General features: G+C 45.1%; 1 protein-coding gene across 1 annotated transcript; it reads left to right on the top strand.

The window, feature by feature from the left end:
• Window positions 1–100,176: 100,176 nt before the first annotated feature.
• On the top strand, window positions 100,177–250,357 carry PCYT1B (phosphate cytidylyltransferase 1B, choline). Its single transcript, XM_040421823.1, has 8 exons — window positions 100,177–100,303; window positions 184,270–184,369; window positions 209,141–209,257; window positions 211,020–211,171; window positions 224,474–224,552; window positions 227,731–227,873; window positions 233,763–233,951; window positions 250,142–250,357. The coding sequence occupies exons 1-8, from the start codon at window positions 100,187–100,189 to the stop codon at window positions 250,355–250,357; spliced, it is 1,113 nt and encodes a 370-aa protein (XP_040277757.1). The 5' UTR covers window positions 100,177–100,186.
• Window positions 250,358–288,358: the final 38,001 nt, after the last annotated feature.

The following is a 288,358-nucleotide window of genomic DNA, read 5'->3' as shown; positions in this document are numbered from 1 at the left end:
GTCAGAGGGGGAAGTATTATTTAAAACATCTTTCTGATTAAGGTCATTGAAAAGCGCTGTAAGTTTGTGGGTACGTTCTTTCTTTAGTCTATCTCCATGAGATATGAAGATACCACGTAGCACGCACTTGAGGGCCTCCCATTGTATGGGTATATCAACAAACTCGGAGATAGCGGATTGAATCGCAGAAGCACACTCCTGGTCTTTTAAGTGTTAGAAAGTGAAAGCTATAATCCTTGACACCTGGGTGCAGAACCCGCTAAAAATCAACTAACCTAAGTGAGGAGAGGGCGGATTTAAACAGTCGCAATGCTGATGGAGAGACTGAGGACTTACCCACCGATGAGTCAAAAGCATGATCCATTACCAGATTAAAATCCCTCCCATAATGATTGTTGAGCCTTCTGCAAATCTGGAGAGGCGTCTCAGGAGTTTGGCACCGAAGGAAGTCTGGCCATGGTTGGGAAAATAAACGTTAGCTATCGTATAAATGGATTGATCAACAGACAGCCTAAGAAAAACAAATCTGCCTTTGGGATCTATGTTTGCAGACAGAACTTGAGGGCGGAAAGATTTATGAAAAGCTATAGAAACCCCTCCAGCTTCTTGGAGGGATGTGGGCTTTGAAACCATGTATTATAGTACCTACTTTCAAATTTGGGTATGGCTGAAGACTTAAAATGTGTTTCCTGAAACATAACAAGCATTACCCTTTTCTTGTGGAAGCGGTACAGAATCTGGCTATGCTTCTCGGGTTTGTTAAGCCCTCTGGCATTAAAAGTACAGAATGTAAATGGCTCTGACATCCTGCTAATGGGTGAGGCTAAACAGGCTGGTGTAGGGGTTTATAGGAGAGGGAATAACACCAGGGGCAGGGTGAAGACGAAACAAAAGAGAACAAAAGGAAAAAAATAAAAGGGGGGGGGGAGAGAGGAAAACGCAACTAAGGAAGTTGAAAAGGAAGAAAAAGCAAGAGAGAAGCAAAAAGAAAGCCGAGAGCGGCTTAGTTGCTAACTTTTAGGTGACTTCAGTTACACACAGTACTAAGTACTGTAATCCCTAATTGGGGGGGAGGAGAAACAGTGGTTGAGTGGCTCCCCAACTATCTCCAAATCAGAAAAGATGAAAACAGTATAAAGTGCAAGAAACGTATAACTGAGAACAGGACAGAGACCGTAGGTATAATGTGTCAAATACAGTATTCCTATGCTAAAGAGCCTCTGAAGCGAGGAGGGAGACAAATGTTAAACATATTAACTGTGATACATATGGGAATATCAGTCCTTGACAGGACGTGGTCTCCTGGGTGATCTACGGTTCTTGGGTGCTTGTTCTAGCCATCCCTCACGACATGGTAAAGGGCGAAGTGTAAATGGTTGTGGCCAATCTGGTAGGGCCACTGATGGGAGGCCAAAGGTGTTGAAGAGGCTCGACAGGTCAGCCAGCGTTTTGAACGTAGCGGATTTCCCATTTTTCCTGGCAAACATATGGAAGGGGTATCCCCATCTGTAGATTATATCATTGTCCCTCAGTAGAGTGAGAAGGGGTTTTAACGCTTTCCGCAACAGTAAGGTCCGTCTTGCAAAATCTGGTAGTATCTGGACATCAGGGACATCAGATGTGTAAGAGTCCATATTTCTCGCTGCTTTGAGAATAGCTTCTTTCTCTTTGTAGAAATGGATCCTACAGATAACATCTCGTGAATGTGAAGAATTACTCGGCTTGGGCCCAAGCGCACAATGAATTCTATCAATTTCAATCAGCGGAGCTGGACCTCTGTTTAGTAGTTTACTGAAGAAATCTTGTGCCCATTGGTCTAGGTCTTGTGGGGGGATAGATTCGGAAAGCCCTCTAATGCGCAGGTTGTTCCGACGATTTCTATTTTCGATATCATCGAGGTGATTCATGATGTCTTGAATATGGTCGGAGTGCGCTTGTATGATCTGGCGATGAGCTTCCAGAGCTAAAACAACTTGCTCTTGGGATTCTTATATTTCCACCACTCTATGGCCTACATGTTTGAGATCTTGTTGGAGAGCTGCTATATCTTGTTTGTGAAAGGTCTCCATTCTGGTGAAAAGCGCATCTACCTCCACTTTCGTTGGTAGTGCTTTTAAGTGGGTTTTCCAGTCCCAATCATGATCACTGTGTCTAGAAGATATCCCCATGGATGGACTTGGGTCGGCGCCCGCTGGTCTCCGTGGTTGGGGGAAGAGCCAGGTGACTTAGAAGCATATCTAGATAAATCAGGCGACGAATTGGCCTCTGACAAAGGGCTGGCCGCCGCTTACGCATAAGAGCTTGGAGGGGTCGCATTACCCTGAACTTTTGGTTGGTTACCAGCAAGCTGTAGATGTGTCGGACTATGCGCCATGGCAGTCTCTTTTGATTTCACATAGTCGGTATTATCTGTAGCAGCGTCCACTTGTTTGTTAGCAGGAGCAAAGAATCAGGAGAAGGATCCCGTGCCCCGTTCCAGAGGAGCTGGTGTAGATGAGGTTCTCCCTTTTCTGACCATCATGAGACCCGTATCTGGAGCGTCTCTTGCAAGAGAATAAAGATGAGGAGACAGTGGGGAGCCTTGCAGCAGGTATTTCACTCAGCCATAAATGTGCTCCACTACCTCAGGAGCAGCTGAATATCACAATGTTAAGCTGCTGCGTCTCTCTAACCAGGATTAGCTCCCACCACCGACAGATGACGCCAACATAAAAAATTAGGCCAATGACCTCAAAGTGTAAGGCAGGGTATGAGGATGAGGTCAGGCTGGGACCCGGTCACAAACCTCCAACCAAGAGGTGAGGAAGTACCCAAGATCTTCAAGGGCACACTGGAGGGAACATCTCAGTTACCCACTGTGGCCAGGTCTGTGCAACCGCCAATAAAGGGTTGCATGCGGCCAGGAGAAAGGCCATGCGTGGTACCGCTTAAGAAGGTAAGATGGCGCCTCCTCACGTAATGCGGATTTTGGTGGTGCAATCGGCGGGCTAAACTGGGTTTGCCTCACAAGAGAAAGCGACAGCGCATCCACGCCGGCCAATGCAGTCTCTTCAGATGGCGATCCCGCTGCACAGAGCGGCTCTGTAAGCTGCAGCTGCGCTTCCAGGCAAAAACGAGGCCTCGGTTCGCCTGCTAGGCCTCAGAACCAGAACCCAGTCAGATGGTAGTTGACGGGTCCGGGGTGTATCCCAGGTGCAGCTGGGGATTCCGAAGGGTCAATGTGGACCGGGTTCAGCAGAATTTAGGCTGGAGCACAGGAGCGAAGGAGAAAGACGTCAGCACTGCTCTGCTGCTGGCCACGCCCCTAATAAAGCAAATTTAGAGCGGGGCATGACTGGAGACGCATAGAAGCACACGTGTGCTTTACGTGCTCTTTGTCATATTCCGATTAAAATAATGTTTTTTGCCATGGGGAGAGACAGGAAAAACCTAAAGCTAACACTATAGTGAAACTGTTAACAGCTGCTCGTAACATGGATGTATTTATTGACAGGTACTGAAGAAAGACAGATGACTGATTTTTCTGGATCCTGCCAGGAGGCACAGTCATACTGCTCTCTCTGAGTTGTCTGGCAGCTCTATACCACCTCCATGGAGTGATCTGGCTCAAGGTTCTTTGATGACTTGATGTCCTGGAGAAAAGTCAAGCACTCTACTTGGTGGTGGACTGACATCAGATGTTAGGTAAGCCGTAATAGCCCTAAAACTATAGTTAAGTGCCTGTACCACAGTGCCTTGTACTCTCTGTCCCACTGGGCCTAAGTATGGGACAGAGAGGGTTGTCCTTTTTTAAGTGATGGCTTATCCTCAGGATAGGTCATCACTAGCTAATCTGCAGGGGTCTGACACACCTACTATAGGTCAGGACCCCCGCCGATCAGGCTTACCAAACACAGCGCCATTCATTGTATATCGGCTGTGCTTGATATCCTGTGAGCACTGCAGCCTCCTCTAACAGCTAATAGATGGGAGTCCCGGGTATTGGATCTCCACCGATCAGATACTGATGGCCTATGATTATAAAACTATAAAAATCACCAGTTCCACAATTTTAAATGTAAAAATAAACAAGAACATATAAACATAATTGATTTCACTGTGTCTGAAAATGTCTGAACTATTAAAATATAAAAGTATTTGTCCTGTGCAGTGAACACCATAATGGAAAAAAATCAAAATGACTGAATCACAGTTTTTTTTGTCACTTCACCTCTAATAAAAATGGAATAAAAAGTGATCAGAAAGTCGTAAGAAGGATTGGCCATCCAGATCTAAGATCTGCACCCGCAGCCTGGGAATTGCAGAAAGAGTTAATGAGAATGGAATTGCACGCCAGTGGTTATTTGGGAAGATTGCAAAGTGAACTTAGAGTGAAACTCACAGAGGATTATTACCATCATTACTGCTGTGTATACACAGCTATTGGGAAAAGCCTTCTCTGTAATATACCTTGAAACTGTGCCTATTGCTGCTATATGTACTACAACTCCCATCATCTATTCAGTAAAGAAAGACTTCATTTATTGCAACCAAACAGGCCTGGTCATTGACTCCAACATTATCTGCCCTACCTAACTCTGCCCTCCTGCCTTGCACCCATGTATCTAACATTAAAGTGGTTGGCCACTTTCTGGCTACTGTTGACCAATGTATTTGTGAGATGATTATGTGGCACTTACTAATATAGTCTTTATTGAAATTCTGCACAATTTTCTATATTTTATAAGCTATGCCCGCTTGGTCACAAAATCTTTTGTGCGGTCCACACAGAGGTCCTGTCTAGTGTTGATCGAGCACCAAAGTGCTCGGGTGTTTGGGTGCTCGGGTCGAACACCTTGGGATGCTCGGGTGCTCTACCAAGCACCCGAGCACAATGGAAGTCAATGGGGGAACCCGAGCATTAAACCAGGCACCCCCTGCTCTGAAGAGGTGTGTCTGGTTCATAAGAAAAGTTCAGAAAGTGATGGAAACACCACTGAAATGGTTCGGGAACAGCATGGGGAAGATGTCTGGATGCATCTTGGACTCCCAAGTCGCTACTGGGAACGATGTTGTCCGAGTAGTACCCCACTTTTACAGACTGAAAATAATACGCACCAAACGAAGATAAAATCGATTTTAGAGGGAAAATTAATAGGAAACATTCTTTCCTATTTAAATAAAGTGCAAGTGCTGCCAAAAATTACACAAAAGAGGCACTCCGATACAACCTGTATATCACATAATGGAGGGCCTCATTCACATTGTGGTACAATTGTTCTGGTACTGGGACTTCTACACTCATAAAGCCTATGCACTAAGTGAAAGGGCTTTCAATAATTACAAGGAACCGGCACTCCAATACACCCTTTATTACACATAAAGGAGGGCATCATACACCCTTGAAAAATTATGATTGATGGCCTGCTGGTGACCCTCAAAAACATTAGGAGCAAGGGCCTGCTGGTGACCCTCTAAAACATTACGGGCGAGGGCCTGCTGCTGAGCGGACCATCTAAAACATTAGGGGTGAGGTTCTGCTGCAGAGCTGACTCTCTAAAACATTAAGGGCGAGTGCCTGCTGCTGAGCCGACCATTGAAAGAATTATGGGCGAGTGCCTGCTGCTTAGCTAACCATTGAAAAAATTATGGACGAGGGCCTGCTGGGGAAATGACCCTGTAAAACCTTTAGGGGCGAGGGCCTGCTGGTGAGCTGACCCTCAAAAACATTACATGCGAGGGCCTGCAGGTGAGCTGACCCTCTAAAAGATTGTAGGTGAGGGCCTGCTGGTGAGCTGACCCTCTAAAAAATTATATGTCAGGGTCTGCTGGTGAGCTGACCCTCTAAAAGATTGTAGGTGAGGGCCTGCTGGTGAGATGACCCTCTAAAACATTATATTCGAGGGTCTGCAGGTGAGCTGACCCTTTAAAAAATTGTAGGTGAGGGCCTGCTGGCGAGCTGACCCTGTTAAACATTATGGTTGAGGGCCTGCTGGTGAGCTGACCCTCTAAAACATTACATGCAACAGCCTGCAGGTGAGCTGGCTCTCTAAAAGATTGTAAGGGAGGGCCTGCTGGTGGGCTGACCCACTAAAACATTATATGCGAGGGACTGCAGGTGAGCTGACCCTCTAAAAGATTGAAGGTGAGGGCCTGCTGGTGAGCTGACCCTGTAAAACATTATGGTTGAGGGCCTGCTGGTGAGCTGACCCTCTAAAACATTACATGCGAGGGCCTGCAGGTGAGCTGACCCTCTAAAAGATTGTAGGTGAAGGCCTGCTGGTGAGCTGACCCTCTAAAACATTATATGTGAGGGCCTGCAGGTGAGCTGGCCCTCTAAAAGATTGTAGATGAGGGCGTGCTTGTGAGCTGACCCTCTAGAACATTATATGCGAGGGCCTGCAGGTGAGCTGACCCTCTAAAACAGGGGTGTCAAACTCAAATTCATCGGGGGCCGCATCAGCAGTTTGGTCACCCTCAAAGGGCCGGAAAACTTACATTTACTTGGCTTGGCCCTTGGGGATCTCGGACGCCACTTCCACACTTTGGCCGGGGGCTCGTGGAGCTGATGAGGTGTTTTATCCTAATGAGAAAGATTTCATAATAAGTATTTGGAGTTAATAGCAGCCCCCAGTAATAACAGCCCCCAGTAATAACAGCCCCCTGTAATAACAGCCCCTCTGTGCCAGTAATAACAGCCCCCGCCAGTAATAACAGCCCCCTTTGCCAGTAATAACAGCCCCCCCTTTGCCAGTAATAACAGCCCCCCCTTTGCCAGTAATAGCAGCCCCCCCTTTGCCAGTAATAGCAGCCCCCAGTAATAACAGCCCCCAGTAATAAGAGCCCCTCTGTGCCAGTAATAACAGCCCCCAGTAATAAGAGCTCCTCTGTGCCAGTAATAACAGCCCCCAGTAATAAGAGCCCCTCTGTGTCAGTAATAACAGCCCCCGCCAGTAATAACAGCCCCCTTTGCCAGTAATAACAGCCCCCCTTTGCCAGAGCCCCTCTGTGTCAGTAATAACAGCCCCCGCCAGTAATAACAGCCCCCTTTGCCAGTAATAACAGCCCCCCTTTGCCAGTAATAACAAACAGCCCCCCCTTTGCCAGTAATAACAGCCCCCAGTAATAACAGCCCCCGCCAGTAATAACAGCCCCCTTTGCTAGTAATAACAGCCCCCCCTTTGCCAGTAATAACAGCCCCCTTTGCCAGTAATAACAGCCCCCCCTTTGCCAGTAATAACAGCCCCCGCTTTGCCAGTAATAACAGCCCCCGCCAGTAATAACAGCCCCCGCCAGTAATAACAGCCCCCGCCAGTAATAACAGCCCCCGCTTTGCCAGTAATAACAGCCCCCCCTTTGCCAGTAATAACAGCCCCCCCTTTGCCAGTAATAACAGCCCCCGCCAGACACTAGGCCGGCAGCCTATCAGAGGAAGGGAAAGGGACACGCCTCTCCCTCCCCTACCGCAGCACAGGCAGGCATCTGTATCGCTGTCCTGAGGACGGCGATACAGATGACTGGAGATGAGCGCTTCCACAATGGAAGCGCTCATCTCCCTGTGCCCAGCAGCCGCCGCCAGCTCGCTCGCCTGCCGCATATCGGCGGCGGCTGCACGGGCCACATGACAAGGTCTGGCGGGCCGAATTCGGCCCGCGGGCCTTGTGTTTGACACCCGTGCTCTAAAACATTATATGCGAGGGCTTGCAGGTGACCTGGCCCTATAAAAGATTGTAGGTGAGGGCCTGCTGGTGAGCTGACAATCTAAAACATTATATGCGAGGGCCTGCAGGATAGCTGACCCTCTACAACATTAGGAGCGATGGCAGACTAATAAGCATGTTGATATGATGGAAGAGGAGGAGGACGAGAAAAGGAATATTGAACCATATACCCTTTTTTGTGGTGGAAGGGGTGCATGGGAATACAGTGTATTCCGAACATTATAAAAAAACACATTTAAAGTTCCTTTATGCTCAGCCGCTTTCCTCTGGTGGAGTAAAGAAGTCAGGGGCAAACCTGTCAGTATTTTCAGTTGACAGGCGGATGCGCTTATCAGTTATTATTCCCCCAGCAGCACTATATACCCGCTCTGACAAAAAGCTGGCAGCAGGGCAGCGCCTACAAGGCATAGAGCGCCAGTTCGTGCCACGTGTCCAGCTTGGACACCCAGTAGTTGTAAGGCACAGAGGGATCATTGAGGACGCTGACACGGTCTGCTATGTACTCCTTCACCATCTTCCAAAATTTTTCCCTCCTTGTGACACTAGGCCGCTGTCACGGGGTTCCGAAGGTGCACTCGGTCCCCCCATTGCCCGCAGAACTGTTGCTTAGCTTTTGGAATGAGGTTCTGTGTTTGACCTCATTCCCAGGGCGGCTTTACTAGCTGGGTGGCTCCCTGCTCCTAGTCTGCCTTGAGCGCCGAGCTGATCACTCGGTGCTCGACTGGTTGGTCTGTTGGTCATGTGACGCTGGCCACGTCACATGACCCTCACTCCCCACTATAAATACAGGCAGCCTGCTGGCTACAGGTTGCCTGTTAATTTCTAGGTTCCTGGCTATTTGTTGGACTACTGAATATTTACCTGATCCTGTTCCCTGACGATCCTCTGCCTGCTCCTCCTGTACTGCGCATACATCCTGGTATTGTGACCTCGGCTCCCACCTGACTACTCTCTTTGGACTCCTCTTGTACTTCGATACTCTCCTGGTATTTGACCCTGGCTTCTCCTGACCATTCTTTGCTTAATCCGTTGTACTGCGTAGCTCTCTTGGTTCTGACCCGGTCCGTTCATGTTCCGTATTTTGTCTTGTCTGTCTTCCCTGCTCATATCCTAAGTTAGGGACTGCCGTCCAGTTGTCCCCTGTCATCAGGACTCGTGAGGCAAGTAGGCAGGGCCAGGGGTGAGGATGGAGCGCAGTGGTCACTACCCTTCCCCCTGTGTGTGTGTGGACGTGACCGTTACAGCCGCGCATCAGAGCGAGGGTGCTGGAGGCGTGTCATGAAACTGTCCCAGGCTTTGGAGAGTGTTGCCCTGCCTCTGTTGGAACTGCTGTGTGTTGCCCTCGTCTCCCCTCCTCGTTGCCTAAGGAACTACGTACTCTGCCGCCAGCATTGTCAGCTGGAAATTTTTGGAGCAATTGTTCCACAAGGACCTTCTGGTATTGCACCATTTTGCTCGTCCTCTACACCACAGGAATGAGAGATGAGAAGTTCTCTTTGTAGCGGGGCTCGAGAAGGGTGAACAACCGGTAATCGGTGTTGTCCAAAATGCGTAAAACGCGTGGGTCACGGGAAAAGCAGCCTAACATAAAGTCAGCCATGTGTGCCAGAGTCCCAACAGGCAAGACTTTTATGTCGTCATCAGGAGAATGACTCTCAATCTCTTCATCCTCTTCTTCCTCTTCTTCCCATCCACGCTTAACAGATGGAATTAAACTTCCATGGGTACTACCCTCTGTAGCGGAGGCAACCGTCTCCTGCTCCTCCTCATCATCATCATCATCCAATTTGCGCTGAGAAGATGAACTGAGGGTGGTCTGGCTATCACCCTGTGTAATGTCTTCCCCCATTTCCACCTCTTTCACATGCAAAGCGTTTGAGTAGATACAGAAGTGGGATGGTGACGCTGATAATAGCATTATTGCCGCTCACCATATGTGTTGATTTCTCAAAGTTTCTTATAACCTCACAGAGGTCAGACATCCATACCCACTCCTGGCTTGTAAAGAGCGGAAGCTGACAGGAAAGGCGACGACCATGTTGCAGCTGGTATTCCACTACTGCCCTTTGCTGCTCACAAAGCCTGGCCATCATGTGGAATGTGGAGTTCCAGCGCGTGCTCACGTCGCACAACAGTCGGTGAGCTGGCAATAGTAAGCGCTGCTGCAGCATTGACAGACCGGCGGAAGCTGTCGATGATTAGCGGAAATGGGCACACACGCGGCGCACCTTTACCAGTAACTCAGGCAAATTGGGGTAGGTTTTGAGAAACCGCTGAACCACTAAGTTGAAGACGTGGGCTAAGCATGGGATGTGTGTGAGCTTGCCGAGCTCCAATGCCGCCACCAAGTTTTGGCCATTATCAGACACAACCATGCCTGGTTGTAGGTTGAGTGGCGAGAGCCACAGCTCAGTCTGGTCTCTCATCCCCTGCCACAACTCTGCAGCGGTGTGCTGTTTGTCACCTAAGCAGATCAGCTTAAGCGCGGCCTGTTGCTGCTTCCCCACTGCAGTGCTACACTGCTTCCTGCTACCGACTGATGGCTGACTGGTGCTGCAAGAGGATAATTCTGAGGTGGAAGTGGAGGCGGAGGAGGAGAAGTGGGGGTTGGAGCCACTTATGTAGGTGGTGGCGGAAACCCTGATGGAAGTAGGGCCCGCAATCCTTAGCGTGGGTAGCACCTGTGCCAACCCAGGGTACGATTCGCTCCCGGCCTCCACAACGTTCACCCAGTGTGCCGTCAGGGAAATGTAGCGTCCCTGGCCTGAAAGCACTTGTCCATGTGTCAGTGGTTAAGTGGACCTTCCCAGTAACTGCATTGGTCAGGGTACGGATGATGTTAGGGGACACATGCTGGTGTAAGGCGGGCACGGCACACCATGAAAAATAGTGGTGGCTGGGGACTGCGTAACGAGGGACGGCCGCCGACATCAGGCTGTGGAAGGCCTCAGTGTCCACAAGCCTAAATGGCAACATTTCCAGGGCCACTAATTTGGAAAGTTGCGCATTTAATGCTATTGCCTGTGGGTGCGTGTCTGGGTATTTGCTCTTGCGTTCAAATGCTTGGGGTAAGGACATTTGAATGCTGTGCTGGTACCCGGAAGTGGTGTGGTCGCTGATGGTGCTCACAAAGGTCCAGGTGCAGGGCGTGAGGCATCCGGGCCTGCGCCTTCGACAGGGGATTGGCCAGTACGTAACACAGGGGAAGAGGAGGCAGTGGTGTGACCCGCAGACACAGATTGTGGACTCAGGCATTCGGCCCACCTATTATGGTGCTTTGATGCTATGTGGCGGATCATCCTGGTGGTGGTGAGGTTGCTAGTGTTCATGCCCCTGCTCATTTTTGTATGGCACAGGTTGCAAATTACAATTCTTTTGTTGTCTGCACTTTCTTCAAAAAAGTGCCAGACTGCAGAACACCTACCCTTTGGCAAGGGAGATTTCTGCAAGGGTATGCTTCGGGGAACAGTTGCGAGCCTGTTTGGTGTGGCCCGCCTTCTCCCTTTTGCCACCCCACTGCCTCTTCCAGCCTGTTGCGGTGCTGCGGATCCCTCTCCCTCTGTACTGCTGTCCTCGCTCGGCTTGCCACCTTCCCAGGTTTGGTCAGTGACTTCATCGTCCACCACCTCCTCTTCCACTTCCTCGCTCTGCTCATCCTTCTGACTTGTTGACCTAACAACAACCTTAGTTATTGACAACTTTGTCTCATCCTCATCATCAACCTCTTGAGACACTAATTGCCATTGAATTATTGGCAACTGTGTCTCATCATCATCATCATCCACCTCGTGAAACACTAATTGCCGTTCCCCACCGTCATCTTCTTGTGACTGTGGATGCTCAAGAATTTGGGAATCAGGGCACAAGATCTCATGTCCCTCATCAAGCGGGCCTGTCGAGAGGCCCAAATGAAGGAATGGCGCTGAAAATAGATCCTCGGAATATCCGAGTGGGGGATCACTTGTTTGGCAAGACTCTCCATGGAGGGAGGAAGGAGGATCAGGGTGAGGATTGTGTTGACCAGACTCGTGCTTAACCGACTGGAAGCATTATCTGCTGCAATCCAACCGACCACCTGGTTGCACTGGTCTGACTTCGAGAGCGTTGTCCTGCGCCGCCCTGCAAACTAGTACATGAAACTAGGTATCATGGATGATTGTTTTTCTTGTGCTCTGGCAGCAAGCACAGTTTCAACACGCCCAGAGCCACTGTTTCTGCGTGCACCATCAGCATCACGGCCACTTCCCTGTCCCTTACTGCTCGCCTTCTTCATATTAAATGTCATATATGCTTGAAAGTATGTCACATGTACAGTAGCGTAGTATTTGTAAGTGTATATGCAAAAAAAAAAAAGGATTTGGGATGTGGAAACGTTACACAGAAGATATACCGCAGATAATGTCGCTGATGTCAGCAGCGGCTAATCTAAAATTACAGGGAATGTCACAGGTATTTTGTATGTCGAAACGTTACACAGGAGATGTACCCCAGGTAATGTCACTTTCCGCAGTGGACACAATCTACGAAAAAAGTACACTGGATGTCACTGATATTTTTTGGATGTGCACACGTTACACAGGAGATGTAGTGCAGCTAATGTCACTGTCCGCAGCAGACACTGTCTACGGAAAAAGTGCACTGGATATCACTGATATTTTTTGGATGTGCACACGTTACACGAGAGATGTAGCGCAGATAATGTCTAACTATTGTCTAATGCCTAACTATTGCAAGCTATTTATGGCAGGATGCGCTAAAAATGAATACTTTTGGGTCTTTGACAAGTTTTTCTAATGAAAAAAAGAAAATTTCACTCCCTACACTATCTTTCCCTTCTTCAGCACAGCTCTCCTTGACTAACACTGAGCCGAACACGTGTCATCGGGTGCTATATAACACCCGATGACGTGTTCCGGCCAGCCAATTACTGTAATGCCGGTAACCAACATGGCTACGGCATTACAGTGAAGGGCAGTACTTACCTGCACGTTTATTGCCTGCGTAGTGTGTGTTCGGCCGAGCATGCTCGATCAACTCTAGTCCTGTCCATAAAATGGCCGCTGATGGTGGGTCATGTGACCAGACACATCACCTCCATGTGATGTTTCCGCTATTCAAATTCACTGCTCCTGCCATCTGAAGTTCTGCACTTGTACTGTTGGGAGTGTAGAGCAGGTGCAGTGTGTTTGAATAGAGGAGTCATCACATGGAGGTGATTTGCCCGGTCACATAACCCTCCACCAGCAGCCATTTTATGGACAGGATCTCTGTGTGGAACGCACAAAAGACTTTGTAAACAAGGGGGCATACCTTATGAAATATAGAAAATGGTACAGAATTTCAACAAAGACTATATTAGTAAGTGCTGTATAATCATCTTATATATATACATTGGTCAACAATAACCAGAAAGTGGCCAATCCCTTTAAGGGCACCCCAGCCACCAACTGACAGGGGCCCCAGAAAGTCCAGGGTGTGCCCCAAGGGATGAAAGGGTGCATCATGAATTCACTGCACAGCCCCACGGAGCGTTGGAATTCGGACAAACACCACCACCTCCCTCATCAGTGCAACGACTACAACTCCCCTTCACCAGGCTCTCCCCCGATGGTGTATGCACATGTGCTCAGTTCTATCCTTCAAGTATCCTCAGGCAGTTGCATCTTGGCTTATGGTGATGCACAAGAATCGTACTGCCCATTGAGTGGGAGTATCTGTGGGAAGTACTAGAGAGGTTTGGGTTGGGGGATAGTTTCATAGCTTGGGTGCAGCTGTTATATGGTAGGCCTACAGCAAGGGTACGGGTGAACGGATGTCTATCAGAGGGATTCCGGCTATACAGGGGAACTAGGCAAGGTTGCCCTTTATCTCTGTTACTGTTTGCCCTGGTCATCGAGCCATTGGCGGCCATTATTAGGAGTCATGACGGGATTACAGGGTTTAGCTGAGGCGGGTCACAGGAGAAAATTGCATTGTATCGGTGCTTTTGGGCGCTACTCCGACTTGGAGCAAATCGTCCCTCCTCCCTAAGGATAATGTGGATGATTCTGTGACTTGCTCCAAAAGGCTCAAACCAGCCTGCTAATGGCTCGACAGTGGTACAGAAGTGGTACAGAAGAAACTTGATCTCTACAGCGAAGCACTGGAACGGCTGTCTGACACAGATTAGCTCCGCAACTATACGCATTCGCCCAACACTCTTCTGGTGGGAACTGACATTTTTAATGGGGTCAATAACTCCTCTTTCTAAAGGCTGTGATGCATGTACAGTGCCACCTACGTGCTGCGTCATGATGACTATGCATTAACGCTTCCATGGCACCCAGGGTGACTTCTCCCAGACACTATGTTGCATGAATAATGGATGCCAACATCTGCTGTTTTCCCTATTGCTGTTAACCTTCTTACATTAGGTCCAGTAGCAGTTACTAAACAGTTATTTACATGGGAAGTGAAATAAATTAGTCATGAGGTCTTCATATAACATATATACAGTTCTGCATCACCACTGGATATTCCAGCAGTGCCAAGAAGAGCAGTGACGGTAAGGACGTTGTTTTAGACTCTATATAACAGGCATTGCAAGAATGTATTGAGGCCCAGTCATAGGCCAAAAAGTTCTCCGGTGGCCCTCTGTGGCAGCCCTTTAACATAGTAAATATGCAACATTTAAAGAAACAGTGTCTACATATATGTATGTATGTATGGGTAGGCCTTAGCATACCTCATACTGAGCTCATTTTACAGTTAAAGGGGAGGAGGAGGACTGTGACCATGCCTTATTGTCAATGGTTGATACTGTGTCATCTAACTCAAGTCCGCAGCGCAGCTCCAGGCCTGAACTCCCAGCGCTGCCGAGGGTCACATAGCATTATATTGATTTATGATGCTATGTAACCCTTACAGTTCTGGAATGTATTGGATAACACTGGCATAATGCTGTCAGTGTTATCCAATACATTCCAGAACTCTAAGGCCCCTTTCACACGAGTGAGTTTTCCACGCGGGTGCAATGCGTGACGTGAATGCATAGCACCCGCACTGAATCCTGACCCATTCATTTCAATGGGGCTGTGTACACGAGCGTTTCTTTTTCACGCATCACTTCTGTGTTGCGTGAAAAATGCAGCATGTTCTATATTCAGCGTTTTTCACTCAGCCCTGGGCCCATAGAAGTGAATGGGTCTTCAGTGAAAAACGCACTGGTTGCTGAGAGATGTTGTTAGTAAACCTTCTGTTTTTTATCACGCACGTAAAAAAACTCATCAAAACACATTGCACCCGCGCGGAAAAAACTTAACCTCTGAACGCAATCGCAGACAAAACTGACTGAACTTGCTTGGAAAATGGTGCGAGTTTCACTGAATGCATCTGGACCTAATCCGTCACGCTCATGTGAAAGAGGGCTAAGGGCTACATAGCATCATAAATCAATATGATGCTATGTGACCCCCGGCAGCGCTAGGAGTTCAGGCTGGGAGCTGCGATGCGGACTCACAGCTTACCAACGCTTGTCTGCAAGTGCCCTAATACACACAATGCTATCAATCATTGATCACCCCTCCCTCCTGTACTGATTGGTATTCACAGGGCTGCAGATAAATGAATAAATTGCAACTTTTGCTGAATTTTTTCCTACAAAACTTTATATCAATCTGCTCTGCTTCTCCAGAAAGGCCGGATGCTGGAGGTAGGCCTACATGAGGGGTTTTGGGCGCCAGGGCCGGGCAAGGAGGGGTTAAGAGGTTTAAGGTGGGCGGGAGTTGGAGTGGGGAGGGTGTAGGTTATAAAAGGGGGCAGGCGCGTGCGGACCGGCGCCATTTTAGGAGAACGGCAGGAGAAAGGACATCTTCTCCTGTGAAGTGACTCACCATGTCCGGTGTTGAAGAGGTCCTGGCGAGGCTGCGGGCAGCGGCGGAGGCTCGTGGTCCAGGCTGGCTGGAAGAGCAGGTAGCCGGCTTGCTGCAGGGGGAGGCGGCGGGTGCAGTTTGCCTGCCGCCATGCGAAAAACGGCCGCGGCGGGCCAGGCCGCCAGCATGCCTTATAGCAGAGGACACCCCCAGGGTCCAGTGCCGAGTAAGGAGCCCCTCTAGGGACACTCCGGGCCGTGGGGGACACTCTCATCCCCATCCTAAGTCCTCTCGGGAGGAATCCAATTGGAAGGCGGGACTCAGTGAAGGGAGGGGGGCAGCCCCCTCCACCACGTGCGGCTGCAGACGGCAGGAATGTGGGACCAGGTACTGCGGGCTCCTCTCCTCAACCGGTGGGGAGGCCCGCTCGGCGTGGGAGAGCAAGCGGCGCAAGGACTGGCGGGGCTGTGCATCGGGAGGCGGAGCAGGTGCACAGGCCCCTTCCAGATGTCGGACAGCTGCTGGCTGGTCCTGGGGATGGTTTCGGTGTGCTGATTTCCAGGTTGGAGCAAGACGCGTCCAGCCCTGAGGATGCTGGGACGTCGGGCTGCAGTGTCGGTTTGCCGGAGGGAGAATCCAGGATGATGCGATCGGAGGTGGATCGGCGGGAATCCGGATCTACGGCTGCGGGGTTCACAGCGCCCGGGCAGCCAGGTGAGGCAACACTGGGGACACTGTGTTCATTAATTCAAGGTGTAGGGGTGGGGGTTAGTGGAGGTGGTCAGTCTGAGTTAATTGGTGGTTTGGGGCGGTTGCTGTGCGGGTTGGCTGGTATGGGGCACGGTGGAGCAGGGCCTTTACAAGCGTGGGGGGTGGGGAGAGGGAGTGAGGGCGAGGCGGCAGGTGGATCAGGGCAGGCGTTGGGTGGGGTGGTCCCTGGGGGGGGCGACGAGTGGGGCGGGTGTGGGGGGGGTTTCAGTGCAAACTCAGGCGGGTGGCGAAGAGGATAGGCCGAGGGTGGACGATGTGGCGAGGGGCGAGGTGTATGTTTGCTTTGAAGACAGGGTCAGCCTTTTCGTGCGGAGCAGGGAGGGGGGGAGGGGCGGGGCAGTCAGGTTTTGCGGCGGCCTCAGCAAAAGGATTGTGCTTTTTATTCAATGAGGGGAGTTGTAAGTTCGGTCAAAAATGTAAGTTTAAGCATGAATGCTCGGGGTGTGGGGGGAGTCACAGGGCCAGTCGTTGCTTCCGGGGGCCAAGGTCGAGGGGTGGAGAGGCGGTTGGAAAAGGGGCGGACGCCGGTACGAGTGGGCGCGATGGGTCGGTATTTAAGTAGGTACCCGGATAGGGATGGGGCGGAGTTTTTGCGGAAGGGATTTGAGGAGGGGTTTGTGATCCCGTCTTGTCCGGCGGGAGCGGGAGGTGGGAAGTGTAAGAATTTGAGGTCGGCTTTGCTGCACCTGGAGGTGGTGACTCAGAAGCTGGCAAAAGAGGTGGATTTGGGGAGGATGTACGGGCCTTTTGAGGAGTTACCTTTGGGGGACTTGGTGGTCTCTCCGCTGGGGGTGGTTCCGAAGAAGGAGCCGAATGCTTTCCGCTTGATTCATCACTTGTCATTCCCAAAGGGGGCGTCGGTGAATGATGGGATTGATCCGGATTTATGTTCGGTTGTTTATACATCCTTTGACACGGCGGTTGGTTGGGTTAGGAAGTTGGGGCCGGGTATGCTGTTGGCGAACATTGAGGCGGCCTTCCGGCTGTTGCCGGTTCATCCGGATAGTTTACGTTTGTTGGGTTGTTTTTGGGACGGGGGTTATTTTGTTGACAGAGGGGTGTTCCGTGTCTTGCGCGTATTTTGAGAGGTTTAGCTCCTTTTTGGAATGGGTGGTGAAGGATGTGGCGGGGTGTCAGTCGCTCATTCATTACTTGGACGACTTCCTGTGTTTGGGTCCGGCGGATTCCAGGGTGTGTGGGTTATTGTTGGCGTTGTTGCAGTCGGTGTTCGCATCGTTTGGAGTACCATTGTCAGTAGAGAAGACGGTCGGTCCTACTACAGAGTTATGTTTTTTAGGTATTGTGCTGGACACGGTGCGGATGGAGTGTAGGTTGCCTGAAGACAAACTGGTTGATCTAAGGGCTGCAGTGAGGTTGGCAAGGTGTGGGCCGAAGATTCATTTAAAGGAGTTGCAATCCTTGTTGGGGAAGTTAAATTTTGCTTGTAGGATCATTCCGATGGGTCGGATATTTTGTAGGAGGTTGGCGGCGGCGACTTCAGGTGTGGTGTCGGGTCACCATTTTATTCAGCTGGGTAGGGAGTTGAGGAGAGATTTGGAGGTTTGGGATGGGTTTTTGGGGCAGTTTAACGGTAGGGCGTTGGTCATGGGGGAGGTGGTTGAGAATTGTGAGTTGTTCTCGGACGCAGCTGGGGGGGTTTTGGTGTGTATTGTGAGGGACAGTGGTGCGCGGGTGAGTGGCCTGAAGGGTGGTTTGCGAGGGGTTGGGTGAAGAACGTGGCGTTACTGGAGTTGTTTCCTATAGTGCTGGCGGTGGTGCTGTGGGGTGACAGGTTCAGGGACAGGAAGGTGAGGTGGCATTGCGATAACTTGGGTGTTGTGCAGGCGGTTAATAGTCTGACGGCATCTTCACCTCCTGTGGTTAGGCTGTTGCAACACTTGGTGCTGATGTGTTTGCCTCTGAACACGTGGGTTGTGGCGGTGCATGTGCCGGGTGTTTCTAACGGAGTGGCTGATTCTCTCTCTCGTTTGCAGTTGGAGCGTTTTCGGCAGCTGGCACCGGAGGCAGAGAAGGAGGGGTTGGAGTGCCCGGTTTGGCTCTGGGATCTCTTGGAGGTACTATAACGGGTTTGTTTAGGAGGTCGTTGAGTGAGGGTACATGGTTGGACTATGGTAAGGCGTGTCGTTCTTCGGAACAGTGGTGTGCGGATTTAGGGGTTGGGGTTGATGGCGGGGAGGCCCCGTTGGTATTGTTTTTGGGGCACATCGTGGAGGAGGGTTGGTCGGTGGCAAGGGTTAACCGTTGTTTGGCAGGATTGGCTTTTGGTTTCAGATTAAGGGGCCTTCCTGATGTTACAAAATCATTTTTGGTGAAGCAGGTGCTGAAGGGTTTTCGACGAGGGGGCCGGTTGGCTGACGGTAGGAGACCGGTTTCTTTTGATTTGCTGATGAGAGTGGGGGTTTGTGTAGAGTCAGTTTGTAGATCAGCTAGTGAGGTTCGCTTGTTTAGACTGGCTTTTTCGTAGGCCTTTTTTGGGGCTTTTCGGTTGGGGGAGTTGGTGAGTAAGAGTATAGTTAGTGCGGGGGGTTTGGGGAAAGAGGATGTGGAGTTGTATGAGGATAGGTTAGTTGTGCGAATTAGGGTATCTAAGACGGATAGGGAGGGAAGAGGTTGTAGGGTGTCTTTGTATGCGGTTGCGGGGTGTTTAGTTTGTCCGGTCAATTGTTTGAGGGAGTATAGGGCGGGGGTTTGCTGGGAGGGTGAGGGTCCTTTGTTGAGACATGAAGATGGTTCGTTTCTGTCTATATTCCAGTTTGTGTTCAAAAAATGTATGGCAGCGTTGGGAATGGACTCTAGAGGTTTCACGGGTCATTCCTTTTGTAGTGGGGCGGCGACAGAGGCTGCAAGGCTGGGACTGGGGGATGAAGTGATCAAGAAGATTGGGCGGTGGGAGTCGGTGCGTTTCAAGTCATACGTGCGTTTGGGGGGTTTGTGATTTTGTGTTGTGGGGGCCGATTTTGCCTGTGTTCTATTTGTCGTCTTTTCTTGTTGCAGGTGGTGAGGCGGCGTTAGTCTGGATCCTGGGACATTCGTTTGTGTTTTGGGGGGCTTTGCGTGCTGATGTGCGGCCCAACGGACGGCAGTTGGGGATAAGCAGGGAGGAGGCAGTGGTGAGATGGATTGGGCGTAGAGGCATGTTGTTGGAGAGTGTGATGGGGGAGGTTCATCGGCATGTGAGGCTAGATAGGTCCCCGGATATTCTGGTGCTGCATGTGGAGGGCAATGACTTGGGAGTGAGGTCTTGTCGGGAGTTGATCAAAGATATCAAATTCGACTTGTTGCGGACATGGTGTATAGGCAGTCGTGGCGGGAGGCCAGGTCATTTGAGAGGGTGAATAAAGCACGGGCAGTGAGTAAGTTTGTGGCCAGGAATGGGGCGGTGGCGGTTAGGCATGTGGAGTTGGAGGCGGGTACCGGAGGATTTTGGAGGACTGATGGGGTTCATTTGAACGCGGTGGGGATTGATTTCTGGTCCCTGGGCCTGCAGGGTGGCATTGAGAGGGCGCTAGGTATGTGGAGGAACGCGCGGGCTTGAGGGAGGAGTCAAGCCGCGCGTCGTTGGCGGGGGAAGGTCATAGAAGCTGGTGGTCTTGGATGGTCTGGAAAATGGGAGGGCCCCCAGGAGGGGGGCTGGACTCCTCATAGTTGGGGCATTTTGGTTCGTTCAGAGAGGCGTCCATCAGTTGGTGTCTCCGAGCTGGAGTTTTGCGGCTGGAGGCAAGATGGAAGTGCCGAGTTGGCGTGTTTTTATATATGTTGGAAATTTGGGGCTTCTATGACCTCCCTCGTCAGGGGGATATGGCAATGTTATTGTTATATTTATATATTTATATTTATATATATATATATATATATATATATATGTTATGTATTTATTTATTTATTTTCATTAATAAACGGCTGCTGTGGCCGATTTAATCCAACCCAGTCTGTGAGTATTCATTTAAGGTAAGAGGTGGTTGGGGGGTAAGGGATTTTATTAGGGTGGTGTCAGCAGGCCCTGGCTAGTAACCAATAACCCAGTCATGCTATGTAACATGGTGCTGTCGGATTGTATTGCATTTTTTTGGTGACAGGTCCTCTTTAAGAGCATTATGTTATATGTAAACAGAACAGCTTTTAACAATATCCTTTGCATACTGATCACCCCATTGTTCTGATCTGCTTTTTAAAGGTTAATATTACTTTAACTCCTGCTATATAATTACTTGTTTCACAGACCTACTATATTTGGGTTGGTATTCGTGCAGCTTTGTATCACTTCTTCAGCTGGTACTAATGAATCATCCAGGGTTTTAACAGATGGTTGTAATATGTTCTCAACCAAAGTTAGATACTTTTCCCTTATTTATTATGGAACTTACACAAGCTAGGCCTTCGTATTGCAGCTGCAATGTGTACCTAGGTGTCACGGATGGTGTACAGGAAACAAGACAATACCATATAAACAATGTCTCTCTGGATCCACAGAGAGAACAAAGGGAGACCCCTGCAATAGAGCTGCCGCTCTCCCTCACTGCTCAGCCTATGCGAACACCCCAAAGGTGGATGGCCGCATATCCACGTTCCTCGGCTATCTATTACCTGTAGACCCTACAATAGTGAAGGGACACGACCACCGGCTCCCTACACTGACACGGAGGGAGTCAGGGTCACCTGGATCCAGAAAAGACAAAAACATAAATACATAAACAGCACTTATCTGCAGACGACTGACGACTGAGGACTGAGGACTGGGAACTGGGAACTGGGAACAGCATGCACACACACTCCAGGAAGTTGTATCAGCCGCACACTACTGCATTATGGGGAGAAACTTAAAGGGTAGCGATCAGTCTGACTGCATGACAGCTGAGATAGACTAACGAGATGAGAAACCAAACCAAAACAAAGAAATTCAAGGAGGAGGATCTGAGAAGCTCCTGTGAGCGCTTCTCAGCTGTCTGGCTGTGACAGTACCCCTCCCTCTAGGAGTGGACTCCGGACACTCAGGGCCCACCTTCTCAGGATGGGACCTATGGAAAGCCCTGATGAGACGAGAGGCCTTAATGTCCGTCACTGGGACCCACATCCTCTCCTCAGGACCATAACCCTCCCAATGAACGAGGTACTGGAGGGAACCGCGGACAAGACGAGAATCCACAATCCTAGAGACCTGAAATTCAAGATTTCCATCAACCATAATCGGAGGAGGAGGCAAAGGCGAGGGTACAATAGGTTGAACATAAGGTTTCAATAAGGACTTATGAAAAACATTATGGATCTTCCAAGTCTGAGGAAGATCAAGACGGTAGGCAACAGGATTGATGACAGACAGGATCTTGTAAGGCCCAATAAACCTAGGACCCAACTTCCAGGAGGGAACCTTCAATTTGATATTCTTGGTAGACAACCACACCAGATCAACAACATTCAGGTCCGGACCAGGCACACGTCTCTTATCCGCCACACGCTTATATCTCTCACTCATGCTCTTTAGATTATCCTGAATCTTTTGCCAAATAGATGACAAAGACGAGGAGAATCTGTCCTCATCAGGCAAACCAGAAGAGCCCTCTCCCGAGAAAGTCCCAAACTGCGGATGGAACCCATATGCACCAAAAAATGGTGACTTATCAGAGGACTCCTGACGACGGTTATTTAAAGCAAACTCAGCAAGGGACAAAAAAGAACACCAATCCTCCTGATTCTCCGCCACAAAACAGCGCAGATATGTCTCCAGATTCTGATTGACGCGCTCTGTCTGGCCATTCGACTGCGGATGGAAAGCAGAAGAGAATGACAACCGAACCCCCAAGCGAGAACAGAAAGCCTTCCAGAATCTGGAAACAAACTGCGTGCCCCTATCAGAGACTATGTCTGAAGGAATCCCATGCAATTTGACAATGTTGTCAATAAATGCCTGCGCCAGCGTCTTAGCATTGGGCAAACCAGGGAAAGGGATAAAATGCACCATTTTGCTAAAACGGTCCACCACCACCAGAATCACAGACTTCCCCGAGGAACGAGGCAAGTCCGTTATGAAGTCCATGGACAGATGTGTCCAAGGACGGGAAGGAATGGGCAAAGGAAGGAGAGGACCTGATGGCCGTGAATGAGGGACCTTGGCACGAGCGCAAGTCTCGCAAGCTGCCACAAAACCCTCAACCGACTTACGAAGCGCAGGCCACCAGAATCTCCAAGCGATGAGATCCAGTGTGGCTCTTGCCCCCGGGTGCCCAGCAAGAACCGTGTCGTGGTGTTCTTTAAAAATCTTGTGTCTCAAAGCGAGAGGCACAAACAACCTCCCAGGAGGACAAAGATCAGGAGCTTCTGACTGGGCTGCCTGCACCTCTGCCTCCAATTCAGGAAAAAGAGCAGAGACCATCACACCTTCAGCCAAAATGGGACCCGGGTCTTCAAAATTCCCACCTCCTGGAAAACAACGTGACAAGGCATCTGCCTTCACATTCTTAACCCCAGGGCGGAACGTAACAACAAAATTAAACCTTGAAAAGAACAAAGACCATCTGGCCTGTCTCGGGTTCAGACGCTTGGCTGACTCCAAATAGGCCAGATTTTTATGGTCAGTAAACACGGTAATAGGGTGTCTGGCTCCCTCTAGCCAATGGCGCCATTCCTCAAAAGCCAACTTGATGGCCAACAATTCCCTATCTCCCACATCATAATTTCTCTCTGCGGAGGAGAGTTTCTTTGAGAAAAAGGCACACGGTTGCCATTTGGCAGGAGAGGAACCCTGAGACAAGACCGCACCCACCCCTACCTCAGAAGCATCAACCTCAACTATGAAGGGTAACGAAATATCAGGTTGTACTAGGATGGGAGCGGAAGCAAAACTCTCCTTGATATTAGAAAAGGCCTTACGCGCCTCTACCGACCAGGAAGAAAAATCTACCCCCTTTCTGGTCATATCAGTGAGTGGTTTAACAACAGAGGAATAATTCAAAATAAATTTCCTGTAATAATTGGCAAAGCCCAAAAAACGCATCAGCGCCTTCTGGTTCTCAGGAAGCTCCCACTCAAGCACAGCGCGGACCTTCTCGGGGTCCACGGGAAAACCAGAAGCGGAGACAAGAAACCCCAGAAATTGGATTTCTGGAACCGCAAACACACATTTTTCCAGTTTCGCATATAATTTATTCTCCCGCAGAATGAGCAAGACCTGACGTAAGTGTTCCTTATGAGTCTTGAAATCAGGAGAAAAAATCAAAATGTCATCCAAATACACTAATACAAATTCCCATTAAATGATAAAAAATGCTGTTGACGAAATGCTGAAAAACGGCTGGGGCATTCATCAAACCAAAAGGCATAACCAAATTCTCAAAATGGCCCTCAGGGGTATTGAAAGCCGTCTTCCATTTGTCTCCTTCTCTGACCCTAACCAGGTTGTATGCCCCTCTTAGGTCTAATTTGGAAAAGACTTTAGCCCCAACAACCTGGTTAAACAGGTCCGGGATCAGAGGAAGCGGATAAGGATCACGAATAGTGATACTGTTCAGCTCCCTGAAATCCAGACAAGGTCTTAAAGAACCATCTTTTTTCTTAACAAAGAAAAAACCAGCGGCAACAGGTGACTTCGAGGGTCGTATGTGTCCTTTTCTCAAACTCTCAGAGATATAAGCCCGCATAGCGACCCTCTCAGGTTGGGAGAGATTGTATAAACGAGATTTAGGCAGCTTGGCGCCTGGGATGAGATTAATAGGGCAATCATACTCCCTGTGCGGAGGCAAACCCTGAACTCCACTCTCAGAGAAGACATCCAAAAATTCAGAGAGGAAAGGTGGTACAGTCTTAGTAGAAACCTCAGAAACAGATGTTATGAGGCAATTCTCTCTGCAAAAGTTACTCCAACCATTTATTTGCCTCGCTTGCCAATCAATGGTGGGGTTATGTTTAGTGAGCCAGGGTAGCCCCAACACTAGAGGAGTAGGCAAACCGCTAAGGACGAAACATGACACATCCTCAACATGAGCATCACTCACAATTAAACGAATATTGTGAACTATGCCCTTTAATGATTTCTGAGAAAGTGGAGCTGAATCAATAGCAAAAACAGGAATATCCCTTCCCAAAGTGCATACCTGGAAACCATGAGTTATTGCAAATTGATTATCAATGAGGTTGACAGCTGCTCCACTATCCACAAAAATCTCACAAAAAATGCTCTTGCTCTCTAGCGCCACCCTAGCAGGCAGGACAAAACGGGAACTACAAGCAAACGGAAAACCTTCAATTTCCGCCTCAACCCTGCCAATAGTAACAGACGGAACATTTTTAAAAGATTTTTTCCTTTTTGTCTCTTTATTACTCCCAGAAAACTGCCTGAATCTCCTTGAGGGACAAACATTTGCCAAATGATTTATACCTCCACAACAAAAACAAACCCTCCCATGCGGGCTGAATGTTCTATTGTCAGAGGCAATCAACCCCAGCTGCATGGGCTCCTGCTCAGAAGGGGCTGACAGCGACTGAGACTCCTGCGCACAGAATGAGACCGCTGCACTGTTCCGAGACTGAGTAGGACAGGAAGGAGAGATCTCTCGTCTCTCTCTAAGACGCCTGTCAATACGAACGGCCTGAGACATAGCAGAGTCCAAGGAGATAGGCCTCTCATGAAAGGAAAATGCATCTTTCAATCCCTCTGAAAGACCATGGCAAAATTGACTTCGGAGTGCAGCATCATTCCAACTAGTATCAGCTGCCCATCTCCGAAATTCGGAGCAGTATATCTCTGCGGATTGTTTACCCTGGCATAACAGACGTAGTCTAGACTCAGCCAGAGCAATACGATCCGGATCATCATATATCTGACACAGGGCTAAAAAGAATTCATCCACTGAGCGGAGGGGCCGTGCCCCCTCCGGTAGCGAAAAGGCCCAAGACTGAGCGTTACCCCTGAGCAGCGATACAATGATCCCCACCCTCCGTTCTTCATCACCAGAAGAATGGAGAAGAAGGCGAAAATGGAGTTTGCAAGCCTCTTTAAAACATGTATGTAACATGGTGCTGTCGGATTGTATTGCATTTTTTTGGTGACAGGTCCTCTTTAAGAGCATTATGTTATATGTAAACAGAACAGCTTTTAGCAATATCCTTTGCATACTGATCACCCCATTGTTCTGATCTGCTTTTTAAAGGTTAATATTACTTTAACTCCTGCTATATAATTACTTGTTTCACAGACCTACTATATTTGGGTTGGTATTCGTGCAGCTTTGTATCACTTCTTCAGCTGGTACTAATGAATCATCCAGGGTTTTAACAGATGGTTGTAATATGTTCTCAACCAAAGTTAGATACTTTTCCCTTATTTATTATGGAACTTACACAAGCTAGTTCTTCGTATTGCAGCTGCAATGTGTACCTAGGTGTCACGGATGGTGTACAGGAAACAAGACAATACCATATAAACAATGTCTCTCTGGATCCACAACTAAGGAACAAAGGGAGACCCCTGCAATAGAGCTGCCGCTCTCCCTCACTGCTCAGCCTATGCGAACACCCCAAAGGTGGATGGCCGCATATCCACGTTCCTCTGCTATCTATTACCTGTAGACCCTACAATAGTGAAGGGACACGACCACCGGCTCCCTACACTGACACGGAGGGAGTCAGGGTCACCTGGATCCAGAAAAGACAAAAACATAAATACATAAACAGCACTTATCTGCAGACGACTGACGACTGGGAACTGGGAACTGGGAACTGGGAACAGCATGCACACACACTCCAGGAGGTTGTATCAGCCGCACACTACTGCATTATGGGGAGAAACTTAAAGGGTAGCGATCAGTCTGACTGCATGACAGCTGAGATAGACTAACGAGATGAGAAACTAAACGAAAACAAAGAAATTCAAGGAGGAGGATCTGAGAAGCTCCTGTGAGCGCTTCTCAGCTGTCTGGCTGTGACAGTACCCCTCCCTCTAGGAGTGGACTCCGGACACTCAGGGCCCACCTTCTCAGGATGGGACCTATGGAAAGCCCTGATGAGACGAGAGGCCTTAATGTCCGTCACTGGGACCCACATCCTCTCCCACATCCAGCTTCTCAGCTGTCTGGCTGTGACACTAGGCTTAGAAAGGCCTCTTTTAGGCCCCCTTCACACGGGCGTCACAGGTGAGGGCCGGATGCGTTCAGGGTGCATTGCGGGAAACCCGTGCGAGTAGGCACACAATTGCAGTCAGTTTTGAATGCGATTGCGTTCCGTTGTTCAGTTTTTTCCACGCGAGTGCAATGCGTTTTGCACGTGCGTGAGAAAAAACTGAATGTGGTACCCAGACCCAAACCCGGACTTCTTCACTGAAGTTCGGGTTTGGGTTTGGTGTTCTGTAGACTTTATTATTTTCCATTATAACATGGTTATAATGGAAAATAATTGCATTCTTTAATACAGAATGATAAGTATATATGTCAATTGAGGGTTCAACAATAATAAAAACATTACTCACCTCATCCACTTGATCGCGCAGCCGGCATAATCTTCTTTCTTCTTCTTTCAGGACCTGCAAAAGGACCTTTGATGACATAATGGCGCTCACAACCTGGTGAGCGTGGTGACGTCAGCGCAGGTCCTGCTGAATGAAGATAGGATCTTCTATCTTCATTCAGAAGAACCTGCAATGACATCACCGCACTCACCACGTGGTGAGCACGATGACGTCAGCGAAGGTGATTTTGCAGGTCCTTCAAGAAGAACAAAGAAGAAGATCCCGGCTGCGCAATCAAGTGGATGAGGTGAGTAATGTTTTTATTATTTTTTAACCCCTCAAGGCACATTTTAGTAAGCATTCTGTATAAAGAATGCTATTATTTTCCCTTATAACCATGTTATAAGGGAAAATAATACAGTGAATTTACTTTAATGGGGTCCGGGGTTGCTCATCCCTATCATCTCCTAGTAACCATGCGCGAAAATCGCACCACATCCGCACTTGCTTGCCGATGCTTGCGATTTTCACGCAGCCCCATTCATTTTTATGGGGCCTGCGTTGCGTGAAAAACGCAGAATATAGAACATGCTGCGATTTTCACGCAACGCACAAGTAATGCGTGAAAATCACCGCTCATCTGCACAGCCCCATTGAAGTGAATGCGTTCACCTCACGCATTGCACCCGCGTGGAATTCTCGCACGTGTGAAAGGGGCCTTAGGCTACTTTCACATCTGCGTTTTTGTTGGATCCATCATGGATCAGAAAAACGATTCCATCATGATAATACAACCGTCTGCATCTGTTATGAACGAATCCGGTTGTATCATCTCTAAAATAGCCATGACGAATCCGGCACTAAAACACTTTTCTCTTGTGTCCAAAAAAACGGATCCGGCACTATTGAGTTACATTGTATTTCATGCCGGATCAATCATGCTCCACAACCCATGTAATTCTAGTGCATTTCGTTCAGTTCAGTTTTGTCCCTATTGACAATGGATGGGGACAAAACGGAAGCGTTTTCCTCCATTTTGAGATCCTATGATGGATCTCAATAGCAGAAAAGAAAACTCTGATGTGAAAGTAGCCCGAGTTTTACTTCATGTTGTACAGGTGTATTCCCGCATGTCCTTGATCATACTAGGCAAAAGGGGTCAAAGAGAGGTAAAAAATCCATATTCACAAGCTCCTAAAGAGGATCTGTCAGCTCCTGACTTGTCTGTTTAAGTAAATAAATGCATCTCCCGTGAGAAAACAACTCTGGAGCATCCTTTCTTTGAAGTCTGTGCTGTGTTGTTACTTTGTTATTCCTCCTAGAAGGTTATGAATAAATTTACTGGGTGTTACCAGTTGGGGCTGGCACTGTCCAATCAGTACTGACAGTGCCAGACCGTGTAGAGACATGCCCCTTTGACAACACCGAGTACACCGTGCTCCAGAATTGTTATTTCATGAGCATTACAATTATTTGCTAAAAAAGACACTTCAGCAGTGGTGACTAGAGTTGAGCGGACACCTGGATGTTCGGGTTCGATGGGTTCGGGACCCGAACTTGATCCGAACTTGACCCCGAACCCGAACTCGATTGAAGTCAAAGGGGACCCGAACTTTGGAGCACTAAAATGGCTCTAAAAAAGTCATGGAAAGGGCTAGAGGGCTGCAAATGGCATCAGTGGTTAAGAGCATGACAAGTGCTCTGCAAAGAAATGTGGATAGGGATATGACTTAAAATAACATAAAATACGCAAAAATTAAAAATAATAATCTTGATCTTGGAGGACGAGGTCCATATGGAGTAGGAGGTTTAGGAGGCGGTGGATGTGGCGGTGTAGGTGGAAGCGACAGTTGAGAGGAGGAGGAGGTAGCCAACACTGGTTTTTGGTTTTAATTTTTTTTTTGGTTTAAATTAGGGTACACCCCAAAACATTCCAAAACATTGGGAAATATTACCTGTGATAACCCCCTCCAGCAGTGCTAAACAAACGTTCAGACAATACACTGGCTGCAGGGCAGGCCAGCACCTCCAAGGCATAAAGGGCAAGCTCAGGCCATATGCCCAATTTGGAGAACCAGAAGTTGAAGGGGGCAGACCTGTCATTCAGTACGTGTAGGCGTGTGCACACATACTGCTCTACCATGTTGCACGTCCCCGTGATGTCCACGATCCAATTGGATATCTGCTCTATCAACTTCCGATGTTCTTTTCTGCGCCTACCATGTTGATCACGGTTAGCAGCAAATCAGGGTTCCACGCCGGAGAGGGAGCATGAGAAAGAGAGACCACATCCAAGGGAGGTCAATGTATGAAATTAAATGTGATTGAGCGGAAATGTGGGACAAATTATTGAAGTCGAAGCTTCCAAGTAAAGGAGGGGGCGCGCGGCAATTACCCACTCCCGACTCGAGTAGGTATTGACGATAAATAACAATACAGGACTCTTAAGATGCCCTGTTATTGGAATGATTAATAAAAAATTATAGGGAATGTCACTGGGGAATTTTGGATTTGGAAACATTAGACAGGAGAAGCCCTGCTGCCGCTTTGTTGACTCTAGATAACTTCTGCCTGATCGCACGTCCCCGTGACGTCCAACATCCATTTGGATATCTTCTCTATCAACTTTCGATGTTCTTTTCTGCGCCTACCATGTTGAGCACGGTTAACGTCGAATCAGGGTTCCACGCCGGAGAGGGAGCGTGAGAAAGAGATACCACATCCAAGGTAGGTCAATGGCTCCAATGTGATCGAGCGGAAGTGTGGGACAAGTTGTTAAAGTTGAAGCATCGAATAAAAGGAGGGGGCGCGCGTCAATTAAAGATGAATTTTTGAAATTTTATTCCCTGTCACCTATGCAGAGCAGTGGTTTTTCATCGCCAAAAATGGGTTAATGTCACCCACCAATGGAACAGACGATTTTTAAAAATTTCGGTCCCTGTCACTTATGCAGAGCAGGGGTTTATTCACGGCAAAAATGGTAAAATGTCACCTAAGAATGTAACAGACGAATTAGTGAAATGTATTTCCTTGTCCACTAGGTAGAGCAGGGGTATATCACAGCCAAAAATTGGTGAATTTCACCCAACAATGTAACAGAAAAATTTGTGAAATTTATTAACCTGTCCACTAGGTAGAGCAGGGGTATATCACAGCCAAAAATTGGTAAATGTCATCCAACTATGTAACAGAAACATTTGTGAAATTTATTAACCTGTCCACTAGGTAGAGCAGGGGTATATCACAGCCAAAAATTGGTGAATTTCACCCGAAAATGTAACAGACAAATTAGTGAAATTTGTTTACCTGTCTACTAGGTAGAGCAGGGGTTATATCACAGCCAAAAATTTGTGAATTTCACCCGAAAATGTAACAGACAAATTATTGAAATTACATAAAATAAAATATGTACAAATTAAGAAAAATAATCTTGATGTATGAGGTGGAGATCCATATGAAGTAGGAGGTTGAGGAGGCAGTGGACGTAGCGGTGTAGGTGGAAGCGGCGGTGGAGGAGGACGAGGTAGCCAACACTGGTTTTTGATTTTAATTATTTTTTTGTAAATTAGGGTACGCCCCAAAAGAGTGTGAAATATCAAAAATAGAACAATTGTGCTGTAGTATAACAATGGCTGGGTAAGGCCGGTATACATGTCTATTCTGCACAAGGTACGGACAAGTCCTGTGGGATCCATGACTGGTTCATTTTAATGAACGTGAGCTTGTCCACATTGGCTGTGGATAGGTGGCTGCGCTTGTCTGTGATAACGCCCCAAGGCGTAAAGGGCAAGCTCAGGCCATGTGCCCAATTTGGAGATCCAGAAGTTGAAGGGGGCAGACCCGTCATTCAGTACGTGTAGGCGTGTGCACACATACTGCTCCACCATGTTGCTGAAATGCTGCCTCCTGCTAAGACGTTCCATATCAGCTGGTGGTGCTGGTTGTTGTGGCGTGCTGACAAAGCTTTTCCACATTTTGGCCATGCTAACCCTCCCTTCTGAGGTGCTGGTGGTACCCCAGCTGCGCTGGTGACCTCTTCTTCCTTCTCTGCCTTCGCCGTGTGCTTCCACTGTGCCCCCGCTGTCAGGTGGGAATGCCAACAGCAGCGTGTCTACCAGCGTGCGCTTGTACTCGCGCATCCAGTGACGGAATTAAGGACAGTATTTTTTCCTTGTAACAGGGATCCAGCAGTGTGGCCACCCAGTGATCAGCACAAGTTAGAATGTGGGCAACTCGGTGGTCGTTGTGGAGACACTGCAGCATGTAATCGCTCATGTGTGCCAGGCTGCCCAGAGGCAACGACAAGCTGTCCTCTGTGGGAGGTGTATCGTCTGTGTCCTCTGCATCCCCGCACCAGTGAGCCACGCACCAGTGATGGTCATGAGCTGGTTTGGGTGCCACCCTGCTGTGAAGACAGTTCCTTCTCCTCCATCTCCTCCTCCTCATCCTCCACCTCCTCATCCTCCAGAACTGTGCCCTGGCTGGACAATTGTGTATCTGGCGTTTGTGGGTGCAGGAACCCACCCTCGGAGCCACTTGTGAATGACTGGCCGGAAACCCTATGAAATGATCCCTCTTCCTCCTCCTCCTGTGTCACATCCTCTTCCATCATCGCCAGAAGCGTTTTTTCAAGGAGGCATAGAAGTGGGATAGTAACGCTGAGAACGGCTTTATCGGCACTGGCCATGTTGGTGAAGTACTCGAAACATCGCAACAAGGCACACAGGTCTCGCATGGAGGCCCAGTCATTGGAGGTGAAGTGGTGCTGTTCCGCAGAGCGACTCACCCGTGTATGCTGCAGCTGAAACTCCACTATTGCCTGCTGCTGCTCGCACAGTATGACCAGCATGTGCAAGGTGGAGTTCCACCTTGTGGGCATGTCGCATATGAGGCGGTGAGCGAGAAGGCCGAAGTTACGCTGCAGCGCTGACAGGCGAGCAGCAGCAGGGTGAGAATGCCGAAAGTGCGCACAGACGGCCCGCACTTTCTGCAGCAGCTCTGACATATCGGGGTAATTTTTAAACAACCTCTGCACCACCAAATTCAGCACATGCGCCAGGCAAGGGATGTGCGTCAAACCGGCTAGTCCCAGAGCTGCTACGACATTTCGCCCATTATCGCACACCACCAGGTCGGGCTTGAGGCTGACTGGCACCAACCACTCATCGGTCTGTTGTTCCATGCCCGTCCATAGCTCCTGCGCCATGTGGGGTTTGTCCCCCAAACAGATAAGTTTTAAAACTGCCTGCTGTCGTTTACCCCTGGCTGTGCTGAAGTTGGTGGTAAAGGTGTTACGCTGACCGGATGAGGAGGCGGTAGAGGATGAGAAAGCGGAGTAGGAGGAGGAAGCAACAGGAGGCAGGCTGAAGTGCCCTGCAATCTTCAGTGGAGCTAAGAACATGCGCCAAACTGCTATCCGTCTCAGGCCCAGCCACCACTGCATTTACCCAGTGTGCTGTTATGGAGATATAACGTCCCTGACCGTGCTTACTGGTCCACGTATCCGTAGTTAGGTGGACCTTGCCACAGATGGCTTTGCACAGTGCACACCTGATTTTGTCCCCCACTTGGTTGTGCAGGGAAGGGATGGCTCGCCTGGAAAAGTAGTGGCGGCTGGACATGACGTACTGTGGGACAGCCACCGCCACAAGGCTTTTAAAACTCTCCGTCTCCACCAGACGGAATGACAGCATTTCAAAGGCCAGTAATTTTGAAATGCTGGCATTTAGGGCCAGGGATCGCAGGTGGGTAGGGGGGTACTTCCTCTTCCGCTCCAGTGTTTGGGAGATGGAGAGCTGAATGCTTCCGTGGGACATTGTGGAGATGCTTGGTGACCCAGGTAGTGGTGTTGCTGGCAGATCCTCTGATTGCGGGGTGGCAGGTGCCACTGTCACTCCAGAGGTGGATAGAGAGGCCAAGACTGCAGCAGAAGAGGAAGCAGGAGGAGCCAGGAGCCTTTCTTGGTTTTTGAGGTGTCTAATCCACTTCAGCTCGTTCTTTGCACTTAGATCCCTGGTCATGCAGGTTGTGCTCAGGTTCAGAACGTTTATGCCTCGCTTCAGGCTCTGATTGCACAGCGGGCAAACCACTCATGTCTTGTCATCAGCACATTGCCTGAAGAACTGCCACGTCAGGGAACTCCTTGGAGCTGGGTTTGGTGTGCTTGGTCCCTTGCTGCGATGGGCAGTAGCAGGCGTACTGTCTAGGGGACGGCCGCGCCGCTTTTGCACCCTGCTCCCTCTTCTGCTGTGCTGGTGGCTCTGTGCGACCACCGCCTCTTCCTCCGAACTAGACAGGTCACTCGCATGACTTTGATTCCATGTAGGGTCGAGGACATCGTCCTCCACATCATCTTCCACCCAGTCTTCGCCCCTGCCCTCTTTGTCGGTCTGCACACTGCAGAAAGCCACAGCAGTTGGCACCTGTGTTTCGTCATCATCCGAGACGTGCTGCGTGCTGTACTCATCTTAAAACATAAGTGGTTTGGCATCAGTGCACTAAATCTCTTCCACTTCTGGGGCAGGGCTATGTGGATATCCCTGGGAAACCCTGCTAGCAGAGTCATCACAAAGTAGAAGAGACTGCTGCATGATTTGGGGCTCAGACTGCTTGGCTGATTTGCAATGGGGTGAGGTGAAAGACTGATGGACATCGGCTGCAGGTGCAAACTCTGATCTTTCAGCAGGAGACTAGGTGGGAGACAATGTGAAGGAACTGGAGGCACTGTCAGCAACCCAATCTACTATCGCCTGAACTTGTTCTAGCCTCACCATTCGTAGAGCCGCATTAGGCCCGAACAAATAACGCTGAAGGTTCTGTCGCCTACTTGGACCTGAGGAAGGTGTTTCACTTGTGCGTGTAGCTGGCACAGATCGACCACGTCCTCTCCCTGCAACAGGACCTCCACCTGCAGCACTACGACCGGGGCCACGTCAATTATTTGACGCTCTCCTCATTCTCCGCAAATTTAGTATTTTGCCCAAAATGGGTGTTTTTTAATAACAGAATATAACAGCTGTATCTAACGCTTGTATTTCACACTGACAGATGCAGCAAAGGCTGCAAATTTATTTTGCCCAAAATGGGTGTTTGTTTAATAACAGAATATAACAGCAGTATCTAACGCTTGTATTTCACACTGACAGATGCAGCAAAGGCTGCAAATTTAGTATTTTGCCCAAAATCGGTGTTTTTTTAAACCCAGCTTATTATTGCAGTATTTCAAGCTTGTATTTCACACTAACAAATGCAGTATAGGCCCCAGATGTAAGGCATTGCCAAAAATGGGTGTTTTTTTAAATAACAGAATATAACAGCAGTATCTAACGCTTGTATTTCACACTGACAGATGCAGCAAAGGTTTTTTTAAACCGAGAAAATTATTGCAGTATTTCAAGCTTGTATTTTCCACTGACAGATGCAGCAAACGCCGCAAATTTTGTATTTTGCCCAAAATGTGTGTTTTTTTTAATAACAGAATATTATTGCAGTATTTCAAGCTTGTATTTCACACTGACAAATGCTGAAAAGGCCCCTGATGTAGGGTATTGCCAAAAATTGGTGTTTTTTTAAACCCAGAATATTATTGCAGTATTTCAAGCTTGTATTTCACACTGACAAATGCTGAAAAGGCCCCTGATGTAGGGTATTGCCAAAAATGGGTGCTTTTTTAAACCCAGAATATTATTGCAGTATTTCAAGCTTGTATTTCACACTGACAGATGCAGCAAAGACCACAAATTTTGTATTTTGCCCAAAATGGGTGTTTTTTAATAACAGAATATAACAGCAGTATCTAACGCTTGTATTTCACACTGACAGATGCAGCAAAGGCTGCAAATTTAGTATTTTGCTAAAAATGGGTGTTTGTTTAATAACAGAATATAACAGCAGTATCTAACGCTTGTATTTCACACTGACAGATGCAGCAAAGGCTGCAAATTTAGTATTTTGCCAAAAATGGGTGTTTTTTTTTAACCCCGAAAATTATTGCAGTATTTCAAGCTTGTATTTTCCACTGAGAGATGCAGCAAACGCCGCAAATTTAGTATTTTGCCCAAAATGGGTGTTTTTTTAATAACAGAATATAACAGCATTATCTAACGCGTGTATTTTGTTTTTTTAAACCAAGAATATTATTGCAGTATTTCAAGCTTGTATTTCACACTAACAAATGATGCAAAGGCCCCAGATGTAGGGTATTGCCAAAAATGGGTGTTTTTTTAAACCAAGAATATTATTGCAGTATTTCAAGGTTGTATTTCACACTAACAAATGCAGCATAGGCCCCAGATGTAGGGCATTGCCAAAAATGGGTGTTTTTTTAATAACAGAATATAACAGCACTATCTAACGCTTGTATTTCACACTGACAGATGTAGCAAAGGCTGAAAATTTATTATTTTGCCAAAAATGGGTGGTTTTTTTTAACCCAGAAAATTATTGCAGTATTTCCAGCTTGTATTTACCACTGACAGATGCAGCAAACGCCGCAAATTTCGTATTTTGCCCAAAATGGGTGTTTTTTTAATAAAAGAATATAACAGCATTATCTAACACGTGTATTTCACACTGACAGATTGTCACAGCCTATGGTGTGCGCTGTGACACTGTTGCTACACTTGCTGTTGCCCATGGCAACGTGTTGCTGTGTGTGCATGCGGTGGCAGTGTCTCGGCCTTCTGGGTGATTGCTGTGACATGGTTGCCATGCATGTTGTTGCCTGCGGCAACGTGTAGCTTTCTTATGTTTGTGTGTGCACTTCCCCTTTAAGTGGCTTCCTCCCCTTGTCTGGTGTTGGAAGGGTTAACTCCCTTCCTAGTGTGTTAACACTGCGTTTATGTGTGTGTAGTGTGGCTGCTTGGGCTATTTAGCCTCTGCTGGATGCCTGAAGCTGAGGGGTACTCCAGCTATGGTGTATGCTGGAGTTATCCTCCTGGTCTTCATATGCCATCTGCCCAGTGAGGGCCACCCTTGTGGTCATAGAAGATGTTAACCGCTTCCGGACCGCCTAACGCAGGATCGCGTTCCGGAGGTGGCTCACCCAGGCAGAGTCACGCATCTATGCGTGACTCAGGCGCGCGCGTTCACAGGAACTGCAGGTAAGCGAGTGGATCTCCAGCCTGCCAGCGGCGATCGTTCGCTGGCAGGCTGTAGATGCAATTTTTTTTAACCCCTAACAGGTATATTAGACACTGTTTTGATAACAGCGTCTAATATACCTGCTACCTGGTCCTCTGGTGGTCCCTTTTGCTTGGATCGACCACCAGAGGACACAGGCAGCTCTGTAATAATTAGCACCAAGCACCACACTACACTACACCCCCCCTGTCACTTATTAACCCCTAATTAACCCCTGATCACCCCATATAGACTCCCTGATCATCCCCCTGTCATTTATCACCCCCCTGTCATTGATCACCCCCCTGTAAAACACATACGGACGTCTGAATGGAGCCTTACAGGGGGGTGATCAATGACAGGGGGGTGATCACCCACATAGACTCCCTGATCACCCCCCTGTCATTGATCACCCCCCTGTAAGGCTCCATTCAGACATCCGTATGTGTTTTGCGGATCCACGGATCCATGGATCGGATCCGCAAAACACATACAGACATCTGAATGGAGCCTTACAGGGGGGGGTGATCACCCCATATAGACTCCCTGATCACCCCCGTGTGATTTATCACCCCCCTGTAAGGCTCCATTCAGACGTCCGTATGTGTTTTGCGGATCCGATCCATGGATCCGCGGATCCGCAAAATACATTCGGACGTCTGAATGGAGCCTTACAGGAGGGTGATCAATGACATATAGGCCATATAGACTCCTGATCACCCCCCTGTCATTGATCACCCCCCTGTAAGGCAGGCTCCATTCAGAGGTCCGTATGTGTTTTGCGGATCCATGGATCGGATCCGCAAAACACATACGGACCTCTGAATGGAGCCTTACAGGGGTATGATAACCACATATAGACTCCCTGATCACCCCCTGTCATTAATCACCCCATTGTAAGGCTGGCTCCATTCAGAGGTCCGTATGTGTTTTGCGGATCCGATCCATGGATCCGTAAAACACATACGGACATCTGAATGGAGCCTTACAGGGGGGTGATCAATGACAGGGGGTGATCACCCCATATAGACTCCCTGATCACCCCCCTGTCATTGATCACCCCCCTGTAAGGCTCCATTCAGACGTCCATTCAGATGTCCGTATGTGTCCGTATGGATCGGATCCGCAAAACACATACGGACGTCTGAATGGAGCCTTACAGGGGGGTGATCAATGACGGGGGGGTGATCACCCCATATAGACTCCCTGATCACCCCCTTGTCATTGATCACCCCCCTGTAAGGCTCCATTCAGACATCCATATGTGTTTTGCGGATCCGCGGATACGTGGATCCGCAAAACACGGACACCGCGGATCCGCAAAACACATACGGACCTCTGAATGGAGCCTTACAGGGGGGTGATCAATCACAGGGGGGTGATCACCCCATATAGACTCCCTGATCACCCCCTGTCATTGATCACCCCTTTGTCATTGATCACCCCCCTGTAAGGCTCCATTCAGACGTCCGTATGTGTTTTATGGATCCACGGATCCATGGATCGGATCCGCAAAACACATACGGACGTCTGAATGGAGCCTTACAGGGGTGTGATCAATGACGAGGGGGTGATCACCCCATATAGACTCCCTGATCACCCCCCTGTCATTGATCACCCCCCCGTCATTGATCACCCCCCTGTAAGGCTCCATTCAGACGTCCATATGTGTTTTGCGGATCCGCGGATACGTGGATCCGCAAAACACGGACACCGCGGATCCGCAAAACACATACGGACGTCTGAATGGAGCCTTACAGGGGGGTGATCAATGACGAGGGGGGGGTCACCCCATATAGACTCCCTGATCACCCCCCTGTCATTGATCACCCCCTGTCATTGATCACCCCCCTGTAAGGCTCCATTCAGACGTCCGTATGTGTTTTACGGATCCACGGATCCATTGTTCGCATCCGCAAAACACATACGGACGTCTGAATGGAGCCTTACAGGAGGGTGATCAATGACGAGGGGGTGATCACCCCATATAGACTCCCTGATCACCCCCCTGTCATTGATCACCCCCCCGTCATTGATCACCCCCCTGTAAGGCTCCATTCAGACGTCCATATGTGTTTTGCGGATCCGTGGATACGTGGATCCGCAAAACACGGACACCGCGGATCCGCAAAACACATACGGACGTCTGAATGGAGCCTTACAGGGGGGTGATCAATGACGAGGGGGTGATCACCCCATATAGACTCCCTGATCACCCCCCTGTCATTGATCACCCCCCTGTAAGGCTCCATTCAGACGTCCGTATGTGTTTTACGGATCCACGGATCCATGGATCGGATCCGCAAAACACATACAAACGTCTGAATGGAGCCTTACAGGGGGGTGATCAATGACGAGGGGGGGGTCACCCCATATAGACTCCCTGATCACCCCCCTGTCATTGATCACCCCCCTGTCATTGATCACCCCCCTGTAAGGCTCCATTCAGACGTCCGTATGTGTTTTACGGATCCACGGATCCATGGATCGGATCCGCAAAACACATACGGACGTCTGAATGGAGCCTTACAGGGGGGTGATCAATGACGAGGGGGTGATCACCCCATATAGACTCCCTGATCACCCCCCTGTCATTGATCACCCCCCCGTCATTGATCACCCCCCTGTAAGGCTCCATTCAGACATCCGTATGTGTTTTATGGATCCACGGATCCATGGATCGGATCCGCAAAGCACATACGGACGTCTGAATGGAGCCTTACAGGGGTGTGATCAATGACGAGGGGGTGATCACCCCATATAGACTCCCTGATCACCCCCCTGTCATTGATCACCCCCCCGTCATTGATCACCCCCCTGTAAGGCTCCATTCAGACGTCCATATGTGTTTTGCGGATCCGCGGATACGTGGATCCGCAAAACACGGACACCGCGGATCCGCAAAACACATACGGACGTCTGAATGGAGCCTTACAGGGGGGTGATCAATGATGAGGGGGGTCACCCCATATAGACTCCCTGATCACCCCCCTGTCATTGATCACCCCCCCGTCATTGATCACCCCCCTGTAAGGCTCCATTCAGACGTCCGTATGTGTTTTATGGATCCACGGATCCATGGATCGGATCCGCAAAACACATACGGACGTCTGAATGGAGCCTTACAGGGGTGTGATCAATGACGAGGGGGTGATCACCCCATATAGACTCCCTGATCACACCCCTGTCATTGATCACCCCTCCGTCATTGATCACCCCCCTGTAAGGCTCCATTCAGACGTCCATATGTGTTTTGTGGATCCGCGGATACGTGGATCCGCAAAACACGGACACCGCGGATCCACAAAACACATACGGACGTCTGAATGGATCCTTACAGGGGGGTGATCAATGACGAGGGGGTGATCACCCCATATAGACTCCCTGATCACCCCCCTGTCATTGATCACTCCCCTGTAAGGCTCCATTCAGACGTCCGTATGTGTTTTACGGATCCACGAATCCATGGATCGGATCCGCAAAACACATACGGACGTCTGAATGGAGCCTTACAGGGGGGTGATCAATGACGAGGGGGGGGTCACCACCCCATATAGACTCCCTGATCACCCCCCTGTCATTGATCACCCCCCTGTCATTGATCATCCCCCCTGTAAGGCTCCATTCAGACGTCCGTATGTGTTTTACGGATCCACGGATCCATGGATCGGATCCGCAAAACACATACGGACGTCTGAATGGAGCCTTACAAGGGGGTGATCAATGACGAGGGGGTGATCACCCCATATAGACTCCCTGATCACCCCCCTGTCATTGATCACCCCCCCGTCATTGATCACCCCCCTGTAAGGCTCCATTCAGACGTCCATATGTGTTTTGCGGATCCGCGGATACGTGGATCCGCAAAACACGGACACCGCGGATCCGCAAAACACATACGGACGTCTGAATGGAGCCTTACAGGGGGGTGATCAATGACGAGGGGGTGATCACCCCATATAGACTCCCTGATTACCCCCCTGTCATTGATCACCCCCCTGTAAGGCTCCATTCAGACGTCCGTATGTGTTTTACGGATCCACGGATCCATGGATCGGATCCGCAAAACACATACGGACGTCTGAATGGAGCCTTACAGGGGGGTGATCAATGACGAGGGGGTGATCACCCCATATAGACTCCCTGATCACCCCCCTGTCATTGATCACCCCCCCGTCATTGATCACCCCTTGTAAGGCTCCATTCAGACGTCTGTATGAGTTTTGCGGATCCGCGGATCCGTGGATCCCCAAAACACGGACACCGCGGATCCGCAAAACACATACGGACGGCTGAATGGAGCCTTACAGGGGGGTGATCAATGACAGGGTGGTGATCACCCCATATTGACTCCCTGATCACCCCCCTGTCATTGATCACCCCCCTGTAAGGCTCCATTCAGATTGATTTTTATTGATTTTTCTTACAAAGTCTCATATTCCACTAACTTGTGACAAAAAAAAAAATCTCACATGAACTCATACCCCTCACGGAATCCAAATGCGTAAAAATTTTTTGACATTTATATTCCAGACTTCTTCTCACGCTTTAGGGCCCCTAAAATGCCAAGGCAGTATAAATACCCCACATGTGACCCCATTTCGGAAAGAAGACACCCCAAGATATTCGCTGAGGGGAATATTGAGTCCATGAAAGATTGAACTTTTTGTCCCAAGTTAGCGGAAAGGGAGACTTTGTGAGAAAAAAAATAAAAAATAAATTTCCGCTAACTTGTGTAAAAAAAGAAAATCTTTTATGAACTCGCCATGCCCCTCATTGAATACCTTGGGGTGTCTTCTTTCCACAATGGGGTCACATGTGGGGTATTTATACTGCCCTGGCATTTTAGGGGCCCTAAAGCGTGAGAAGAAGTCTGGGATCCAAATGTCTAAAAATGCCCTCCTAAAAGGAATTTGGGCCCCTTTGCGCATCTAGGCTGCAAAAAAGTGTCACAGATCTGGTATCGCCGTACTCAGGAGAAGTTGGGCAATGTGTTTTGGGGTGTCATTTTACATATACCCATGCTGGGTGAGAGAAATATCTCGGTCAAATGCCAACTTTGTATAAAAAAAATGGGAAAAGTTGTCTTTTAGAGAGATATTTCTCTCACCCAGCATGGGTATATTTAAAATGACACCCCAAAACACATTGCCCAACTTCTCCTGACTACGGCGACTACACATTTTGATTTCAAACTACTTCCCACACATTAGGGCCCCTAAGATGCCAGGGCAGTATAACTACCCCACAAGTGACCCCATTTTGGAAGAAGAAACCCCAAGGTATTTCATGATGGGCATAGTGAGTTCATGGAAGTTTTTATTTTTTGTAACAAGTTAGTGGAATATGAGACTTTGTAAGGAAAAATAAATAAATAAAAAAATCATTTTCCGCTAACTTGTGACAAAAATTAAAAAGTTCTATGAACTCACTATGCCCATCAGCGAATACCTTAGGGTGTCTACTTTCCGAAATGGGGTCATTTGTGGGGTTCTTCTACTGTCTGGGCATTGTAGAACCTCAGGAAACATGACAGGTGCTCAGAAAGTCAGAGCTGCTTCAAAAAGCGGAAATTCACATTTTTGTACCATAGTTTGTAAACGCTATAACTTTTACCCAAACCTTTTTATTTTTTTTACCCAAACATTTTTTTTTTATCAAAGGCATGTAGAACAATAAATTTAGAGAAAAATTTATATATAGATGTCGTTTTTTTAAAAAAAAATTGCAACTGAAAGTGAAAAATTTAATTTTTTTGCAAAAATTTCGTTAAATTTCGATTAATAACAGAAAAAGTAAAAATGTCATCAGCAATGAATTACCACCAAATGAAAGCTCTATTAGTGAGAAGAAAAGGAGGTAAAATTCATTTGGGTGGTAAGTTGCATGACCGAGCAATAAACGGTGAAAGTAGTGTAGTGCAGAAGTGTAAAAAGTGGTCTGGTCATTAAGGGTGTTTAAGCTAGGGGGGCTGAGGTGGTTAAGATGATGTTCTTATGGTGTCACGTTTTTTGCAGCTATGGGTGTCCTGGGTTCCTGTGTGGTTTGTGGTGTGTGCTGTGTCCTTTTAATGTTGGTGTGGACACCAGCACTTGTGCACGGGTTCCAGTCAGTGTGTTTGTGGCAGGTAAGTGTGTTACTGGTTTCACTTACCTGCCATCTCCTTATATGCTGTATGTGTTCCCCTCTCCTTGCAGCCTGGCCTCAGATAGAGACTCCTGTTCCTCCATGACTAGGATGAACAGGTCGTCTCTTCCCTGCTCCTAAGTGAGGGATTACCAGGGCGACTTAGGGTTTCTAGGAATCCTGAGTATGAGTCGTCCTACCATCGGGGTCCACTCATACAGTGAGGAGTCAGGGAGAGGATTAGGGACGCAGTAGGAGGTGACTGCTCCCTTATTACTCCTTTTGGCCAGGCTGATCCCCTTTTTCCCTTTGACACCGCATGGTGGGGGGGTTTCCCCACTCCCCGCCGTGACAGTATGACCACAAAGGCTCCTTGCTTGGCGCCTTCGGAAGAGCGCCCAGCATGTGTCGCCTGCCGTTTTCTGGCGCACATGCTTATCCTCCGGAGGGAGGGTCAAAGGGGAACCCTGTTAACAGTGCGGTTCTCTGTAACTATCGTCCATGTCTCAGTGGTTCTGTCGCTTGTGTTGTGGTGGCTGGCTGCATTCCTTGTTGAACTAGCTTTGGTGTATGCTGGTGGGGGATGCATGCTGGCAGCAATTTGGTGCGAACCGTGTCTGAGTGTGGACACAGTGATCAGTGCGGTCTCTCCTGGCTGTTTGGTGGCTGGTGCCCTGGTTCCTGTGTGTGGCTCCAGGGGCTGGCAGCAGTTCTGCGGAGACTCGCTTGCGCTGACACTGATTCTCTTACTTTCCCCTACACCCCCTGTCCTGTTGTTTTTTTTTTTGGGTGTTCTGTTTAGTTCCCCTTTTTTTTTGGTGGGGGGGCTTTGAGGGGTGGGAGTGTCACGGCCTATGGTGTGCGCTGTGACACTGTTGCCCGCGGCAACGTGTTGCTGTGTGTGCATGCGGTGGCAGTGTCTCGGCCTTCTGGGTGATTGCTGTGACATGGCTGCCATGCATGTTGTTGCCTGCGGCAACGTGTAGCTTTCTTATGTTTCTGTGTGCACTTCCCCTTTAAGTGGCTTCCTCCCCTGTTCTGGTGTTGAAAGGGTTAACTCCCTTCCTAGTGTGTTAACACTGGGTTTATGTGTGTGTGGGTGTGGCTGCTTGGGCTATTTAGCCTTTGCTGGATGCCTGAAGCTGAGGGGTACTCCAGCTATGGTGTATGTTGGAGCTATCCTCCTGGTCTTCATATGCCATCTGCCCAGTAAGAGCCACCCTTGTGGTCATAGATGATGTTAAGATGATGTTCTTATGGTGTTACTTTTTTTGCAGCTATGGGTGTCCTGGGTCCCTGTGTGGTTTGTGGTGAGTGCTGTGTCCTTTTAATGTTGGTGTGGACACCAGCACTTGTGCACGGGTTCCAGTCAGTGTGTCTGTGGCAGGTAAGTGTGTTACTGGTTTCACTTACCTGCCATCTCCTTGCAGCCTGGCCTCAGATAGAGACTCCTGTTCCTCCATGACTGGGATGAACAGGTCGTCTCTTCCCTGCTCCTTGGTGAGGGATTACCAGGCCGACTTAGGTTTTCTAGGAATCCTGAGTATGAGTCGGGGTCCACTCATACAGTGAGGAGTCAGGGAGAGGATTAGGGACGCAGTAGCAGGTGACCTGCTCCCTTATTATTCCTTTTGGCCAGGCTAATCCCCTTTTTCCCTTTGACACCGCACGGTGGGGGGTTTTCCCCACTCCCCGCCGTGACACAGATGCAGCAAAGGCAGCAAATTTAGTGTTTTTTTAATAACAGAATATTATGGCAGTATTTCAAGCTTGTATTTCACACTGACAAATGCTGAAAAGGCCCCAGATGTAGGTATTGCCAAAAATGGGTGTTTTTTTAAACCCAGAATATAATTGCAGTATTTCAAGCTTGTATTTGACTGTCACAAATGCACATATGCTGTGCTGGTGCCCTGAACTTGCATAAAATGTCCACCTAACTAACAGATGGATAAAAGTTATTTTTCTGTGTCACTGGGCTCAGGGCAGGATAAACAGATTGTGCACTGCACCTACAAAACAAAATCAATGTAGATCGCTGAGTTAACAAGCACTTCTGATTAACGATTCTTTCCTATTCCCTCCCTCACAGCAGCAGCATCCTCTCCCTACACTAATCAGAGCAGAGTGACGTGCAGCGCTACGTGACTCCAGCTTATATAAAGGCTGGGTCACATGCTGCATTGGCCAATCACAGCCATGCCATTAGTAGGCATGGCTGTGATGGCTTCTAAGGGCACAGGAGTTAAACGCTTGTTGATTGGCTGCTCTGCAGCCTTTCAAAAAGCGACATTAACACGTTGAACACCGAACGCGAACTTTTACTTTACAGTTCAGGTTCGCTCAACTCTAGTGGTGACTGGTCCTTCCTGAGAAAACTTGTCATGAAATCCTCTTATGAGAATAAGCCCCTAATTGCCAATTGATGCCCCTGGTGATCAGCTGTCTCTGGGGAAGATACTGGGGTGGCTGATACTCAATGGCTCTTCTGTCTGGTTCATAAAACGTCTTGAGCAGTGGACCTCTTTCTTTTACATCAATATGTCTTAATTCAGTATTGGCGAACCTATGGCATGCATGCTAAAGGGGGCAGTCAGAGCCCTCTCTGTTTGCAAATGGCTCTGTGTGGGCTGTGCCTAGGGTTGCCACCTGTGCATGATTACTAGTGAGCACATCCATTGTGGAGTGCTCATTAGTACAGCCTTTGCCTCCCTCTTCTGCTTGTATTAAAAAAAAAAAATACATAAAACTCACCTCATCCATTTGATCGCACCGCGGGGAACACTTGCTGCTCACTGGATGCGCAAGACAAGACCTGTACCCCAGCCTAATGACATTTCGCAGCATTGTCAGGAAGCAGCAGGACCTGTGAAATGTCATCATGGTGGAGCGCAGGTCTTGTCCTGTGCATCCAGTGTGCAGCGAGTGTTCACATGGATGAGGTGAGTTCTATTTATTTTTTTCACAAGAAGAGTGGAGAAGGGGGCATTAATAATACTGTGGCCCAAGGGCTAACTAGGAACTTAAAGTGGCCCTTGAGAAAATACTAAAAGTGGCCCCGTTTTGTAGGTCCAAATCAATGGAAAGCGGGTCCAACACAAGTAGGCGGGGCCAGCAATACCATATTATACCACCCCAACAGAGCCAAATACCACAGTCCATCACAAAATACTGCGCCCATCAGCACAAAATACATCCCCAAAAACTTTCGCTGGCTGTGAGGAGGGCTCAGGCGGCCCCTTGGGTATACTGGTACCAACTAAAGGAGTAAAAATAATACTAGGGGGGCACTATTGGGGGCATTATTAATAATGGGGGCAACTAACGGGGGCCATATTGATACTGGGGGCCATTAATGGGGCATTATTCATACTGCGGGCGACTAATGGGGGCCTTATTAACCACCTCCGGACCGCTGTACGCACAGACGCGTCCTGGAGGTGGTTGATTCATTCCTCCTGGACGCATATACGCGTCCTCTCGCGAGACGCGAGATTTCCTGTGAACGCGCGCACACAGGCGCGCGCGCTCACAGGAACGGAAGGTAAGAGAGTTGATCTCCAGCCTGCCAGCGGCGATCGTTCGCTGGCAGGCTGGAGATGTGTTTTTTTTAACCCCTAACAGGTATATTAGACGCTGTTTTGATAACAGCGTCTAATATACCTGCTACCTGGTCCTCTGGTGGTCCCATTTGTTTGGATCGACCACCAGAGGACACAGGTAGCTCAGTAAAGTCCCACCAAGCACCACTACACTACACTACACCCCCCCCCCGTCACTTATTAACCCCTTATTAGCCCCTGATCACCCCTGATCACCCCATATAGACTCCCTGATCACCCCCCTGTCATTGATTACCCCCCTGTCATTGATCAACCCCCTGTAAAGCTCCATTCAGATGTCCGCATGATTTTTACGGATCCACTGATAGATGGATCGGATCCGCAAAACGCATCCGGACGTCTGAATGAAGCCTTACAGGGGCGTGATCAATGACTGTGGTTATCACCCCATATAGACTCCCTGATCACCCCCCTGTCATTGATCACCCCCCTGTCATTGATTACCCCCCTGTAAAGCTCCATTCAGACGTCCGCATGATTTTTACGGATCCACTGATAGATGGATCGGATCCGCAAAACGCATCCGGACGTCTGAATGAAGCCTTACAGGGGCATGATCAATGACTGTGGTGATCACCCCATATAGACTCCCTGATCACCCCCCTGTAAAGCTCCATTCAGATGTCCGCATGATTTTTACGGATCCACTGATAGATGGATCGGATCCGCAAAACGCATCCGGACGTCTGAATGAAGCCTTACAGGGGCATGATCAATGACTGTGGTTATCACCCCATATAGACTCCCTGATCACCCCCCTGTCATTGATCACCCCCCTGTCATTGATTACCCCCCTGTAAAGCTCCATTCAGACGTCCGCATGATTTTTACGGATCCACTGATAGATGGATCGGATCCGCAAAACGCATCCGGACGTCTGAATGAAGCCTTACAGGGGCATGATCAATGACTGTGGTGATCACCCCATATAGACTCCCTGATCACCCCCCTGTCATTGATTACCCCCCTGTCATTGATCACCCCCCTGTAAAGCTCCATTCAGATGTCCGCATGATTTTTACGGATCCACTGATAGATGGATCGGATCCGCAAAACGCATCCGGACGTCTGAATGAAGCCTTACAGGGGCATGATCAATGACTGTGGTGATCACCCCATATAGACTCCCTGATCACCCCCCTGTCATTGATTACCCCCCTGTCATTGATCACCCCCCTGTAAAGCTCCATTCAGACGTCCGCATGATTTTTACGGATCCACTGATAGATGGATCGGATCCGCAAAACGCATCCGGACGTCTGAATGAAGCCTTACAGGGGCATGATCAATGACTGTGGTGATCACCCCATATAGACTCCCTGATCACCCCCCTGTCATTGATTACCCCCCTGTCATTGATCACCCCCCTGTAAAGCTCCATTCAGATGTCCGCATGATTTTTACGGATCCACTGATAGATGGATCGGATCCGCAAAACGCATCCGGACGTCTGAATGAAGCCTTACAGGGGCATGATCAATGACTGTGGTGATCACCCCATATAGACTCCCTGATCACCCCCCTGTCATTGATTACCCCCCTGTCATTGATCACCCCCCTGTAAAGCTCCATTCAGACGTCCGCATGATTTTTACGGATCCACTGATAGATGGATCGGATCCGCAAAACGCATCCGGACGTCTGAATGAAGCCTTACACGGGCGTGATCAATGACTGTGGTTATCACCCCATATAGACTCCCTGATCACCCCCCTGTCATTGATCACCACCCCTGTCATTGATCACCCCCCCTGTCATTGATCACCCCCCCTGTCATTGATCACCCCCCCTGTCATTGATCACCCCCCCTGTCATTGATCACCCCCCTGTCATTGATCACCCCCCTGTAAGGCTCCATTCAGACATTTTTTTGGCCCAAGTTAGCGGAATTATTATTTTTTTTTCTTACAAAGTCTCATATTCCACTAACTTGTGACAAAAAATAAAATTTGACATGAACTCACCATACCCCTCACGGAATCCAAATGCGTAAAATTTTTTAGACATTTATATTCCAGACTTCTTCTCACGCTTTAGGGCCCCTAGAATGCCAGGGCAGTATAAATACCCCACATGTGACCCCATTTCGGAAAGAAGACACCCCCAGGTATTCAGTGAGGGGCATATTGAGTCCATGAAAGATTGAAATTTTTGTCCCAAGTTAGCGGAACGGGAGACTTTGTGAGAAAAAAATAAAAAATATCAATTTCCGCTAACTTGTGCCAAAAAAAAAAAATTTCTATGAACTCGCCATGCCCCTCATTGAATACCTTGGGGTGTCTTCTTTCCAAAATGGGGTCACATGTGGGGTATTTATACTGCCCTGGCATTCTAGGGGCCCCAAAGCGTGAGAAGAAGTCTGGTATCCAAATGTCTAAAAATGCCCTCCTAAAAGGAATTTGGGCCCCTTTGCGCATCTAGGCTGCAAAAAAGTGTCACACATCTGGTATCGCCGTACTCAGGAGAAGTTGGGGAATGTGTTTTGGGGTGTCATTTTACATATACCCATGCTGGGTGAGATAAATATCTTGGTCAAATGCCAACTTTGTATAAAAAAATGGGAAAAGTTGTCTTTTGCCAAGATATTTCTCTCACCCAGCATGGGTATATGTAAAAAGACACCCCAAAACACATTCCCCAACTTCTCCCGAGTACGGAGATACCAGATGTGTGACACTTTTTTGCAGCCTAGGTGGGCAAAGGGGCCCATATTCCAAAGAGCACCTTTCTGATTTCACTGGTCATTTACCTACTTACCACACATTAGGGCCCCTGGAAAATGCCAGGGCAGTATAACTACCCCACAAGTGACCCCATTTTGGAAAGAAGACACCCCAAGGTATTCCGTGAGGGGCATGGCGAGTTCCTAGAATTTTTTATTTTTTGTCACAAGTTAGTGGAAAATGATGATTTTTTTTTTTTTTTTTTTTTCATACAAAGTCTCATATTCCACTAACTTGTGACAAAAAATAAAAACTTCCATGAACTCACTATGCCCATCAGCGAATACCTTGGGGTCTATTCTTTCCAAAATGGGGTCACTTGTGGGGTAGGTATAATGCCCTGGTATTTTAGGGGCCCAAATGTGTGGTAAGGAGTTTGAAATCAAATTCTGTAAAAAATGACGAGTGAAATCCGAAAGGTGCTCTTTGGAATATGGGCCCCTTTGCCCACCTAGGCTGCAAAAAAGTGTCACACATCTGGTATCTCCGTACTCAGGAGAAGGTGGGGAATGTGTTTTGGGGTGTCATTTTACATATACCCATGCTGGGTGAGAGAAATATCTTGGTCAAATGCCAACTTTGTATAAAAAAATGGGAAAAGTTGTCTTTTGCCAAGATATTTCTCTCACCCAGCATGGGTATATGTAAAAAGACACCCCAAAACACATTCCCCAACTTCTCCCGAGTACGGAGATACCAGATGTGTGACACTTTTTTGCAGCCTAGGTGGGCAAAGGGGCCCATATTCCAAAGAGCACCTTTCGGATTTCACTGGTCATTTACCTACTTACCACACATTAGGGCCCCTGGAAAATGCCAGGGCAGTATAACTACCCCACAAGTGACCCCATTTTGGAAAGAAGACACCCCAAGGTATTCCGTGAGGGGCATGGCGAGTTCCTAGAATTTTTTATTTTTTGTCACAAGTTAGTGGAAAATGATGATTTTTTTTTTTTTTTTTTTTTTCATACAAAGTCTCATATTCCACTAACTTGTGACAAAAAATAAAAACTTCCATGAACTCACTATGCCCATCAGCGAATACCTTGGGGTCTCTTCTTTCCAAAATGGGGTCACTTGTGGGGTAGTTATACTGCCCTGGCATTCTAGGGGCCCAAATGTGTGGTAAGGAGTTTGAAATCAAATTCTGTAAAAAATGACGAGTGAAATCCGAAAGGTGCTCTTTGGAATATGGGCCCCTTTGCCCACCTAGGCTGCAAAAAAGTGTCACACATCTGGTATCTCCGTATTCAGGAGAAGTTGGGGAATGTGTTTTGGGGTGTCATTTTACATATACCCATGCTGGGTGAGAGAAATATCTTGGCAAAAGACAACTTTTCCCATTTTTTTATACAAAGTTGGCATTTGACCAAGATATTTATCTCACCCAGCATGGGTATATGTAAAATGACACCCCAAAACACATTCCCCAACTTCTACTGAATACGGAGATACCAGATGTGTGACACTTTTTTGCAGCCTAGGTGGGCAAAGGGGCCCACATTCCAAAGAGCACCTTTCGGATTTCACTGGTCAGTTTTTACAGAATTTGATTTCAAACTCCTTACCACACATTTGGGCCCCTAGAATGCCAGGGCAGTATAACTACCCCACAAGTGACCCCATTTTGGAAAGAAGAGACCCCAAGGTATTTCGTGATGGGCATAGTGAGTTCATGGAAGTTTTTATTTTTTGTCACAAGTTAGTGGAATATGAGACTTTGTAAGAAAAAAAAAATAAAAATAAAAAATCATCATTTTCCGCTAACTTGTGACAAAAAATAAAAAGTTCTATGAACTCACTATGCCCATCAGCGAATACCTTAGGGTGTGTACTTTCCGAAATGGGGTCATTTGTGGGGTGTTTGTACTGTCTGGGCATTGTAGAACCTCAGGAAACATGACAGGTGCTCAGAAAGTCAGAGCTGCTTCAAAAAGCGGAAATTCACATTTTTGTACCATAGTTTGTAAACGCTATAACTTTTACCCAAACCATTTTTTTTTTACCCAAACATTTTTTTTTTATCAAAGACATGTAGAACAATAAATTTAGAGCAAAATTTATATATGGATGTCATTTTTTTTGCAAAATTTTACAACTGAAAGTGAAAAATGTCATTTTTTTGCAAAAAAATCGTTAAATTTCGATTAATAACAAAAAAAGTAAAAATGTCAGCAGCAATGAAATACCACCAAATGAAAGCTCTATTAGTGAGAAGAAAAGGAGGTAAAATTCATTTGGGTGGTAAGTTGCATGACCGAGCAATAAATGGTGAAAGTAGTGTAGGTCAGAAGTGTAAAAAGTGGCCTGGTCTTTCAGGGTGTTTAAGCACTGGGGGCTGAGGTGGTTAATATTGGGGGCCACTACTGGGGTATTATTAATAATGGAGGCCACTAATGGGACATTTTTAATACTAGTGGGCACCAACTGGGGCATTCATGCGACGTCGCTACAGCTTAACTTGGCCGGTATTTTTCAGTACTCAAGTTAAATTGCCATGTTGGCACTTTGCGATAACTAAGTGGGTTTTAGGTTGCAGTTTAGGCACTCAGTCTCTAAAAGGTTCGCAATCACAGCCTTAATTCATCTTTTCATAAATTTTTTAGCCAAAACAAGCAGTTGATACAAAAAAGAAGTCTTTTCTTTATGTTTCCTCCGTCCAGGAGACTTAAGAATGCACAAAAAGCTGCACTAAACTTCCCCGTGTGAACTAAAATGGACGATGCTTGGAAAGTTAAAGGGGTTGTTTGCTTTTTACTTTCGATGACCTATCCTAAGGTTAGGTTATCAATATCAATCAGCTCATATGTGCGCTGCCTTCTCTGCTATGTTTACCTGCTCACCGTAGCAATTGCAGTGGTGAGCAGGTGTAATTACAAGTATGGCGTCCCCATTCACATCAATGGGATAGCTCTGTAGTATTCACTTAGACAGAGACGTCCAATAGAAGTGAACAGAGATGCCATATGGTACGACTGAAGTTAGGGACAGACAAAGACAATGAGCCTTAAAGCTAGATTCCAACCTGCTTTTACCTACTTGTGGTATAAGCCCTAGATAGCTTGACCGCAAATGGTCGACGGTCCGTATGCTAATTAAGTTTAGAGATGGAAAAAACACAAAAGACAAACATAATACCATAGTTGTACATAAATGGTTTAGAACTAGACAAGCTGTGCAGTACCAAACGAGGACAGAGAGTGAGTCAAAAAACAAGCTGGGGTCAGTGGAACGAGCAATCCAATAAGCACTGGAGCGCTGAATCACTGGATTAGAATCTGATAGGTCCATGACTCAGAAAAACTAGCACATAGGAATAGTGCAGCTAAACAATCAACCCACTGCTACTCTTCCCCCGGACACGCCCACTGCAGAGAGAAACGGAGCATTGCATCTTGTTGCTGAGGATGCTGTCATGTCACCAGGGGGTGTGGCTCTGCAGCGCATCTCTCCCGGCCATACTTGTAATTACACCTGCTCACTAGAGATGTCCCGAACTATTAACCGGCGAACATTGCTTGTTCGCGTTCGCCGCAGCGGGCGAACATATGCGATGTTCGGTACGCCCCCTATACGTCATCATTGAGCAAACTTTGACCCTGTACCTCACAGTCAGCAGACACATTCCAGCCAATCAGCATACCCTCCCTTCCAGACCCTCCCACCTCCTATCAAAAAGCAAGGACAGCATCCATCTTAGATTCATTCTGAAGATGCAGTGTTAGTGAGAGCAGGGACAGTGCTGCTGATTTAATAGGGAAATCATTAGCTAGGCCAGTGTTCTGTGTCCACTCCAGTCCTCAAAGACTCATCTGATCTGCTGTAAGGACAGCGTCTTGACAGCACCCCAAAAAGCCCTTTTTAGGGCTAGTACATCAGTGTGTTTTTTGTTTTCTTCTTCTCTGTAATATAATTGCAGTTGCCTGCCAGTGTGTGTCAGGCCCACAGAGTGTACAGTGCCCACTGCCATTGCCCACCACTCATATCTGGTGGCACAGTAGCTTGCAGTTAAAACAGTAAAAAAAAAATTCTCTGTAATATAATTGCAGTTGCCTGCCAGTGTGTGTCAGGCCCACAGAGTGTACTGTGCCCACTGCCAGTGCCCACCACTCATATCTGGTGGCACAGTAGCTTGCATTTAAAACAGTAAAACAATTTTTTCTCTGTAATATAATTGCAGTTGCCTGCCAGCGTGTGTCAGGCCCACAGAGTGTACTGTGCCCACTGCCAGTGCCCACCACTCATATCTGGTAGCACGGTAGCTTGCATTTAAAACAGTAAATCATTTTTTTTCTCTGTAATATAATTGCAGTTGCCTGCCAGCATGTGTGTCAGGCCCACAGAGTGTACTGTGCCCACTGCCCACCACTCATATCTGGTGGCACAGTACCTTGCACGCATAGTACCACTAATCTAAAAAAAAAATAACAGGCAGAGGCAGGCCACCCCGCAGGGGCCGTCGTGGTCATGGTGCTGTGATTTCCTTTGGCCCTAGAATAATGCCGTGTTCAGAGGCCATGTACCCTGAACTCGAAAAGTTCTGAGGACATAGTTGACTGGCTAACACAGGACACCCAATCTTCTACAGCTTCCGCTCGGAACCTTGACGCACCATCCTCCTCCAGCTCAGCTTTGGGCACCTCTCAAGTTACCACTCGCCCGCCTGCCGCAACCACGAACACTAGCACCACAGCCGCTTCACTTGATCTGTCAGAGGAGTTATTTACACATCAGTTGGAAGAAATGAGTGATGCGCAACCATTATTGCCAGAGGATGTAGATAACAGGGATATGTCTCAGTCAGGCAGCATTACACACATGGACGTATGGTGTGATGATGATGATGTTGTACCTGCTGCTGCTTCCTTTGCTGAGTTGTCAGATACAAGTTAAGCGGTTGATGATGACGATGTGTCCGTGGATGTCATGTGGCTGCCCGCTCGAAGAGAAGAAGAAGAGGGGGAAAGTTCAGATGGGGAAAGAGAGAGGAGGAGGAGACGAGTTGAAAGCAGGGGGAGGTCGTCGCAAGGAGCTAGTGGCACAGTCAGACAGCATATATCGGCACCCGGGGTCAGCCAGACAGCACGCCAATCAACGCATGCTGTTGCCACCACCAGAATGCCTTCATTGCAAAGCTCAGCAGTGTGGCATTTTTTTTTGTGTGTCTGCTTCTGATAACAGCGATGCCATTTGCAACCTGTGCCAAAAGAAACTGAGTCGTGGGAAGTCCAACACCCACCTCGGTACAACTGCTTTGCGAAGGCACATGATCTCACATCACAAATGCCTATGGGATCAACACATGATGAGTACAAGCAGCACACAAACTCAAAGCCACCATCCTCCTCCTGGTCCAGCATCTTCAGCCACGTCAACCACTGCTGTCCTCCTTGCCCCCTCTCAACCACCCGCCACTCCGCCTCTCACCTTCAGCAGTTCCTGCTCATCTGCCCACAGTCAGGTGTCTGTCAAGGAAATGTTTGAGCGTAAGAAACCAATGTCACAGAGTCACCCCCCTGCCCGGCGTCTGATAGCTGGCTTGTCAGAACTCTTAGCCCGCCAGCTTTTACCATACAAGCTGGTGGAGTCTGAGGCCTTCAAAAAATTTGTCGCTATTGGGACACCACAATGGAAGGTACCCGGACGAAATTTGTTTTCAAAAAAGGCAATCCCAAATCTCTACTCTGAAATTGAAAAGGAAGTCATGGCATCTCTGGCATACAGTGTTGGGGCAAGGGTCCATCTGACCACTGATACCTGGTCTGCAAAGCACAGTCAGGGCAGGCATATCACATACACTGCGCATTGGGTCAACCTGCTGACGGCTGCCAAGCATGGAATGCGTGGCTCTTCAGAAGAGTTGGTGACACCGCCACGACTTGCAGGCAGGCCTACTGCCACCTCCTCTACTCCTCCTACTCCATCATCTTCCCTAACCTTCTCGGCTGAGTCCTCTTCTGCTGCTGCGTCTTGCTCCACATCAACTGCACCCCCCAGCTCCTCAGGGGCTATTCCACATCCCGTATACGACAGTGTCACGCCATCTTGGGGTGGACTTGCCTGAAAGCAGAGAGTCACACCGGACCAGCACTCCTGTCCGCCCTGAACGCACAGGTGGATCAGTGGCTGACCCCGCACCAACTGGAGATCGGCAAAGTGGTGTGTGACAACGGAAGCAATTTGTTGGCGGCATTGAATTTGGGCAAGTTGACACATGTGCCGTGCATGGCACATGTGTTGAATCTGATCGTACAACGCTTTGTGCATAAGTACCCAGGCTTACAGGACGTCCTCAAGCAGGCCAGGAAGGTGTGTGGCCATTTCAGGCGTTCCTACACGGCCATGGCGCACTTTTCCGATATTCAGCAGCGAAACAACATGCCAGTGAGGCGCTTGATTTGCAACAGCCCGACACGTTGGAATTCAACACTCCTAATGTTCGACCGCCTGCTCCAACAAGAAAAAGCCGTCAACGAGTATTTGTATGTCCAGGGTGCTAGGACAGCCTCTGCGGAGCTGGGTATTTTTTTGCCATGTTACTGGACGCTCATGCGCAATGCCTGTAGGCTCATGCGTCCTTTTGAGGAGGTGACAAACCTAGTCAGTCGCACCGAAGGCACCATCAGCGACATCATGCCATTTGTTTTCTTCCTGGAGCGTGCCCTGCGAAGAGTGCTGGATCAGGCCGTAGAGGAGCGTGAAGAGGAAGAGTTGTGGTCACCATCACCACCAGAAACAGCCTTATCAGCATCGCTTGCTGGACCTGCGGCAACGCTGGAAGAGGAGTCTGAGGAAGAGGAGTCAGAGGAGGAATGTGGCTTTGAGGAGGAGGAAGACCAACCACAGCAGGCATCCCAGGGTGCTCGTTGTCACCTATCTGGTACCCGTTGTGTTGTACGTGGCTGGGGGGAAGAACAAACCTTCAATGAGATCAGTGAGGACGAGGAACGGGACATGACGAGTAGCTTGGCATCCAACCTTGTGCAAATGGGGTCTTTCATGCTGTCATGCCTGTTGAGGGACCCTCGTATAAAAAGGCTGAAGGAGAACGACCTTATACGCTACTAGACCCCCGGTATAAGCAGAAAGTGGCTGAAATGTTACCGAATTACCAGAAGTCAAAAAGGATGCAGCAGTTCCAAAACAAGTTAAAAAGTATGCTTTACACAGCGTATAAGGGTGATGTCACAGCACAACAGGAATCTAACAGGGGAAAAGGTGAAAGTAATCCTCCTCCTACCACGACCACGCCGGCAAGGACAGGACGCTTTACAGACGTGTTGTTGATGGAGGACATGCAGAGCTTTTTAAGTCCTACGCATCGCCACAGGCCTTCGGGGTTCACCCTCAGAGAACGACTCGACCGAAAGTTAGCAGACTACCTCACCTTAACTGCAGATATCGACACTCTGAGGAGCGATGAACCCCTTGACTACTGGGTGTGCAGGCTTGACCTGTGGCCTGAGCTATCCCAATTTGCGATCCCTGTTACGTCCCATATCAGGGATTGCATTTTGTGAAAAAAAATATAGGCCGGGTACCTTCGACTACATTCACAGTGACAGACCAAACTCTGATACACCAAACTGAATTGATTTTAGGAACCGGGAGATGGAAAAAGCAGCTTGGTCGGTCCTCTTACTCCCAAGTAGGGGCACTGCGCGTGCCCAGTGCAATGTGCTGTGACACCCTATATGAGTGGTGTCTTAACTAGTACTATTCCTATCAGTTTAATCCCTGTTACGTCCCCCATCCGGGGATGTGTGTCGAATTGGTTAACCATTGTCGAATTAACGAATCATTACGACATCCTGAAACATTCTGAGCTCTGTACTTGCTTTGTATTGGAATTGATGGGGGTTTTTTAAATTGTCTGCATTATTTCTAATAAACTATTAAGAGACTTTATTATGTTTTTTTTATTTTATGTATTAAAAACCCATACAACTTTTAAAAAAAAATGAAAAAAAAAGAAAATTTTATGTTTTTTCTATGAAAAATTATCCAGCCGATCGCTTTTGGTCTGATCATAATGAAGCACCGGCCTTATCATCTGGGGTGTGGCAACATTGCCAACACACTCATAGAGGTGATGATCGCTTCATTTTGATACGCAAGCCCCTTCACCACGACAAGGTAACGATCACGAAGGGGAATTGACACATGTACTGTATGTGCCTTTTTTTTGTTTTGTTTTTGCAGCCACAGTGCAGCACCAGAAAAATTGATGTTTTCCAGGCAGAAAGGTGACTAAAACATTGCGGCTTGAACCCTAGTTGGTGGCGGAGAATTCACGAAAGTCATCCGGTATGCAGACATTAAACACAGCAGCGTGGGAACCATTTTGAGGCCAAGGCATGTCATCAGGCCTTTTGTTAGTCAAACGTATCCCCCACTGTCAGTCCCTTCGGGATCCATGCCTCATTCATCTTAATGAAGGTGAGGTAATCAAATCTTTTTTGACCGAGGTGACTTCTCTTGTCAGTGACAATGCCTCCTGCTGCACTGAAGGTCCTTTCTGACAGTCAACTTGAAGCGGGGCAGGCCAGAAGATCTATCGCAAACTGGGATAGCTCAGGCCACAGGTCAAGCCTGCACACCCTGGTCAAGCCTGGTTGTCAGAGTGTCGATATCTGCAGTTAAGGCGAGGTAGTCTGCTACCTGTCGGTCGAGTAGTTCTCTAAGGCTGGATCCCAAAGGGCTGTGGCGATATGTAGGACTGAAAAAGCTCTGCATGTCCTCCATCAACAACTCGTCTGTAAAGCGTCCTGTCCTTGCCAGGTGGTCGTGGGAGGAGGAGGATTACTTTCACCTCTTCCCCTGTTAGATTCCCGTTGTGCTGTGACATCCCCCTTATAAGATGTGTAAAGCATATTTTTAGTTTGGTTTTGAACTGCTGCATCCTTTACGACTTTCGGTAATGTGGTAACATTTCAGCCACTTTCTGCTTATACCGGGGGTCTAGTAGCGTGGCCACCCAGTACAGGTCGTTCTCCTTCATCCTTTTTATATGAGGGTCCCTCAACAGACATGACAGCATGAAAGACCCCATTTGCACAAGGTTGGATGCCGAGCTACTCATTTCCCGTTCCTCGTCCTCACTGATGTCATTGACGGTCTGTTCTTCCCCCCAGCCACGTACAACACCACGGGTCCCAGATAGGTGACAACAACGAGCACCCTGGGATTCCTGCTGTGGTTGGTCTTCCTCCTCCTCAAAGCCACATGACTCCTCTTCCTCATACTCCTCTTCCAGCATTGCCGCAGGTCCGGCAAGCGATGATGACAAGGCTGTTTCTGTTGGTGATGGTGACCACAACTCTTCCTCTTCCTCTTCACGCTCATCTACAGCCTGATCCAGCACTCTTCGCAGGGCATGCTCCAGGAAGAAAACAAATGGGATGAGGTCGCTGATGGTGCCTTCGGTGCGACTGACTAGGTTTGTCACCTCCTCAAAAGGACGCATGAGCGTCCAGTAACGTGGCAAAAAAAATTCACAGCTACGCAGAGGCTGTCCTAGCACCCCGGTCATACAAATACTCGTTGACGGCTCTTTCTTGTTGGAGCAGGCGGTCGAACATTAGGAGTGTTGAATTCCAACGTGTCGGGCTGTCGCAAATCAAGCGCCTCACTGGCATGTTGTTTCGCCGCTGGATATCTGAAAAGTGCGCCATGGCCACACACCTTCCTGGCCTGCTTGAGGACGTCTTGTAAGCCTGGGTACTTAGACACAAAGCGTTGTACGATGAGATTCAACACATGTGCCATGAACGGCACATGTGACAACTTGCCCAAATTCAATGCCGCCAACAAATTGCTTTCATTGTCACACACCACTTTGCCGATCTCCAGTTGGTGCGGAGTCAGCCACTGATCCACCTGTGCATTCAGGGTGGACAGGAGTGCTGGTCCGGTGTGGCTCTCTGCTTTCAGGCAAGTCAACCCCAAGACAGCGTGACACTGTCGTATCCGGGATGTGGAATAGCCCCTGTGGAGCTGGGGGGATTCAGTTGATGTGCAGCCAGACGCCGCAGCAGAAGAGGACTCAGCCGAGGAGGTTATCAAAGAGGATGGAGTAGGAGGAGTAGAGGAGGTGGCAGTAGGCCTGCCTGCAAGTCGTGGCGGTGTCACCAACTACGCTGCAGAGCCACGCATTCCATGCTTGTCAGCCGTCAGCAGGTTGACCCAATGCGCAGTGTAGGTGATATACCTGCCCTGACCGTGCTTTGCAGACCAGGTATCAGTGGTCAGATGGACCCTTGCCCCAACACTGTATGCCAGAGATGCCATGACTTCCTTTTCAATTTCATAGTAGAGGTTTGGGATTGCCTTTTTTGAAAACAAATTTCGTCCGGGTACCTTCCATTGTGGTGTCCCAATAGCGACAATTTTTTGGAAGGCCTCAGACTCCACCAGCTTGTATGGTAAAAGCTGGCGGGCTAAGAGTTCCGTCAAGCCAGCTGTCAGATGCCGGGCAAGGGGGTGACTTTGTGACATTGGCTTCTTACGCTCAAACATGTCCTTGACAGACACCTGACTGTGGGCAGATGAGCAGGAACTGCTCAAGGCGAGAGACGGAGTTGCGCATGGTTGAGAAGGGGCAAGGAGGACAGCAGTGGTTGACGTGGCTGAAGATGCTGGACCAGGAGGAGGATGGTGGCTTTGAGTTTGTGTGCTGCTTGTACTCATGTGTTGATCCCATAGGCGTTTGTGATGTGAGATCATGTGCCTTCGCAAAGCAGTTGTACCGAGGTGGGTGTTGGACTTCCCACGACTCAGTTTCTTTTGGCACAGGTTGCAAATGGCATTGCTGTTATCAGAGGCAGACACACAAAAAAAATGCCACACTGCTGAGCTTTGCAATGAAGGCATTCTGGTGGTGGCAACAGCATGCGTTGATTGGCGTGCTGTCTGCCTGACCCCGGGTGCCGATACATGCTGTCTGACTGTGCCACTAGCTCCTTGCGACGACCTCCCCCTGCTTCCAACTCGTCTCCTCCTTCTCTCTGTCTCCCCTTATGAACTTTCCCCCTCTTCTTCTTCTCTTCGAGCAGGCACCCACGTGGCATCCACGGACACATCGTCATCATCAACCACTTCACTTGTATCTGACACCTCAGCAAAGGAAGCAGCAGCGGGTACAACATCATCATCATCATCATCATCATCATCATCATCACACTGTACGTCCATGTGTGTAATCCTGCCTGACTGAGACATATCCCTGTTATCTACATCCTCTGGCAATAATGGTTGCGCATCACTAATTTCATCCAACTGATGTGTAAATAACTCCTCTGACGGATTAAGTGAAGCAGCTGTGGTGGTAGTGGTGGTGGTGGCGGAGGGCGGGAGAGTGGTAACTTGAGAGCAGGTGACAGAATTTGAGCTGGAGGAGGATGGTGCGTCAAAGTTCTTAGCGGAAGCTGTTGAAGATTGGGTGTCCTGTGTAAGCCAGTCAACTATTTTCTCCGAATTTTTCGGGTTCAGGGTACGTGGCCTCTGAACACTGGGCATTATTCCAGGGCCAGTGGAAATCACAGCACCACGACGGCCCCTGCGGGGTGGCCTGCCTCTGCCTGTCATTTTTTTTTAGATAAGTGGTACTATGCGTGCAAGGTACTGTGCCACCCTATATAAGTGGTGGGCAGTGGACACAGTACAGTCTGTGAGCCTGCAGCCTCTCGCTGTCTGGCAACTGCGATTATATCACAGAGAACAAATAAATTGCCTTTTTTTTTATCTGCCAGGTATTGTGAGTGTGACACCCTGTAACGGTATGAGTGGTGGCCTGGCCAGTGGACATAGTACAGTCTGTGAGCCTGCAGCCTCTCGCTGTCTGGAAACTGCGATTATATCACAGAGAACAAATAAATTGGCTTTTTTTTATCTGCCAGGTATTGTGAGTGTGACACCCTGTAACGGTATGAGTGGTGGCCTGGCCAGTGGACACAGTACAGTCTGTGAGCCTGCAGCCTCTCACTGTCTGGCAACTGTGATTATATAAAATAAATAAATAATAAATTGCCTTTTTTTTATCTGCAAGGTACTGTCTGTGACACCCTGTATGAATGGTGTGCACACAGTACAGTCTGGAGAGCACCCGACAGGGTATGGAGGGTGATGAGGGACTGTTGGTCCCCCCTCTCCCCTCCCTTAGTTTCCCTGGGTAGGGGTGATAGAATAGGCCCCGGGTTATAGTAGTGAAAGGAAGGTAGGGGGTTAAAAGAATGTAGGTGGGGAGGGTATGGAGGAGGAGACGATGGTAGGAGGAGTAAGGAAAGATTATATAGAGGAGGACAGTGGTTCCCACTTCCTCTTGTCAGGGTGAGCCGAGTTGGTAAGTCTTACCTCCGGTTTGACCCTTCAGGATGTCCGCGGGTGATGAGGCGCTGCGCGCTTCTCTCTTGGCGCGTTTTCAGGCGGAGGGGGAAGGATGGCTGCGCTCCTTTCTGAGCAGCTTTGATCCTTCCTCTGCCTCCGCTCCTCCTGCCTCTGCTCCATTGGTTCCTCCGGAGACGCCGCTGGGTGAGTGTCACTCTGGGAGGGAACGGGGGCTCCGGCGCTCGGCACGGAGTCGCCGCCCCCCTGCTAAATTGCGGCAAGCGTTTTCTGGCCGTTCCGAAGCGGCCTCTTCACGTGGGGGCCGTAGTCTAGGCCGGGGATCTGAGCCGGAAGTGGGCCGCAATCTGGCTCCTCCCCTTCCGCCTCCGTCATCGCTGGGTATAGGATTAACGGCGTGGCAGGCGAGCAATTTGGCGGTCATGGGGTCTAATTATTCTGGTGCCGTGTCGGCGGATGAGCGCCCCATTACCCCTCCGCCATCGCAAGCGCCCCCCCCTTCCCCCCCCTTTATCTGCACCAATTATATCTCTAGCCCCCTCTTTCATTGGTGGTGCTGCTGGTAGTCCGGCCCCTCCTAATTGGGGGGCTTCTTTGGCAGTTGGGGCCGCAGTTTTGAGCACTAGTACTCCCTCCCCCCTCTTACAGTCTCATTCCACTCCTCCTACAGCGGTTTCCACGGTTGGCCTGAGCAGAGGCAGGGAGAGATCTTTGTCCCCCACTCCCTCCAGAGAGCATAGGCGTCGGGGGAGGCGCAGCCGCAGACGGCGGCGTTCAAGTCGGCGATCCAGGTCATCCCGGTACAGTAGGCGGTCCAGATCTTCCAGGTGGCGTTCCCCGTCGTCTTCAGAGGGATCCTCTGCTACCTCGGAGGAGTCTGATCGTACACCGCGGTCCGGGCACAGACGACTGGCGATTGGTGAGAGTTCCAGGGCCCCTAGCCTGGTTTCGGTGGCAGCACACAGGGAAGCGGTGCCTGTACCCGCAGTAGCTCCGCTGGCGGTTCCGGCTTCTGGTGAGTGTCAATATGCGGGGGCATGGGGAGGGGGAGGTGTTAATGCGGGTGTAGAGTCATTATTAAAATCTCTGTTAGATAGATTGCCTGTTCCCTCTGCCCCTTCTACGGTTCCGGTAACGGTGGCGGAGACGCCGATGATAGCTTCGGTTCAGGTGGCAAAGCCCTCAGTGGTTTTGGCGGGGATATATAAAGATTCATGTTTTTGTGGGGTTAGCCCTTTGGGGGCTCATTTGGAGGAATCGGTAAGGGAGAAGATATGGTCCCACCAATATGTAGACATATGGTCCCTGGTGTCTGTGGACCAACATGGAGTGGATAAGGAGAAACGTTTTGTGGACAAGCCTTATGATAAACGGTTAAAAGTTGCTAGAACGATGAATAATTGGTTGCAGGCGTTTGCGGTTTTGGGATGTGTGATGGGTCAGAGGCACCCGGAGCGGTGCGCTGAACTGTTTTTTTATATGGACACGATTTATAGTGCATATAAGTCGCATGGGGGTAGTGCGTGGTGGAAATATGACGAGGAATTTCGGAGGCGTCTTGCTTTGCAGCCAGATATGGGTTGGGGTGTGAAAGCCACGGATGTCTGGCTACGTTTGATGACGGCGTCTCGGCCGCCTTCCTTTCCAGGGGCGGCCACTGGAGTCGGGGCCGCAGTCGCCCAGGCGCCAGTGGCCGTTAGACGCCCAGGGGCTTGTTGGTTGTACAACGAGGGGCACTGTAAATACGCAGGGTTGTGTAGGTACAAGCATGAATGTTCAGCATGCGGGGGCCCCCATCCCGCGGGTAGGTGCCTTAGGTCTCAAGGGAGAGGTGTTAAACCCCATACCCCCCTTGAGCAGAAGGACTCCAGTCAGCGTGGTAAGGATGGCCCCTTGGTTAGACCGGTACCCCAATAAGGGGGCGGCAGACATTTTGCGGAAAGGTTTTTCGGAAGGTTTTTTCATACCGTTTATTCTCAATAGGTCCCCGTTGTTTTCAGAAAATCTCAAATCTGCCAGGGAGTATCCGGAGGTTCTCAGGGATAAGCTGCAGAAGGAAATAGCGGCGGGTAGGATTATGGGTCCCTTTGTTCAGCCCCCTTTTTCTAACTTGCGAGTTTCACCGTGGGGGGTTGTACCTAAGAAGGAACCAGGAAAATTTCGATTAATACATCATTTGTCTCATCCGAAGGGCGCATCAGTGAACGATGCGATACTTCAGGAGGAGTCATCGGTATCGTATGTATCGTTTGATCGGGCGGTGGCGCTAGTAAGGGAAGCCGGAAAAGGGGCTCTGTTGGCAAAATCGGATGTGGAATCAGCGTTTAGGCTCCTGCCTATTCATCCGGATTGTTTCCATTTGCTTGGGGGTTGTTTTGAGGGTTTCTTCTATTACGATACCTGTTTGCCTATGGGCTGTTCCATTTCGTGCCACTATTTCGAGTTGTTTAGTTCATTTTTGGAGTGGGTGGTGCGTTTTGAGTCCGGTTGTTCGTCAGTGATTCACTACCTCGATGACTTCTTGTTTGTAGCGCCGGGGGGTATGGGAGTCTGTCAGGCTTTGTTATCTGCCTTTTTGTCATTGATGGAGTATTTTGGGGTTCCCATATCGGCTGAGAAGACGGAGGGTCCGGTGACGCGGTTGTCTTTCTTAGGTATTGAGATAGATTCAGTGGCGATGGTTTTTCGTTTACCGCAGGACAAGTTAGTTGGGTTGAAGGCTTTGATTGAGGGGTTTCTGGTGGTAAGGAAGGTGACTCTTAAGCAGCTGCAGTCGCTTTTGGGTTTGTTGTGTTTTGCTTGCCGGGTTATGCCTATGGGGCGTGTTTTTTCACGGCGGTTATCCTTGGCGACACGGGGAGTGGTTTCCCCTCGGCATCGCATTCGTCTGACAAAGTCGCTCAAGGCGGATTTGAAAGTGTGGCGTGAATTTTTAGGTTCGTACAATGGCCATACATGTTATATTTCGCAGGAAATATCTAGTTGCGAGCTTGAGCTGTGGTCGGATGCAGCAGGCTCCTGTGGATTTGGTACGGTTTTGGGTAAGGAATGGTGCGCGTCTCCGTGGCCGGATGAGTGGAGAGATTTGGGGTTGGTAAGTAACCTAACATTGCTGGAGTTGTTCCCTATTGTAGTTGCAGTTGAGATTTGGGGTGACAGACTAGAGAATCGTCATGTGTGTTTTTGGTCGGATAATTTGGGTACGGTTCAATGTATCAACAGGTTGTCTTCTTCGTCATTGCCGGTCCTAGCATTGCTTCGGCATTTGGTGCTAAGGTGTTTGGAGCGTAATATTTATTTCAGGGCACGTCATGTTCCGGGTGTGGATAACAGGATCGCTGATGCTCTTTCTCGATTCCGTTGGCAGGTTTTTCGGGACCTTCTTCCGGAGGCGGACATGGATGGACGGGCGTTCCCGGATTTCCTATGGCATCTAGTGCTCAACAATTGATGCCGTTGGTTAGCTCTTCGGTGACTCCGGCTACCTGGCAGGCGCATGGTAAGGCCTGGGCTGAGTGGGTGACAGTTAAAGGTAATAGGGAGGTGTCGGCAGGGGATGGAGTGTGTTTGGAGGTTACGATGGAGTGGTTGTTACGGTTGCGGGGTCAAGGGGTTTCTGCTCCAGTGGCGCGGCGTAAATTGGCCGGGGTGGGTTTTTATTTTGAGCTGCAAGGATGGCAGGATGTAACAAAGAATTTTTTGATCAGGCAAGCGTTGAAAGGGTGGCAGAAGGAATATGTAGTGCGGGAGAGTAGGCGGCCAATTTCGTTTAGCTTGCTGGGAAGATTGGTAGAGGTGTGTCGAGTCGTGTGTTCTTCAGGGTTTGAGAGGGCGTTAGTGGCGGCGTGTTTTAGTGTGGCCTTTTTTGCGGCTTTACGGGTTGGGGAACTGGTGGCGCCTTCCAGCTCTAGGCAAGGAGGTTTGTTATTGTCGGATGTGATTATGAATAATAATGCGCTGCGGATACGGGTTCGTTGTTCTAAAACTGATCAGTTCGGGAAAGGGGTATGGTTACCTATCCATTCAGTGACTAGCGGTGCGTGCCCTATTAGATTGGTGTCTGAGTACATGGCGGTAAGGGTGAGTGGGAGAAATTTTTTCGTTCATGCAGACGAGTTACCCTTGACGAAATTTCAGTTCGCTTCAGTTTTGCGTAGGTGCTTGAAGCAGTTGGGGTTGGATCCGGGGGAGTTCGGTACTCACTCCTTTAGAATAGGTGCGGCGACGGAAGCGGCTAGGGCTGGGTTGCCAGAATCGGAAGTGATGCGGATTGGGCGGTGGAGGTCAGCCTGCTTTGCGAGATATGTAAGGCCAGATTTGTTGGTGAGTAAAAAAAAAAAAAAAAAAGGAAAAAAGATATATATATATATATATATATATATATATATATATATTTATATAAGGAGTTGTGTTACAGTTACAAGTGTTAACGTATTGGTGTTTTACTAATTCTTTTTCTCCGCAGGAGTCGGTCGTCCAGTGATTTGGTTGGTTGGGCATTCCTACATATTCTGTGCAGCGCAGAGGGCGGAATGCAGGCCTGGAGGTCGCAGCCTGGGATTCAGGGAAGTAGATGTGCAATGGAGAGGTCTTCGGGGGCTGAGATGGGCGCAAGTATTACCAGAAGTGGTTGAAATTGGGCGTAGATCGGTGGGGCCGGTTATACTGGTCCTACATGCGGGTGGAAATGACCTGTGTTCTCAGAGGATGTTGGAGCTAATGGCGTTGATGAGGTCTGATTTGGAGCGCTTCCCGGCGTTCTTCCCGGAGTTAGTCATCGTATGGTCAGAAGTGGTGCCAAGAATAGTTTGGCACGGCGCCAGGGACGGGGAGGCTATGGAGAAATGCAGGAGAACGTTGAATGCCCGAATGTCCCGATTTGTGCGTTCAAAGGGGGGAATAGTGGTTCGGCACTGGCAGTTAGAGGGCGATAATAGACCTCTGATGAGGCTAGATGGAGTACATCTCACAGATATAGGTCTGGATATCTTTTTGTCGGGTTTACAGGATGGCATCGAACAAGCTTTTAGTTTGCTGGGTGGTGGTCGGAATCCCGTGTGAGACACGGTCCTCCTCCGTGGCGGAAGTTGGAAATGAAAGATCCTGGTAAACAGTTATTGGCGAACGTACGCCCTGGGGACCCAGGGTGGTATACCGCATCGGAGAGATGGTTCGTGGAGGAGGTGGGGTTTTGATACCTTTTTTGTAATAAGGAAACAATTTGCTGTGGCCGATCATCACCCAGTAAAAGATTGGTTTATCAAACTAAGTTGTCTGAGTTTTATTTGGTCAAAGTTAAAAGGGGCCGGTGGCTTCCTTTTCCCAGTTTCCCTTGCCCCGTCCTCATGTTAGTACCAGCAGTCTGGAGAGCACCCGACAGGGTATGGAGGGTGATGAGGGACTGTTGGTCCCCCCTCTCCCCTCCCTTAGTTTCCCTGGGTAGGGGTGATAGAATAGGCCCCGGGTTATGGTAGTGAAAGGAAGGTAGGGGGTTAAAAGAATGTAGGTGGGGAGGGTATGGAGGAGGAGACGATGGTAGGAGGAGTAAGGAAAGATTATATAGAGGAGGACAGTGGTTCCCACTTCCTCTTGTCAGGGTGAGCCGAGTTGCCCTCCCTCCCGCCCTTAGGTTTCAGATCTCAGTTTATATGATGTTTTTAAAAAAAAAAAAAAAAAAAAGAGGGAAATGGTAATGAGTATTGATGGTGGTTTATGGTCGAAAGACCAGTTTGTTCATTATGTCTCTCTTTGAGTTTTGTTGAAGGAGGAAGAGAAGTCACAGCTGGCGGAAGTTGGAAATGAAAGATCCTGGTAAACAGTTATTGGCGAACGTACGCCCTGGGGACCCAGGGTGGTATACCGCATCGGAGAGATGGTTCGTGGAGGAGGTGGGGTTTTGATACCTTTTTTGTAATAAGGAAACAATTTGCTGTGGCCGATCATCACCCAGTAAAAGATTGGTTTATAAAACTAAGTGGGTGGGTGAGATAAATATCTTGGTCAAATGCCAACTTTGTATAAAAAAATGGGAAAAGTTGTCTTTTGCCAAGATATTTATCTCACCCAGCATGGGTATATGTAAAAAGACACCCCAAAACACATTCCCCAACTTCTACTGAATACGGAGATACCAGATGTGTCACACTTTTTTGCAGCCTAGGTGGGCAAAGGGGCCCATATTCCAAAGAGCACCTTTCGGATTTCACTCGTCATTTTTTACAGAATTTGATTTCAAACTCCTTACCACACATTTGGGCCCCTAGAATGCCAGGGCAGTATAACTACCCCACAAGTGACCCCATTTTGGAAAGAAGAGACCCCAAGGTATTCGCTGATGGGCATGGCGAGTTCATGGAAGTTTTTATTTTTTGTCACAAGTTAGTGGAATATGAGACTTTGTATGAAAAAAATAAATTAAAAAAAATCATCATTTTCCACTAACTTGTGACATAAAATAAAAAATTCTAGGAACTCGCCATGCCCCTCACGGAATACCTTGGGGTGTCTTCTTTCCAAAATAGGGTCACTTGTGGGGTAGTTATACTGCCCTGGCATTTTCCAGGGGCCCTAATGTGTGGCAAGTAGGTAAATGACCTGTGAAATCCGAAAGGTGCTCTTTGGAATGTGGGCCCCTTTGCCCACCTAGGCTGCAAAAAAGTGTCACACATCTGGTATCGCCGTACTCGGGAGAAGTTGGGGAATGTGTTTTGTGGTGTCATTTTACATATACCCATGCTGGGTGAGAGAAATATCTTGGCAAAAGACAACTTTTCCCATTTTTTTTATACAAAGTTGGCATTTGACCAAGATATTTATCTCACCCAGCATGGGTATATGTAAAATGACACCCCAAAACACATTCACCAACTTCTACTGAATACGGAGATACCACATGTGTGACACTTTTTTGCAGCCTAGGTGGGCAAAGGGGCCCAAATTCCTTTTAGGAGGGCATTTTTAGACATTTGGATACCAGACTTCTTCTCACGCTTTGGGGCCCCTAAAATGCCAGGGCAGTATAAATACCCCACATGTGACCCCATTTTGGAAAGAAGACACCCCAAGGTATTCAATGAGGGGCATGGCGAGTTCATATGAAAAAAAATTTTTGGCACAAGTTAGCGGAAATTGATTTTTAAAATTTTTTTCTCACAAAGTCTCCCTTTCTGCTAACTTGGGACAAAAATTTCAATCTTTCATGGACTCAATATGCCCCTCAGCGAATACCTTGGGGTGTCTTCTTTCCAAAATGGTGTTATTTGTGGGGTGTTTGTACTGCCCTGGCATTTGAGGGTCTCCGCAATCATTACATGTATGCCCAGCATTAGGAGTTTCTGCTATTCTCCTTATATTGAGCATACAGGTAATGAGATTTTTTTTTTCCGTTCAGCCGCTGGGCTGAAAGAAAAAAATGAACGGCACAGATTTCTTCATTCGCATCGATCAATGTGGATGAAAAAATCTCTGCCAAAAAAAGAAAAAGGAGGGGAAAGGCGTCTGCCAGGACATAGGAGCTCCGCCCAACATCCATACCCACTTCAGCTCGTATGCCCTGGCAAACCAGATTTCTCCATTCACATCAATCGATGTGGATGAATAAATCATTGCCGGGATTTTTTTTTTTATATATACAAAGTGTTTGCCAAAGTATATGAACACCGCCACCTCCTCAGCTCATATGCCTCGGCAAACGTATATTTTACTGCAGAGGAGAATTCTCGTCTTGCAGCGCCGCATACACCGACTTGCGTGTAATCTGACAGCAGCGCAATGCTTCTGTCCGAATGCACATCAGTGCTGCAGCTAGTCGATCGCTTGGTCCACCTGAAAGGTAAAAAAAACAAAACAAAAAAGAAAAAACCAGGCCGCAACGCAATAAATTTATTAACTGTTGAACAGAACATAGAAACTTTTTTTAAACTTTTTTAACTGAACGTTTAACTTTTTTACTTACCGGTATTTTTTTTTTTGTTTAGTTTTTTTTACCTTTATAGAACAAACCTCTCCTTCCCCATGGGACAATGTGCAAAGCGCAAATCGCCCAAAGATGTAGCGAAGTACGTTATGCACTTTATCCCAGGTGAAAGGAGAGGTTTGCAGCAGCTGTGAGTGAATGGGCCCTAATAGCCCTTTGTGCCTGTCCTGGTGAGATGTGATCCCTATGCTAGGTGTACCTGTGTGTGGTACTTCCGGAAACACTCTCCATAGCATAGGGCAGGGTGGTCAGCACAGTCAGGACAGAAATAGCGGGTGTCACGCCTTATTCCACTCCTGCTACAGACACCACATCTTTTTCGGGGTGACGGTTGGGTTGAGGTACCAGGAACGACACTGGGGAAATGTCGCTCGTGTAGACGGCTAACTACACTGGTGGATGGGGCCACGGAACCTCCTGGGTAAAGGAGGTTCTCGATGATCTCTTCCTGGAATTTGAGGAAGGATCCTGTTCTCCCAGCCTTACTGTAGAGAACAAAACTATTGTACAGCGCCAATTGAATCAAATATACAGACACCTTCTTATACCAGCGTCTGGTTCTGCGGGAAACTAAATACGGAGACAACATCTGGTCATTGAAGTCCACCCCTCCCATGAGCGCATTATAGTCGTGGACACAGAGGGGCTTTTCAATGACACGGGTTGCTCGCTCAATTTGGATTGTCGTGTCTGCGTGAATGGAGGAGAGCATGTAAACGTCACGCTTGTCTCTCCATTTCACCGCGAGCAGTTCTTCGTTACACAAGGCAGCCCTCTGCCCCCTTGCAAGACGGGTGGTTACAAGCCGTTGGGGGAAGCCCACGCGACTAGTTCGCGCGGTGCCACAGGCGCAAATCCGTTCTAGAAACAAATGCCTAAAGAGGGCCACACTTGTGTAGAAATTGTCCACATAAAGATGGTACCCCTTGCCGAATAAGGGTGACACCAAGTCCCAGACTGTCTTCCCACTGCTCCCCAGGTAGTCAGGGCAACCGACCGGCTCCAGGGTCTGATCTTTTCCCTCATAGATCCGAAATTTGTGGGTATAGCCTGTGGCCCTTTCACAGAGCTTATACAATTTGACCCCATACCGGGCACGCTTGCTTGGGATGTATTGTTTGAAGCCAAGGCGCCCGGTAAAATGTATTAGGGACTCGTCTACGCAGATGTTTTGCTCAGGGGTATACAAATCTGCAAATTTCAGGTTGAAATGGTCTATGAGGGGCCGAATTTTGTGGAGCCGGTCAAAAGCAGGGTGGCCTCTGGGACGGGAGGTGGTGTTGTCGCTAAAATGCAGAAAACGGAGGATGGTCTCAAATCGTGTCCTGGACATAGCAGCAGAGAACATGGGCATGTGATGAATTGGGTGCGTTGACCAATATGACCGCAATTCATGCTTTTTTGTCAGGCCCATGTTGAGGAGAAGGCCCAGAATAATTTTAAGTTCGGAAACTTGGACTGGTTTCCACCAGAAAGGCTGGGCATAATAGCTTCCCGGGTTTGCGGTTATAAATTGTGTGGCATACTGGTTGGTCTCTGCCACGACTAAGTCCAAGAGCTCCGCAGTCAAGAACAGCTCAAAAAACCAGGGCCGAACCGATTTGAGCCGTCTCAACCCGAACTCCAGACTGGGCGGTGAAAGGGGGAACTACTGGTGCGGCTGAAGTTGGTGACTGCCAATCAGGATTTGCCAGCACCTCAGGGACTCTAGGGGCTCTACGGGCCTGTCTGTGCGGTGGCTGCGACGGGGTAACTATTGCACGTGCCACCGTACCAGATTCAACTGCCCTTCTGGTGCTCGCTACTTCACCAGGTTGTACGGCAGTGCTGGTACTAGGTCCAGGAAGGGCTGCGCTGCTGGTGTATGCCTCACCACGTGATCCGGCAGCGACAGCCCCACTCTGCTGCTCTTGAAGCGGATCCTGCGTAACCTGTGGTCTAGCGACATGGGGCCGGGTACGCCTGGTGCTGCCAGGGACCTCAACCTCCTCGTCCGAACTTTGGGTCAGAGAGCCACTGCTTTCTACAGGTTCATATTCTGACCCGCTAGATTCGTCAGATGAGGGTTCCCACTCCTCATCCGACTGGGTCAGAATCCTGTAGGCCTCTTCAGAAGAATACCCCCTGTTTGACATTTTGGACTACTAAATTTAGGGGTATTCCCTGAGACTACCCAAGAAAAAAAGCAAGCCTGTCTTACAAAGGGGAGGCTAGCGAAGTACCGGAGGCTGCTGCGGTTGATAAAAAATATCAAAACTGATTTTTTTATCGCCGCAGTGCGTGTAAAATGAATGTGCAGTGATCAAAAAATATATATTTTTTGTCACTGCGGTGGGGCGGGCGTGGGTGAACGCACGTGTGGGCGACCGATCAGGCCTGATCGGGCAAACACTGCGTTTTGGGTGGAGGGCGAGCTAAGGTGACACTAATACTATTATAGATCTGACCGTGATCAGTTTTGATCACTTACAGATACTATAAAAGTACAAATGCTGATTAGCGATACGCTAAACAGCGAATAAAAGTGACTGCGGTGCAGTGGGGTGGGCGCTAACTGACGCTAACTACCTAACCAAGGGGCCTAAACTATCCCTAAAACCTAACAGCCAATACCAGTGAAAAAAAAAATGTGACAGTTTACACTGATCACTTTTTTTCCTTTCACTAGTGATTGACAGGGGCGATCAAAGGGGTGATCAAAGGGTTAATTGGGGTGCAGGTGGGTGATCTGGGGCTAAGGTGTAGTGTTTGGTGTACTCACAGTTCAGTCTGCTCCTGTGCTGGATCCAACCGACGAAAAGGACCAGCACAGGAGCAGACAAGCCATATAACAGATCATATTTACTAATATGATCTGTTATATGACTTTTGATTGGATTTTTTGAAAATCGCCAGCCTGCCAGCCAATGATCGTTGCTGGCAGGCTGGTGACGAAATACTTATTTTAATTTTGCCGGCCCGCGATGCGCAATGCGCGGGCCGGCTTTGAGCGAAATCTCGCGTCTCGCGAGATGACGCGTATATGCGTGACTCTGCGCAGCGCTGCCACCTCCGGAACGCGATCCTGCATTAGGCGGTCCGGAGGTGGTTAAGGATGGCGGCGCGAGACCCCCCACCCCCACAATGTTTCATGATGGCCGAGTGGTACTAGATTGTCAGCTGTAACATGCAGCTGACAATCTACTGTAACGGCCGACATCGGTACTGGCACTGATGTCGGCCGTTTAACCCCTTCCCTTCCATAGGGACCACTTTATGGAAGGGATTAACGGGGAGGAAGCTCCTTCTCTCCCCCAACAGGTGCTGCACTTCTGTGGCAGCGTCCCGATTGATCATAACAGAGGGAGGGAGCTCCCTCCTTCCCCCCTCCCATCGGGCCGCTGCTCTGCTGTGGCAGCGTCCCGATGGTTACAACGGCAACTGGACGCCTTGCACAAAAAATATATATTTTCCCATATACGCACATTTATAATTGGGTAAAAATGAAGAAAATAAAATACCCTAAACATGTTTGATATTGCCGCGTCCGTAACAACCAGCTCTATAAAAATATCTCATGACCTAACCCCTCAGGTGAACGCCGTAAAAATAAATAAATAAAAACTGTGTCAAAATTTCAATTTTTTTGGTCACCTTGCCCCAAAAAGTGTAATAATGAATGATCAAAAAATCATATGTACCCAAAAATAGTACCAATAAAAATTTTTACTTTTCCTGCAAAAAATGAGCCCCTGCATAAGATGATCGCCAGAAAAATAAGCGTTCAGAAAATGGAGATACAAAAACTGTTTTTTTTTTTTTTTTAACCACCTCAGCCCCCAGTGCTTAAACACCCTGAAAGACCAGGCCACTTTTTACACTTCTGACCTACACTACTTTCACCATTTATTGCTCGGTCATGCAACTTACCACCCAAATGAATTTTACCTCCTTTTCTTCTCACTAATAGAGCTTTCATTTGGTGGTATTTCATTGCTGCTGACATTTTTACTTTTTTTGTTATTAATCGAAATTTAACGATTTTTTTGCAAAAAAATGACATTTTTCACTTTCAGTTGTAAAATTTTGCAAAAAAAACGACATCCATATAGAAATTTTGCTCTAAATTTATAGTTCTACATGTCTTTGATAAAAAAAAAATGTTTGGGTAAAAAAAAAATGGTTTGGGTAAAAGTTATAGCGTTTACAAACTATGGTACAAAAATGTGAATTTCCGCTTTTTGAAGCAGCTCTGACTTTCTGAGCACCTGTCATGTTTCCTGAGGTTCTACAATGCCCAGACAGTACAAACACCCCACAAATGACCCCATTTCGGAAAGTACACACCCTAAGGTATTCGCTGATGGGCATAGTGAGTTCATAGAACTTTTTATTTTTTGTCACAAGTTAGCGGAAAATAATGATTTTTTTTTTTTTTTTTTTTTTCTTACAAAGTCTCATATTCCACTAACTTGTGACAAAAAATAAAAAGTTCTATGAACTCACTATGCCCATCAGCGAATACCTTGGGGTCTCTTCTTTCCAAAATGGGGTCACTTGTGGGGAAGTTATACTGCCCTGGCATTCTAGGGGCCCAAATGTGTGGTAAAGAGTTTGAAATCAAATTCTGTAAAAAATGACCAGTGAAATCCGAAAGGTGCTCTTTGGAATATGGGCCCCTTTGCCCACCTAGGCTGCAAAAAAGTGTCACACATCTGGTATCTCCGTACTCAGGAGAAGGTGGGGAATGTGTTTTGGGGTGTCTTTTTATATATACCCATGCTGGGTGAGAGAAATATCTTGGCAAAAGACAACTTTTCCCATTTTTTTATACAAAGTTGTCATTTGACCAAGATATTTATCTCACCCAGCATGGGTATATGTAAAAAGACACCCCAAAACACATTCCTCAACTTCTCCTGAGTACGGGGATACCAGATGTGTGACACTTTTTTGCAGCCTAGGTGGGCAAAGGGGCCCATATTCCAAAGAGCACCTTTCGGATTTCACTCCTCATTTTTTCCTGAATTTGATTTCAAACTCCTTACCACACATTTGGGCCCCTAGAATACCAGGGCAGTATAACTACCCCACAAGTGACCCCATTTTGGAAAGAAGACACCCCAAGGTATTCCGTGAGGGGCATGGCGAGTTCCTAGAATTTTTTATTTTTTGTCACAAGTTAGTGGAAAATGATGATTTTTTTTTTTTTTTTTTTTTTCATACAAAGTCTCATATTCCACAAACTTGTGACAAAAAATAAAAACTTCCATGAACTCACTATGCCCATCAGCGAATACCTTGGGGTCTCTTCTTTCCAAAATGGGGTCACTTGTGGGGTAGTTATACTGCCCTGGCATTCTAGGGGCCCAAATGTGTGGTAAGTAGGTAAATGACCTGTGAAATCCGAAAGGTGCTCTTTGGAATGTGGGCCCCTTTGCCCACCTAGGCTGCAAAAAAGTGTCACACATCTGGTATCTCTGTATTCAGGAGAAGTTGAGGAATGTGTTTTGGGGTGTCTTTTTACATATACCCATGCTGGGTGAGATAAATATCTTGGTCAAATGCCAACTTTGTATAAAAAAATGGGAAAAGTTGTCTTTTGCCAAGATATTTCTCTCACCCAGCATGGGTATATGTAAAATGACACCCCAAAACACATTCCCCAACTTCTCCCGATTACGGAGATACCAGATGTGTGACACTTTTTTGCAGCCTAGGTGGGCAAAGGGGCCCATATTCAAAAGAGCACCTTTCGGATTTCACAGGTCATTTTTTACAGAATTTGATTTCAAACTCCTTACCACACATTTGGGCCCCTAGAATGCCAGGGCAGTATAACTACCCCACAAGTGACCCCATTTTGGAAAGAAGAGACCCCAAGGTATTCGCTGATGGGCATAGTGAGTTCATGGAACTTTTTATTTTTTGTCACAAGTTAGTGGAATATGAGACTTTGTATGAAAAAAAAAAAAAAAAAATCATCATTTTCCACTAACTTGTGACAAAAAATAAAAAATTCTAGGAACTCGCCATGCCCCTCACGGAATACCTTGGGGTGTCTTCTTTCCAAAATGGGGTCACTTGTGGGGTAGTTATACTGCCCTGGCATTTTCCAGGGGCCCTAATGTGTGGTAAGTAGGTAAATGACCTGTGAAATCCTAAAGGTGCTCTTTGGAATATGGGCCCCTTTGCCCACCTAGGCTGCAAAAAAGTGTCACACATGTGGTATCGCCGTATTCAGGAGAAGTTGGGGAATGTGTTTTGGGGTGTCATTTTACATATACCCATGCTGGGTGAGAGAAATATCTTGGCAAAAGACAACTTTTCCCATTTTTTTATACAAAGTTGGCATTTGACCAAGATATTTCTCTCACCCAGCATGGGTATATGTAAAATGACACCCCAAAACACATTCCCCAACTTCTCCTGAGTACGGCGATACCAGATGTGTGACACTTTTTTGCAGCCTAGATGCGCAAAGGTGCCCAAATTCCTTTTAGGAGGGCATTTTTAGACATTTGGATACCAGACTTCTTCTCACGCTTTGGGGCCCCTAGAATGCCAGAGCAGTATAAATACCCCACATGTGACCCCATTTTGGAAAGAAGACACCCCAAGGTATTCAATGAGGGGCATGGCGAGTTCATAGAAATTTTTTTTTTTTGGCACAAGTTAGCGGAAATTGATATTTTTAATTTTTTTCTCACAAAGTCTCCCGTTCCGCTAACTTGGGACAAAAATTTCAATCTTTCATGGACTCAATATGCCCCTCACGGAATACCTGGGGGTGTCTTCTTTCCGAAATGGGGTCACATGTGGGGTATTTATACTGCCCTGGCATTCTAGGGGCCCTAAAGCGTGAGAAGAAGTCTGGAATATAAATGTCTAAAAAATTTTACGCATTTGGATTCCGTGAGGGGTATGGGGAGCTCATGTGAGATTTTATTTTTTGACACAAGTTAGTGGAATATGAGACTTTGTAAGAAAAAAAAAAAAAAATTCTGCTAACTTGGGCCAAAAAAATATCTGAATGGAGCCTTACAGAGGGGTGATCAATGACAGGGGGGTGATCAATGACAGGGGGGTGATCAATGACAGGGGGGTTGATCAATGACAGGGGGGTTGATCAATGACAGGGGGGTGATCAGGGAGTCTATATGGGGTGATCACCACAGTCATTGATCACGCCCCTGTAAGGCTTCATTCAGACGTCCGGATGCGTTTTGCGGATCCGATCCATCTATCAGTGCATCCGTAAAAATCATGCGGACATCTGAATGGAGCTTTACAGGGGGGTAATCAATGACAGGGGGGTGATCAGGGAGTCTATATGGGGTGATCACCACAGTCATTGATCACTCCCCTGTAAGGCTTCATTCAGACGTCCGGATGCGTTTTGCGGATCCGATCCATCTATCAGTGGATCCGTAAAAATCATGCGGACATCTGAATGGAGCTTTACAGGGGGGTGATCAATGACAGGGGGGTGATCAGGGAGTCTATATGGGGTGATCACCACAGTCATTGATCATGCCCCTGTAAGGCTTCATTCAGACGTCCGGATGCGTTTTGCGGATCGGATCCATCTATCAGTGCATCCGTAAAAATCATGCGGACATCTGAATGGAGCTTTACAGGGGGTTGATCAATGACAGGGGTGTAATCAATGACAGGGGGGGTGATCAGGGAGTCTATATGGGGTGATAACCACAGTCATTGATCACGCCCCTGTAAGGCTTCATTCAGACGTCCGGATGCGTTTTGCGGATCCGATCCATCTATCAGTGGATCCGTAAAAATCATGCGGACATCTGAATGGAGCTTTACAGGGGGGTAATCAATGACAGGGGGGTGATCAATGACAGGGGGGTGATCAGGGAGTCTATATGGGGTGATCAGGGGTGATCAGGGGCTAATAAGGGGTTAATAAGTGACGGGGGGGGGTGTAGTGTAGTGTAGTGGTGCTTGGTGGGACTTTACTGAGCTACCTGTGTCCTCTGGTGGTCGATCCAAACAAATGGGACCACCAGAGGACCAGGTAGCAGGTATATTAGACGCTGTTATCAAAACAGCGTCTAATATACCTGTTAGGGGTTAAAAAAAACACATCTCCAGCCTGCCAGCGAACGATCGCCGCTGGCAGGCTGGAGATCCACTCGCTTACCTTCCGATCCTGTGAACGCGCGCGCCTGTGTGCGCGCGTTCACAGGAAATCTCGCCCATCGCGAGATGACGCATATATGCGTGACTCTGCGCAGGGCTGCCACCTCCGGAACGCGATCCTGCGTTAGGCGGTCCGGAGGTGGTTAATGCTATATTATGTAAAACTGAAACAAACAAACAAAGTAAACATATTTATATCATCGCATCTGTAACAACCTGCTCTATAAAAATAGAACATGATCTAACCTTTCAGATGAACTTTGTAAGAAAACAAAAAATAAAAATGGTCTCAAAACATCCATTCTTTGGTTATCTTGCCTCACAAAAAACATAATATAGAGCGATTAAAAATCATATGTACCCCCAAATAGTACCAATAAAACTGTCACCTTATCCTTTAGTTTCCAAAATGGGCTCACTTTTTGATTGTTTCTACTGTAGGGTGCATCTGGGGGGCTTTAAATGGGACATGGTGTCTAAAAACCAGTCCAGCAAAATCTGCCTTCCAAAAATCCATACGGCGCTCCTTTTCTTCTGCGCCCTGCAATGCGCCCATACAGCAGTTTACCACCACATGTGGGGTGTTTCCACAGAATCAGGGTAATAAATATTGAGTTTTGTTTGGTTGTTAATCCTTGATGTGGTAAAGAAAAAAATGGATTAAAATGGAAAATCTGCCAAAAAAGTGAAATTTAGAAATGTAATCTCCATTTTCCTTTAATTCTTGTGGAATACGTAAAGGGTTAACAAAGTTTGTAAAATCATTTTTGAGTAACTTGAGGGGTGTAGTTTCCAAAATGGGATAATTTATGGGGGGTTTCTACTATGTAAGCCCCACAAAGTGACTTCAGACCTAAACTGGTCCGTAAATAGTGGGTTTTGGAAAATTTTCGGAATTTTTTTAATGAGAATTGCTTCTAAAATTCTAAGCCTTCTAACGTCTCAAAAAAATAAAATGGCATTTAAAAAATAATGCCAACATAAAGTGAACATATGGGGAATGTTAAGTAATAAATATTTTTATGAGGTATCACTTTCTATTTTAAAAGCGGTAAAAATTGAAGTTTGGAAATTGCAAATATTTCAGATTTTTTGTTAAATTTGGGATTTTTTCATAAATAAAGGGGAAATACATTGACTCAAATTTTTGACTGTCATGAACTACAATGTGTCACGAGAAAACATTCTCAGAATGGCTTGGATAAGTGAAAGTGTTCCAAAGTTATTACCACATAAAGTGATACATGTCAGATTTTCAAAAATAAGCCTGGTCATGAAGGTGCAAAATGGCCCGGTCATTAAGGGGTTAAACGGGTGCCTCCGAGGCATGCCATACAGTGCCACCCGTCACCATAGGGTTTCATTATGAAAATAACCTAACATACAGTATAGGTCTTTCTGCTGGACTCTGCAGGATGGAAAAGCCTAGTATTTTAAACATAGAACAAAAACATGATGTGAGATCTGTGGTGTTTCTCATGTATGACAGAAGACTCATAATAAACAGATGGTAGATTGTATCAATTTATAAGAAAAAGGAAAGTTCAGCAGCTCTCACCTTGCCCCTCTTCAGCTGTAAGCACGGATAACCCGAGTCAAGTAACGGGCAGCTGTATGCAAAAAAGGGTTTGAAGGAATCCAACTCCACTTTGATAAAGGAATATAAATTAATTTTGCTTGCGGTAAAATCTCATCCTTCAGTTTACAAAAATAGCAGTCTTGTCTACGCGTTTCGGGCTACCAGAGACAATTCCAGCCCTTCCTCATGACACCATGAGGAAGGGCTGGAATTGTCTCTGGTAGCCCGAAACGCGTAGACAAGACTGCTATTTTTGTAAACTGAAGGATGAGATTTTACCGCAAGCAAAATTAATTTATATTCCTTTATCAAAGTGGAGCTGGATTCCTTTAAACCCTTTTTTGCATTGTATCAATTTAGATCCTGATATTTTGGACCAATGTTACTTTTTTTACAATGACTTAGGCCTTATAACTAGAGTTGAGCGAACACCTGGATGTTCGGGTTCGAGAAGTTCGGCCGAACTTCCCGGAAATGTTCGGGTTCGGGATCCGAACCCGACCCGAACTCCGTCCCGAACCCGAACCCCATTGAAGTCAATGGGGACCCGAACTTTTGGGCACTAAAAAGGCTGTAAAACAGCCCAGGAAAGAGCTAGAGGGCTGCAAAAGGCAGCAACATGTAGGTAAATCCCCTGCAAACAAATGTGGATAGGGAAATGAATTAAAATAAAAATTAAAAATTAACCAATATCAATTGGACAGAGGTCCCATAGCAGAGAATCTGGCTTCACGTCAGCAGAGAATCAGTCTCTTCATGCCATAGCAAAGAATCTGGCTTCATGTCAGCACAGAATCAGTCTCTTCATGCCATAGCAGAGAATCTGGCTTCATGTCAGCGCAGAATCTGTGTTCATGTCATAGCAGAGAATCAGGCTTCACGTCACCCACCACTGGAACAGGCCACTGTCACACATTTAGGCCCAGGCACCCAGACAGAGGAGAGAGGTCCCGTAACAGAGAATCTGGCCTTATGTCAGCACAGAATCTGTCTTCATGTCATAGCAGAGAATCAGGCTTCACGTCACCCACCACTGGAACAGGCCACTGTCACATATTTAGGCCCCGGCACCCAGACAGAGGAGAGAGGTCCCGTAACAGAGAATCTGGCCTTATGTCAGCACAGAATCAGTCTTCATGTCATAGCAGAGAATCAGGCATCACGTAACCCACCACTGGAACAGGCCACTGTCACACATTTAGGCCCCGGCACCCTGGCAGAGGAGAGAGGTCCCGTAACAGAGAATCTGGCCTTATGTCAGCACAGAATCAGTCTTCATGTCATAGCAGAGAATCAGGCATCACGTCACCCACCACTGGAACAGGCCACTGTCACACATTTAGGCCCCGGCACCCAGGCAGAGGAGAGAGGTCCCGTAACAGAGAATCTGGCCTTATATCAGCACAGAATCAGTCTTCATGTCATAGCAGAGAATCAGGCATCACGTCACCCACCACTGGAACAGGCCACTGTCACACATTTAGGCCCCGGCACCCAGGCAGAGGAGAGGTTCATTCAACTTTGGGTTGCCCCGCAATAAAATGGTAAAATGAAAATAAAAATAGTATTGAATGAGGAAGTGCCCTGGAGTAGAATAATATATTGTTAAGGGGAGGTAGTTAATATCTAATCTGCACAAGGGATGGACAGGTCCTGTGGGATCCATGCCTGGTTCATTTTTATGAACGTCAGCTTGTCCACATTGGCTGTAGACAGGCGGCTGCGTTTGTCTGTAATGACGCCCCCTGCCGTGCTGAATACACGTTCAGACAAAACGCTGGCCGCCGGGCAGGCCAGCACCTCCAAGGCATAAAAGGCTAGCTCTGGCCACGTGGACAATTTGGAGACCCAGAAGTTGAATGGGGCCGTACCATCAGTCAGTACGTGGAGGGGTGTGCACAGGTACTGTTCCACCATGTTAGTGAAATGTTGCCTCCTGCTAACACGTTCCGTATCAGGTGGTGGTGCAGTTAGCTGTGGCGTGGTGACAAAACGTTTCCACATCTCTGCCATGCTAACCCTGCCCTCAGAGGAGCTGGCTGTGACACAGCTGCGTTGGCGACCTCTTGCTCCTCCTCTGCCTTCGCCTTGGGCTTCCACTGGTTCCCCTGTGACATTTGGGAATGCTCTCAGTAGCGCGTCTACCAACGTGCGCTTGTACTCGCGCATCTTCCTATCACGCTCCAGTGTAGGAAGTAAGGTGGGCACATTGTCTTTGTACCGGGGATCCAGCAGGGTGGCAACCCAGTAGTCCGCACACGTTAAAATGTGGGCAACTCTGCTGTCGTTGGGCAGGCACTGCAGCATGTAGTCGCTCATGTGTGCCAGGCTGCCCAGAGGTAAGGACAGGCTGTCCTCTGTGGGAGGCGTATCGTCATCGTCCTGTGTTTCCCCCCAGCCACGCACCAGTGATGGGCCCGAGCTGCTTTGGGTGCCACCCCGCTGTGAACATGCTTCATCCTCATCCTCCTCCACCTCCTCCTCATCCTCGTCCTCCTCGTCCTCCAGTAGTGGGCCCTGTCTGGCCACATTTGTACCTGGCCTCTGCTGTTGCAAAAAACCTCCCTCTGAGTCACTTCGAAGAGACTGGCCTGAAAGTGCTAAAAATGACCCCTCTTCCTCCTCTTCCTCCTGGGCCACCTCCTCTTCCATCATTGCCCTAAGTGTTTTCTCAAGGAGACATAGAAGTGGTATTGTAACGCTGATAACGGCGTCATCGCCACTGGCCATGTTGGTGGAGTACTCGAAACAGCGCAACAGGGCACACAGGTCTCGCATGGAGGCCCAGTCATTGGTGGTGAAGTGGGTCTGATCCACAGTGCGACTAACCCGTGCGTGCTGCAGCTGAAACTCCACTATGGCCTGCTGCTGCTCGCACAGTCTGTCCAGCATATGCAAGGTGGAGTTCCACCTGGTGGGCACGTCGCATATGAGGCGGTGAGCGGGAAGGCCGAAGTTACGCTGTAGCGCAGACAGGCGAGCAGCGGCAGGGTGTGAACGCCGGAAGCGCGAACAGACGGCCCGCACTTTATGCAGCAGCTCTGACATGTCGGGGTAGTTGCGAATGAACTTCTGCACCAACAAATTCAGCACATGCGCCAGGCAAGGGATGTGCGTCAAACCGGCTGTTCCCAGAGCTGCAACGAGATTTCGCCATTATCGCACACCACCAGGCCGGGCTTGAGGCTCACCGGCAGCAACCACTCGTTGGTCTGTTGTTCTTTACCCCCCCACAACTCCTGTGCGGTGTGGGGCCTGTCCCCCAAACATATGAGTTTCAGAACGGCCTCCTGACGTTTACCCCGGGCTGTGCTGAAGTTGGTGGTGAAGGTGTGTGGCTGACTGGATGAGCAGGTGGAAGAAGAGGAGGAGGAAGCTGAGTAGGAGGAGGAGGAGACAGGAGGCAAAGAATGTTGCCCTGCGATCCTTGGCGGCGGAAGTACGTGCGCCAAACAGCTCTCCGCCTGGGGCCCAGCCGCCACTACATTTACCCAGTGTGCAGTTAGGGAGATATAGCGTCCCTGGCCATGCTTACTGGTCCACGTATCTGTGGTTAGGTGGACCTTGCCACAGATGGCGTTGCGCAGTGCACACTTGATTTTATCGGACACTTGTTTGTGCAGGGAAGGCACGGCTCTCTTGGAGAAGTAGTGGCGGCTGGGAACAACATACTGTGGGACAGCAAGCGACATGAGCTGTTTGAAGCTGTGTGTGTCCACCAGCCTAAATGACAGCATTTCATAGGCCAGTAGTTTAGAAATGCTGGCATTCAGGGCCAGGGATCGAGGGTGGCTAGGTGGGAATTTACGCTTTCTCTCAAATGTTTGTGAGATGGAGAGCTGAACGCTGCCGTGTGACATGGTTGAGATGCTTGGTGACGCAGGTGGTGGTGTTGGTGGTACATCCCATGTTTGCTGGGCGGCAGGTGCCAACGTTCCTCTAGAGGCGGAGGAAGAGGCCGAGGCGGCGGCAGCAGCAGCAGAAGAGGCCGAGGCGGCAGCAGCAGAAGAGGTAGCAGGGGGAGCCTGAGTGACTTCCTTGTTTTTAAGGTGTTTACTCCACTGCAGTTCATGCTTTGCATGCAGGTGCCTGGTCATGCAGGTTGTGCTAAGGTTCAGAACGTTAATGCCTCGCTTCAGGCTCTGATGCCACAGCGAGCAAACCACTCGGGTCTTGTTGTCAGCACATTGTTTGAAGAAGTGCCATGCCAGGGAACTCCTTGAAGCTGCCTTTGGGGTGCTCGGTCCCAGATGGCGGCGGTCATTAGCAGGCAGAGTCTCTTGGCGGCGGGTGTTCTGATTTTGCCCACTGCTCCCTCTTTTGCTACGCTGTTGGCTCGGTCTCACCACTGACTCTGAAAGTCAGTGGCACGACCTTCATTCCATGTGGGGTCTAGGACCTCATCGTCCCCTGCATCGTCTTCCACCCAGTCTTGATCCCTGACCTCCTGTTCAGTCTGCACACTGCAGAAAGACGCAGCAGTTGGCACCTGTGTTTCGTCATCATCAGAGACGTGCTGAGGTGGTATTCCCATGTCCTCATCATCAGGAAACATAAGTGGTTGTGCGTTAGTGCATTCTATCTCTTCCACCCCTGGGGAAGGGCTAGGTGGATGCCCTTGGGAAACCCTGGCAGCAGAGTCTTCAAACAGCATAAGAGACTGCTGCATAACTTGAGGCTCAGACAGTTTCCCTGATATGCATGGGGGTGATGTGACAGACCGATGGGCTTGGTTTTCATGCGCCATCTGTGCGCTTTCTGAAGAAGACTGGGTGGGAGATAATGTGAACGTGCTGGATCCACTGTCGGCCACCCAATTGACTAATGCCTGTACCTGCTCAGGCCTTACCATCCTTAGAACGGCATTGGGCCCCACCAAATATCGCTGTAAATTCTGCTGGCTACTGGGACCTGAGGTAGTTGGTTCACTAGGACGTGTGGCTGTGGCAGAACGGCCACGTCCTCTCCCAGCACCAGAGGGTCCACTAACACCACCACGACCATGTCCACGTCCGCGTCCGCGTCCCTTATTAGATGTTTTCCTCATTGTTCCCGTTCACCACAATTTTGAGAATGGCAAATTTGGGAATAGTTTTTCAACCCAGAACAAAAACTGTGCTTTTACGGTCACTACAAATAACTTGACCAGCTAAAACAGTACAGATTTGGTTGAATAGAAATGTGAGGCCTATTTTTTTTTGCTCTGTGTGACAGGTATACGTTTAATCACAGAATTAGACTTGTATCTGCACGGTAGCGTGTGTGTTACGTTTTTCTGAATGACACTATCAGCACCTTGAATCTAAGATATCCTTTTTGGGATAGATTTCAAGTAGGCCTGATATATATATAGCATAAACTACTTATTTTGAGAATTGCAAATTTTGGAATAGTTTTTCAACCCAGAACAAAAACTGTGCTTTTACGGTCACTACAAATAACTTGACCAGCTAAAACAGTACAGATTTGGTTGAATAGAAATGTGAGGCCTATATTTTTTTGCCCTGTGTGACAGGTATACGTTTAATCACAGAATTAGACTTGTATCTGCACGGTAGAGTGTGTGTTACGTTTTTCTGAATGACACTATCAGCACCTTGAATCTAAGATATCCTTTTTGGGATAGATTTCAAGTAGGCCTGATATAGCAGAAACTACTTATTTTGAGAATGTCAAATTTGGGAATAGTTTTTCAACCCAGAACAAAAACTGTGCTTTTACGGTCACTACAAATAACTTGACCAGCTAAAACAGTACAGATTTGGTTGAATAGAAATGTCAGGTCTATTTTTTAGGCGCTGGGTGACAGGCTCAACTTGCCCCTGATGTAGTATATGGCCAAAAAATAACCACACTATTGATGGTTAAATGCACTTGGGTGACACGGGCTCAGCCTGCACCAGATGTAGTATATGGCCAAAAAATAACCAGACTGTTGATGGTTAAATGCACTTCGGTGACACAGGCTCAGCCTGCAGCTGATGTAGTATATGGCCAAAAAATAACCAGACTGTTGATGGTTAAATGCACTTCGGTGACACAGGCTGCAGCTGATGTAGGATATAGCACAAAATAACCACACTATTGATGGTTAAATACACTTGGTGATAGCTTGTGCTGGCGCACCACAAGCCACAAAATGGCCGCCGATCACCCCAGAAAAAAGTGATATAAAAACGCTCTGGGCAGCCTAAAAAAAGTGAGCAAGTCGATATTAGCACTTCAATGATCCACAGCTGGAGATCGATCACAGAATGAAGTCTTTTGGAGGAGTTAATCTGCCTAATCTCGCCCTAACGTCGCAGCTGCAACCTCTCCCTATGCTTGAATCAGCAGAGTGACGTGCAGCGCTACGTGACCCAAGCTTATATAGAGGCTGGGTCACATGCTGCACTGGCCAATCACAGCCATGCCAATAGTAGGCAAGGCTGTGATGGCCTCTTGGGGCAAGTAGTATGACGCTTGTTGATTGGCTGCTTTGCAGCCTTTCAAAAAGCGCCAAGAAAGCGCCGAACACCGAACCCGAACCCAGACTTTTACGAAAATGTTAGGGTTCGGGTCCGTGTCACGGACACCCCAAAATTTGGTACGAACCCGAACTATACAGTTCGGGTTCGCTCATCCCTACTTATAACCCATGGTTGATTATAATAAGGGCGTTCGGGTTGGTAGCCCCAGGCCCGGCATTGCTGGGGAGCCTAACACCCACATACTGTGGTGGGGCACGGGAGCGCATAGTTCCCTGCCCCGCCGCTGATCACCGCCACCTATGCGGTAGTGAAATCCTGACGCAGGTGGGTGTGATGACGTCATCGCACGCCTTTGCCAGGCAGCAGCACAGTGACATGTGCGCGCCTGCCATCGCGCGCCTGGACATAGGTGAGTAATTAGCTTTTATTTTTTTTTCTTATTTTATGTGCCAACATTGGGGGACATTGGGGGGGCACAGGAGGACATATTATTGATGAGACAGTACATCGGGGCAAATTACTATATTGGGGCTGGCTGGGTGGGGCAGATAACTATATTGGGGCTTGCTGTGTGGGGGCAAGTTACTATTTTGGGGCTGGCTGTGTGGGGGCAGATTACTATATTGGGTCTGGCTGTGTGGGGCAAATTACTATGTGGGTGAAAATTATTATGAGGGGGATTACTATGTGGGGGCTGTGTGGGGGCAAATTATTATGGGAGGGATTACTATGTGGAGGCAGTTTGGGGGAAATTACTGTGTGGGGGAAATTGCTATATGGGGCAGTGTGGGGGAAATTACTGTATGGGGCAAATTACTATATGAGGGCAGTGTGGTGAAAATTACTATGTGGGGGAAATTACTGTGTGGGGAAGCATAGTGGGCATTGCTATTGGGGAGGCACTGTAGAGGCAATTCTATTATTTTTGGGGACACTATACAGCGATTATTACCTGGAGCACAGTATAGGGTGGATTTATCAAATTGGTGTAAAGTAGAACTAGCTTAGTTGCCCATAGCAAACAATCAGATTCCACCTTTCATTTTTGATAGCTCCTTTGGAAATCCAGTTCTACTTTACACCAGTTTGATAAATTACCCCAATTATGTCTATTAGGGTCACTATTTTTTCAAGGCGACGACCGGGCCACAGGGGGTGTAGTGAGTGCACGGTGAGAGTGGTGATAATGTGCCGAATGTGTGCAGTAGTTGTACTCACTTTTCTGTAGCTCCCTGGGTCGGCGTGCAGTGGAAGGGAAGACAGCACTAATTCCTCCGGGGCACTCTCTGTTGCAGGGAACACCAGCCAGATGGAAGTTGAGGTACCCTTGATGGTAGTTGGGTAACGCTTAGGGTGCTTTGGTGGCTGGGCCCCTGTGTTTGTGATGCCAGCACCGTAAGGTGCAATTAAGAGATGAAGCAGAATGATGAGAAAGGCAGTAGTTGAACCAAATAGGAACTTTACTTGTAGTTTGTAATCTTGCAATAAGTAGCATTCAATAGCAATACTTTGTCTTACATGAAGTTGGTAAAGATGATAAAGCTGCAAATCCTAATTAGCAGGCTCTGTGAGGTGATGTATGTAGGTTCCAGGTTAACTTATGAAGGAGTGATGATACTTTACTTGGTTCCTGATCTTGCTCTGGCTATTCAGTCTCGCAATAATATGGATCCTCTGGTACTAATAGTATACAACCCAAGGGCGGTCTCCCTCATGGCAGGCAAACTCTCTGCTCCATTCTTTGAAAAGGTTGTCTGAACTATAGTCCAAGTAGTGCCTGGCCTTGACCCTACAATGTAGGATTACTAAATCCTGCTTCTGGATTCCAAAAGTTCAAGTAGATTACCTCGTGGGCAAGGCCCAGGAGAGCAGAGACAAGTCTGTCTCCTCTCCTCCTCCTAACTCCTCACTCCTAATCTCAACCAGGCCCGTCGCTAACAGACAGGCAAAACAAGCAACTGCTTGGGGCCCCGAGCTGGCCCGGGGCCAACTTCCAGCCAGGCCACTGAGTAACTCAGAAGATCCGATGGTATATTCTAACCCCCAGGCGTTCCGATGGTGACGGGGATGCTTGCCTGGGGGTTAGAATATACCATCGGATCTGAGTTTTACGAGCTCAGTGAGATCGTAAAAACTCAAATCCGATGGTATATTCTAACCCCCAGGCGTTCCCATGGTGACAGGGATGCTTGCCTGGGGGTTAGAATATACAGGGCCACGCCGCTCACAGCAGTATATTTATAAACTAATCAGTAACTACTTTAACTTTAATCATTGCTCATTGCTGAGCTCTTTACTTGGATTATTTGGATATCTTACTTTGTCTTAGCTCCGGTAATAGCAGGCAGTAGTGGGGGCAGCGCTCACTCACTGACGTCACGCGCCTGCGCCGCCTAGTGGGAGGAGCAGGCGCGTGACGTCAGTGAGTGAGCGCCGCCCCCCGCACTGCCTGCTATTGCTGGAGCTAAGACAAAGTAAGATATCCAAATAATCCAAGTAAAGAGCTCAGCAATGAGCAATGATTAAAGTTAAAGTAGTTACTGATTAGTTTATAAATATACTGCTGGGAGCAGCGTGGCCCTGTATATTCTAACCCCCAGGCAAGCGTCCCTGTCACCATGGGAACGCCTGGGGGTTAGAATATACCATCAGATTTGAGTTTTTACGATCTCACCTTCCAAGTTCCTCCTCTGCTGACTGCTGCTCTGTAGCGTGGCCGAGCTCTCCTCCTCTACCTCCTGGCTGTCACTCAGTCCGGCCGAGTACCGCGCGGTACAGGAACAGGGGATTCAGTTTCCTGTTCCCGGCCGGACTGACAGGAAGAGTACACTGAGTGCTCACTTCCTTTTAGTCCGGCCGCGGCCGGGAACAGGAAACTGAATCTCCTGACCTGTACCACGCGGTTCCCGGCCGCACTGAGTGACAGTCAGGACTGGAGGTAGAGAGCGAGGAGCTCGGCCACGCTACAGGGTCCAGGGAAGGAGCCAGAGGACTGAATTAACTTAGGAACTTATCTAAGGTAGGGTATGGAGTAAAAAAACAAAAAAACAGGGAGGGGGAGAGTAAGTAGGACATTTGTTGAAAATGTTTAAATTTCATGCACATTAAATGCAACAGCAGTATTTGCACTGTAAACCCCTTTTTTTATTTATATAAAGTGTGGGTGAACTTAAACTGTATGGCTATACTGTGGTTCCTGTAGGCTTTGCGTGCGTAAGGTGGGGAGGGCGTGGAGGGGGGGTCCTCCATGTCTATTTTTCTTGGGGCCCCCAAATTCCTTCAAACGGCCCTGATCTCAACTAAACTAACTTCCTGTGGCTGACCTATATACATGGTGTTATAGAGACCTCTAGTGTTGGTAGTGTGTAATGCATTTCACAAGCCTGTAATAGGAATTTACCAGCATTGACAAAGGAAAATACAGTGATTAGTGCAAGATGACATAAAAGGGAATATAGCAATTTGGATTGGCCCATACACACATAAGTGGGACACTACATCAGCAGTATAGTACCTGGAGTATTGGGGAGCACAACAGGCACAGTATTAGGAGTGGCAGCAGGATGACACTGTCGGGACACCAGGATGGGAAGGTTTATGGAAAAATTAAGAAATCTAATGTGTCTGTGTAACAAACTCTGTAAACGAGATGCGGCTGAAAGAATTTGTCATGGCGGTCTGGCTCAAATGGAGGAGAAAAGGAAAGAGAAGGTCTACATGACAGGAGATGTCCCTGGATGTGGTGCTGTATTCTCCTCCAAGTCTTTTTTATTATAATTACAGTGTATATATGCATTTAAAATTTGGTGACCAAATGTTTCAGTTTAGGAGCCAATTTGGGGTAATGTGGGGTATTTTTTTTAGTCTGGAGATGTCATATGGCCTATGAAGAGACTGTGGCACTCACAACGCACCACAACCTCTTCATACAAAAAATAAAAATAAAATAGAGGGAGGGGCCCAAGTTGGGTAGACAGCCCCGGGCCTATCATGCACTTAATCCGTCCCTGCTTATACCTCTGTGTGCATAGAGCCAGAAGAGCAATGTAAGAAGGCTTAGCGGCTCCCTGGTGTGGAGCTGCATGACCCACACCTGCTGTTGTACATGTTCCATCAGGGAGAATACCTCTATACATTTGGCATCCAATTTATATGGACTTTGACAGAACAAAATGACTGACTAAAATCTTAAAACACCAAAGAGTATTATGAAATTGAATGACTTTTCATTATAGGGCATGTGACATAATTTTTGGCCATCCTAAGCCATTTAATCGACAAAGAAAAATTGGTCCTATGTGCAGTGCCTGAAAAAAGGGTAAGTGCAAACATTTGATTGTTCTAATAATAATAGTAATAATAATATTTATTTATATAGCGCCACCATATTCCACGGCGCTTTACAAATTCATAGGGTTCATGTACAAAACAAAAGTAACAGGCTAATATACAGCTGAAACACTAGGTGTCAGGGCCCTGCTCGCAAGAGCTTACAATCTATGAGGAATTGGGGATAACAATTCTAATGTTAAATTGTTAAGTGAAATGTTTAGATTTATTGTATGTGTGTACTGATTAGTATTTTATGGATAAGTCAGGGTTAACCACCTTGACTCAACCACTTGCTAGGTTGCTAGGAAATGGACTTGGGTCTGCCCCCTATTTAGGGGAGAGTCTATGCTTTGCTTTGGAAGAGTGCGACTTTACACGTGCTGACTTCTTAGGGCTAGGCCTGAGTCTAAGAGGACCATCTCTCTGAGACCTCTACAGCTAAATCTACTTCATCCAATAGATCAGCAGAAAAAGAAAGGAAAGTCCCGAATCAGCAAGGTAATGTGCTTGTTTATGGCCGATAAAGGCTTTGCTGCTGTGAGAGGAAAGAGAAGGAATACCACAGCCAGGGGCCCCCATCTTTGCTGATATTCATCCATACATTGCTGCTGGGAAAGAAGTGCTCCTGGTTGCTGACTCCAAGATCATTCACTGCACAACAATCATTGCCAGAGCCACTATCACTCCCATCCTCTGCTTGCTCCTCCTGGACTTGCTGCATAAAGCCTGGCCCCTCCTGTGCCATTGCCGCTGACCCCCAAAACAGGGAGAAGTAACATACCGCACAAAAGTTTTCTCTTTGTGCCAGGCTTGGATGCCCTGTAAGTTCCTGCACAGTGCAATAACAGTCTGCTCATGTAATTCACCCTTTTTAACACAACCTTTGATTTTCAATATTCTGTGCTGACTGCTGAATAATTTCTTAATACATCTATGTCTATATCTTGGAGACATATATCTTGAAAATCTATCTCTGCCTCTGACCTCTGTAAAGATAAAAAAAAGACAATATGGTGTTGAAGGGTGGAAATTCCTATGTAGAGGTGCGATATTGCCATATATTGATTCTTAAAAGAGCTCTTTTTATAGACAGTTTAAGACAAAATCACTAGCTTCTTCACTGAACATAGGGTGACTATTTGTCGAAAGTAAGAAGTAGTCACAACAATGTGACTTGACTGTGTATATATGATATAGCCGTTGGCCTAGGCCGGTTTCTCCCAGCTCAGCCAAGTGTGAACCTTTATTTCACTGAGGAAAGAACAAAGCTGCCGCTAGACTCCTTTGGCAGTGACTAATCAGCCACAGAAATAAGGGATCAAGCCCGTTGACACTAATCAGTCTTCCCCTGATGGCTACAATTGAGGGAGAGACAAGATGCCCAAATATGAGAGTCTGGTGATCCTCCTGAAATTAGCAGGTTTGACTGATTGTTATCTTATTTGTATGATTAGTGTACTAAACCTCTTCGATTGTAAAATGCCATTGAACTCAGTTGTTCAGTGTTGAGGAATATATGTAGGAGTACTTGGAGACAAGGCAGAGATCAATGAGTACAGGTGGACTTGGCAGTATTTCAAGAGTGCATTAAGCTCTAAAATAATTAGCAATGGTGCAGTGATAAATAAGCACAGACAGCTTCAATGCTTATGTGAAAAACATCTCGTCCTGAAAGCAATCATCTTGGCTATAAACAATCTTGGTATGTGTCATAGCTTGTGCAAGAAAATGGATTAAAAAATCCCTTGTCTCATCATTTTTATTCAAGATTTAATACATTTGGTGCACATAAACTCTAGGCACATACTACTGTGGTGGGAGAAGTCAGTAGACCTTAGGGTCTAAGGTGCCTGCGAGAGTGCTGTAGCCCCTTACATCAGTCCATCTATGTAGTAGCGGTGTAGTAACTTGATATTGTTCAAGTTGTTTACATCAGTCTATCTGCTTCCTTGCCATTTACTCAGCAGAGCCTGTGCAGGGTATTGCAGTTTTATCTTATTCAGTTGAATGGGACAGAGTGGTAATATCCTGCACTGTTGCTACCAGTAGATGGGGTGCTTGGTAGACAGACCAGTGAAATAAATGAAGAAGTCATTACACTTTTCTGAGCACCGCTGTGTAATGATGCAGATTGTTTTCAAGACTGCAGAACTTGACTTCCAAAAAAGATTGCAGAAGCATGTATCAGACAGACAACAAATATAGAATAGAAAACTCACCAATAGATGACAGAAAAGTGGATGAGGATGGCAATGAATGAAAAAGATGGAGTCTAGCTATGGAACAGATAGCAATGGTGTACAGGTAGACAGAGATTTATGTAGGTAAGGGTACTTTCACACTTGCGGCAGAGAGATCCGGCAAGCAGTTCCGTCGCCGGAACTGCCGGATCAGGCAAAACGTATGCCAACTGATGGCATTAGTAAGACTGATCAGGATCCTGATCAGTCTTAAAAATGCCTGATCAGTCGAAAAAATGCATTGAAATGCCGGATCCGTCTTTCCGGTGTCATCCAGCAAAAACGGATCCGGCATTTATTTTTTTTCACCTTTTTTTCAGTCTGCGCATGCGCAGACCGGAAGGACGGGTCCGGCATTCCGGTATTCTGAATGCCGGATCCGGCACTAATACATTCCTATGGGAAAAAATGCCGGATCCGGCATTTAGGCAAGTCTTCAGTTTTTTTTCGCCGGAGATAAAACCGTAGCATGCTGCGGTTTTCTCTTTTGCCTGATCAGTCAAATCGACTGAACTGAAGACATCCTGATGCATCCTGAATGGATTACTCTCTATTCAGAATGCATGGGGATAAAACTGATCAGTTCTTTTCCGGTATAGAGCCCCTGTGACGGAACTCTATGCCGTAAAATAAAAAACGCAAGTGTGAAAGTACCCTGAGGCTCAGTTCAGACCTGAGCGTTTTACAGCGCGTTCCTACGCACTGTAAAACGCTCAACAAGGAGAAACCAATGCTTCCCTATGGAAATGGTTCTCACCTGGGCGTTTTACAGCGCGTACGATCGCGCTGTAAAACGCCCGACGCTCAAACAAGTACAGGAGCGTTTTTTTGGGCGCTTGTCGCGCGTTCCCGTACATAGACTTTCAGGAACGCGCGACACTGTGTGTACGCTTGTCTCTGTATGCGCGATTGTAAACGCCCGTACAATCGCGCATACAGAGCGCTCCTTTCAGAACGCTCAGGTCTGAACTGAGCCTTAGAGGAATAAAACCTAGCAGAAATTGACACTAAACTGCTGAATCCAACAAAAAAGTAGAAAATCAAAACCCAAACAGCAAAGAGAAAGCTGAAACCAAAACAAACTCAACTATAAGGGTCTATTCACACGTCCGTAAGTGTTTTGTGGATACGCAAAACACGGACACCTGCAATGTGCGATCCGCACATCACAGACACTATAATAGAAAATGCCTTTTCTGGTCCGCAATTGTGGACAAGAATAGGACATGTTCTATTTTTTTCAGCAACGCAATTGCGGATCCCGAAAAAACGGATGCGGATCCAGGAAATGTGGATTTGCATCCGTTCCAGCCCCATTGAAATGGAATGGGTCCGCAAATTGCGGAACGAATGCGGACCCAAATTACGGACGTGTGAATGGACCCTAATACCGACAACAATAAGACTATGCAACTACAAATCCAAGGATGCACTCAAACAAAATCCTACGACTAGGTGTCACGGCGCTACCTCGGTGCAGCTGCAGCATCCAGTTTGGCAGGGAAACTAAATCAGTGAGGCGGCCCTCCCAGCCTCGGGCCAATATAGGATCGGAGTGTCAGCACGCTAATCTCTTAGCTCCACCCTACACACAAAGAATCTGGAAGCTAGTGATTTCCAGTGCGCTACATAAGGTTGACTCCTGTATGTGCAGGTGCCAGTGAATTTCTTGTCCCCCTGCTGTTCCCTTGTGGTATTTCTGAAGACTCCTCTGGCCAGAAGTTTGGGCTTCTGGTGATTTGATATTGTATTGATCTCCCGGTTCTTGACTTTTTGAAGTGTTGGTTGTCTCATTTGCTTCTGTCAATTTTGGTACTTATTCCTCCGCCTGGTTTTTGACCCTTTTCCATACGACTACTCTTGTTCCCTTGCCACCCAGTTGCAGGGTCACTGCCTCGGGTGACTGTGCAAGTAGCTAGGGATAGTGGGTCTGGAAAGTTTTAGGGCCGCACTATCCCTGTTTGTGTGTGACTGTAGTCGCATTGTCCTGACATATTCACTAAACCTAACTCTGCCTTTTGTTTCACATCATGAATCCTGTCCAGGACTTAGCCCAGAGGGTTCATAAACAGGAGGCTAACCAGGGGTTGCTGGGCAGTACCTCAGCTTCCCCATCTATGGAACCCAAAATTAAACTTTCTGAGAAATTTATGGATGACAGAAAATAATTTTTTGCCTTTAAGGAAGGCTGTAAACTTTACTTCAGACTCAGGCCTTCTTTCTTCTGGTTCTGAGCAGTAGCGGGTAGAAATTTTCATTTAATTGTTATGGGGATCCTCAAGAGTGGGCATTCTCTCTTCCCTCCAATTCACCTGTTTTGGTCTTGGTTGACAATTTATTTTGTGTTCTGGGTCTATTGTATGATGAACCGGACAAGACGACTTATACCGAAAGTGAGATGGTCAGTTTAAAACAGGGTATTCAGCCTGCGGAGGAATATTGCACTGAGTTTAGGAAGTGGTGTATTGCTTTTGAAAGAAACAACCCTGCTTTATGGTGTCAGTTTTGTATGGGCCTTTCAGGATTTACTTGTCAGCTCCTCTGCCCCAGACTTGTTAAACGAGACTATGACGCTTGTGGTATGTTTGGATCGTCAGGTGAGGGAGAGAAATAGGGAATGCATGGTTGCTCAATGCCCCAGATACCTTCTAGATCCTGACTCCTGTTCCTCTTGTAACAATTCCTGACCCAGAAGAACCTATGCAGCTTGGTGCCATATCTCTCTCTGTAGAGCAAAGAATGCTATGAAGACATCAGGGACTTTCTATTGGGGTGCTACCAATCACTGGGTCAAGTCATGTCCCAAGTGCCCTTCACAGTGTACAAAGATGGAGACGAGAGAGGTTGGGAAAAGGTTCTCCGGGAAAAAGGTATTAAGTGACGTCTCTAAAATAATTACTATATACCCATTTGCATTCAGTTTGGGAATAACTGGATCAATTTGACCCTATCTGGGGGCGGGTAATACTTATGTATATTCAATTAATTGCATCACTGTCATTTACATACCCTACTTGCCCCAGATACTAATGATTAAAACTCAACTTTTATTAGTAGCTTGTTATATAAAACAAGAATAGATGAAGTGCATAATTATAATCAGACCAACTGAGCAACTGTGTGGCATCATTGGTCACATGTTCAACATGAGCCTGAGGCTGGGGAAGGTTCCACAGCTTTGGAAGACCTCCTGTGTGGTACCAGTGCCAAAGACCTCACACCCGAAAGACCTCAGCAGCTACAGGCCGGTAGCACTGACCTCACACTTGATGAAGACCCTTGAGAGGCTGGTTCTCAACCATCTTCGCCCCCTTTGTAAGGTCTTCATTGGACCCACTGCAGTTTGCTTACCAGCCTGGCATCGGGGTGGATGATGCCATCATCTACCTCCTACACCGAGCTCTAACTCACCTGGAGAGGCCTGGAAGCACTGTGAGGAGCAGGTCTTTTGATTTCTCCAGTGATTTTAACACCATCCAAACTGGACTTCTGAGGGACAAGCTGGAGATGGCAGGGGTGGACCACCGCATGTCACATTGGATACTTGACTAACTCACAGAACACCCACAGTTTGTTAAATCTCAGGGTTGTGTCTCTGACAAGCTGATCTGCAGTACGAGGGCACCACAGAGAACTGTGCTGGCACCGTTCCTCTTCACCCTCTACACTGCAGACTTATCCATCAACTCTCCAGGCTGCCACCTACAGATGTTCTCTGATGACTCTGCCATAGTCGGCCTTATGACAGGTGAGGACGACTCAGAGTACGGACAGGGGACACAGGATTTTGTGGACTGGTGTCAGCGGAACCAGCTCCAGATCAACGTGGGCAAAACCAAGGAGCTGGTGGTGGATTTCCGCAGACACAGGCCCTCTGCTTTTTTTAAAAACTCTGGTAGACTGCTAGGCGGAGGCTTCCACCTAGCAGTGTTCCTCAGTGACGTAACCGGCTCTGATGGGCGGGCTTTAGCCCTGCCCTAGCCGCTTTACATTCTAGGGCAGAGCTAAAGCCCACCAATTAGTGCCGGTGACGTCACCAGGCTCACTGCTGGGTGGAAGCCTCCGCCTAGCATTTCCTATGGAGAGCCTGGTACATCACCGGATCTCCAAAAAAATGCCTTTGCCCTGTGCAATTCAGAGCAGGGAAAAGGAGAGCATCGGAGCATGAAATGTCAGGGGGGCTGGAGGGTTGAAGATGGGGATATGTCTGGGTTTAACTTTTAACCTGGACAACCCCTTTAAGTTTTAATCATTAGTATCTGAGGCATGTAGAGTATGTAAATGCCAGTGAGGCAATAATTAATTGAATATTCACAGTTTGTAAATAAAAAATTAACTGAGAAAATCTTGTGGGGCTGCAGCGAATTTCATTACTGAGAAATTTGCGATGTCCCTGTCTTCCTTTATCTCCTTTGCTTTGACTGGCAATTGATTCTATCATCTTGGGGAGGGATCACTATGACTGTGGGGATCCTTCACTATGAAATTTCCTTGTTATGAGAGAACTACCATTTGATTTCTTGTTAGGAATACCTTGGTTACAGGTTCATAATCCTGTTATTAACTGGGAAACAGGGCAATTAGAGAGTTGGGGTAGAGGTTGTGCAGATCATCTTTCTAATATATCCATGGCTTTGTTGCAAATGATTCCTCTGCAATTGTCTAACCTCATTAATGAGTTTCAGGATGTGTTTGTTGAACCTAGCTCTAATTCTCTTCCTCCCCACAGAATCCACGATGGCGCAATTGAGTTGATTCCGGACTTCAAATTCCCTAAAGGGAGCATTTTTAATTTGTCGGGTCCAGAACACTAAGGCCATGAGATACTACATTAAAGAAAGTCTGGTAAAAGGGTCATATCCGACCATCTTTTTCTCCTATGGGGGCAAGATTCTTTTTTGTTAAAAAGAAGGATGGCGGTCTCAGATGATATATATTGACCATAGGGACCTTAATATAATAATATATAAGATCACAGTCAAGAACCTCTATCCTCTAGCCATTAATACCTGACCTCTGTAATCAGATTCAGGGAGCTAAATAGTTCACCAAATTGGACCTTCATGAGGGCTTATAACCTTATTCGCATCAAGGAGGGTGATGAGTGGAAGACAGCCTTTATACCCCAGAGGTAGACTTTAAGTATTCGATGACGGCATTTGAATTAAGTAATGCCTCTTCAGTCTTTCAAAATTTGGAGAATGACTTGTTTCGGGGATGATAATTTAGTGTATTCTTCCCATATAGGCTCTCATGTCCTTCAGGCAGGGCCAGGACGACGGGTAGGTCATGGTAGGCGTCCACCTAGGGCGCTACCTCGCCACCCATAAGAGGGGGTGCTATCATGGCTGCATCTGTTTAACGGCCTGAAGCCTATGAGGGTAGAGCGACACAAGAGGTTGCAATAACGTCATCACAAGCTCCTGCGTTGGGTCTCTCGTGATCATGTAATCGACCCGGAGAAGGAGCAGGGATGTCATGTGGACCACCTGTGCTAGGAGGCGGTAACACAGGCCACAGATCGGAAGAGGTCTGTGGCTTGCAGCACAGACGGAAGCGGGGGAACAGGAGTGAGTTTTTTTTTTTTTTAAACACTAAGCAGTTGTGTATTGAGCGCACCAAGGAAGGGGGGAGGTAGCAGCATTATATACTTGCACAGGGGGAGCAGCAATATATACTGCCACCAAAGGGGGGGGGGGGAGTCTGAGAGCACTATTACACTATATTGCCACCAAAGGGGGGGGGGGGCTGGGAGCACTATTACACTATATTGTCAGAAATAAGTGCCATACAGATCCCCCCGATCTGTATGGCACTTATTTCTGACAATAGAGTGTTTTTGTGGTCTGTATAAATTTGGGGGCTGATTTGCAAAATCTGTAACAGACCGCCATGTGCCATATAGTAATACTGGTGTCTTCTTACTCTTTTGTGGCAGAGGGGGCTGCACATCCCTGACCAAAGACTCCTGCCTGTTATGGTCTGGACCAAATGGAGAAGAAAAGGAAGGTGAAGAACTCAAATTCATGGTGACGTCACCTGTAAGTCACTGGGTCTGCCCTTTACTGCTTATTTTAAATGTGTTTTATAGTATATAAAGTTTTAACATAGTAGTAAAGTCACTTTTAATTGATTTGGGGGTGGAATAAAGGAGGGGCTCAGCGCAATTTCCCTGCTCCGCCTAGGGCGCCGAAATACCAGGTCCTGGGCCCTGCTCCTGTACCATAGTGCTTTGCCAAGCTTTAGCTGAGCAGAACACAGGTAGGAGCAGGGATGAGAGCTCCCTGCAACTCTATTCCAACAGTACTGTAGAATCTGTACACCCATACACTGAATACATGTCAGGAGTGCACTTGATGTATGGATTCCAAAATGCTATTTTGTCATTGAAACAGTAAAATCAATAAAGTATATTACAAAAATGAATTATAGGTAATTTAGAATAGTTTTTAAATAAAGTCGAATAATAGGTTACCCTTTAAGTTGGCAATAGCCCCATATCAACCTGAAGGTGAATTAGTGACAACAGCAGAATGCGCGCAGAAATATTTTGAGGCAGCAAAAAATTCTTAATAAATCTTGCCTAACATTCTTTTTAAATATGCCTCTTTTTTTGGACAACTACAACTTTAAGACCAGTTAAAGTAGAAGTAAAACTGTGATAATACTGGCACACATAGTATACAGTGTATTTTGCATAAATTGGGCAAGACTTACTATTGACCCCGCACCTTGATTTTATCTAAAATTTTGGTGCATCTTGTGGTTTTCCTACATGCTTGCCAGGGTGTGTGGCTTGGTTAAAAAGGAGACAGGGCTTAGCTATAGCCACATCAGTCATAGCAATTGACTGTGGGGGGCCCAGTTAGGTGCAATAATATTGTACCTTTTTGTAGGGAATAACAATATGGCGGCTTTCTGGTATAATCGGGGTTTTCTGAGATATAGTGCTATTATACATACCTTGAACTTTTTACTTATGATGCTGTTTTAATTTTCTTACACTAGGTGGTGAGGACCCCATCTTATTTTTGCTATGGGGCTCTATGAATTATAGTTACGCCCCTGTGTGGCTCACTGGGCATGGACGTGGCCTAAAATGTGTCAAAATGTCATAAAAGAAGGTAAAAGAAAGTAAACAAATGAAAATTTGTATTCCCATCTAGGACATTTATAGAATATTGATAGGAAAAGTGTCTGATATGTGCAGATCCCACCTCTGGGACCTGCTCCTATGTCAAGAATGGGGCCCCATCATGAACAGATATCACATTCACATTACACTTACGGCTACCCCTCCATTCACCGCTATAGGACTTCCAAAACTAGTTGAGCACTGGTTCATCTATTTTTGGAAGTTAACAGAGGGTGATCATGCATGTGCTATCTGTTCATGGCAGGGCCCCGATCTTGAGACAGGAGCAGGTCCCAAAGGTGGGACCCACACCTATTGGACACTTATGGCATATCCTATTGATATGCCATAATTATCCCAGATAGGAATACCCCTTAACATTTTTAGACATACAGTCTATAGATGCACCAGATTTATCATACAATCTGATCCTCTGTGATTGTTCTGGTCCATTTAAAGACTCCTTGGGGACGATTTATTAAAACTGGTTTAATTGACCATAGTAACCAGATTCTACCTTGAAAGGGGGAATCTGATTGATTGCTATGGGTAACTAAGCCAGTTTATCCTTTATAACTCTTTTGATAAATTCCACCCCCCCTACATGTCTAATAGTATTTCGGGGTCAAAGGGGCACATTTATTAAGACTACCGTCTTAGCCCTTATATCTGACAGTGGATCCACCGGAGTTATGAAGTGGCTAGAAGATAGCTTCCTTGCTGTGTTACATTTAGATAATTTTCTATGCCTAAAACAGGCGTAGAAAATGGTAAATGAGACGGGCCTGCTGGCCCTTCCTCGACCATGCCACCTGCAGACCTGGCGTGAGTAGGAAAAAGTCACATATTGCGACACAATGGACCTTTGCGCCAGAAATACACCTAATTTAGCTGTACTTCTGTTTAAATGACCCCCAAAGTGTCTAGAAAATAAGATGTCCCTTTTAAAAAAAATAAAATAAAACAACACAAAAACTTTTGGTGTGCCATTTTTCTTGACTCGTAAATGACTTTACACTGAGTGCCATATTTTTCATATATTTACAGCAGACAAAAGGCAAAAATCCTGTACATTGATAAATCCTCTTCTGTGACATAAATAATTACCCTTTAATTCAACAATGGATCTTAACATGAAGAGACATTTAAGTTTGAACTCTCAGTTTGGGCTTAAAAAACTCGCTAATAAAACGGCATTGTTTGAACACAGCCTTATTTAAGGATCCTTCAGAATTTCTGTTTGTTTACGGGTATTTTAATAATGTGTGGAGTTCAAGGGATGGCTGCTATCAGACGCTACATCAGACAAACTTGTCCTCTTCTCGGGATGCAGAATGATTCATTTGTAACTGTACTGGGATGAAACGATCCAACCAAAAGGCAAGATGCAAATGAGGCCAGTGCGTTCTGTGCGTGTGCTTTACTGCTGCCTGGTTGTTATAGAGATAAACCCGGGGCCTGTGCATCACCGCCTCTACTTAGAAGAACAATCTTCTTTTCCTCCCGGGAATAAGGCTGGAAGCTCGGAAAAATATCCACCGCACTGAATCCCCCAGAGAAGTTCCACATTGTGGAGGGAGCTGCGAAAAGCCTCTTCTGGCCATGCCAGTTCTCAGCCTTGATGCTGAGTCAGAAACAGGTATCCCAAAATCCCTTTGTGGTGATCTTCTCCTAGAAACCATGGAAGAACTGGAGCATACTTGTCCCCAGCCACGCTCGGTAAGTGAACTGAAATGCTACAGTACATGCTACAGTCTGACAAACAAAGGGATGAAGGCGTTATGGAAAGGACTTAGCTGCAGACTGATCCATCTGTGCGGTGTGTCTGCTACAGGATCTGCAGCAAGGGACATTGCATTACAAAGCATCATTTCTGTGCAGTGCTGAGAAAGGATTCTTCTCTGCCCCTCATTTCCGTTCACTACTCCTAGCAAATAACTCGTTCTTATTGCATGCTTCAATGTCATCAAAAGGGAACCTACCCTGGAAATCTACTGTGGATAGAACAGCCTTAAAGGGCCACTACATCCTAAAGTGTTAGAGCTTATAAAAGTAAAGTCCAAAATGTGAATTTAAAGTGAGCTAAAATATAGTCCACTGTGATAGAGCAGGAGGTAACTGATATACAGTCTAAGGCCTCATGCACACGACCGTGCTGTTTTTTGCGGATCCGCAAACCGCGAATCTGCAAAAAACGGAAGCCGCCCGTGTGCCTTCCGCAATTTGCGGAACGGAACGGGTGGCCCATTGTAGACATGCCTATTCTTGTCCGCAAAACGGACAAGAATAGGACGTGCTATATTTTTTTTGCGGGGCCTCGGAACGGAGCAACGGATGTGGACAGCACACGGAGTGCTGTCTGTATCTTTTGCGGCCCCATTGAAGTGTGCATGAGGCCTAATTAGGAAAATTCCAGTATAATTTGATCCTATTCATTTAAATCCCTGCTCTTTCCAAGCTTAGGAGTCCAGGGGGAGGACCTAGTCAGTGATTGACACCGCTTGCTGTGTAAGTGAACATACAGAATTATGTTTTTTTTACCAAAACGGCTGCAGGGACAAATGTTAGAAACATACTGTTATGTAGTGCTGACATTAGCGCATCGCTAATGTCAGTCAGCTACATAACGGTATTTCTGGTGGTAGAAACCCTTTAAGTTGAAACATAAAAAAACACAGCTCTTTCTAGTTAGCCCCTAGAGTCCGGGAGGATTTTTTTTTTTGCTTTTTCATTTTTCCTCCCTGCCTTTTCAGAGCCATAACTTTTTCCCCCCACTCACATAGCCATATGAGGGCTTGTCTTTTGCGGAACAGCTTGTACTTTCTAATAGCACCACTTTATATTGCATATGATGCAGTGGGAAGCAGGTTAAAAAATTCCAAATGGGATGGAATTGGAAAAAAATGCAATTCAACCAAAGTTTGACCACAGCATCTAAAGGGTTAAATATCTGTGATCAATGTTATCAGCCGGTCACAGGCATTAGCCTTGGGCCTCTGCTTTACTTTGCATCTTTTTGTCCTAGTTTTGCTGGGTCAATACCTCCACCAGATCCATGGTTGTATAAAAAGTGGTTTAAAAATGTTAGCAGCCCTGTGGTGCATTGGGGGTAATGTACCTGTACACTACATTTATGATGTGTTTGCACCATTTATAGGGTGGTTTGTACTTTGTCTGGCTGTTTACATTTACAACATAGATACAAATACGTATGTAGTAGCTCACCCCCCTTTTTATACTATGGTAGAGGTGCTCTGCTTTTTGGCGACTCACCCGTCATGAAGTTATAATAGGAGATATTTGTAAAAGAAAAAAACAGGCACTCACCATCTGTATCATAGGTTTAAAAGTTAAAACACATTTATTTAAAACATAAATAACCATTAAAATGTATATACTGAGACGAAATGTACCCAATAAAAATTTCCTAAAGATATATACAGTTGCAAGAAAAAGTACGTGAACCCTTTGGAATGATATGGATTTCTGCACAAATTGGTCATAAAATGTGTTCTGATCTTCATCTAAATAAGTCACAACAATAGACAATCACAGTCTGCTTAAACTAATAAAACACAAAGAATGTAATGTTACTATGTTTTTATTGAACACACCATATAAACATTCACAGTGCAGGTGGAAAAAGTATGTGAACCCTTGGATTTAATAACTGGTTAAATCTCCTTTGGCAGCAATAACTTCAACCAAACGTTTCCTGTAGTTGCAGATCAGACGTGCACAATGGTCAGGAGTAATTCTTGACGATTCCTGTTTGCAGAACTTTTTCAGTTCAGCAATATTCTTGGGATGTCTGGTGTGAATCGCTTTCTTGAGGTAATGCCACAGCATCTCAATCGGGTTGAGTTCAGGACTCTGACTGGGCCACTCCAGAAGGCGTATTTTCTTCTGTTTAAGCCATTCTGTTGTTGATTTACTTCTATGCTTTGGGTCGTTGTCCTGTTGCAACACCCATCTTCCGTTGAGCTTCAGCTGGTGGACAGATGGCCTTAAGTTCTCCGGCAAAATGTCTTGATAAACTTGGGAATACATTTTTCCTTCGATGATAGCAATTTGTCCAGGCCCTGACGCAGCAAAGCAGCCCCAAACCATGATGCCCCCACCACCATACTTCACAGTTGGGATGAGGTTTTGATGTTGGTGTGCTGTGCCTCTTTTTCTCCACACATAGTGTTTTGTGTTTCTTCCAAACAACTCAACTTTGGTTTCATCTGTCCACAGAATACACTGCTCAAAAAAATAAAGGGAACACAAAAATAACACATCCTAGATCTGAATTAATTAAATATTCTTCTGAAATACTTTGTTCTTTACATAGTTGAATGTGCTGACAACAAAATCACACAAAAATTTAAAATGGAAATCAAATTTTTCAACCCATGGAGGTCTGGATTTGGAGTCACACTCAAAATTAAAGTGGAAAAACACACTACAGGCTGATCCAACTTTGATGTAATGTCCTTAAAAAAAGTAAAAATGAGGCTCAGTAGTGTGTGTGGCCTCCACGTGCCTGTATGACCTCCCTACAACGCCTGTGCATGCTCCTGATGAGGTGGCGGACGGTCTCCTGAGGGATCTCCTCCCAGACCTGGACTAAAGCATCTGCCAACTCCTGGACAGTCTGTGGTGCAACGTGACGTTGGTGGATAGAGCGAGACATGATGTCCCAGATGTGCTCAATTGGATTCAGGTCTGGGGAACGGGCGGGCCAGTCCATAGCATCAATGCCTTCGTCTTGCACGAACTGCTGACACCCTTCAGCCACATGAGGTCTAGCATTGTCTTGCATTAGGAGGAACCCAGGGCCAACCGCATCAGCATATAGTCTCACAAGGGGTCTGAGGATCTCATCTCGGTACCTAATGGCAGTCAGGCTACCTCTGGCGAGCACATGGAGGGCTGTGCGGCCCTCCAAAGAAATGCCACCCCACACCATTACTGACCCAATGCCAAACCAGTCATGCTGGAGGATGTTGCAGGCAGCAGAACGTTCTCCACGGCGTCTCCAGACTCTGTCACGTCTGTCACATGTGCTCAGTGTGAACCTGCTTTCATCTGTGAAGAGCACACGGCGCCAGTGGCGAATTTGCCAATCTTGGTGTTCTCTGGCAAATGCCAAACGTCCTGCACGGTGTTGGGCTGCACGCACAACCCCCACCTGTGGACGTTTGAGCAGACAGATGCACATTTGTGGCCTGCTGGAGGTCATTTTGCAGGGCTCTGGCAGTGCTCCTCCTGTTCCTCCTTGCACAAAGGCGGAGGTAGCGGTCCTGCTGCTGGGTTGTTGCCCTCCTACGGCCTCCTCCACGTCTCCTGATGTACTGGCCTGTCTCCTGGTAGCGCCTCCATGCTCTGGACACTACGCTGACAGACACAGCAAACCTTCTTGCCACAGCTCGCATTGATGTGCCATCCTGGATAAGCCGCACTACCTGAGCTACTTGTGTGGGTTGTAGACTCCGTGTCATGCTACCACTAGAGTGAAAGCACCGCCAGCATTCAAAAGTGACCAAAACATCAGCCAGGAAGCATAGGAACTGAGAAGTGGTCTGTGATCACCACCTGCAGAACCACTTCTTTATTGGGGGTGTCTTGCTAATTGCCTATAATTTCCACCTGTTGTCTATCCCATTTGCACAACAGCATGTGAAATTAATTGTCACTCAGTGTTGCTTCCTAAGTGGATAGTTTGATTTCACAGAAGTGTGATTGACTTGGAGTTACATTGTGTTGTTTAAGTGTTCCCTTTATTTTTTTGAGCAGTGTATTTTGCCAGTACTGCTGTGGAACATCCAGGTTCTCTTGTGCAAACTGTAAACCTGCAGCAATGTTTTTTTGGACAGCAGTGGTTTCCTCTGTGGTATCCTCCAATGAAATCCATTCTTGTTTAGTGTTTTACGTATCGTAGATTTGCTAACAGGGATGTTAGCATATGCCAGAGACTTTTGTAAGTCTTTAGCTGACACTCTGGGATTCTTCTTCACCTCATTGAGCAGTCTGCACTGTGCTCTTGCAGTCCTCTTTACAGGACGGCCACTCCTAGTGAGAGTAGCAGCAGTGCTGAACTTTCTCCATTCATAGACAATTTGTCTTACCGTGGACTGACGAACAGCAAGGCTTTTGGAGATACTTTTATAACCCTTTCCAGCTTTATGCAACTCAACAATTCTTAATTGTAGGTCTTCTGAGAGCTCTTTTGTGCAAGGCATCATTCATATCAGGCAATGCTTCTTGTGAAAAGCAAACCCAGAATTGGTGTGTGTTTTTTATAGGGCAGGGCAGCTGTAACCAACACCTCCAATCTCATCTAATTGATTGGACTCCAGTTGGCTGACACCTCACTCCAATTAGCTCTTGGTGATGTCCTTAGTCTAGGGGTTCACATACTTTTTCCACCTGCACTGTGAATGTTTACATGGTGTGTTCAATAAAAACATGGTAACATTTAATTATTTGTGTGTTATTAGTTTAAGCAGACTGTGATTGTCTATTGTTGTGACTTAGATGAAGATCAGATCACATTTTATCACCAATTTGTGCAGAAATCCATATCATTCCATAGGGTTCACATACTTTTTCTTGCAACTGTATATACAAATGGCACAGGTTAGTCTATCTGTTAGTTTATCAGAAAGAAAATGCTACTATTAGTTTCAAATGAGCGCTTTGCATTTGATATACAGTGAATATAGGACCGTTGTAGCCTACTATATTGAAATAGAATATAGTTACGTGATAAATAATGAGAAACTTTATTATTCCACCTATTTAGGAAAAATAATTTCAGATCCTGAAAAACCTCAAATGGTGATGAAATTATTTCAGATCCTGAAAAACCTCAATTGGTGATGTGAAGTATTCAAAGATAACTGTCACTAAATAACAATATCTTCTTATATTATATCAGACTGTGATTAGTTATTATAACTTTACAGTATATTCACTGAGTATGTGAAACCTGTGATAAGCAATTATAACTTTATATTCGCTGAGTACATCAAGGCTGAGTACATAAAGCTGAGTACATCTAAATATTTAAAGAGGACCTTTCATTACAATAAAAAATCTAAACTAAGTATTCTGACATGGAGAGCGGCGCCCAGGGATCTCTCTGCACTTACTATTATCCCTGGGCGCCGCTCCGTTCTCCCGGTATAGGCTCCGGTATCTTCAGATTTTTCGGCTCAAATAGGAGCCTGCTCTTGTTCTCCTGGGCGTCTCCTTCTCCCAGGCTGTAGCGCTGGCCAATCGCAGCGCTCAGCTCATAGCCTTAGAGGTTTTTTCTCCCAGGAGAAGGAGACGCCCAGGAGAACAAGAGCAGGCTCCTCCCGGTTGAACCGAAAATCTGAAGATACCGGAGCCTATACTGGGATAACGGAGATGCGCCCAGGGATAATAGTAAGTGCAGGGAGATCCCTGGGCGCCACTCTCCATGTCAGCATACTTAGTTTAGATTTTTTTTATTGCAATGAAAGGTCCTCTTTAAAGGTGGTTGAGACAAAATGTCATCCTATATCTTGTCAGGTTGAAGTGTGTAGGTATAACTTTATATTGGCTATAGGCCAAGTATGAGCTGAGTACATAAAGAACAAAAATATTTATGATTAGTGATAAAAGTTCAAAAACGTGATGTGTAAAAAACCTTTTTTGGGGAAAGAAAGTTTTCTTGAGGAAATAAATACCAGAAGTCAAAAATTATAATCCGGATCTCTGTCTAATGAGCCGAATAGTGAGTCTTATTAGTAACGTAGCTTATAAGTCTCTACTCACAGGAGACTAACTTGTATATAGGCCGACATCGGGGGCGTCCCACCCGGTGTACAGCCACCCACCCGGCCTTATTCTCCTCTGAAGCACAGCTCTCTATGCCAGTTCTCTTGTAGAATCAGTCTGTGCTGTAAATTCTGAGGCGGGGATGGCGTCCCATGTGGTTTTCAGTGAATCACTTGATGCGGGGGTAGGTCATGTGATACTTCCTCCCGTAATGCCAAGCCGGCAATGATTGTGGAGTTTTCAGAGGGTATTTCTCTGATTCCTTTGAGTTTACATGGAGGTTAAAAATAAGATAATATGAATTTTTATGGGTAGTGCAGTCTATAGCTTTGCCAAACACATTTCGAGGTCTTCCAACCTCTTCCTCAGTGGCCACCTTAATGGTTATTTATGTTTTAAATAAATGTGTTTTAACTTTTGAACCTATGATACAGATGGTGAGTGCCTGTTTTTTTCTTTTACAAATATTTCTTATTATAACTTTGTGACGGGGTGAGTCACCAAAAGGCAGAGCACCTCTACCATAGTATAAAATGGGGGGTGAGCTACTATATACGTTTTTGTATCTATGTTGTAGATCCCTATGATGATACAGATGGTGAGTGCCTGTTCTTTTATTTTATATACGTTTACAACATGTATACTAAAGGGTAGCCAGATGTTTTGTGAGCTACATTTTTATCCAGATTTATAATTGCATCATGCTGACAAAAAGTCACAAGTCTATTCTAGTCCCTGGCTGGTATACAAATTTATGGAACTAGAGATGAGTGAACTTCTTGAAATTTCCAATTGGACTGAAAATTGGTATATGACACTCTGAGGTCTCCTAGCACTCCGATTTTTCTTAGATCTGTTATGTCATTATCTCTTCTTTAAATTTTATGAATCTTTACTCCTCTGCCCCCCCATCCTTTTAAGCTCTTTAATGCAATGAAAGCAATAGCACATATCAGAGTGACACTGACATATATAGCTATGAGTAAATGCATGGTTGATGGTGTTAACAAGTAATGTGTTTAAAAACACACTGCATCGCTGCATCTGTTATGCTTTTTCATATTAGAAACTTTCCAAAAATTGTCCCTTGTTATCAGAAAAAAACTGTGGCTTGTTGGAACCAAGCTTCCAAAAATGTCTTAACAGGGACAGATCTCTGCCCCTGTTTATATACATACGTTAATGGCTTGTTCTGCACAAAAACAGTGAAAGGCAGAATGCCTTCTTGTATTTATACACACAAGTGTTAATTGTCAGAAGAAATAGTAGCTTGTTATGAAGTTGAACAACATTCATTTGCAGCCATAGTTGCATCAACAGAAGCAGCATAGCATGGAACAGACAAGGCACCAAGTAGATGTGCTCACAGCTGTGTTGGGGTAGTAGTCATAGTAATGTCAGCTGTGTAGGGGTAGTGGTAGTAGCAGTAGGGGTAATGAAAGTGGCAGTAGGAGGATTAGCAGCAGGGAGTAGCAACTGCGGTGGTGGTTGCAGTAGCAACCATATGGTACAGAACTTGATGATATGCAGGCAGACAGCTACAGTGGTTTGATGGGGCCAGCTATTCATCAGACTCAGCCAGAGGTGTGTGAAAATCGTCACACAGATCCATGCCCGATTCTATTTCACAACACCATCTGCCGCACTGAAAACCCTCTCTGAGATGACACTGGAGGCTAGACAAGACAGTACAGCAAGAGCAAACGGAGCCAGTTCCAGCCAGTGTTCCAATCTTCCTGCCTTAGAAGGTCATGGGGTTTGGCAACACAGTATGTGCTGGTGTCACGGATCAGAGTGGGGGTAACTCTAATCCGTGTGGTGTTAAAGATAAGGGTAGTTGCTAGGCCAGGACGACAGGATCAGGGAGCAGGTCACCTCCTAACGTGTCCCTAATTCTGACCCTGACTCCTAACTGTATGAGCCGACCCTGATGGTAGGAGGGCTCATACACCGGAACCTAAGGTCCCTACTAGCCCTCAGGGTAGCCCTGGACTAGGAGCAGGGTAAGATGACCTGTTCCTCCTAGATACGGATGAACAGGAGTCTCACTGGCCAGGCTGCAAAGGAAAGGGGAACAAATACAGCATATGGCAATGGCAGGTAAGTAAGACTAGTACCACACCTACCTGCCACAGACACATAGCCTGGAACCCATGCACAAGTGCTAGTGTCCTCAACAACTTAAACGGACACAGCACACACCACACATCACACAGGAAACCAGGACCATAAGCTGCAATAAAGATAAAGACACCACTAGACATAGCATAACATCAGAACATCTATGCCTAGACATTACTTATGACCACAAGGGTGGCCCTCACTGGATAGATGGTAAATGAACCAGGAGGATGACTCCAGCATAAACCATGGCTGAAGTACCCCTCAGACTTCTGGCTTCCAGCAGGAGCTAAATAGTCCAAGCAGCCACACACACACACACACACACACACACACACACACACAAGGAAAGGAGTTAACCCTTCCATCACCAAACAAGGAAAGTGTCACTTAAAGGGCAATGCACACACAACTAAATCCCGTGCATACCAAACATAGACCGTGAACACATTCAAGCACACGTTGCCAGAGGCAACCGCATGCTATGACAGCGAGCAGCCTAGCCACCAGCTCTGGCTGCTCCACTGCCAACCACATCATGTTGCCAGCGGCAACCACACGTGAGGCAACATACACAGAGCCCTCACCTGTGATTGACAACAAAAAGGAAACCGCTGACCACTGCATGCGACCAAAGAGTCACGACCATAACCATGGTCGTGACAGCTGGGTAAAGACTGCAGTCATTTGGAAAACAATTTTTTTTTAAACAATTAAAAAAATGGAAAGCTTGACAGAAATATGAATATCATCAAGTTTTACAGGTGGTCAGGAGTACCAATGCCGTACAGCAGAATTAAACTTGGGTGACAATGACACCTGTCTCCCCGAATACCCTGTCTGAGATTATACTAGAGCCTGGACAAGACAGTAGAGAGAGAACAAACTGGGTAGTTCCAGACACTGTTCCACGCCTCCCTAGAAGTCCATGGGGTCAGGGAATGATATGTGCTGGGAAAGTCCACAGTCATTCACAAAAAAGACAGTTTTAAACCATTTTTTTAAATGGACATCTGGGCAAAAGTATGAATGTCATACAACAGAATAACATTTTGGTGGAGGCATGGAACTGCGTCACATTTCTATAATGACAAGACAGTTTTTATGGATGTCTGTCTGACAAAAAGTCCAACTGACAGCATGCAGAAAATTCAATTTTAGAGAAGAATTACATTTTTGGGAAGGTGTTAAAACTGTGCCACTACGGACACCTGGCCAAAAGTCTGACTGATGGGATATACAGTAGTAAAAACTGTGGCTGGTCGCAAATAGTTTTCTCATGGCCACACATTCCGTTTTGGATGTCTCATGATGGAGCGGAGGACAACGATGAAGAAGAAGAGCCTAAGAAAGAGAAGAAGCAGCTGATGATGATTCCAAAGACACTGCACTGCTTGAGGATGTCGGCTGGCTGCTATAAAGAAGACCCGGAGAAGGAGAACAGACTTGTTATGATTCGGGATGCTGGCCGGTTCTATTTTTCTACAGGATTCGGTGATGCTGCCTTATGTGCTGTATTAAAACACTGGTACCTATGTTTGTGTTTGAACGCCCATGGCTTATTTTAATCCTGCAGATCTTGCACATGGATATGGTTTTGTGTGTTGGCCTTGTGGAGACAAAACGCTCTATGTGAGATATTTGCACAAAACTAGCAGCAGCCAAGCGTGGCCTTTTATGCGCGGCCGCACATAGTAGCATTAGCATCATCAGTCCCTGAGCTGACCACAATAGATACAGATCTGGCACTGCCAGTTATTTTGGAGGATATGGCTGCCATGGACACCACCCTTCTCTAATGTCACCTCCTTCTCCTCAGCACCCCGATCTGGCTTCCAGGTCCTGTTCAACATGCAATCATCATTATTGTCCTCACCCTTCCCGCCACTTTTATGAGACTGTGATATGTCATGGTGGGATGCTTGGCCCCCTCCTGATTTTCTGCTCTGTATTTTCCCCGATTGCCACTGTCGTTACCATTGCCCCTACTGACACCACCATGGCTACAAGTGTCACTATTAGTACCACCACTAACTCAACTGCATGGGGTCCCTTGCCTGAACTTTCTCCTCAGGGCAGTTCAAATACTGACACTTCTTACACAAGTCATCAACAGGAAGACTATGTTTAGTATCTTCCATAAAGAAAGTGTCTCATTAGGAGGGGCCAGTAAACACAGAGGTGATGCAACTGAAAGGCCTTTCTGGAGCCACAAGGAGGCGGACCAGGAGGAACACTGTGACCCCTGGCTCCAAAGCGTGGTGTCAGACTCAGAGGGGACATCCACATCATCCTTCTGTGACTAAAAGGAGGAATGATACATCCAGTCCACAATCTCATCTTCTTTGTCCTCAATAATAATGTGGCTCCGATCAGAAGCCAGGGAGAACTGTGAATTATTACTACTACTGGGTGGACGGATGGTTCTGCTACTGCTGCTTGCACTGCTACCCACATTCAGAATACTTTTGGTACTTTAAAAAATAAAAAAGGAAATTAAATGTCCCTCCCTTTCTACAAGTTAAAATGGTAATTCAATGAGTGGAATGAAACTGCTATATTAATGTAAAGGAAAGTTAACTGGCATATAAATGCTGTTATTGCAGCATAACACATTCAGTACAACGCACTGTGTAATAATGCCGATATCTTGATGCCATACAATGTCCTAATGGTTAACTGGTATATACATGCTGTTATTACAGCACGGTATGCATTCAATAATAATACACGGTATGGTTTTTAGAAGAAAAAGGGAAATTTCTCAGTGTTTGCAGCAGAATGTATGCTTTTGAGGTGCTAGCAATAAGACTATGAACTGTACAAACTTTTTAGCAAAAAAAAGATAGTTGGATGTTTATACGAAAAAATATGAGTTGCTAGTACTATTTTGTAATGCAGAACCTGCCAGCTAATTGTATGCAACAAACAAGATGGTGACCAGTCCCTCACTCACTCTGCTTTCTGTGATACAAATCTATAATCAACCAAATTCATTCAAATTCTCCATATTCTCTCCCTGTAATGTCCCTAGTAAATGGCTTGTGTCTGCAATTGTTTTTTGGCAGACACAGCTGCAACACATCCTATAAGTGATGGACGAACATCGGCTGGGACGATTCGCGAGCATGAACGCGCGTTCGCGATCAAATGTTCATGAACTGCGCTTTCGCGGCGGGCCCCATTCACTTTAATGGCAGGCGAACCTGAAAAACCTTCAGCTCATTTTTGCAGCCAGCAAACACTTACTAGAAGTACACAAATAGTCCCACGACATGGACAGTGATATAACAGAGGGGGATCGTTGGCAAAAATTCCCACAAAAAATATGTATTTTAATCAGGGGCCATTTTTATGCGTCTTAAAGGGAAACTCTCAAAAATGTGCCCTGCTGGAGCCTAGAACATTTTTTATTTTCTATCAGTTTGATGTATACAAATGTGCAGCACTCCACATTTTTGTATCCTGCAGAGTCCATTAAAAAAATGCATGCGTTAACGTAATTTTTTTTTCTACCATGGAACTGTATGGTGAACGGACGCCACTGTACGGCATCAGTCTGAGGCATCTGTTAACGCATACATTTTTCGTATGCATTAAATGGATGGCAAAAATAGGATGTGAACCCAGCCCTAGTGTCAGAATAAGCACCAGTACACAGCGGAGCAGCGTGGCGGAGAGGGGAGGCCGCCATGTACTGACAGAGCGCTACCTGGTCCTGGTGGTCAGGGATGAGGACTGTGTTTCCCAAGGATCATTTTCTACTGGGAAATACAGGGCACAGTATAATACACTAGAATCTATATAAAGATATTAACCCTACCCCCGAATAATAATACACTTAGGTGGTAATTTATTATATAGAAATATGTCTATGTTAGGCGTATTTCTAACACAGATTGTGGTGCAAAGGTCCTAAGCCCCCCAATCTGCATATTTTTCCCGCTCATGCCAGGTCTAAAAAAGGATGGCGTGGGCAGGGAAAGGGATACAGTTATAACCATCCAGTTATTGGATACCACCGCCATACATTGACCGGATAACACCTCTGTACAGTGACCAGATAACACCGCCATACCGTGAGCGGATAAAAGGGTATAAGAGGGCACAGTACAGGGAATGACTAGGGGCACTGCACAGGGTGTGGTAAGAGGGCACAATGCAGGATATAAGTGGGCACAGTACAGTGTGGGGGGCACAGTCACACGACCCTGTGACATTACAAGGTCCTTATGTTGAATGCGGTTCATACACCACCATAATGAGAGGCAGAGGAGTGAAACAAGGGTGTGATTATGTGGCTAGAGATAAAAAAATTTACTGTCGGCCAGTACAGGCCCCAAAAATTAGGCAATAGGCATTTACCTGACAGCAAAGAACTTTGGATTCTGTGGCTGGAGGTACATTAGGCGGTCACAGGATAAATATGTAACTGTCGGCCAGTACAGGCCCCAAAAATTAAGCAATAGGCATTCACCTGACAGCACAGAACTTTGGATTCTGTCGCTGGAGGTACATTAGGCTGTCACAGGATAAATATATAACTGTCGGCCAGTATAGGCCCTAAAAATGAGGCATTCACCTGACATAAAAGGCTGCTGTATATACATAAGGCAAGGACCATTCTTTGTTCTGGGTGGTGGCGGATATGTGTGGGCTGGCATGAGGAAATTCAATTACACGTGGTCATCACAGGTGTTGAATTCCTCCAAGATCCATGCCTAATTTATTTTTAAAAATGTGAGGTAGTCCACACTGTCGTGAGCTAGGCGAGTGCGCTTATCGGTCACAAGCCCCCCTGCTGCTCTGAATGTCCCTTCGGACAGGACACTTGACGAGGAGCAAGCCAATAGTTCCATGGAAAATTGTGCCAGCTCTGGCCACAGGTCAAGCCTGCACACCCAGTAGTCAAGGGGTTCCTCGCTTCTCATAGTGTCAACATCAGCCGTTAAACCGATGTAATCGGACACCTGTCGGTCTAGGCATTCCCTGAGGCTGGATATGGAGGGCGGCTGTCGATGGGTTGGCTGCAAGAATGATCTCATATCCAAAGTGACCAACACATTTTAAAACTGTACTATTTTTGCAGTCGTGGTAGGATTGGTACCTGCACCTGTTTTGCTGTGGGTGAAAATTCCTCTGCCAGTGCCCGCAACAGCAGAATGCAGTATCTCTTGCAGCAAGGCCTGGAAATGCTGCATTCTGACAGCCCTCTGTGATGCTGGTAACATGTCCGCCATTTTGTGTTTGTACTGGGGGTCTAAGTACGTTTCCACCCAGTACAGGTCCTTGACCTTTATGCTGTTTATACAGGGTCCCTCTTTAAACACTGGAGCATGAAGACCCCCATTTGCACTAAATTGGAAGTGGTGGAGCGCCGTGGCTCCTGCTCATCACCCAGGAGAATGTTGTTCTCGGTCTCCTCCCCCCAGCCACAGACAACACCAGGGATCTCCAAAAAGTTTAAAGCCTGCTCTTCTTGCTCCCTCTCCTCCTCCTCCTCCCCCCAGCCACCGTCCTCCTCTGAGTCCTCTTCAGACTCCTGCTGACTTGTCTCAGATGGAGTAGCCCCCCTGGGAATTCATTCAGTATTGCGACTTCTTCATCTTCCAGCTCCTGCTCCTCGGCGGCTTGATCAATGACACGATGCAATGCACGCTCCAGAAAGAAGGCGTAAGGTGCAATGTCACTGATGGCGCCCTGGCTGCAACTGATCAGTTTGGTTATCTTATCAAATAGCCGCAGAAGTCTGCATGCGTCGCGCATGAGCAGCCACTGGCGCGGTGAAAAAAAAAATAGGCTCCCTAGAACCTGTCCTGCCGCAGAGTTCGTACAGGTAGTCGTTAACGGCACGTTTGTGCTAAAGCAGCCGATCAAGCATATGCAAGGTGGAGTTCCAGCGCGTCGGGCAGTCACAAATCAGACGTCTGACGGGCAAGTGGTGTCGCTGCTGAACGTCAGCAAGGCGAGTGATGGCCGTGTAAGATCTTCTAAAATGGCCAGAGATTTTCCTGAGAAGGTCATGTGATCGCCGGGACCGGAGAGTGCAGGAGCTGTGTGAGGTCTTTCAGAGACCTCGATCAGCCCTGCTCTGAGGCTGTACAGCGCTGTATTGCACTGTACAGCCTCTCTGGGGGGTGCATTTCTCCTGTAACTGGGGTTATGTCAGCCCCAGTTACAGGAGAAATCAATAGTAAATTTTTTTTTTTTTAAAGTGAAGTAAGGCCTCTTTCAGACGGGCGTTACGGGAAAATGTGTGGGTGCGTTACGGGAACACCCGCTATTTTTCCGCGCGAGTGCAAAACATTGTAATGCGTTTTGCACTCGCGTGAGAAAAATCGCGCATGTTTGGTACCCAAACCCGAACTTCTTCACAGAAGTTCGGGCTTGGGATCGGTGTTCTGTAGATAGTATTATTTTCCCTTATAACCATGTTATAAGGGAAAATAATAGCATTCTGAATACAGAATGCATAGTAAAATAGCGCTGGAGGGGTTACATTTAAAAAAATAATAATTTAACTCACCTTAGTCCACTTGATCTCGCAGCCCGGCATCTCCTTCTGTCTCCTTTGCTGAACAGGACCTGTAGTGAGCATTCATTACAGGAGCAGGACCTGTGATGACGTCACTCCGGTCATCACATGATCCATCACCATGGTAAAAGATCATGTGATGACCGGAGTGACGTCACCACAGGTCCTGTTAAGCAAAGGAGACAGAAGGAGATGCCGGGCTGCGCGAGCAAGTGGACTAAGGTGAGTTAAATTTTTCTTTTTTTAAATTTAACCCCTCCAGCGCTATTGTACTATGCATTCTGTATTCAGAATGCTATTATTTTCCCTTATAACCATGTTATAAGGGGAAATAATAATGATCGGGTCTCCATCCCGATCGTCTCCTAGCAACCGTGCGTGAAAATCGCACCGCATCCGCACTTGCTTGCGGATGCTTGCGATTTTCACGCAACCCCATTCACTTCTATGGGGCCTGCGTTGTGTGAAAAACTCAGAATATAGAGCATGCTGCGATTTTCACGCAACGCACAAGTGATGCGTGAAAATCACCGCTCATGTGAACAGCCCCATAGAAATGAATGGGTTGGTATTCAGTGCGGGTGCAATGCGTTCACGTCACGCATCGCATCCGCACGGAATACTCGCCCGTGTGAAAGGGGCCTAAATGTCCCCCAGAGGTCTTGTATGACCTTATGGGGGACGAAAAGTGTAAAATAAAAAATAGAAAAATAAAGTGTTAAAAAAATAAAATAAAAAAAAGGTTTCACATGTGAAAAAATAATTCCCCATGTAAGGAATAAAAAAAAAAATTTAAAAATAGAAAAAATAAAATAGACATATTTGGTATTGCCGCGTCCGTGATGGTCGGCTCTATAAATATATCACATGATCGACCCATTCCGATAAACACCATAAAAGAAAGAAAAAATAATAACTGTCAAAAAAAGCCATTTTTGTCACCTTACATCACAAAAAGTGCAACATCAAGTGATCAAAAAGGTGTATGTCCCACAAAATGGTACCAGTAAAACCGTCACCTCATCCTGCAAAAAATGAGCCCCTACATAAGAAAATCTCTCAAAAAATAAAAAAAACTATAGCTCTCAGAACATGGACACATTAAAACATAATTTTTTTGTTTCAAAAATGCTATTATTGTGTAAAACTTAAATAAATAAGAAAAATTATACATATTAGGTATCGCCACATCCGTAACAATCTGCTCTATAAAAATGTCACTTGACCGAACCCCTCAGGTGAACGCTGTAAAAATAAATAAATAAAAACTGTGCTAAAACAACCCATTTTTTGGTCACCTTGCCCCATAAAGTGTTATAATAAATGATTAAAAAATCATATGTACCCAAAAATAGTACCAATAAAACTGGCACCTTATCCCCTAGTTTCCAAAATGGGGTCACTTCTTGGGAGTTTCTACTGTAAAGGTGCATCAGGGGGGCTTCAAATGGGACATGGCATCTAAAAACCATGTGGAGTTCCTTTTCTTCTGCGTCCTGCCGTGTGCCCATACAGCAGTTTATGACCACATGTGGGTGTTTCTGTAAACCACAGAATCTGGGGTATAAATATTGAGTTTTGTTTGGCTGTTAACTATCGATGTGTTAAAGAAAAAATTGGATTAAAATGGAAAATCTGCCAAAAGAGTGAAATTCAAAAATTTGATCTCCATTTTCCTTTAATTCTTGTGGAACGCCTAAAGGGTTAACAAAGTTTGTAAAATCGGTTTTAAGTAACTTGAGGGGTGTGGTTTCTAAAATGGGGTCATTTATGGGGGTATCCACTATGTAAGCCCCACAAAGTGACTTCAGACATGAACTGGTCCTTAAAAAGTGGGTTTTGGCAATTTTCTTAAAAATTTTAAGAATTGCTTCTAAACTTCTAAGCCTTCTAACTTCCTAAAAAAATAAAATAACCTTTCCAAAATGATGCCAACATAAAGTAGACATATGGGGAATGTTAAGTAATAAATATTTTATGAGGTATCACTTTCTGTTTTAAAAGCAGAGAAATTGATATTTAGAAAATTGCTAATTTTTCTAAATTTTGGGTAAATTTGGGATTTTTTCATAAATAAAGGTGAAATGTATTGACTCAAATTTATGACTATCATGAAGTACAATGTGTCACGAGAAAACAATCTCTGAATGACTTAGATAAGTAAAGGCGTTCCAAAGTTATTACCACATAAAGTGGATCCTCTGGATCAACTTGCAGGATAACAGGCCGAACTGGATGGACAAATGTCTTTTTTCGGCCTTATGTACTATGTTACTATGATATGTCAGATTTGCAAAATTAGGCCTGGTCAGCAAATGGCCCAGATGGGAAGTGGTTAAGAAAACGACTGGGTCAGAAACGAAGCAAGTGACCTAGCATTTAAATCAAGATCTCTGTCACCTCAGATAGGGCAGAGTAAAACTGGTGACAGATATCTAACCTACAGTCATCTGGGTTTTGTGGCTGTAATATGAACACTAAAATATATTCTCATCACGGCTGAATGTGGCCTTAGAATTGACACCTGTTTCTTTTTGGGATGAGTCTAAACTGACAAGGTGATTTCAGTTTCCAGCAGTTTTTTCAAACTTCCACCCAAAGACCTTGATCATGAAAGATCTCCTAAACAAAAATTACATAATTGTTGAAGTCCGATCCACGTTGGAATCAATTTAGTTTCCATAGAAATTAACAAAAAAAAACAAAATGTACCCCAAAAACCTTTTACCTCTCCCTAATTAGTCTGACTTTTCCCATCACTCCTTGCTTGGGATAGCTTAATTTGGTCTTGGAAGAGCTGGAGTGTGGTTCGTGTTGAAGTCCTGTTCATCCTTCATCCTCTGAAGTTAAGTGTTCCAATTGTCGTGTTTTGTAACCCCCCCCCCCGGTTGTTTACTAGGCCTCAGTGAGACGCTAGTTCCTTCACCAGGGAAGGAACAGGTGGTCTCTGCCCTGTCATTATCTTTAGGGCATATGAGGGTCACCAGGGTTTTCTAGGTTCCCGTGTATGGGTATCTCTACCATCGAGAGGTGCCCATACGGATAGGAGTTAGGGCCAGGAGCAGGGTTTTATAGGTAGTGACCCTTTTTCTTCCCTAGCGGTGAGGCATAGTGTCTTTCCCCTTCCTTCTTGATTGTCTTTTGGTGTTCTCCCCTACTACATCCGTGACAGTCCCCTTGCCCTGTGCCACATCGCGCAGGGCAAGGGCTGTTGTGTTTAAATTTTTACACTGCTGGGCGGAGGCTTCAACCTAGCAGTGTTCCCAGTGACGCCATTGGCACTAATGGGCAGTATTACAGGCTAGGGCAGTGCTAAAGACCTCCCATTAACACCGGTGATGTCACTGGTAACACTGCTAGGTGAAAATCTCCACCTAGCATAGCCCTTGTACGTCACTGGATCTGAAGAGAAAGCCCTTGCCCTGCTCTATGCAGCGCAGGGCTAGGAGGAGCATCGGAGCATTTCATTATATACACTTAGAACAGAGACGGCCCTGGAATCATTGTGCCTGTCACAACCTTATGCTGCCCTCATAAAGGTGGAGAAATATTCCCTTTAAATCTCCACATGGATACATGAAGATGGGATACAAATAGAAACAAAATAAAACAGCAAACAGCTCACAAAGTATATTGTGAAGAGTTTTTAAATGTTTCCTTTCAGTTTAAAGGGAAGATTTTCAACACTAACCATAAACTCCTAGATCCCCTAAGTAGGAGTAAGGCCTGATGCACACGACCGTTGTTGTGTTCCGTTCCGAAAAATGGGGTTCCATTGTTCCGTGATTCGTTTCCGTTTTTGTTTCCGTGTGTCTTCCTTGATTTTTGGAGGACCACCAGACATAAAGGAAAGTAAAAAAAAAGTCTAAGACAGGTTTGCCATGCAAATGATAGGAAAAAAACGGGCGCGGACGCGGATGACAATCTTGTGTGCCTCTGCGTTTTTTAGCGGTCCCATTGACTTGAATGGGTCCGCGAACCGTTTTCCACGAAAATAATAGGACAGGTTATATTTTTTGGACGGACTGGAACCACGGATCACGGACGCGGATGGCAAACTGTGCATTAGCCGAGTTTTCAACGGACCCATTGAAAGTCAATGGGTCCGCAGAAAATCACGAAAAACGGCACAACGGACACAGAATAAAACAACGGTCGTGTGCATGAGGCCTAAATGGATGGTTTTCCCAGGTGACTACTCCTAAATGATAACATGTTGTATCTCCAATGCAGCGATAACGTTTTTCCCATCTCATGTCAAGTCATGACATATCACTGTCTGATCAGTGTAGGTCTGACCGGTGAAACCCCCAGAAATCTTAAACTGGCCACTCACTATGAAAGTGAAATGGGCCATGCTACCATGCTCTTAATAGCGGGTGGCTGGGAGCTAAAACAGCATTGCAGCCCCTATATGTTTAGGACTGTTGGCAGTCCCAGCAGTTGGCACTATATTACTTTATGAGACCCCTGTACTGCGTATACTCCTCTTCTTGCTCCATATAAGCAAGATTCCCACTTTAAAGGATAGTAATGTTCTATTAGGGGCCAGCTGTTCCGCAAAATATGGAATGCACACGGATGTCATCCGTTTGCGGATCCATTTTTTTGCAGACCGCAAAATACATACGGTCGTGTGCATGAGCCCATAAGCTGAGAATGGTCACTGATGAGGCCAGTGATTAGCTGAGCGGCATTTCCTTCCATTTCCTTTGTGTCCAGCCAGGACAACAGTAAGGACCATAGTAGTGGAGCAGGTTCGGTGCAGGCGTGTCTTTCTTCTCCCTGGCACGGAGCGCATCCAATTAGCGCGCTCCGCTCTTAGCCAGGGGGAAGAAGCTCCAGTTCTCGCGAGATTCACGAGAACTGGAGCGATTTCATCCACCCTGAGCCGCGATAATCTCGTGAGAACTTGAGCTTCTTCTCCCTGGCTAAGAGCGGATCGCGCTGATTGGATGCGCTCCGTGCCAGGGAGAAGAAAGACACGCCCGGGAGAACTTTTGCAGGCCCGCCCAGTTGAGCCGAAAGGATCATTAGCATAGAAGGCGGGAAATATTGCGGGGGGCACCGCGGACAAACGGGGCACTGAGTGTGAAATGAACAACTGAATAAGCACCACCGGGGTCGGCAAGTAAGGGTATATCTTTAGTTTAACTTGCATTTTCAGGTGAAAGGTCCTCTTTAATGACATGAAAAATGTAAAAAAAAGAAAATCATCAAAAATTCTAAATAATATGTTTAACATAAAAACATGATTTAAAGAATAGGTCATTTTCTGATGACACATTCCCTTTTACAGGTTTTGGGAGTTTGGACAGACCTATTGAGCATAAGTCCCCAATGTAGAGCGGATCGCAGTCATCCTTGCTGCTGGGAAATTAGTGAAATAGCTTTGTAATGCATGGAAGTATCAACATAAGCTCTCCACTGTGGATAACAGAGGAATCCTGAACAAGGACATTCTCCTCTATTGTACCCATTAGCTTTAAAAGGAAATAAGGATAAGTTCTTCTTGCACAGATTAAATATGCACCTAGGTTGGTTATTTTCATGTGAAATAATCCCTGAAGACTAATTTAACATTATCTTCATTTTACCACAGCTTTATTTTCTTCAAACATATTTTAGCGCTTAGGTATTAGTCCTGATAATTATGCCAAAAATAGAAAGTCATATTATAGAGATGAGGGTTCTCCAGGCATGATTTCTGGTTGCCTCCACTTGCAGAGCTGCCTAGGAGGCTGAGGGGGCAGGACCTCACTACACTGATTTACAATAGATGGGAATGATAAGATCCTGCCTATGATATGCCATCATGGCTGAGCAGCCTGATGGAAAAACTCACCAATATGTACTACATGAAATTGCCAGAGCCTAATATGTAGTGAGGGCCTACCCCTCACTCCCCTAGGCAGCTCTGCACATGGCGGCAAACAGTCCTGCTCACATTCTAGAACAGGTATCTGGCAGCCATTTTAAATAATTCCTAGAGAACTCCTTTAACCCATTACAGATATTTGCTGTACATTTAAAGATGATGCCCACTCTGGAGCAGAGCAAACGCCATAATCGCCGGGTGTCTGCTGTTTCATACTGTCATAATGTCCGTGATCAGCGGTAATGCCGATCATGAAAATTCTGGGTCAAGAACACTTTTCCCCGGCGGAGATCAGGGAAAGTGTTCTATGCTGGTAATGAGCCTGAGCCTGTACTAGGCTGCTAGGCTCATTACCTGTGTATTACAGTTCAAGCCAGCAGGTGGCAGCACTGAACTGTAATATACCTATTTTTTTTTTATAGAATAATGGAGCAAATTCTATTATACTATACAAATTGCAATCTGATGATTGCAAGTTGGGGTCCACTTAGGGACATAAAAAAAGTTTTAAAAAAAAAGTAAAGAAAAAGTTTTGAAAAATATAAAAATTAAAATCACCCCCCTTTCTCCAAAATCAAGATAAATAAACAAAAAAAAAAACAACAGACTCACAAAATGACTCAGTCGACAAATTAGACAATAACAGAAATCACGGCACAACTGAGTGAGTCCATTTTACTTAATCCATATAACAAAAAGTAATCCAGGCAACAATGTTACATCGCTTCAAGACACTCCAGATACATTCAAGCAATGTTTCGGTCCCAAAAGGACATTTATCAAGCCATATCTGGATGTGATGTGATTAAGGAGTAGAGCAGATGGGGAACTGCCACCAGTGTGCTGAGATAAGGTAGCCTCTGGCGCCAGAACAATCACTTTGATTGGAGCTGGAAGCACAGCTCCATTCAATGTGTACAGGCCGTGCCAGGTTACTGCAGATCAGCTCCCATTGACTTGAATACAGTGCCTTGAAAAAGTATTCATACCCCCTTAAACTTTTCTAAATTTTTTCACTTTACCCCTACGAACTTAAATGTATTTTATTGGGATTTTATGTGATCGACAAACACAAACTAGCAAGTATGTAGTATGCAGTGAAAAGAAAAAGATATATGTTTTTCATTTTTAATGAAAAATAAATCTGGAAAGTGTGGCATGCATTCGGATTCAGCTCCCCTGAGTTAATACTTTGTAGGACCACCTTTTGCTGAAATTACAGCTGCACATAGTTTGGGCTATGTCTCTACCAGCTTTGCATATCTAGCGGCTGCATTTTTTCTCATTCTTCTTTGCAAAATAGCTCAAGCTCAGTCAGATTGGATGGCGAGCATCTGTGGACAGCAATTTTCAAGTCTTTCTAATGGGCCATTCTAATACATGAATATGCTTTGATCTAAACCATTCCATTATAGCTCTGGCTGTATGTTTAGGGTTATTGTCCTGCTAGAAGGTGAACCTCCACTCCAGTCTCAAGTTTTGCAGCCTCTACAAAACTTTCCTCCAGGATTGCCCTCGGTTTAGCTCCATCCATCTTCCCATCAACTCTGACCAGCTTCCCTGTCCCTGCTGAAAAAAAGCATCTCCACAGCATGATGGTGCCACAACCATGTTTCAAAGTGGGGATGGTGTGTTCAGGGTGATGTGCAGTGTTAGTTTTCTGCCACACATAGAATTTTGCATTTAGGCCAAAAAAGTTCAACTTTGGCCTTATCTGACCAGAGCACCTTCTTCCACATGTTTGCTGTGTCCCCTACATGGCTTGTGGCAAACTGGAACTTCTTATGGCTTGCTTTAAAAATGGCTTTCTTCTTGCAACTCTTCCATAAAGGCAAATTTTGTGGAGTACACGACTAATAGTTGTCATGTGGACAGATTTTCCCATCTGAGCTGTGGATCTCTGAAGCTCCTCCAGAGTGACCATGGGCCTCTTGGCTTCATCTCTAAATACAACTCCTACAAAACCAATGTGCATACGCAAGAATCATACATAATCCAAAATCATCTTAAAATAATGTATTCTTTATTAAATCATCACATTAAAACATATAAGAAAGAGTCCACTCTGCATTGATGAAACAAATAAGCGAAGGACCACTGGAAAGGCCAGCAACAATTACATACCACATTAACGAAGGCTGACATTAAACAAAAATAAAATCTACCTACTCCACAGAGATAGTACAAACAAGTCTCAACTATTGCCCAACCCTTGGACTTAAGACTAGGACAGAATGTGAGCCCAAAAAAGTGTATCTACTGTACAAGTGTCCCTCACTCACCCAAGATGCTGTATGCTGCCTATCTATATGTAGTACAGTCAGTCCACTGTGCCATATGCCACTTGTGCAGGGGGTGGGCAATTAGGGGCCCACCATGCTCTGTGGCCCACTGGGCGATTCACCTGTTCCCCTGTGGGCCAGTCCAAGCCTGGTGACGACCACTTTATATTAATGCTTATTTTGCCACATATTTTTAGCAATCTTACTAAGTATTTCCTTTTAAGCCTTGCCAGTTGATGTGTTGGAGCTACAGAAAATTTTGCCACCATTGATATAAGTGGAAGACGATAAAACATTTATAACATCAGCTATAAGTGATCAGATCATAAGCAAGGATCTCTCTACAGAGACTGCAGTCCCACCTAGGAAATGTTACTGGGTGGACAGTTCTCAAATTATTTGTACTTTGCTCCACAGATGAATCTTCTTTTAGAATAGTAAAATGGTCTACAATAATGCTGGGACAATTTGCTCTGTTTGAAAACAAACGGTGGAACCCAGGCCTATTTTCTTTCAATAATCCCCTAGGGCGCATCCTCTGCCTGACTACAAACTGATTACCAGCTGCAGGCCCCCAAACCATACTTATTATTAGTTTAAGTTTCTAACCTTCTCCTTTATCCCAGCATGAACTGGAGGGGACTACATGATACATAGTGCAACTTGACCTTGCTTGGAGATAAAGACACGGTTTGAGGTCTATTCAAAAGGAATACAGTCATTATGTAATAAAACAATTGTACCTACAAAATCATGCGTTTCAGTAAAGACTCTAGATAACAGACCTAGAGTATAATTCAGGCTCTGTGCCCTCTATGGTTTTATTTGCTGCTTCCACCTTACATTGTAGCTCATTGTAGTAGTAATAGTAATATAAAAGATTTGTATTATCTAAAGTTACTGGAACATTACACTGTGGCCATATCCTAGTATATGGTCTAAAATAACAAAAGAATTGATACTTTCATATTTTCTCCCCTGCTGCTTCCTGTACTGTGCTCTGGTCATCTCTTCTGTTGGTTTCCTGGCTTTAATTGTGACATTATGTGCATAGAGGTCACCGCTGCAGCCAATCACTGGCCTCAGCAATGATGTCCCATATACTACTGAGGCCAGTGATTGGCTATACGGTGACCTGTGTGCATAGAAAGTCACTATGCAGACAGGAATATGATGTCAGAAGTAAGGTGGACAGCAGGAGCACATCACTCGAAGCAACGAGAGAAAAATGGGTAATTATACTTCTTTTGTTATATTAGCACATTTGCAAGAGTTGCCCAAGTTTTTTTTTAAACTTGCATAAACTCTCTAAGCATGCATTAGATGGAGCAATAATTATATAAACTTTCGTATAATTGAATTTGAGTAATTATCCTTGCATGTAGTAGGATGCAGCGATCTAATGATAAATGATAAAATGTTTGCTTTAGGCTAAATTCACACAAACGTGTGTGATCCGTGGCCGTATTGCGGCCCGCAAATCGCGGGCCGCAATACACGGCCACAGTTCCGTGTGAATTCCGCATCACGGATGCGGACCCATTCACTTCAATGGGTCCGCTAATCCGGAATCGCGGAACGGCCGCACGGGACGGGACCCCTCGGAAACACTACGGAGTGCCTCCTGGGGTTACGTCCCGTTCTTCCGTTCCGCAAAAAGATAGAACAAGTCCTATCTTTTAGCGGAACGGCCAGATCGCGGACCCATTAAAGTGAATGGGTCCGCGATCCGATGCGGCTGACCTACGGCCGGCGATCGTGCATTGCCGCCCACTATTTGCGGGCCGCAGCACAGGCACGGGTCACACAAGCAGATTATCTTTAGTCGCCATCACATAACAAGCCACTAGTGTTGATCAAGCACCGTAGTGCTCGGGTGCTCGGGCCGAACACATGGTGATATTCGGGGGCTCAACCGAGCACCCGAGTATAATCGAAGTCAATGGGAGAACCCAAGAATTAAACCAGGTACTCCCTGCTCTGAAGAGGGGAGGGTGCCTGGTTCAAAAGAAAATGTCAGAAATTGTTGGTAACACCACAGAAATGGTTCTGTAATAGCATGGGTAGGATGTATGGATGCATCTTGGACTCGCTGGTTGCTGCTGGAAACTATGTTGTCCGAATAGTACGCCACTTTTACATAATGACAATAATACGCACAAAACCGATTTTAGAGGAAAAATTGACAGAAAACATTCTTTCCTGAATATTTACTTGTATATAAAGTGCAAGTGCTGCCAAAAATTACAAGGAAGAGGCACTCCGATACACCCTTAGTTACACATAAAGGAGGGCATCATACACACCCTTTAAAAATTATGATTCATGGCCTGCTGGTGACCCTCAAAAACATTAGGAGAAAGGGGCCTACTCATCTAACCATCTAAAACATTATGGGCTGTGGCCTGCTGCCACTTTGGTGACTCTAGTTAACCTGGGGCCGATGGCACGTCCCTTGATGGCGACGATCCATTCGGATGTCTGGCCTATCAACTTTCGATGTAATTGTCAGCTCAAAACCATTGTAAACTACGGGTAATGGGGAATCAGTGTTTGATTCCGGAGATGGAGCCTGAGAAACGGCTACCACATCCAAGGAAGGTAAGCGGGTGGCGCGCAAATCACACACTCCCGACCCGTGTAGTGACGATAAATAACAATACAGGACTCTTAAGATGCCCTGTTTTTGGAATGAGTAATAAAAAATTACAGGGAATGTCACTGCAGTATTTTGGATGAGGAAACGTTAAACAGGAGAGGCCCTGCTGCCGCTTTGTTGAATCTAGATAACTTCTGCCTGATCGCACATCCCTGTGACGTCCACGATCCATTTTGATATCTTTCCTATCAACTTTCAATGTTCTTTTATGCGCCTAACATGGTGACCACTGGTAACGGGGAATCATTGTTCGATTTCGGAGAGGGAGCCTGATAAACGGCTACGGTTACTACTTCAAAGCAAGGCCTGCAGGTGAGCTGACCCTGTAAAAGATTTTAGGTGCGGTCCTGCTGGTGAGCTGACCCTGTTAAACATTATATGCGAGTGCCTGCGGGTGAGCTGACGCTGTAAAACATTAAGGTGCGAGGGCCTGCAGCTAAGCTGACCCTCTAAAATATTCTATGCGAGGGCCTGCATGTGAGTTGACCCTGCAAAAGATTTGAGTTGCAGGCCTGCTGGTGAGCTGAGGTGGAACCGTCAAACCCAACTTGATTTTGATGGCTGCATTAATCTGCAGGTGACTGTAATACAGCTCTACAGATTTTTTTCCATCTGCCTCTTTCTCAACAATCTGTGGCCTCAGTCTTTTATCCAGACTCTGTCATTTTGCCACTATGTAACCTCCTCATGCTGCCATCTCCACACCATGTCACCTTGCCACTCTTTTGTATCACCATGCTGCTGCTTAAAAGGCCTTAAACTGATCACCAGGCCCACAATTTAATTAAGGTTTTGGAATCGATAAACCCAACTTGCTTTTGTGGACTGCATCAGTGGCGTAGCTAGAAATGACTGGGCCCCACAAATTGTTTTTGAATAGGGCTCCATCCCACAGTACTTTTTTAGCGACCCCTTTCTTTCATGCTGCCCCCATTCCTGTGGCTAGTAAAAATCACTCTCTCAGACCAGGGCCAGCAGCTGTTCCATCCGTTTTATACACTGTCTATACTGTTACTGTATATAATTTCATTGTGTAATACTGTTGAGGGGGCCCTGACTAAATCCTCCTCTTCCTGGATGGGCCCCTTGTGGGTCAGGGCCCCAAATCTGCAGCTTCCCCTGCTTCCCCTATAGCTACGCCCCTGGTCTGCATTAATCTGCACGTGACCGTCATACAGCTCTACAGATTTGTTCCCATCTGCATCTTTCTCAACAATCTGTGGCCTCAGTCTTTTATCCAGTCTCTGTCATTGTGCCACTATGTGGCCTCCTCGTGCTGCCATCTCCACACCATGTCACCTTGCCACTCATTTTTATCACCATGTATAGATGTAGCAGAGCTGGGTTTGCTGGGGCAGCTGTCATATATAGAGATATAGCAGAGTTGAGTGTGCTGGGGCAGCTGTCATGTGTATAGATGTAGCAGAGCTGGGTGTGTTTCGGCAGCTGTCATGTGTATAGATGTAGCAGAGCTGGGTTTGCTGGGACAGCTGTCATATAGAGATATAGCAGTGCTGGTGTGTTAGGGCAGCTGTCATGTGTATAGATGTAGCAGAGCTGGGTGTGTTTCGGCAGCTGTCATGTGTATAGATGTAGCAGTGCTGGGTTTGCTGGGACAGCTGTCATATAGAGATATAGCAGTGCTGGTGTGTTAGGGCAGCTGTCATGTGTATAGATGTAGCAGAGCTGGGTGTGCTGGGGCAGCTATCATATATAGAGATATAGCAGAGCTGAGTGTGCTGGGACAGCTGTCATATAGAGATATAGCAGTGCTCGGTGTGTTGGGGCAGCTGTCATGTGTATAGATGTACACTTAGCCAGCTATAACAGTAGAAGTCTCATATTTTTTCAGTCAGTGGCAATGCACCTCTTATGGCTGTGAGGGTAAGTGCTTTGCCTCTGATACAGAAGGTTGTGGGTTCGAATCCCAGACACATCTCTACCTCTCCTGAGGACGGCAATACAAATAACTATGCCTGAGCGTACAAACCGTAGGGACGCAAGGGCAGGCCCGGGTTGGAGGTCGGAAGGAGGAGCTAGCATGGCACTGGCCGGCAGACTCGGCAGTAATTGTTGTAATTGACAGACAAGTCCTTCACTAATGCGAGCAGTGAGCCACACGCCGCTCGCTCGCATAGACAACAAGTGAATGTGGTAGTCGGGAAACGGAGCTGCCAGGGGCCCCCAGGAGCAACTGGGCCCAGGGCAGCTGCCCCTTTTGCCATGCGGCAAAGACGGCCCTGACTGTCTATACTGTCACTGTATATAATTTCATTGTGTAATACTGTTGAGGGGGCCCTGAACAAATCATTTAGTCCTCCTCTTCCTGGATGGGCCCTTCTGGGTCAGGGCCCCGAAGCTACAGCTTCCCCTGCTTCCCCTATAGCTATGCCCCTGGTCTGCATAAATCTGCAGGTGACCGTGATACATCTCCACAGATTTGGTTCCATTTGCATCTTTCTAAACAATCTGTGGCCTTAGTCTTTTATCCAGACTCCTCATGCTGCCATCTCCACAGTATGTCACCTTGCCCCTCATTTTTATCGCCATGCTGCTGCTGATGCTGCTTAAAAGTCCTTAAACTGATCACCATGCCCATAATATAATTAAGGTTTTACGCACCAGACCAAAGTAAAAAATCTATTTTATAGGAAAAATTTATTGAAAACATTCTTTCCTGTATATTTACTTGTATATAAAGTGCAAGTGCTGCCAAAAATTACAAGGAAGAGGCACTCCGATACAACCTGTATATCACATAAAGGAGGGCCTCATTCACATTGAGTTGCGGGCCTGCAGTTGAGCTAACCCTTTAAAAGATTTGAGTTGCGGGCCTGCAGGTGAGCTGACCCCGTAAAAGATTTTAGGTTTGGGCCTGCAGGTGAGCTGACATTGTAAAAGATTTGAGTTGTGGGCCTGCAAGTGAGCTGACCCTGTAAAAGATTTGAATTGCGGGCCTGCAGGTGAGCTGACCCTGTAAAAAATTTGATGTGAGGGCCTGCTGGTGAGCGGACCATGTAAAAAATTATATGTGAGGGCTTGCTGGTAAGCGGACCCTGTAAAAAATTTGATGTGAGGGCCTGCCGGTGAGCGGACCCTGTAGAAAATTTGATGTGAGGGCCTGCTAGTTAGCGGACCCTGTAAAAAATTTGATGTGAGGGCCTGCTGGTGAGCGGACCCTGTAAAAAATTAGATGTTAGGGCCTGCCGGTGAGTGGACCCTGTAAAAAATTCGATGTGAGGGCCTGATAGTAAGCGGACCCTGTAAAAAATTAGATGTGAGACCTGCTGGTGAGTGGACCCTCTAAAAAATTATATGTGAGGGCCTGCTGGTGAGCGGACCCTCTAAAAAATTATATTCGAAGGCCATATATGTGAGGGCATTATATGTGACGAATAAACAATGCATGTTGATATGACGGAAAAAAAGGAGGATGAGAAAAGGAAGATTCAACCATATACCCTTGTTTGTGGTGGAAGTGGTGCATGGGAATACAGTCTATTAACTACATTAAAAACAACACATGTAACACATGAGTCAAGAAGTCATGGTCAATTCAGGCCTTGTTCATTTTTATATGAGTCAACTTGTCAGCATTTTCAGTTGACAGGCGGATACTCTTATCTGTTATAATGCCATCAGCAGCACTAAATACAAGCTCAGACAAAACGCTGGCGGCAGGGCAGGCCAGCACCTCCAAAGCGCCAGTTCGTGCCACGTGTTCAGCTTGGACATACAGTAGTTGTAAGGCACTGAGGGATCATTGAGGACGCTGACACGGTCTGCTGTGTACTCCTTCACCGTCTTCCAAAATTTTTCTCTCCTTGTGGCAGTAGGCCGCACATCAGGGTGAGGGTGCTGGCGGGGTGTCATGAAACTGTCCCAGACTTTGGAGAGTGTTGCCCTGCCTCTGTTGGAACTGCTGTTTGTTCCCCTTGTCTCCCCTCCTCGGTTGGCTAAGAAAGTACAGACTCTGCCGCCAGCGTTGTCAGATGGAAAATTTTGGAGCAATTTTCCAACAAGGATCTTCTGGTATTGCACCATTTTGCCCGTCCTTTCCACCAGAGAAATGAGAGATGAGAAGTTCTCTTTCTAGCGGGGGTCGAGAAGGGTGAACAACCAGTAATCCGTGTTTAAAATGCGTATAATGCACGGGTCATGGGAAAAGAAGCCTAACATGAAGTCAGCCATGTGTGCCAGAGTACCAACAGGCGCCGTCGTCATCAGGAGGATCACTCCCAATCTCCTCATCCTCTTCCTCCTCTTCTGCCCACCCACGCAGAACAGATGGAATTAAACTTCCATGGGTACTACCCTCTGTAGGTGAGGAAACCGTCTCCTGCTCCTCCTCCTCTTCAGCCTCCAATTTGAGCTGAGAAGACGAACTGAGTGTGGTCTGGCTATCATCAACCTGTGTAATGTCTTCCCCATGCACAGCGTCATCCTTAATTGTGAGCAGCGAGCGTTTGAGAAGACACAGAAGTGGGATGGTGACGCTGATAATAGCATTATCACCGCTCACCATCTGTGTTGATTCCTCAAAGTTGCGTAAAACCTCACAGAGGTCAGACATCCATGCCCACTCCTCGCTTGTGAAGAGCGGAAGCTGACTGGAAAGGCGACGACCACGCTGCAGCTGGTATTCCACAACTGCCCTCTGCTGCTCACAAAGCCTGGCCAACATGTGGAATGTGGAGTTCCAGCGCGTGCTCACGTCGCACAACAGCCGGTGAGCTGGCAATTTCAAGTGTTGCTGCATCGTTGACAGACCGGCTGAAGCTGTCGGTGACTTGCGGAAATGTGCACACACGCGGCGCACCTTCACCAGTAGCTCAGGCAAATTGGGGTATGTTTTTAGAAACCGCTGAACCACAAGGTTGAATACGTGGGCTAGGCATTGGATGTGTCTAAGCTTGCCGAGCTCCAAAGCCGGCACCAAGTTACGGCCATTATCAAACACAACCATGCCTGGTTCTAGGTTGAGTGGCAAGAGCCACAGCTCAGTCTGGTATCTTATCCTCTGCCACAGCTCTGCGGCGGTGTGCTGTTTGTCACCTAGGCAGATCAGCTTCAGTACGGCCTGTTGTCGCTTCTCCACTGCAGTGCTACACTGCTTCCAGCTACCGACTGATGACTGACTGGTGCTTCACGCGGATACTTCGGAGGTGGAATTGGCGGAGGAGGAGAAGTGGGGGTTGGAGCCACTAACGTAGGTGCTGGCAGAAACCCTGATGGAAGTAGGGCCCGCAATCCTTGGCGTCGGTAGCACCAGTGCCATCCCAGGGTACGAGTCGCTCCCGGCCTCCACAACATTCACCCAGTGTGCCATCAGGGAAATGTAGCGTCCCTGGCCGAAAACAGTTGTCCATGTGTCCGTGGTTACCTTACCAGTAGCTGCGTTGGTCAGGGCACGTGTGATGTTAAGGGACACATGTTGGTGTAAGACTGGCATGGTACACCTTGAAAAATAGTAGCGGCTGGGGACTGCGTAACGAGGGACGGCCACCAACATCAAACTGCGGAAGGCCTTAGTATCCACAAGCCTAAATGGCAACATTTCCAGGGCCAGGGGTAATGACATTTGGACACTGTGCTGGGACAGGGAAGTGGATGTGGTCGCTGATGGTGCTTGCGAAGGTCCAGGTGCAGGGCGGGAGGCATCCGGGCCTGCGTCTTAGACAGTGGATTGGCCAGTACGTAACACAGGGGAAGAGGAGGCAGTGGTGTAACCCACAGACACAGATTGTGGACCCAGGCATTCGGCCCACCTATCAGGGTGCTTTGATGACATGTGGCGGATCATGCTGGTGGTGGTGAGGTTGCTAGTGTTCACGCCCCGACTCATTTTGGTAAGGCACAGGTTGCAAACTACTACTCTTTTGTTGTCCGCACTTTCCTCAAAAAAGCGCCATACTGCCGAACACCTACCGCTTGGCAAGGGAGATTAACGCAAGGGGGTGCTCCGTGGAACAGTTGCAGACCTTTTGCCACCCCACTGCCTCTTCCAGCCTGCTGCAGTGCTGCAGATCCCTCCCCCTCTGTACTGCTCTCCTCACTCGGCTTGTTGCCACCTTCCCAGGTTGGGTCAGTGACCCCGTCGTCCAGCACCTCCTCATCCACTTCCTCACCCTGATCATCCTCCTGATTTGTTGACCTAACCACAACCTCAGTGATTGACAACTGTGTGTTATCCTCTTCCTCAACCTCTTGAGACAGTAATTGCGGTTGAGTCATTAGCAACTGTGTCTCATCATCATCCACCTCATTAAACACTAATTGCCGTTCCACCACAGCGTCATGTTCTTGTGACTCTGGATGCTCAAGAGGTTGGGAATTGGGGCACAAGATCTCAGGTCCCTCTTCAAGCGTGCTTGGCGAGAAGACCAAATCAATTAATGGCGATGCAAAGAGGTCCTCGGAATATCCGAGTGTGGGATCACTTGTTTGGCCAGTCTGTAAATGGTGGGAGGAAGGAGGATCAGGGTGAGGATTGTGTGGACCAGACTCCTGGCTGCTGAGACTGGACTTGGTGGAAGACAGGGTGGTGCTTAACCGACTGGAAGCACTATATGCTACAATCCAACCAACCACCTGCTTGCACTGGGCAGACTTCAAGAGTGGTCTCCTGTGCCGCCCTGCAAACTGGGACATGAAGCTAGGTATCTTGGATGATTATTTTTTTTGTGCTCTGGCAGCAGGCACAGTTTCAGTGCACCCAGGACCACGGTCTCTGCGTGCACTATCAGTATTACAGCCACTTCCTCGTCCCTTAATGCTCGCCTTCTTCATATTAAATGTTATGTTATAAGGGACCGTTTATAGAAAAAATTTGGATAAATTATGGAAAAAATATAATTGTTGTCAGTAATATTTTTCCCAATATCTGGGCCTGACACACACACACACACACACACACACGCTATTACAGCACAGATGTGACAATTCACTGCAGGGACCGTTTATAGGAAAAATGTGGATAAATTATGGAAAAAATATAATAGTTTTCGCTAGTATTTTTCCCAATATCTGGGCCTGACACACACACATGCTATTGCAGCACAGATGTGACAATTCACTGCAGGGACTGTTTATAGGAAAAATGTGGATAATTTATGGAAAAAATATAATAGTTTTCGCTAATATTTTTCTCAATATCTGGGCCTGACACACACACGCTATTGCAGCACAGATGTGACAATTCACTGCAGGGACCGTTTGTAGGAAAAATGTGTATAAATTATGGGGGGAAAAAATAAAAATTCGCTAATATTTTTCCCAATATCTGGGCCTGACACACACACACACGCTATTGCAGCACAGATGTGACAATTCATTGCAGGGACCGTTTATAGGAAAATTATGGAAAAAATATATTTGTTGTAAGTAATATTTTTCCCAATATCTGGGCCTGACACACACACATGCTATTGCAGCACAGATGTGACAATTCACTGCAGGGACTGTTTATAGGAAAAATGTGGATAATTTATGGAAAAAATATAATAGTTTTCGCTAATATTTTTCCCAATATCTGGGCCTGACACACACACGCTATTGCAGCACAGATGTGACAATTCACTGCAGGGACCGTTTGTAGGAAAAATGTGTATAAATTATGGGGGGAAAAAATAAAAATTCGCTAATATTTTTCCCAATATCTGGGCCTGACACACACACTCACGCTATTGCAGCACAGATGTGACAATTCATTGCAGGGACCGTTTATAGGAAAATTATGGAAAAAATATATTTGTTGTAAGTAATATTTTTCCCAATATCTGGGCCTGACACACACACGCTATTGCAGCACAGATGTGACAATTCACTGCAGGGACCGTTTGTAGGAAAAATGTGTATAAATTATGGAAAAAATATAATTGTTTTCGCAAATATTTTTCCCAATATCTGGGCCTGACACACAGACGCTATTGCAGCACAGATGTGACAATTGACTGCAGGGACCGTTTATAGGAAACATATGGATAAATTATGGAAAAAATATATTTGTTGTCACTAATATTTTTCCCAATATCTGGGCCTGACACACAGACGCTATTGCAGCACAGATGTGATAATTCACTGCAGGGACTGTTTATAGGAAAAATGTGGATAAATTATGGAAAAAATATAATTGTTTTCAATATTATTCTTCCTATCTTTGCTCTTGACACACAGTATTGCTGAGCAGATGTCACAAGTCACTAGCAGTAGAAAAGATAGTCCAGCAGTTCAGAGAAGAATATCAAAACTCTGTCTTTATTGGTTGAATTCAAAATAACATATAGTGGACCCCACAGCACACTTGCTCCTCCAAGTTGACGCATTTTGACCAAACACTGGTCTTAGTCATAACTGTATGTCCCTTCCTGACTCCGGGCTTAAATACACACTCCCTCACCTGTAACTATCACGGGGGAGGGGAATCAGCCACAGAGTAAGGTGGGGCATTAACTCTGTTTCAAAGCAATCACCATTAACCCTATGTGTAACATAAAGACACCCTCTATAGAAAAAGAATCGCAAAGTATTGAAAAAAAAATCGGACTACTTTGCAAGATTAAATTGCTGCCACCACACAATAGTCCTTAAAAGGACTTTTGGGTCTTTGAAACGGTTTAAAATTTAATAAATTGCGATCACAAACTTCCTACACTATCTGTCCCTTCCTAACTGCAGCTCTCCCTGACTCGCAATAAGCCGAACCCGCGTCATCGGGTGCTACTGGCATTACAGTGATGGCAGTACATACCTGCACGTTTATTGGCTGCTTAGCATCCGCGACACGTGCGCGGAGGAGACTCGAGCACCTGTGATACTCGCCCGAGTACCGCTTTGTGCCGAGCATAGCGATGCTCGAGCCGAACAGGTATTTGGTCGATAATGCTCGCTCAACACTACAAGCCACATAACGGCAATATCAAGCTAACAGCAAAAATCTTCATCAATTATTGTCTCTTGTAGGTGCATCCTTTTTAACAATGCCTTACTGCTCATTAATTAAATGAACAGCCTGCCGGATACTACTTTTCTTTGCTGGAACTCATTGATTATAATTAATCTGTCACAAGTGCTGAGATTAGGCCAGACAATCTTGTGCTTTTTCATAGGTACAACATTTATATCAAAATATCCTAATTATAGTGGATTTGGTATATAATAGGCCATGTGTGTTATATTCACTACAGTTGAGCGGACACCTGGATGTTCGGGTTCGCCGGGTTCGGCCGAACTTCAGTTCAAAGTTTGGGTTCAGGACCCGAACATGACCCCGAACCCCATTAAAGTCATGGGACCCAAACTTCACTTTTTTATTTTCCGTTATAACATGGTTATAACGGAAAATAATACTATTAGCTTTTTCAGATCTGAGTTTTCACGATCGTGAAAACTCAGATCCGATGGTATATTCAAAACAGAGGCATTCCCATGGTGATGGGGATGCTTGAAGTTAAAATATACCATCGGATTGGAGAAAACTCTGATCCAATGGTATATTCTAACACAAAGGCGTTCCCATGGTGATGGGGATGCACCTCTGACAGGGCGCTGCCATCAGCGGCACCTGAGGGGTTAATTGTGCGGGCGGCAGCTCCCTGTCAGAGGTCAGGTTCCGGGAATGTTTCTACAATGTTTGTATTGGTGGGCAGTGCGCGCCCCCTCCCCAGTTTTAAAATCATTGGTGGGCAGTGCGCCACCCCTCCCCAGTATTAAAATCATTGGTGGGCAGTGCACCCTCCCCCCTCCCCAGTATTAAAATCATTGGTGGGCAGTGCGTCCCCCCCTCCTTGGTATTAAAATCATTGGTGGGCAGTGCGCCCCCCACTCCCCAGTATTAAAATCATTGGTGGGCAGTGCGCCCTCCCCCCCTCTCCGGTATTAAAATCATTGGTGGGCAGTGCGCCCCCTGGTATTAAAATCATTAGTGGGCAGTGCGCCCTCCCCGGTATTAAAATCATTGGTGGGCAGTGCACCCCCCCCATCATTGGAGGGTGCACTGCCCACCAATGATTTTAATACCGGGGAAGGAGGGTGGGCGCACTGCCCACCAATGCAAATATTGTAGAAACATTCCCGGCAACTGACCTCTGCCGCCGCGCAATTAACCTCTTAGTTGCCGCGGATGGCAGCGCCCTGTCAGAGGTGCGTCCCCATGGAAACGCCTCTGTGTTAGAATATACTATCGGATCTGAGTTTTCTCCAATCCGATGGTATATTTTAACTTCAAGCGTCCCCATCACCATGGCAACGCCTCTGTATTAGAATAAAATAACCCAAACACCGAACCCGAACCCGGACTTTAGTGAAAAAGTCCGGGTTCGGGTCCGTGTACCAAAAAACTTAAAGTTCAGTATGAACCCAAACTTTACAGTTTGGGTTCGCTCAACTCTAATATTCACCATTGTGTATGTATTTTAAAGATGGCCGAAAGAAGTTCATGGAAAGGACACTGTTTATAAGGTTTATTCTCTCATAGATGTACCAGTCTGAGAAAAGTCATTCTTGTCTCCTTATAGATTTATTACTAAGATAAGGATATTTTCTAGACGCAGCTGGTGCTAATTACCTCTACAGTTTGGTATCTATTAATGAAGCAGAAAATCTGTAATATCTATATACATGTATAATCAACCTTAGTTTTTCTATAAGAAAATCAATAGGACCTATGTATTGTTTTATATTGAATATTATGAAGGACGTTTATGTATCTGTTATCATATATATATTTCTCAATAGGAACGCATACATTCCTAGAGTATGATGAAAACAGTTTAAGTATAAACCGTGTTAATGTCTATGGAAAGATGTGTTATTTTGACTAACCATCAATCACCCATTGGAGTAGCCGAGGATACGCACACATCTGTGAGAGTACAATATCCATTATATTCTTATCGGTACATAAATTTGAGAGTATTGGAAAAGTCTAAATGGTGCCCAAACGTTTTTGTTTTAGTTGGTTTTTGTGTCAAAACTAATCCCTCAGCTCTGATTTAAGGTTCCATATCTCATGTGTATAGAATGCGAGATAAAGTCATACTTGGATATTTAACCCTTACTAGAATGATACTAATAGCTTAGGTAATAGTGTCACCTAGGGGTATATGAGTAACATTACACCAATAGCAGAAATGCATCTTGGGTAATACAATGACATCACCGTCATTATCATATGTACACGCCTAGCCGACAATGATTGGAAAACTCCAAGTTAGGAAGGCGTGTCTAACTGATAAGTTTGTGATCATAAACCACACACACATGAGGAAAAAAAAGAGCAACAGGGGAAAGAGCAGAGGGAACAAGGAAAACACAGAGAAACAAAGAACGCCCAGGAGAAAAATCCCAATGACCAGAACAGATTTTGGAGGTGACTTCCCTTAGTCTTTGCACATCATCTGCATTTTCGGGTAATGTATAACTTTATTCCGTGTAGTGTTGATATAAATTAATTCGCCTAATATTTAGAAAACTCCCTGTTGTATGGCAGATGTATAGTTGTTAAAACTGCTACATCAATATTGTCACTATTCAGTAAAGATGCATATTACTCAAAAAAATCCGAAATATTGATTTCAGAGGAACTCTCTGATTGGAATCATTTCATTCCATAGTCAATACAAGGCTTGATAATTTATAAGTTGTGTGACACCTCAATGATCAATTCCCTTCAAAAAATTTCCTTTGATCCTTTTTTATATAAAGCATTTGCTTTATATTCCCGACATAAAGATGGAGGCACTGCTGAGATATTAATTTATTAATTATTTGTGCAAATAGTAAAACGTTCCATAATTTTCTTGGCTAACCAGATTGTTCATCTATCTGTCTACTAATTATTGGCAAGGAAAATGAGCGCAGCCAGTAGTGAAGCGGGTTCTGGTGGAGCTACAGGAGGTAGTCCATCTAGCCCGGAACAGTTAATCCATAACATTGTTGAATATGTGAAATTCACGGTTGTGTTTGAATCAGGATGTAACTGCACGGTTAAGTGAGCTGCAGGCAGAAGCCAAGAGGGAATGTGTGGATGTATGAACATCACTTAGTACAGTTAGGAGACATCTAACCTATTTTAGTGTGCTTAAAAGTAACACCCATAAAGACCAACACCTCTTAAAGATGTTGCCACCAGTCCCTATGCAATATTAGAAGTAAGTACCCTCTTAAAGAGTAGACATATGCATATAACAGACATGCAGGCCTATATATCCTGTATAGAAACAGAGTTAGAATATTCAAAAGAATCGATCGAGGACTTAAAGCGTGAGTTCGATCTCAGCCATGATGCCTATCAACAAAAAAGGGAGGCAGATGAGCTGAACCTCCATTATTGCAGACTTTAGCAAACAGACAGACCAAGTCATTCTATAGTCAATGTTGAAAGTGATCTGTCTGACAATGAGAGATTTTTGGATCCTCCAGCTCTCACACCCCAAAATATAGATATGTCATCATCACGTGCTCTTAAAGCGGAATCCATCCGAGACCCTAAGCCACCCGAGGGTGATGGCATGATTACACAGGAGACCTTAACTCAATTAAGTCAGGCGTTTCAATCTGTAACTGCCTTACTAGGCGCTAGTGATGTGTCCCCCCACACCTTCCCCTACAGAGGGATGTCAGGGTTAAGTCACCTGTTCCAAGTGGGTACGATGGAAGTGTGCAGAGTATGAGTAATTATGACAGGGATGTGGAAAAGCATGTGGCTTATTCCCCACCGTGCAGGCATGAGTTTGCCCACAAGGAGGATGAAAGTTCCAGGTGACCGTCTTATGCTGAAGTGGTCTCTAGAAAGAAAAATGCTCAGTGTTCAGATGGGGATCAGAGTTCCTCGAGTATCATTAAATTTATAAATGCCACTGTCCCTAAATTCTGTAAGAGAGGTTCTCCTGAAACTGCTGATCACTTAGAACTGTACCAGTCCACCATGGATTCTTTAAAATTGTATTCTGATGTGGACATGATCAGATTCCTACCATGGGCGTTTTAAAATAAGTATCGCCACTACTTTATTTCCTTCAGAGATAGGGGGATCCGGGATTTGCAGGATGTTTTGCACGAGGTAAAATTTGAATTCGGCCCTTACCGGACTATTACTTCTGCAAAGCGTGATATTTATAAACTCACATGTAGACCCAATTAAAGTCCCCGGGAATTTCTATCCTTAAAAATGCCTATGGGTTAGCGTATAGGTCCCCAAATTGGCAATCTGGGGAATTCAAACAACAGTTTTATGATGTAATGCCTATGCAAATTAAATTTAGCCTAGCTAGAGATCTCCATCTTAAAGCTCCCTTGCCACTTCGCTGTATAATATCAGTGAATGCCATGCTACGGGTGAGAGAAGATACAAAAGGTCCCCAGAACAAAACGTAGCAGAAGCTAAAATAAACCCTAACCTGGGATTTAAAATGCAGTCACAGGACCTTTCCAACAAATCCAGTGACAACAGGTAGGACCCAAGCAAACAAAACCTCATAGGCCCAACGGGTCAGAGGGGGGTAATAATAGTGATAAGAGGTCTAAAGACCGTCCCCAATATTACAATAGGGGTCCCCCGGGATACAGGCGCTGGAATAACACGCCCAGACAACAGAAGCGAGGTAGGCCTGAATCCTCTATTTCACCTAGAAGTCGGTCACCCACCTCTAGTAAGGGTACACCACAAAACCAAACTGTGCAGAAATCAAATGATCGGTTTGATCAGTTGGCAGATGAAGTTGCTAAATTAACTGAAATAGTTAATAAAATGTCCCAGGTGTCCATCGAAAAACAACCTGAGCTTTTTTTAGGGGTGGCTGCAGGTCCCAGCTCAGCCCTATAAAGCAGGCAGGGAGGGGTCAGAGCCCAGGCCAACGCAAGGCTACCAAACTGATTGTAGAAGAATTTTATATAATTCCTAAACCTATATTGCCTTGCAGCGTTCCTGATCCTAAAATTGAGGCCAAAGAGGAGGTGTCTAACGTGTTGTCTATCTTGCAGTCTAACCATGTAAATTCGTGCACTAATGTGTCTTCTCCAGTGAGTGATCCCATCATCTCAGCGTCAATCTGTGAGCCGCCATCTGTGAGCTGTGATGTAATCCAGTCTTCCCCAAAGGTGGAGGCTGCTGCCGCGTGCAGTAAGAATGTTCGGGTTTCTCCAGAAGTTGCACCGCTGCAAAAGGATCAAATCCTCAAAAAGCATCAGATGAGTGAACATCCTAATTTCTTATGTGATTTGTTTCAGGTTAAAGGCCGATATTTTGTTGATTCTTATCTCCAAGATGAACTTATCGGGCCGATTAGGGGTTTACTTGACACGGGATCACAAGCTACTATATTGTCATATAGATATTTCGAACAGGTTATGGATGTGACAGCAAAGAGGCCGAAATTGAAATAGTTTGATGGCTCTTTGATAAGTGTAGGTGGAGACGCTTTGCAGGTAAGAGGTACTGCATGGTTAAAATTTAAAATAGGCAAGAAAGTAATTAGACATCCCACATTCATTGTGGACCTTCCCTATGATCGGCTGATCATAGGAATCGACCTCCTGAAAAGATTGAGTTCCATAGTAGACTTCATCAATGAAGCAATCTGGACTGAGGTAAAGGCACCTATTGCCTATGAATATTCTTGCAATGCACAATCCCAACGTAGTTGTCAGAAAGAAGAAAGGCTTAACTCTGTTGAAGTTCGTTTTAGGAACAACCGAACACCGGATGTCATGATCCTGAAAAATGGTAAGCCTGGGGAAGATGTCAATGGTACCGCTCATACCATAACATCCAGAAGGACAGAATTAAAAAGGTAACCTTGGATGGGGATGTATTAACTATTTCTCTTAAAGGAGGAAATTACGAAGTTGCGGACCTGACCAAGCATACTCAATCTATGGTACGGATTGAGAAGGTTAATGATAACTTATTGACTCTCGTACAGGTGATCAATATAGCCCAGGTGAAATATGCCAAGTTGGATCTGAAATCCGAAGCCAGTTATATAAGCCTAGGTCTCTTAAAACAGGTCGCCAACCCTAAAGTGATAAAAGGTTCCTATCCACAGGACCAATGGATTCATGATCTGGATGGAGATTCTCAGAGTCATAATGTGATTGCAAGATGTCTATTATCTATTTCCGTACAAGATAAGACTACTGAACATTTATTAATCGTATTAATTGAACCACGGTACCAGATGTACATAGGTAATGACTTTCTACACCGATTCGCTGTGCAGATTGATCTGGTCAACAATACTCTATGGTCCAGATTACCTGGAAAGGATGAAGAGCAAGCCTTGAGATGGGGACAACAGCGGCCCTATGCTGTAAGAATCATGGTTGCTCATGAGGTTAAAATCCCTGAAGGCTGCAAGCCATTTCTTCTTCCCATTCAAGTAAAGAAGGGGCAAAAATTGAAGAATGCAGATGCTTTAACCTGTTTGTCTAACCGGATACAGCAACTCGACCTGAAGGTAAAGCCCACTCCGGTGGTAAACATCCATCAGAATCCATTGCATATGGTAATTCATAATATGGCTCCCCACAGCATATACTTACAAAAAGGTACTATAATTGGTCTAGTTATGGATTCGGAGTATTACACTTTTGGATTCCAGAATGATGTAATTGGACTTATTGCTGATGAATACTTGACAGAAGAGCAAGTAGTGGAACAACATTTTTCCTCAACACCTGAGGGGTTATTCAATATCTGCTCTGTTTATCCTTTCAGTCCTGAAGAAGGTACATGCCACACTGAAGAATTATCTTTGGTTTTCAACCATGAGATCAATGAGAAGGAGTACGAGTCATGCCAACAAGAAAGAGAGAAGGTACACGATACTCAAAACAATTTAACTAGTGAGCTTGAAGAAGCTTATGAGTTAAGTCAACCTGAAATCTTTCCAGAATTTCAGGAGCGGGTGGAAGAGAAAATCTCTATAGCTGACGCATGCTCCGATGAGTCAGAGCGTCAACAGCTAAAGGGGCTCTTCACAGAATTCCAGGACATGTTTGCTAAGGACTCTTATGACTGTTGGGAAACTGACCTGCACGTTGCAAGAATCCAGACGGATCCCAATGCACCCCCTGTATATGTCAAACAGTACCGACTTCCGATGGCAGCGTACGAGTCACTGTCGGAAATCGTCAAGAACTTGGAGAAGTTGGGAATCATCCGTCCGGTGCATAGCTGTCACGGGTGAAGTTGCAGATAGCTGGAACTTATAAATAAACGACCGACTGGCTTGATCCCAAACTAAGGAGCATATAGGTGAGCCCTTTAAAACCCTAAGAGCTCTCCCTGACTGCTAAGCACATGCAAGGGTCTCAATGGTAGACGATTGCATGCCCACGTACCTAACCCTATAATACTGAGGGGACACGACCACCGGCTCCATGCATTTAATACGGATGGTGTCAGGGTCAGCTAGAATCAAGCCAGCAAGGAAACACAATAAAGGAAAAGACTTATCTGAGCAAACAGCAGCAGCAGCCTCCAGCAGCTTTAAGCACATCTACCGACCACGAGGAAAAATCCACCCACTTTTTAGTCATATCAGTGAGTGGCTTAACAACAGAGGAATAATTAAAAATTAACTTTCTGTAATAATTGGCAAAACCCAAAAACCGAATCAGCGCCTTCTGATTCTCAGGAAACTCCCAATCAAGCACAGCACGGACCTTCTCAGGGTCCATCCGAAAACCAGAAGCGGAGAGAAGAAAACCAAGAAATTGAATCTCTGGAACCGCAAACACACATTTTTCCAGTTTAGCGTACAATTTATTCTCCCGCAGAATCAGCAAGACCTGACATAGGTGGTCCCGATGAGTCTTGAAATCAGGAGAAAAAATCTAAATGTCATCTAGATACACCAGTACAAATTTCCCCATTGAACGATAAAAAATGCTGTTCACAAAATGTTGGAAGACGGCCGGGGCATTCATCAAACCAAAGGGCATAACCAAATTCTCGAAATGACCCTCAGGGGTACTGAAGGCCGTCTTCCATTCGTCCCCTTCCCTGACCCTGACTAGGTTGTATTCCCCTCTTAAATCCAACTTAGAAAAAACTTTAGCCCCAACAATCTGGTTAAACAGGTCCGGGATCAGAGGAAGCGGATATGGGTCACGAATCGTAATACGGTTAAGCTCCCTAAAATCCAGACATGGTCTTAAAGAAGCATCTTTTTTCTTAACAAAAAAAAACCCAGCGGCAACAGGTGACTTCAAGGGTCGGATGTGTCCCTTTCTCAGGCTCTCAGAGATATAAGTACGCGACTCTTTCAGGTTGGGAGAGATTGTATAATCATGATTTTGGCAGCTTGGCGCCTGGGATGAGATTAATAGGGCAGTCGTACTCCCGGTGAGGGGGCAACTCCTGGACACCACTCTCGGAAAGCACATCAGAAAATTCAGAGAGAAAAAATGGCACAGTCTTGGTAGAGACCTCTGAAAGAGACGCCATGAGGCAATTCTCTCTGCAAAACTCACTCCAACCATTTATTTGCCTTGCCTGCCAATCAATGGTGGGATTATGTTTAGTGAGCCAGGGTAGCCCCAACACTAGAGGAGTAGGTAATCCACTTAAGACGAAACATGACATATCCTCAACATGAGCGTCACCCACAGTCAAACAGATATTGTGAACTATGCCCTTTAACGATCTTTGAGAAAGTGGAGCGGAATCGATAGCAAAAACAGGTATATCCTTTTCCAAAGTGCACACCTGGAAACCATGCGTTGTTGCAAATTGATTATCAATGAGATTGACAGCTGCTCCACTATCTACAAAAATCTCACAAACAATGTTCTTGCTGTCTAGCGCCACCCTGGCAGGTAGGAGAAAACGGGAACTACAAGCAAACGGCAAACCTTCAATTTCCGCATCAACCTTGCCAATAGTAGCAAATGGAAAGTTTTTAGAGGGTTTCTTTTCTTTTTTTTTCTTTTTATTACCCTCAGAAAACTCCATGAATCTCCTAGAGGGGCAAACATTAGCCAAATGATTTATACCCCCACAACAGAAACAAACCCTCCTCTGAGAGCTGAATCCTCTACTATCAGAGGCAAGCAAACCCAGCTGCATGGCCTCCTCCTCAGAGGGTATTGAGAGAGACTGAGACCCCTGCACACTGAATGAGACAGCTCCACTGTCCTTGGGCTGAATGTGACAGGAAAGAGTAGTCTCCTCTCTCCTTCTCTAAGACGCCTGTCAATACGAACAGCTAGAGACATGGCAGACTCTAACGACGCTAGTCTCTCATGAAAAGCAAATGCATCTTTCAATCTTTCTGAAAGACCATGGCAAAATTGACTTCGGAGTGCAGCATCATTCCAACCAGTATCAGCTACCCATCTCCGAAATTCAGAACAATATATCTCTGCGGACTGTTTACCCTGGCATAAAAGATGCAGTTTAGATTCAGCAAGAGCAATACGATCCGGCTCATCATATATCTGCCCCAGGGCTACAAAAAATTCATCCACCGATCGGAGGGGCCGTGCCCCCACCGGCATCGAAAAGGCCCAAGACTGAGCATTATCCCTGAGCAGCGAGATGATGATCCCCACCCTCTGCTCCTCATCACCAGAGGAATGGGGAAGTAGGCAAAAATGGAGTTTGCAAGCCTCTCTAAAGCGAACAAAATTCTCACTACCCCCAGAGAACGTATCCGGAAACGAGATCTTAGGCTCGGAACAAACTCCATGAACGCCAGCAGAACCGGTCACCTGAAACTGAGACACAGTTTTATGGAGATCTGCTACCTCCAGCGAAAGACCTTGCATGCGGTCAATCACGGCTGAATCCGGATCCATGCTTAAGACGGTTTAGGCGGTTTATAATGTCACGGGTGAAGTTGCAGATAGCTGGAACTTATAAATAAACGACCCCAAACTAAGGAGCATATAGGTGAGCCCTTTAAAACCCTAAGAGCTCTCCCTGACTTCTAAGCACATGCAAGGGTTTCAATGGTAGACGATTGCATGCCCACATACCTAAGACTGTATGACACCTGAAAACCCTATAATAGTGAGGGGACACGACCACCGGCTCCCTGCGCTTAATACGGACGGAGTCAGGGTCACCTAGAATCAAGCCAGCAAGGAAACACAATAAAGGAAAATACTTATCTGAGCAAACAGCAGCAGCAGCAGCCTCCAGCAGTGAACACTTCATCCAGGAAGTAGTATAAATTTATGTATATTCCCAGATGTGTCCGTGGGGTACAAAATTGGTCCCAAATGTACCCAGGTTGCAGCCGTACAAATGCTATCGAATCTGGTATTAAAGAGTTTGTTATAATCACAGATTCTAATTATGTTCACAACAGCTTTGTGGATTACTACCCTGGATGTAAAAGGTTTAACATTGTAAGAAGCAACAATAAGCCGGTCAAGCATGGTAAAATGTTTTGTAGGATCGACGAGATGGTTATCGCCCATGGTCTCACCATTTACTGAAAAAAGGTAAAAGGCCACTCAAAATATCTAGGTGTGGATAAGGAAGGGAATAATTTGGCAGATTCCGTTGCCAAACAAGGAGCCATTAATGGAGAAGTCCTGAACGTTGATGACCTTATGGGAACTGTTCAAGTAGAGGCAACGACAAAAAGACAGGCCCAAAAGGAGGCCGAAGCCAATGTGGTGCAATGGAGCCAAGGTACCCCTAGTGAGGATCTCATCGCGAGTCAAAAGGGGGATCCAGATATTGGTATCTTTTACAAACACATTGAAGATCCACAGAATTGTCCCATGACTGTGGAAGACTGTGTAGGCAAAGAAGAGTTACGGATTTTGATGAAGGGTAAGTCCCAATTCTTGTTACAGGATGGATTTTTGGTAAGAACCTCGAAGAATGGTATCTCACAATGTGTGTTACCCGTGGCATTCTGAGGTTTGATATTACAGCACGCCCATGATGCCCCAACGGCTGGTCATCGAGGTGAGAAGTTAACGTATGAATTATTATTATTGGATTACGCTTATTGGCCTCATATGTTGCAAGACGTTCGCACATATTGTCAAGGATGTTTAATATGTCCTCAATTCCAGCCACAAGCACCCACTCATTGGGAACCGTTAATGAAAAGGGGGGATGTCCATGCCATGATCAGACATCCAGATTGACTTTATTGGACCAGTAACAACTTCATGAAAATGCAATAAATATATGTTAACCGTGACTTGTCTATTCACAAAATGGGTGGAATGTTTGCCTTGCAGAACATGAAGTTCAAGTGTATGCACGTCTCTAGTGGTGAATTTTGGGTACTGCATATCACTGTGTGTTATTGCATATTATTGACTTTTATATTCATTAAGCTTTGTTTGTATCTTAAGTTATTGTATAATAAATCATTTCTATTTTTGCATAGACACTTGTACCATGATTTACAGAATGCACAACATAATTAAATTAACAACGATTTCTTTTTGAGGTGTTCTATACGTCCACTTCGAGGATCAATTCCCTTTGAAATTTTTCCTTTGATAATTTCTTTTATATAAAGCATTTGCTTTATATCCCCGACAACAAGAAACACTGCTCGCAACGGTATTTGTCTGGCCAAAACTTGGCACTAATATCAGAAACAGGCCAGATCCCCGCCGGGTAACATTCTAGTCAATGGGGCCTGGCAGTGCTCCGTCAGTTTCTGATTATGCCGGATGCAATGAACAATTTAAATGCTAGTGTGAAACTAGTATAACGGAACCCTTACATATATCAGTCTACAGCAATATTATAAAGTTCCCAATTCTGCTCTAGAGAAAATTCTGACTGTGCCATAAATGAGAGTTTTGGAAATCCACGTGATCCTGCCAAAACAAGCCCATGCATATGCCTGGGACAAAATTGTAGTTGTAGAAATTTCCTCAACAAATCTGTTGTGTGTGAACATCATGTAAAACATTAGAGATTTACATTAAAGGTGTTTTACAAGCTTTTCATATTGATGACCTATCCTCAGGATAAGTCATCAATATCAGATCGGGGGGGGGGGGGGGTTGACACCAAGCACCCCTGCCAGCTGTGCCCTCTCCCATCTCACTTCCTACTCACTGCTGCTATGTCTATGGCAATCAGGAAGAGAGACAGAGGATGGCATGTGCCTTCTCTTCGTACAGCTGATCGGCTGGGGTGCCGTGTCGGACCCCCACTGATCTGATATTGATGACTAGAGATGAGCGAATCAATTCCCACAAAGTGGAAATCCATCCGAATTTCAGGATAAATTCGATTCGCCTAGAAGCCGAATTTCCTCGTCATCACGACAGGCGGCATGATGACGTAATCTCGCGCCACACAGGATTTTGGCCGAGATTTTCAAGCAAGATGGCGGTGTCTGGCCCGTCGCGAGCAAATGGAGCATATGTCTGCTTTATGTTGGCATAATTTTGTAAAAGTCTTTTAATTTTTTTAGGATGTTAGAAGGCTTAGAATTTTAGAAGCACTTTCTCAAATTTAAAAAAAAATTCCAAAACCATTTTTTTTAAGCACCAATTCAGTTATACAGTGATTTTGTGGGGCTTATGTAATGGAAACCACACAGAAATGACCCCATTTTAGAAACTACACCCCTCAAATTATTAAAAACTGATGTTAACCCTTGAGGTGTTCCACAAGAATTAAAGGAAAATGGAGGTAAAATTTCAAAATGTCATTTTTTGTGTAGATCTTTTATGTTGATCAATTTTTTCTTGCAATACAGCAAGAATAAACAGCAAAATAAACCTCAATATGACTCTGATTCTTAGTTTACAGAAATACCCCAAGTGTTCCGGAAAAACATGTGGTTTTCCGGTCTGCGCATGCGCAGACCTTTAAAAATGTGAAAAAAATTAATACCAGATCCGTTTTTCCAGATGACATCGGCAAGACGGGTCCGGTATTTCAATGCATTTGTCAGACGGATCTGCATCCGTATTCGGAAACAAATTCTATCCGTTTGCACACGAATTTCCGGATCTGGGAGCCAGTTCCGGCAATGGAACTGCCTGCCGGAATCATCTAGTGCTACTGTGAAAGTACCCTTAGAAAGATATTATCCCGCACTATATGTCAGATTTTTATTTTTTTACATCAATCATGGCATAACCCCTTCATTATGAATCAATATTTGTGGTGGTTTATGATATTATGCCAAGGGGCAGTATTAGGCAAAATACAAATGTCCGGGTTAGGCTACTTTCACATTAGCGTTTTGGCTTTCCTCTTCTGAGATCTGTCATGGGCTCTCAGAAGCTCCAAAATGGATCAGTTTTGCCCTAATGCATTCTGAATGGAAAAGGATCTGCTCAGAATGCATCAGTTTGCCTCCGTTCAGTCACCATTCCGCTCTGGAGGCAGACACCAAAGTGGAGCCAAACGGATCCGTCCTGACACACAATGTAAGTCAATGGGGACGGATCCGTTTTCTCTGACACAATAGAAAACTGATCCGTCCCCCATTGACTTTCAATGGTGTTCATTACGGATCCGTCATAGTTATAGAAGACATAATACAACCGGATCCATTCATGACGAATGCATGCGGTTGTATTATTGTAACAGAAGCGTTTTTGCAGATCCATGACGGATCCACAAAAAACGCTAATGTGAACGTAGCCCTAGTTCACTTCACCGCCATTGATTTCCATTGTTCTTCTCAGTTCAAGGAGCTGAACAATTAATATAATGTAAATGCCAGATTCGGCACATAACTGACCCAAATGGAGGCAAACAGATCCTTTTGACTATAACGGGGTCTGTTCGGTTTCCATTCGGTTGGCTGCTTCATTAATGGAGAAGAAAGTCCTGCATGCAGAACTTTTTTCTTTGTAGTTTTTGAAGGAGTCTGCAACACAGCCTCCAACACAGATGTGAACCACACCTTAGAAATTCCAGTTCAAATTATATGTAATTTGGGACTTTTTTTTAAAGAATCTTTACTGTCTTCAGTGTAGGGGAATGCAACAAGCAAGGCCCAAACCTTCTCATCCTTGTGGTTCATGGTTCAGTTCATAAGGCTTATTTTGCTGTGATTTTATGAATTTACATTAAAGCAAATGTACTGTATCATCTGAGAGTTACAGTATTTTAATCAGATTTTTATTATAAATCTATAGGGGCCACTTAATAAGACTGAAGTTTTACACACTGGTCTTAATCTCCCGCTGCCATCAGATGTGCAACAGTTATTAAGAGGCTTCTCTTAATAATTGTGGTGTATCTGTATAGGTCTATGTGCCAAAATGGAAATCTAGATTTCTACAATAATATATAACAGTTTCCTGAAGTAAATTATTACAGATGAGCTAATTTTTAAAAAATTCAATTCGGCCGGTTCGCCAAATTTTTCGGAAAAATTTGCTTCGAACCGAATTTATTTGCGGAGAATCGCGTTAAAAACTGCTATAGGGGAGTAGAACACTGTGCCTTGCAGTAACACGCATAGGGAGTCTGCTGTGGTAGTGAAACAATACTGTGAGTCAGTATGACATGCAGATGACAGGCGTCGCTCTTAGAATCACTGCATACTTCACTTATTTGGGCAGTCACGGGGCCAAAACTGACCAAATAACTCAAGTATCAACTCAGCCTTAGGGCTCATGCACACGACAGTATGGCTTTTTCAGTGTTTTGCGGTCCGTTTTTTACCGATCCGTTGTTCCGTTTACTGTTTCCGTTTCCTTTCCGTTTTTCCGTTCCGTTTTTCCGTATGCCATATACAGTAATTACATAGAAAAAATTGGGCTGGGCATAACATTTTCAATAGATGGTTCAGCAAAAAGGGAACGGATACGGAAGACATACAGATGCATTTCCGTATGTGTTCCGTTTTTTTGTGGACCCATTGACTTGAATGGAGCCAAGCACTGTGATTTGCGGACAAGAATAGGACATGTTCTATCTTTTCACGGAACGGAAATACTGAAACGGAATGCACGGAGACACTTCAGTTTTTTTTGCTGAACCATTGAAATGAATGGTTCAGTATATGTACAGCATACTGAACTCAAAAAACGGCCAGTATACTGAACGCAAAATACTGTCGTGTGCATGAGCCCTTACAGGTAGATGTTAGCGTCAAGAAGAAGCGCACTCCTTTTACACCCTCGTCAGCTGATTCCACATAGATGTTTAGAGAACCTGTTCTATTAAACACTTATAAAAGTACAGAGTGGAGAGGGTGTCAACAGTAAGTTTGTGTTCACGTCACTGATTATTTTGCCCTTCCTCTGATTCGTCACAACAATAACCCCTCAAAAAACGGATCCTGTCTGTGGAGCATACGTCATCACTCGGTCAGCATTTGGTAAGTAATCCATAAGTATTGTTAATGCCAATAAAAGGAGGAGTGGATCTATAACAGAGATGACATGTGAACCAAATATTTGCATGTCTTCTGTGTTTTGTAACCCACTCCTGCTTTTGGCTACCAAATCGTAAGCCAAATCTGATGGGAACTTACAGGCCTTAAAGCAACTACACAGAGAGGATCCATTGTGCGTCTCATTTTTCCTTCCTTCTGACAGATCAGAAAAAGTGTCAAATAAAGGATGATGTCAGCCAGGCCGAAAGCCAAAAAAGTGGCCCAGTCATGAAGTGGGGAAGGGTGGGAACAACACGAGAAGTCCACAGAGTGGCCCAATGACATAGTGGTGAGGTGGAAGCAGCATGAGGAGACCACAGAGTGGACCAATGACAGGGTCTGCATGTAGCACTAGCATGAGTAGGCCACAGAGTGGCGCAATGACCGAGTCTGGAGAAGGCAGCAGCATGACTACATCACATAGTGGCACAACGACAGAGTCTGGAGGTGGCAGCAGCATGAGTAGGGCACAGAGTGGCACAATGACAGAGTCTGGAGGTGGCAGCAGCATGAGTAGGGCACAGAGTGGCACAATGACAGAGTCTGGAGGTGGCAGCAGCATGAGTAGGCCACAGAGTGGCACAATGACAGAGTCTGGAGGTAACAGCAGCAGCATCAGGAGGAGGCCACAGAGTGGCACAATGACAGAGTCTGGAGGTGGCAGCAGCATATGGAAGCCACAGAATGGCACAACGACAGAGTATGGAGGTGGCAGCAGCATGAGAAGGCCACAGATTGGCACAACGACAGAGTCTAGAGGTGGCAGCAGCATGTGGAATCCACAGAATGACACGACAGCGTCTGGAGGTGGCAGCATGAGTAGGCCACAGATTGGCACAATGACAGATTCTGGAGGTGGCAGCAGCATTAGTAGGCCCCAGAGCTGCACAATGACAGAGTCTGGAGGTGGCAGCAGCATTAGTAGGCCCCAGAGCTGCACAATGACAGAGTCTAGAAGTGGCAGCAGCATGAGTAGGCCACAGAGTGGCACAATGACAGAGTCTGGAGGTGGCAGCAGCATGAGTAGTCCCGGTGCTTGCTGTTATTGAGTATAACCGTCGATTGGTCCCTGTAAATAAATGGGAGTGTTTTTACACTCTAATGAGGATCGCGTCGCTGTGGAGGGCGGTGAGGAGAGCGGAGGCGGTCAGTGTCTCTGATACGTCTACCGCTCTCCTGATTCGCCGGCGAGTGCAGTATCCGCCCCTTTGACAAGCGGCAAGCAGCGGCCGTAATTACGGCCACGCTAGCACCGATGCCGTAGCCTCACCACACGAGGCATATGGCGTTCTATGTGTTTGTCTGTCCTGAACCATAACTACCAAGCTCCTGATGAGCCTACAGGGCAAAACGTAAAGCAGGATAGTGGGTATAGGTTCAGTGCTACCCCTTTATGGGGACATAGGGTAGTTTAGCCGCCACGCTAACTATGCCAGACAATTAGACCTGATAGTGACCAGTAACATTATATGGATACACTGTGCTACAGCAGCCTTTTGAAGGGGATACTAGTTTCTATATATCATTGAGTGTAGCTCGTGAACCAGTGGCGCACACTCTGGGGTATGTTCCTCTAGGCAGCCAATAATCCTGGTGCTGTACCGCAGGGGACCCCGTGGGGGTATATGTTGGCTAGGCCGTACAGTTCAGATTTTTTGGTAGTTTGTTTACATTGAGGTAGGGCTCCCACACCCTCCCCCTTATTTTAACGTATATCTAATAAAAATATGAGGTTTTTAACTTCTCTACAACGTTTCTATCAACTGTGAACAGCATCAGGAGGAGGCCACATCGTGGCACAATGACCGAGTCTGGAGGTGGTAGCAGCATGTGGAAGCCACAGAGTGGCACAATGACAGAGACTGGAGGTGGAAGCAGCATGGTTAGGCCACAGAGTGGCACAAAGACAGTCTGGAGGTGGTAACAGCAGCAGCATCAGGAGAAGGCCAGAGAGTGGCACAACGACAGGGTCTGGAGCAGCATGAGTATGCCACAGAGTGGCACAATGACAGATTCTGGAGGTGGCAGAAGCATCAGGAGGAGGCCACAGAGTGGCACAATGACCGAGTTTTGAGGTGGAAGCAGCATGTGGAAGCCACAGAATGGCACAACGACAGTGTCTGTAGGTGGCTGCAGATTTGTTATGGAGACATCATGGACATTTTACCACATATAACTGCAGCGCTGAACGCTGAATAAATTTAGATTTTCAACCGAAATACGTCACAAAAGATTTTCCCACATAAAACCGCAGCGCTGAACGTTGATTACAATTTGTTTTTCCACCGAAATACATCACAAAAGATTTTACTGCATATTAATACAGCTCTGAACGCTGACTAAGATTTGTTTTTCCACCAAAATACGTCACTAAAGATTTTACCACATATAACTGCAGTCCTGAACGCTGATTACAATTTGTTTTTCCACCGAAATACATCACAATAGATTTTACCGCATATAACTGCAGCGCTGAACGCTGATTACAATTTGTTTTACCATCAAAATACATCACAAAAGATTTTCCTGCATATTACTACAGCGCTGAACGCTGAATAAGATTTGTTTTTCCACCAAAATACGCCACAATTTTTTTTACTGCATATAACTACAGTGCTGAACGATGAATAAAATTTGTTTTTCAACCAAAATAAGTCATAAAAGATTTTACTGCATATAACGGAGCATGGAGATGGAGAGGGTCTTCAGATCCCCCCCCCCCCTCACTATACGGACGTCTCAGAAATGAACCGCTGCTCCCGACAGCAGCTCCTGGGAAGGTCATCCGGCATATATTCGCCCCTCTGGAGGATTATTTTGAAAGTGTGTAGTAGCCACACGGAGCCCCCACGCTGCAGATTTATCATGGAGACATCATGGAGAGTTTACCGCATATAACCGCAGCGCTGACCGTTGAATATATTTTGTTTTTCGACCGAAATACTTCAATAAAGATTTTACCGCATATAACCGCAGCACTGACCACTGAATTAATTTTGTTTTTCAACCAAAATACGTCAATAAAGATTTTACCACAAAATTACTACAGCGCTAAATGCTGAATATATTTTGTTTTTCGACCAAAATATGTCACTAAAGATTTTACCACATATAACTGCAAAAGTGAACACTGAATATATATATTTTTTGTACTGAAATAATATTAACTGCAGAAGTGAAATGTGTATATATTTTTCATTTTGTACTGAAAAAGACCAGTAAACACTTTTAGTAGAAAAAAATGCACCAGTGAAGTGCATCTATTTTTTCCTTTTTGTACTGAAATACAAAATAACACATATAACCACCGCACTGACCGACTGCTACCGCCGCTACTTCCGTGGACCCCTGAACCACTACTTCCCGGGCAGGTAGGCTGCTGAGAAGCAGGTGGTCTACCCCGGGCACATTTGGCTCCCGACCTCTCACTGCTGCCACCTTGCTGACTCCCAGCCATGCTTTCAACACATATAACTGCTGACGTGAACTGAGAATATATTATTCTTTTTGTACTGAAATAAGCCAGTAAACGATTTCAGCAGACATAAATGCATCAGTGATAAGTGCGTATATATATATTTTTTCTGTACTGAAATGGGCCACTAAACCCTTTTGCCACAAATAACTGCACCAGTGAAGTGCATATTTTTTTCTTTCTGTACTGAAATAGGCCAATAAACGATTTTGCCACAAATAAGTGCACCAGTGAAGTGCGTATATTTTTTTCTTTCTATAATGAAATAGGCCACTAAAGGCTTTTGCCACAAATAAGTGCACCAGTGAAGTGCGTATATATTTTTTCTTTCTGTACGGTTTCAACTGATATAACTGCCAACGTGAACTGAGAATATATTTTTCTTTTTGTACTGAAATAGGCCAGTAAACGCTTTCAAGACATATAACTGCAGAAGTGAACTGAGAATATATTTTTCTTTTTGTACTGAAATAGGCCAGTAAACACTTTTAGCAGAAATAAATGCACCAGTGAAGTGCACATATATTTTTCTTTCTGTACTGAAATAGGCCACTAAACCCTTTTGCCACAAATACGGTAACTGCACCATTGAAGTGCGTATATTTTTTCTTTCTATAATGAAATAGGCCACTGAACGCTTTTGCCACAAATAAGTGCACCAGTGAAGTGCGTATATTTTTTTCTTTGTGTACTGAAAAAGCCCACTAAACGCTTTTGCCACAAATAAGTTCACCAGTGAACTGCGTTTATTTTTTTCCTTCTGTACGCTTTCAACACATATAACGGCCGACGTGAACTGAGAATATATTTTTCTTTTTGTACTGAAATAGGCCAGTAAACACTTTTAGCAGAAATAAATGCACCAGTGAATTGCGTATATTTTTTTCTTTCTATAGTGAAATAGGCCACTAAACCCTTTTGCTACAAATAACTACACCAGTGAAGTGCGTATATTTTTTCTTTCTATAATGAAATAGGGCACTAAACCCTTTTGCCACAAATAAGTGCACCAGTGTAGTGCGTGTATTTTTTTCTTTCCATAATGAAATAGGCCACTAAATGCTTTTGCCACAAATAAGTGCACCAGTGAAGTGCGTATATTTTTTTCTTTTTGTACGCTTTCAACACATATAACCACTGACGTGAACTGAGAATATATTTTTCTTGTTTGAAAAGATATAAGCAACTAAAGACTTTTCAACATAGCACTTGCACCACAAGAACACATTGCTGGAATGACAGAGCTTTATAATGGCTATTTGAATCTCCAAATTATCTTTCCCTGCACTTGTAAATCGCTTTTCTAGCACTGTCCCTAGCGCCTTCTGACATCTCTCCCTGCACTAAGATGCTGTTAAATGATTCCTCCCTATCCTTTCCCTGCACTTGTAAATAGCTTTTCTGCCACTGTCCCTAGCGCCTTCTGACGTCTCTCCCTGCATTAAGATGCTGTGAAATGATTCCTCCCTATCCTTTCCCTCTACTTATAAATCTTTTTTTCAGTTTTTTTTTAAACATAGAGGTTTTTCCAATTGCTGTCCTTAGTGCCTTCTCACGTCTGTCCCTGTACTCTGAACGCTGGAAAATGTCTGACTCTAAGATGGCCGCCGTATTTATAGTTCTGTGACATCACAGGGCTAGCTGGCTGCTGATTGGCTGCATGCATGGCATTATGGGTCAGCCCGCCTTCCCAGATGTCCTTGCCCCAGGTACTCACACATGTAGCCACTATTGTAGTCGTTATTTTAGGAAAAATTGCAATTCAATACCACGAAGCGCAAGGAAATTCGCATTTGTTGCAAATCAAATTTTTCCTGAAATTCTGTTCGAATTCCACTTCGTCTGATTCAATTCCCTCATCTCTATAAATTATAATAAATGTGTTGGACTGGCTTTAGCCGTCCCTGCACCCCCCAGTTCCACTCAATTCTTGAAAAAAAGGGTACAACTAATAAGCATGCATGGTTGGCGAATGAGAAAACAGACATGATGGCAACACTTTACACACAGATAACACTCTATATGTGTCTCCCCTGCCACTCCCTGATTTCTTAGACTCTGCTTTTTTCCTGGAGACTGTATTAGTCTATTTACATCTCTCTTCCTATTAAAAAGGACCTGTGAATGAATTGCTAGCTGTCTGCAATAAAGGTCTATTTCAGTGTGACCAGTTGTAGATGTGTTTTTGCACAGTCTGACACTGGCAGCAGTGATTAGATAGTGTCAGACTGTGCAGACACACGCCCCCAACTGTTAACACCCAGAAGGACTTTTACTGCACATTCATTCATAACTTCTAGTAGGAATAAGAGAGGAATGACACAACAAAGAGTCATATGAATATATGCTCCAGAATTCTTATTACATGAGGAATACAAATATTTACTAAAACATACATGTCAGGAGAGGTGACAGGTCCTCTTCAACTACTTTGAGTTGCAGCTGTCATAAATCCTAGATTCTCAAATTGTAGTACATGTACCCAAGGGATTATTTGGGTCATTTATTAATAACGGTGTTTTGTATTAGTAAATTTGCATCACTTAAAGGGGTTGTGTTCCTTCAGCAAGTGACATTTATTATATAGAGAAAGGGAATACAAGGCACTTACTAATGTATTGTAATTGTTCATATTGTCTCCTTTGCTGGCTGGATTCATTTTTCCATCACATTATACACTGCTCGTTTCCATGGTTACGACCACCCTGCCATCCATCATCAGTGGTTGTGCTTGCACACTATAGGAAAAAATGTCGGCCTCTCTGGTGACCGGGACTGTGGGTGCTCACATAGGCTGGTGCATTTTTTATTCTATGCAAGCAAAGCCACAAGCAGTGTATAATATGATGAAAAAATTAATCCAGCCATCAAAGGAAGCAATATGGATAATCACAATACATTAGTAAATGCCTTGTATTAACTTTCTTTGCATGATAAATGCTATTTGCTGAAGTGACACAATCGCTTTAAGCCCTGCCCTTAGCCCCCCAAACTCGGTAGGTACCACCCACTTAGGCTACTTTCACATTAGATTTTTTTGCGGATCCGTCATGGATCTTCAAAAACGCTTCTGTTACAATAATACAACTGAATGCATCCCTTCATGAACGGATCCGGTTGTATTATGTCTTCTATAGCCAAGACGGATCCGTCATGAACACCATTAAAAGTCAATGGGGGACTGATCCGTTTTCTATTGTGTCAGAGAAAACCGATCCATCCCCATTGACTTACATTGTGTGCCAGGACGGATCTATCTTGCTCCGCGCGACGCTTGCAGCATTATTCTGTCCGTGATGGGGACGCAACCAAACAGAACGGAATGCATTTTGGAGCATTCCCTTTCGTTCAGTTTTGTCCCCATTGACAATGAACGGAGACAAAACTGAAGCGTTTTCTTCCGTTATTGAGATCCTATGACGGATCTTAATAGCGGAATTGAAAACGCTAATGTAAAAGTAGCCTTACAGACATAAGCCCCATTTTCAGGCTGGAACAAGATGAATTTGTCGGGATTGTCTCAGGACAATCCTGGCAAATTTAGCACTGTTGGCAACTATTGGGTTCTCATGTGTGGCAGTAGAACTTTTTGAGCACCCTCAGGCTCCAGAGCCTGGGTGCAACTGCAACCTGTGCACCACCTATGGTTAAATAGTTGCACCCCTGATTTTGGCCAAACACTCTTAGGCCTCTTGCACACGACCGTATGGCTTTTTCTGTATTTTGCGGTTTGTTTTTCACGGATCCGTTTTTTCAATTTTTTGTTTCCGCTTCCGTTCCGTTTTGCAGTTCCGTTTTTCCATTTGGTTTCCGTTTGTGATCTGTTTTTTGCGGATTGCAAACGGAAACGGAAGCATACAATAATGTTTAAACAGAAAGTACATAAAAAAAATTGGGCTGGGCATAACATTTTCAATAGATTGTTCCGCAAAAACTGAACGGATACGGAAGACATATGGATGCATTCGGTATGCATTCCGTTTTTTTTGCGGACTCATTGACTTGAATGGAGCCACGGATCGTTATTTGCAGGCAACAATGGGACAAGTTCTATCTTTCAGCGGAATGGAAATACGGAAATACAGAAACGGAATGCATACAGAATACATTCTGTTTTTTTTGCGGAACCATTGAAATAAATGGTTCAGCATACGGACCGCAAACGGAATCCACAAAAACGGAACAGAAATGGAAAAAAAAAACATTCGTGTGCAAGAGGCCTTATGCTGTGGCTCTCAATTCTCGCTGTAAGGGCACATTGGCACGTTGTCTGCATGAAGCATCCTCATTAATGTATTATTCATCAACCATTCTAATATAAATTCGTGTTACTAGGGTTACTCTCTTTAAGCACAAATGATAAAATAATAAGCTCAATGAGCTGCCAGAAATTTTACAGTTTCCCTTAGATTCTATCAGCAGAATGTAGGCTGGTACTTATAGCAGCTTTTATCCTTACTATTGTAAATTGAGCAAATTGAGGCTGAAGGAATTTAAAATGCCCCACAGTTTTCCCTCTCTGAATGTACATGATTGTGAAGAAAAAAATGTATAATATGAAGCATAATTTCCATAATATATTACTTGGTGCAACAAAAACAAATGTGGTCACCAAACTGGTCTATAATATTATAATTTTTATTATTATTATTATTATTTATAGTGCCATTGACCCTGCTATTTTTTACATTATTGACCCTGCCTAATTTTGCAAATCTGACGTGTCACTTTGTGTTTTTTCTTAATACTTTCATATATATCAAAAAGATACTTTCATAAATATCAAAAAGATCAAGATACATTAACCCCTTAAGGACTCAGCCCTATTTCACCTTAAGGACTTGGCCATTTTTTGCAAATCTGACCAGTGTCACTTTAAGTGCTGATAACTTTAAAACGCTTTGACTTATCCAGGCCATTCTGATCTGAGACCGTTTTTCATCACATATTGTACTTCATCACACTGGTAAAATGAAGTAAAAAATAATAATTTTTATTTATAAAAAAATACTGAATTTACCAAAATTTTTTAAAGAATTGCAAATTTCCAAGTTTCAATTTCTCTACTTCTATAATACATAGTAATACCTCCAAAAATAGTTATTACTTTACATTCCCCATATGTCTACTTCATGTTTGGATCATTTTGGGAATGATATTTAATTTTTTGGGGATGTTACAAGGCTTGAAATTTTCAAAAACCCAATTTTTAGGGACCAGTTCAAGTCTGAAGTCACTTTGCGAGGCTTACATAATAGAAACTACCCAAAAATGACCCCATTCTATAAACTACACCCCTCAAACTATTCAAAACTGATTTTAGAAACGTCGTTAACCCTTTAGGTGTTCCACAAGAGTTAATGGCAAATGGAGATAATATTTCAGAATTTAGATTGGCAAATTTTCCATTTTAACCCATTTTTCCAGTAACAAAGCAAGGGTTAACAGCCAAACAAAACTCAATATTTATTGCCCCGATTCTGTAGTTTGCATAAACACCCCATATGTGGCCGTAAACTACTGTACGGGCACACAGTCAGGCGTAGAGGGAAAGGTGCGCCATATGGTTTTTGGAAGGCAGATTTTGCTGGACTGGTTTATTTACACCATGTCCCATTTGTAGCCCCCCTGATGCACCCCTAGAGTAGAAACTCCATAAAAGTGACCCCATCTAAGAAACTACACCCCTCAAGGTATTCAAAACAGATTTTACGAACTTTGTTAACCCTTTAGGTGTTGCACAAGAGTTATTGGCAAATGGGGATGAAATTTGAGAATTTCATTTTTTTGCCAAATTTTCCATTTTAACCCATTTTTTTCCACTAACAAAGCAAGGGTTAACAGCCAAACAAGACTGTATCTTTATTGCCCTGGCTTTGCCATTTACAGAAACACCCCATATGTGGTCGTACACCTTGAGGGGTGTAGTTTCTTAGATGGGGTCACTTTTATGGAGTGTCTACTCTACGGGTGCATCAGGGGGGCTTCAAATGGGACCTGGTGTAAATAAACCAGTCCAAGGCAACCTGTACCAAGCAGACCGCAACTTTTTTGTACCATGCCCAGGTTTTGCGCATGGCATTATATGGCTTGAGGACTTGATCAGAGAGATCAACTCCTCCCATATACCGATTGTAGTCGACGATACAATCAGGCTTGAGGACCGTTGCCGCGGTACCTCGCACAGGGACAGGGGTGATGCCGTTACCATAAATTGTGGACAGTACAAGGACATCCCTCTTGTCCTTATATCTGACCAGCAACAGGTTTCCAGTGGTAAGGGCACGAGTCTCACCCCTGGGGATAGGTACCTGGAGGGGGTGGGCAGGGAGGCCGCATTGATTTTTCCACACGGTCCCACAAGCAGACGTGGATCTGGCGGCGAGGGACTGGAACAAGGGGATACTAGTATAAAAGTTATCCACGTAAAGGTGGTAACCCTTATCTAGCAGTGGGTGCATAAGGTCCCACACAAGTTTCCCGCTAACACCCAGAGTGGGGGGACATTCTGGGGGTTGAATACGGGAATCTCGCCCCTCGTACACACGAAACTTGTAAGTGTACCCTGAGGTACTCTCACAAAGTTTGTACAGCTTCACCCCATACCTCGCCCGCTTTGAGGGAACATACTGGCGGAAAATGAGTCTCCCCTTGAACGCAATGAGAGACTCATCAACCGCGACCTCCCTTCCAGGTACATAGGCCTGTACACATTTGGCCCCAAAGTGATCGATGACCGGCCTGATTTTGTACAGGCGGTCATAGGCAGGATCACCTCGGTGGGGGGGGACATGCTGCATTATCTGAATAATGCAGGCATTTCTGGATGGCCTCAAACTGGGAGCGTGTCATGGCCGTACTGTAAAGTGGGGTCTGGTAGAGGACGTCCCCACTCCAGTAATGCCTGACACTAGGTTTCTTGACTAGGCCCCTATGCAGCACGAGGCCCCAAAATGTCCTCATCTCGGCTGCACTGACCGGCGTCCAGCCACCGGGCCTAGCCAAAAAGGAGCCCGGGTGTTGAGCAACGAACTGTTAGGCATACAGGTTCGTCTGCTCCACCATTAGATTTACCAGTTGGTCACAGTAAAAATGACAAAAAAAGTCATATTCAGTGAAGCCCACTGTGGAAATCTGGATTCCTGGTTGGCCTATAAAATCAAGAATCACAGGCTCAAATCGCTCTGGGGTATACCAGACAAGTTGGATTTAACTGGTGGGCCGGAAAACTAGTACGAGCCCCAGAGCTGCTCGTACTAGGGTGGGCCACAGGGTCCCTAACATGGCGGTCCCCTTGCTCCACCTGGCGGCATCTCCGCCGCCTTGGGGGCTCTTCATCATCGCTAGATGATGACGAGGACGCGGGTGACAACAGGAAAGTGGGGTAATTCTCGTCCTCACTGGACAGTGGCGTACACACAATCCATGGGGCCCAGGTGCGAAACTGATCCATGGCCCCCCCCCCCCCCCCGGGCCCCCCCCCGGTCTCGGGACATTTTCCCGGGCAATAGGAGATTATGGGGCCCCTGTGTCCCCACTTGCCCTCAAACCACACCCACACACAGCCCCACCCATAAATCGCGCCTGTACCTCTTACATCCAGTGACGTCTCCTTCGATGTAGATGTTCTCTGTCCTCGACTTCTCCTTTCAGACCAGACCACCATTTTTACGCCGTTTTTAATCTCTGCAGTTTGACAACAAAAAAAATCTTAGTTTACTACTTTTCCATCATCCTACCATCTTCTGGACAAAACATCCTACTACCCCAATACTGTGCCCTGTGGTCCCCAATAGTGCCCCCAATATTGTGCCAATATCAAGTGCCAACCTCTCCGTGTGCCAGTATCAAGTGCCAACCGCCCCGTGTGCCAGTATCAAGTGCCAACTCCCCCCCCTCATTTTCCAGTATCAAGTGCCAACTCCCCCCCTCATTTTTCAGTATCAAGTGCCAACTCCCCCCCCCTCATTTTGCAGTATAAAGTGCCAACTCCCCCCCCCTCATTTTCCAGTATCAAGTGCCAACCTCCCCCCATTTTCCAGTATCAAGTGCCAACCTCCCCCCCCTCATTTTCCAGTATCAAGTGCCAACCTTCCCACCCTCATTTTCCAGTGTATCAAGTGCCAACTCCCCCCCTCATTTTCCAGTATCAAGTGCCAACTCCCCCCTCATTTTCCAGTATCAAGTGCCAACTCCCCCCTCATTTTCCAGTATCAAGTGCCAACCTTCCCCCTCCCTAGTTTTCCAGTATCAAGTGCCAACCTTCCCCCCCCCATTTTCCAGTATCAAGTGCCAACCTTCCCCCCCATTTTCCAGTATCAAGTGCCAACCTTCCCCTTCCCCCCATTTTCCAGTATCAAGTGCCAACCTTCCCCCCCTCATTTTCCAGTATCAAGTGCCAACCTTCCCCCCCTCATTTTCCAGTATCAAGTGCCAACTCCCCCCCCATTTTCCAGTATCAAGTGCCAACCTTCCCCCTCCCCCCCCCATTTTCCAGTATCAAGTGCCAACCTTCCCCCTCCCCCCTCATTTTCCAGTATCAAGTGCTAACCTTCCCCTCCCCCCTCATTTTCCAGTATCAAGTGCCAACTCCCCCCCATTTTCCAGTATCAAGTGCCAACCTTCCCCCTCCCCCCCCCATTTTCCAGTATCAAGTGCCAACCTTCCCCCTCCCCCCCCATTTTACAGTATCAAGTGCCAACCTTCCCCCTCCCCCCCTCATTTTCCAGTATCAAGTGCCAACCTTCCCCCCCCCCCCCCCATTTTCCAGTATCAAGTGCCAACTCCCCCCCCATTTTCCAGTATCAAGCGCCAACCTTCCCCCTCCCCCCCTCATTTTCCAGTATCAAGTGCCCACTCCCCCCCCCCCCCCCAATTTTTCAGTATTAAGTGCCTCCTCATGTCCCAGTAAAGTCCGGTATTAAAAAAAAAAAATAAACTCTTATACTTACCTCCTTAGCAGCGATGCAATGCAGGCCTCTTCCGGCCTGTGTCCTGCGCTGTACGGCTCAGGTGGCGTGATGAAGTCATTGCGCCGCCTCCACCGCTCTGATAGGCTGCCGGCACAAGGCCCGCAGCCTATCAGAGGAACAGGGAAGGGAGACGCCTCCCTCCCCTGCCCCGCCGCAGCACAGCAATCTGTATCGCTGTCCTGAGGACGGCGATACAGATCACTATGGAGATGAACACTTCCACAATGGAAGCATTCATCTCCCTGTCACCTGCCGCCGCCGCGGGCCCACACCTTAGTCTGAGTGGCACTACTGCAGGGGCCAGGGGTCCACAGGTGGCCGGGCCCCCTGGAGTGCCGGGCCCGGTCGCAACTGCGATCCCTGCGACCCCTGTATGTACGCCACTGTCACTGGGACTCTCGGACTCGGAGGTGAGCTGGGCATATGCCTCCTCGGCCGAGAACATCTGGCGGGCTATAAGGGAGTGTGTGTCTGCATGTGTATGTGCGTGCATGTAAATCTTTATTTGGTGTGCGTGTGTGTGGGGGCACGGGTGTTCGCGGACTTATCCCTAAAACTAACAGAAAAAAAAGACTAACTAAAAAAATGGCGAATTTTTTTTAAAAAAAATACAAAAAAAATACAAAACCGCTGATCAACCGTCCGAAGTTCATCAGCGGTGGGGTGTGCGATGCGCTAACAGTGGCCGGACGCTAAGAGTGCCGGCCACAGTCAGCGTACGCAAAAAAAAAAAAACTGCCTGCACCCCAAAAAAGTTGTGGGGGGGGGGCAGGGGGGCAAGCGGCAGCACCCCTGGGGGGGTCTAGGGTCACACAGAGAGACCTAGACACCCCAGACACCCTACTTAGGGTGATGCAATCAAACTTTTTTTTCCCACTAACTTTCCCTTTTATATCCCTGCCTAGCCCAACCTTTTCCTAGCCTTTCCCTAATTATCTGGCTGATCAGATGGGGGGGTGCTGGGGCACAGATCGGATCCTGGGGGCAAGGATGGGTGCTGGGGGACAGATGGGGTGATGCTGGCTCAGATACACATGTGCACTGCAGCGCTCCTCTCTCCTCCGCTCCGGGACACAAAAGGAGGAGGAGAGGAGCGCTAACAAGATTTGAATCTCCCGCCCGCCCGCCCACCTACCAATCAGAGGCGATCCTGAGAGGTGATGTCACCATCACCTCTCAGGATCGCAGGATGGTGATTGGTGGGGTAAAATCACACCACCGATCACCATCCTGTTCCGGGTTATCGGGTCCTCAGAGACCCGAATAACCCGGAAACGCAGCAAACCGCAGGTCTGAATTGACCTGCGGTTTGCTGCGATCGCCGACATGGGGGGTCACAGGACCCCCCGGCGCATCTAGCCAAGGTGCCTGCTCAATGATTTGAGCAGGCACCGGGTTCTGATGACCGCCCGCCGGGCGGCGGTGATCGGAACTATACATGACGTACCGGTACGTCATGTGTCCTTAAGTACCAGGACAACATGCCGTACCGGTACGTCATGTGTCCTGAAGAGGTTAAGGAGGATGGTCTTACCCAGTCTTGGATAGCCTGAACCTTACTGGGATCCATTTTAAATGAATGAGGAGTAAGAATATAGCCGAGATAAGGAATCTCTTGGACTCCAAACACACATTTCTCTAATTTAACGGACAGATGACTCTCCCTGAGGATTTTAAGAACCAATCTGATGTGAGACACATGAGAATCCCAGTCAGGTGAAAAGACAAGAATATCATCGAGATAAACAATCATAACTTTGCCGATGAGTTCTCTAAAAATGTCATTCATGAAATTCTGAAACACAGCTGGGGCATTGCAAAGACCGAATGGCATAACAAGATACTCAAAGTGTCCCTCTGGAGTATTAAAAGCAGTTTTCCACTCATCTCCCTCCTTAATACGAACTAGGTTATACGCTCCTCTCAAATCAAATTTAGAAAACCACGAAGCACCCAAAATCTGGTTAAACAAATCAGGAATCAACGGGATGGAATACTGATTCCTAATAGTGATTTTATTTAAATTTCTATAGTCAATGCAGGGCCTGAGACCACCGTCCTTCTTTTTAACGAAAAAGAATCCTGCTCCCAGGGGAGAGGTGGAGGGCCTAATATGTCCCTTCTTGAGACTCTCCTGGATATAGTCTTTCATGGCCCTGCGCTCAGGACTGGAAAGATTATAAATCCGTCCTTTAGGAAATTTGGACTCGGGTACCAAGTCGATAACACAGTCATAAGACCTATGGGGAGGGAGAGTATCTGTCTCAGTGGTGGAAAAAACATCTGAATAATCAGAATTAAAATGAGGAATAATATCTGATGAAACCCCAGCTTGAACTACGGTTAAAGGGAATCTGTCGCCTGCTTTAACCATTTTTAAGCTGGCACCATCGCTATGTGGACTAAAGTACCTTTTTTCCAGCAGTCTTCTTTTTACTTGATTTCGTTTTGTAGTTTTGATATAAAAGCTCTTTTTCTGATATGCTAATTAGGGTCCAAGGAGCCCAGAGGGGCGTTTTTTTCCCTCTCCGGAGCCCAGTGACCCCCCCTGCAGTGCCCAGCCCGCCTTAATTTGAATTCCAAGAATGCCTCCTGATCATCAGATAACCTCCCACAGCCCGGCAAATGGTTCCGCCCCCTCCCCACGTCATATTCTACCTTATAGAAATGCCCCGTCCTTCTTCCTGTCTGCGGCCAGAAAACTCGCGCAGGCGCAGTACCGCCTGTGGCCTGCACCTGTGCGATCATCAACCTCCTGAGGGCAACAGCCTCAAAAGTCTCACTGGGCATGCGCCGAGCCCAGTGATGTGACCTGAGCGCTGCTGCCCTCAGGACGTTGATGATCGCGCAGGCCGCAGACGGTACTGCGCCTGCGCAAGTTTTCGGGCCGCAGACAGGAAGAAGGACGGGCATTTCTATAAGGTAGACTATGACGTGGGGAGGGGGCGGAACCATTTTCCGGGCTGTGGGAGGTTATCTGATGATCAGGAGGCATTCTTGGAATTCAAATTAAGGCGCGCTGGGCACTGCAGGGGGGCGTCACTGGGCCCCGGAGAGGGAAAAAAACGCCCATCTGGGCTCCTTGGACCCTAATTAGCATATCAGAAAAAGAGCTTTTATATCAAAACTACAAAACGAAATCAAGTAAAAAGAAGACTGCTGGAAATAAGGTACTTTAGTCCACATAGCGATGGTCCCAGCTTAAAAATGGTTAAAGCAGGTGACAGATTCCCTTTAAGCAAGAACTACAGTTAGGCCCCATCTCTCTAACTCGCCCGAACTCCAGTTAATGACCGGATTGTGTTGCTGAAGCCAGGGCATACCAAGGACTACCTGAACAGGAAGATTCTCTAAAACAAAGAAAGAGCATTTCTCTGAGTGGCAGACCCCTTACAGACAGGGTAACCTCCGGAGTATGGAGTTTTACAGTGCCCCCTAGCAAGGGGGTAGAATCGATGGCGACAACCTGGATCGGGGTGGACAATTCTAGTATAGAAATTCCCATTTGTTCAACAAATTTGCAATCAATAAAACTAAAAGCTGTCCCTGAATCCACAAAGGCATTTATTGACCCCTTTAAGACTCCAATGGCAATAGAAACCGGCAACAATAATTTACTTCTTACCACCTCTGGGAGTACCTTGTCCTTGGATCCTTCAGACTTGGATGACTTTCCAGAAGGCGGAGCTTTAGAACACTGACGGATACAGTGGTCGGGATCCCCACAATAAAAACAAGAGCCCCGACGATGGCGTAGCTCTCTTCACGTAATCCCAAGTTGCATGGGCTCGTCCGTGTGGGCCTCCATCTTAGGTTCAATGGGGGAAACTCAGGTTGAAGAAGGGTATGAGGAGAAAACAAATGCTCTCGCTGTCTCTCTCTGATCCGTCTATCTAGTCTGATGGCTAGCGTCATGGTCTCCTCTGAAGAGTCAGGACAGGGATTACAAACCAACATGTCTTTTAACTTCTCAGTCAAGCCTGCCCTAAATTGACATTTGAGCGCTGGTTTGTTCTAACCCGAGGGAACGCACCACTTGCGGAACTGCGTACAATAATCCTCCACTGGACGATTCCCCTGAGTGAGGGCCTTAAGATTGGATTCTGCCACAGAGGCTCGGTCTGGTTCATCATAAAGAACCCCTAACGCCTGGAAAAAGAGGTCCACAGAATTAAGACAAGGGGAATCCGGAGGCAAAGAAATGGCCCATTCCTGGGGGTCCCCTTGAAGCAGGGAGATGATAATACCAACCCTCTGTGGATCAGGACCAGAGGAGTGAGGACGTAGTCGAAAATAAAGTTTACAGCTTTCCTTGAAAGCTAAAAAACTTCGGCGGTCACCCGAAAACCGATCGGTTAATTTAATGTGTGGTTCCACCTGAATAGTGGTGGGAGCAAGAATGGGGGGAGTTCAGACGGTCTCCTGAACCTGTAGTCTCTCCCCAAGTTCTTGTACTATTTGAGCAATACCCTGCACATGTTCGGTGAGGCTCTGTAGAGGGTCCATGCTAAATTAAGGCCTGTGATTCTGTCACGGGATAGCGTCACGGGTATAAAGATAGAGTGGAGGTGCACCCTCTGAGCTGCCACCCGGTCCCCTGTCCCTGCCTACTTGCACCACCCGACTAGGTGACGGGGCGCAACTGGGCGACAGTCCCTGACCTGAGTAAGTGCAAGCAGAGAGATAGAGACAGCAGGGAAGCGGACAGCCAATGAGAGGTAGCACTCGAGCGGACAGAGAGGTGGAACAAGCAAGGTACCACCAAAAACAGAAGGGCGAGGCGGGTCAACTAGCCGGGGTCAGTCCAGGAGGTCACGTCAGTACGAGGGAGGAGACAGAGACAGATCCGAGAGCGGGCCGAGGTCAAAAATCCGGGAAGTCACATCAGTACAAGAGAAGAGGCAAATACAAAATACAAAAGCAAGCTGAGGTCAAAATCCGAGAGGTAGCGTCAAGGTTCAGGGAGCAGGCAGAAGAGGTGTCAGGAAGCAGATCAAGGGTCAAATCCAAAGGTAAGCTTAATAACAATAATAATACACAGCCTAAGGGACCAAAATCACAGGCAACCTGTAGCCAGCAGGTTGCCTGTATTTATAGTGGGGAGTGAGGGTCATGTGACGTGGCCAGCGTCACATGACCGACAGACAGACAAGTCGAGCACCGAGTGATCAGCTCGGCGCTCAAGGCAGACCTAGGAGCAGGGAGCCTCCCAAGTAGCAAAGCCACCCTGGAAACGAGGCCAAACACAGATCCTCGCTCCCGAAGCTAAGCAGCAGGTCTGTGGCTGATGGGAGACCGAGTGCGCCTTCGGCGCCCCGTTACACTGAGGTATTGTCCTTTGGGAATTCCTTTCTTCAGGGGTACCGGATGGCAACTGTCCCACCTCAGGAGACTTTTGGTGGCCGTCTCTTTCCGAAATAGACGGGTACCAACATTGCCATCCCGATCCCTGAAGATGGTGAGATCCAAGAACGTGATCTGATGCTCTTAGATCTCTGATGTAAAGAACAATCCCAACGTGTTCTTGTTTAGGTCATCAACAAAATGGTTAAAGTCAAATGTACTTCCTGACCATAAAATAAAAACATCGCCGATAAAACGTATCCACATGTTGATATGGTCAGTCCATTTGTTATTATCCTTGGAGAACACAACTTCCCGAGAGTGACAAGGTGGGGGGAATAATGAGAGTGACAAGGGGGGGGAAATAATGAGAGTGACAAGGGGGGAGGGAGGGGAAATAATGAGAGTGACAAGGGGGGGGAAATAATGAGTGACAAGGGAGAGGGGGGGGGGATAATGAGAGTGACAAGGGAGAGGGGGGGGAATAATGAGAGTGACAAGGGAGAGGGGGGGATAATGAGAGTGACAAGGGAGGGGGGGTGGAATAATGAGAGTGACAAGGGAGGGGGGGTGGAATAATGAGAGTGACAAGGGAGGGGGGGTGGAATAATGAGAGTGACAAGGGAGAGGGGGGGGAATAATGAGAGTGACAAGGGAAGGGGGGGGGGGAGAGAGTGACAAGGAAGGGAGGGAGGGAGGGGGGGGGGAGAAGAGAGTGACAATGGAGTCCCCAGAGCCACACTGCAGCCAGAGTCCAGATCATCTTATTGTCCTGGTGGTAAGTAGACAATGCAATATGTTTATTATTTAATTGTTTAGTTATTACTACTACATTGGAAACTAATTTTCTCAGCTGGACACCTCACCAGCGGTTAGGGTAGGGAAAAAGCACTGGCCCGTACGTAATTTTTCCCTTCCCTAACCGCTGGTGAGGCTCCCGGTGCATGCGCAGTGTCGGCCGGTGTTCAGCTGAGAAAATCCATCCGATCACTGCGCCTGCGCATTGGCCCATAGTTTTTCCCTACCCTAACCGCCGGTGAGGCTCCTGGCGCATGCGCACTCTGCTGTGAAATTTCCCTAACCTGTCGTTGTGCGCCTGCGCGGCGCTGCACACCTCCTCACGTCATGTCCGGTGCAACCGGAAGTGACGAGGGTAGGGAAATCTCACGAAGTAGGGAAGTATAACATTACACCGGCCTTTGGGGTGTGTGGGCTGGTAACTACTTGGTTGGATAGTCAGCCAGCCTATGCCATGATGCCAGCAACAAGCAGTGTTTTTTAAAAACGTGCTAGCCAAGGCCTATCAACACTCTATGGCCTTGGATCGTTACACGCTATTAATACGAAAAAATCGTGTCCATCAGATCACGAACGGATGCGTATTATCGCCACAAATGATGAGGCACATGAAACTGTAAGAGAGCTCCTCACTTGTTATTGGGGCATCTTAAAATCGGACCCAGACATAGGTTGTCTAGTTGGGGATTCTCCTCTAATAACGTATCGCCGGGGTCGCAACCTGAGGGATCGTTTGGTCCATAGTTTTTTTCAAACCCCCACCACTACCACATGGCTGAATACCAACCTGAAAAGTACATTCCGATGTGGGGGATGTGTGGCATGCGGGGCTATTCAATTGGGTAATGAATTTGCCTGCACCGTCACACAGAAAACCTTCACTATTAGATCCTTCACTAATTGTAGAATCAAGGGGGTTGTGTACTTGACCACATGCACATGCGTGGGGAAAGCATTTTGGGAGTTCCGTAGGAGGATTGGAGAACATCTCAATGACATTCGGAAGTGTGCAGACACCCCAATTGCGAGACACGTCTTTTCCTGTCATAATGGCAAGGCGGATGTGATTAGGTTTCAGGGGATTGAAGTGGTCAGAATGTCCCCCAGAGGAGGAGACTTTGATAAAAGGTTGCAGCAAAAAGAGACACATTGGATATATAGACTGCGTACAGTTCAACCGCAGGGCTTCAATGAATATAACTCTTTTGTCTGCTTCCTCTAACCTGACCCCTTGTTCTCATGTTTTGACATCTATACAGGGAATGCAGAATTATTAGGCAAGTTGTATTTTTGAGGATTAATTTTATTATTGAACAACAACCATGTTCTCAATGAACCCAAAAAACTCAATTAATATCAAAGCTGAATATTTTTGGAAGTAGTTTTTAGTTTGTTTTTAGTTTTAGCTATTTTAGGGGGATATCTGTGTGTGCAGGTGACTATTACTGTGCATAATTATTAGGCAACTTAACAAAAAACAAATATATACCCATTTCAATTATTTATTTTTACCAGTGAAACCAATATAACATCTCAACATTCACAAATATACATTTCTGACATTCAAAAACAAAACAAAAACAAATCAGTGACCAATATAGCCACCTTTCTTTGCAAGGACACTCAAAAGCCTGCCATCCATGGATTCTGTCAGTGTTTTGATCTGTTCACCATCAACATTGCGTGCAGCAGCAACCACAGCCTCCCAGACACTGTTCAGAGAGGTGTACTGTTTTCCCTCCTTGTAAATCTCACATTTGATGATGGACCACAGGTTCTCAATGGGGTTCAGATCAGGTGAACAAGGAGGCCATGTCATTAGATTTTCTTCTTTTATACCCTTTCTTGCCAGCCACGCTGTGGAGTACTTGGACGCATGTGATGGAGCATTGTCCTGCATGAAAATCATGTTTTTCTTGAAGGATGCAGACTTCTTCCTGTACCACTGCTTGAAGAAGGTGTCTTCCAGAAACTGGCAGTAGGACTGGGAGTTGAGCTTGACTCCATCCTCAACCCGAAAAGGCCCCACAAGCTCATCTTTGATGATACCAGCCCAAACCAGTACTCCACCTCCACCTTGCTGGCGTCTGAGTCGGACTGGAGCTCTCTGCCCTTTACCAATCCAGCCACGGGCCCATCCATCTGGCCCATCAAGACTCACTCTCATTTCATCAGTCCATAAAACCTTAGAAAAATCAGTCTTGAGATATTTCTTGGCCCAGTCTTGACGTTTCAGCTTGTGTGTCTTGTTCAGTGGTGGTCGTCTTTCAGCCTTTCTTACCTTGGCCATGTCTCTGAGTATTGCACACCTTGTGCTTTTGGGCACTCCAGTGATGTTGCAGCTCTGAAATATGGCCAAACTGGTGGCAAGTGGCATCTTGGCAGCTGCACGCTTGACTTTTCTCAGTTCATGGGCAGTTATTTTGCGCCTTGGTTTTTCCACACGCTTCTTGCGACCCTGTTGACTATTTTGAATGAAACGCTTGATTGTTCGATGATCACGCTTCAGAAGCTTTGCAATTTTAAGAGTGCTGCATCCCTCTGCAAGATATCTCAGTATTTTTGACTTTTCTGAGCCTGTCAAGTCCTTCTTTTGACCCATTTTGCCAAAGCAAAGGAAGTTGCCTAATAATTATGCACACCTAATATAGGGTGTTGATGTCATTAGACCACACCCCTTCTCATTACAGAGATGCACATCACCTAATATGCTTAATTGGTAGTAGGCTTTCGAGCCTATACAGCTTGGAGTAAGACAACATGCATAAAGAGGATGATGTGGTCAAAATACTCATTTGCCTAATAATTCTGCACGCAGTGTATATATACACCGCCGTTTGGTCCCTCGTTCCCCAAGTAAGAGTGTTTTGATACCTCACACGTGATCGCTCCAAGGAGGTGGGGGACAGGATGGGCGGGGTTTAATTAGCGTCGTAGCCGCGCCCCTTGATCCTCCATTGACCGCTCCAGGGGCTCGATCCGGCTAAGGGGAGGGGCTTCCTCTTTATCAGCTGCGCGTCCTTGCGTACGGCCATTGTAGCGCTGTTTCCGCTGCCTCTGGACGGAGGCTGGCGGCTTTCTTGTTGTTTGTCCATCCCCACATCTAATCTGCTCCTGATGAGCCTAAAATGGCAAAATGCGTAGAGCTGTTAGTGGGGACAAACTTATGATACACACAGCCAGGTTTAGTCTGTTTGATTCGTGTTCACACCGCAGTAGTGGCCTGTATTTCTAGCCCTCTGATGAGTGTGGGCAGATGTTTATCAAACAGTGCGCTCATATCCAGGCATCACAAGTGTCATAGGGCTGCCTAGTAAATACCTCCCTTGATTCATGCTCATGCGGCAGTGGATGACAGTACTTGCACCACACGTCACAGTGGGAATGTGCGTTGATTCACAGGTCGCAACTGCTTAGCATGGGCAGATGTTTATCAAGGGGTTAAATATTTCTAGGGCAAGTAATTCACTGGCACGGCCGGACAATTGAGCATTGGCACTTATTGCCACTTACACCACGGTGAATATACCAGCCTTGCATGTACAAGAGTGGTTATTACTGCTCAGGATTATAGAGCAGTGTTTACTGCCTAGTGTCATACTGCTGTGGGATGTATTCGTGGACCAACACACATGTGTAGTTGGTTCCACTTACGTTGTTTCCCATATTGACTTGTGTTCACACCTGAGCTACAGGGCAGGCTGGGTCTTGCGCAATCGCATTAGACCAGCTGGTGCCATGTTATCTGTCGCCTGTATTGGTGTGGATATATGTTTGTCAATTGGGAGGTTTTACATTAGGTAGAGTTTTCCCTCCTGTTCACATTTTAATCAAGTTTCAATAAAGATGTAGTTTTACTAATTCTTTCACAACGTTCCTTTGCTCAGCATGGAGTTAAATGAAATTCTCTTATCTCACTCAGCTCCCCCAACTATCAGTCACTGATAATAGCTCCACACTTTCCCAAGTCTCACAAATCTGTTGGCTTTGGATAACATTTGATCCTGTCATGGCTGTCAAACTGCAATTTCAAGATATTAAAGGGGTTCTGTACTTTGTTTAAACTGATGATCTATCCTCTGGATAGATCATCAGCATCTGATCGGCGGGGTTCCGACACCAGGGACCCCCGCTGATCAGCTGTTTGAGAAGGCAGCGGCGCTCCATGAGGGCCGCGGCCTTCTCACTGTTTACCGCAGGTTCAGTGACGTCACGACTTGTATCAACTTGCCTTGGCGCGGCTAAGCTCTGTTCACTTGAATGGAGCTTAGCCCCGCCCAGGCAAGTTGATACTAGTCGTGACGTCACTGGACCGGCGGTAAACGGTGAGAAGGCCGTGGCGCTGCTGGAGCGCTGCTGCCTTCTCAAACAGCGGATAAGCGGGGGTCCCCGCCGATCAGATGCTGATGATCTATCCCGAGGATAGATCATCAGTTTAAACAAAGTGCAGAACCCCTTTAATTATTCCTGCTGCCTCCAACTCAAAAACATTTCACATATCCTCTCTTTTCTTAACCCTGAGTCAACAAAAATGGTAAGCATACCCTCATAATCTCCTGCCTTGACTACTACAACATGCTGCCAAGTCAATCCACCTCTACTCCTGTTTCAACTTCACCTCTGCCGGGTGTTGGACCGCCCTCTGTATCTCCAGCTAAATTCACTCTGCGTTCACTGTTAGGCCCCTTTCACACGGGCGAGAATTCCTCGCGGGTGCAATGCGTGAGGTGAACGCATTGCACCCGCACTGAATCCAGACCCATTCACTTCAATGGGGCTGTGTACATAAGCGGTGATTTTCACGCATCACTTGTGCGTTGCGTGAAAATCACAGCAAGCTCTATATTGTGCGTTTTTCGAGCAACGCAGGCCCCATAGAAGTGAATAGGGCTGCGTGAAAATCGCAAGCATCCGCAAGCAAGTACGGATGCGGTGCGATTTTCACGCATGGTTGCTAAGAGACGATCAGAATGGGGACCCGATCTTTATTATTTTCCCTTATAACATGGATGGGGTGAGTTAAATTTGTTTATTATTTTTAACCCCTCAATGGACATTTTACTAAGCATTCTGTATTAAGAATGCTATTATTTTCCCTTATAACCATGTTATAAGGGAAAATAATCAAATCTATGAAGAAGTCCGGGTTTGGGTCTAGGTACCAAACATGCCGATTTTTCTCACGCGCGTGCAAAACGCATTAAAACGCTTTACACTGGCGCTGAAAAATTGCGCATTTTCTCGCAACGCACCCGCATCTTGTCCAGCCCTCACACGCGACGCCCGTGTTTGCAAGAGGCCTTAATGTATAGTGGGAACTTTTGAAATAGTTTTGCCTAACGTATGTTCAGCTGTATGGAAATAGTTGTATAGGCATACAGTTGCATAAGGCCTCTTGCACACAACCGTATGGCTTTTTCAGTATTTCGCGATCCGCAAAAGCGGACCTGCAAAAAATACGGATGACGTCCGTGTACATTTTGTTTTTTGGGGAACGGAACAGCTGGCCCCTGGTAGAGCAGTACTATCCTTGTCTGTTATGCGGACAATAATAGGACATGTTCTATCTTTGAACGGAACGGAAAAACGGAACTACGGAAACGGAAGGCATACGGAGTACCTTCGGTTTTTTTGCGGATCCATTGAAATGAATGGTTCCGTATACGGAATGCAAAAAACTGAACGTAAACGGAAAAAAAAAACTTTGTGTGCAAGAGGCCTAAGTATGTCAGTGACTGCATTTTTCAGGTACTGTACACTGTGTGATATGCATGTTTTTATTATACAGTATATCTGCAACCAAACATAAGCCAAATGAACACCCTTTTGTCAGTTGTTTGCACATGAAAGTCTATGGCGATATCAGTGTTTTCACTGGGACATTTTTTCTACTGGCTATGTTGATACGTTGCAATACAGATATTGTGTGAATTGAGCCTTAAATGCTTTTTTCCTACCCAAAGTGCATAACATTACATTTACGGCTCATGCACACGACCGTAGTTTTGGCCAGCATCTGATCCGCAATTTTTGTAGATTAGATGTGGATCCATTCATCTCTGTGGGGCTGCAAAAGATGTGGACAGCACACCCATGTGTTGTCCGCATCCGTAAGTCTGTTCCACGGCCTCGCAAGAAAATGTTGTATTCTTGTCCGTTGTGTGGACAAGGATAGGACATTGTGAAGGAGTAAAAAAAAAATCATGACAGTCTCTCAGTCTCTCGGGCAGTATCCATGTTTTGTGGATCTGCGATTTGCAGACCGGAAAAAACGGATATGGTTGTGTGCAGGATCCCTTAGCAGCATTAATCTTCATTTGTCTTTTCTCTGCCAAGTCATTCTGTAATAATATTATTCTCCTTCCTTTACTGGGAGCATATTATCTGCAAATATTGAAATTGTACTCTGTAAGTCATATACAAGGTCTCTATTACCATATTACTCCCATACTACAGGATATTGCTTGGTTCTCTAAGTAATATTCTGTAGTGATAGTGGTCTATAATAAGTACACATGAAAAAATGACTACATAGTAATTCCTTCCAACCCTGCGCCTTAGTAGTACCCGCCAGACACTGTTCTATTATGCTGCAGCAATTGAACAGTCACAAGAGCGGACCGCAAAACACATACGGTCGAGTGCATGTAGTCTTAAGTACAAATTTTGTGTTTTTTTGTAATGTTTCTGTTGGGTATAGATATATAGGGTACACTTAATTTCTGCCCACTATTGTCCAGCACTTAAAAGGGCCATTTAGCATGCACAGTTTCACTCACAAGTATAACTTGTAAGATTGAAAGTGGTTGAAATATTTCTAGTATGTAGATTTTAGAAGTAGAAAAACCTGAGCAGTTCCAGTATATCTGCAGTGAGTTTTCTCTCTTTTCTTCTTACTTTCCTCCTGATTGCTAGTATGACCTTCAGGAGACAATCATTCCCTGCTGTGAGCCTGTTCCAGGAACTCTAGTTACTCTGGTGTTTTTTTTAGAATTCTGTTTTCAATTGATCGATTTTACTGTGGCCTTTGATTGAGATGTAGTGTGTCTGCTTCCAAGTTAAATGCCCTGAGTCATGGTGTAAAAAACACGCCAGCAATTTCTTTAGGTCATCAAAAGGAATATGACAAATCTATATATTGTAAGAATCAAAAGTGAAATAGTAGTAAAAATGGCTAAACAGAGATTCAAGTGATGGAGGCTATTTCTTTGCCTGGCTGCAGTAGAGATTATGCCCTGTAAATGTATTGATTCACACTGGAACAAAAATAATCCAGGCTCAAAAATAACATTTTGAAAACAAAAAAATATTTGTACTGTGTTGTTCATGTATCATTTGTACTATTTAACCATGCTATTTGACAAGACCTTTATATTTTAAAAATTGTATATATTCTATCCTATTATAGAGAGAGTGATAAGGACAAATAGTACTAGACAATAGAAATTAGCACTACCGAATGTCAGCACTGACATCTTCTGCCAATAATCTAGTCCAGACTGAACTGAGAACACAGTGATAAGGTTAGGATTTCATCTAGGATGTCTTCCTGGGGTTTTTACAAGGAGATGGGAATAAATGCAATAAGCGCTAGCCAGAGAGGCAGAGATAAGGAAATGGCAGAACAGACGGCACTCCACTGTAACTTCCATAGCAGTAGATGGGAGCTGCACTGTGTCGTAACTCGGTGTCATGGTGGGGAGTGGGGGAAACCCCCCACCGTATGATGACTGGGGGATAAGGAAAGCAACTAGGCCTGAACACAAGGATAAGGGAGCAGGTCACCTCCTATTGCATCCCTATACCTCACCCTAACTCCTCTCCGTATGAGCGGACCTGGATGGTAGGATGGCTCATACCCTGGATACCTGAGGCCCTGAGTCGAGGTGCCCTGTTCTTTCAGGACACGGAATAACAGGAGTCTCAAAAGACCTAGAAGCAGGGAAAGGAAAATACCATATGCAGCAACTGGATCGGCAGGTAAGAACACCGGAAAACACTTACCTGCCGATCCAGTTGCTGCATATGGTCTTTTCCTTTCCCTTCTTCTAGGCCTTTTGAGACTCCTCTCCTTAACTCCTTTGTGAGGGATTTTCAGGGCGACTCAGGGCCTCAGGTATCCAGGGTATGAGCCGTCCTACCATCCAGGTCCGCTCATACGGTGAGGAGTTAGGGCGAGGTATAAGGTTGCAATAGGAGGTGACCTGCTCCCTTATCCTTGTGTTCAGGCCTAGTTGCTTTCCTTATGGACCGTCATAGTAACATTATTAAAGGTTACGTTTTATCTTTATGTATATTCTAATGGATTGCCTTCCTTGTACAGTGTTATAATATACTTTCTATGTTGGAAAGTATATTATAGTGCATTTGTATTGTGTGGCAGTTGTGTGCGGTTCTGCTGCGATACTGCAGGTATATAGAGGGACAAGCGTTATTGGAACAAGTAATTTCTACTGGTGTGATATACCAGTAGCCCCCCAAAAAAACTGATTGAACCAGGGTGTTATAAACCAATATACTTTCTTTATAGTGCATTTGGGTACTGTATAGTGCATTTGCGCATGCGCGTACGCGAAAATTATATTGCCGATATTTTGCATTGAAAAAAATTATGAATGGAGATCGCAAATTCAAATACATCTGGTATGTCACTGTCCATGTTGTGGGACTATTTGTGCACTTCTAGTAATTTTTTCCTGGCTGCAAATATGAGCTGAAGGTTTTTCAGGTGCGCCTGCCATTAAAATGAATGGGACCCGCCCGAACTTGCGGTTCGCGAACATTTGATCGTGTTCGCGCGAGCGCGTTTGCGAACCATCCCGGTAGATGTTCGTCCATCACTAGTAATAAACCTAGCCATTACATATTTTTTCTTATCAGATGTTTTACTCACAAAAAGGAACTAACAGCAAGATCTTTTTGCTCCTACATAACTGTCACGGATGAAGTAGGGGAGAACACCAAAAGACAATCAAGAAGGAAGGGGAAAGACACTAGGCCTCACCGCTAGGGAAGGAAAAGGGTCATCACCTATAAAACCCTGCTCCTGGCCCTAACTCCTATCTGTATGGGCACCTCTCGATGGTAGAGATACCCATACACAGGAACCTAGAAAACCCTGGTGACCCTCAGATGCCCTAAAGATAATGACAGGGCAGAGACCACCCGTTCCTTCCCTGGTGAAAGAACTAGTGTCTCACTGAGGCCTAGTAAACAACCAGGGGGGGGGGAATACAAAACACAAAAAGCGGAACACTTAACTTCAGAGGAAGATGGATGAACAGGACTTCAACACGAACCACACTCCAGCTCTTCCAGGACCAAATGAAGCTATCCCAAGCAAGGAGTGATGGGAAAAGTCAGACTAAATAGGGCGAGGTAAAGGTCACATGATCCACACCTGAACAGGAGGTGTGGACATACCAGCATAACACAGACAAAGTGAAACCGAAAAAGGGCTGTCAGATTACTAATGCGTAGATAATCTTTTAGACCTTCTGAGACCTGTCACAGATGTGACAATAACCTTTCTTTATATCCTTCTGGGTATAGTCCTTTTCTTGACTTCCCTTTTTTAGGTTGCTTGCTTGTCTCTCAAACTTAACATCATTGGAGCAGATGTGGTATATCCATAAAAACTGAACCACTGGAATTGCTTTCTTTTGTGCCTAGTGATAGTCAGAGGATCCAGACCATCATGTAAGAGGGAGTTGATCAATGTACTTTTTCTATACACTTGGAGATAAATCCACCCCTATCCTTTTCAGTCAAAACATCAAAGAACTCCACTCAGGATTGACTATACTTCCATGTGAGCTTGATGCTCAGTTTAATGGAAGTATGGGCACATTCCTCCAGTTGTGAAATGCCAAAATATAGTGTATACATTTTGACCATGAGATCGTAGAGTAATGTCCTAAGGTATTTTGGACATCATCTTTTTCCCACAGGCTGTGGTGGAATAAGGCAGCAATAGAAAATAAATTATAAAATAACTGATAGAGGGTTTTCCATTCCCTAGAGAAAGAAAATCACAATTTCATGTCGAAGTGAGAGGGAACTCTAACAAATTGCTCGCATACACATGTGGAATTACGGATTGGAGCAGATTGAAAAAGAAATACAAAAGAACTGAAAGATAAAATATAACAACTTTTGGTCAGGGAAGATATCTGATAAGGTACTAGAGGTGGATCATAGAAAGTAAAAAAGGACAGATGATGATCCTGCCATGGCTGCTTCAATCAAGAATGAGGCGAGGGGCATGCAGAGGAAGCTTGAGGAGCAAAGGTGCACAGAGCGGCTTTGGCCTGCCCTTGCTGCACTTAACTGCTCATTTGCATATGGATTAAAAGTACTAGAATAAAGCAACAAATTGGTAAGTGAAAGACATCATTACATTCAACTGAGCTAGTCTTTCAAGGCATTGTGCCTGGTTTAACAATGAATTGACAGATCCCATTTAGATTAATATATGACACATGGAAAATACCTAAGTAAGAATGCATTTATTATTCAAAGTAGTAAAAAAGTGTAGTCTGTAGTAAATCAATATGGGATAGCACGCTATCAATATTTCTCGTGACAAATGTTTTAAACTATTAAAAGTTCACAGTGGGATTATATTTTATTAACTTAAAGCAGGAACATTTGCCTTAGGCCGAATGCACACGGCCGTGTTCCGTGGCCGAGAGCGGTCCGTGGTATGCCGGGCTGGATTCCTGTTCAGAGCAGAAGCGCACGGCTTCATTGGTTGCTATGACGCCGTGCGCTTCATGCCGCCGCTGCACTACAGTAATACACTCGTATGATCTATACGAGTGTATTACTGTACAGCAGCGGCGGCATGAAGCGCACGGCGTCATAGCAACCAATGACGCCGTGCGCTCCTGCTCTGAACAGGAATCCAGCCCGGCATACCACGGACCGCTCTTGGCCGTGGAACACAGCCGTGTGCATTCGGCCTTAAAAGGGTTATCTTGTCTGGATAAATCCTTCTCTAAATGAGCACCCTCTAGCAGTTAGCTCTTGGGGAAGCTGTGGGTGGCTGCATGAAGTATCAAAGGAATGGGTGACCATGTATTACATAGTTGCTGTGTATCCTTCAGTTTGGCAGCCAATCTTTACAGTGGCTCTCTACTTTGTCTAATAGAGAGTATACTTAGGACATGTGAACAAGAGTTATCCAAACAGGATAACCATTTTTATTTTTTACAGTTTTTTGCAGTGTTTTTAATGCTTCCAGATTCTATGTAGAGCGTCTATACAGAATTATTAAATTCACTACATGCAAGCCTTTTTTGGTAAAAAAATAAGATGCCAACAAAACCTAAAGGTCTTTTTACATGGACTGATGTTTCGTGCAATTATTGGGAACAAACCAAATGTTCCTGATAATTGCCTGATCGTCAGTGATGAGGGCTGCATTTACATGCAGAAATCGCTTCCACTGTATGAGGACAATCAATCGCAACAGCAATAACTTGTCCCCATAGAAAATCTTTGTTTCTGGGCAGCAGATCCCTGTCTACATCGCGTGATCTGCTACACAGAAACTATGATTTTTGCTGCTGGCTAAATGACACAATCACCCAATGAATGGCCGTTTTATTATCCAAAGTAGCAAAAAATGTACTCTATAATAAACGAAAATATCAGATTGCTTGCTGTCAATATTTCTCATGACTATTGTTTTAAAAATCACCTGATGAATGAACATTTGCTTGATCGCTGGCATCTTTAACACTGGCCAATTATTGGGAACGATTATTTCTACAAACACTCATCCCTGATGACTGGCCTGATTACCGGTTCTTGTGAAAGGACCGTACGTCTATGTCGGCATTCATAGACTTGCTTGACACAATGGTTAGAATGCAGCTTAATTCACAGTAGGACATTTCTGCATTGATAAGCTCTAGATGTCACAGAATTTAGGAACTATAGCGTCTAGGCCTAAAGATCCTTCAATAATTTGCAAACTGAAATAAAGCACTGAGATATAAAAGTCAACTCTTTTACAGACACACGTGGAGCCCCAGTATGGCAGAAAACCTGTGCGGCATGCGGATTTATTCCAAAATGGATCCTTTTGAATTGACTCTAAATGTCTGCACGGTTTTGCAGTTAAAACTGCTTTTTATCTGTGGGGACTTTACAAAAGATAGAGATCATTATTTATTCTGTTTATTTATATACATATATCTAAATATAATTTATTTTTATTTTTATTTATTTTTTCTCTCTCTCGCTGGAATCCAACTCCCGTTTACCATCCCCAGATAGGCCCCTGTTTGTCTCTCACTGAAATATTTATGTATGCAATTTAAAGAGGACCTTTCACCAAGATACATGTATTGAAATAGTTATACTACTTTACAGTGCGGCCCCCAGTGATGTCTTTCCGCTTATTTTTTTTCAAAGGACCCCCCTTTTGTCCGCTGTGGTCCCCGTTTGTTTTGGCGCCTCATATGTGCAGTACGCCAGTCCTGCAGGGTGAGCGAATATGAGGTCACAGGGGTAGTTAACAAACCGAGGGTTGCTCTTGGTACTCACAGTTTTTATTTACCCTGGGCAGGCGTACAGCAGTGATGGAGAGGCTGGCACATGAATCCTCTGGGGCACTCTCTGTGTATAGGGACCAGGCCAGGTGGTAGGTGAGGTGCCCTGGGTGTTGGAAGTTTAATGTGCCTGTAGCAAGATCCCTTATAGTTCGTGACGCCAGTGCCGGTAACGGTGGCACACCAATTTGTTGTAGGAATAATTGAGGTACACAAAGTTGCAGTGAACCAGAACTTATTTTTACTGAACAGTTCAACTATTTATAGGTTTCAGTTAGTTCCACATGTAAAATGTTGGTCATAGGCAGGCTTTACATAAGTGGCAGGCAAAGTCTTTGCAAGATACTCAGAGGGAATAACACTTACAGATCAGGCTGTATTTTCCTCAGATCCTGTCTGGCTTTCTCCAAGGCCCGTATGCCCTATAGCTGGCTTTATCCTTGGGTAGGGAAAACTTCCTCTGATATAAATCCTCTTGCTGTAAATATCCTTCTGCCCTTCAGCTTTCTACTTAGCTGGATAAAAGTGGCTCTGCACTGTACTTTTCAAGGTGCTAGATATCTTCAGGAGGCAACTTCTTCTCCTGGGTTAACTTCTGAGCTTTGCTTACTCAGGAACCTCAGGCAGGCTAGACTGAGCTACTTAGCCTCCTGGACTGGACTGAACTAACTCTTTCCTGTCTGGGCCTAACTATATATACTGGGGGTTCCCTAGCTCCCTCTACAGCTTGGGAGGAGAAACTACACCCCTAGCAGGCCCAGTACACAGGAGATAACATGAAAATATGCATTACAATGCAATACAAAACACAATAGCAATTTCCCACAGGAGGTGGGGCAACATGACCCTTAGTAGTGCCCACCCTTACGTAGTGGGACACTACATATGCTAATGAGGCGATTCAGTTAAACTAGGCGGGGACTTGAATTTATCCTGGGCGCGGTTATCTTCTCCCTGGCTGTGAGCGCATTCAATCAGAGCGCCCCGCTCTTAGCCAGGGAGAAGGAGCTCAAGTTCTCACGAGATTCGATGTCTCTTAGGGGGTGGTGGGAGGTAAATTTGTAAAACTAACATCATGTTCGCTTGCCTAGGGGGAGTATTAGTAAAGGTTGAACAAGTTGCTTGTTTTCTAGGGTTATTTTTCATACTTACCCACAGGATGCTGCTGCTGCCACCTATGCCGCCGCCATTGCGATGCTCTCCGCCAAAATGGCGCACGGCTCGGGATGTGTAAAAGCTCAAGTTCTCGCGAATCTCGCAAGAACTTGAGCTCCTTCTCCCTGGCTAAGAGCGGGGCGTTCTGATTGGATGCTATCGCAGCCAGGGAGAAGATAACCACGCCCAGGACAAATTCAAGTCCCCGCCTAGTTGACCGAATCGCTTCATTAGCATAAGAGGTGCCAAAACAAACGGGGACCACAGGGACCACAGCAAAAAAATAAAAAATGCAGAAAGACATCACTCGGGGCCGCACTGTAAGGTAATATAACTATTTCAATATATGTATCTGCAGTACGCAGGCCTGCAGGGTATAGCGATGTGAGGTCACGGTTACTTAGGCAAACGAGGGTTACTCACAGTTTGTAGGATGACCCTGGGCAGCGTACAGCAGTGATGAAGAGGCTGGCACAGACGTCCTCTGGGGCACTCTCTGTATATGGGGACCAGGCCTGATGGTGGGTGAGGTGCCCTGGATGTTGCAGATGTTTAATGTGCCTAGGGCAAGGTCCCTTTAAGGTTCATGACGCCAGTGCCTCTAACGGTGGCACACCGATTGGTAGTAGCAATAAGTAAGGAACACGTTGGGGTGAACCAAACTTTTCTTTACTGGAAACAGTTCAACTTTATACACTTTGAATTCAGTTCCACTTTGCAGCAGTAATCAATAGCAGGCTTTACATAAATGGCAGGTAATGTTCTTTGCAATATACTCAGAGGGTGAAATCATCACTCACAGACCAGGCTGCACTATTCCTCAGATATCCTGGCTGTATGTATCCCAAGGCCCGTATGCCCTAATGCTGGCTTTTATCCTTGGTAGCAATCCTCCTCAGGTATATATCCCTTGCTTTAGTTTAATGATCCTTCTGCCCTTCAGCTTACTTGACTAGCTGGAACACTGGCTCTGCTCTGCTCTGGTTAGGGAACTGCAGGTTTCTCCCAGGAGGCAAACTCTTCTCTTGGGGTGAATCTTCTGAGCTAACAGGAGCTCAGGAACTTCAGGCAGGCTAGACTGCACTTACTAGCCTCCTGGACTGCACTACTCCTTCCAGTCTGGGCCAAACTATATATATTAGGGGCTCCCTAGCTCCCTCTAGTGCCTAGAAGGAGGAACTACACCCTAACAGGCCTGATACCCAGATAGCACAGGGAAAATACACATAACACATCATATCAATTACAATGATCATATTAACCCTTGTGTAGTGCCCATATTTACCTAGTGGGACACTACATATCCTGGTGCAAGGTCCTCTTTAATTGTGGTGTAATCTATATGGAAGAATTGGGCATGATGTCTCTATGAGATGATATTCCCATGTTTATAGGATTATAATGTGTTGTACTTTTTTTTGACTAATAAATAAAAAGTCTGCTTTATACCTGTGACTTCAATGTATGTCCGTACCCTGGAAATATCACACATTTTGATTGTATCAGAGGACTTGTCAGTCGTAGCATCAGTGTTGTAGATTTTATTCTGCACTTCATCAATGAGAGGGAGGTTTCTAGATCTAACAATATATTTCAAGCAAGACAAATAAGGCAATCACGTATTTGTAATTAAAATGATTTCAGAAGCATATTCTTATCAAACAAAACACAGCAGGGCATAATGGTATACAGCACACTTGTGAATAGTGATGTCATATTTATAGCTGCACACATAATAAGAAATAATGGCTTCTTTTTTCTTCTGCGTTATTTTCTAGACTCTTGCCACACCTGCTCCATTTGCTGTTGACACAATCTGCCAATGCCAAGCTCCACATGAGAAATTAACCATTGCACAGGCCCATTTAGGAACACCGGGTGAGTCACAATGTTTTATGCTTTTGAAACAAGTTTTTTTTTTTTTTTTTTTTAAAACATAAATTATTTAATCCTACATATTTCAGAGAAAATGCATGCGTTGTAGAAGTTTCTTAATGCATTAAAGTGCTAATCCCATTTTAAGCAATTACTACATATCCACTGTATATACAGTAGAATAAATATCTGATAAGTGAGGGTCCCAAAGGTAACAACCATTCTCCATTGAAGTCTATAGGAGTTACAGATAGAGTCAACCCAAGCGACACATTAGAGAGAAACCGATGAGACCTGCACATATCAAACATTTAAGACCTGTCATGACTTTTACTCATGAAAACTGAGTACCTAACTGTTGAAATCGGTGTATGAATGGGGTCGGTGATGACACATTTCACAGGATTCAGCAGTCCAATACCATTTATTTTCCATCCAAGTTATACAGTCACTTGAGTGAATCCACGGTACCAAAACAGAACATGAACAACAAAACTTTGCATGTTTTGGCACTAACTAAACAATAGGTTTTTTCTCACCTATAGTCTCAGCATAACCTGGGAGATTAAGCTTTTCACAGCGAACAGGTAGGGCAGCTTCCAGGCTTCTGACCCTGAATGACCATTTCAGCCCTGTATTTATCTCCATAGTAATGGGTCCAGCAGCTACACCTGGATTTTTCTCAGGCTAGGGGAAAGTGTTGTACTGGAGTGGTGAGGGAATGGCATGTTCTACTACCAACACCTGCATGCCATTCCATAAAAATCCAGGCCCATAAAACACTTTAAAGAAAACTGCCTCAGCAAACTACACTTTGCTGAAACAACCCATCTTTCCTGTATTCTTTTACCTTATCCATCTGACCATATTGGGTGAGATATAGACACCCTCCAGTACTTTACCAGCCACCATGCTAACTAACCTAATTCTATGCTGGCCCTCTGAGAAGCCCTCTGTTTTTCCCTTAATGTGACCTCCCCATTTCAGAAATATGGACACTGGTGGGAGTTATGTTAGGTACTCAGCTTATATTTATAAAAGTTATGACAGGTCCTGGGAATGCCTCTTTAAAGAAGAAGTAGTTGGAGAGTGAAAAGTCCAAGAGAACAAGGAAGAATAATATTCTTTAGAGTGCCATCAGGATGCGGTCCATCAGCGGGATCTATGTTTGGATTATGGGCTGCACCTGTACATGTTATTTGAAGCTATAACATATACAGTACAACCTATTTAATCATCCGAGGGATGAGCTGAATGTGTGACAAAATATTATAACTATTGGGCCCCTTGATAAAGCGGAGCGAAACGTCCGTTGGGGTGCGCTCTCTACCGGTCCAGGTTTTGATCCCTTTTGTGATCCCTCTCAACTTTAGGTAATATGCTTTAGTTTGTTTGCTCATTTTGGGTCTATTACTACTATTGTTGCCTTTTTATACTGCCTATGGACTTACTCTGAGGTGCTTTACATGTGGCTCTCATATTGGCTCATACTCGTGCAGTTTCTATATGTCTAGTGGGGGGTCTTTTACATTTATTGGAGGTGGTTCCAATATTGCTTGCATTTTGCGGCACTTATGTCATCTATTGGGTTTTCCCCTCGATTTGGATCAATTACTTTCTGTGTCCGGTAGACGAGCTGCTGTCACGGCTGTATGTGAGCAACAATAGTATACACAGTAAAAGAGCTACTGACCGGACCCAAACTAGGGAGGATAAAGGGTGACCCCTGTCTGACCCTCAAAGCTCTCCCTATGCTGCTAAAGCACATGCCCGGATCCAAATGGTGGAACGAGGCATGCCCACGTGCCTAAGACTGATGACCACTGTAACCCCTACAATAGTGGAAGGGGCACGGCCACCGGTGCCCTACTCAGTATATGGAGGGAACCGTGGCCACCTCAGATCCAGTGAGAAAATAATCAGGTACACAACAATGTCTGTACACTTAGCTGAAGGTGTTGCAGCCGCAGAGAAGACGGATCCAAGGACAGCTGGCAATATCCGGAGTGCTTGCTGCAGCAGAACACAGGTCCAGTGAACTGATAGCTACAAGTGAAGATACTAAAGCAAGAGCTACAACTGAAATGAGAACTATAATCCACGCCCTACAATAGGAGGAGGGGTGATATAAAGAGAGGGAAATCAAACGCATGAGGAACAGCTGGGAGGAAGGAAACCAAAAGTAAACAGAGCAGTGAGAACTCCTCCCAGCTCTAGTAGTGACATCATCACAGGGGTGGAGAAACAGAGCTGTGAGAACGTCCCAAAGCTCTGGTAGTGACAGTACCCCCCCCCCTCTACAGGTGGACTCCGGACACCCAGGACCCACCTTCTCAGGATGAGCCCTATGAAATGCCCTGATGAGGCGAGTGGCTTTAATGTCCGACACCGGAACCCACATCCTATCCTCAGGACCATAACCCTTTCAATGAACGAGGTACTGAAGAGAACCGCGGCCAATGCGAGAGTCCACAATTCTGGAAACCTCAAACTCCAGATTGCCATCAACCAAAATCGGAGGAGGAGGCAAAGAGGAGGGTACCATGGGCTGGACATATGGTTTTAAGAGAGATCTGTGAAATACATTATGTATCTTCCAAACCCGTGGAAGATCAAGACGGAAGGCAACAGGATTGATGACTGACAAGATTTTATAAGGCCCAATAAACTTGGGACCCAATTTCCAGGAGGGAACCTTCAGTTTAATATTTCTTGTAGACAACCACACCAGATCACCCACATTCAGGTCCGGACCAGGCACACGTCTCTTATCAGCCACACGCCTATACCTCTCACTCATCTTTTTAAGATTACTCTGAATCTTTTGCCAAATGGTAGACAAAGACGAGGAAAATCTCTCCTCCTCAGGTAAACCAGAAAGAGCCCCTCCCGAGAATGTCCCAAACTGCGGATGGAACCCATATGCACCAAAGAATGGTGACTTATCAGAAGATTCCTGACGACGGTTGTTCAGAGCAAACTCAGCAAGAGGGAGAAATGAACACCAATCCTCCTGGTTCTCTGCCACAAAACAGCGCAAATATGTCTCCAGATTCTGATTGAGGCGCTCAGTCTGACCATTCGACTGCGGGTGAAAAGCAGAAGAGAAGGACAGCCGAACCCCCAGGCGAGAACAAAAAGCCTTCCAGAACCTGGACACAAACTGCGTGCCTCTATCGGAAACAATATCAGAGGGAATGCCGTGCAATTTAACAATATGGTCGACAAAAGCTTGCGCCAACGTTTTAGCATTGGGTAAACCAGGGAAAGGTACGAAATGAGCCATCTTGCTAAAACGGTCCACCACCACCAGGATCACCGACTTCCCTGAGGAACGAGGAAGATCCGTGATAAAGTCCATGGACAGGTGTGTCCAAGGACGGGAAGGTATTGGTAACGGGAGAAGGGAACCTGAAGGCCGTGAACGAGGGACCTTAGCGCGAGCGCACGTCTCACAAGCAGCCACAAAACCCTCCACCGACTTACGAAGAGCCGGCCACCAAAATCTCCGAGCAATGAGATCTACCGTGGCTCTACTCCCGGGGTGACCAGCAAGAACAGTATCATGATGCTCCTTAAAGAGTTTGTGACGTAGCTCAGGAGGCACGAACAACTTCCCAGAAGGACAACGGGCAGGTGCCTCAGTCTGGGCAGCCTGGACCTCGGCCTCCAAATCGGAATATAGAGCAGAAACAACTACCCCCTCCGCCAAAATGGGACCCGGGTCCTCGGAGTTTCCTCCTCCCGGAAAACAGCGAGAGAGAGCATCAGCCTTCACATTTTTTATCCCAGGTCGGAATGTAACAACAAAATTGAATCTGGAGAAGAACAGAGATAATCTGGCCTGTCTCGGATTCATACGCCTGGCCGACTCCAAGTATGCCAGATTCTTATGGTCGGTAAAAACGGTGATAGGGTGCCTGGCCCCCTCCAACCAATGGCGCCATTCCTTGAAAGCCAACTTGATGGCCAACAACTCCCTATCTCCCACATCATAGTTTCTCTCTGCCGGGGAGAGTTTTTTAGAGAAAAAGGCACAGGGTCGCCATTTGGCAGGAGAAGGGCCCTGGGACAAAACCGCACCCACACCCACCTCGGAAGCATCCACCTCAACAATAAAAGGTAAGGAAACATCGGGATGCACCAAGACGGGAGCAGACGCAAAACTCTCTTTAATCTTAGAAAAGGCTGCAAGCGCCTCCTCCGACCAAGAGGAAAAATCCGCCCCCTTTTTTGTCATGTCAGTAAGGGGTTTGACAACAGAGGAATAATTCAAAATGAACTTTCTGTAATAGTTCGCAAAACCCAGAAAGCGCATCAATGCCTTCTGATTCTCAGGAAGCTCCCACTCAAGTACAGCACGGACCTTCTCCGGATCCATGCGAAAACCAGAAGCAGAGAGAAGAAAACCCAGAAATTGAATCTCCGATACCATAAAAAGACATTTCTCCAGCTTGGCGTACAATTTATTTTCCCGCAGAATCTGCAGAACCTGAAAAAGATGATCCTAATGGGTCTGAACATCAGGGGAAAAAATCAAAATATCATCAAGATACACCAATACAAATTTCCCCATTACATGGTAGAAAATACTATTAACAAAATGCTGAAAGACGGCCGGAGCATTCATCAGGCCGAAAGGCATAACGAGATTCTCAAAATGCCCGTTAGGGGTATTAAAGGCCGTTTTCCATTCATCCCCCTCTCTGACCCTGACCAGGTTGTACGCGCCTCTCAAATCCAATTTGGAAAACACCTTGGCCCCAACAATTTGGTTGAAGAGGTCCGGGATCAGAGGAAGGGGATAGGGATCGCGAATCGTGATACGGTTCAGCTCCCTAAAATCTAGGCAAGGTCTCAGAGAGCCATCTTTTTTTTTAACAAAAAAAAAAACCCGCGGCCACAGTTGACTTTGAGGGACGAATATGCCCCTTCTCGAGACTCTCGGAGATATAAGTTCGCATTGCGATTCTTTCCGGTTGTGAGAGATTGTAGAGGCGTGCTTTTGGCAGCTTGGCGCCGGGAATGAGGTTAATGGGACAGTCAAACTCCCGGTGAGGAGGTAGCTCCTGAACACCGCTCTCGGAAAACACGTCCGAGAAATCAGAGAGAAATGATGGCACAGTTTTAGTAGACACCTCTGCAAAAGTCGCTGTGAGACAATTCTCTCTACAAAAGTCACTCCACTCATTTATTTGCCTTCCTTGCCAATCAATAGTGGGGTTATGTCTAGTGAGCCAGGGTAACCCCAAAACTAGAGGAGAAGGCAATCCGTTAAGGACAAAACAAGATATATCCTCCACATGAGTGTCACCTACAGCTAGCCGGATATTGTGAACAATGCCCTTCAGAGATCTCTGTGAGAGTGGGGCAGAGTCAATAGCAAAAACAGGTATATCCTTTTCTAATGTGCAAACCTGAAAACCATGCATGGCTACAAATTGAGTGTCAATAAGATTGACGGCCGCTCCACTATCGACAAAAATCTCACAAGAAATGACTTTGCTCTCTAGCGCCACCCTGGCAGACAGGAGAAAACGGGAACTGCAGGTCAGAGGAAAAGCATCAATTCCTACATCAACTTTGCCCAAAGTAGCAGATGAAGCAGAATTTGATGATTTACCTTTTGAGGTTTTTCTCTTATTAACGCTCTTAGTACAGTTCAAGAATCTCCTAGACGGACAAACATTTGCCAAATGACCTATGCCCCCACAACAAAAACACACCATACTCTGAGGACTAAATCCTCTTTTATCAGGGGCAAGTCGACCTAGCTGCATGGGCTCCTCCTCAGAGGGGAGCGAGACAGGATGAGGCCCCTGCACACTGAATGAGTCCGCACCACTGCCCCTAGACTGACAATGGCTGGACAGAGAGGTCTCGTTTTCTTTCTCTTAGACGCCTGTAAAGGCGTACCGCCAATGACATGGCAGACTCTAAGGATGTTGGTCTCTCATGGAAAGCAAACGCATCTTTCAATCTCTCTGAGAGACCATGACAGAACTGACTCCGGAGTGCAGCATCATTCCAACCCGAATCAGCTGCCCATCTCCGAAATTCAGAACAATAAAGCTCCGCAGACAGTTTGTTCTGGCATAAAACACGTAAGTTAGATTCGGCCAGAGCAACACGATCCGGGTCATCATAAATCTGCCCCAGGGCCACAAAAAATCTTTCCACGGATCGAAGGGAGGGATCCCCTGATGGCAGCGAAAAAGCCCAAGTCTGAGCATTACCCCTGAGCAGGGAGATAAAAATCCTCACCCTCTGCTCCTCCTTACCAGAGGAGTGGGGACACAAGCAAAAATGGAGTTTGCATGCCTCTCTGAAGCGAACAAAATTCTCACTGCCCCCGGAGAACGTTTCCGGAAGTGAGACCTTTGGCTCGCAACAGACTCCATGAGCCGGAGCAGAGCCCAATGCTTGAAGCTGAGTCATAGATTGATCCGCTACTTCCAAAGAAAGACCCTGCATGCGGTCAACCAGGCCAGAAGGCGGATCCATGTAAAAAAAGGACGGTTTTGGTGGATTATAATGTCACGGCTGTATGTGAGCAACAATAGTATACACAGTAAAAGAGCTACTGACCGGACCCAAACTAGGGAGGATAAAGGATGACCCCTGTCAGACCCTCTCCCTATGCTGCTAAAGCACATGCCCGGATCCAAATGGCGGAACGAGGCATGCCCACGTGCCTAAGACTGATGACCACTGTAACCCCTACAATAGTGGAAGGGGCACGGCCACCGGTGCCCTACTCAGTATATGGAGGGAACCGTGGCCACCTCAGATCCAGTCAGAAAATAATCAGGTACACAACAATGTCTGTACACCTAGCTGAAGGTGTTGCAGCCGCAGAGAAGACGGATCCAAGGACAGCTGGCAATATCCGGAGTGCTTGCTGCAGCAGAACACAGGTCCAGTGAACTGATAGCTACAAGTGAAGATACTAAAGCAAGAGCTACAACTGAAATGAGAACTATAATCCACGCCCTACAATAGGAGGAGGGGTGATATAAAGAGAGGGAAATCAAACGCATGAGGAACAGCTGGGAGGAAGGAAACCAAAAGTAAACAGAGCAGTGAGAACTCCTCCCAGCTCTAGTAGTGAAATCATCACAGGGGTGGAGAAACAGAGCTGTGAGAACGTCCCAAAGCTCTGGTAGTGACAGCTGCTTGTCGCAGCGCTAGCCTGTATTGCTGCTGCTTACATTACAATTTTTATGTCTTTTTTGTAATATTTATTACTTAATAAAATTTGTCATTACTTCACGTGTGTCCCTTTGTTCAATTTGGCGTAGTTATAACATATACAGATGTACAGGTGCGTCCCGGCAAGTATTAGAGTATACTGCAAATTTTCCGCTGTGGAATTGCAGCAGAAAATCTGTAGCATATTACAGTACCAGCAAGTGAATAAGATTTTATAAAATCTCATTGAAATGCTGTGGAAAATGCCCGCAGTGGAAATCGACCTATGGTGCATATTTTAAATGTGCAGTTTGTTAATTTATGCTATGGATTTCCATCATCTCCAGCAATCTACTACAGATACATTGCAATATAATTACTTTCGAGAAAGGCATCCAGACTTTTTTCCAATTTAGACACAGTATGTTTTTCGCTTTTTTTTATGTACTTTATTTTGGATTTTATTTTGGCTCTGCAGCTAATCTGCACTAATTTAAAAAAATTATGAAAAAGTGACAACCAATCTGTCACCCACCGAGGTTAAAAGCAAAAAGCAAAATATCCCAATGAATACTGTAAAGATTCTTACAGCAATGACGCATTAACCCTTTCATGACTAAGGGTGTTTTGGGCCTTTATGACAATAGCAAAATTTGCCTTTTCTTGGAATACTGAATTCTAAATGTCAACCTTTGGCCCTGATTTATCAAGACCAGATTGTGCTACACCAGTCTTGTTGGGGTCATCACTGCTGGAGGGGGCATAAAATTTATTAAGAAGTGCAGGCCTCATAAAACACATGCCTCCACTGGCAGTCCGTGCAGCAGAATGAAAGCTCAGAGCTGCCATAAATTTCTGTCATTATTTACGCCACTACAAAAATATAGGCCCTGATTTACCAAGACAGGTGTGTCTTGATAGGGCACACAGAAAGAGGCATTTCATTTATGACGAGGTGTAGATCTCATCATACATTATAAGTAGCCTATGGCAGCCTACTCCAGCTCATACAGTAGCTGGTGTACATTTCAGTCATCATTTACAACAGTTTCTGGCTTAAATGAGGATGAATGTGCCAGAGCCGATAGCTACGCTTTCACCCCAATCGGGAAAGGGTGGTGTAAAAACACTAGTTGCGACGATATTTAGTCGCAATGGTGTTTAAACCTGGGTTTTTTGGAAAAAAAAGAAGTTAGCTTGCAACAACCCTATGGGTGTTGCCACATATAATTTAGATATGACTTTCATTGCAAAAAGAATATTATTCAAAAACACCTGCCATGTTGCATTTTAAGTGTTTTTATTCTGTGTTTTGGACCTAATAGTGTATTTGAGCAAATGCCTTTTTAAAGGTGTTTTACAGCAATGCCTGCATTATTATATAGGAAATTATATACCCTTGTGATGTCAAATCATCTGTAGAGTAGTATTAAAAAATGACATTGAGAAAATATTAAAAACATAAAAAAATTTCACTTCCTTGGCGATTTTTTTTTATTGCAACATGCTCTGGGTGTGGCGTTTTTTTTTTTTCCAGATGTTTTCCCGTAGCCTTCTTTATAGAAAAAAAAAAAAACGGCTTTCTTAGTCTACGCCAAAATGTTTTGCTTCTTTTGTTGCAGGACATGTGGTTTTTCTTTTTTCTATTTAACCCTTTTAAGACCAAGCCATTTTTCACCTTTATGACCAGGCTTAATTTTGCAAATCTGACATGTGTCACTGTGCTAATAACTTTGGAATACTTTTATTTATCCAAACCATTCTGAGATTGTTTTTTCGTGACATCCCTTACTTAATGTTAGGGGTAAATTTGGGTCAATAAGTTTTACCTTTATATTATAAAAAAATCAAAACTTACTGAAAATTTTGAAAAAAATATAATTTTCTAAATTTTAATTTCTACTCATAAAAGTCAGATAGTGATACCTCATTAGATATTTTTTTTACTTAAAATTCCCTATATGTCTACTTTATGTTGGCATCATTTTGAAAATCAAATTTTATTTTTTAGGTTGTTAGAAGGCTTAGAATTTAAGTAGCAATTATTCAACTTTTCAATAAAATTTTCAAAACCAACTTTTTCAAGTACCAGTTCAGTTCTGAAGTCACCCATAAATGACCCCATTTTAAAAACGACACCCCTCAAATTACTTAAAACTGGTTTTACAAACTATGTTAACCCTTTAGGTCTCCCTCAAGAATTAAAGGAAAATGGAAGTGAAATTTTTAATTTTCAGTTTTTGTGCAGAATTTAAATTTTAATTAAAAAAAATTCTAGAACACAGCAAGGGTTAACAGCAAAATAAGCATTAATATTTATCACCCTGATTCTGCAGTTTAAAGAAACACCCAATTTATGTTTGTAAACAGCTGTATGGGCGCATGGCAGGGTTCAGAAGAAAAGGAGCAACATATGGTTTTTAAAGAGCAGATTTGCTGGAATAGCTTTGCGTCATATTTGAAGGCACACTAGGGCATCCCTACAGTAGAAACCGTCCAAAAGTGACTCCATTTTGTAAACTACACCCCTCAAATAACTCATTGAGGGGTTTACTGACCACTTTTACCTCAGAGGTGTTTCATAATATTTAAAAACACATGGCTGCGAAAACAAAAAACTATATTTTTTACAAGAGAAATTTGCCAAAAAGCCCAAATTTTTCGCTTTAACAAGGGATAACAGGAGAAAATGACTCCATAATTTGTTACTCATTTATCCTGAATACGACAACACCCTATATGTGGTTGTAAACTGCTGTATGAGCAGACGGCAGAATGCAAACGGAAAGGAGCATTTTATATCATGAAATTTGCAAAAATAGATTTTAAGGGCCATACATTTTTTCTCTTTTTATTGACTGAGCTGTGTGGGGGCTCATTTTTTGCGGGGTGAGCTTTAGTTTTTAATGGTACCCTTTTTGGGTACATGTGACTTTTTGATCACTTTTTATTGAATTTTTTATGAGATGAAGTGCCAGTGCTTTTTTATTTTTAGTTTTTATGGGGTTCTCTATGTGGTATACTTGATAAGATGGTTGTATTCTGTGGGTTGATACAGTTCTAGCGATACCAAATTTATATTGTTTTATTCATGTTCTACCACTTTTATATCCTAAAATCACTTTTTATTAAACTTTTTCATTTTTCCATCAATGTAATTGTGTGAGAACTTGTTTTTTTGCAGGACGGGCTGTAATTTTTATTGGTACAATTCTGGGGTCGACATGGCTTTTTGAGTGCTTTTTATTAATTTTTTTAGTAGGTGAAGCGGGCAAAAATTGCTTTTCTGTCACTGTTTTTTATTTCTATTTTTTATGGGGTTCTCCATGTGGTATATTTGATATAATTTTATTCTGTGGGATGATACGGTTATGGCAACACCAAAATTGTAAAGTTTCTTTCATTTTCTACCACTTTTTAATCATAAAATCACTTTTTATTAAACTTTTTGCATCACCAAAATCTAAAACCCATAACTTTTTTATTTTTCCATCAACATAGTTGTATTAGGGCTTATAGCGGGATGGGCAGTAGTTTTTATTGGTATAATTTTTGAGCCGTTTATGACTGTGTGATCACTTTTTATTAAATATTTTTGGGAGGTGAAGCAAAAAAAACAGCAATTATACCATTTTTTTATTTTTTTTTACAGCGTTCACCATGTAGGATTGGTACCATGATCATTTTATAGATCAGGTCATTACGGACGCGGCGATACCAATTATGTGTAGTTTATTTCTTTATTTTTTTAATCTCTTATAAATGAGCGGATGTGGGAAAAGGCAATTTATTTTATTTTTAATTTACTTAATAAAAAATTTTTACATTTATTTTTAACTTTTTTAACTTTTTATCAAGTCCCACTTGGATCTTGAAGATCCAGTGGGGCTTAATGGCTGTACTATACTTTGCAATGCTCTTGCATTGCAAAGTATAATACTATCAATTTTTTTGCAAGGAGTCCGGTTCCCATGGCAACCATTGGGCTGCTCTCATCGCAGCGCGGCAGCTCAATGGTTAAGAGAGGGAGCCCCCTCCCTCTGTTAACCCCTTGGATGTCACTGACAGCGGCATCTAAGGGGTTACAGCAGAGTGTCAGCATACAGCTGAAACTCACTGCTGATGGTGGCGGCTCAGGAAGAGAGCTGCCACCATCAGATACAGCAGGGGCACTGCACAAGGGGGCACAGATGAGGACTGGGGAAGGGACACAGATCGCAGGGGACATGGATGGGGGCAGAGGCCATGGTTGGGGGCAGGCAGGCACAGTTGCCGGCACATACACAGTGCACAGCTTGCAAAGCTGGAAGCAGAGCGCACAGAAGGGGGGAACAGATCGGGGCAGGGGGGCTCACATATTGGCGGCACAGATTGGGGGCACGGAGAATATGGTACCTGATTTCAGGCTCTGATCTGCAGAGTGCAGATCAGAGCCTGAAACCGGCACTTTACCACTGCGGCGATCCGATTGGTTAGTCTACACTCTGATTTGTCCCTTGCCAGCATTACTGGACTCTGCACTGTCCCTGACAGCAGCAGTGCAGGGGCAGAAGCTTTAATCCAAGCGCTTTGCAGCTCTTGTATTAAAGAGCTGCCATGACGTTTATATACATGCTATCTGCAGGGGGTATGTCGGGAAGGGGTTAATAAGAAATCCCACCTCTTAAATTTCTCATATCTTCTGCTGTCCATGCACCAGAACAGAAATCTACTCCAGCAGGCACTGGGGTTTCTGATGTTATATACGGCAGTTGTCTTGTTTATTTGCTAAATGAGTTGGGCTGTAGAGCTTCTGCCCATGGCCTGCCTACTCTTGCCCATACCCTGCCCACTTTTTGGAAAAGTGGTGTAGGTATTAAAAAAAAATACAAAGTCATAATTGTTTTTATGCCAAAAAACTGGTGCATAATGGTAGTACATGAACACCATTGTTTAGTAAAATTTAATAAAAAGAAAATTTGAGTAGAAGACCATCTCTCTTTTTACCTTCACAACAATTGTGTTGAGAACTTGACAACTGGTAAAATAGAGTATTCAATAATCAGTGCCTAACATTAGATGTAAATATGGCCACGGAACAGTCCATAAATCACAGATTGCATCTTCTATTCATGGTTTCTAAGGTCCCCTCTCCACTGGGAGCCCCTGCCATCACTGACGTCATGTGGTTCGACTAGCAACCTCCTGAATGAGGAGGCAACACTTCCACATTTGGGAACACAGCACTCAGAGAATTTCCTCTGCACATTTGCAATCAATTTTATGTGGATTTCACCCTACAGTATGCATTGCAAAGGGTTAAAAACCATAGAGCAAATCTGCAGCATAAATTGACACACTGCAGATCTAAAATCTGTACCACAAGTTTGTCCATATTGTATGGATGAAATTACTTGGATGGAACTCTCATCCACTTTGCTAGTACTATAAAATGCAGTTGATTTTCTGCACCCAAATCCATGGTGTCAAAACTTCAGTGTATCCATTTTGTGTGTACCTACATTAATGGTTTCTTCACTATTCATTCCTCTTAAAATCGGATCTCTTACAACTGTGATAGGAGTCCAGTTGATCCAGATGTAGTAGTAACCTATGATGCTGCCAGATTAATAAAGTAATCCACTACGGTCTCAGATTAGTTCTTACATCACTTAACAGTGAGAAAAAAAAATCCCATAAAGTCTTATATGCACCATATAGCATGACTGTCATTGATTGCGTTTATGTATGAATGTGATTTAGGTTGAGTAGATCCCTCTTTTTATTAGTTTTGAGTAGATCCCTCTCTGTGGGGATTGTATTAGGTCGTATTAGACTGAGTAGATTCCTGTTTGTGTAATATTTCTGGGTTTGCATTGCGTCTATACCATATGGCGATGGAAGCAACACTTTAATGCTTTGAAGAAGATTAGCGTGAAGCCTAGAAATCAACTCACGGATGTGTTTGGCCTGAGAACACAGATGGCAGGAAGAGCCTAGAATAGAAGGCTTAAATGTTACACGAGTTCTCATTTGGAAAGGAATTTCTTTGTTAGGTGACAAACAAATTACAGGCGCATAAAAGAAGAGTAGCGTAGCCTTTGTGATGATACAAATTGTATTGTGCCATGAAAATTTCTTTTCTTCAGAGAAGCACAGTTGATCCTGCAATTTTCCTTTCAATGATGCTATCTCAATGGACCATTGCATTATATCAATTCCAAATAGTGAACACAACAGTTCATCTTTTATTTAGAGGAATGGCTATAGAAAGAAAATGGAGTGTGCCACCTCCAAATCCCCTCACTTTCTGAATACTTCCAGTAGAAAATGTTTATTGATAATACTAGCATTATCTGTCTGAGTGGCAGAAGCTTGTGTAACAAGACTATGACAGCGCCAGGTAATGGGTGCGTGGTGTAAACCTACACAAGTGTATTGAAGCCAAGAAACTACCTCAACTGCTGATAGTATTATATTGAATAGTTACCACTCAATATAGCACCTCTCATGTTATTTTCTATACAGACAGAACCCTACTCTTTATCAGAACACATATCAACCAGAGATCAGGGGGCCTATGATGACCACTAGCGGTTGGCTGAAATAAAAAACAACTAAGAGGGTGGACATACCTTCTGTGCAGTCGATTCAGCTGCACAGGAGCCCAGGGGGAAGAATGGCCCTTTCCAGCTGTAGAGCAGTAGCAGAGGTGCACAGGCTGCACTGCTAACCTGAGTGTGGAGTTTAGCGGGCTGCCAGAGGCAGAGCTTTATGGTGTTATGTGGAGGAACTTGGAGGTGCAACAGAGACTGCTAGACATAACTTTGATTGGGGTCCCAGAAATGCCAAATCTACCCCTGTGTGGCATATAATGTAGATCCACAATCGTTGACATCTAAAACAGCAGACAAAAGTGGACTGAAAACCAGTAATGTTGTCAGACAGAACAAGGTGTAAGATGTGCTGGTACAAGTTTAGTACCCGAGACCTGGGGGGGTACTACAATTTTGTAAATAGTTTTATATTGTAATGTTATGTGTTATTTTATATGCTTCTGGCTGTTTGTTCCAGCTAAGTATGGATGGCAGTGGTTGACAGGCACAGGGCTAATCACCCTGTTCTTCCCTTCTTGTTAGGAATGGGCTGGTCCTGCTAGTTGGCAGAAGGGAAAGTTCCTGAGTTACCAGAGAGGGGAGAGGAAGCACAAGCCTGAGCTCCTGCTCCTATATAGGATTCTCCAGAGAGATCAGCTTACTTTAAGCCTCAAATTAAGTCTTGAGATGCTACACAGCAGACTACAGTCGTGGCCAAAAGTTTTAAGAATTACATAAATATTGGAAATTGGAAAAGTTGCTGCTTAAGTTTTTATTATAGCAATTTGCATATACTCCAGAATGTTATGAAGAGTGATCAGATGAATTGCATAGTCCTTCTTTGCCATAAAAATTAACTTAATCCCAAAAAAAACCTTTCCACTGCATTTCATTGCTGTCATTTTAAGGACCTGCTGAGATCATTTCAGTAATCGTCTTGTTAACTCAGGTGAGAATGTTGACGAGCACAAGGCTGGAGATCATTATGTCAGGCTGATTGGGTTAAAATGGCAGACTTGACATGTTAAAAGGAGGGTGATGCTTGAAATCATTGTTCTTCCATTGTTAACCATGGTGACCTGCAAAGAAACACGTGCAGCCATCATTGCGTTGCATAAAAATGGCTTCACAGGCAAGGATATTGTGGCTACTAGGATTGCACCTCAATCAACAATTTATAGGATCATCAAGAACTTCAAGGAAAGAGGTTCAATTCTTGTTAAGAAGGCTTCAGAGCGTCCAAGAAAGTCCAGCAAGCGCCAGGATCGTCTCCTAAAGAGGATTCAGCTGCGGGATCAGAGTGCCACCAGTGCAGAGCTTGCTCAGGAATGGCAGCAGGCAGGTGTGAGCGCATCTGCACGCACAGTGAGGCGAAGACTTTTGGAAGATGGCCTGGTGTCAAGAAGGCCAGCAAAGAAGTCACTTCTCTCCAAAAAAAACATCAGGGACAGATTGATCTTCTGCAGAAAGTATAGTGAATGGACTGCTGAGGACTGGGGCAAAGTCATATTCTCCGATGAAGCCTCTTTCCGATTGTTTGGGGCATCTGGAAAAAGGCTTGTCCGGAGAAGAAAAGGTGAGCGCTACCATCAGTCCTGTGTCATGCCAACAGTAAAGCATCCTGAGACCATTCATGTGTGGGGTTGCTTCTCAGCCAAGGGAGTGAGCTCACTCACAATTTTGCCCAAAAACACAGCCATGAATAAAGAATGGTACCAAAACACCCTCCAACAGCAACTTCTTCCAACAATCCAACAACAGTTTGGTGAAGAACAATGCATTTTCCAGCACGATGGAGCACCGTGCCATAAGGCAAAAGTGATAACTAAGTGGCTCGGGGACCAAAACGTTGACATTTTGGGTCCATGGCCTGGAAACTCCCCAGATCTTAATCCCATTGAGAACTTGTGGTCAATCCACAAGAGGCGAGTGGACAAACAAAAACCCACTAATTCGGACAAACTCCAAGAAGTGATTATGAAAGAATGGGTTGCTATCAGTCAGGAATTGGCCCAGAAGTTGATTGAGAGCATGCCAAGTCGAATTGCAGAGGACCTGAAAAAGAAGGGCCAACACTGCAAATACTGACTCTTTGCATAAATGTCATGTAATTGTCGATAAAAGCCTTTGAAACGTATGAAGTGCGTGTAATTATATTTCACTACATCACAGAAACAACTGAAACAAAGATCTAAAAGCAGTTTAGCAGCAAACTTTGTGAAAACTAATATTTGTGTCATTCTCAAAACTTTTGGCCACGACTGTACACTGTTATAACCAGTATCTATAGACACTGCTGAAAGGTGAGGGACTACGGCTAAGACACTCATCACTCAGAATATCACTAGGCCAGTACGACCAAAATGTGAAATTGCTGCCATCCAACCTGCCTCCATAATCCTTGCTGGTGCCAGAGAGGTTTGTACTTGAAGTCTGCTGTTATTGGATGTATTTGATGTTCTGTTCTAGGTTGCACTTAGTAAAAAAGGACTGTTATATATTTAATTCTGGCCTCATTCTTCAATATTACATGTCCACAGCACAGATTACCTGGGAGCAATGGCCTGAGGGAATATACTCTGACACAACACTACATAAGGGCTACTACCACTCCCAACCTCTGCAGCAGCTCCTCGGTGCTCCCTGCACACCTGCCTTTAAAAAATGGCAATGACCTATGACAACTACACTGCGTGCAGAATTATTAGGCAAATGAGTATTTTGACCACATCATCCTCTTTATGCATGTTGTCTTACTCCAAGCTGTATAGGCTCGAAAGCCTACTACCAATTAAGCATATTAGGTGATGTGCATCTCTGTAATGAGAAGGGGTGTGGTCTAATGACATCAACACCCTATATTAGGTGTGCATAATTATTAGGCAACTTCCTTTCCTTTGGCAAAATGGGTCAAAAGAAGGACTTGACAGGCTCAGAAAAGTCAAAAATAGTGAGATATCTTGCAGAGGGATGCAGCACTCTTAAAATTGCAAAGCTTCTGAAGCGTGATCATCGAACAATCAAGCGTTTCATTCAAAATAGTCAACAGGGTCGCAAGAAGCGTGTGGAAAAACCAAGGCGCAAAATAACTGCCCATGAACTGAGAAAAGTCAAGCGTGCAGCTGCCAAGATGCCACTTGCCACCAGTTTGGCCATATTTCAGAGCTGCAACATCACTGGAGTGCCCAAAAGCACAAGGTGTGCAATAATCACAGACATGGCCAAGGTAAGAAAGGCTGAAAGACGACCACCACTGAACAAGACACACAAGCTGAAACGTCAAGACTGGGCCAAGAAATATCTCAAGACTGATTTTTCTAAGGTTTTATGGACTGATGAAATGAGAGTGAGTCTTGATGGGCCAGATGGATGGGCCCGTGGCTGGATTGGTAAAGGGCAGAGAGCTCCAGTCCGACTCAGACGCCAGCAAGGTGGAGGTGGAGTACTGGTTTGGGCTGTTATCATCAAAGATGAGCTTGTGGGGCCTTTTCGGGTTGAGGATGGAGTCAAGCTCAACTCCCAGTCCTACTGCCAGTTTCTGGAAGACACCTTCTTCAAGCAGTGGTACAGGAAGAAGTCTGCATCCTTCAAGAAAAACATGATTTTCATGCAGGACAATGCTCCATCACAAGCGTCCAAGTACTCCACAGCGTGGCTGGCAAGAAAGGGTATAAAAGAAGAAAATCTAATGACATGGCCTCTTTGTTCACCTGATCTGAACCCCATTGAGAACCTGTGGTCCATCATCAAATGTGAGATTTACAAGGAGGGAAAACAGTACACCTCTCTGAACAGTGTCTGGGAGGCTGTGGTTGCTGCTGCACGCAATGTTGATGGTGAACAGATCAAAACACTGACAGAATCCATGGATGGCAGGCTTTTGAGTGTCCTTGCAAAGAAAGGCGGCCATATTGGTCACTGATTTGTTTTTGTTTTATTTTTGAATGTCAGAAATGTATATTTGTGAATGTTGAGATGTTATATTGGTTTCACTGGTAAAAATAAATAATTGAAATGGGTATATATTTGTTTTTTGTTAAGTTGCCTAATAATTATGCACAGTAATAGTCACCTGCACACACAGATATCCCCCTAAAATAGCTAAAACTAAAAACAAACTAAAAACTACTTCCAAAAATATTCAGCTTTGATATTAATGAGTTTTTTGGGTTCATTGAGAACATGGTTGTTGTTCAATAATAATACAACTTGCCTAATAATTCTGCACTCCCTGTATGAAACAAATATGCATCTTTTTGTATGACTGTGTGTACAACCAATGTTGTTTACCTGGATACACCTTTATGAACAGTGGCAAAAATAAAGCCACTGTTGGTAGACATCATGGCCAAAGTTAGATAAAGAGGTGTCTGAAAGTCTGTTATCATTCGGAAAAAAGGTTCTATATTCTAATTAAATTAAAAGGGAGTTTTTGAGATTTTTGTAAGTGAGGCACTAAATCTAAGGGGTTCTCCGATTATTACCAGTAACTTTCACATATGTTGGACTTCCCTTCAGAAAAAAGAAATCGTGTTCTGATAGGCCTCAAAGGATTGCAACCCCTCTGTGTATGTAGGGTGGCCACTGGCTTCACCCTAGAATGCTGGACCTCACCGGCCACGCCCCAAACCACACCCACAACGCCCCAAACCACACCCACAATGCCCCAAACCATGCCTCCAAACCACATAAAGCCGTGCCCCCGCATCCGTAAAGCCACGCCCCCACCGCCGGCCCAAAAAACACTGGGGAGGAGAGGGAAGAACTTTGTGAATGGAAGGTGAGCAGGGGCAGCCGGGGTGCTTCTCTCCCCCTAAGTCAGCCACAGGGAGCCATATCTGTGGTTCTAGTGACTGGCTGGGGGTGAGAGAAGCCTCGGTCAGTTACTGCAGCTCACGCTCAGACAGCACAATGCGCGTGAGCTACTGAAAAGGACCACATCCCTGTGTCCTTCCAGGCTCTGCGCCGGACAGAGGACAGGGAGCCTGAAAACCGGACTGTCTGGCCTAAAACCGGACGTCTGGCCACCCTATGTGTATGCAATCAGGGCATATGGATGTCATAGAGGGAGTCCCCTCTATCAGTCACAACAGAAAGTCACACTGAAAGTGGAGCTCTTGCCCTTTCAAACTCAACACATCCATGTATTACAAGAAGTTTAGTGATGCTGGATTGTGCAATTGATATTGATGCATCTGCTAGTTTAAAGGGGGTTTATGGTTTACAATTACATCAATATTTTTTAAAATAATCACTTATGAAGCTAGCTGTAGTTTGTAATGTATTGTTTTAAAATGTATTGCCCCTATCCTCTGTTCTGGGCTGTAGTCACATAACTGTGTCCATGCAGCTCTTTCTTATTTCCTGTGATGTTTCTAGATGGGCGTTTGTTATGGGTCGTGCTGGAGTTGTCTTGTCTTGACTCCACCATCCTCCCATGCATGAGCCAAGGGTGCATATGTTCTAAATTGGGAGAGAAAAGAAAGCTGGTGCCAGATACCACTGGTCTGGTAGTAATATATTTTCCCTGAGAACAAAAGGATTGAGCATGTTAAAATCCAGTAGCCTCATCCTCCTCTTCCTCAACATCTGCCCTCAGGGGAAGAGTCTGAACATCGCCTATATACATTAGATGGTCTGCTGGACCACCAAAATTATAGGCTACTGTCGACATTCAGCTGAGGCTACTTTCACATCTGCGCTTTCCCTTTCCGCTATTGAGATCCGTCATAAGGGCTCAATTCCGGAGGAAAAGGCTTCCGTTTTGTCCCCATTCATATTCAATGGGGACAAAACTGAACTGAACTAAATAGAGTGCACCAGAATGCATTCCGTTCCATTTGGTTGCTTCCCAATCGCGGACAGAATAACACTGTAAGCAGCGTTTTTTTATCCGCGATGTGGTGCGGAGCAAGACGGATCTGTCATGACTCACAATGTAAGTCAGTGGGGACGGATCCGTTTTCTCGGACACAATAGAAAATGGATCCATCCCCCATTGACTTTCAATGGTGTTCAGAACGGATCCGTCATTGCTATGTTAAAGATAATACCAGATTCATTCATAAAGGATGCAGACAATTGTATTATTCTGACTGATCCATGACGGATCCAGCAAAAACGCTGGTGTGAAAGTAGCCTAATGTGTATGGCCACCTTTAGAATACAGTGATGGGTGCAGGCTCAGAACTTCAAGAAGAGACCCTGTGGAGTCTAGTCAACGTGGAAGGGAAGTTAAGTCATGCCGGCAGCAGAACAGCTGTTTGTTGCAATTATGCTCAGAGTATGCTTCTCTACATTGTTCTCTGGAAGAATTGTGAAAGTACAGATTATAATAAAAACAGAAAACTCCAGGGAAATCTGACTGCAACTTGGTAAAAGATTCTGAGCAAGACCAGGCCCAAATATAAAACAAGACCAAATCAGAGTCTGGATCTCAATAAAATTAAGGATCTGTAGCTAGAGTTAAAAACAGCTGCATACGTAATATCACCATGTAGCTTGACAGAGCTTAAAGAGTTTTGTAAAGGACAAAGTGGAACAATTACAGTGCCCACAGGTAAAAAGCTGATTGAGACCCATCTATTATCTGTCTACAGTTTTTTCGGAAAGTCTTTAGACCCTTTAACTTTTTTTTTCACATTTTGTCATGTTGCGGCCTTATGCTAAAATAAACAAAAAAAATGCAGTTTTTCCCCATCAATCTGCACGCAATACCTAAATTTTGCATGGACATAAGTATTCATACCCTTTGCTGTGACACTTAAAATTTAGCTCTGGGGGCATCCCATTTCTCTCGATCATATTTGAGATGTTTCTACACCTTGATTGGTGGTAAATTCAGTTGATTAGACATGATTTGGAAAGACATAGCCCTGTTTATATAAGGAGAAGGAAAGAACTGCGTATGGAGCACAGAGATAGGATTGTGTGGAAGCACAGATCTGGAGAGGGGTACTAAAAATTTTGCTGCACTGAAAGTTCCCAAGAGCACAGTGGCCTCTAAAATTCTTAAAGGAAATGTGATATCAGAAAATGACCTATTGTTTAAATCATATTTTTATGTTTAACATGTTTTTAAAGAATTTTTGTTGATGTTATTTTTAATTTTCCACTTCACTATCTTTATTTAAATAAAATCATACAATTAGCACTGGCCACTAAGCCTAATAATAGGCACCACTTCTTCTGTACAGATCACTATACTGCAGTTACAGCTTAGGCCCCTTTCACACGGGCCAGTTTTCCATGCGAGTGTAATGCATGATGTGAAAGCATCATTCTATGTTCTATATTCTGCGTATTTCACGCAGCCCTGGCAGCATAGAAGTGAATGGGGCTTCAGTGAAAAAAGCATTTCATCCGGAAGCAAGTGTGGATGTAATGCGTTTTTGACTGGTTGCTAAGGCCTCTTTCACACGAGCGTGTCCGGATAAGGTCTGTATGCATTGCGGCAAACCCGCGCGAGTAGGTACGCAATTGCAGTCAGTTTTGACTGCGATTGTGTTGCGTTGTTCAGTTTTTATCGCGCAGGTGCAATGTGTTTTGCACGCGCATGATAAAAAAGGTTTGGGTTCAAGGTTGTGTAGATTGTATTATTTTCCCTTATAACATGGTTATAAGGGAAAATAATAGCATTCTGAATACAGAATGCATAGTAAAATAGGGCTGGAGGGGTTAAAAAATTTTTTAAAAAAATTTAACTCACCTTAATCCACTTGTTCGCCCAGCCGGCATCTCTTCTGTCTTCATCTGTGAGGAAAAAGACCTTTGATGACGTCACTACGCTCATCATATGGTCATTCACATGATCCATCACCATGGTGATGGATCATGTGATAAGCGTAGTGATGTCATCAAAGGTCCTTTTCCTCACAGATAAAGACAGAAGAGATTCCGGCTGCGCGAACAAGTGGATTAAGGTGAGTTAAATTATTATTTATTTATTTTTTAACCCCTCCAGCCCTATTGTACTATGCATTCTGTATTCAGAATGCTATTATTTTCCCTTATAACCATGTTATAAGGGAAAATAATAATGATCGGGTCCCCATCCCAATCGTCACCTAGCAACCGTGCGTGAAAATCGCACCGCATCCGCACTTGCTTGTGGATGCTTGCGATTTTCACGCAACCCCATTCATTTCTATGGGGCCTGCGTTACGTGAAAAACGCACAAAGAGGAGCATGCTGTGAATTTCACGCAACGCACAAGTGATGTGTGAAAATCACCGCTGATGTGCACAGCCCCATAGAAATGAATGGGTCCGGATTCAGTGCGGATGCAATGCGTTCACCTCACTCAATCTCGCCCGTGTGAAAGGGGCCTAAGAGATGTTGTTTGTAAACCTTCAGTTTTTTATCACGTGCATTGCACTCTCGTGAAAAAAACAGAACAACTGAATGCAATTGCAGACAAAACTGAGTGAACTTGCTTGCAAAATGGTGCGAGTTTCACTGAATGCACCCTGAATGCATCCGGACCTAATCCATCATGCTCGTATGAAAGAGGCTTACTGTATCTATACACAGAGGTGAGATAATAACAGGCAGGATTGAAATGAAAAATAAGACAGGATGCACCTTTCACAATTTTTGATTGTCAAAGTGTATCTATTCTTTCCTTGTACAATTACCTCAGCACAGGTCACAGAGCATACCTAGAAAACTCTCCCATATAAGTCAATAGGGTCCCCTCCTGACCATTGTGTCTATGGACCAGGTGGCTGCCGTAAAGCAATTTTCTTAATGCTTTCTTAATTCTGTTAAGAACAGCTCAGGCAAGATGGCTGCTCCCATAATCATGTTCAGGAAACAAAATCTGCAACCAGAAAATAAAAACAGATTAGAAAAATGCATATGTGTTACTATCTGGTTTTAACTGACAGATAACATTTTTGGTGACACATTTCCTTTAAATGAAGAAATTTGGAACATTACAACCAGGACTCCTAGAGCTCACTGCTCCACCAAGCTAAGTAATCTGAGAAGAAAGGCCTTAGATAGAGATCCTGTGTGCAGATGGCAGAAACTTCCAGAAGGTCAACCATCACTGCATCATGCCACCAATCTGGGCTTAATGGCAGTGTGGCCAGAAAGAAGCCTCTTCTCAGTAAAAGAAACATGAAAGCTTGCAAAAAAGTACCTAAAAAACTCAGACTGTGAGAAAACAAAATTCTCTTGTCTGGTAAAATCAAGATTGAACATTTGGGCCTCAATTCTAAGAATTTGTTTGGAGGAAACCAGGCACTGGCCACTACCATCCCTACAGTGAAGCATGGTGGTGGCAGCATGATGCTGTGAAGGTATTTTTTAGCAACTGGGACATGGAGACTGGTCAGATTTGAGGTAAAGCTGAATGCAGCAAAGTACAGAGATATTTTTAATTAAAAACCTAATCCAGTGTACTCTGAACCGCAAACTGCGTCAAAGGTTTACCTTTCAACAAGATAATGACCTAAGCACACAGCCGAGACAACACAGGAGTGGCTTAGGGATAACTCTGATAATGTTCCAGCCAGAGCCCTGCCTTGAATCCAATCCCCATGCAACCTGAAAGTTTGAGAGAATCTGCAGAGAAAAATGGCAAAAACACCAATCCAGGTGTGCAAACCTTGTGGCATCAGACCCAAGAAGACTGGACAATGTAACGACTGCCAAAGGTGCCTCAACCAAGTACTGAGCAAAGGGTCTGAACACCTATCTCAATGCAAGATTTTAGTTTTTACTTTTCAATAAATTAGCAAATATTTCTAATATTCTGTTTTCACTTTGTCAGTATGCGGGTCAGTATGCGGGAATGCAGATTGATGGGGAAAAAGTTTAACTTTAAGGCCAAGGCCACAACATAACACAAGGCCACAACATAACGAAATGTCTGAAGACTTTCCAAATGCATTGTATCTATCTATCTATCTATCTATCTATCTCATCCCCGTGGTGGTAGTATCATGGTTTGGACCTGTTTTGCTGCATCTGGACCAGGATGGCTTGTCATCATTGATGGAAAAATAAATTCTGAATTATACCAGCAAATGCTAAAAGAAAACGTCAGGAGTTGTTTCTCAAAAGATGGTGAGTCATGCGGCAAGGCAATGACCCTAGCATACAAGTCATTCTACCAAAGAATGGTTAAAGAAGAAGTTAAAGTTTTGGAAAGGCCAACTGAAAGTCCTTATCTTAATCCAATAGAAATGTTGTGGAAGGACCTGAACTGAGCAGTTCATCAGAGGAAACCACCAACATAACAGAGTTGAAGCTGTTTAGAACAGAGGAATGGGCTAAAATTCCTCCAAGTTGATGTGACTAATTAACAATTATAACATTTAGGCCTCTTTCACACGAGCGTGTCCGGATAAGGTCCGGATGCGTTGCGGCAAACCCGCGCGAGTAGGTACGCAATCAGTTTTGACTGCGATTGCGTTCTGTTGTTCAGTTTTTATGCCCCAGGTGCATTGCGTTTTGCACGCGCATGATAAAAAACTGAATGTGGTACCCAGACCCGAACTTCTTCACAGAAGTTCAGGTTTAGGTTCAAGGTTGTGTAGATTGTATTATTTTCCCTTATAACATGGTTATAAGGGAAAATAATAGCATTCTGAATACAGAATGCATAGTACAATAGGGCTGGAGGGGTTAAAAAAAAAAAAAGTGTGGGTGTGGTTAGATATGTTAATGAGTTTCACTTCAGGATTATCATTGAGACTTAAAAAAAAGAAGTTGCTATAAAGTCGCAATTTCACTTCTGAAGGAGGGTGGAGTAGGAAAACTGGAGGAGCTTCTCTAGACAAAAGTGTTAGGTTTAAGGATAAGACAAATTTATCAAACAACATGAGACATTTGATAAATGTGGCATAAAGTACTCCAACACAGACTCAAGCAAAGCTGACTTCAAATATCTCCCTTATGATAAATTCACCCCATACTTAGATTTTCCTAAGTGCAGGATGAAAAGAAAGTTGCAGAGCTCTTGAGACACATGTTGAGGTCTTTCCTTTGTCTTTTCCAGTTGACCGACCTGTCCGGGTGTATGCGGATGGAATCTTTGATCTCTTCCACTCAGGTCATGCAAGAGCCCTTATGCAAGCCAAGAACCTGTTCCCAAACAGTTACCTGCTAGTTGGAGGTAAACTATGGACTGACAAAAAATATTTTGTCTTAATAGATCCTGAAATTATAATTTTATCAAATGGGAATGCAATATATATACCCAGCTGTGCATAACCCTGTTATGAGTTTTTCAGTCTGTTTTATTGCATTATTCTATTGGCCTACTTTTAAAATAAAAAACGTTTTCATTATTTATTTATTTTCTGCTCATTTGTCCCGAATCTTTAGAGAAATGCTCCAAAAGTAAACCTCCTGCATCTGCAACGCATACTGCATTGCATACAGCGTTTTGGTGTGGTCACCTCTATTGGAAAGCAGGTTCCTATACAAAAGAAACAGTATACCTGCCTGGTGGATGCCAAAAGGACACTCCTTTGGTATCCTTTTGGTGTATTGACATGTACAGAGTATGCACTAGGAGCAGAATGGTGTGAACATAACCTTAGGAAACTAAGGGTTTAGACCTTGTATGCACTGAAAAGAAATTGAATTATCCTCAGTAAAAGCTAATGTTCATATCAATGTTTAATTTAGTTATTACAACACATTAGGCTTCGTTCACATCACCGTTCAGCCTTTCTGTTCTTCTGCCCCATTTAGGGGCAGGAAAACGGAAAGGACGGATTCGGCACATAACTGAGCAGAACGGAGCCCATGGGCCCCATAGACTATAATGGGGTCCGTTAGGTTTCCGCTCAGAAGAAGATTTTTGAGCAAAGACAAAAGTTGTGCATGCAGCGGAAACCTAACGGACCCCAATATAGTCTATGGGGCCCGGGGACCTAAACGGGGCAGGAGAACGGAAAGGCTGAACGATGATGTGAACGAAGCTTTAGTAATTAGCCTTTAGTACCATCAAACAAATGAATTACCTAATGAAAAGTGCAAGTACAAGTTCAAGAAACCACAGACATTTGAACTATTAGCCATCTGTTACTTAGAACTGTATTGTATGGCATACTGTACGTCATGGAGGTTATTCCATGGCTTTGTTTGTGTATTAACACATATAATTGGTTTTAGTATTAATTAGCAAATTGAAATCAATTATCTTAAAAGACAACTCTAACTTTACCTAAAAATATTATTTGGCTGCAGTTCATTGCACCCTCTTCTATCTCCTCAAACTCATTGATGTCTATAAAATGGAGAAAGGGGTGATCTTTTTGTAGGGGCTCTCATGGCTGTCCCTTTAAATACAAATATGCCATGCAGAGAGCTTATCTAGTAAATTATTTACCTTTGTGCCTCCAACCATATCTCATCTTGTATCCAGGCTAGAGGTGGCCTAACAGGATATCAGAGCCTCCTTTCCATTGTACAGTTGTCCTTTCTCTCTAATATTGTAATCACTTACATACATCATCATTACATTCACACATAGAAAATTTCATTTGATTCCAACAACTCTTTCTTGGTGCATTCTTTTTTTTATGAAAATGGGCCAAATTTGTGGCGTAAAAAAGTTACAAACTACACGTTTGTGACTTTTTCAATGGCAGTTGCATAAAATTTTTTGCGCAGGTGTCTTGCCACTCTCCAGAAAAGGGGGCATAGTGAGGGTGTAGACCTCTCTTCACGAGCACGGAGTGCTAGATTCTGCGCCTAATTTATCACGAGGCGTGCTGGGCTATGATAAATCTGCCCCAATGAGTGTATATTAGGAAAAGTAAACAATTAGCCATGGGTATTGTGCATAGGTGTTGTTATTGTCTCCATTGTAAAGTATCTGAAGGCAGAAATGACCACAGGAACAGTTTTCTAATGGCATTTGTCAGTTTGCAGTGATGAGCTAACTCACAAGTACAAAGGTTTCACAGTAATGAATGAGAATGAACGCTATGAGGCTCTCCGCCATTGTAGGTATGTGGATGAAGTGATCACCGATGCACCGTGGACGCTGACTCCAGAATTTTTAGAGAAACATAAGGTAATTATGAACTGCAAAAATCTCTATTCTTTATTCCTTCTAGTTCACATCTGTGTAAGGAATTCAGTTTTTCTATTCTGTTCATCACAGGATGGACACCGACGAATGCTGACGGACCCCAGTGACTTATAATGGGATCAGTTGGGTTCTGTCATGGTGTCATACGCACATGTGTCTATCTGACTGATCTGCCTATCTGTCTAATAATTCATAATTTCCTGTCATCACAATTAGTGCTCATGCACATGACCGTATGTATTTTGCGGTCCGCAAAAGCGGGTCAGCAAAAAATACGGATGATGTCCGTGTGCATTCTGTATTTTGCAGAGCGGAACAGCTGGCCCCTAATAGAACAGTCCTATCCTTGTCCGTAATGCGGACAATAATGACATGTTTTATTTTTTTGCAGAAAGGAAATACGGACATACGGAAACGGAATGCCCGCGGAGTAACTTTAGTTTTTTTAGCGGACCCATTGAAGTGAATGGTTTTGTATACGGTCCGCAAAAAAAAATGGAACGGACACAGAAAGAAAATATGTTCGTGTGCATGAGCCCTTAGTTTGTGACCGTACTTCTGATACAAAAAAGGATCCCTCGAGGAGGCAGAAACTGTTATGTTAAAGATCAAACGTGGGAGTAGCAGCACTTTAGTCATGGGGAAAATACATCAGGATGGTTAGAAAAATATCTGCTTGCTTCCAAAAACAGTGTCCCACCCACCCACAGGTTATGTACATGGACAATACTGGACAACCTATAATATTTAACGGGATTATCTTAAAGAGGACCTTTCACCAGAGGAAAGCCTCTAAACTAACTATACAGAAGTGTAGAGCGGCGCCCAGGGATCCCGCTGCACTTACTGTTATCCCCGGGCGCCGCTCCGTTCGATCGGTATAGCCTCCGGTATGTAAGTAGTTAGGCTCCACCAACTTGATCCTGCCGGCGTCTTCTTCTCCTATGCTGTAGCGCTGGCCAATGGCAGCGCTCAGCTCATAGCCTGGCTATGAGCTGAGCGCTGCGATTGGCCAGCGCTACAGCATAGGAGAAGAAGACCGCTAACTGTATGGTTAGTTTAGAGGCTTTCCTCTGGTGAAAGGTCCTCTTTAAAATAAAACTCAGGCAGATAGATTTCATTGACTAGCTCAGTAGGTATAATACATTTTTAATTACATGCAATTGCAAAAGTATTTACGGTAGATCCTGGTGGTAGTTTGAAAAATTTTAATATATTTTTCATGGGGCAACTAGCGACGAAACTGTTTAAATAGACTTAGCTGTGGTTCACCTGATTAAACTGCTGTTTTTCTATTGTTGATCCGAGGCTTGGTTCTCAAGTTATGATTAGAGATGAGCGAACTTCTGTTTTAAGTTCGGCGTCTAAAGTTCGGCTTCCGGTTAGCGGAGGATCCCGATATGGATGCCGAATTACGTTGTGGTCCGTGGTAGCGGTATCAATAATGGCCATTATTGATTCCGCTACCACGGACCACAACGGAATTCGGAATCCATATCGGGATCCTCCGCTAACCGGAAGCCGAACTTTAGACGCCGAACTTAAAACAGAAGTTCGCTCATCTCTAGTTATGATACTTCTTAATATGTAAATTAGGCTTTCAGTGCAATCAGAGCATTATGATTGCCCTTGTTGCACCCAAGCTCCCCACCGTTCTGTGGCCAGACCCCCCCCCCCCTTGCTCCTTTGCCACTGTCGGCCCTGTCAATCAAAGAAGCGAGGAAGGGGCTGAACACAGAAAGGAGTGGAGCTTGTGATCAACAAGGGCATTGGTAACGTCCTCATTGAACCAAAGGCCTAAGTTGAACATCAGAATAAGAATCATAACTTGAGAAAAGGGCCTCAGATCAACAAAAGAAAAACAGCATTTTAACCTCTTCAGGACCCTGTGAGTTTCCATTTTTGCATTTTCATTTTTCACTCCCTGCCTTCATGCAGTGATACCTTTTTATTTTTCCGTTCACATAGCTTATGGGAGCTTGTTTTTTGTGGGAAAAGTATTACTTTTTAATGGCACCATTATTATTGCATGCAATTTAGTGGGAAGCTGGAAAAAAAATCCAAAAGAGGTGAAATTGGAAAAAAAATACTATTCTGCCACAGTTTTATGGGTTTTGTTTTTACATTGTTTACTGTGCAGTAAAACTGACTTATCACCTTCATTCTCCAGGTCAGTATGATTATGGTGATACCACATTTATATATATTTTTTTGTTTTAATACTGAAAAAAATAATCTTTGGAAAAAACAATTTTTTCTCTTATTATCACTATATTCTGGACCCCATAACTTTTTTATAGTTATGTTTAGATTGCTGTGAGAGGTCTCATTTTTTGTGGGATGATCTGTAGTTTTTATTGATACTATTTTAGAGTGTTGTGACTTTTTGACCACTTTTTATTACATTTTGTTTGGGAGGTCCTTTTTTTTAAATATATATTAATAGTATGGGAGTTTTCGGACATGACGATGCCCATGATGTTTATTTAACTTAATTTAATTTTATTTTATGGTTTATGTGTTTCTTTTTTATTCTAGGGATAGAGGGGTGAGTTGAATTTTTTAATTTTTTAAATTTTTTAAAATGTTTTTATTTTTTATTTTTTGTTTTACTTTTTTAAATCACCCTAGGTGACTATAACATGCAATTATTGGATTGCATCTTGTATTCTGTAGTGCATATCAATGCATTACAGAATACAGAATTCTGTATATTTCGATGCAGTGCTGCCACCTACAGATCTGCAGTGGAATATACTACTAATTGGCCTGTAGGCCTTCCCCGATCTCAGCCAGGCAAGGTGGCTCTGGCCAGGAAGCACGTGTCTCTCAGTTTTAGTGCTCCCAGATGCCGTGGTTACATTTGACCACGGCATCTGAGGGTTTAAATGTCTGCAATTGCCAGCAGAAACCCGACTGTACATGTACGGTGTAGGCCCGGAAAGGGTTAATGAGGTGAACCACAGCTATGTGTCTATGCAAACAGTTTGATAGCGAAGTCACTGATGACAGATTCCCTTTAAGTATCCCTTAGCAGCGTACTGTAAAGCATTCTCTTCACATTTCAGTACTGCTCTGTGAAGACTGTTTGTCCTTAGCAACTCTCATTTACAGAGCGCTGGTAAGGGACACTTCAGAGCCATTTTTTTCACACAAATGTACAAATTCACTTAAAGGGGTTCTCCAGGAATCAAGAAAATACCTAAATATTACTTTATAATAAATATATTCCCAAATACCTTTCTTTAGTTATAATGACTCATTTTGTCTGGGAGCAATCATCAGGGGAAATAAAATGGCTGCCGTCCTATTAGTGCTCACAACACCTGTCCTAATCACAGGAGGACAAGTTACTTCACAACACTGAGGTAAGTAGCTGCCTCATCCTCCTCTTCTATGTGTCAAGTATTATTATCCTGTATACAGTTTAATATGATCTTCAGCCGAATCTCTGAAGGAATGGAGTTCATGAGGAGACATGAAGTACAGAGGATGGACAGGACAGACTGTGGTAATGGAGACTGCAGACAAGTGCTACTGCTTATCAGCCTCACCTCCACCTCATCTCTGTACTTCATGTCTCTTCATGATCTCCATTCCTACAGAGATTCAGCTGAAGATCTTATTATCTGTATTCAGAATCATAATCCCAGACAAGTGGAGCAGAGAGGAGGATGAGGCAGCTCTTTACCTCAGTATTCTGAAGTAACTTGTCCTGCTGTGTGCTTAGGACACACTTTGTGAGTACTAATAGGACAGCGGCCATTTTATTTCCCCTGATGATTGCTCCCCAGACAAAACTAGCTATTATAACTAATGGAAGATATTTGGGAATATATTTATAATAAAGTAACATTTAGGTATTTTCATTTTTTTATTCCGGGAGAACCCCTTTAATAAAGTACATTCCATTACAAAATATAAAACTGAAAATGACAGTTACAATTTAAAGGGGTTTTCCTAATATAACTTTGTATGACCTCCTTATAGCAAAGATCATAAAAAAAAAATCATGGGTGGTAATAGGTCTGTTGACACCCATTAAACTAACCCATTCACTGGAGAACAGCTGTGATTAAGGCTGGGTTCACACTTGAGCGCATTTTATATGCGCGTTTAACGCGCGTTTTGTCGCGCGTTTTTATGCGCGTTTTTTGCAATAGTAAACGCGCGTTTATGTGAATGACTGCAGTGTCCTATGGCCACAAACGCGCGTCAAAACGCCCCAAAGAAGCTCAAGAACTTGTTTGAGCGTATGGCGTTTTTCAGCGCGTTCAAATGCGCTGTAAAACGCTCAAGTGAGAACCAGGGCCATAGGGAAGCATTGGTTTTCATGTGTTGAGCGTTTTACAGCGCGTTTGAACGCCCTGTAAAACGCTCAAGTGTGAACCCAGCCTCAGGCTTCAATCACAATGTCCTGTTACAGCTTCTTGTGGTCTCTCTCTCTCTTTCTATCTACATACTGTATATATACACTGTATATATAGACATCAGCATTTGCAGGACCCCATCAGCAGTATATATGGAACATGCCCATGACCTTACCTATGGAAAGCAGAATGCTGAGCATGTTTTGTAGCACAATTAATAATTTAGATGTGACAGCAAATTAGGAAGAAATGATTCCCATATTCCCTTGATCTCTTTTTCATCCTACTGTATATGCATGCTCTACAAAGATAGGGCTCATGCACATGAACGTATGGGTTCTGCTTCCGTATTGCGGACAGCATATGCAGATCCGCAATAAACGGACACCGTTCCGTGTGCATCCCGCATCACGCGTCAAGTGAATGGGTCCACAAAACCGGAGATGCAGAGCGGTGCGGAACGGAAGCATGAAACGGAACCCTACGGAAGCACTATGGAGTGCTTCTGTGGGGTTCCGTTCCATACTTCCGTTCTGCAAAAAGATAGAACATGTCCTATCTTTTTGCAGAACAGACGAATGCAGACCCATTCAAGTTGAATGGGTCTGGATTCATCACGGCGGCCGGCAAATTGCGGTCCCCAATGCACGGAACGGCCCACCTAAGGCTGTGTGAATGAGCCCATACTGATTGCTTTGATCAAATACTATTTGAATTGTACAGTATTAAAGGGATTTTGTCACCAGGATTAATGCTATAGCGATATTTATATGTGCCCATCAGTCTCCTTGCTGTGTTTAAAATGATCCCACTGTTACTGCTCTGTGTGTGTTAGATTCTTATAAAAATCGATCTTATTGATATGTAAATTACCTCTGTCAGGAGCCCAAGGGGTTGTCCCACATCTGTTGGAGCCCAGCCGTGCCCATCGATCCGAAGCCCAGCACCGCCTACCACTTAATTTATTCACTTCACTTGCCCTGACGTAATTTCTTCTCAGTGCTGTAGTCTCGCACAGGCGCAGTGGACACTGTAGTCTGCGCCCGTGCGGACTACTGGCACCGGCATCGACGAGTCAACTGCGCATGCGCCGGCTCCCTGCGCACCACGCTAGCACCGGAAAAGGAAGCCGGCGCATGCGCAGTTGACTCGTCGAAGCCGCTGCCAGTAGTCCGCACGGGCGCAGTGTCCACTGCGCCTGTGTGAGACTACGGCACTGAGAAGAAATTACGTCAGGGCAAGTGGAGTGAATAAAGTGGTAGGCAGTGCTGGGCTCCGGATCAATGGGCGCGGCTGGGCTCCAACAGATATGGAACAACCCCTTGGGCTCCTGACCAAGGTCATTTACATATCAATAAGATCGTTTTTTATAAGAATCGAACACACACAGAGCAGTAACAGTGGGATCATTTTAAACACAGCAAGGAGACTGATGGGCACATATAAATATTGCTATAGTGTTAATCCTGGTGACAGAATCCCTTTAAGTTTTCATACAGTTCCAGAGAACTTCTCAGCCAGATCTAGACTTGCTGAATTTGCTGAACTTTCTTTTATACTTACCGAACTTTAGGATTTTTGGACCCCGGACCCGAACCCGAACCCGAACATTTCCGTAAACGTTCGGGTTCGGTGTTTGGCGCTTTCTTGGCGCTTTTTGAAAGGCTGCATAGCAGCCAATCAACAAGCGTCATACTACTTGCCCCAAGAGGCCATCACAGCCATGCCTACTAATGGCATGGCTGTGATTGGCCAGAGCAGCATGTGACCCAGGCTCTATATAAGCTTGAGTCACATAGCACTGCACGTCACTCTGCTGTGTAGGGAGAGGATGCTGCTGGACTTGTGATTTCAGGGAGAGAATAGGAGAGAATCTAACTCGGCGATCTACAGACAAATAGTTGTGTGGGTGAGGGGCACAATCATTTTACCCTCCCCCTAAAACTAACTTTTATAATTCTGTTTTTTAGGTGGGTGCCGGCGGCAGCCATTTTATGCAAGCTCAGTGCACCAGCGCTGCATCTGAGCTTTTGGGACATTGCAAATCACAATTTTTAAGGGCAAACTACAACAAAAGTGTTAAATTCAAGTTTAATATATACAGCTTTCATATTCTGTTACCAAAAAAACACTTTTTTGGCAATCTACAACATCTGGATTAGTCAGTGTGCAATTTAAGCTAGAAATGCACCCATCATTTTCTGGGGTTTGAAAAACACACTTTTTTGACAAAAAACACTATTTTCAGCATCAGCATGTGTGAAATTACAGGCTTATATACTGCTGTCAAATTCAGTTGTTAAACAAACACTCGTTTGGGTACAAAAAATTTAGTTGGCAGCCTTTGATGCAGATGTCATTGTGAGATACACCCTTAATACATTTGGGTTACATTCTGAGATTTTAAATACCGCCATTTGGTGCACCAATATTGAATTCAGGCCTACACTGGTTCAGGCCCTGTGAGATACCCCCTCTACATACAGGGGTTTGAATCAGGCATTTGAAATACAGCCATTTTGGGCAAAGAAATATTTAGTTCAGGCCTAAACTGGTTCAGGCCCTGTGAGATACCCCATCTACATACAGGGGTTTGATTCAGGGATTTGAAATACAGCCATTTGAAATACAGTCATTTTGTGCAAAGAAATATTTACTTCAGGTCTACACTGGTTCAGACCATGTGAGATACTCCCTCTACATACAGGGGTTTGATTCAGGGATTTGAAATACAGCCATTTGAAATACAGCCATTTTTTACAAAGATATATTTAGTTCAGGCCTACACTGGTTCAGACCGTGTGAGATACACCCTCTACATACAGGGGTTTGATTCAGGCATTTGAAATACAGCCATTTTGGGCAAAAAAATATTTTATTGAGGCCTAGTCTGGTTCAGGCCGTGTGAGATACACCCTTTACATACTGTTGTTCTATTCTACAACTTTAGGGCAAGATCCTAAATTTGAAAAATATGAGGAGAGCGTCAAATAAGGGACGTGGCCCAGGTCGTGGTGCTGCTGGTGGAGCTCCTGTTGCAGGGAGAGGACGTGGTCGATCTGTGCCAGCTACACACACAAATGAAACTCCTTCCTCAGGTGCGAGTAGGCGACAAAACCTGCAGCGGTATTTGTTCGGGCCTAATGCTGCTCTACGAATGGTGAGGCTTAAACAAGTACAGGCGATAGTAGATTGGGTTGCTGACAGTGGATCCAGTTCCTTCACATTGTCTCCCACCCAGTCTCCTGCTGAAAGACCTCAGTTAGCACCTGCAGCCGATGTCCATCAGTCTTTAACCTCACCCCCTTGCAAATCAGCCAAGCAGTCTGAGCCCCAAGTCATGCAGCAGTCTCTTCTGCTTTTTGATGACTCTATTAGCAGGGTTTCCCAGGGCCATCCACCTAGCCCTGCCCCAGAAGTGGAAGAGATTGAGTGCACCGATGCCCAACCACTTATCTTTCAAGATGAGTACATGGGAGGACCATCGCAGCACGTCTCGGATGATGATGAAACACAGGTGCCAACTGCTGGGGCTTTCGAAAGTGTGCAGACCGACAAGGAAGGCAGGGGTGAAGACTGGGTGGAAGATGATGTGGTGGACGATGAGGTCCTCAACCCCACATGGAATCAAGGTCATGCGAGTGACCTATGTAGTTCGGAGGAAGAGGCGGAGGTCGCACAGAGCCACCAGCACAGCAGAAGAGGGTGCAAAAGCGGAGCGGCCGTCCTCTACACAGTACGCCTCCTACCTGAGCACAACCTGCATGACCAGGCATTTAAGTGCAAAGCACTAGCTGCAGTGGAGTAGACACCTCAAAAACCAAGAAAGGTCTCTGGCTCCTCCTGCTTCCTCTTCTGCTGCAGTCGTGGCCTCTTCCTCCACCTCTGGAGTGACAGTGCCACCTGGCACCCCGCAAACAGAGGATCTGCCAGCAACACCAACACCTGGGTCACCAAGCATCTCCACAATGTCCCACGGAAGCGTTCAGCTCTCCATATCCCAAACGCTGGAGAGGAAGAGGAAGTACCCCCCTACCCACCCGCGATCCCTAGCCCTGAATGCCAGCATTTCTAAATTAATGGGCTTTGAAATGCTGTCATTCCGTCTTGTGGAGACGGATAGTTTTAAAGGCCTTATGGCGGTGGCTGTCCCACAGTACGTCGTGCCCAGCCGCCACTACTTTTCAAGGCGAGCCATCCCTTCCCTTCACAACCAAGTAGAGGACAAAATCAGGTGTGCACTGCGCAACGCCATCTGTGGCAAGGTGCACCTGACTACAGATACGTGGACCAGTAAGCACGGTCAGGGCCGTTAAATCTCCATAACAGCACACTGGGTAAATGCAATGGCGGCTGGGCCTGAGGCGGATAGCAGTTTGGCTCATGTCCTTCCACCACCGAGGATTGCAGGGTGCTTCAGTTTGCCTCCTGTTGCTTCCTCCTCCTACTCTGCTTCCTCATCCTCTTCCAGCTCCTCATCTGGTCAGTGTAACACCTTCACCACCAACTTCAGCACAGCCAGGGGTAAACGACAGCAGGCAGTTTTAAAACTTATCTGTTTGGGGGGCAAACCCCACACCGCGCAGGAGCTGTGGACGGGCTTTGAACAACAGACCGTTGAGTGGTTTGTGCCAGTCAGCCTCAAGCCCGGCCTGGTGGTGTGCGATAATGGCCGAAATCTCGTAGCAGCTCTGGGACTAGCAGGTTTGACGAACATCCCTTGCCTGGTGCTGTGCTGAATTTGGTGGTGCAGAGATTCCTTAAAAATTACCCCGATATGTCATAGCTGCTGCATAAAGTACGGGCCGTCTGTGCGCGCTTTCGGCGTTCTCACCCTGCTGCTGCTCGCCTGTCAGCGCTGCAGCGTAACTTTGGCCTTCCCGCTCACCGCCTCATATGCAACGTGCCCACAAGGTGGAACTCCACCTTGCACATGCTGGCCAGACTGTGCCAGCAGCAGCAGGCGATAGTGGAGTTTCAGCTGCAGCATGCACGGGTGAGTTGCTCGGCGGAACAGCACCACTTCACCACCAATGACTGGGCCTCCATGCGAGACCTGTGTTCCTTGTTGCGCTGTTTCGAGTACTCCACCAACATAACAGCGTTACTATTCCACTTCTATGCCTCCTTGAAAAAACGCTCCTGGCGATGATGAAAGAGGATGTGGAACAGGAGGAGGAGGAGGAGGAGGAAGAGGGATCATTTCATAGGGTTTCCGGCCAGTCATTCCCAAGTGGCTCCGAGGGTGGGTTCCTGCACCCACAAACCCAAGGTACACAATTGTCCAGCCAGGGCACAGTTCTGGAGGATGAGGAGGTGGAGGATGAGGAGGAGGAGATGGAGGAGGAGGAACCATGTTCACAGCAGGGTGGCACCCAGACCAGCTCATGGCCATCACTGGTGCATGGATGGGGGGATACAGAGGACACAGAGGACACAGACGACACACCTCCCACAGAGGACAGCTTTTCGTTGCCTCTGGGCAGCCTGGCACACATGAGCGATTACATGCTGCAGTGTCTCCTCAACGACCGCCAAGTTGCCCACATTCTAACTTGTGCTGATTACTGGGTGGCCACGCTGCTGGATCCCCGTTACAAGGACAACGTACTGTCCTTAATTCCGTCACTGGAGCGTAATCGTAAGATGCGCGAGTACAAGCGCGCGCTGGTAGACGTGCTGCTGGTGGCATTCCCACCTGACAGCGAGGGCACAGTGGAAGCACAAGGCGAAGGCAGAGGACGAGAAAGAGGTCACCAACGCAGCTGGGGCACCGCCAGCACCTCAGAAGGCAGGGTTAGCATGGCCGAAATGTGGAAACGCTTTGTCAGCACGCCACAACAACCAGCACCACCAGCTGATATGGAACGTCTTAGCAGGAGGCAGCATTTCACCAACATGGTGGAGCAGTATGTGTGCACACGCCTACACGTACTGAATGATGGGTCTGCCCCCTTTCAACTTCTGGGTCTCCAAATTGGGCACATGGCCTGAACTTGCCCTTTACGCCTTGGAGGTGCTGGCCTGCCCTGCAGCCAGTGTATTATCTGAACGTGTGTTTAGCACGGCAGGGGGCGTCATCACAGACAAGCGCAGCCGCCTGTCCACAGCCAATGTGGACAAGCTCACGTTCATTAAAATGAACCAGGCATGGATCCCTCAGGACTTGTCCATACCTTGTGCAGAATAGACATGTATACCGGCACTAAGCAGCCATTGTTATACTGCAGCGCAATTGCTCATGTTTGTATTTTGGATATTTCACACTCTTTTGGAGTGTACCCTAATTTTACAAAATTAAATTAAAACCAAAAACCTGTGTTGGGTATCTCGTCCTCCTCCACCGCCGCTTCCACCTACTCTATGTCCACCGCCTCCTCAAACTCCTACTCCATATGGAACTCCACCTCATAAATCCATATTTTTTTTTTTTACGTGTTTTATTTTATATAATTTCACTACTTTGACATTTACATTTTCGGGTGAAATTCACCAATTTTTGGGTGTATAGTACCACTGCTATACCTAGTAGACCGGTAAAAAAAAATAAAAAAATTGTCAGTTACATTTTTTGGTAAAATTAACAAATTTTTCGGTGTGTAGTACCACTGCTATACCTAGTAGACAGGTTAAACAAAAAAAAAAAAAATTGTGATTTACTTTTTCGGGTGAAATTAACCAATTTTTGGGAGTATAGTACCACTGCTATACCTAGTAGGCCGGTTAAAAAATAAATAAATTGTCATTTACATTTTAGGGTGAAATTCACCAATTTTGGTGTGTATAGTACCACTGCTATACCTAGTGGACCGGAAAAAAAAAAAGAAAAAAATTGTCAGTTACATTTTCTGGCGAAATAAACAGGACAGGTTAAACAAAAAAAAAATTTGTCATTTACTTTTTCGGGTGAAATTAACCAATTTTTGGGTGTATAGTACCACTGCTATACCTAGCAGTCCGGTTAAAAAATAAATAAATTGTCATTTACATTTTAGGGTGGAATTCACCAATTTTGGTGTGTATAGTACCACTGCTATACCTACTGGACCGGTAAAAAAAAAAGCAAAAAATTGTCAGTTACATTTTCTGGCGAAATAAACAGGACAGGTTAAACAAAAAAAAAATTTGTCATTTACTTTTTCGGGTAAAATTAACCAATTTTTGGGTGTATAGTACCACTGCTATACCTAGCAGTCCGGTTAAAAAATAAATAAATTGTCATTTACATTTTAGGGTGAAATTCACCAATTTTGGTGTGTATAGTACCACTGCTATACCTAGTAGACCGGTAATAAAAAATTGTCAGTTACATTTTATGGTGAAATTAACAAATTCTTTGGTGTATAGTACCACTGCTATACCTAGTAGACAGGTTAAACAAAAAAAAAAATTGTCATTTACTTTTTCGGGTGAAATTCACCAATTTTGGTGTGTATAGTACCACTGCTATACCTAGTGGACCGGTAAAATTTTTTAAAAATAATGTCAGTTACATTTTCTGGCGAAATAAACAAATTTTTCGGTGTATAGTACCACTGCTATACCTAGTAGACAGATGAAACCCCCAATAAATTGGCAGCTATACATTCTGGTGAAATTCACCAATTTTTGGGTGTGATGTATCTAGTAGACCGAAAAAAAATTAAAATTGTCAGTTACATTTTTTGGTGAAATTCACCAATTTTTGGGTGTAATATACCCCTTTACATTCTTAGGTTGACATTATACAATTTTAGACGTGAATAAACACCTGCTATGCATAAGTGACAGGGAATAAAATGTAATAAATTATTCAGTAATTAATGCGTGCCACATCCTTTCATTCAATGCTTAAACTTTGAAAAGTTGTCACACTTTTATGCTTTAATAATTCCTCCCATATTTCAACTCTAATTTTTAATTTGAAAAAATGAATCCTCCCTTGGATGTGGTCTTTTTTTCTCACGCTCCCTCTCTGGCCTGGAACCCTGATTCCCCGCCACCCGTGATCACCATGGTAGGCGCATAGAAGAACATCGAAAGTTGATAGAGCAGATCAAATTGGATCGTGAACATCACGGGGACGTGCGACATGGTGGGTGCAGTAAGTGTGCACACGCCTACACAAACTGACTAACAGGGGTCAGCCCCTGCAACTTCTGGGTCTCCAAATTGGGCACATGGCCTGAGCTTGCCCTTTACCCCTTGGAGGTGTTGGCCTGCCCTGCAGCCAGTGTATTGTCTGAACGTGTGTTTAGCACGACTGGAGGGTTATATTTCCCAATGTTTTGGGGTGTACCCTAATTTAAAAATATATAAATAAATTTTAAACCAAAAACCAGTGTAGGCTACCTCCACCTCCTTCACCGCCACTTCCACCTACACCGCCACATCCACCGCCTCCTCAACCTCCTACTCCATATGAACCTGGTCCTCCTAGATCAAGATTATACATTTTTTATTTTTACGTATTTTATGTTATTTTAAGTCATTTCCCTATCCACATTTGTTTGCAGAGCCCTTGCCATGCTCTTAACCACATTATGACGCCATTTGCAGCCCTCTAGCCCTTTCCATGACATTTTTACAGCCATTTTAGTGCTCAAAAGTTCGGGTCCCCATTGACTTCAATGGGGTTTGGGGTCAAGTTCGGGTCCCGAACTCAAACTTTTTTGTGAAGTTCGGTCGAACCCGTCGAACTTGAACATCCAGGTGTCCGCTCAACTCTACTTATACGATTATAGTTTATTTTATGTCTATGGACAAGTCTCGTGAAGCTCTACATTAGTATTTTAACAGAAGCAATATATTCCAGTGAGCATTGTGCCCTCGAACTGGTATTAACTAGTTATTAACTGGTTTCATTGACTTCATGTACTGTATAATAACGTGTAGGTTTTAATGTTCAATAACGTTTTGTATCCTTTATTTCCAGATTGATTTTGTGGCTCATGATGACATCCCATATTCATCAGCAGGTTCTGATGATGTCTACAAACACATAAAGGAGGCAGGTAATCTGCTTTTTGACCTACTGTAGAAGTATTGTGGGAACAAGGTTACCAACTGAATCACTAAGGGTCCGTTCACATGGTGGATTTTGATGCTGTGTTTTCCGCTGTGGTTGTTTGCTTTAAATACTGCGGACCTGCTCATGGCTTAGCTCTATTGAATGAAGTGAAAAAAAAATGCTGCTTTATTTTAATGAGACATCTCTGTTGAGCATTTCTTAATTGTACAGTTAGACATCCAAAAGACTGAGGCGTGACTGTATCATCTGCTTCAACAGTGTGATTTTTCTGTCCTGTGGCCATTAATATATAGGTATGACTGGGTATAGTGGGTGAGGTGACCACTCAGGAAAATGAGAGGTGTAATCTGACTGGTTTCTGTAGGCAACTTACACCAGTCTTGATAAAGCCCCTGTTGGTGGAGATTTATGAAAACCATCTAACAGTAAAACTGTCTTTGTTGCCCATAGCAACCAATCACATCACCTTTCCTGTTGTATTTTTTGAAAGCTGTGCAGTGATCGGTTGCTAGTGGCAACAAAGATAGTTTTTTTCCCTTTTAGACAGTTTATTTATTTTTTTAACACCCCTTTCCGAATTTTTTTTTTTGCACAGGTGGTGTTTTTACCCTGCCTTCGCCACTTTCCCAAGAAAGGTGCATGGCAAAAGCGGGGATGGGCCATCGGCCCCTCCACATTTATGATCTTTTGCGCCAGTTTTTTGGCAACACTGAAATCTATGCCGGTCAGGGGCTGGAGCAGATATCAGTACAGGTGCACGGATTGCGCACGCCTCATCATAAATTAGGCGTAGCCACCGTCAGCACGTCTCGTTGTCATTGACCGGCGTACGTCGCCTGTCTATGATAAATCTGCCCCTATGTAAAGAAAAAAGACACATTAATGGGGCAGATTTATGAAAACTGTCTAAGAAAACTCCTGTCTTTGTTGCCCGTAGAAACCAATCACAGTGCCGCTTTTATTTATCAAGAGCAGGATATGAAATGTAAGCTGAGCTGTGATTGGTTGCTTCTGGCATCAAAGGCAGGGTTTATTTAGACAGTTTTCACAAATCTGCCCGATTAAGGTCCATTCAGATGTCCGTAGTTCAGGGTCCATATATGTTCTGCAATTGTGCGGAACAGGCACGGACCCATTCATTTTAATGGGGCCGCAAAAGGCATTTCTGTCACAGGGCCGGCGGTTTTGCAGATCCGCAATTTGCAACTTGCAGATGTGTGAATGGACCCTAAATGTTTTGTTTTTTGTTTTTTTTACAAATATAGCAGATTTAGTAAACTGTCTAAAAGAAAGCCCTGTCTTTGTTGCCCATAGCAACCAATCACAGCTTAAAAATCAAAAAATATACAAGGACAGCTGAGCTGTGATTGGTTGCTATGGGCAATATAGACAGTTTTCCATTTAGATAGCTATTGTAATGATAGCTACTAGGGATCGACCGATTATCGGTTTTACCGATATTATCGGCCGATATTCAGGATTTTGAATGTTATCGGTATCGGCATCTATTTTGCCGATATTCCGATAACGTATGGGGAAAAAGGATCGCGCTGCTGACAGCGCTCTCCGTGTTCCCTCAGCAGCACAGGGGGGAAGGAAGCAGTGTCTCCCTCCCCCCTGTGCTACTGCTGCTGCCACCAATGAGGAAGGAGGACAAGAGGAGGGGCGGGGCTGTGGCCACTGCGCCACCAATGAAGATAAATCTCTCATTCATTCATATACAGGAGGCGGGAGCTGGCTGCAGAATCACATAGCCGGCTCCCGACCTCTATGACAAGTAGCTGCAATCTGTGGCAGTTAACCCCGCACCTGAGGGGTTAACTGCTGCGGATCGCAGCTAACGCTCATAGAGGTTGGGAGCCGGCTATGTAATTCTGCAGCCAGCTCCCGCCTCCTGTATATGAATGAATAAGAGAGTTATCTTCATTGGTGGCGCAGTGCGTCCCCCCCCCCAACCCCAGTATTAATCGTTGGTGTTGCAGTGCACCCTCCCAACCCCAGTATTAATCATTGGTGGCGCAGTGAGCCCTCCCCAAACCCAGTATTAATCATTGGTGGCGCAGTGCGCCCCCCCACCCAAGTCCCCCAGTATTAATCATTGGTGGCAGTGGCCACAGGGTCCCCTCTCCCCTCCTCCTCAGTGGAAGTTCCAATCGGAGCCCCAGCAGTGCAAGCCCGGGGCTCCGATCGGTTATCATGGCAGCCAGGACGCTATTGAAGCCCTGGCTGCCATAGTCAGCTCCCTGCTGCTGTGTGCACAAAGCACAGAGCAGCAGGGACAGTGTGAGGTCCTATTCCCCCTGATAGAGATCTATCAGGGTTAATAGGACAAGGGTTCTAGTCCCTAAGGGGGCTAATAGTTAGTAAAAAAAAACACACCAAAATATTAATTATAAATGAAAAAGAAAGATTTACAAAACAAAAACTACACGTTAACAATAAACATGTTAATTTTCAGCAGATTTGTGTAGGAATTAATTTTTTTTCAAAAGTGAAAATTCACAGAATATCGGTATAAGGCCTAGTTCACACGAACGTATGGCTTTTATAGTTTTTTGCGGTCTGTTTTTCACAGATCCATTGTTCCGTTTTTGAGTTCCGTTGGGTTTTCCGTATGTGTTCTGGTTGTTTTGCGGACCCATTGACTTGAATGGAGCCACGGAATGTGATTTGCTGCCAAATATAGGACATGTTCTATCTTTCAACAGAACGGAAAAACGGAAATACGGAAACGGAATGCATACGGAACACATTTTGTTTTTAATGCGGAACCATTGAAATTAATGGTTCCTTTTACGGACCACAAAAAAATGGCCCGTACACACGCAAAAAAAACGTTTGTGTGAACTAGGCCTAAATTATCGGCTATCGGCCTGAAAGTTCACAGATTATCGGTATCGGCCCTAAAAAATCAATATCGGTCGATCCCTAATAGCTACCATAGATCTGCCAAAAACAAAGTTCACAACGTTGTAAAATGACCAGATTCACATTGACTTCTCGCGTTTTTTACAGCGTCTGAAGCAATATTTGTTCTGAGGGATTAATGGTAAAAACTGTGTGGGATACAGATGATATCCATGAGATTGGTAGATAATCATGTTGTAACCACATTCAGATAAAATCCTATCATCCAGCGCACCTTTTCCTCTCTGTGACAGGCATGTTTGTACCAACACAGAGGACAGAAGGTATCTCAACGTCAGACATAATCACTAGAATCGTCCGTGATTATGATGTTTATGCCAGGCGCAATCTCCAGAGGGGATACACTGCAAAAGAGCTAAATGTTAGCTTTATAAACGTAAGTAAAAAGATGCCGACAACGCCGCTTCCCAGAGCGCCGACTTTCCCCCCCTTTGTTAAGCACAGTGTTTAAAACCGTGTCAATTGCTGCGCCTTCTCAATGCAGAGTGCGCAGTGTTGTGTACAACATGGGAGCAAAATCATAAATTATTACCACACTTTGATGGATTATAGGGGGATTAGACCTATAATCCCCTCCTAAACCTAAATGAATTCCACATGTAATACCAGGGTTCATTTCTTATTCCTGATAATAATGTTTTAGCGTTAGAAATCCCAGTGAGAACGGTTTGTAATGATAACCCTGCATCACCTGATAAGACACATGGAGGGAATTTATCATGCGGGCAATTTCTGATGTCAGTTTTTGTTCAGCAGGTGTTGCCATAAATTCTGCCAAGTTTATCAAATGTTGCATGTTGTTTGAGCAATTTGGCGCATCTTTTAACATACACATTTGTCTAGAGATGCTTTTTACTCCATCCCCCTAGGAGAGAAATATTCCTAATTAACATAGCTAAATGCACGACTTTTCTACATCCTTTTCAAAAGTGGTGAGGGTGGTGTAAAATCACAAAAAGTTGCAATATTTTGTGCAAAAATGAACATAGGGGGTCATTTACGCCTTCACTAGGCTAATTTCTGGTGCAGATAGCGGCAAAATGGTTAGTTGCGCCGTAATCTGCAACTTTTTCCCGCTAACGCCAGGTCTAAAAACAGTGGGAGTGGCGTGGGAGGGGAAGAGGACGGGCCAGCAGGCCTGTCTCAGGCCTCTTGCACACGAAGGTTGTGCATCCGTTCCATGCATTGGGGACCACAATTTGCGGTCCCCAATGCACAAGCAATGTCCGTGAAGTGGCCGAATACGGATCGAGGCCCATTCAACTTGAATGGGTTCGTGATCTGTCCGCACCGCAAAAAATAGAACAAGTTCTATTTTTTTGTCGTCCAGAGGCACGGACAGAAACACCACGGAAGCATTCCGTAGTGCTTCCGTGGGGTTTCGATTCGTGCTTCCTTTCCGCATCTCCGTTATGGCGGACCCATTCAAGTGAATGGGTCCGCATCCGTGATGCAGAGTGCACACGGGCCAGTGCCTGTGTATTGTAGACCCGCCGTATGCGGGCCACAATCCGACCAAGGGCACACAACGTTTGTGTGCAAGAAGCCTCATTCATCATTTTCTCTCATGAGGTAGAAGCCAATTTTCCACATTTTAGCGGAAAGAAAATCTCCCCAACTCCAATCAGGCAATCAGAATAACTCCCTGGATCAACGACCCCTCTCTAGTAACTATAGCCTGTAATATTATTACACTCCAGAAATACATCCAGGCCCCTCTTGAACTCTTTTTTTGAACTCACCATCACCACCCGTTCAGGCAGAGACTTCCATAGTTATTAGATCGCCCCTCAGTCGTCAGTGAATAACCCTAATTTTGATCATCTTTAGGGGCACTGTAGTCCACCCATTCCAGTTATTACTTCAGTTGCCCTCCTCTGAACCCTCTTCAGCTCTTTTATGTCTGCCTTCTTCACAGGAGCCCAGAACTGTACACAGTACTCCATGTGTGGTCTGACTAGTGATTTGTAAAGGACTATGTTCTCATCACCGACATCCATGCCCCTTTTGATGATTCCAAGTGAATTCTGGCAAAGGGAATAATAAATTCCCTCATGGTCCACAATCCACTGTCCACTATTTAATATACTTTATGTATATGCAGTGATATTTTCCAGAGCACTGCATAATAAATATAAAATACATTCCATATACATGGCAATCAGATAAAAAATATAGAAATACATTTATATCTTGAGAATTGTGTTCTAGGTTCATTTTTATTGTTATAGCTTTTCTTTCCCCAATCATGTATTTGCTTCCCATCCTAAAATGTTAGGTCCTATTCTCATAGCGACACAGCTTCCATATATGATTGAGACATGAAAATCATGCTGGATTTGTTTTCAGGACTCCAGTGAATCCTAACTGATGCTTTTGACTTATACGTCCAGTATTCTGCATAGCAATAACAGAGGTGATGACTGCTATATTCTTGCCATCAAAAACACCAGAACTTGTGATGGAAAACTGAAAAAATGTGGTAGGGACAGAGCCTCGTAAGATGGTTTTGGTGGCCAGAAATATTCTGGCGTTACGGATACATGAACTCAAAAAAAAAAGTACTGACAACAAATTAGTGAAGACTGGTAAAGAAAGGGTAAAACTGTGCTAAACCTCTGTTATAGTGAAGGTCCAAGGAAATGTTAAGGCCCCCTTCACACGGGCGAGTATTCCGCGCGGATGCGATGCGTGAGTTGAACGCATTGCACCCGCACTGACCCATCCTGACCCATTCATTTCTATGGGGCTGTGCACACGAGCGGTGATTTTCACGCATCACTTGTGCGTTGCGTGAAAATCGCAGCATGCTCCTCTTTGTGCGTTTTTCACGTAATGCAGGCCCCATAGAAGTGAATGTGGATGCGGTGCGATTTTCACGCACGGTTGCTAGGTGATGATCGGGATGGGGACCCGATCATTATTATTTTCCCTTATAACATGGTTATAAGGGAAAATAATAGCATTCTGAATACAGAATGCATAGTAAAATAGGGCTGGAGGGGTTAAAAAAAAAAATATAATAATTTAACTCACCTTAATCCACTTGTTCGCGCAGCCGGCATCTCTTCTGTCTTTTTCTGTGAGCAATAGGACTTTTGATGACGTCACTACGCTCATCACATGATCCATCACCATGGTGATGGATCATGTGATGGACCATGTGATGAACGCAGTGATGTCATCAAAGATCCTATTGCTCACAGTTAAAGACAGAAGAGATGCCTGCTGTGCGAACAAGTGGATTAAGGTGAGTTAAATTATTTTTATTTTTTTAACCCCTCCAGCCCTATTTTACTATGCATTCTGTATTCAGAATGCTATTATTTCCCCTTATAACCATGTTATAAGGGGAAATAATACAATCTTCACTACAACTAACCCAAACCTGAACTTTAGTAAAGAAGTTCGGGTCTGGGTACCACAGTCGGTTTTTTATCACGCGCGTGCAAAACACATTGCACCCGGGACGCATCCGGACCTAATCCGGACACGCCCGTGTGAAAGAGGCCTAATGATAAAATGGATCCACTAGAGTCATTTACATTTCAGGACCCTGTCTGCCATTAGTCAGTACATAGCACCTGGCCTACTCTCCCATCGCCTCCACTCACTTTGCACAAAATATTGTTAATGAGGTTATGCCACGATTGATGTAAAAAATTAAAATCAGATATCATAAAGTAGATGACAATCTCTTTCTGAGAAAGATAAAACCAGCCCTGTACCTCACATGGCTCCAGAGATCTCCCTATCCATTGCTCCAATTCCTCTACTTTTAGTTCGATTTGGAGTTTGGGGGGAATGTCCTTTGTTAGGGGGCATGCCCTTTGTGCTGCAGCCCTCTCACTGTAAGGCCTCATGCACACGACCGTTGTTCTGGTCCGCATCCGAGCCGCAGTTTTTGCGGCTCAGGTGCGGTCACATTCACTTCAATGGGGCCGCAAAAGATGCGGACAGCACTCCGTGTACTGTCCGCATCTGTTGCTCCGTTCCGTGGCCCCGCAATAAAAATATAACATGTCCTATTCTTGTCTGTTTTGCAGACAAGAATAGGTATTTCTACAATGGGCCGCCTGTTCCGTTCCGCAAATTGCGGAAGGCACACGGGTGGCTTCCGTGTTTTGCGGATCCACAATTTGTGGACCGCAAAAAACGGAACGATCGTGTGCATGAGGCCTCAGGCCTCTTTCACACCACTGTATGACTTTTTCAGTATTTTGCGGTCCGTTTTTAACGGATCCGTTGTTCAGTTTTTTGTTTCTGTTGTGTTTCCGTTTCTGTTCAGTTTGTCCGTATGGCATATACAGTAATAAAAAATTGGGCTGGGCATAAAATTTTCAATAGATGGTTCTGCAAAAATGGAATGGATACAGAAGACATACGGATACATTTCCGTATGTGTTAAATTTTTTTGGTGGACCCATTGACTTGAATGGAGCCACGGAACGTGATTTGCGGGCAATAATAGGACATGTTCTATCTCTCAACGGAACGGAAAAACGGAAACGGAATGCATATGGAGTACATTCCGTTTTTTTGCGGAACCATTGAAATGAATGGTTCCGTATATATGGACCATATAGGGAACGCAAAAAACGGTCCGTAAACGGGGGGGGAAACGGTCATGTGAAAGAGGCCTTAAGAGAATATTTCACAGCTGGAGCATTATTTTTAACTGAAACTAAATTACAAAAGAAAATAGTTTTTCATGCTGAATTAAAATAATATTTAATGGTGAAACAACCCCTTTAATACAGACAGATCTCTGCTTCCTTTCAGGTAATTCTATCTGCTTATTAGTCTCACTAAGGCCTATTGCACACGACCGTATGGCTTTTTCAGTGTTTTGCGGTCCGTTTTTCACGGATCCGTTGTTCCGTTTTTTGTTTCCGTTTCTGTTCCGTTTTTCCGTTCCGTTTTTCCGTATGGCATATACAGTATACAGTAATTACATAGATAAAATTGGGCTGGGCATAACATTTTCAATAGATGGTTCAGCAAAAAACGGAACGGAAACGGAAGACATACGGATGCATTTCCGTATGTGTTCCGTTTTTTTGCGGACCCATTGACTTGAATGGAGCCACGGACTGTGATTTGCGGGCAATAATAGGACATGTTCTATGTTAAAACGGAACGGAAAAACGGAAATACGGAAACGGAATGCATACGGAGTACATTCCGTTTTTTTTGCGGAACCATTGAAATGAATGGTTCCGTATACGGACCTTATACGGAACGCAAAAAACGGCCAGTAAACGGGAAAAAAAAACGGCCGTGTGCAGGAGGCCTAACAAGGATGAGTCCATTCCCCAATTATCCACATGGCAGCAGATGCATATAATATATATTAGTATATGTTCAGATGCAGAAAAATCAGCTGCTAGTTAACAAATATGTGCTGAAATCTGTTGTGAGCCTCAGATTTCTGCATGGATTTGCAATGTGCACTGCAACTGATCTGTACACTGATTATCCCCATTCAATGGGGCTAATCTGTGTGTGGCTACCCTGCTTTGGGTTCCACTTTTTTCAAATCTGTGCATAAAAATACTGCGCCATGTGTACTACATCACTAATTCCTAGTGAAAATAGTAGGAGGCAGAACTAACCTAATTCTCAGGCGAATTTTGGCACCTACTTGTCGTAGAAAATCATCCATCTGAATATGTCCTCACATTAATTTAAAGGGGTATTCTCAACACGCTATTTGATACTTACCTGCTCCCGGCGCGCTGTCCACTTCCTGGTTTCGGCACTCGGCAGGGGGCGGGCTCCATCTTGATTGAAGTCTTCACCCGGCCGGGCCGCGCGCTGTACTGAACGCGCACGCCGAGGCCGCGCATGCGCCCCGGTGACTTCTTTCTGGCAAGTATACTATACTGGCCAGGAAGAAATCACCATAGCGCATGCGCGGCCTCGGCGTGTGCGTTCAGTACAGCGCGCGGCCGGCCGGGAGAAGAGAAGTCGTCTGCGCACACGCGGCCACCGCGATTCCTGAGAAGAGCGGTGGCCGTAACCAGGGGAGACGGAAGACAACAGTCAGGTAAGTATAGGTTTATTTTCTTCTAAGGGGTGGGAATTTGTTAATTAAATATATTTAGAAAAATGATCACTATTAAATCATTAACAGATTTAACAGTGATCATTAAGATGAGAATACCCCTTTAACTAGGGTTCCAGTTATATGCCAGCTGGCACTTTCTATGTCTGCTGTAGAATATCTCAAGAATATTTTGAACTGTTTTTGGTTTGTCATCAGGAGAAAAAATACAGATTTCAAAACCAAGTTGATAAAATGAAAGAAAAAGTGAAAAATGTGGAAGAAAAATCCAAAGAATTTGTCTACAAGGTGGAAGAAAAGAGTCATGACTTAATCCAGAAGTGGGAGGAGAAGTCAAGGGAGTTTATTGGAAATTTTCTAGAGCTGTTTGGTCCTGATGGTGCCTGGGTACGTTCACAATTTGCCTTTTATAGATAGTCTTAATCCATCTCTTTTAACATTATGCTAGCTCAGCATACAGTACAGACCAAAAGTTTGGACACACCTTCTCATTCAAAGAGTTTTCTTTATTTTCATGACTATGAAGGCATCAAAACTATGAATTAACACATGTGGAATTATATACATAACAAACAAGTGTGAAACAACAGAAAATATGTCATATTCTAGGTTCTTCAAAGTAGCCACCTTTTGCTTTGATTACTGCTTTGCACACTCGTGGCGTTCTCTTGATGTGCTTCCAACAGTCTTGAAGGATTTTTCAGAGATGCTTAGCACTTGTTGGCCCTTTTGCCTTCACTCTGCGGTCCAGCTCACCCCAAACCATCTCGATTGGGTTCAGGTCTGGTGACTGTGAAGGCCAGGTCATCTGGCGCAGCACCCCATCACGCTCCTTCATGGTCAAATAGCCCTTACTTTCAAAGTTTTCCCAATTTTTCGGCTGACTGACTGACCTTCATTTCTTAAAGTAATGATGGCCACTCGTTTTTCTTTACTTAGCTGCTTTTTTCTTGCTATAATACAAATTTTAACAGTCTATTCAGTAGGACTATCAGCTGTGTATCCACCTGACTTCTCCTCAACGCCACTGATGGTCCCAACCCCATTTATAAGGCAAGAAATCCCACTTATTAAACCTGACAGGGCACACCTGTGAAGTGAAAACCATTTCAGGGGACTACCTCTTGAAGCTCATCAAGAGAATGCCAAGAGTGTGCAAAGCAGTAATCAAAGCAAAAGGTGGCTACTTTGAAGAACCTAGAATATGACATATTTTCAGTTGTTTCACACTTGTTTGTTATGTATATAATTCCACATGTGTTAATTCATAGTTTTGATGCCTTCAGTGTGAATCTACAATTTTCATAGTCATGAAAATAAAGAAAACTCTTTGAATGAGAAGGTGTGTCCAAACTTTTGGTCTGTACTGTATATATATATATATATATATATATATATATATATTTACATAGCGTAAACTTAGACTAGACAGTCTAAAGAAATGCTAAATATATCACAATTGTTCAAGGTGAAAGATAAATTTGACACATGTTGGTAGACAGATCCCTAAATAAATAGTAGTTTTGCTGTTATCCTTTTGAACAAATACAATGTACTGATATCTATATAGATGAATCTGTAAATACTAGTACATTGCATGGAAATTATGTTTTTAGACATAGAAAATTCTCCCAGTGAGTACAGTTAACTGTGGCTTAAAGAAGACCTGACGTGATCTCTTGACAGGTCTATTTTAGAAATTACTCACATTTCTCATGTAATAACAATTCTGCAACATCTATTCTTATTACTGTATGTGAACTGTATCCTTTTATATTCCTGCTAGCAGTTTTGAATTGATTGCTAGCAGTTTGCAATCAAGTTACAGGTGGGTGTTGCCAGCTGGGGTGTGTCCCTGCACATTCTGATACTAGCAGCACTAATTTGATAATGTCAGACTGTGCAGGGACAAGCCCCAACTGGTAACACCCATCTCGACCTTCATTTTAAACTGCTAAGTACTTCATTCATAACTTCTAGCAGGAATAATAAAGAAATGGTACAAAATGGAGTGATAAGAATAGATGTTCGAAAATTGTTATTACAAGTGCATGTAATTGCTAAAACATTATAAGCTTTCTTCCTCCCATATAGCAGGTCCAAGGTTCAAGACCAGGCAAAGTATACAAGAATATCATCAAGCACTACCAGAATTCTGAAGGTTCATCCCTTCATGTCAGAATGCTGACTCCATAGAAAAGAACAGGGACTGCTTACAGTGTCAGGAAGGGGGCAGGGCTGGTTGGCCGGCAAGGCTCCCAACCTGCCAGGCCCCATAGCAACCTGCCTCCATTGACAGTATGCCACTGTTGCTAGCATCTATTGGTTGACTTACTTTGAATCTAATTTTAGGTGCCTGTTTTCACATTTTAATCCATGGTCCCTTCCTGCTAAGCCACACCTCATATTTCTCTAAGCTATGCCCGCTAGTGAATTGCAAAAACTGTCTCAAACACATAATAAATATGATACAATGCATGTACCCCAGCTTTTTGGTGCAAACGGAGACAATTTTTAATTTTCCAATAGTGCCATATTCGGTATATGCATGAATATACCGGTATTTTATCAAAATCATTCGTGCCCATCCACCATGAAAATGTGACCTCTCTTAGATGGGCCCTAGACTGGTCATGTTTCATGATCAGTGTGGGGGGAAAACTCCACACTGAACACAGGAGGGAACGGGAACAGTAACTGGGACTGGAAACTAGGGAAGGAACAGGTCACCTCCTAAACAACCCTAATCCGGGTCCTAACTAACTATCAATATGAATAGACCTTGAAGGTAGGAATATTCATAAGCTGTATACCTGGGCTCTTATATCCCTATAAGGCCCTGGAATGAGGTTAGGACCAAAGACAACCCATTCCTCCCCAGATGGACGAATGGAAGTCTCTGTCCCAGGCTCAGATACAAACAACAGGGAATATAACAAACACAATACAATAAGAAAAGACAAGACTTAGCTGAAAGTAGAAAACTGGCAACTCCAGAAACACCACAGAGTACAACCGACCAGCTAGTTAGAAGACAGGAAGAAAATCTATAAACCACACCTCCAAGAGTGAGAAGCGGCTACTTATGGGAAGGTAAACTACCAACAAGCAACACCTGAAGCAAGGGATGTGACATTCACCAAAACACAGACACAATAAGATCCACAGGGAACTTGTCAATTTAACCCACGAGTTGCCAGTCTCTCCGATCTCCTGGTACCTGCCACGGGAACGTCCGTGACAGTACCCCCCTTCCACAGGTGACCTCCGGGCACCCAGGACTGACCTTATCTGGGTGAGATCTATGAAAGGCATTCACTAAACGATTGGCATAAATGTCGGATGCGGGCACCCACATCCTCTCCTCCAGTCCATAACCTCTCCAGTGGACAAGATATTGAAGGGATCCACGGAGAACTCGAGAGTCAACTATTTTCGCGATCTCGAATTCCAAATTACCGTCCACCATGACCGGAGCGGGTGGCAAGAAAGATGGCTGTAAAAGTTCCACATATTTTTTCAACAAAGACCTATGGAACACATTATGAATTTTCAAGGCCTGAGTGTCACGGGTGAAGTTTGCAGATAGCTGGAACTTATGAATAAACGAGCAACTGGCTTGATCCCAAACTAAGGCGCTTATAGGTGAGCCTTATAAAACCCTAAGAGCTCTCCCTGACTGCTATGCACATGCAAGGGTCTCAATGGTAGATGATTTCATGTCCACGTACCTGTGTGACACCTGAAAACTCTACAATAGTGAGGGGACACGACCACCGGCTCCCTGCACTTAATACGGACAGAGTCAGGGTCACCTAGAATCAAGCCAGCAAGGAAACACTATAAAGTAAAGGACTTATCTGAGCAAACAGCAGAAGCAGCCTCCAGCAGTGAACACTTCATCCAGGAAGTAGTATAAACTGCAAAGTGAGGCAGTATGGCAGGGGATATAAAGGAAGACTATTAGTCTAAATAAGTGACACCTGGCAGAAGGAAAGGAGATGAGAAAGTGAAACCAAAACAAAGAACATCATACAAGGGGTAGAGAAGAACGTCTGCCAGACCTTCTCACAGAACTGGCGGTGACACTGAGGAAGCACAAGATGAAAAGCTACAGGATTAATAATGGCCGTGATCCTATATGGGCCGATAAACCTTGGACCCAACTTCCAGGAAGGTACCTTCAACTTAATGTTTCTTGTGGACAGCTACACAGAATCACCCACACTTAGGTCCGCACCATTCATACGTTTCCTGTCAGCCACACGTTTATATTTGTTGCCTATATTTTTCAAGTTATTTAGAATTTTTCGCCATATCAATGACATTGATGAAGAAAAATGTTCTTCCTCAGGAATACCAGAAGTATTAGAACTAGAAAATGTACTAAACTGCGGCCCCAAAAAACAGCGACTCACCAGTGGACACCTGACTACTATTGTTTATGGCAAACTCTGCTAAAGACAAAAAGGAAGACCTCCTCCTCCTCCAAAACATCTCAAGTAAGTCTCCAGACTCTGATTAGTGCGCTCCGTCTGTCCATTCAACTAAGGATGAAAAGCCGAAGAAAAGGACAGTTGAATTCCCAGACAAGTACAGAACGCCTTCCAGTACATGGAAACAAACTGAGTGCCGCGATCTGAGACCACGTCAGAGGAAATGTTGTCAACAAATACCTGTGCAAGGGTTTTAGCATTAGGTAGGCCTGGTAATGCAATAAAATGTACCATTTTACTAAAGAAATCAACTACCACCAGAATAACTGTCTTTCCTGAAGAATTAGGTAGATTAGTGATAAAGTCCATGGATACATGAGTCCATGGTCTAGACAGAATGGGTAACGTAAGTAAAGATTCAGAAGGTCAAGTATTTGTCACCTTGGCACGCGCACAGGTAGTACAGGCTGACACATAATCCTTCACACACTTACGCCACCCCGGCCACCAGAATCTACGAGATATGTGCTTGGCAGTGGACCTACTCCCAGGATGTCCTCTAAGAACCATACAATAATGTTCCACCAACACCTTGTGACGCAATTCTGGTGGCACAAATAGTTTCTCAGAGGGACACGAGTCCGGTGCGTCTCCCTGAGCCTCTAACACCTTCACCTCAAGATCAGGGTAAAGAGTGGATATCACCACTCCTTTAGACAGTATGGGACTCGGGTTTTCAAAATCATGACCTCCAGAGAAATTACGTGACAAGGCGTCCGCCTTGACATTCTTAATCCCAGGACGATAGGTGACAGTGAAATTGAATCTAGTGAAAAACAGGGCCCATCTGGCTTGTCTTGGGCTCAGTCATTTTGCCTACTCCAGATAATCCAGATTTTGTGATCAGTGAATACCGTAATCAGATGAATCGCTCCTTCCAACCAATGACGCCATTCCTCAAAAGCCCATTTAATGGCCAGCAACTCTGTTACCCACATCATAATTTTTCTTAGCGGGGGATAGTTTTTTAGAGAAAAATGCACATGGTCGCCATTTACCAGGTGATGGGCTCTGTGACAAAACTGCTCCTACCCCCACCTTGGATGCGTCCACTTCCACAATAAACGGTTATGACACATCTGGCTGCACCAAGATGGGAGCAGAAGAGAAGCATTCCTTAATCACAGAAAAGGCCTGCCACGCCAAATCAGACCATACAGAGACATCCGTCCCTTTCTTAGTCATGTCCATTAAGGGTTTTTACTATTGTCAAATAATTCTTAATACATTTTTGGTAATAGTTGGTGAATCCTAAAAACCACATAAGAGCCTTCAGATTTTCGGGTCGATCCCAGTCCAATACAGCACAGACTTTCTCAGGATCCATTCGAAAACCCTAAGATGACAGCAGGTAGCCCAAGAACTGCACCTCGTGTACCGCAAAAACACACATCTCTAATTTTGCAAACAATTTATTATCCCTTAGGATCTGTAACACCTGTCTCACATGATTCTGATGTGTTTCCATGTCAGGAGAATAAATAAGAATGTCATCCAAATACACGATCACAAACCTCCCCACCAGGTGATGAAAGATGTCATTCACAAAATGTTGGAAGACGGCCGAGGCATTGGTCAACCCGAAAGGCATGTCCAGGTTCTCAAAGTGCCCCTCAGGAGTATTAAAAGCCGTCTTCCATTCATCCCCTTCCTTCATCCTATCCAGATTATATGCCCCCCTTAAGTCCAACTTGGAGGACACCTTGGCATTAGTGATGATCGAGAGGGGAGGGTGCCTGGTCCATTGGAAAAGGTCAGAAAGTGACTGAAACACCACCGAAATGGATCGGGAACAGCATGGGGACGATGTCTGGATGCATCTTGGACTCCCAGGTCGCTGCTGGGAACCATGTTGTCTGAGTTGTATGCCACTTTTACAGACTGACAAAAATACGCACAAAACCCCCCCAAAAAAATCTATTTTACGGGAAAAATTGTTAGCCTTCATCCTAACCAGATTATATGCCCCCCTTAAGTCCAACTTGGAGGTCACCTTGGCATTAGTGATGATCGAGCACCAAAGTATTCGGTGTTCGGCCCGAACACATTGCTATATTCGTGTGCTCGACCGAGCACCCGAGTCTAATGGAAGTCAATGGGAGACAACCAGGCACCCCCTGCTCTGAAGAGGGGAGGGTGCCTGGTCCATTGGAAAAGGTCAGAAAGTGACTGAAACACCACCGAAATGGATCGGGAACAGCATGGGGACGATGTCTGGATGCATCTTGGACTCCCAGGTCGCTGCTGGGAACCATGTTGTCTGAGTTGTATGCCACTTTTACAGACTGACAAAAATACGCACAAAACCCCCCCAAAAAAATCTATTTTACGGGAAAAATTGTTAGCAAACATTCTTTCCTGTATATTCAATTGTATATAAAGTGCAAGTGCTGCAAATAATTACAAGCAAGAGGCACTCCGAAACAGACTGTATATCACATAAAGGAGGGCCTCGTTCACATATATCGTTCACACTCATAAAGCCTATGCACTAAGGGAAAGGGCTGTCAAAAATGACAAGGAACCGGCACTACAATACACCCTTTATTACACATAAAGGAGGGCATCATACACACCCTTGAAAAATTATGATTGATGGCCTGCTGGTGACCCTCAAAAACATTCAGAGCAAAGGCATGCTGATCTGACTATCCAAAACATGAGGGGCGAGGGCCTGCTGCTGAGCTGACCCTCTAAAACATTATATGCGAGTGCCTGCTGGTGAGCTGACGCCTTAAAACATTATATGCTAGTGCCTGCAGGTGAGCTGACGCTCTAAAACATTATATGCGAGTGCATGCTGTTCAGCTGACGCTCTAAAACATTATATGCGAGTGCATGCTGTTCAGCTGAAGCTCTAAGACATTATATGCGAGTGCATGCTGTTCAGCTGACGCTCTAAAACATTATATGCGAGTGCATGCTGTTCAAATGACACTCTAAAACATTATATGCGAGTGCATGCTGTTCAGCTGACGCTCTAAAACATTATATGCGAGTGCATGCTGTTCAGCGCACCTTCACTAGTAGCTCTGGCAAATTGGGGTAGGTTTTGATAAACCGCTGAACCACTAAGTTTAAGATCTGGGCTAGGCATGGGATGTGTCAGGTTGCCGAGCTCCAAAGCCGCCACCAAGTTACGGCCATTGTCAGACACAACCATGCCTAGTTGTAGGTTGAGTGGCGAGAGCCACAGCTCGGTCTGGTTCCTTATACCCTGCCACAGCTCTGCGGCGGTGTGCTGTTTGTCCCCTAAACAGATCGGCTTCAGCACGGCCTGTTGACGCTTACCCACAGCAGTGCTACACTGCTTCCAGCTAGCGACTGATGGCTGACTGCTGCTGGAGGTGGAAGTGGATGAGGAGGAGAAGTGGGGGTTGGAGCCAGTAACATAGCTGCTGGCGGAGACCCTGATGGTCGTAGGGCCTGTAATCCTGGGCGTGGGTAGCACCTGTGCCATCCCAGGGTACGACTCACTCCCGACCTCCACAACATTCACCCAGTGTGTGGTGAGGGAAATGTAGTGTCCCTGGCCACCAGCACTTGTCCATGTGTCCATGGTTAAGTGGACCTTCCCAGTAAGAGCGTTGGTCAGGGCACGGGTGATGTTCTGGGACACATGCTGGTGTAAGGCAGGCACGGCACACCGTGCCATTTAGGCTGGGGACTGCGTACCAAGGGACGGCCGCCGACATCAGGCTGCGGAAGGTCTCAGTGTCCACAAGCCTAAATGGCAACATTTCAAGGACCAGTAATTTCAAAAGTTGCGCATTCAGTGCTATGGCCTGTGGTTGGCTGGGTATTTGTGCTTGCGTTCAAATGACTGTGTTATGGACATTTGGACGCTGCGCTGGGACAGGGAAGTGGATGTTGTTGCTGATAGTTCATGCGAAGGTCCAGGTGCAGGGCGAGGGGCATCCGGGCCTGCACCTTCAACAGGGGATTGGCCAGCAGTGCGTAACACAGGGGAAGAGGAGGCAGTGGTGGTACCCGCGGACCCAGATTGTGGACCCAGGCATTCGACCCACTTATTAGGGTGCTTGGATGCCATGTGGCAGATCATGCTGATGGTGGTGAGGTTGCTAGTGTTCACGCCCCGGCTCATTTTGGTATGGCACAGGTTGCAAACTACCACTCTGAACGAATGATTGCTGTTCACCACTGTCATCTTCTTGAGACTGTGAAGGCTCAAGAGCTTGGAAATCAGGGCACAATATCTCAGGTCCCTCTTCAAGCGTGCTGGGTGCAAGGGCCAAATGTAATAGTGGCGCTGGAAAGAGCTCCTCGTAATATCCAAGTGTGGGATCACTCGTTTGGCAAGCCTCTCCATGGTGGGAGGAAGGATGATCAGCGTGAGGATTCGGTTGACCACACTCTTGGCTACAGAGACTGGACTTGATGGAAGAGAGGGTGGTGCTTAACCGACTGGAGGCATTATCTTCAGCAATCCAACCGACCAACTGTTCCCACTGGTGTGACTTGGACAGTGTTGTCCTGTGTCACCAGCTAAGTTGGACATGAAGCTGGGTACGGTGAATGTTTTTTTTTTTTTAATTATTGGAATTTGCAATACAGACACTGTTTTCTGATGTAGTACAGTATTGGTTACAGAACACCACAGATTATGGACACTATATTAGGCCCAGATTATTGGAATTTGCAATACAGACACTGTTTTCTGATGTAGCACAGTATTGGTTACAGAACACCACAGATCATGGACACTATATTAGGTCCAGATTATTGGAATTTGCAATACAGACACTGTTTTCTGATGTAGTATAGTATTGGTTACAGAACACCCAGATTATGGACACTATATTAGGCCCAGATTATTGGAATTTGCAATACAGACACTGCTTTCTGATGTACTACAGTATTGGTTACAGAACACCACAGAATATGGACACTCGGTACTCGGTCGACTCAGGATTCTGATGAAAGGCCAAAGCATCCTTCAGCCTCTCAGATTATCCCTGACAAAACTGGCTACGGAGAGCTGGATTGTTCCTTAGCTCACCTCCTAAATTCGGAACAATAGATCTCCCCTGAACGCTCTTCCTGATGCAGGACGAGTAATTTTGTCTTGGCCAGGGAGGTTCGGTCCGGGTCATCATAGTTGAGACCTAAATCTCCGAAAAATGCATCTACTGATCGGGGAGACTGTGATGCAGTCGGCAGAGAAAAATCCCAAGACTGGGCGTCCCCTTTAAGCAACAAATAATCACACCCACTCTCTAGCTCTCGTCCCCAGATGAGTGTGGACGCAGCTTAAAGTACCATTTGCACGCTTCCCTGAACCGAATAAAATTATCACTCCCCCTCCCCCCCGAGAATCTATCCGGGAGAGCACCTTTAGGTTCAGGACAGGTCAGGTGACCACTACTAGTATCAGCCAACAGTGGTCTCTGCATCTGTGAGACGGTCGTGCGGAGGTCATCCACCTCCAGAGACAGTACCTGTCAGTGCATCGATAACATCCATGGCTGAACTGATACAGACAACAAAATGACAGTTATTCGGCGATTTATAATGTCACGATCAGTGTTGGGGGGAAAATCCTCACTGAACACAGGAGGGAAGGGGAACAGTGACTGGGACTGGAAACTAGGGAAGGAACAGGTCACCTCCTAAACAACCCTAATCCGGGCCCTAACTAACTATCAATATGAATATACCTTGAAGGTAGGAATATTCATAAGCTGCATACCATACGCTCTTATATCCCTATAAGGCCCTGGAATGAGGTTAAGACCAGAGACAACCCATTCCTCCCCAGATGGACGAATGGAAGTCTCTGTCTCAGGCCCAGATACAAACAACAGGGAATATAACAAACACAATACAATAAGAAAAGACAAGACTTAGCTGAAAGTAGAAAACTGGCAACTCCAGAAACACCACAGAGTACAACCGACCAGCTAGTTAGAAGACAGGAAGAAAATCTATAAACCAAGAGTGAGAAGCGGCTACTTATGGGAAAGGTAAATTACTAACAAGCAACACCTGAAGCAAGGAGTGTGGCATTCACCAAAACACAGACACAATAAGATCCACAGGGAACTTGTCAATTTAACCCACGAGTTGCCAGTCTCTCTGATCTCCTGGTACCTGCCACGGGAACATCCGTGACACCATGGACCCTACTGGGAAACTTCCTTGTGGCCACCATTGGATACATAACAACCTAATGCTGCCAGTGTTAATTGCTGAGAGTGTCAGGTCCTTATGGACCCGTCCAGTGGCTGGAAAGGTCTGGAAGATGAGTCGCAGGTACCCTTCCTTCTCAGTTCAACTGTGTTGCTGTCCTTAGGATGATGATACCATTCAATATAACAGCAAGGCACAGCTTCCAGTGTCTCCCTGTCCCATTCTTCACCCTTGTAAGGAACAGGTTATTAGGCCTGAAGCCTATGGCATAGTGTATCAGCAACATTATCACAACCCCCTGCGCTGAGACACAGGCTCTCAGGTCACAGTCCACCAAACGCTTGTAGTCTGCACCCAGGGCCACCCATAAGCAAAGTAGGCCACCGCGTAGAGCGCACTCTTGCTGGGGGCGCCGCTCTGGCTGTGACGTAGTAGTTGCTGCAGCAACGCCCCGCCCCCAGCTTGTTGCGGAGTAGGAAGTGGCCGGTAGCCATCATTTAGGGCCGGGATCAGCGGAGGAGAAGATCAGGAGGCGCAAGGAGCGGCCATGGTGCTGGCAAATGAGTTGTAAGTTGCGGGATGTGGGCTGTATGGGGACGTGCTGTCTTGGGGAAGGGAGAGCGGGGAATGAATGAGGGGAGAGCAGCCCAGAGGAGGCGATGATGGGATTAGTGCTGGCAGGATGTGTGAGAGGCTGGGACAGAGCTGGGCTATAGGATGGAGAGGTGACATACAGGTGACAGATGTCTATAAATAGCATGGGGGCTATAGATCAGACTGACGATGTATATACATAGCATGGGAGCCTATAGATCACAGCTGAGTATGTGAGGACAAAAAAGGGGCGAGTCAATGGGTGGAGTCAAGGGGGCGGCCAAATTAGCTTTTGCCTAGGGTGGCAAAAATCCTTGCACCAGTCCTGCCTGCACCACAGATGCAGCATAAAATGGGGTTCAGGAGAGTATTAGTAGTATTTTTTTCTTTCATAGTCTGAGCCACACTGGGGGAAATACTACTGGAGCTATTGTTATTACTGGGGGCATTATAGGGATAATATTATTACTACTGGTGGTACTATAGGGACAATATTATCACAGATGAGTTCACTATATGGAGCATTATTACTGGGGGCACTATAGGGGGCATTATTGTTACTGGGGAAGTATAGGGGGCATTTTTTTTACTGGGGGCACTAATTCTATTGAAGGCACTACAGTCGGCTTTATTGCTACTGGATGCCCCGTAGGGGGGACTTTATTACTACGGGGGGCATTCTGGGAGAGAAAATTATTATTGAAGCTATATTATATACTATGGTACTGTGCGATGCACTTCCTACCCACCTTCACTGTTGTCAGTGCCTTGAAAAGACAATATACAATGTCAGTTGTTGAGAGGTAGAAGCGCCTGTGTAACTAAGTAGAATACAGAGTGTCTTACGTATTATTGAAGCTACTATATGGGGCATTATTAGTACTGGGGGCATTATAAGGGTGGACTGTTAATGTTGAGGGCACTGTGCCTAGCACAATTATTATTGTAAGGTACTATTACACTACTTTCATGGAAGCTATCTGTATGGCATTGATTTTTCTGCAGTATAGCATTTGGAGGGTTGGGGGAGCATAGGGAGAACATTAATCGGGATGCAGCAGAATGACACTGCTTGGGCACCAGGATGGGGAGTTTGTGTTGAGATGGTAAAGAGTGTGATAGGAAATTGAAGAACCTAAGAAGTCTGTGTGTCAAACTGTAGATAGATGAGACTTGGTTGGAAGAAGTTGTCATGGTGGTCAAATGGAGAAGATAAGGAAGGAAAATGTTTACAGTCAGAGGAAACATCATTGTCATTGTTATAGCTGTATTCTTCTGTATGTTTAGTAGTGCTGAAAAACCAGGCAACATTCTGAAGGTAGGGCTGGCTCCATAGTGTGTCCAACATCTCACCTCTATAGTCCCCTCCTCCATATCTTAATTAGGGATAACTACTAAGAGTTGGAGGGGAGGACAGAACGTGGCAGCTGGAGCTGGCCTCCACAGACAGGCAGTCCTGTTGACACAAGGAGAGGTTCCCATCTAAGAGAGGTTACCCCGTCATGGTGGATGGGTGCAAATGATTTTGATCAAAATAGATTTGCTAGGTACCTCATATTCATATACATAGTGAATATACCATTAGTAAAATTTATTATCCATATAACATTTTTTTCGCCCTATAAGATGCACCTGCCCATAAGACGCACCTAGGTTTTAGAAGAGTAAAATAAAAAAATATTTTTTTTTAGTAGAGCTCAGCTCAGACCCCCAAATAGATCACCAATTTTAGTCAAGCCTACGCATCAGACCCCCAATGTTAATAAGACCCCCAATCAGACCTCAGATCAGACTCCCAATGTTAATAAGACCCCAATTAGGCCTCAGATTAGGCCCCCAATGTTAATTAGGCTCCTATTCAGACCTCAGATCAGTCCCCCAATTAAACCATTAATTGTGTTCCCAGTTGTTATAAGACCCCCAATCAGACCTCAGATCAGACCTTGATGTAAATAAGCCCCAATGTGAAGCAGACCTCAGATCAGACGTCCTTGTAAATAAGCCCCCATTTGAAGCAGACCTCAGATCAGACGCATTTGTAGATAGGTCCCCATGTGAAGCATAATAACTACTAACAAACTCCGGTAAGTAGGAAATGAACAGCGGCACTCACCAATGTGCGTTCACAGACAGCAGCTTTATTCCATGAGATTGAGGCAAGGGGCAGACAATTCAAGCACGCAACTAACAGCGGCGGCCGTTTCGCGCTATCTGCGCTTCGTCAGGCTGTGCGTCAATGCGTGCTTGCGTCAATGCTCCTTTTAAACCCAGGTGCTGGTTTTCCGTCATAATATCAGACTAATCAGAACCGCACCTGAGCAAGAAAAAATACATTCCAACAAATACAAACAAACAATGAACAAGCAATACATCAGGGACATATAAAAGCACGTCGTGCACACTTGTTTAGACGAACTTAAGGAAAACAAACTTAAGAGGCTTACTTAAAGAAAAGGGCTGAGGTCATTTCTGTTATTCAGCCCAAGTTCCCCTAGCGCTTGTGTGCGCAAGACCCACCTAGCTTCCCTCTGCAGGAGGAGGCGGTGTCTATCCCCCCCCTGCAGGGGCCAGGGACTGTCTCTAAACCGGAGAATGAAATGCAACTCGCATCCCCATTATGGGCTTCTCTGACATGTTGGATAAACCTAGGGCACCCCTTTCCTGTTTTAATGGAGTTTAAATGCTCCCTAAACCTCTCAAACAAGCACCTAATAGTCTTGCCGATATAAAATCGACCGCAGGGGCACAATAGCAGATACACCACATATGTGCTCCTGCAGTTGATAAAGGTGCTGACTCTGTGTTGGACACCCCCAAAAGGATCCTGCCAATGCAAATCCTTGAGGGCTAGCAGAAAGTCATTCGTGTCTTTAAGATACGCTGGAGCACTGGTGAGAATCGGTCTCAAGAGCCAGTCCACATACTTGGACAAAGGCTCCGTCACTGAGCCAATCCCCGCGACGATGGGACGCCCCGGGGGGTGGCTCAGTGATTTATGGACCTAAGGGAATTTTAAGTGTGGCAGTTGCTCGTTTTGCCAGTACAATTCCCTTAAGAAATGGATTGAATTTGGGGGTGTCCAACACAGAGTCAGCACCTTTATCAACTGCAGGAGCACATATGTGGTGTATCTGCTATTGTGCCCCTGCGGTCAATTTTATATCGGCAAGACTATTAGGTGCTTGTTTGAGAGGTTTAGGGAGCATTTAAACTCCATTAAAACAGGAAAGGGGTGCCTTAAGTTCGTCTAAACAAGTGTGCACGACGTGCTTGTATATGTCCCTGATGTATTGCTTGTTCATTGTTTGTTTGTATTTGTTGGAATGTATTTTTTCTTGCTCAGGTGCGGTTCTGATTAGTCTGATATTATGACGGAAACCCAGCACCTGGGTTTAAAAGGAGCATTGACACAAGCACGCATTGACGCACAGCCTGACGAAGCGCAGATAGCGCGAAACGGCCGCCGCTGTTAGTTGCGTGCTTGAACTGTCTGCCCCTTGCCTCAATCTCATGGAATAAAGCTGCTGTCTGTGAACGCACATTGGTGAGTGCCGCTGTTCATTTCCTACTTACCGGAGTTTGTTACGTTGTATCTACTGTCTCAGCTGTGCACCGCCGAGTGCGTGCCTCCTCACCAGCCTTGTTACCTGCACTGACCGCTCCACATCAATTCTGTGCGTGTTTGATTGTGCCGCCCTCCACTTCATTTTGATAATAACTACTAATGTCCAGAGGACTAATATGCACCTATTAATCCAGCACCCATTCCAAGATACCTAATATTTAATATTTAACTTTTATTGGTATGCTAGTAAAACCGAATTGCTAACTTAACTATATGTTAAAATCCCAGTGCGTCGCAGTCCTCACTTGTTTAGTTTTATTTACTATAGTGTTGTCCAGCATCCCCTTCCTTAGTATGGGGTGACAGGTCGCTACTAATCACCACTGCTGCGGCCGGCTGCGCGCTGCCAGCATGCTATGTATTCAGTGCTGCGATTCCCCTTTATGCTGCTTGGGGCTGCGGACTGCACTGTGTTAAAACTGAAGCCTCACGCTGCCCCCCGACATGTTTCGCCGTTACCGCCGTCTTCAGGGGTTAGGGCAGAGTGTGAGCGTGTCTCCTCCCGGATGGCTTATAAGACCTTCGTTGATGAGGTCATCAATGTGTATTTCGCTTGTGGTAAGGGAAAGTTTATTTTTTCTGCAGACCCGAGATCAGAAAAAAAAAATCGAACTTACCTTTCCTGCTCCGGATGCTGCTTCCTGGTCTTCAGGCCACACACTGTGCTGTGATGTCCTCATGCTGTGCGCAGTCACAGAACAGCCAATGGCAGCGGAAGACCAGGAAGCGGTGAGTACAGAGCCCGGGGAGCGTTGCATTCACCGCTTCCCGGTCCTCCTATAGTAACGAGTGCTCATTGGTATTTGCCCCATAAGACAAACTGACATCTTCCCCCCATTTTAGGGCAAAAAATAGGTAATGTTCAAAAAGTGCTTTTGCATTGTGTGCTTGCTTTTATATTTTCAGCCACAGAGAAGTGTTCCTCCACATTTATTTCATTTTATAGGATGTGCTATCTATTTTTTGATTTTTCTTTACATATAGACAGGTATATACTCAGGGCAAGCATTATTTAGAACAGTCATGCTCAACCTGCGGCCCTCCAGCTGTTGCAAAACTATAACTCCCAGCATGCCCGAACAGCCTACAGCTATCAGTCTACAGCAGGGCATTGTGGGAGTTGTAGTTTTACAACAGCTGGAGGGCCGCAGGTTGAGCATGCCTGATTTAGAAAATTCATTTTTATATGCCTTATTGGGAATCTTGAGTTCCTGTGAGGGCTCTATAAGTCTAAGTGGAAAGCAGCTACAAAGTGTCTCCCACACTGGAGGACCCAGCACACCCACGCATTATATAGATGCTTCATTTCACCTGTGGTGGCGCTGCAGGAAAACTGAACACAGGTTACAGTTTGAGAACCCCTTTCCTGCTTATCATTAGGGAACCCCTCTAACAATACATGGATAATCTTAAAGTGTATTCATTATGGTTAGGCATTGCCAAGATCATTTGGGTTTTATATTTTGTCAAGATTCACAATAAATCAAAGGAACACTGACACAGTAGTTCTGTTGTCATTAGGAAACCTGCAAAGATTCACATTTTAATGAACATAAGAATTAGTTTATATCCTTTGTAGTAGAAAAAGTTATTTCTGCTGTATTTTCTGATAATAAAACCCTATTACATATACTGTAATAGGAATAAATTATTTTCAAAAAATCACATGGTTTACATAATTCACTGAACTGACAATGTTCATTTTCTTCCAGAAGCAGATGTTTCAGGAGAGGAGTGGGAGGATGCTTCAAGCACTATCTCCAAGACAGAGTCCTTCAAGCAGTCCAACCCGAGAACGTTCTCCATCTCGTTCTCCTTCGCCTGTAGTGCCATGGATGCTAAATAAGCCCTCGCCACCATTATCGCCCAAAGGTGCAACCTCTGCTTCAATCAGCAGCATGAGTGAAGGAGATGAAGATGAAAAGTAACCAGTACATGAAATGTTTTCAACTATAAGCAGAGAGGCCTTTTCCCACCGCAGGGGCTACACCCCTTATTGCATAGGTGGCCTCTGAAGGGTTAGAACAGATTTGCTGTTGAGTAAAGTTTAATCTGAGGATTAAAATTGAGAGCAGGGTTTGTGTTTCTGGGTCCCTAGTTAAAAATTCTGAAAATCATTTTAGAGATTTGTCCTGAGACACCACTGTATGTATGTGTAGACAAATTAGTATGGAAGGCTTAGTGTGCAGTAAATTAATAGATTTTTTTTTTGTCTAATTTGGTCAGAATTTAAAATACCAAAGCTTTTTGAAAATAAACGGATTAGAACAGAAATTTAAATCTACAATCTAGAAAAATTACTCTACAAAAATGTAAAATGTGACAATTATTTGGTGTAATATTGGCATGTGTTCCTGGTATACTTGAACCCTGTGTATGGCTGCAAACCATGCACAGATTATAGGCCAGTAATAATGTGCAAAAAAAATCTTTAGAAGATGCAAGAATAGAGCATTTTGCATCTTCTGCATGCTCCATTGTGTTAGCTCTCAGAAACCTAAGGTTAAGCAATTCATTTTATGAATTTAATTTGCAGTAATTGTATAAATTCTTGATATACTGGTGCTGGAGAAAGAATAATCTGAGTAAGTGTTCAGGCAGCTAAAACACTTATTTACTTAGGGTACTTTCACACTTGCGGCAGGACAAATCCGACAGGCTGTTCACCCTGTCGGATACGTCCTTCCGCTATTTCGCCGTGCCGCGGGACCGCCGCTCTGTCCTCATTGACTATAATGGGGACGGGGCAGAGCTCTGGCGCAGTACGGCGGTTCACGGTGAGAGGCCGCCGGACTAAAAAGTAGGACATGCAGGACTTTTAGTCCGGCGGCATTTTGCCGTGCACTGCCGTGCTGCGCCGGAGCTCCGCCCCCTTTCCCATTATAGTGAACCGCCTGTCGGATCCGTCCTGCCGCAAGTGTGAAAGTAGCCTTAGACTTCTGCTTCAGATTTTTTTGTCAAAACTTAGCTTCCATCATCATTACATTGTTGCTGACATATATAACATATAACATCGTTGTTGACATATAACATATAACAATCTAACTTCATTCAGAAGGCAGATGCTTGACATTCACTGGGGGAGATATATCAAGACTGGCTGATCCATCTGCCAGTCTTGATCTCCCTGCACTGGCGTGAGATGTGCCTGATTTGTTAAGAGGCAGAAGCCTCTTAACAAATCAGGCATATCTCTGCCCTGGTGTGCGCCAGAAAGTGAACTCTACACCAGTTACAGATTGGCATAGACTTTAGCTATAACTTTTGCCACTTTCTGGCGAAAGCTATAGTAAATGTGGCGGTGGCGCGAAGCCACAACCCCTTTTCTCTGCAATTCTGAAAAGTGGCGAGAAGCTCAAAAAGTCACAAATTATGGTGAACACATGTTATGCACCATAATATGTGACTTTTTTGTGCGTATAAGCCTTGATAAATGTCCCTCACTATGTAAAATCATAATACGGTCACATACACTTACAACCATTGGGTTCTAGTAAAACAGCATCCTAATAAGTGTACAAGTCCATATTGTTCCTCCATATCCAGTGCATTTGGAAATTCTTCAGAACCTTTCACTTTTTTCATATTTTACTATGCTGTGGCATTGAGATAAAAAAAATAAAAATGTTTTCCCCATCATTCTGCACTCAATACTACATAATGACAAAGTGGAAACAGAATGAAATCTTTGCTATTTTATTAAAAAGGAAAATTTACTCTACTTAGTTGAAGCACCTTTGGTGGCGATTACAGCCTCCAGTCTTCCTGGGTATGATGAGACAAAGTTTGCACACCTGGATTTGGGGAATTTTTTGCCATTCTTCTCTGCAAATCCTCTCAAGTTCTATCAGGATCGATGAGGACCATCGGTGGACAGACATTTTCAGATCTCTCCAGAGATGTTCAATTAGGTTCAAGTCAGGGCTCTGACTGGGCCACTTAAGGACATTCACAGAGTTGTCCCTAAGCCATTCTTGTGTTGTCTTGGCTGTGTGCTTAGGGTGATTGTCTTGTTTGAAGGTAAACTTTCAGCCCAATCAGGTCTGTGGCTCTCTTGATTAGGTTTTCATTAAGAATATATCTGTACTTTGCTCCATTCAGCTTTTCTTCAACCCTGAATATATATAATAAATATATTCACAAATAGCTTTTGTTACTTAGAATGGTTAATTTTGTCTAGGGAGCAATCATTAGGAGAAATAAATTGGCCGCCGTCCTATTAGTGCACACAAAACCTGTCCTAATCACACAGGAGGACAAGTTGCCATAGTGCTGCCTCATCCTCCTCTCTGCTCTGCTTGTCAGGAATCATGATCCTAAACATGTAGGTGAATCTCTGTGGGAATGGAGAAGATGAGGAGACATGAGAGGAGGGTGAGGTATGGATAATGAGCAGCAGCACTTATTTACAGTCTCTATTACCACAGTCCCACATTACCACAGCCTGTCCTGTCCATCCTCTATGTACTTCATGTCTCCTCATGAACTAAATTCCCAAGAGATTCAGCTAAAGTTCTTATCATCTGTATTCAGGATCATAATCCCTGACAAGTAGAGAGGCGGATGAGGCAGCTCTTTACCTCAGTGTTGTAAAGTAACTTGTCCTCATGTGTGAACTGATGAGACATCAGCCATTTTGTTTCTCCTGATGATCGCTCAACAGACAAAACGAGCCATTATAAATAATGAAAGGTATTTGAGAACATATTTATAATAAAGTAATATTTAAGTATTTTCATTTTCTTAATTCCTGGAGAACCCCTTTAAGGCTGTATTACACATGCTGATTTTTCAGAAGATGATTGCTAATGAGCATTCGTATGAACGCTCGTTAGTGATAATCTTGCAGTGTAATACTGGCTCCAATTGCCCAATGAATTAGCAAACACTTGTTTATCAGGCAAGTGTGATTTTTAAATGCACTTAAAAATCATTGTTTGCCAGCAGCAGATTGTGGTGTCTAATTACGATCTGCCGCCGGCAAACCACTAGACAGCATGGGAACAAGTGATGGCATAGCGATTTCTCCTCCCAGTGCTGCGAAGGAGATCTCTGTATGTAATAGCAGCGGTCTCCTCCGCTAGTGAGCAGGCGATTGCCAGGAGGGAACGCTTCCCTCCTGACAATCGCTTGCTGAATCGGCCAGTGTAATACAGGCTTAGAATTAAGGCCAAAAAGTTCAATCTTGGTTTTATCAGACCAGAGGATCTTGTTTCTCACGGTCTGAGAGTCCTTTATGTGCTTTTATTTAAACCACAAGAGGGTTTTCATGTGTCTTTTACTGAAGAGAGGCTTCTTTGTGGCCACTCTGCCATAAAGCCCAGATTCATAGAGTGTAGCAGTGATGGCTGACCTTTTTGTACCCTTCTCTAGATCTGTGCCTCCACATATTCCTATCTCTAAGCTCTACAGGCAGTTCTTTCCTCCTCATGGCTTGGTTTTTGCTCTGAGCTGTGAGACAGGGGTATGTCTTTCCAAATCATCTGTTTTACCACTGGTGGAAACATCTCAAAGATGATCAAGAGAAATCAGAGTCCCCCAGAACTCAATTTCAAGTGTCATAGCAAAGGGTCTGAATAGTTATGTCCATGATAAATTATAGTTCTTCCTTTTTAATGCATTTTTTATACACATTTCTAAAATTCTGTTTTCACATTCTCATTATTGAGCATTGAGTGCAGATTGATGGGGGGAAACTTGATTTTTATTTTTTTATTTAAGCACAAGGCTGCAAAATAACAAAATGTGAATAAAAGTGAAAGGGCCTGAAAACTTATCATATGCATTGTATGTCCATTTTCATGCAGAAACATGAAGAATTTTTTATTGGCAGATTCACGTGGAATCTGACTATCAAAACATCTTGGCATTTTACATTGGAAGATCCATTATTTTTAGGACAGAAAATCTTTATTATATAGCAATGATGCCTTTTATGGCAGCACATAGAATATCTAGATCTGCATATTAATAAACCGTTAGGACTCTGTGTATTACCATATAATGTAGGCACTCTACTCACAGCATGAGCTCTGATCCTTGTAGAAAGGATGGTGTCCATCCTGATTACCAACCAATCCCTTACCTTGACTATTGAATGTTACCATATCACATATTAGAAAGGGAATGCATCATAAAATGTTTGTATTTTTGGAAAGTCCAAAGGTATAAAAGCACAGAAAAGGCACATATCTTAATACTATTGTCTGCCCTGTGATATTGCAGATACATATGTGAAAATATGGTGTGTAACTACTCATTAGTCCTCAAAAGTTACGGAATATAATAGCTAAATCACTGAATAAAGTGGCCTAAATGGGAGGAAATGCTCAACCCCAAACACTGTAGTGTGTTTATAATTGGGGAACAATTCCTCCGCAAGTGATCCGATGATAACGGCAATCCCCAGCAAAAATGCATACAATAGAGGATGCCGGCAACGGACCACATGCACCACAAAAACATCCTAAACAAGATGAAATAATGTGTGGATGAAAATATAAAAATACATAAATCACTGAAAAAAGGTGCACCACAATAATATGCGACTGACCATACTGGCTAGACCCTCACACTGATGTTAAAAGCTGAGACTTTAGCCAATATCTTCCAGTCAGGAACATATAGAAGCCCTGCGCACCCTGTAAAGGTATCTCAATGTGGTGTGGGTCCTACCGCTAAACTACCTATCGTGTGTGAACACAGTCTGATAGGTGCTAAGGACCGACTCACAGCCAAGCTCCTACATACCTCCATAGTAAGATCCCTAATACAATGGGAGAGAGGAGGAGGCTGCGAGCCCCACCTATAACAGGCCATGTGACACAGGCTACCAGGTGCACCAGAATGTTACCAATGACAAGCATTAGCACATTCAATACATGTGAAGAAAAATCACTTAATAAAGTGGCCTAAATGGGAGGAAATGCTCAAAACCCCATAACACTGTAGCGTGTTTATAATTGGGGGAGCAATTCCTCCGCAAGTGATCCGTTGCTAACGGCAATATAATAGCTAAAACTACTTGATCATTAAAACTTGCATTTTGCCAGTGTTGAGATAGTTATTATTTTTATACAATTTAACTTTTTTGATATATGGGTTTTTTGTGTTTAGACACGCACAGGGCATCAAATGAAAATAAAAGCTGACATGTCTACTAAGCAGGGTTTGAGATCTGGCTCTGAGTAATCACATTAGAGCCAGTTAATCTCCTCTATACCCATATATAATAGTCTTCACTAGAAAGCTTTAAATCTTGGTAGAAATTATCCTATAAATATACGTTTGCAACTTTAAACCCAGTCTTGCACAGAGACCTTTAAATGCCACATATTATTATTATTAACAACCAAAAACCTCTTGCATGTGGCCCCCTATTGCCCAAACATAAGGTACAATTATATGACATGCAGTTATCTTCGTTTTTGTTTCTATCCCAAGCTATTTTTTACCCAATAAATTATACCCTTCATCAGAGAAGATGAAAGCAGAATGTGTCAAACACTGTCTACATATCATGGTGGGACCAATGCACAAGGAAAGAATCAAAGGTCCAAGTGTAGTTGATAAAAAAGGTCCATAGGTTATTATTATGAACACTGTTGAAACAATGGAATTGCTCATAAGAACCATAATGTTTTTGCTGCAATAACATGCATTCCATATTGTTCTTGCTTTTTTTTTTAATGTGAAGATGTTTAAACTGAAATAAAAGCAAACAGGGACATGCCATACTATTGTAATAACAATATAAAGCCATCCATATTGAATAACCTATTAGGGTGGAGATATTCTGAGAAGCACTTTTCCTTTATATTATGGCAGGATAACTTATTGGCCAGATATAATCATTTCCTTCAAAGCCTACATCATCTATGGAAATTGTTCTGTCCATCCTATGTAATTATGGTGATTTTACACTGCACAGGCAATGGGAGATGGTTGGATACAGTTCAAAAGCCTCTACGTGTATCTATTGATGTAGCCATTTTGTGACCTAGACTACATAGTCAAATGTATGTGGACTGGACACCTGACCTTCACACCTATATGAGCTTGTTGGACATCCCATTCCAAAACCATGGATGGTAACATACAGTTGGCCCTCACTTTTGTGGCTCTATCAGCCTCTACTCTTCTGGGAAGTCATTCTACAAGATTTTAATGTGCGTCTGTGGAAATTTATTAACATCCAGTCGAAAGGTAAATTTGTGAGGTCAGGTGCTGACTGACGTTTGAGGAGAAAGTCTACCTGACTACTGGTGTTCCAATTCATCCCAAAGGTGTTTGATAGGGTTGTGCTCAGTTCTCTGAGCAGCAACTCGAGGTTCTCCACATCACACCCATCCCATTGTGTCTTTATGGGTCTCACTTTTTGCACAGGAACACAGTGATGCTACAAAGGAATGGACCTTTTCCAAACTGTTGCCATGAAGTTGGAAGGGACAATTGTCTTAAATGCCTTTGTATGCTATAGTATTATCCTTACCCTTCGCTGGAAATAAGGGGCTTAGTCCAAATCCTGGAGTAGCCCCATACTCTTATCCTTCCTCTAACAATTTTTTCAGTAGGCACTAAGAATCCCAGCAAGCAGCAATTTCTGGGCATCTGTCAAGCCCAGTTTTGTTAATCAGACTGCCAGATAGTGAAATTTGTGTTTTCAATACAGAGAACACATCTTCACTGCTCCAAAGCCCAATGGTGGTATTCTTTACACCACTCCAGACAATGCCTGGCGTTGTTCATGGTGACCTGAGGCTTCTGTGTTACTGATCAACCATGGAAACCCATTTCCTGGAGTTCCCAAAGCACAGTTCTTGTGCTGATATCACTTCCAGAGGCAGTTTCGAACTATGTAGGGAATGGTACAATTGAGAATAGATTGGTTTTATGTACCTAGATGCTGCCACTTTCCAACAATAACACAGCTCACCAAGGCAGAGCAAACAAGTCAGAATCAGCTAACTTAGGATAAAGGTGGCATCCTATAATAGTGCCACAGCTAAACCCATTGAGCTCTGCAGTGCGACCCATACTACTACTACTACTACTACTACTACTACTACTACTACTATGAATCTTTGTCTATGGACATTTCATGGCTCTGTGCTTGATTTTTTTATGCCCTTGTTTGCAGTGGGGTGTGGCTGAACTCCATAATTATGAGGGTTGTCCACATACTTACTGTCCTTTTTCATGAAACATTAGATACTATTTTAGTAATAAATGACCAGTATGTATTTGTAAAAAAATGGTCAAAAAAAACCCATGCATGTCACTTGGCCCAAAAACACTTTGTTTGGGTTGCAAAATGGCTACCTCCTTTTTTATGTGGTCAACAAGTAAATTTGAATTAATAATGGAAGATTACCAGTATTAAGGTCCTTTTACATGGGTCGAGAAGTTACATGGGTTGAGAATCAGGCCAATTATCAAGAACAAACATTCCTATGAACGCTTGTTCCCGATAATTGGCCCATGTAAATGTGCTGTCAATCTCCCAACTAATGACAGGACAAATGATCTGTATGGGGATGAGCGATGGCGGTAGCTATCATTCATCTTCATTCAGAAGGGAATATTGATTGCTGCATGTAAATGTAACTAAAAGAGTAGGAAATTATTGTGAATGAACAGCTCGTTCTCGGTCTTTGCTCTTTTTGTCAGCCTACGTTAATGGGGCCTTAGTGTGATACTTTCATTCCATAGTGTCCCACCTCAATACAGTCTGGAGATAAAGTACTCGTGGCTGGGGCTGAAGAGATAAGTGGACAACATTGTCATTGTCCTTGAAAATAAAAGGTGATTGATCAGCTTTAATAACTGTAAAATTGCATGATTTTCTATAAAATATTGATAATAAAGATATTATTAAACCTATGAGTCTTTGTGTACAATTCCAAAACTTTTGTACTTGGCAATGTCATGAAAAAGACACAAATCACACAAATGATGTGGAAGAAAGTTTTCTATTCTCATTTAAGTACATAGTCCACACAAGCAGACCCCTCTCTACATTGGCAGATATTGGAGCATTCAAGCTGTCGATTCATTTCATGTATTATATTGGACAATACAATACCAGACAGACAGAACAAATCCTCAGACTGGCCAGTGTACTGAATTCATAATCTTCAATAATGATGAGTGGCAGGGGCAATATTTGAATTCAAGATTATATTCTTGATTGCGAAAATCGGCAATGTAATATTCGCGTAATGCGCTTGAAATACACGCGTGGGTCACTTATGCTACATTTTTCAAGCTAGCATAAGTTTCCTGAGACTGGAGAAAATGGTTGGCACGGCAGAACATTAGAATAGCTTTATATGCAGATAGAGTGCTCGAATATATTTGCGCTTGCGAATTTTCAGCAATGTGTACTGTGTTAAAAAACAACAACATCGAATTGCCGATATTAGCGCTTAAAATTCTCTATTCAAATATTCGTGCTCAACGCTAATCTTCAACATGATCCTTGCACCATTACTAAGTTAATTCTTTATCACAACAATTTCACAACATTTTATTTTTTGGGGACCTTAGAAGGCTTAGAAGTTTAGAAGCAAATCTTAAAATGTTTAAGAACATTTCCAAACCCCAATTTTTTCAGGACCAGTACAGTTATAAAGTCACTTTCTGGGGCTTACATATTAGAAACCACCCATAAATCCCCCCATTTTAGAAACTACACCCCTCAAGCTATTCAAAATGGATTTTACACACTTTGTCAACCCTTTAGGTGCCCCACGAGAATTAAATGAAATGGGAATGAAATTTCAAAATGTCACTTTTTTTTGCAGATTTTTAATTTTAATTTATTTTTTCTGCAACACATCAAGGGTTAACAGCCCAAAAACACTCTAAATCTATTACCCTGAATCTGGAGTTTACAGAAACCCCCATGTGTGCTCCAAAACTGGTGTATGGGCGCACAGCACGCTTCCGAGTGGAAGGAGCACCATATGGCTTTTGGAGAGCGGATTTCGCTGGAATGGTAATTGGGAGCTATGTCGCATATGAAGACACCCTGAGGTGGCCCTACAGTGGAAACCCCCAAAAATGGACCCCATTTCGGAAACTAGACCCATAAAGGAATATTTCAAGGTGTGTAGTAAGCACTTTGACCCATCGGACGTTTCACAGAATTAGGAAATGCTTGGCTATGAAAATTAAAAATTAAAAAAATTTCCCCAAAAAGTTGCTTTACACCCATATTTTTCACTTTCACAAGGGGTAACAGGACAAAATGCACCACACATTTTGTTACCAATTTCCCCCCGAATACGCCCCATATGTGATAAAAAAAAATGATGTATGGATGCATGGCAGGGTTCAAAAGTGAAGTAGCACCATAGGGCTTTTGGAGGACAGATTTTGCAGAATTGGCTTTTGGGAGCTACGTCGCATATGAAGACACCCTGAGGTACCCCTATAGTGGAAACCCCCAAAAAGTGACCCCATTCTGAAAACTACACCCCTAAAGGAATATTTCAAGATGTGTAGTGAGAACTTTGTCCTCAACAGTGATTCATGGAATTGGCTATGAAAAATTACATTTATTTCCTGAAAAATTTAATTTAGGACCAAATTTTTTACTTTCACAAGGGGGAACTGGAGAAATCGTATCCCCTTATTTATTGCCCATTTTCTCCTGATTACAGCAATACCCCATATGTGCTTGTATACTGCTATATGGGTATACCACAGGGTTCAGAAGGAAAGGAGCACCAAATGGCTTCTGGAAGGCAGATTTCACCGGAATAATTGACAGACGCCATTTTGCAATTAAACACACCCTGAAGTACCTCTAGAGTGGAAACCCCAAAAAAGTGACCCCATTTCGGAAACTACACCCCTCAAGGAATATTTAAAGGTGTGTAGTGAGCACTTTGACCCATCGGGCATTTCACAGAGTTAGGAAACGCTTGGCTATGAAAATTAAAAATTAAAAATTTTTCCAGAAAAAGTTGCTTTGCACCCACATTTTTCACTTTCACAAGGGATAACAGGACAAAATGCACTCCACATTATATTCCCCATTTCCCCTTAATACGCCAACACCCCATATGTGCTCAAAAAATGATGTATGGGTGCACAGCAGGCTTCAGAGTGGAAGGAGCACCATATGGCGTTAGGAGAGCGGATTTAGCTGGAATGGTAATTGGGACCTATGTCTCATGTGTAAACACCCTGAGGTGGTCCTACAGTGTAAACCCCCCAAAAAGTTACCCTATTCCGGAAACTACACCCCCTCAAGGAATATTTAAAGGTGTGTAGTGAGCACTTTGACACATCGGGCGTTTAACAGAATTAGGAAACCCTTGGCTGTGAAAATGAAAAATTGCAATATTTTCAAGAAAAAGTTGCTTTACTCCGACATTTTTCAATTTCACAAGAGGTAACAGGACAAAATGCACCCCGCATTTTGTTCCCCATTTCCCCACGAATACGCCAACACCCCATATGTGCTCAAAAACTGATGTCTGGGTGCAGAGCATGCTTCAGAGTGGAAGGAGCACCATATGGTGTTAGGAGAGAGGATTTAGCTGGAATGGTAATTGAGAGCTATGTCGCATGTGAAGACAACCTGAGGTGGACCTACGAACATTTTAAGTGGTAGAAAGGGTACTTTTCAGCAAACAGGTGTCTTACAGAAGACAGAAATTCTTGTAAAAGCATTTCAAACCACATATTTGTGAAAAAATAATAATTACTTGCAGACCCCAATTTTTTCCCCACAAGGGATTTAAGGAGAAAATGCACGCTAGGTTGTGTTCCCCATTTTCTCCACATTCAGGAAACACCCCATATGTGCTTATAGCCTGCTGTATGGGCGCACAGCAGGGAATCGGCAATATATGAATTTTGCTGACAGGCCTAAATTGGCAGACATGGATTTTAGGTCCCATGTAACATTAAATACATTTCCTAAGGTCCCCAGAAATGAAAAAAACACAAAAAGTGACCCCATTTCAGAAAGAGCACCCCCGTATGAACATTTTAGGCTACTTTCACACTAGCGTTCGGGGCTCCGCTTGTGAGTTCCGTTTGAAGGCTCTCACAAGCGGCCCCGAACGGATCCGTACTGCCCCAATGCATTCTGAGTGGATGCGGATCCGCTCAGAATGCATCAGTTTGGCTCCGCTTGGCCTCCGCTCCGCTCAGCAGGCGGACACCCGAACGCAGCTTGCAGCGTTTTCGTGTCCGCCTGGCCGTGCGGAGCCAAACGGATCCGTCCAGACTTACAATGCAAGTCAATGGGGACGGATCCGTTTGACGTTGACACAATATGGTGCAATTGCAAACGGATCCGTCCCCCATTGACTTTCAATGTAAAGTCAGGAGATAAATATACCATCAGATCGGAGTTTTCTCCAATCCAATGGTATATATTAACTTGAAGCGTCCCCATCACCATGGGAACGCCTCTATGTTAGAATATACAATCGGATTTGAGTTACATCGTGAAACTCAGATCCGACAGTATATTCTAACACAGAGGCGTTCCCATGGTGATGGGGACGCTTCAAGTTAGAATATACTGAGAACTGCCAGGCAGCAGGGGGCAGACCCCCCCCCCCCCCCCTGTATTTAACTTATTGGCGGCCAGTGCGCCCCCCCTCCCTCCCCAGTATTAATTGTAACCAGTGCGGCCCCCATCCCTCTATATTCATCGGTGGCCAGTGCGGATTCCCAGTATTAAATATGACCAGTGCGGCCTCCCCCTCCCTACCTCCCCAGTATTAAATATGACTAGTGCGGCCTCCCCCTCCCTCCCTCCCCAGTATTAAATATGACCAGTGCGGCCTCCCCCTCCCTCCCCAGTATTAAATATGACCAGTGCGGCCTCCCCCTCCCTCTATATTCATTGGTGGCCTGGCCAGTGCGGATTCCAAGTATTGTGACCAGTGCGGCCTCCCCTCTTTCCCCCCCCTAATTAAAATCACCCCCCCCCCATCATTGGTGGCAGCGGAGAGTACCGATCGGAGTCCCAGTTTAAATCGCTGGGGCTCCGATCGGTTACCATGGCAGCCAAGACGCTATTGCAGTCTTGGCTGCCATGGTTACTTAGCAACAAATACAAGCATTATATTTACCTGAAGAGCTGCGATGTCTGTGTCCGGCCGGGAGCTCCTCCTACTGGTAAGTGAAAGGTCTGTGCTATAGGCAATGCGCCGCACAGACCTTTCACTTACCAGTAGGAGGAGCTCCCGGCCGGACACAGACATCGCAGCTCTTCAGGTAAATATAATGCTTGTATTTGTTGCTAAGTAACCATGGCAGCCAAGACTGCAATAGCGTCTTGGCTGCCATGGTAACCGATCGGAGCCCCAGCGATTTAAACTGGGACTCCGATCGGTACTCTCCGCTGCCACCAATGATGGGGGGGGGGGTGATTTTAATTAGGGGGGGAAGAGGGGAGGTCGCACTGGTCACAATACTTGGAATCCGCACTGGCCGGGCCACCAATGAATATAGAGGGAGGGGGAGGCCGCACTGGTCATATTTAATACTGGGGAGGGAGGGAGGGGGAGGCCGCACTGGTCAAATTTAATACTGGGGAGGGAGGGAGGGGGAGGCCGCACTGGTCATATTTAATACTGGGAATCCGCACTGGCCACCGATGAATATAGAGGGAGGGGGGCCGCACTGGTTACAATTAATACTGGGGAGGGAGGGGGGCCTGCACTGGCCACCATAAAGTTAAATACAGGAGGGGGGGTCTGCCCCCTGCTGCCTGGCAGCATCTGCCAGGCAGCAGGGGGCAGTCATGTACACAGTTCTTAGTATATTCTAACTTGAAGCGTCCCCATCACCATGGGAACGCTTCTGTGTTTAGAATATACTGTCGGATCTGAGTTTTCCGAAGTGAAAAATCAGATCTGAAATAAACAGTTATGCAAACGGATCCGTCTGCGTTTGCATTATAGGAGCGGATCCGTCTGTGCAGACACCAGACGGATCCGCTCCTAACGCAAGTGTGAAAGTAGCCTTAAGTGGTGGAAAGGGTACTTTTCAGCAAACAGGTGTCTCACAGAAGTCAGAAATACTACAGAAAGGATTTCAAAGCACACATTTGTAAAAATGAAAAATTACTAGCAAACCCCAATTTTTCGCTTTCACAAGGGGTTAAAGGAGAAAATGCACCCCAGTACATGTGCAGTGTCCCACTAGTGTACATGGGCACTGCAAAAGTTTATTGTGTCACATGTTATATCATGCTATATTGCTTTCTTATGTGAAATCCCTGCTACCAGGCTGTCAGGTGCACTACATACATTCCTCCACTAGATGGGGGCAGCACCACAGTAAATATAGCACAGTTCAGGCCTAGTTAGTCAGTTGGAGAGTGTGGGGGAAGAAGGAGATGGAGTGAGGAGCAAGGGGGTAGGAGAGGTCCCCTCTCCTCTCAGCTCTCTCTTGGGCTCCACGGCCAGAGGAGCCAATGTGAATCTCAGTAGCAAGCCAGAAAGATAGGCGGAGGTGAAGTATGTATTCTACCATTCACTCTTCCGGAGTAGCAAGTGAATTTTGTCAAGTTTATTGTGGAGAAAGACAAAGGAAGGACAAAGCCATTCTTCTGGGCTCTAGGCGCTTTTGTATTTAGATGAAGGATTTAGTAGCTTCTGGCAGCCTCACCGTTATTCTAAGGACAGATAAGATTTTTGTTGCATCACTTGTGTGTAGAAGACTAAGGCCTCTTTCACACAGGTGAGAATTCTGCGAGGGTGCAATGTGTGAGGTGAACGCATTGCACCCGCACTGAATCCGGACCCATTCACTTCAATGGGGCTGTGCACATGAGCGGTGATTTTCATGCATCATTTGTGTGTTGCGTGAAAATCGCAGCAAGCTCTATAGTGTGTGTTTTTCACGCAACGCAGGCCCCATAGAAGTGAATGGGGCTGCGTGAAAATCGCATGCATCCACAAGCAAGTGCAGATGCAGTGCGATTTTCACGCATGGTTGTTAGGTGATGATCGGGATGGGGACCCGATCTTTATTATTTTCCCTTATAACATGGTTATGAGGGAAAATAATAGCATTCTTAATACAGAATGCTAAGTAAATTAGGGATGGAGGGGTTAAAAAAAATAAAAAATAAATGAAACTCACCTCATCTACTTGTTTGCGCAGCACAACTTGTCTTCTTTCTTCTTCTTTGAGGACCTGGGAGAAAAGGACCTTTGGTGACGTCACTGCGCTCATCACATGGTCCATCACCATGGTGATGGACCATGTGATGTGCGCAGTGACGTCACCAAGGTCTTTAAAGAAGAAGAAAGAAGACAAGGCAGGCTGCGCGAACAAGTGGATGAGTTGAGTTTAATTATTATTATTTTTTAACCCCTCCATCCCTAATTTACTTAGCATTCTGTATTAAGAATGCTATTATTTTCCCTTATAACCATGTTATAAGGGAAAATTTTTAAATCTACAGAATACCTAACTCAAACCCGAACTTCAGTGAAGAAGTACGGTTTTGGGTCTGGGTACCACATTCTGTTTTTTCTCACGCGCGTGCAAAATGCATTGCACTCGCGCGGAAAAAACTGAAGAACGCAACGCAATCACATACAAAACTCACCCCATTCGCAGGCAAAATTCCACGATTTTCCCGCGACGCACCCGCATCCTATCCGGCCCTCACACGTGACGCCCGTGTGAAAGAGGCCTAAGACTTGAACTACCTCAACTGAGACTGAAGCAAGGTAAAGAGCTGAATATCAGTGAGTACATAATTTACTACCGTAGCCTGAGACATAACTACAAGTACAGCCTGTTACTGGGATTCATTACATCCAACTTGCATGTGTATCAGAGACTGCTTTATTACTGGATGTATACTGTCATCAAGAACCTGGTTATAGTAAAGTTCTCAGTTGGATTCAAACCTGCCTCATTCTTCTATCTCCATACTACTACCACTCTCAACATTTTGCACCATCAAGGTGCTGGCGTCACGACATTACTTAATTCAGGGGCCCAGCCGCACAAGCATTCAGAAACCCAATCACCATCAAGGGCACTTCAATCACCACCTGGCCGGTGTCCCCTGTAATCGAGTGTGCCCCGGAGAATCCAGTTCTCCCCTTCACTGCACTGCTGGCCCAGGGAGGCATCTGCTAAACCGTGAGTAACCGATGAACTGTTTTGTACACTTCGGCCCACCGTGAACCTCATGTGTTCTACTCCTGTAGACTGGCATGTTGCATATATTCCCCATTTTCTCCCCTTTTTGCAAACACCCCATATGTGCTTGTAGCCTGCTGTATTGGTGCATAGCAGGTCTCTAGAGGCAAAGTGCAAAAACTGGTTTTTGTAGCCGTGAATAAACAGACATGTATTTTAGGTGCCATGTCGTATTAAATACATTTTCTGACCTGCCCAGAAATCAAAAACCCCAAGAAGTGACCCCATTTTGCAAAAAGCACCCCCGTACGAACATTTTAAGTAGTGGAAAGGGTACTTTTCAGCAAACAGGTGTCTCACAGAATACAAAAATACTGGTGAAAGAATTTCAAAGCACACATTTGTAAAAATGAAAAATTACTAGCAGAACCCAATTTTTCATTTTCACAAGGGGTAACAGGACAAAATGCGCCCCACATTTTGTTCCCCATTTCCCCCTGAATACGCCAAAACCCCATATGTGCTCAAAAAATGATGTATGGGCACATGGCAGGACTAAAGTCAAACAGCTAAATATGGATTTTGCTGACCTGAATTGGCAGACATGGATTTTAGGTGCCATGTCGGATTAAATAAATTCCTAAGGTCCCCAGAAATAAAAAACCCCAAGAAGTGACCCCATTTCAGAAAGAGCATATTGACAGAAATATTTATGAAAGCATTTCAAACCACATATTTGTGGAAAAAAAGAATTACTAGCAGATAGAGATGGCGTTGCAGTTCGCCCGGCGGTCATTTCGCGGCAAACTTTGCGTATTCACGATTCGCCGAACATGCGAACATATGGAGATATTCGTGCCCACCATATTCTTTTAAATTGTGAAGAACTTTGACCCATAACACATCCATCAGGTAGTGCAGGACAATCAATTGAGACATTTCAGCACATGGACATACCCCCTACCTTATAAATAAACCTGATCTGGCCGCTACTTTACATTCAGTGTTTTGCCAGGGTAGAGAGAGGTTGCTGTGTGGAGCAGGGACAGGCTGGTAGGGACACCAAACGCTAGCTAATAGGGCCACAAAAGTTTTTTTAAGGACTGGTATAGGTGTGCTATCGATATGTGTGATACACAGAGTGGTGCGATATACTTATAATATACTTTTATAATGAGTCAAAAACACATAGATCTATATAGTGATCACCTGGAAGTCAGGGGCCTAGGGGCTAGGGGCTTACTAGGGCCATTTTTATATAGGGTAAGGTTCCGGACGGGGTCGCTCTTATCAGGGAGGGTGGTCTGTGGTTAGGCTATCAGGGCCAGAATAGCACCCCCTGTAGAGCAATATCAGGGACAATTCTTTGCCCACCCTGTCCTTCAATACCACATCATCATCTAGCCCAGGGATAGATGTTTATTGCTTTCCCTCTGGGATTCATCGATGTGCACTGGAACCCCCCGGATTGTGGTAGGACATATGGTTTCTGATTTGGTGCCGCCGAGCACCTGATTTAGTGCCGCCGAGCACTTGTTATTGCCTACCACATCTATGCTTTTTGCTTAACTTTAATAATTTAATTTATTTACATTTTGAGAGCTATCTTTTCAATTCACACATCCGCAAAATGGGTCCGCATCCGTTCCCCAATTTTGCCGAATGGGTGCAGACCCATTCATTTTCAATGGGGCCGGAATGTGCTGTCCACATCCGCATTTGTGGATCCAAATCCCCATTTGCGGATCCGCACTTCCGCATCCGCGCAAAAAAATAGAACATGTCCTATTCTTGTCTGCAATTGCAGACAAGATTAGGCATTTTCTATTATAGTGCCGGCGATGTGCGGTCCGCAAATTGCAGAATGCACATTGCCGGTGTCCGTGTTTTGCGGATACGCAAAACACTTACGGACGTGTTAATGGATCCTCATAGTAACATTATTAAAGGTTACATTTTATCTTCATGTATATTCTAATGGATTGCCTTCCTTGTACAATGTTATAATATACTTTCTGTGTTAGAAAGTATATTATAGTGCATTTGTATTGTGCGGCAGTTGTGTGCGGTTCTGCTGCGATACTGCAGGTATATAGAGGAACAAGTGTTATTGGAACAAATAATTTCTACTGGTGTGATTTTCCAGTCGTCCCCCAAAAAAACTGATTGAACCAGGGTGTTATATACCAATATACTTTCTTTATAGTGCATTTGGGTACTGTATAGTGCATTTGCGCATGCGCGTACGCGAAAATTATATTGCTGATATTTCGCATTGAAAAAAATAATGAATGGAGATCGCAAATTCGAATAATACATCTGGTATGTCACTGTCCATGTTGTGGGACTATTTGTGCACTTCTAGTAATTATTTCTAGGCTGCAAATATGAGCTGAAGGTTTTTCAGGTTCGCCTGCCAATAAAATGAATGGGACCCGCTGCGAACTTGCAGTTCGCAAACATTTGATCGCGTTCGCGAACCGTCCCGGCAGGTGTTTGTCCATCGCTACTAGCAGACCAAATTTTTTTCTCTCAAGGGGTTAAAGGAGAAAAAGCACCCCTGGTTGTGTTCCCCATTTTCTCCCCATTCAGCCTGCTGTATGGGCACACAGCAGGCAATCGGCAATATATGAATTTTGCCGAGAGGCCTAAATTGTCAGACATGGATTTTAGGTGCCATGTGGCATTAAATAAATTTAAGGGGTTGAAAGGGCACGGTTGTCTCACAGAAAAAAATATGTAGTGGTTGTTCGAAAGTGGATATGCAAGCAAGGTGGACTAAATTAGAGATATAAAGTGGAAATATTACAGGGAGCATAAAGGATGAAATTAAATTAATTCTCCATGGATGTGTGCTAGATTCTGAAACAATCCTGCATGCACAGGCCAGGTTTTTCAGGGCAGGTTTCCCAGTGGTAAATGGTGTCTTTTCTTATCCCCCTTTTGGAACACACCCTGCATCTTTTTTGAGTCCTTCCCTTCCTTGCTGCCTGGGGGACTTGACCTGGAAAATGTTGCCCTAGTACAGTACGGGCACCATGACTTCCAGAAGTACTGAGACCCTCCCCGGCCTGGGTTTGAAAAATTAGGGCCTTGATTACCACCTCTTGGAACTGAAGGAAAGTTCCTCTGTGGCCTGAAGATTGAAATAAGATGTACGTATTGCACATTGCCATCTGTACAATGTGTACGGCCAGCTTTTTGTACCACACTTTTGTTTTTCATGTGGCACTGTAGGTCTTTATAAGTTGATCTGCAAGATCCACCCCTCCCATGTGCCTGTTGTAGTCCAGGATGCAAATTGGCTTGGGGGTAGTGGTTGTGGTACCACGTACAGGGGCAGGGGAGCTGGCATTCGTGTGAAGGTTGGTCAGTACAAGGTAGTCCGTCTTGTCCTTGTACTTAACCAACAGCATGTTCTCATGGAGGAGAGCCCTACTTTCACCCTTTCTCAGTGGTTGCCCTACCAGGGATCTAGGGAGGCATCTCTGATTTTTGTGCACTGTGCCACAAGCCACAGTACCTCTAACAGTTAGGGACATGAATAGGGGTATGCTGGTATAATAGTTATCCACACAGAGGTGGTAACCCTTATCCAGCAGTGGGTGCAGTAACTCCCACATAATCTTGCCACTAACTTCTAGGATGGGGGAGCATTCTGGGGGTTCTATTCGGGAATCTCTCCCTTTATAAACATGGAATTTGTGGGTGTACCCGGAGCTACTCTCACAAAGTTTGTAAATCTTTATGCCATACCTTGCCCGTTTGCTAGGCAGGTACTGGCAGAATCTAATCCTCCCTTTGAACAGTAATAGGGACTCATCTACACAGACATTTTTATCGTGTTGTACACCTCAGCAAACTTGTTGTTAAAGTGGTCAATGACAGACGGTCAAATGTTGGGTCGTTTTGGGGTGGGCACTGTGAATTGTCATTGCAGTGTAGGAATTTCCGAATTGAATCAAATCGATTCCGGGTCATGGTCTGACTGTAAATTGGAGTCTGGTAGAAAATGTCCGAACTCCAATATTGCCTAATGGTTGTTTTTTTACAGAGCCCATATGCAGCACAAGTCCCCAAAATGTCATCATCTCTGCTGCACTTACTGGGGTCCAACCTAGGGATCTAGCATATGGCAAAGTAGAGTTCTGGGAAATAAATAGCTGGGCATATACATTTGTTTGGATCACCATCAAATTTATAAAATCTTCTGAGAAAAAGATTTTGAAAAAATCTATTTCTGTGAAGACCGTGCAGTCAATTTGGATTCCAGAGTTACCCACAAACTCTGGAATTTGGGGCTGATATTTGTCAGGGGGTGGGGTCCATAAGGGTTCACTCATGTGGGCTGCCTCCTTTGCTACCCTGGGGCGCTTTCTAGAAGGTCCCTCATCAGCGGATGATGATGATGATGAGGGGGTAGAGGAATAGAGGAAAGTGGCATCCTCTTCTCCCTCACTGGCAGACTCGGTATGGGAGGCAAGCATGGCGTATGCCTCTTCAGCTGAGTATACATGTTGGGACGGATGTGCCATTTTTATTTTATTGGGGTGTGATGTGTGAAACGTGTAAACCTTTATTTAGTGTGGGGTGTGTATGTTGTGTTTTCAAATGTGAAGGGGCTTGTAATAAATTTGAAATTAAATTTAGAAGAAAAGTTGTCCAAAAAAAAGTATTTTCTGCCCAAATTGTCTTTTCTGCACAAAAAAAAGTATTTTCTGCAACAAAAAAAAAAACTTGCAGTGCAAACTGAGCAGACACAATCAGTAATGGACACTACTGATTGGTGCTCAGTGGTTGCAAAATGCACGTACGCAGATGGTGCGAATATATAGCAACATACTTATTCATTAAAATTGGCAAAACATGTGCAGTTAATTCATAGTGATTAATAATTAACAAAACAAGTGCAGTTAATTCATAATACTTAATAACAGATCTCACAAAATATAAAATACAGACATATAACAATGTGATTCATATTGAATATAACCCATATTGTATATATTTCCCTAGTGATACATTCATGATTGCATATAATAAAAGAAAAACTTCCATACAATATTAATTACGATAAATATCATAATCAGTGTCATGTGTGAATAATAATCAAAAAGTGCCAAGTGCTTACTAAGAGGTGTTGCGAGCGGAGGATGGAGGAGGAGTAAGAGGGTGAATGGCTGCCATCCAGGATGCCGCATGTTGCTCGGCGTGTCTGGAGCGTCTCTGCGCATGTCAGGATGCCATCCATAAATTACTTCCGGTTGTAGCCGCATACATCATTGTGCGACTGCGCATTATGACTCCGACACTGCGTGCGTCCACCATGTTTGTCAAGGGAACCAGACGTCCACACCGGACATCCACATACCAATGCCAATATTGTCTGTTGTGCACAGGTACAGGGTGGTGCCAGCACCTATTCATGCCGACATGCTGAAGATGGCAGTGCGGGATCGCGTGATGACTACTCCCACAAGACATGGGTGCAGTCTCCACCCGTGACCCGCAGTCAGTAGCGCACCCACATGTTAATGCAGGGTCGCACTGTACCCCCGGTCAAAACCCGCACATCACCACCATTTAAGAGGGTTCTCCTCAATACCACCCCCATGTGGGCAACAGACTATGGCCATGTACAAAATTAACAAAAATAAATAATAAAAGCAAAGACAAGCACCAACATCCTCTGCATAATGTGGTTCCTGACCGCACGCCATTCAAATGTTTCCTCGAACTTCCTCTCACCATACTCCATTGCAAACCATCTGTGATAAAATATAGAAAAATCATTAAAAATTTGGCAATCCATAAGGAACTACTATTTTGTCCCATATAATTGATCACCAAATATACGCAGGTACAGTATAACGTTTCCATATGTTGGTCAAGGGCAAGCCGCCAATCTATATTGCCCCAATATTGTAGTCCACATTCAGACCATGCGGTTTAAGTGAATTAAGTACATGAATCCACTTAAGTTCCCTTTTTTTAAAAAATACTGGCTCTATCACCACCTCTCCTCGGCATTGGAACAGAATCAATAATACAACATTTCATGTCCCTCTCAACATGTTTGTATTCTGCAAAGTGTTTTGAGACCGGCAGGTCTAATCTTTTCTTCCTTATGCTCAACCTGTGGTTGTTGAGACGCGACTTAAAGTCCGTAGTCGTCTCTCCAACATACAACAGGTTGCATGGACAAATCAGTACATAAATAATAAAACTGGAATCGCACGTCAGATAGTGTCCTATCTGATGCACAGCACCAGTTTGAGGATGTACGAACGTTTTACCTTTAAGCATGTACCTGCAATTAACACAGAACAAACAAGGAAAGCAGCCAACACTAGGACTTGTTAGCGTTGTCTGTCTACCTTTTTTCAAAGTACCCACATCAGCTTTCACTAGTTGATCCTTTAGGCTCCGAGACCTTCTATAGGACAATAAAGGGGGAGAATGGAACTCTGCAATTGTATCATGGCAACCTTTTAGAATGCCCCAGTGTCGTCGTATGATATTCCCTATATCCACACTCTGTTCAGAGTGTGTTGAGATAAAGGGAATCCTCATCATTTTGAAATTCTCTGTTCTTCTTTTGAGGGTGTCCTCCCTATTTTATCACAAATGGTTTGCAATGGAGTATGGTGAGAGGAAGTTCGAGGAGACATTTGAATGGCGCGCGGTCAGGAACCACATTATGCAGAGGATGTTGGTGCTTGTCTTTGCTTTTATTATTTATTTTTGTTAATTTTGTACATGGCCACAGTCTGTTGCCCACATGGGGGGTGGTATTGAGGAGAACCCTTTTAAATGGTGGTGATGTGCAGGTTTTGACTGGGGGTACAGTGCGACCCTGCATTAACATGTGGGTGCGCTACTGACCACGGGTCACGGGTGGAGACTGCACCCATGTCTTGTGGGGGTAGTCATCACGCGATCCCGCACTGCCATCTTCAGCATGTCGGCATGAATAGGTGCTGGCACCACCCTGTACCTGTGCGCAACAGACAATATTGGCATTGGTATGTGGATGTCCGGTGTGGACGTCTGGTTCCCTTGACAAACATGGTGGACGCAGTGTCGAAGTCATAATGCGCAGTCGCGCAATGATGTATGCGGCTACAACCGGAAGTAATTTATGGATGGCATCCTGACATGCGCAGAGACGCTCCAGACACGCCGAGCCACATGCGGCATCCTGGATGGCAGCCATTCACCCTCTTACTCCTCCTCCATCCTCCGCTCGCAACACCGCTTAGTAAGCACTTGGCACTTTTTGATTATTATTCACACATCACACTAATTATGATATTTATCGTAATTAATATTGTATGGAAGTTTTTATTTTATTATATGCAATCATGAATGTATCACTAGGGAAATATATACAATATGGGTTATATTCAATATGAATCACATTGTTATATGTCTGTATTTTATATTTTGTGAGATCTGTTATTAATTATTATGAATTAACTGCACTTGTTTTGTTAATTATTAATCACTATGAATTAACTGCACATGTTTTGCCAATTTTTGTATGTTGCTATATATTCTTGGCATTTTGTCTCAGTACACTGCTTGAGGAAGGCTCCTGTCTAGAGCCGAAACGTCGCATTTCCCACTGGGGTAAATAAAGATTTTTGTATTTTTTACTTTTTGGAGTGCTGCCCATCTTTTCCATTATATATATCTACCATTAACTGCAGGTCTTTTTTCACACCCCAAAAAAAATAAAAAATAAAAAACTCAAAAATGTGCAGATGCTACTGAGCACACTACTGATCGCGGTGCTCTGCAGCACGCACGCAAAATCTGTGTGAGTGCGTGCGTGCTGCAGATGGTAGTTTTATATATATATATATACCCTGTATTTTTCGCCCTATAAGACGCACTTTTTCCCCCCAAAAGAGGGGGGAAAATAGTAGTGCGTCTTATGGGGCGAATGCTGCTGATTTTGCCATATTTTCAATGATACACCCGCCGCGATGCCGCGCGGCGGGTCTATCAGCTGTGTGGGAGGAGGGGCTGGGGGCCAGCATCTGCTTTTATAATGACAGCGGGGCCTGTGCAGTGACTGTATTCTACTACACGGGCCCCGCTCACTGTATAATCGTATCTGTAATAGTTAATTATGTATATACCGGTAATCGCATAATCAGCGTTACTTACAACTACAAGCGCTCGGTAGGTAGCAGAGAGGAGGGAGGAGGCAGGCCGGGAGGACGGGCGCTGACAGCGTGAGTCACTACGTCACGCGCCTGCACCGCCCATTTTATGAATGAAGCAGGCGGCGCAGGCGCGTGACGTAGTGACTCACGCTGCCAGCGCCCGTCCTCCCAGCCTGCCTCCTCCCTCCTCTCTGCTACCTACCGAGCGCTTGTAGTTGTAAGTAGCACTGATTATGCGATTACCGGTATACATAATTAACTATTACATATACGATTATACAGTGAGCGGGGCCCGTGTAGTAGAATACAGTCACTGCGCGGGCCCCGCTGTCATTATAAAAGCAGATGCGACCCCCACCCCCTGTATTGAGGGTCATTCACTACAGGGACACTGTTATGGAGGGGATCTGTGGATGACACATAGCATAAGATGCTATATATGTGTCATCCACAGATCCCCCCCATAACTGTCATACACAGATCCCCATAACAGTGCCATCCAGAGACCCCCATAAGTGTCACCCACAGATCCCCCATAAGTGTCACCCACAGATCCCCCATAAGTGTCACCCACAGATCCCCCATAACAGTGCGTCACCCACAGATCCCCCATAACAGTTCGCCATCCACAGATCCCCCATAACAGTGCGCCATCCACAGACCACAATTAGTTCAAAACCCACCAAAAGCACACCTATTGGTTCAAAATATTTTTTTTCTTATTTTCCTCCTCAAAAACCTAGGTGCGTCTTATGGGCCGGTGCGTCTTATAGGGCGAAAAATACGGTATATGAATTTCATATATATGAACTGTAGTATAAAAATTCATTACAGTGCTCTGCAAAATGCACGCACGCAGATGGTGTGTTCCTGCAAAAACCTAAACTCACACTAACTGAAATTTATATATATATATATATATATATATATATATAAAACTTACTACCACTAACTGCAGCTCCTTTTTCACACCCAAAAAAAAAACAATAACCTCAAAAATATGCAGAAGCGGGGGGCGTGGCCGTGACGCCGAGGAGTATGGCTGCTTGATTCCAGAGCTCCCGCTCCAGTTCAGCGTTTCAGCCCAGCAGAACCTTAATTTAGCACTTTATCCACTCCTTCTGGTGCGGTTTGGCATCGGAACCATCCCCGATGATGACTATGGGGAAAAAAAGCATAAAAAACCAGGGGAAACTGGAGTTTTTCTTCGGCCCTGAGCAGAGCAAAGATGGCGCCGACGCACGAGGCAGACATACAGGGCCTGGCTCCAGTCCGGTATCCACAAGTAGCGGAGGATCTCCCCGTGCTTCAGAAGACGGATGCTCGCAACAGAGCCTTCGTGGATCCCCACAACTACCCCGGTCGGGTAAGAACCAACTTAATAATAAAGGGGACTTAACTGAATGCGACTCGGTACCTCTGAGGGCCGCGGCGCCACAGCAATCGCCCGGTACAAGTCCGGCTAAACAAAGACCCAGAATGGAGGAACAAGGGGTGAATGCCCAGGAAGCAAGCGGCAGCCACGGCTTGGCAGAAGCCGACACCTTGTCTGACACGCTAGGCAACTTCCCCATAGATGACAAACCAGCGTCTAGCTTGTTGCTGAAGGACATGCTTTTAGCATTCAATCAGTCAGTTACCAGCCATATATCGCACGTAATTGCGCCGATTCAGGTGTCAGTAACAGCCCTGGACAAGAGAGTTCAACATGTGGAGCAAAAAATGGGCGAATTTGCGGATTCGCATAATAACCTAATAGACTCTCATGGCTCTCAATCGGAGGAAATCGCTTACCTCCGGGCGAAAGTGCCGGTCCCGCAGAAACAACTTAAAGCTGCGCGGGGTGCCAGAATCGGTCTCAGCGGCAGATCTGCAAACATACATCAAAAATATGATTAAACTGCTTCTGCCGGACTGTACCGAGCAAGACCTCATCATTGACCGGGCTCACAGGATTGCCAAGCCAAAGCATCTGCCTGATGATGTGCCTCGAGACGTACTAGCCCGCCTGCATTTCTTTCAGGCTAAAGATGACACCCTCGCGGCAGCAAGAAAGCTAGGTACATTACCAGAGCCATATCAATCTGTAAAGCTTTTTGCGGATCTCTCTATAGCTACCCTGCAACTCAGACGCACGCTAGCCCCGATCACCATGGCTTTGAGATCACAGTCAGTACCATACCGTTGGGGTTACCCTATGAAGCTACTTGTGCAGAGGGACGGGACTATGTCTGTCATTCATACAGTCGAGGAGGGCATAGCTGTTCTAGCAACCTGGGGCATCAAGGTGTCGGTGGTTCCTACAGAAAAGCATCAGCAACACCCTGGAGAAGATGGAGAGTGGCAGCAAGTGGAGAGACGACGCCAGAGAAAACATCGCTGAAGGTTCTTCCAGATGTCCTGCGTCTAATAGGAGCGGGATTACGCTCTTACTGTGAATCCTCATGGTGGTAGGCAAGACTGTCTTCCCCCAAAAAAGATCACAAGGGGATATGCGATCTAACCCTTGTGCTATTCCTTTACCGTCCCTTTCCCAGGGCGGTCAGTTCTGGTTTATATTGATAATGTTTTTTCCTTTTTGCATTTATTTTCTTTTTGTGCCATGTCTGTATCTAACCATTTATCTGATCGAAATGCAGGGTATCGGTGAGTGTCTCCTTCCACGTGGTCCGAGTGAGTTCCTATATGCAGCCTCTTATGTGACAAGATGGTGCTGACAATTTGTTCGCTAAATGTAAGAGGTTTGAACAGTCCATACAAGAGGCGGATGATGTGGAGGGAGGCACTCTCGAACAAATGTGACATATTTTGCGCACAAGAGACACACATATTGGAGGCTGACATAGGGAGATTGAAACACCCTTCCTTTCCGACCCTAATACACTCCCATAGTACTGGTAAAAAGAGGGGGGTTTTATTAGCAATAAGAAGTTCGGTAGCACACACAGAAAAGAGAACGATTATTGATTCAGGGGGCAGGTATGTTATTCACATATGCTCTATAAATAATATAATCTATACCTTAGTGGGGGTGTACGCTCCGAATATTCGTCCGGTAAGATTTCTCAATAAGCTCTTTAACAAAATACAGACCTTGAAGGAAGGCAGAGTGATCATCTGCGGTGACTTCAACGTAACACCTGACCCGTCACAAGACTCTTCCTCTGTATCGAGATCAAATGCAATACCCCTCATACCATCCTTATTAGCCAATTCCCTATTTGATGTATGGCGCATTCACCATGCGTCGGAGAAGGATTTTACATATTTTTCTCCAGCACATAGAACGTACTCCCGTATAGATCTGTTCCTTGTAGATAGAACGTCACTGAGTGTTTCTACAAAATCCTCAATTGGGACGATTACCTGGTCGGACCACGCCCCGGTGACCTTGGAAATTAGGGAGGATTTCACAACTCCCCCTAACCCTCTATGGAGAGCCAATGATTTCATATTGGCTAATACCAAATACCAGGCTGAAATATCTGCAGCACTACAGGAATACTTCCAATTTAACGCTGACTCTGTTTCAGACCCCACCATAGTATGGATAGCTCATAAAGCGTTCATAAGGGGAGTTCTGTTAAAAATAGGCCATAAACATAAAAGGCAAAGGGAAAAACTTCAAAATGATCTTATATTGCAAATACAAACTATAGATGCACTGAATAAATCTTCCCCATCTTTGGAATTATCGGAGAAGCTGAAAGTTCTCAGATCACAACTCAGAGAAAGCTTTTTGCACACATATGAGTTAGCATTGAAAAAGACTAAAGCTACATACTACTCTCAAGCTAACAAAGCAGGGAAACTGCTGGCAAGTCGGGTTAAATCAAGAGCTGTGAAATCAAAAATAGCGTTTCTCTGGGATTCTTCCAAATCTTATAAGCTGTTTGATCCAAAAGCTATAGCCAATCAATTTAGATCTTACTACTCTCAATTATATAATCTACAGGAAGAACCTGGCTTTGTTCCTGCTTCCTCTGGCGGCATTGAGGAATTCCTGGGATCCCTAACGATACCCTCTTTAGATAAGAGTCAAAGTGATTCCCTTAGTGCTCCTGTTACTCAAGCTGAAATTTCTAAGGTAATAAAAGGTTTGCCATATCATAAAAGCCCTGGTCCAGATGGACTTTCGAACTCTTACTACAAGACCTTTTCCGAATATTTGTTGCCACATCTCCACGCGTCCCTGTCCCGTGCCATGGAAAAGGGCAGTATGCCTAATGAAATGTTGGAAGCGGTCATAGTGACTTTACCTAAGCCTGGAAAGGATCCTTCCATTCCTCAAAATTTCCGCCCCATCTCCTTACTTAACACAGACCTTAAAATTAATGCGAAAATTTTAGCTTCCCGCCTAGCGAGCATAATTCCAGCTTTGGTGGCCCCTGACCAAGTGGGCTTTGCCCAGGGGCGCCAAATCACAGACAACTCAAGAAGGGTTTTGAATTTAGTTGATTTTGTAAATAGAGCCAGAATCCCAACAGTCATGGTTACCCTGGATGCAGAGAAGGCTTTCGACCGAGTTAACTGGTCGTTTGTCTTCTCTGTACTCCGCAAGATGGGGTTCCCAGAGACTACTATACAAGCGATAAAGGTCCTTTATTCTAACCCATCAGCCCGTGTATTAACGAACGGTGTATTGTCAGACCCATTTAAGCTTTCTAATGGCACGAGACAGGGATGTCCCCTTTCTCCCTTAATATTTATCTTATCATTGGAACCATTGGCACAGGCGATCCGTCAGTCGACCGAAGTAACGGGAGTAAAAATCGGAAATAGGCAACATTGTATATCGCTATATGCGGATGATATTATTCTGTCCCTTACAAATCCCAGGAAGTCCTTAAAGGCAGTGATGGACATCATTCGCTCTTATGGGGCCTTATCATACTATAAGATAAACAAAAGTAAGTCCCAGGCTCTATCGTTGGGGATCCCAGGAGCATGCTTGTCCCAGATGAAAACAGAATTCTCCTTAGATTGGCAAGAGTCTATGGTTCAATATCTAGGTTTTAAAGTGACAGTCACCCCACAGGGTCTATATAAGGCTAATTTCCCTCCCCTTTTGCTTTCACTCCAACCGGAATTAGATAGTATGGCAAAAACAGAGCTATCTTGGTTAGGACGTATTGCTGCGTTTCAACAACATGTACTGCCAAAATTATTATATTTATTCCGCACTATCCCTATTCCAGTTCCAATTTCCTTTTTTAACCAAGCTAACAAGATGCTAAACGCTTTCATTTGGAACAAAGCTAAACCTAGAATAGCGAGAAGCATCATGTGTAGACATAGGAAATGTGGGGGCCTGGGTATGCCTAACTTGTTTGATTACTATTTAGCCTCCAGAGTTAATCAACTTAATGGCTGGTGGAGAGGGGAAGTCGAAAAACATTGGGTGCATATTGAACAATCACAAATTCCAGGGGGGAATCTACATGCCCTACTCATGGCAGCGTTGCACGATGGCTATTCAGGTCTCCACCCTGCTTTTTATGTCTATACATCAGTGGCCCTGTGGAAGAGGTATCATGACTTAAGCCGAGCAGCCCCATCATCAGTGGCACACCTAACACCTATAGATTCTCTTCAATATCTGGTTCCTGATTTAAATGTTAGGGTATGGAAAAATAGCGGTCTTTCCACTGTGGCAGACCTGTTGTCGGGTTCAGTATTAAAAACCTTTAAAGTTATTGAGCATTCTCACAACATCCCTCAACAGGAAGTGTTTTCATATATCAAGATAAGACACATATTGTCAAATAACCCGTCGTTTGTTCTCAAGAACCATACTCAACTGATGGTTCAATGGTCTATCCGAGGTTCCGCTCACAAAGGTATTAAACCTTTATATATGTTTCTGGGGGACAAGGATAGGTTTTCAAAAACTACTCCATTTCTAGCATGGGAAAATGAGCTTAAAACAACCTTCTCCATAGCCCAATGGTCAGCAGCAAATAAGATAGCTATCTCCACTCTTAAATGCTCCTCACACCTAGAAACTTTTCTCAAAACAACGTTGAGGTGGTACTACACCCCTGTTAGGTTACATACGTTTTTTCCAAACACTAATATAAACTGTTGGAGGAATTGTGGACATAAAGGTACACTGTTGCACATACTTTGGCAATGTCCTGGAATTTACTCCCTCTGGGATCAGGTGTTTTCTAAAGTGTCAGAGATAGTGGGACATTCAATCCCTCCAGATCCAGCTCTAGCTTTGCTTTTGGTGGAGCTAGATAAAATTCCAATTAAATATATAACTGTTGTTCTACACCTGCTAATAGCTACTAAATTAGCAATCACAAGAAATTGGAAAAACACTAAGATCCTGGATCTGCAAGAGATCGTTAATGCGGTTAATACCACTAAATCATATGAATATATACTAGCTCATAGAACGTTTCAGGTTGAAAAACACAATTTGAAGTGGGATGTCTGGAGGGATCAAGGTCCGGAGGCCCGGAATAATGTTATTGGTAGAATGTGAGTGGATACACACATGTAGAATGGATTGTCTCTGTAACAAATTGCAAATGCATACTAAGGTATAATGAAGACGTGGCACAGATTACTGTATGATTTATGATATGATTTATTGTATGATTATAAGTTTGTTAAATTTTCTTTTTAAGACAAGATTTTGCTATTGGAATTTTTCCTGTATGTATAGCTTCATTTTGTATTTAAACAAAATAGGAGTACTGTGCTCAGTGACTCATATTACTGCTTGTAATTCACATGTTGTTTCATTTTTGGCATGAGCCAATACTCTGACAATAAAAAACTATTGAAAGTAAAAATATGCAGAAGCTATGGAGCACACTAATGATTAGTGCTCTGTGCATGCATGCGTGCAAAAACTATAGTATAGGGACAGGGATAGAGGGTGGTTTAGGGATCTGGAACAGCTGCAAATGAAAAAAAAAAATCTGTGCAGCCATTCCAGATGTTCTTCTTTATTCTTCTTTTCTTCTTTCTTCTTTTCAGCAGGAAAGGGGTTAAATCGCTGTGGTGTGCACCAAAAGTCCCAGCAAGCCAACAAGCAGCACAGAGAAGCACAGAACCTCTCTGCATGCAGTCACCAGCTAGAATGGCTGCATGCAGGGAAGTTCAGCCCTTTCCTGTGCTGCTATAGCACTGCTATTGGCTGGAGCATTGTTCCAGCCAAAAGCAGCGCTGGCAGGGGACTTAAAACACTGGTGTCCCCTGCCTCACCTCGGAGGTGACCGGTGCTGACTTGTTCAGCACCTGCCACCTCCCCGTGACCTCCTACCGACCCTCCCCGATGCCTCTGACAGCTTCCTGCGCTGCGATGTGCCGGTCTTATTGATTGGCCAATCGCAGCGCTTGGAGCTGCAGGGGGGTGGTGCAGCACCATGCTGCCCTTACCCGGCATGGCTGGCTGCTGGTAAGAGCAGGCATGGTTCCGCGACTCCACGTCGATCGGTACCCAGAGCCCTGTGGACCTGGCGATGGGTGTTAAGTCACGTCCGGTTGTGTCCTTACATGTATGGCGCTGGGGGTTAAGGGGTTAAAGGGAATATGAATGAAACACTGGGTCACTTTCTTGAACTTGTGTTTTGCAAAAATTTGTATTTAAAGGCTATGGGCACCTTGGGACAATATTTTTATAATTGCATTTTACTGATTTTGGGCTAAAATAAAAATTTTCTGTTAAAACTTTTGAGCAGTTTTTGTGATACAGGTTTTTGTGATGTCTATTTACAGACTCTCCCTTCTGAGTTCTGTCAGATGCTTATCTCTGATCTCCTGACATTATAAACACAAATTATATCTAAACTCTTATGAAACTCATAAAAATATGGTTTAAATAAGTGTTTGAGGTTGGGAGTTTAGAGATAAGGCTTCACATGAGCTGCCGGTCCTCAAAAACTGCTCAATATTTTTAATAAAATCCAATAGAAAAAATAATTTTAGCCCAAACTTAGTAAAATGTAATCATAAAATAAAAATTGCCCTGAAGGTGTCCATAGCCTTTAGCTTCTCCAGCACAAGCTGGGTGTTTTAGTCTATTCAGTACAGTGCACAGCTCACTAATCCTCATACATAAAGGAATTCTTAAAGGGGTATTCCAGATTCAGCAGATAAATGTTATTCTTTGTAAATCTAAATTTCCAAAATACTTTCTGTATCAATTCCTCAAGGTTTTAAGACCCCTGTTTGCTGTGATTCATTAGAAACCTTGAATATTTACTCCCAGAGGAAACAATTTTGCCTAGGTCATATGGTGGACACACGGGCTAGTTACACAACACAGCTCTGAAAAATATATAGTAACTAAGAAGTCATACCTCTTTGTTCCTTTCATATGACAAGGACATATTTATTTCCCCATACAGTAAACAAAGAAAGCACTTATTGAATAACTGCAAGCAGAAATGTTGACAATGATAAACTAAACTTTTCATTAGAGAAAATGTAACTATTATTAAAAGGTATTCCCAGGACCTCAATACTCCACAACAGCTTTAGTTATTAGGCCACAGACTCATATAGACGTGTAACTGCAATACATGACTAACAAGATGGATCAGTGCAATGAGACCATATGGAGACGGAGAGGATGTCTAAAGAGCAGTTAGTGGAAGAACAGGCTACAGAACAATTCAAAGAAAATCTAAGACATCTTTCATATCATGCTGGGAAGGTATGCTCTCCTGTTCTCCTTTCTGAAGCAAATGGAGGATCGAATCTTGACACATGAGAGGGAAACACTTCATTTTGGAGCATGGAATCCTATAATACAACAGTGCACAGATCATACATTTAATATTTAATTAAGCATAAATCTTTTTGATTGGTAAAAATGTACATGCATTCAAAAATGAAGACTGTAAAATCAATGACTACTGTGAAAATTATTGGGAAGTATGGCGTTTGGTATTGTTGGAGAAGTTAGAACATACATAAGGTCAACATTTGTAACCTGTTCTGTGACTCAAAATTAGCGATAGCAGGAGTAGAAAAGTACGGTCATAATTCAAGGAGGTCTTTAATCAAAATCATACATGGCATAGCCAGGGCCACATCTGCCATGAGGCGAGATAAGCACCTGAGGGAGTGGCAGTCTACGACGGGGAATGGGAGTCTAGGCTCCTGTCCCGCTGTTCATCTTTATAGGTCGCAGGCCACTAGACCTGAAGCCACGGGCGGACTGGGAACTTAAAGTGGCCCTGGAAAAAATACTAAAACTGGCCCTGTTTTGTACTTGGGTCCAAATTTATGGAAGGCAGGGCCAGCAATACCATATTGTGGCCCATTATATCAGCCCAACAGAACCAAATACCACAGTCTGTAATGAAATACTGCCACAGCATCAGAAAATACATCCCCAAAAACTTTCACTGGACTGCAGTGAGGAGGGCCCAGACGAAATTTCCCTGTAAGGTCTATGGCCAATCCGCCCCTGCCTGAAGCCTATGAGGCAGTAAAACAGCGCAGGAGGTCATGATGACATCACTGCAGCCTCCTGCGCTGGGTCTTAGCATGATGATGTCGAAAATGCCTTCATCCTGACACAGGCAGTGGTGATCCCGTCATTGTGCAGCTTGAGATCCTGCACAGGCGTTGGGGGTGATGTCATCACAACTGCCTGAGCCAGGAAGCAGGTATTCAGGTCACAGTCCAGGAGAGGCCTATGGCCTGCAATGCAGACAGCGACATACAGCAGGACACATTTAATATATGTAACAATGGAAAAATGGGCGAGCACTCATACACTTGGCAACCAAATTGACATATGCAGAAAATATTTATTATTAAATCCCCATAAAATTCAATTAATAAAAATAATAAAAACAGTGTATTATAGCAATGACATACAAAAACTACAATCACATAAACTATAGTAGATATAATAGTATAGTCGATATTGTATTGAATGCTAAAATATATGATAATAAAATGTTCAATACTAGTCTATAGTCGATAAATTCACTGATATAAATCACACACCAAAAACTTCAAGTATTGTCCAGGTCTTATATATGCTGTTATTGTGAAGGGGGAGGTAATTCCTCTGTGAATCTATCTCAGATTTACGCGTTTCGGGTAGATTTGCTCTCCCTTCCTCAGTGGTCCACCTTGTGACCTCTGGGAAGAAATAGCAAATGATTAGGTCTAACGTCTGCTGCTATAGTCTTTAGAAAAGCTCATTTGAATCTATTTCCCACAATGCCAAAGGGGCATCTCCTGGCCTACAATACTGCACATATGTATTCTTTATAATAGGAGCTTCCTAGCATGGAGAATACACAGAAAAGAGACCTGAACCAATGTAAAATATACCAATTTATATATATTGATTTGTATATACTGATATTCAGAAAACAAGTTTGAGCCTCTTTCACACGAACGATAGACATTGTGTCAGGATCCGTTCAGGGTGCGTTCAGTGAAACTCGCACCATTTCGCAAGCAAGTTCAGTCAGTTTTGTCTGCGTTTGCGTTCAGTGTTTCAGTTTTTTCCGCGTGGGTGCATTCATTTTTGATGCGTTTTTCATGCGTGTGAAAAAAAAAACGGAAGGTTTACAAACAACATCTCCTAGCAACCTTCAGTGAATAACGCATTGCACCCGGACTGCATCTAGATGGAATGCGTTTTTCACTGAAGCCCCATTCACAGGCCAGGGCTGTGTGAAAAATGCTGAACTCTATATTTTACCAGTGTCATGAAGTACAATATGTGACGAAAAAAAACTATCTCAGAATGGCCTGGATAAGTCAAAGCGTGGCCTGGATAAGTCAAAACTGGAGTGGCAGAATGTAGTACAGCTGAATAGGAGTATGACAGTTAATGCAGCAATGTAGTATGGTTGAGGCAGTAGAATTTCAGAGTGACTGAAGCAACTGAGGAATGTCATGCTGGATGGAGAGAGGGAACGCTGGAAATTAACTAACTTGGCTGTAAGCCCTAAATGGAGGGACACAAAACAGACATACAGTATGTTATTAGAAGATACAGCCACTGCCATGTACTGTTGTTAATAACACAAGTGTGTATGGTGTGGGGATTTGCTCTGATAGAGAGGGTGTGCGGACGCAGTACAGAGGCACAATACCAGTTCTTAAATCAAAATTCTGTGTTTATTCACACATAAAGCAAAAACAAAACGTCACTTTGCAGTCTTGGTGCTAGTTCACACACAATGGAAAGTCCACAAAGCAAAAATCACCTTGTTGGCAGTTCTGCCTCCAGCAGTCCATAGCAGGCTTTTAGAGGGCCCATTTCCCTTACAGATGGGTCTTAGCCCTCCAGCACGGCACAATTCTCAGATCCCATCACACACACCTCCTGAGCTCCACTGACAGACTGAGGTAATCCTCCTCACCTGGCAGTGCTGGCTGGTTTTTAGGCCTGGCAAAACCCAGCCTGGAACATGGGGAGCAGTCACCCACCCAGCACTTTGACTACTCCCAGTAAGAGCCGTCCCTGATCAGCTATTACAGCCATACTAAGTATTAAGGTGTCAAACAGCAACTGCTGCTGACACATAAAAACCGTCTCTTACTCCACCGAGGCCAGGAACCTCGGTGACACGTACCTATCATCCATGATAATTCCTTGTACCTTCTTACAATGGTCACAGTAAAAGAACATAGTATATGTACATTATAAGCATGACAAAGATGGACAACAGTGGAAGAAGCACTCCCTATGCCACAGCTGCACTTTGTGTTTTTTGATTATGTATTTTATTGTGTTAATTATTTAATCGTGCTTATTAATTGAAAAAAAAGTTACACTTAATTGCCATGTACTGTACAATAAGTGTTGTTAACCAGTATTTTTACTCTACCACTATGAGAGCTATGCCACCTGCTGGACAAGACAGGATTTCTCTACAAACATACAGTATGATGCTTCTAAGTGCATTAACAATTTATTAATTCGAGCCTTCTGAAACTAAAATTTAATTTCCCATTAAAACAGACTACATCAGATATATTCCAGTGCATTTAGGTGATAAAAAGAGTAACATACTGATTGTGGATGATAAGAAAAAAATAATTGTTTTTAATACAAACAAATGCCTAAGGGTGCTGTATGTACAGAGGTCCCAACTGCATGTGTGTGCTTCTTTTCCTGTTCAGCTACATGGTAGTAAATGCAGAAGAACAGGAAAAGATGTGCACACATCCAGTCGGGCCACGAGGAGAAGAGCTCACGGCCTGCGCTAGCGCAGTGGGGACATCGGCAGAGCAAGGGAAGGGTAAGGATTATTGAAACCATCTTTATTCCACAGGTCCACGGAATGCTTGTATTTTTCATGAAGCCCAGAAAACTCTTTCAAGAGTTTGCTTAAAATCGAATAGTTATTAACAGCAAGTAAACCCTTAAAGGGGTTATCTGGGAAAAGACAATGATGACTTATCCTCAGGATCACAGCAGTAGGGTCCAAGTCCCAGCACCCTCACCGATCAGCTGTTTCAGGGAGCTGCTGCGCTCACGGGAGCTCTGGTAAGCGATGCAGGCTTTCCAAGGACAGCGCTGTACATGATATAGTGGCTGTTCTTTGTATTGCAGCTTTGCCCCATTGACTTGAACTGGTCTGAGCTGCAACTAGGCTATGTGACCAATGCACAGTGATGTCACTGGCCTAGGAAGAGACTGAAGCTCTAACTGGCCAAGGAAGAGGTTGCAGCTGATCGACGGGGGTCCTGAGTGTTGTTACCCCCTCAGATCTGAAACTAGTGAGCTATCCTGAGCAGAGGCATAGCTAGGGCCCCACAGCAAATTTTTGTACACCCCCCCCCCCCCCCACACACACTTACACACTTTTTCACAAACCCCCTCCTCCTGTACAAACCCCTCTCATATGGCTATTTTGTGACTTTTTATTTGCTGTATTTACTGTCATTTTTAGCACAACTTTATTGTTTTTTAATATTTACAGTTGCTGACGGAGTTTATATTCAACTCAACCCCTTTAAAACTTGTGCTGTAATTGTAATAGACATGTCTGTTTTACCTCTACATATCCACAAGTATTTTAGCCTTTGTACCTTTCATACTGCAGCCATGGACGCAGTCATACACGCACTCTCCACATACATGGACGCAGTCATACATGCACTCTCCGCATACTGTAGGAAAGCGCAAGGGTCCGTCATTGATGGAAGGTATGTGTCACAGAGATTCCTGGCCTCGGTGAGGTAAGAGCCGGTAGTTTTAAGTGTCAGCGGCAGCTAGTACTGACTGACACCGTTTTTTTGTTAGTATGGATGTAAAGCCGATCCGGGCCGGCTGTTACTGGGAGTAGCCAATATGCTGGGTGGGTGGCTTCTCCCCACGCTCCAGGCCAGGGTCTTTTTGGCCTATATAAAAAACCCAGCCAGCAGTCTCAGCTGGGTGTGGTTTATCCTCTATCTGACAGAGAAACTGGGGAGTCTCTGTGTTTTGGGACCTGTGAAGTTGTGCCGTGCTAAAGTGCTGAGAGCCGCATGCCGGGAAACAGGCTTCTAAAGCCTGCTGTGGACTGCGGGTGGAAAACTGCTAACCAGGTGAAGATTTGTTCTATGGACATTGCATGTTGTGAACAAACACTAAGACTGTGAACAGTCATTTAATGGTAATGCCTTAGAGATGGTCGACCAAATGGAGCACCAGAAATCTGCAGGGGGGGGGGGGGGGGGGGGGGGGGCAATCAAACCACGGAAATCTCCATCCACCCCAGACCCCAGTGCCAGCCAAGCCCGCCCGGGACGTATACCCTGCAGACCCAGCCCCGGTGGTTTCCTGGCGGTGACACGAGCCTGGACACATAATGGCCGACTGTCCCCATCGGGATGAGCCCATGGATACTAACTATGGCTACCGCCACTCATTGTATGCCAGGAAGCTGTGTGCCACAGGTACCTCCGAGACTGTAGACAATAGCCACCTATGCCAGGTGGAAGTGGGGGACACTCTGGCTGTGGCACTGCTAGATTCAGGGAGCCTGGTGTCCCTGGCAACAGCTGCCCTGGTGCGGTCCGTCGAGTATACTGGCCGACAGGTCGGCGTTGTGTGCATTCATGGGGACTTAAAGGGAACCTGTCACCAGGATTTTGGGTATAGAGCTGAGGACATGGGTTGCTAGATGGCCACTAGCACATCCGCAATACCCAGTCCCCATAGACCTGTGTGCTTTTATTGTGTATAAAAAGCGATTTGATACATATGCAAATTAACCTGAGATGAGTCAGAGCTTGAAAATATGACTTTTCTCTGGTCACACAAGTAAGATATGACTCTTTTATGTTAATTTGCATATGTATTAAATCGTTTTTTTTTACACAATAAAAGCACAGAGAGCTATGGGGACTGGGTATTGCGGATGTGCTAGTGGCCATCTAGCAACCCATGTCCTCAGCTCTATACCCAAAATTCCGGTGACAGGTTCCCTTTAAAGGACTATCCCACTGCCCTGGTCTCTATATCAACGGTGGCCAGCAGGTGGACTCATGAGATGGCCGTCGCCACAAAATTACCATATGAACTAATAATTGGGAGAGACTACCCCGGTTTCCCAGCACTATGGCCGGACACGAAAGTTACCGATACCCGTGAGACAGATGTGGCCTGGCTCAGGGGATAGACAAGAACCC

The sequence above is a fragment of the Bufo bufo genome, chromosome 3 (assembly GCF_905171765.1).
Source record: "Bufo bufo chromosome 3, aBufBuf1.1, whole genome shotgun sequence".
NCBI lineage: Eukaryota > Metazoa > Chordata > Amphibia > Anura > Bufonidae > Bufo > Bufo bufo.
The sequence above is the reverse complement of the archived record's forward strand: the minus strand, read 5'-3'. Positions and strand labels throughout refer to the sequence as shown.

Excerpts from the sequence above, each read along its gene's own strand:
- PCYT1B (XM_040421823.1), top strand. The coding sequence starts at position 100,187 with ATGCCAGTTCTCAGCCTTGATGCTGAGTCAGAAACAGGTATCCCAAAA. Across the intron at positions 184,370-209,140 it reads GGCCCATTTAGGAACACCGG|TTGACCGACCTGTCCGGGTG; the intron begins GTGAGTCACAAT and ends TGTCTTTTCCAG. Across the intron at positions 211,172-224,473 it reads AATTTTTAGAGAAACATAAG|ATTGATTTTGTGGCTCATGA; the intron begins GTAATTATGAAC and ends CTTTATTTCCAG.